The sequence below is a fragment of the Trachypithecus francoisi genome, unplaced genomic scaffold, assembly GCF_009764315.1.
Source record: "Trachypithecus francoisi isolate TF-2019V2 unplaced genomic scaffold, Tfra_2.0 Lachesis_group4, whole genome shotgun sequence".
Taxonomy (NCBI): domain Eukaryota; kingdom Metazoa; phylum Chordata; class Mammalia; order Primates; family Cercopithecidae; genus Trachypithecus; species Trachypithecus francoisi.
The window spans coordinates 119,416,745-119,696,995 of record NW_022681469.1 but is presented as its reverse complement, the minus strand read 5'-3'; the positions used below and the strand labels follow the sequence as shown (position 1 = coordinate 119,696,995).

The 280,251-nt window shown below is 51.1% G+C and overlaps 4 protein-coding genes and 1 long non-coding RNA gene across 13 annotated transcripts; 2 read left to right on the top strand and 3 right to left on the bottom strand.

The window, feature by feature from the left end:
• Window positions 1-44,612: 44,612 nt before the first annotated feature.
• On the bottom strand, window positions 44,613-154,024 carry CLIP2 (CAP-Gly domain containing linker protein 2). 3 transcript variants are annotated; one of them, XR_004432864.1, is made up of 17 exons: window positions 153,698-154,024; window positions 125,537-125,724; window positions 106,761-107,317; window positions 94,098-94,222; window positions 91,192-91,405; window positions 90,323-90,520; window positions 88,360-88,463; window positions 84,223-84,283; window positions 76,484-76,588; window positions 72,398-73,333; window positions 68,120-68,177; window positions 62,017-62,093; window positions 59,173-59,329; window positions 52,725-52,884; window positions 49,357-49,542; window positions 48,796-48,858; window positions 44,613-46,763 (listed from the first exon to the last, which is right to left on the bottom strand). XR_004432864.1 is itself a non-coding variant. In XM_033192890.1 (17 exons), exons 2-17 carry the CDS (start codon window positions 125,655-125,657, stop codon window positions 46,752-46,754), a joined length of 3,141 nt encoding a protein of 1,046 aa, XP_033048781.1. In that variant the 5' UTR covers window positions 125,658-125,724; window positions 153,698-154,024; the 3' UTR covers window positions 44,613-46,751. The 3 variants fall into 3 exon arrangements, 2 of the variants coding, with proteins under 2 accessions (XP_033048781.1, XP_033048782.1); XM_033192890.1 differs by having other exon boundaries at window positions 62,010-62,093; XM_033192891.1 differs by lacking the exon at window positions 76,484-76,588 and having other exon boundaries at window positions 62,010-62,093.
• Window positions 154,025-154,138: 114 nt separating this feature from the next.
• Window positions 154,139-158,161, top strand: LOC117072578. Of its 2 annotated transcripts, none has more exons than XR_004432862.1 (3): window positions 154,139-154,373; window positions 157,806-157,933; window positions 158,117-158,161. It is a non-coding gene; the product is annotated as an uncharacterized LOC117072578 (long non-coding RNA). The 2 variants fall into 2 exon arrangements; XR_004432863.1 differs by lacking the exon at window positions 154,139-154,373 and adding an exon at window positions 156,033-156,233.
• A 34,511-nt stretch (window positions 158,162-192,672) lies between these two features.
• RFC2 (replication factor C subunit 2) lies at window positions 192,673-216,224 on the top strand. Of its 3 annotated transcripts, none has more exons than XM_033192877.1 (11): window positions 192,673-192,849; window positions 194,739-194,808; window positions 197,133-197,174; window positions 197,784-197,890; window positions 201,075-201,176; window positions 204,476-204,576; window positions 207,451-207,608; window positions 208,859-208,924; window positions 210,386-210,466; window positions 212,171-212,284; window positions 215,651-216,224. In XM_033192877.1, the coding sequence occupies exons 1-11, from the start codon at window positions 192,743-192,745 to the stop codon at window positions 215,759-215,761; spliced, it is 1,059 nt and encodes a 352-aa protein (XP_033048768.1). In that variant the 5' UTR covers window positions 192,673-192,742; the 3' UTR covers window positions 215,762-216,224. The 3 variants fall into 3 exon arrangements, with proteins under 3 accessions (XP_033048768.1, XP_033048769.1, XP_033048770.1); XM_033192879.1 differs by lacking the exon at window positions 192,673-192,849 and adding an exon at window positions 192,863-192,887; XM_033192878.1 differs by lacking the exon at window positions 201,075-201,176.
• A 1,720-nt stretch (window positions 216,225-217,944) lies between these two features.
• On the bottom strand, window positions 217,945-236,246 carry LAT2 (linker for activation of T cells family member 2). 3 transcript variants are annotated; one of them, XM_033192880.1, is made up of 13 exons: window positions 236,032-236,190; window positions 230,389-230,511; window positions 229,595-229,634; window positions 226,897-226,940; window positions 226,675-226,723; window positions 226,429-226,466; window positions 226,064-226,099; window positions 225,948-225,978; window positions 225,022-225,077; window positions 222,952-223,008; window positions 222,548-222,727; window positions 221,991-222,109; window positions 217,945-218,838 (listed from the first exon to the last, which is right to left on the bottom strand). In XM_033192880.1, the coding sequence occupies exons 2-12, from the start codon at window positions 230,480-230,482 to the stop codon at window positions 222,006-222,008; spliced, it is 729 nt and encodes a 242-aa protein (XP_033048771.1). In that variant the 5' UTR covers window positions 230,483-230,511; window positions 236,032-236,190; the 3' UTR covers window positions 217,945-218,838; window positions 221,991-222,005. The 3 variants fall into 3 exon arrangements, with proteins under 3 accessions (XP_033048771.1, XP_033048773.1, XP_033048772.1); XM_033192882.1 differs by lacking the exon at window positions 226,064-226,099; XM_033192881.1 differs by lacking the exons at window positions 229,595-229,634; window positions 230,389-230,511 and having other exon boundaries at window positions 236,032-236,246.
• Window positions 236,247-247,843: 11,597 nt separating this feature from the next.
• EIF4H (eukaryotic translation initiation factor 4H) lies at window positions 247,844-275,718 on the bottom strand. Of its 2 annotated transcripts, XM_033192874.1 has the most exons (7): window positions 275,468-275,718; window positions 258,301-258,488; window positions 256,029-256,093; window positions 255,848-255,944; window positions 255,449-255,508; window positions 250,099-250,236; window positions 247,844-249,799 (listed from the first exon to the last, which is right to left on the bottom strand). In XM_033192874.1, exons 1-7 carry the CDS (start codon window positions 275,524-275,526, stop codon window positions 249,660-249,662), a joined length of 747 nt encoding a protein of 248 aa, XP_033048765.1. In that variant the 5' UTR covers window positions 275,527-275,718; the 3' UTR covers window positions 247,844-249,659. The 2 variants fall into 2 exon arrangements, with proteins under 2 accessions (XP_033048765.1, XP_033048766.1); XM_033192875.1 differs by lacking the exon at window positions 255,449-255,508.
• Between the last annotated feature and the right edge of the window lie 4,533 nt (window positions 275,719-280,251).

Below are 280,251 nucleotides of genomic sequence, written 5' to 3'. Positions count from 1 at the left end.
CGGTGGGGAGAGCGCGCCGCACCCCTCGGCCCCGGACCTGCGGGGAGGGGCGGTGGCGCCCTCGGTCCCCCCCCAGCCCCGGATTAGAAAAGCCTGGGCGCGCTCCCGCCTACCCTCATCGCCCCCCACCACCACTGGGAGAGCAGCGGGGCGCAGGGGGCTGGGGCTGGAGAGTCAAGGTCACCCAGCTGGAAAGTGCGGAGGCCCGGAGTGTCCTGGCCGGTCACTCCCGCCTGGCCCGGGTTCTAGTCCTAAAGCTTGGGCCAGGTACCTCTTACAGCCTTTGTCCCCCTCCCGCCCCTGAGATGTGCAGGAAGGCAGTGACATGCCGAAAGTCGCAGCAGAGCCAACTGGACTCTTGGTCCCATCTTGTCTGATGGGACCTTCCTCTGAGAGGCTCTTACCCCTGTCCACCCGCCCCTCCGCGGTCTCCCCCCACCCCGCCCCGCTCCCACCAACGACACACACACCACAGCAGCGCTGCTACTGAATCAGAGCGCACGCCTCCCATCCGGCCCCAAAGCCATAAATCCTAATTCAGCACAAGGAACACAGTCCTTCCCCCACGTGGTGCCCTGAGCCCTGAACTAGGCCTTGGCTAGGCTGGGCATGGCAGGGAGGGAGGGACTCACCCCAGGCAGGCCCCAACCCCAGGGAGCTTCTGGCTTAGAAGGACAGCCAAACATAGATCGAGAATCTCCCAGGTCCTGGCAAAACCCACAAGGTCTCCCCACAGCCTCGTGGCCAAACTGCCTTTGCAAAGATTATGACAGTGAGAGAAGTTTAGCGTGGCTGACTCCATCTTGCTTCCAGCCTCACGGGCTGGCTGTCCTCACTCATTCCGGGGCATAGGCCAAGCTAACCAGGGGAAGAATTTAGTTTATAGTTCAACTTTGAAGCAAGGATGATAATAGTTACTCCTTAAACCTAACCTGCTCTTTACTCAAGACCAAAGCCACCTTTGTAAAACTAACTAAAGGCCATGAGATTAGGATTATAGGCGAGGCCTGCATGCTGCTAAAACCTACCCATCGTTTTTATAATCTGACTGCTCAGGAGTCATGTGGCCAGAGATCACAAGATTTCTGAGTTCCCCACTTCCTCCTATAGATAGCATCTCTATTGTGGAAACTGAGATTGGTCTTTGGAGATGTTTTTCAGACTTTCGCATTCTGGCAACCGACTGACTCACCTGGACCTGTGTGACTCATGACTCAGCCCATCCTGTGGCCCCCACTCAGAGACCGACTCAGTGCATAAGGACCGTTTGCCACACCCTTGTGATTTCATCCCCAACCAATCAGCAGTACCCATTCTCTGGGCCCTTGCCCACCAAATTATCCATAAAAACCCTAGCCTCTGAGTTCTTGTGGAGATTAATTTGATTAATAGCTCCAGTCCTACTGCTTGGCTAGCTCTGCATTAATAAGACGCTCTTGGCTAGGCTCAGTGGCTCATGCCTGTAATCCCAGCACTTTGGGAAGCCAGGGTGGGTGGATCGCTTGAGGTCAGGAGTTCAAGGCCAGCGTGGCCAACACAGCGAAATCCACTCCCTAAAAATACAAAAATTAGCCAGGTGTGGTGGCGCATGACTGTAATTCCAGCTACTCAGAAGGCTGACGCATGAGAATCACTGGAACCCAGGAGGTGGAGGTTGCAGTGAGCCGAGATTGAGCCACAGCACTCCAGCCTGGGTGACAGAGTGAGACTCTGTTTCAAAAATTAGGCCAGACGCAGTGGCTCACGCCTCTAATCCCAACACTTTGGGAGGCCGAGGTGGGTGGATCACCTGAGGTCAGGCATTTAAGACCAGCCCGGCCAACATGGTGAAACCCTGTCTCTCCTAAGAACGCAAAAATTAGCTGGGGGTGGTGGCAGGCACCTGTAATCCCAGCTACTTAGGAGGCTGAGGCATAAGAATCTCTTGAACCCAGAAGGCAGAGATTGCAGTGAGCCAAGATCACACCACTGTACTCCAGCCTGGACGACAGAGTAAGACTCTGTCTCAAAAATTAAAAAACATAAAACTATTTCTCTACTGCAATACCGTGGTCTCAGTGAATTCTTCTTGTGCAGTGGCAGGAACAACCTGTCAGACAATTACACTGGGGTCCCTCCTGGACACACACCAGGAATTTGATGAGGGTTAACTTTGGCTGACCGGGTCTCCTCTGGGAAACCCACAAGCCCATCAGACTGAGAGCTCCTCCCGGGCAGGCCACATCTGCAGTGCCCAGCACAAGGCAGGGCACAGAGGGGCCCTCATGCCTGCAGAGGGTGTTGGGCAGTGTCAGGGTTGGGAGTGAGGTCACCGATGCTCCCTCCATCCCACGCCACCCTCCTGTTGTAAGGAGGCCTGGGATATCTCAAGGCACCCTCCTTCGTGGCCCCCTGACCTGAGACCCGGGTCGTCTCCCACCCTGCCTCTTTCTCTTTTCCTTTTTTTTTTTTTTTCTGAGATGGAGCCTCACCCTGTCGCCCAAGCTGGAGTGCAATGGCGCGATCTCGGCTCACTGCAAGCTCCACCTCACGGTTTCAAGCAATTCTCCTGCCTCAGCCTCCCAAGTAGCTGGGATCACAGGCACGCACCACCACGCCTGGTTAATTTTTTTTTTTTAATCTTTAGTAGAGACGGGATTTCACCATGTTGGTCAGGCTGGTCTCAAACTCCTGACCTTGTGATCCGCCCACCTCAGTCTCCCAAAGTGCTGGGATTACAGGTGTGAGCCACCGCACCTGGCCTCTGCCTCTTTGTCTAATCACCTGTGTGACCTTGAGCAAGTCCGTTTTCCTCTGTGAGACTCCACTTCCCTCCTCCTGCAGCTTCTCATTGGACCACGGTGTGGCCCCCATGGTAGATAACTGCCCCTGTGATTGGCCCCTGCTTGTCAAGCATCTCCTAGGTGCTGGGTTTGTGGCATTTTAGTTCTCTAAGCCTTGCGCTAAGCCTGCAAGGTGGGTACTGTTGGCCTCATGTTACAGTGGGGTAAAGTCAGGTGCTTAAAGACATAGAGCCCTGGCCAGTTGCAGTGGCTCACGCCTGTAATCCCACACTTTGGGAGGGCAAGGCAGGTGGATCACCTGAGGTCCGGAGTTTGCGACCAGCCTGGCCAACATGGCGAAACTCCATCTCTACTTAAAATACAAAACAATTAGTTGGGCGTGGTGGTGCCCACCTGTAGTCCCAGCTACTCAGGAGGCTGAGGCAGGAGGATTGCTTGAGCCCAGGAGTTGGAGACTGCAATGAGCTATGATTGTGCCACTGCACTCCAGTCTGGGTGACAGAGCGAGACTCCGTCTCCCAAAACAAACAAACAAAGAAAAACATACGACCCTGTGAGTGGACTGCTGGGTCTGGGAGAAAGGATAGAGCTGCCGCACACTGACTCGTGGTACCCCCATGATGTCTGCACCGGCCCGTGCGGTGTCAGGGCTAAGGCATGCCCTCCGTGGACCCAGTTGGTTTCGAGGCGAAATGTTTCCCTGACCCCAAGTCCTACACCCCAGGGCTTGGAGGAACTGAGGCTTGGTAGGGAAGCAGCAGTGTGTGCTCAATACTGCCCTCTGCAGGTAGAATCCGGAACAGGGGTGATTCAAGGGGCATGCTCCCTGCAGCCTCTGGGAGACCTCTCCGCTTCCTGAGAGCCAGCCAGCATGACCCCAGCCTCACCCAGGCAGAGACCAGGCGGCAGTGTGGTACAACACTGGCACGTCCAGCCCCCGCTCGGCCACATCTGGGAATGACATCTGGCTCCACATGTGCTGTGCATACTAGGCCAAGTCAACAGGCCACTCTGGGCTTCAGCTTCCTCATGCAGCTAAGATAGAACTGGTTTGGTAAGATCGCTGTGATGGTCAAATGACACAGTGGGGAAAAAATATCTTGTGTAGTGTCTGGTGCATAGTAAACAATCAAGGATAGCTCTTGATTGTTTTACTGGTTGGTTTCATCTAGTAACTTAAGTCCGATTCAGAGTTTTAGCTTGAATTGCTTTTCCTAAGGACAAGGTCACAATCATTTACATTGTTGTCGATTTCAGTTCCTTCTCCTGAGAAGGACAACAACGGCTCCCTTCACTGAGAGAGGAGTTTAGTAGAAAAATGTTCTGTCACTGTACCCCACTGTAGCAAACACAGCCGAGGGCAGTGGCTTAAGCACTTTGGGAGGTGAAGGCAGGAGGATCATTTGAGCCCAGGAGTTTGAGACCAGCCTAGGCAACATAGTGACACTCTGTCTCTAAAGGAGAGAGAGAAAAGAGGGAGGGAGGGAAAGAGAAAAAGAGAAGGAGGGAGGGAGGAAGGAGGGAAGGAAGGAGAGAAAGAGAAAGGAAAGAAAGAAGAAAGAAAGAGAAAGAAAGAAAGAGAAAGAAAGAAAGAAAGAGAGAGAGAAAGAAGGAAGGAAGGAAGAAGAGAGGGTAGGGAAGGGGAGGGGAAGGGGCGGAAGGAGAGAGAAGGAAAGAGAAGTGAAGAGAAGAGGGGAGGGGAGGGGAGAAGAGAAGAGAAGAGAAGAGAAGAGAGAGATGAGATGAGATTCTGGCCAGACGCAGTGGCTCATACCTGTAATCCCAGCACTTTAGGAGGCTGAGGTGGGAGGATCATTTGAGCACAGGAGTTTGAGACCAGCCTAGGCAACATAATGAGACCTTGTCAAAGAAAGAAAGAAGGAAGGGAGGGAGGGAGGGAGGGAGGGAGGGAAGGGAGAAAAAAGAAGGAAAGAAAGAGAAGAAAGGAAAGGAGAAGAGGGAAGGGGAGGAGGGCGGGAGGGAGAGGAAGGGAGAGGAGGGGAGAGGAAGGGAGAGGAGGGGAGAGGAGGGGAGGGGAAAGGAGAGGAGAGGAGAGGAGACGAGATTTTGGACAGGCACAGTGGCTCACACCTATAATCCCAGCACTTTAGGAGGCTGAGGCGGGAGAATCTCTTAACATCAGCCTGGGCAACACAACGAGTCCTCATCTCTACAAAAATTTTAAAATTAGCCAAGGGTAGTAGTGCGTGCCTGTAGTCCCAGCTATTTAGGAGGCTGAAGTGACAAGATGGCTTGAGCTTGGGGAAGTGAAGGCTGCAGTGACAGTGAGCTGTGATTGGACTACTGTGCTCCAGCCTGGGCAACAGAGCAAGACCCTGAAAAAAGAGAGAGAGAGGAGAGAGAGAGACAAAAAAGAGAAGAGAAGAGAAAAAAAAAAAAAGAAGAGAAAAGAAAAGAAATTCTTGCCAGTGGCTCCTCCCCTTCGGTAGAAGTTTTTCCTTTTGTCAAGTCCCCAGACCCCAAAGAATCCCACATCGCCAGACTCCAATAACCTCTGCCCCTCACAGGCCCCAGTTCTTCTCCTGTGAGCCCTGCCTTATCATCCCCTTCCAGCCCTGGCCAGGTTCCCCCTACTATGCAGATATGGAAACTGAGGCCCCTCTCACGCCTTCCTCTTCACTGCCTCACAGTCACAGGAACCGAGGCTTGGTAAAGCTTTTGCCATCCACACCCTTGTTCACTGAACCTTACTGAGGACCCTCCGGCTGCTGGGCGGACTATCCCATTTCACAGATGGGAATGCAGGATGCAGGTCATTTGCAGAAGTGAGTGTGTACCTGGGCATCCTGTCTCTCTATCAGCTAAGGAACTCCTAAGGCATGAGCTGATCTCTTCCTCCTGGCCCAGTGCAGCACTGGCCACCAGGAAGCAATGCCCGTATGAACCTAGACTTCAGCTCCCCTGGCATTTGGGCTCATGGCTGGGTCACGGACCTCCTGTAAGCATGACTTTATTTCCCCCAATCCTGGACCACTTCTCCCCACCTCTTGCTTGGTTCCTTGAAGGAAACATGCCAAGGGGACTGGGAGCAGGTAGATGGACCGCCCCGTCATCTCCAACAAGGTAACCATTCTCTGGACCCGGGGGCATCTTCAGAGGGAACCTGGGGCTTTGCTGCCCCAGATATGACCACAAAGGACCAAAGGTGAGGATGGTGAACCCAGTGCCCTCAAGGGGAGCACACTGCAGTACCCCAAAAGCAGGCCAAACCCACAGCGGCCCATGAGTGTGTGGAGGCAGCATGTGGCCCTCAAGACTCCTGGCCGGACACCTGCCGTTCCTTTTTCCTGTCTCCCTAGCTTTCCCTGTCTTCTCAGAATGACGAGTTTATCTGATACATTACTATTTATTCTTTAAAAATAAAACTTGAGGCTGGGAGTGGTGGCTCATGCTTGTAAGCACTTTGGGAGGCCAAGGTTAGGGGATCACTTGAAGCCAGGAATTGATGACCAACCTGGGCAGCATAGTGAGATCCCCATCTCTAATACATAAATAAATAAATAAATAAATAAATAAGTAAGTAAATTCACTAGGCATGGTGGTGCATGCCTATAGTCCCAGTTACTTGACAGGCTGAGGCAGGAGAATTGCTTGAGCCCAGGGTTCGAGGCTACAGTGAGCTGTGATAACACCACTGCACTCCAGCCTGGGCAACAGAGTAAGACCCTATCTCAAAAAGAAAATAAAAGACAACAAAAGAAAATAAAATGCTAAAGTAACAACTGACAAATGCTGACTCTAATTTATTGCTGCTAAAAACTCTACATGAGGCTGGGCGCAGTGGCTCCTGCCTATAATCCTAGCACTTTGGGAGGCCGAGGTGGGCAGATCGTGAGACAGAGTTTCGCTCTGTCACCCAGGCTGGAGTGCTGTGGCACGATCTCGGCTCACTGCAACCTCTACCTCCCAGGTTCATGCGATTCTCCTGCTTCAGCCTCCAAAGTAGCTGGGACTACAGGTGTACACCACCAAACCTGGCTAATTTTTTGTATTTGTAGTAGAGATGGGGTTTCACCATGTTGGCCAGGCTGGTCTCAAACTCCTGACTCAAGTGATCCTCCTGCTGGGATTATAGGTATGAGCCACCATGCCCAGCCCCAAAATATTTAAAAAGAAAAAAGAAAATTAGCTGGTTATGGTGACACATACCTGTAGTCCCAGCCACTTGGGAAGCTGAGGTGGGAGGATTGCTTGAGCCCAGGGGTTCCAGGCCGCAGTGTGCTACCACCGCACTCCAGCCCAAGCAACAGAGCAAAACCTTGTCTCAATAAAATAACAAATAAAATAAACTATAAAATAAAATAAGGCACAGTCCCCAGATTTTTCTGATACACATTGAAGTTTGGGATACCTGAACCTTCATGTTCTTGAAGAGTCATTTAAATGCCAACATTTGTGCAGCACCAGCCCACAGCCATGTCTACTGGGGCCATGTCTCTTGAGTCATCAAGCTCCCAGCACCGGCTCCTCTGTCACCTGCTGCCCAGGCCCAGACCAGCAGCCAAGCCTGGCATCTGGCTGGGCCACGCTGGCCCTGAGACATGATTCCACCAAAGCACCCTCTCTGTGATGGGCATCACGTAAACCCAGTCCCTGCCCCTGGGAGTTCTGGGTTGGCAGGTGGGGTGTGTGCAGTGATGAAGGGGTTCTGGGCATGAGGGCCAGAGAGGGGACCCTATTCAGCTTGGGGAGGGAGTGGGGGATGCCAAGGCCATGTCCCTCCAGCCCTATGGGAATAATGAACCAACTCAATATGCCGCCCTCCCCTCCACGCTAGAGACCCACTGGGCCAGGAGTTTTAGCACATGCTAGAATATTTCTTTTTTTTTTTTTTTTTTTGAGACAGGGTCTCACTCTGTCGCCCAGGCTGGAGTGTGGTGGTGTGATCTCAGCTCACTGCAACCTCTGCCTCCCTGGTTCAAGCGATTCTCCTGCCTCAACCTCCGGAGTAGCTGGGATTACAGGTGCCTGCCACCATGCCCGGCTAATTTTTGTATTTTTAGTAGAAACAGAATTTCACCACGTTGGCCAGGCTGGTCTCAAACTTCTGATCTCAAGTGATCCTCCTGCCTCTGTGTCCCAAAGTGCTGAGATTACAGGTGTGAGCCAGAGCGCCCGGCCTGCTAGAATACTTATTTCCGAGGGCTGGGCACAGTGGCTCATGCCTGTGATCCCAGAACTTTGGATCCAAACCTTTGCTTTCCATTAGCGAATGAGAGTGGCCTTTGCATGATGTTTTTGCGTTCACTCTGCCTCTACCCAGGTGCTCCTCAGCCTCCAGATCTCAGCCTTACTGACCACCTCCCCAGGCCGCCCCACCAAGCCTTAGCTCCTCCGTTGCTCAGGCCGGAATGCTGTGGCGCAGTCATGGCTCCCTGCAGCCTTGATCTCTTGAGGTCAAACGATCCTACTGCCTCGGCCTCTCTAATAGCTGGGACTACAAGTACACACCACCAGTGTGCTTGTGGACCACTCAATTAGTCCAGCTAATTATTTTATTTTTTGTAAAGATGGGGTCTCACCATGTTGCACAGGCTGGTCTCAAACTCCTGGCCTCAAGTGATCCTCCTGCCTCGGCCTCCCAAAGTGCTGGGATTACAGGTGTGAGCCGCCGTGCCCAACCCCAGTGAAAATTTTATGTTGGCCGGGCGCGGTGGCCACTTTGGGAGGCCAAGGCGGGTGGATCACAAGGTCAAGAGATCGAGATCATCCTGGCCAAAGTGGCGAAACTCCGTCTCTACTAAAAATACAAAAATCAGCTGGGCACGGTGGCACGTGCCTGTAGTCCTAGCTACTCGGAAGGCTGAGGCAGGAGAATCGCTTGAACCCACGAGGCAGAGGTTGCAGTGAGCCGAGATTGCACCACTGCACTCCAGCCTGGTGACAGAGCCAAACTGTGTCTCCAAAAAAAAAAAAAAAAAAAAAAAATTTTATGTTGCTTGCGTGCCTATTTGATCCTTGTCTGACTCACCTGTTAAACTCTAAGCTCCATGTAAGGGCACGATTGAGGGGTCTGTGAGCACTTTGGTGTCCCCAGTGCCCAACACCAACTATGGTAGGCTCTGCAAATGTTTGCTGCATGAACAAATGCATGAAAGAATAAGTGAAAACAGTCTTCATCAGTCTGCTGTAGGGTGACTCGTTGGTCTGTTTTTCTCTGTTTCTCTCCACCTGTTTGTTGCTGTCTTTTATGTAGTCCTCTCATAATGTAAGATATAGTAGGGTAGCTGGGCACAGCGGCTCACGCCTGTAATCCCAGCACTTTGGGAGGCTGAGGCAGGAGAATCGCTTGAGCCCAGGAGTTTGAGACCAGCCTGGGCAACATGGTGAAACCCCATCTCTACTAAAAATACAAGAATTAGCTGGGCGTGGTGGTGAGCGCCTGTAATCCCAGCTACTTGGGACGCTGAGGGAGGATGGCTTGAGCCCAAGAGGTGGAGGCTGCAGTGAGCCAAGACCACAACACGCCACTCCCGCCTGGACGATAAAGCCGGACCTTGTCTCCAAAGAAAAAAAAAGTAAAAAGATGTAGGGGACGTAGAGGGGGTTCTGTTTCTAGTCCCTTGTTTCTGCCTTGGCCTCTGATCCTTGCTGTCCGGCCCTCTTGCTTCCAATCTTTCTGCCTTTGTCTGTCTGTCTACATCAGCTTTCTGTCATTCCCTGGCCTCCATCTCTGAGCCTGTACCTCTCCCAGCTACCTCAGATCTGTTGTCTCTCTCTGTCTCTGGGTCTGTGTCTCCCCTGGGGTATCTCTGAGCTTCTCCATTGTGGTTAGTTCCGCCGTCTCTGTCTCTCTCTATCTCTGGGGGTCTCCATATTCCCTGCTCTCTATCTCCCCCCATCCCGCGTCTCTGGCTCAGTCGCCTCTGCCTCTCGGCGTTCCTGCTCCCGGTACCACTGCCTCATTCTTCTCAGATTCTCCTCCGCTGCAATCTTTAAAGAACAGAGAGAGGCATGTAATTGAGCTGGGCCGTCTCCATGGTTGCAGCTGTGGAGTAACTGAAAGATCAATTTGGAACGACCGTCTCCGCAATAATTGCACCTTAATAGTTTGTGTGAGGCATAGCGGGGCTCCGTGAGAGGTGGTCGCGACAGCCCCAGGACCCTGGCAGGAAAAGGCCCACCTGGAGACATGGTCAGTATCCCTGGGCCGGACCTCAGGAGGGAATACTTGCCCAGAAGCAGGAGGGGCTGAATGGGAAGGGAGACCCGTCTCACTCCCACACCCTCCCAGAGGTGTCCCTGCTGCCTGCTCTTACCCGCTGCGCCTTGATCCTGTTTGTAATTTATGCTTATGATCAGAATTATCAGCAATAATGGTAACATGATTATAATTGCCAAGCTGCCTGGCTCAATTGCAGCGCTGTTGGTAAATATTGTGATAGGAAGTAGCGTGAGGTCACTGCTTCCCAGAGCTTGAAGGGGGGGGTGGAGACAGGAGTGCCCTGTGCCTGGGGTCCTGTGGCCCCGTGGCTCCTCCCCTGCTCCCAGCCTGACTCTCCACCTGCTCCAAAGGATTCTTTTTTTTTTTTTTTTTTGGCCAGGCGCAGTGGCTCACGCCTGTAATCCCGCACTTTGGGAGCCCCAGGCAGGCGGATCACTGGAGGTCAGGAGTTCAAGACCAGCCTGGCAAACATGGTGAACCCCTGTCTCTACTAAAAATACAAAAATTAGCCAGGCACGGTGGCACACACCTATAGTCCCAGCTACTGGGGAAGCTGAGGCAGGAGACTTACTTTAACCCGGGAAGTGGAGATTGTAGTGAGCCGAGATAGCGCCACTGCACTCCAGCCTGGGTGACAGAGCAAGACTGTCTCACAAAATAAAATAAAATAAAATAATTTTATAAAGAATTTTTTAAAAAGAGATGAGATCTTGCTTTATTGCCCAGGCTGGTCTCAAACTACTGGGCTCAAGCAATCCTCGTCATCACAGCTCACAACAGTCTCAACCTCCCAGGCTAAAGTCATCCTTCCACCCCAGTCCCCTGAGCAGCTGAGACCACATGCATGCCATCACACCCAACTAATTTTCGTATTTTTTGTAGTGATGGGGTCTTGCTATGTTGCCCAGGCTGGTCTTGACCTCCTGGCCTCAAGCAATCCTCCTGCCTTGGCCTCCCACAGTGCTGAGATTTCAGGTGTGAGCCATGGTGCCCGGCCAGCCCAGGCTGGTCTTGACATCCTAGGCTCAAATGATCCTCCCTCCTTGGCCTCCCAAAAATCCTGGGATTACAGGCATGAGCCAACCGTGCTTGGCCAGACACCCCTGTTTTTGGGTTTTTTTGTTTTTTTGAGACAGAATCTCACTCTGTCACCCAGGCTAGAGTGCAGTGGTGCAGTCTCGGCTCTCTGCAACCTTTGCCTCCTGGGTTCAAGCGATTCTCCTGCCTCTGCCTCTGGAGTAACTGGGACTACAGGCACGCACCGCCACGCCTAGCTACTTTTTCTATTTTTAGTAGAGATGGGGTTCCACCATTTTGGCCAGGCTGGTCTCGAACTCCTGACCTCAGATGATCGATCCACCTAGGCCTCCCAAAGTGCTGGGATTACAGGCATGAGCCACCGTGCCCGGCTACGCCCCTGTTTTATAGCTGGGGACACTGAGTCTTAGACTCGCCGAGACTCACACAGCAGCGAGTGGCGGGGCAGGAATCTGTCCAGGGCCCGTCTGTGGCAACTTCGCAGCTTTCCTGGGACAGGATGGAGCCCAACAGGGCCCCCAGTCCCTGACGTGCTGCATTATTCATAAACCCAACATTCCCCCAGGGGTAAACATTCAGAAGGAGCGTTTCAAATCCACTTTCCTGCTCAGAAAATAAATAAATGAACAGAGAATGCAGGCTCACATGGAGGCGGTGGGGCCATGACTCCTCAGAGCCCCGGGAAAGCCCACAGACGACCTGTTTCTGATCCCTCGGCCGAGGCCCCCAGCCCAGGGACAGCATACCCCCTACCCTCCCAGGTGACCCTGGCTCTGGGGACTTAGCACAACCCAGGGATCCTCCAGGAACTAGGAAGCTAGTCAGGACTATAGAGACCACCTCACCTCCTCGCAGGGGTGGACAGACACTTAACTGGTGCTTTTGTAGCTTAAAATGTTTTTTAGTGACAGGATCTCGCTCTGTCACCCCAGCTGGAGTGCAGTGGCGAAATCACAGCTCACTGCAGCCTCAAACTCCTGGGCTCGAGTGATCTTCCTGCCTCAGCCCCCTGAGTCGCTGGGACCACAGGCATGCATCCCCATGCCTGGCCAATTTTAAAATTTTTTTAGAGACCGGGTCTGACTATGTTGCCCAGGCTGGTCTTGAAGTCCTGGCCTCAAGTGATCCTCTTGTCTCAGCCTCCCAAAGTGTTGAAATGACAGGCATGAGCCACTGCTTCCAATCCAAAAATTAATTTTTTTTGAGACAGGGTCTCAACTCGGGTACCTAGTGGAGTGTAGTGGCATGATCACAGCTCACTGCAGCCTCAACCTGTCAGGCTTAAGCCATCCTCCCACCCTAATCTCCTGAGCAGCTGGGACCATATGCACACCACCATGACCAGCTTTTTGTATTTTTTGCAGAGATGGGGTCTCGCCATGTTGCCCAGGCTGGTCTTGAACTCCTGGCCTCAAGCAATCCTCCTGCCTTGGCCTCCCAAAATGCTGGGATTGCAGGCATAAGCCACCATGCCTGGTCAAAAAAATCTTTTAAGGAGGCACAATGCTCCTGTCTGTATGATCTGGAAGTTGTCCCCACAGCCCCCCTGTCCCTGAGCTGCCTGCACCTCTCCACCATCCCCTTGAGAGGCGCATGTGACAGAGAAGGCCTCTGCAGTGACATAACTAGAATGCAGAAGGGGACTCCTGAGAAAAGGAAAAAGGAAACTTTTGGGGGAGGGTCCCTGGGAATGGGAATGCCCAGGCAGTCATGGGACCAGAGGGTGCAACAAAGATGAAAGTGTTAATTTAGGCCGGGCACGGTGGCTTGTGCCTGTAATCCCAGCACTTTGGGAGGCCAAGGTGGGCAGATCGCCTGAGGTCAGGAGCACGACCTGGCCCCGGCCCTGGACCCCTGCATCTTAAGTGGCCCGGGGGGAAGGCATTCCAGGAACCTGAGAGGACAGACATAGCAGATGTCTAGACCTCAGCCTGGGGACCCGCTGAGCCAGGGCTCAGGGGTTAGGCAGACGGTGCTCCAGGGTCGAACTGGAAGCTCAAGTCCAGATACATTCAACTCACCAAGTCTCAGTGGAGCGGACCTGCCCCCACTGCCCCACTGGTCAACTCATCAGGCTTAGCACCCCACTACAGTATCTGCCTGGAGCAGGGCCACTTTCTTTCTTCCTTTCTTTTTTTTTTTTTTTGAGATGGGGTCTTGCTGTTTCGCCAGGCTGAAGTACAATGGTGCAATCTCAGCTCACTGCAATCTCCGCCTCCAGGTTCAAGCGATTCTCCTGCCTCAGCCTCCCAAGTAGTTGGGGCTATAGGCGCCCGCCACCACACCCAGCTAATTTTTTTGTATTTTTAGTAAAGATGGGGTTTCACCATGTTGGCCAGGATGGTCTTGAACGCCTGACCTCATGATCCACCCTCCATGGCCTTCCGAAGTGCTGGGATTACAGGCGTGAGCCACCAGGCCCAGTCGTGCAGGGCCACTTTCTAATTTGTTCAGAAACTTGCCCTGGGTCGCCAGTCCCCTGACTGCTGGGACCTCCTTAGAGGTGCTCCGCGATTCTTTTGGACCTCTGGGTCTCCTGCTCAAGTTCCCTGAAAGCAACATTCCGCTCTGAGAAACAGCCTGTCTAGGTCCTCTGCATCCGAAGCCCTGTGGGACCTGTGGGTTCCTGTCACCTCTGAAGGCTGAAATGATCTCTCTCCAACTTCTCACACCCTTCCACCCTGCCCTATGAAGGCAGAGCTCTGGTCTGTCTTGTTCGCTGATCTATGTCTTGCATCTAAAACACTGCCTGAAGAAGCTCAATAGATTTTCCAATAGATTTTGAAACAACTTTGCTCTGTCGCCCAGGGTGGAGTACAGTGGCATGATCTCGGCTCACTGCAACCTCTGCCTCCTGGGTTCAAGCCATTCTCCTGCTTCAGCCTTCCTAGTAGCTGGGATTACAGGCATGCACCACCACTCCTGGCTAATTTTTGTATTTTTCTTTTTTTGACACGGAGTCTCGCTCTGTCACCCAGGCTGGAGTACAGTGGCATGATCTCTGCTCACTGCAAGCTCCGCCTCCCAGGTTCATGCCATTCTCCTGCCTCAGCCTCCTGAGTAGCTGGGACTACAGGCGCCCGCCACCTCGCCCGGCTGGTTTTTTGTATTTTTTTTTTTTTAGTAGAGACGGGGTTTCACCATGTTAGCCAGGATGGTCTAGATCTCCTGACCTCGTGATCCGCCCGCCTCGGCCTCCCAAAGTGCTGGGTTTACAGGCTTGAGCCACCGCACGCGGCAATTTTTTGTATTTTTAGTAGAGACGGGGTTTCACCATGTTAGCCAGGATGGTCTCGATCTCCTGACCTTGTGATCTGCCCGTCTGAGCCTCCTAAAGTGCTGGGATTACAGGCGTGAGCCACCGCGCCCGGCTTTTAACATAATTTTTTTTTTTTTGAGATGGGGGTCTCACTCTGTCACCCAGGCTGGAGTGCAGTGGCATGATCTCAGCTCACTGCAACCTCCTACTCCCGGGTTCGAGTGATCCTCCCACCTCAGCCTCCCAAGTAGCTGGGACTACAGGCGTGCACTGCCACACCGGGCTACTTCTTGTATTTTGGTGGAGATGGGTTTCGCCATGTTGCCCAGGCTGATCTCAAACTCCCGGGTCCAAGGGATTCCCCCATCTTGGCCTCCCAAAGTGATGAGATTACAGGTGTGAGCCACTGTGCCCAGCCTCAGGTATTTTGTTACAGCAGCACAAATAGCCTGAACTCAGAGCGCTAGGGAGGCATGATTTTCCGTGGGTCACTGGGGCTGGTCCTAGAGATGCTGTTGGGCAGACACACATGTCAGCACCAGCCAGCACTCAGAGAACCCTGAGGGTCTTAGACAGTGGCCACCTGTGTAGGTGTCCTCCCTGCCTTCTTGTCTGCCCGGCAATGTTCTGTTCACCTCTGCGGGCTCAGCTCCCAGGTCACTGCCTCCAGGAAGGAGCCCCTGATCTTGGGCTGGTCAAGTGCCTGTCTGGGCCTTCCAAGCCCACAGTGCTTTCAAACCATCTGCCTTCCCATTGGACCATGAGGTTCTCCAGCAGGGGCCCTGTCTGAGGACTCTCTGGTCTCAGCATACGGCCTGACCCAGAGTCTGAGGCTGCCAGGGCTTTGCTGGAGCAAGTGGCTGAAGGCAGGAGCTGTGAGAGGCGGGCAAAGGGGCTGGGGGCTCAAGAGGGACACCAGGGCGGGGCTCTGACTTTCAGCTCCTGGTGTCTACTCGGGAGAAACAACTCAGAATGCCTGGAGAGAGATTGCTGTCCAGGAGCTGTCTCCACGGCTGGCTGGTTCAGGTTCCTCCCTGGAATACCTTTGTAAGAGTCGGTGTTCTCCCTGTCCCTAGTTAAAAATTAAAATTAGGCTGTGCGCGGTGGCTCACGCCTGTAATCCTAGCACTTTGGGAGGCCGAGGCGGGCAGATCACCTGAGGTCAGGAGTTCGAGACCAGCCTGGGCAACATGGTGAAACCCCATCTCTACTAAAAATACAAAAATTAGCTGGGCGTGATGGTGGGCACTTATAATTCCAGCTACTTGGGAGGCTGAGGCAGGAGAATCACCTGAACCTGGGAGGCAGAGGTTGCGGTGAGTGGAGATTGAGCCACGGCACTCCTGCCTGGGTGACAAGAGCGAGACTCTGTCTCAAAACAAAAACAACAACAACAAAATTAGGCCCAACCCCTAGGAAGACTTACCAGCCACACCCACCTTTCTGGGCTGGTTGGAAGCCCTGGGGTTCTACAGGCTCAGGTTCCCAGCTGCCCTGTCCCTCACATGCTTGGTGTTACCCAGCTGGGCTCCCTAACTGGGCCACCACTGGGAAAGGTGCTGGGTTAGATGGAGTCACCCCTGTGTGTACCCCATTTCTGTGGACCCCACCTGCCCTGTGTACATTTGCATATCTGATGCAGTCACAGGATTTTCTGCCTATCACCTTCCCTGCCCAAACCTCAGTTTCTTTATGAATTCGTTTGTTTAGAGACAGGGTCTTACTCTGTCACCCAGGCTGGAGTGAAGTGGCTCCATCATAGCTCACTGTAGCCTCCACCTCTTGGGCTCAAGTGATCCCCCCACCTCAGCCTCCTGAGTGGCTGGGACTACAAGCGTGCGCCCAGCTAATTTTATTTTATTTTATTTTTGTAGAGATGGAGAGTCACTAGTTTGCCCAGGCTGGTCTCGAAATTCTGGGCTCAAGCGATCCTCCCGCAATGGCCTCCCAAAGCGCTGGGATTACAGGCATGAGCCCCGCACCTGGTCCTCAATCTTAGTTTCCTATACTTAGGATGGGGATGATTGTCCCATATCTGGGGAGTGTCAGGTGGGCCAGCCACAAGGCCAGGAGAACGAGATTCCTCTGTCAAGAGGACAGAGCCCTTCCTCCTCAGCCAGCCTCAGCTCTGCCACTCGCATGCCTGGGCTCCCTGGTGCCTGGGATCCCAGCCTGCCTTAAATGTAGCAGAAAATGTGCCACTTCTTTACTACAAGCCCCAGGACAGGGTGGGTCTGGGGGCAGGAGGCCCCTCCTTCTTCTAGTGTGCCAAGAACTGAATAAAGAAGTAAAAGAAAACCATCTGGCCGGGCGTGATAGGTTGAGGCGGAGGTCGAGGCATGTGGATCACCTGAGGTCAGGAGTTCAAGATCAGCCTGGCCAACATGGCAAAACCCCGTCTCTACTAAAAATACAAAAATTAGCCAAGCGCAGTGGCAGGTGCCTGTAATCCCAGCAACCTGGGAGGCAGAGGCAGGAGAACTGCTTGAACCCAGCATCTGAGTAGAGATCGCGCCATTGCACTCCAGCCTGAATGACAGAGCAAGACTCTGTCTCAAAAAAAAAAGCGAAGAGGGCCGGGTACCGTGGCTCACGCCTGTAATCCCACACTTTGGGAGGCCGAGGTGGGCGGATCACGAGGTCAGCAGTTTGAGACCAGCCTGACCAACATGATGAAACTCCATCTCTACTACAAATACAAAAATTAGCCGGGCGTGGTGGCAGGTGCTCTATAATCTCAGTTACTCAGGAGGCTGAGGCAGGAGAATCGCTTGAACTCGGGAGGCAGAAGTTGCAGTGAGCCGAGATCGCGCCATTGCACTCCAGCCTGGGCGACACAGTGAGACTTCATCTCAGAAAACAAAACAAAGGCCGGGCGTGGTGGCTCACGCCTGTAATCCCAACACTTTGGAAGGCCGAGGCGGGTGGATCACGAGGTCAGGAGATCGAGACCATCCTGGCTAACATGGTGAAACCCTATCTCTACTAGAAACACACACAAAAAAACTAGCCGGGCGAGGTGGTGGGCACCTGTAGTCCCAGCTACTCGGGAGGCTGAGGCAGGAGAATGGTGTGAACCCAGGAGGCGGAGCTTGCAGTGAGCTGAGATGCACCACTGCACTCCAGCCTGGGCAACAGAGCGAGACTCCGTCTCCAAAAAAAAAAAAAAAAGAAAAAGAAAACAAAACAAAAAAGAGAAGAAGAAAAGAAAACCACTGAAGACATGCTTCTCTATTCCTACCCTGAATGGTGCAGATCCAGGGCCAGGGCTGGCTACATCACTGCAAGAGGAAAGTGTGGGGCACATTGTTCAAAAAGCAGGAAAAATGTGTCCTCGAAGGTACTAAAATACAAAACTTTTTCCTTTCCTCCTTGGGCTGAATCTCTTGGCATCATAATTTTGAAAAATTTGCTATTTGTTATTTAATGTCGTTCTTAGTATGGAAACATTAAAATGCTAAATGATTAGTCTTTTACCATTTCATTCTTTACCAGTTATCTTTATATCAGTCAATGCTGGCTTAGGTGTAGCTATAAGAGCATTTTACTCATGAGTAGAACCGCTGAATCTGCACGATTCATATTGTGCCCCGTCTGCAAAAATGTGTTTCTTTTTTTTTTGACAGAGTCTGGCTCTGTCACCCAGGCTCCCTCCACCTCCCGGGTTCAAGCGATTCTCCTGCCTCAGCCTCCTAAGTAGCTGGGATAACAGGCATGCGCCACCATGCCCAGATAATTTTTGGTATTTTTTAGTAGAGACGGGGTTTCACCATGTTGGTCAGTCTGTTCTTGAACTCCTGACCTCTGGTGATCCACCCGCCTCAGTCTCCCAAAGGGCTGGGATTACAGGCCTGAGCCACCGTGCCTGGCCCGGATTTATTTTTATTATTTTTATTTTTTTTGGAGACGAAGTCTCACTTTGTCACCCAGGCTGGAGTGCAGTGGTGTACTCTCGGCTCACTGTAACCTCTGCCTCCCAGGTTCAAGCAATTTTCGTGCCTCAACCTCCCGAATAGCTGGGATTACAGGTGTGTGCCACCATGCCCGACTAATTTGTTTGTATGTTTAGTAGAGACGGGGTTTCACCGTGGTGGCCAGGCTGGTCTCAAACTCCTGACCTCAGGTGATTTATCTACCTCAGCCTCCCAAAGTGCTTGGACTACAGGCATGAACCACTATGCTTGGCCAAGTTCTGGTTTGAATAGAAAGTTAGGACCTTGAGGCCAACCGCGGTGGCTCATGCCTGTAATCCCAGCACTTTGGGAGGCTGAGGTGGGAGGGTTGCCTCAGGCCGGGTGTTTGAGACCAGCCTGGGCACTATAGAGAGATCCTGTCTGTACAAAATATACAAAAAATTAGCTGGGTGTGGTGGTGAGTGCCTGTAGTCCCAGCTGCTCAGGAGGCTGCAATTCGAAGATCACCTGAGTCCAGGAGTTCGAGTCTGCAGTGAGCCATGATCGCACCACTGCACTCCAGCCTGGGTGACAGAGCAAGACCATATCTCAAAAAATAAAATTAAATTTAAAAAAATTAAAAAATAAATAAATGTAAAAAGTAAAGTCTTCAAGGCTGTCAATGGCCTCTTTTTTTTTTTTTTTTTTGAGACAGTCTCACCTTGTAGTGCAGTGGCACGATCTCAGCTCACTGCAACCTCCAACTCCTGGATTCAAGCAATTCTCGTGCCTCAGGCTCCCAAGTAACTGGGATCATAGGCGCGCACCACCATGCCCAGCTAATTTTTGTATTTTGAGTAGAGAAGGAGTTTCATCATGTTGGCCAGGCTGGTTTTGAACTCCTGACCTTAAGTGATTCCCCACCTTGGCCTCCCAAGGCGCTGGGATTACAGGCATGAATGGCCTCTTGACAGAACATGTTTATCTAATACCTGTTTTGATTCACAGGTCCAAGCTTCTGCATTAGGCGCCTGGTTGCTGTCCTTCTCCTCTTCCTGCCTGGAAATCAAGCAGCTGCTCCACTCCTGCTACTTATAAGCTGTGCCACCTCAGGTGGCTACCTCCCCTCTCGGAGCCTCAGTTTCCCTAGAGTGACAGCAGTGGTTGCCGAGAGCTGCCTGACCCCCTTGTGAGCTTGCCGTTTGTCAGGCCACAGAAGCAGAGTCCTCTCTCGTCCGCCACTTTGCCACACTTGGGGACATTTAGGGAACTATTGGCGCTCAGGGTCCTGTAGGTAGCACGGGCCCTGGGCCTGGGGCAGCCCGGCCCCCTTTCTGGGGTCGGGGGATGGTGTGAATCCCAAAGTGTATTTTTTTTCCTACCCAGCTGGAGTTTCCGCTGACACAGCCGTGTTTTCAGCGCTGGCATTGTGCTTGCATTTAGGTCAGGCCTATTTTAATGCCGCTGGGGACTTGTGCCGGGCTGAGACTGCCTTCCAGGGCTGACACAGAGGAGTGCTGGGTTGGTTCCGCCCAGCTGGGCTGCTGAGGGTTCAGAGAGGATGGGTGGATGAAGGGAGGAGGGAGGTAGGTAAGGAAGGAGGCAGGAAGTGGCAGGTGACCTCAACCCCCAAACCCTGGCCCATCTGGGGCCCCTGCACCCTCTCCCTTTTTTTCTTTTCTTTTCTTTTTTTTTTTTTTTTTGAGACAGAGTCTCATTCTGTCACCCAGGCTGGAGCGAAGTGCTGCAATCTCGACTCACTGCAACCTCTGCCTCCCGGGTTCATGCGATTCTCGTGCCTCAGCTTCCTGAGTAGCTGGGATTACAAGCGCCCACCACCACACCAAGCTAATTTTTTATTTTTATTTTAAGTAGAGATGGGGTTTTACCACGTCAGCCAGGCTGGTCTCAAACTCCTGACCTCAGGTGATTCACCCGCCTCGGCTTCCCAAAGAGCTAGGATTTCAGGGATGAGCCACCGCGCCCGGCCACACCCCTCCCTTTCTGGCAAGGATCCCCACCCCCCCACACACACTTAGTCTGGTGGGAGGAGAGTCCTACATTGGGCCTCAGGGGACATGGTCGACATTCCTCCAATGTGGGGTATGATTTTGGCAAGTGATGCCCTCTCCTGCCTCAGTTTCCCCATTTGTCCAAGGAAGAGTTGCTTTGATGACGCAGCCCAGCTCCTCTGGGACTTTGACAGCACCGGCTGCCAGGCATGGTGGCTCATAACTGTAATCCCAGCACTTTGGGAGGCTGAAGCGGGAGGATCGCTTGAGGCCAGGAGTTTAAGACCAGCCTGCGCCACACAGCGAGACCCCATCTCTACTAAGAAATTAGCTAGGCATGGCCAGGCACTGTGGCTCATGTGGGTAATCCCCAGCACTTTGGGAGGCCGAGGTGGACAGATTACCTGAGGTCAGGAGTTCGAGACCAGCCTGCTCAATATTGGATAACCCCGTCTCTACTAAAAATACAAAAAATTAGCTGGGCGTGGTGGTGGGTACCTGTAATCCCAGCTTCTAGGAAGGCTGAGGCAGAAGAATTGCTTGAACCCAGGAGGTGGAGGTTGCAGTGAGTTGAGATCATGCCACTGTACTTCAGCCTGGTGACAAGAGTGAAACTCCATCTCAAAAAAAAAAAAAAAAAAAAAATTCGCTGGGCGTGATGGCATGTCCCTGTAGTCCCAGCTACTCAGGAGATGGAGGCAGGAGAATCGCTTGAGCCCAGGAGTTCGAGGCTGCAGTGAGTTGTGATTGCGCCACTGGACTCCAGCCTGGGTGACAGAGCAAGATCCTGTCCTAAAAAAATAAATAAATAAAAATAATAAAAATAAAAAGAGCCGAGGCTGGTATCCCAGCACTGCCCCTTGCCAGCTGTGTGACCTCATCAAATTACGAAACCTTTCTGTACCCTAATGCCCTTAGCTGCAAAATGAGGATAAAAATAGAACCCATTTCACAAGACTTTTGGGAGCGAGAAGACCTCAGGCCTGTAGCCGTGGTATGTGGCCCCCTGCTTGGAACTCGGGAAGTGCTGGGTTGAGAAGCATCTGGTGCGTTGATGTTATTTTCTTCACAATTCATCCTCCCCAAGGTGCCCCGTGCCTGCCCAGCCCATGCTCAGCCCAGGGCCCCGAGCCGAGGAGCCCGGGTGTTCATTGATATTCCGGCCACCAGCATCCTTACCAGGCCTGAGTAAACCTAACCCGCGTCTATCGCCAGATCTGGTAATTAATACCCTTGACGGTTTTTATTGGAATGAAGCAGGATCTGTGCATGACTTGGTTTTTAATTAATAACCAGCCTCCCCCAAGTGCCCTTGAGGACAGGATGAGGTGTGGGGCAGAGGGGGCAGGGGGCAAGTCACCAGGGCCTGGTTCAGCTGTCTCTGAAAGGTCCAGGGCAGGGAACGGGGAGGCAGCCCTGGGGTCATTTGCCATCAGATGCCCCGGACATTGGGCAAGATGGAGGAGCTGGCTCTCAGCTGGGCTAGGCCCAGGCGATGTCCTGGACACAGCTTTTGAGAACATGTGGTCTAAGACATCCAAACCCACAGACACATCAATCCAAGAGCGTGTGCTATAGGAGAAGCCTCTGGAAGGTGCTGGAGAAACAGCAAACCCAGGCCAGGCGTGGTGGCTCATGTCTGTAATCCCCACACTTTGGGAGGCCGAGGTGGGTGGTTCACTTGAGGTCAGGTGTTCGAGACCAGCCTGGCCAACATGGTGAAAGTCTGTCGCTACTAAAAATACCAAAATAAATAAATAAATAAATAAATAAAAAATAATTAGCTGGGCATGGTGGTGCATGCCTATGATCCCAGCTACTCAGAAGGCTGAGGCAGGAGAATCGCTTGAACCCAGGAGGCAGAAGTTGCAGTGAGCTGAGATAGCGCCACTGCACTCCAGCCTGGGTGACAGAGTGCACACCTGTAATCCCAGCTACTTGGGAGGCTGAGGCAGGATAATCACTTGAACCTGGGAGGCGGAGGTTGCAGTGAGCCGAGATTGCACCACTGCACTCCAGACTGGGTGACACAGCGAGACTCCATCTCAAAAACAACAGCAAAAAAACAAAACAAACAAACAAAAAAAGTAAAACTAGAAGCAACCAGCTTGACCTGGAGACACCAGAAAGTTCCTCTGAGCCAGGGCTTGAAAGATGATGTAGCTGTTCTGGTGACAAAGAGGAGCTGCTGTTCCAGGCGGCAGGAATGGCCTGTGCTAAGGCTCAGAGTCAGGGTGAGCCTGGGGGATCCGAAGGGAGGTGCTGGCAGATGGAGCTCCTGGTAGCAGTGAGATGTGGTGGGAGATATGGCTAAGAGACCCAACAGGACAGGCCTTGAGTGTAGGACTAAGAGGCCTGTCTTTATCCTGAGGGCAATGGGGGAGCCTTAGCGGGTTATATACAGAGGATTGACATGGTCATATCTAATTAAAAATTTTTGTATGTATTTTTATATGAGACAGGGCCTTGCTCTGTCACCCAGGCTGGATGCAGTGGTGTGATCTCAGCTCACTGAAGCCTCCACCTCCTAGGCTCAAGTGATCCTCTGGCCTTAGACTCCCGAGTAGCTGAGAATACACGTACTTACGACCACACCTGGCTAATCATTGTATTTTATTTTGTAGAGACAGGGGTCTCTGTTGCCCAGGCTGGTCTTGAATTCTTGGGCTCAATCGATCCTCCCAAAGTGCTGGGATTACAGGAGTCAGCTACCAATCTGATTGTTAGATTTGTTGCTTAGGTGTCCAGAGTGTGAAAGGAACTAGAGCGGGCAGGAGTGCAGTGGGGGTCACAGGCTGTTAGAGCCAGGGTCCATGCTCAGGCTGCAAGGCCTGATGACCCTTCAGGGGTCCAGGAGCCTGGACCTCTTAGGACAAAGGGCCTGACTGAGCCCAGGAGAACTGCTTGAACCTGGGAGGCGGAGCTTGCAGTGAGCTGAGATCTCGCCACCGCACTCTAGCCTGGGCAAAAGAGCGAGACTCTGTCTCAAAAAAAACAGCAAAGCCAGAAGCAACCAGCTTGACCTGGAGGCACTAGAAAGTGCCTTTGAACCAGGGCTTGAAAGATGATATAGCTGTCCTGGTGACCTTTGCCTCTCTGAGCCTCCGTTTTCCCATCAGTGAATTAAGGGGGTGGGTGGTGTGATCACTATGGAGCTTTGCTCACCTCTGGCTCCGAAACCACACACGATCTCCTTAGCCTCACAACCAATGTGTAAGGGTAAAGTGCATGATGTGCACATTTAACAAATGAGGACACAGAGACTCAGAGAAGGGGAGAGATTTGCCCAAGGCCATTCAGGTCTTCAGTGCTGGAATTAGACCTGGTCCCTGTATCTCACACAGCAGGACCATGTAGGCTTTACGAGTTCCTAGAGTATTTGGGGAGAGCAGATCCTCATGGGAGTACAATAAGAGGAAAAGTGGGGCAAGCCAGGACCATGGTCCCCGAGGGTAGGGGCCACCAGGAAACATTTCCTTTCTGTTCTCCAGATCTCAGCCCCAACCTGCCTCTTCCAGAAAGTCTTTCTAGATTTCTTGCTTCTCTGAGCTACTTCCTCCCCTCCTGTCTGCATTGACCATATGACCTGAACCTCTCAGGTGATTCCCTTCTTGCAGGAAGCTCCCATCTCCCTCCCTGGACTGTGGCTTCATCAAGAGTTGGGATGGAGGCTGGGCGCAGTGGCTCATGCCTGTAATCCCAGCACTTTGGGAAGCCAAGGTGGGAGGATTGCTTGAGCCCAGGAGTTCCAGACCAGTCTGGGCAACATAGCAAGACCCTCATCTCAATTAAAAAAAAAAAAAAAGAAGAAGTGGCCGGGCAAGGCAGCTCACTCCTATAATCCCAGCACTTTGGGAGGCCAAGGCGGGTAGATCGCTTGAGATCAGGAGTTCGCAACCAGCCTGGCCAACACGGTGAAACCCTGTCTCTACAAAAAAAAAGTTAGCTGGACATAGTGATGCATGTCTGTAATCTCAGCTACTCGGGAGGCTGAGGCACAAGAATTGCTTGAACTTGAGAGGTGGAGGTTGTGGTGAGCTGAGATCGGGCCACTGCATTCCATCCTAGGCGACAGAGCAAGACTCCATTTCAAGAAAAAAACAAAAAAGAGTTAGGATGGACTGCCTTCCTTCCTTCCTTCCTTCCTTCCTTCCTTCCCTCCCTCCCTCCCTCCCTCCCTCCTTCCTTCCTCCCCTCCCTCCCTCCTTCCTTCCTTTTTCCTCCCTCCTTCCCTCTTTCCCTCCCTCCCTCTTTTTTTCTTCTTTCTCTCTCTTTTTCTTGACAAAGGCTTGCTCTGTCACCCAGGCTGTACTGCAGTGGTGCAATCTCAGCTCACTGCAGCCTCGATCTCCTGGGCTCAAGTGATTCTCCCACCTCGGCCTCCTGAGTAGCTGGGACTAGTGGTGCACACCACCATGCACGCCTAATTTTTTATTTTTTGTAGATACGGATCTCACTATGTTGCCGAGGCTGGTCTCAAACTCTGGCCTCCCACCTCGGCCTCCCAAAGTGCTGGGATGACAGGTTTAAGCCATCTTACCCAGCCGAGTCCCTTTCTTTCTCAGCCCCTGTGCCTCCTAGTCTCATATGTGGCCTAGCACAGACCTGGGGAACACGATGGCAGTCCCTGAATACCTGCATCTCCTTTTTAAAATAATAATAATTAATTTTAATTATTGTTATTTAATTAATAATTATTATTTAGATAATTTAGATAAATAATAATAATAATTTTATTATTATTTTAAATATAATAATTATTATTATTTATATACAGGGTCTTGCTGTGTTGCCCATGCTGGTGTCAAACTCCAGAACTCAAGCGATCCTCCCATCTCAGCCTCTCAAAGTGCTGGGATTACAGGTTCATTTCCAACACACAGGAGGACCTTAATAACTCCACATGTACTGGACAAAGGCGTGGTGCCTGGCCAGTGGGCCCTGACACAGGTCACCTTTCCTCAGCAGGGCTGGGCACTCCCAGAGGGCAGGGACTGTGTTGTCTTCCCTTTATGGCCCACGACTCCTTCCCCAGGAGTTCCCTGTGTGGGGTTGAAGTGACTGTTGGTGTTCCATAAGGCACTTGGGGATCTGAAGTCACTTTGCTTCTGAGGTCCATGTCTCCGCTAGCATTACATAGAACACCTGCTTAGGGCAGGGCACAGTGGCAGACCCTGGACACAGAGGAAATAGCTCTGTTCTCTCGGAGGGAGTCTGGCTGAATGCTGGAGGAACCCTCAATCACTGAGGGATGGAGCTGACAATCAAACACCCCAGCTACGAGCCTGAGGCATCCTGTCCCCAGCCTCATGGAGAGTTCCCAGCAAGACCCATCCCCAGCTGCCCCCAAAGTTCACCTGCTCATAAACACACTCTTTTTTGTTTGTTTGCTTTTTTTTTTTTTGAGACAGAGTCTCGCTCTGTTGGCCAGGCTGGAGCGCCGTGGCACAGTCTAGGCTCACTGCAACCTCTTCTCCCGGGTACAAGCAATTTTCCTGCCTCAGCCTCTTGAGTAGCTGGGGTTACAGGCACCTGCCACCATGCCCAGCTAATTTTTGTATTTTCAGTAGAGATGGGGTTTCATCATGTTGGCCAGGCTGGTCTCAAAATCCTGACCTCAGATGATCCAACAGCCTCGGCCTCCCAAAGTGCTGGGATTACAGGCGTGAGCCACCACACCCAGTCCTTATAATTTTTTAACTTCCTGTAGAGATGGGGTCTCGTTCTGTTGTCCAGGCTGGTCTCAAATGCCTGGCCCCAAGCAATCTTCCTACGTCAGCCTCCCAAGTAGCTGGGATTAGAGGCATGAGCCACTGCGCCTGGCTGAGGGAGGGTTTTGGAGAAGAAAGGGCAGAAGTAAACTGAGAGAAGGACTGGGCAGTGTGTCCAGTGGCTCAGAGCAGCTGCTCAGCTCCCTCTTCAAGGAGAAGTGTGACATTCCGTGGCAAACTGTGACAAATCCACCTCTCCAAAACCTCGTTCAAGTTTGCTGTTCTCACAGAAATAGGAAATTCTGTCATCTTTGTTTGGATTCCTCAAAAGCAGAGCCAGAGAATTTGGGTGCAGTGGCTTGGGAGGTGATCCCAGGACACCTGTGAGGGGTGGGACAGGGAAGAAGTCACTAAAGGGGACATTTATGACTGAGCACGGTGGCTCACACCTATAGTCCCTGCACTTCAGGAGGCCGAGGCGGGAGAATCACTTGAGCTCAGGAGTTCAAGACCAGTCTGGGCAACATAGTGTGAACCCATCTCTATTAAAAATTTAAAAAATTACCTGGGTGTGGTGGCTCATACCTGTGGTCCCAGCCACTCAGGAGGCTGAGGTAGGAGGATCACCTGAGCCCAGGAGATTGAGGCTACAGTGAGCCGTGATCGTGCCACTATACTCCAGCCTGGGTGGCAGAGTGAGACCCTGTCTCAAAAAATAGTGATAGTAAAAAATAAAATTTTAAAAATAAAAATAAAGGCCGGGTGCAGTGGATTATGCCTATAATCCCAGCACTTTGGAGGCCAAGATGGGCGGATCATGAGGTCAGGAGATTGAGACCATCCTGGCTAACATGGTGAAACCCCGTCTCTACTAAAAATACACACAAAAAAAATTACCCGGGTGTGGTGATGGGCGCCTGTAGTCCCAGCTACACGGGAGGCTGAGGCAGGAGAATGGCGTGAACCCGGGGGGCGGAGCTTGCAGTGAGCCGAAATCGCGCCACTGCACTCCAGCCTGGGCGACAGAGTGAGACTCCATCTCAAAAACAAAAACAAAAACAAAAAAATTAGCCAGGCATGGTGGTGCATGCCTGTAATCCCAGCTACTCAGGAGGCTGAGGCAGGAGGATCACTTGAACCCAGGAGACAGAGGCTGCTGTGAGCCATTGTGCCACTGCACTCCAGCCTGGGTGACAGAGCAAGACTCTGTCTCAAAAATAGTAAACAAACAAATAAATAAATAAATAAAAATAAAGAGTGCGTTTATGGGCAGGGCATGGTGGCTCATGCCTGTAATACCAGTACTTAATACTGGTGACAGAGCTGGAGTGCAGAATGAAAAATCATATATATAATTTTTTTTTTTTTTTGAGATAGAGTCTCGCTCTGTCGCCCAGGCTGGAGTGCAGTGGCACGATCTCGGCTCACCACAAGCTCCACCTCCTGGGTTCACGCCATTCTCCTGCCTCAGCCTCTCGAATAGCTGGGACTACAGGTGCCCGCCACCAAGCCCGGCTAATTTTTTTTTTGTATTTTTAGTAGAGGTGAGGTTTCACCATGTTAGCCAGGATGGTCTCGATCTCCTGACCTCGTGATCTGCCCGCCTCCATCCGCCTCCCAAAGTGCTGGGATTACAGGCATGAGCCACTGCGCCTGGCCTGTTTTTTTTTTTTTTTTGGTAGAGACTGGGGTCTTGCTATGTCTCCCAGGCTGGCTTTGAACTCCTGGGCTCAAACGATCCTCCCACCTCGGCCTCTAAAGCACTGGGATTACAGGCATGAGCCACTGCACCTGGCCAAAAAATTTTAAAATTAGCTGTGCGTGGTGGTGCATGCCTATAGTCCCAGCTACTCAAGAGGCTGAGGCAGGAGGATTGCTTAAGCCCAGGAGGTCGAGGCTACCTCCAGCCTAGGCGACAGAGTGACAGCCCATCTCTAAAAAAATAAAAATAACACACAAACAGGGCTGGCCACATAGAGTTTTGTGAGGATTGAATGAATGCCTGGAAGGTTAAGAAGTAATCACTGAGAAAAATAAGGACTTTTAGGCTCAGAAAATGAAAGAGCCAGGTCAGGCATGGTGGCTCACGGCTATAATCCCAGCAATTTAGGAGGCCGAAGAGGGCGGATCACTTGAGGTCAGGAGTTGGAGCCCAGCCTGGCCAACATGGTGAAACCCCATCTCTACTAACAATACAAAAATTAGTTGGGCATGGTGGTCTATAGTCTCACCTATGTGGGAAGCTGAAGCAGGAGAATTGCTTGAACCCCGGAGGCAGAGGTTGCAGTGAGCCAAGATCATACCACTGTACTCCAGCATGGGCATGGAGTAAGACTCTGTCTCAAAAAAAAAAAAAAAAAGCCAGCAAAGATTTAAAATCAAGAGTTTTCTTTTTAATCATGATAAATAGTTAAGATGAAAGAAATTAAAAGACTAGCACCAATAAGATGAATACTTTATAAACGGGAGGGCTAATGTGTATTCCAAAGTTAAAATCAGCAAATACAAAATTAAAATGAACAGCTATGAAGTTGGTCTTAAAAGTAACTCTCCACAAGAGATAAAAGTTTAGAGGTTCAAAATAATGATAAAACAAAGTGACAACCTAAATGTGATTTAAGAAGATAGACAATCAATGCCTCAGGTCTGGGATTAAAAGATGAAAAATACGAACATTAAAGATGTAAGTCTGAGAAGATGGAGATGACCACCCAGGAGATGGAGGGACGGTGCAGAGAAGGGGATTGCAGATGAAGAACTGGCATTAGGGAGAAAGAATATCATGTTTCTTTTCTTTTCTTTTCTTTTCTTTTTTTCTTTAAAAATATATGGGGTCAGTCCAGGCGTGGTGGCTCATGCCTGTAAACCCAGCACTTTGGGAGGCCGAGGTGGGTGGATCATGAAGTCAAGAGATTGAGACCATCCTGGCCAACATGGTGAAACCCCGTCTCTACTAAAAATACAAAAAAATTAGCTGGGCGTGGTGGCAGGCACCTGTAGTCCCAGCTACTCGGGAGGCTGAGGCCAGAGAATCTCTTGAACCCGGGAGGTGGAGGTTGTAGTGAGCCGAGATCGCACCACTGCACTCCAGCCTGGCGACAGAGCAAGACTCCATCTCAAAAAAAAAAAAAAAAAAAAAAAAAGATATGGGTCTCTCACTATGTTGCTCCAACTCCTGGGCTCAGTGATCCTCCTGCCTCAGCCTCCCAAAGTGCTAGGAATACAGGCATGAGCTACCGCACCTGGCCCATATTTATTTTCTGAACAAGATATAAACTTTCAAGTAAAGAGGACAGAAAGAAAGGAAGGAAGGAAGGGAGGGAGGGAGGGAGGGATGGAGGGAAGGAGAGAGGGAGGGAGGGAGGGAGAGAGAGGGAGGGAGGGAGGGAGGGAAAGCAAAGAAAACAGAAACAGAAAAGCTGTTTTATTTATTTATTTGTTTGAGGCAGGGTCTCGCTCTGTCGTCCAGGCTGGAGTGCAGTGGCGTGATCATGGCTCACTGCAGCCCTGGCTTCCTGGACTCAGGTGATCCTCCCACCTCAGCCTCCCCAGTAGCTGGGATTACAGGCATGTGCCACTACGCCCGGGGTTTTGCCGTGTTGCCCAGGTTGGTCTCGAACTCCTGAGCTCAAGGAATCCTCCTGCCTCGACCTCCCAAAGTGCCGGGATTACAGGTGTGAGCCACCATGTCCAGTACAGAAAAGTTGTTTTAAAGAAAACAATTCTGGCTGGGTGTGGTGGCTCACGCCTATAATCCCAGCACTTTGAGAGATTGAGGCAGGTGGATCACTTGAGGTCAGGAGTTTGAGACCAGCCTGACCAACATGGCAAAACCCTATCTCTACTAAAAATACAAAATTAGCTGGGCATGGTGGCGCATGCCTGTAATCCCAGCTACTTGGGAGGCTGAGGCAGGAGAATTGCTTAAATCCGGGAGGCGGAGGTTGCAGTGAAAAGCGATTGCGCCACTGCACTCCAGCCTGGGCAACACAGTGGGACTTTATTTCAAAATAAAGAAGGAAAAAGAAAGAAACAAAAAAGAGAGAAAGGAAAGGAGGAAAGAAAAGAAAAGAGAAAGAGAGATGGAAAGGTGGGGGAGGGAGGGAGAGAAGGCAGGCAGGCAGGAAGGAGGGAGGCAAGGAGGGGGTGAGGGAGGGAGGAAGGAAGGAAGGGAGGGAGGGAGGGACGGAGGGAGGAAGGAAGGAAGGAAGGAAGGAAGGGAGGGAGGGAAGAAGGGAGGGAAGGGAGGGAAGAAGGGAAGGAAGGAAGGAAATCAATCAGTTAATAGAGTTACTAAAAATATTTAAATAAGTAAATGAAGAAAACAATAGCCAAAAGCTTGAACATTTCAGATCAAGATGGTCAAATAAACTCAAATTACCAAAAAAAAAAAGGACAATTAGGTGACTTGGAAAGGGTATAGAAAGAGGACAGTTTGTCAGGATGCGAGGGCAACCTGGTAGTGTCTGGAGCTCTGGGAGAGCAGTTAAGTAGGAGCGCAAGATTAAAGATGGAAGTGTGTGCAGTGGTGGAACTGATCAATCCATCTAACAGCCACTCATGAGCACCTACTGTGTGCCATGCCCTGGGCTAAGACTCAGAGATATGGGGGTGGCAGTGGTGGCTCATGCCTGTAATCCCAGCACTCTGGGAGGCTGAGAAAGGCCAATCATTTGAGCCCAAGAGTTCGAGAGACCAGCCTGGGCAACATGGTGAAACCCCATGTCTCTCAAAATGCAAACAATTAGCTGGACATGGTGGTGCGCACCTGTAGTTACCGCTACTTGGAAGGCTGAGGAAGGAGGATGTCTTGAGCCCGGAGATGAAGGCTGCAGTGAGCTGATGGCACCACTGCACTCCAGCCTGGGCAACAGAGTGACACCCTGTCTCACACACACACAAGGAAAAAAACACAAAATTTCACTTAGGAGAAATAAGTTCAAGAGATCCAAGTATAACCTGGTGGCTATCCTTGGTAACAATGTGTTCTAAACTTGAAAAGTACCCAGAGAGTAGATTTGAAGTGTTCTCAGCACACTCCCCACAAAAAGATAAATGAGGTAATGCATATGCTAATTAGTTTGATGTAGCCGGTCCACACTTTATGCGTATTTCAAAACATCATGTTGCACACCATAAACAGATACAATTTTGGTCAATTTAAAAAAAGAGGTTAGAGATATGTTGGAGTGCACACAGCGTGCTCCCCTCTAGGGAGAGAGGTGTGAACCAAGTTCCTGATGGGCACGTCTCTGCAGGCCATGGAGAAAAAGTGTGTGTGTGCATGTGTGTATGTGTGCACAGGTGTGGATGTATATGCATGTATATGCGTGTGTGTATGTGTATTGTGTGTATATATGTGTATGTGTTTATGTGTGTGTATATATCTGTAATGTGTGTGTGCATGTGTACATGTGTGTATGTGTGTGTACATGTATGTGTTTTTGTCTGTGTGTGTATTTGTGTGTCTGTGTACATGTACCCATAGTGTTTGTATGTGTATATGTGTGTGTATATGTGTGCCTGTAACACCTGCATATGTGTGTAGGTATGTGTGCATGTGTACGTGTGTGTGTACATGTATGTGTGTGTTTTTGTGTCTGTATTTGTGTGTCTGTGTACATGTACCCATAGTGTGTGTATGTGTATATGCGTGTGTATATGTGTGCCTGTGTGTAACACCTGCATATGTGTGTAGGTATGTGTGTATGTGTATATGTATATGTGTACGTGTATGTGTATGCATTTGTGTGTGTTCATATCTGTAGTGTTTGTGTGTTTATATGTATGTGTATATGTGTATTTGTGTGTCTGTGTATGTGTCTGTAGTGTGTATGCATGTGTATGTGTGTATATATGTGTGTAACACCTGTATATGTGTGTATGTGTATATGTGTACATGTGTATGTATTTGTGTGTCTGGGTACGTGTGTTTGTGTATGTCTATGTGCATGTGTGTATATGTATGTGTATATGTGTGTGTGTGCATATGTGTATTATGTGTTTGTGTACATGTTTGCGTGTATATGAGTGTCTGTGTAATACATGCATAAGTATGTATGTGTATTCATGTGTATATGTGTACATGCACGTCTGTGTACATCTGTAGTGTTTGTATGTGCATGTATTTTTGTGTCTGTGTACATGTGTCTGTAGTGTTTGTGTGTGTATGTGTCTAGGCGTATGTGTGTATGTGTTTGTATGTATGTGTCTACGTGTGCATGTGTATTGTTTCTGTATGTGTATGTTTGTGTGTGTATATGTGCATCTTTGTGTAACATATGCATATGCATGTGTGTATGCATATGTATACGTATGTGTACATGTGTGTGTCTGTTTCTGTGTGTCTGTGTATTTGTGTGTGTCTGTGTACATGTGTCTGTAGTGTTCGTATGTATGTGTATTGTGTTTCTGTATGTATGTGTGTAGATATGTGTCTCTGTGTAACACATGTATGTATGTGTGTGTGCACGTATGTATATGTGTACATGTATGTGTATATATTTGTGTACATGTGTCTGTAGTGTTTGTGTGTGTATGTGTGTGTATATGTGTATATATGTATGTGTGTACATGTGTGTCTGTGTGTGTATATATGTGTACGTGTACATGTGTCTCTGTGTCTGTGTGTGTCTGTGTGTTTGTGTGTGCCTGCATGTGTGTGGTCACTTGGAAAGGCCTGAGGGTGTGGTGTTGGAGGCAGGATCTGAGGCCTGAACTGGGGGCTGGGGACAGAGCCCAGAGTGTGATGAACATGACAGACCCCAAGCTGTGGACCTGGTGCACGGCCGTGAAGGTGCTCCTGGTGAACTCCAGGCTCGGGGCTGCTGGGAAACTGAGGCACAGCTGTGCATGGGGCCAGCTGGAAGAGGCAGCTGTGGCAGCGGGAGAGGGCGGCTGGGAGGGGGTCTAGGCCGGGCTGGAGCCGCCCTGGAGGCAGCAGGTCCTTCCCTCTGCTGGTAGCTCCAGAGAAAGGGCCCAAAGCCTTGCCCAAGGTTCCAGAGAAGCTTCTAGAACTGAGCATCCTGGTTATTTGTCCTATACCATGTTCCTCCTGAATTTACACTGGACCCCAACTTCAGTCTCAAGACACTTCCCAGCCTCTCTTGGGGAGTGGGAGCGGGATCAGGGTGAGTGCCCAGCCGAGGTCGGCAAGGGGGACGCAATGAGGGGGTTCAGGACAGAGAATTCAGGCCAGGGTCAGCACTGTGGAAGGAGCCCAGACTGCGGGGAGGGGAGGCAGCTCTGTGTGGGAGGAGGGAGGCCAGGGTAGTCCTGGCCCGGTGCGGTCCCGGGGAGGGGATGAATGTCCACGCCCTGGCCGGCCTCTTTCCCAGAGATGGAAGCATGGACACACACGCATACTCACAGACAGGCCTGAACCAAGTCTGGCAGGCCACGGGAACAGGGAGCTCTGGGGCCAGGAGCCGGGACACCTGGGTCCCCGTTGGTGCTCTTGCGTGCAAAGCTGGCCTGTGTCTCCCTCTGCAGCCCTAAAGCCCAGCCTGGACCAGAGGGTGGAATGGACAAGCCGCGGCGAGAGGGCCGAGGGTGACACCTGGTGGTAAGTTGGAGGCATCACAGGCAAGACTTGGCTGGTAGGCCTCTTGCCGCCCAGCGGTGCGTGGTGTCACCCACCCCGCCAGCCTCCCCTCCTGTTCTTCACTCTAGGGCTCCACAAAAGGAGAAGGCCAATGTCTCCCCATCGGACCTGGAGGGTTTGATCAATGTCTCCCAGGCAGACAGAGCAAAGAGAAGTGGGGCAAGAGAAGTCCCAGGTTTTGCTTTGTTTTTTTTGTTTTGTTTTGTTTTGTTTTTGAGACAGAGTCTTGCTCTGTCACCCAGGCTGGGAGTGGAGTGGGGCTCACTGCAACCTGCGCCTCCTGGGCTCAAGTAGTTCTCCTGCCTCAGCCTCCCGAGTAGCTAGGCTTACAAGCATGTGCCACCATGCCTGGCTAATTTTTGTATTTTTAGTGGAGATGGGGTTTCACCCTGGTAGCCAGGCTGGTCTTGAACTCCTGACCTCAGACGATCTGCCTGCCTTGGCCTCCCAAAATGCTGGGATTACAGGCGTGAGCCATTGTGCCTGGCTAATTTTTTATGTTTAGTAGAGACAGGGTTTCACCATGTTGGCCAGGCTGGTCTCGAATTCCTGACCTCAGGTGATCCACCCTCCTTGGCCTCCCAAAGTGCTGGGATTACAGGCGTGAGCCACGGCGCCTGGCCTAGAAGTCCCCATTTCTGAGCTCCCCTCAACATCAGACAGACACTGTGTTGGAGGGGGAGGGTTGCACAGGTTGTCACCATAACCCCATACCATGGAGATGCCTTTCAAAGGCCAGTGCTGTGCACCTTGGGGTGGAAGGGTCATGAGGACACCCCCTACCCCGCTTCAGACCACACTGGTTCAATCCCCACCCCCAAAACACTGATGCTCCAAGCTTTGGTCTTCTTCCCAAAGCTGGACCCAGGGCCACATCCCAGGAGTGACCCAGAGAACGATACCCCCCCACCCCTACCCAAACCATGATTTCCAAGATTTCCCGCTGGGACCCCATGCCTGAGGTTTATGCTCCCACTTTATAGATGGGAAAACTGAGGCTGGGAGGGAAGGGCTTTGCCCAGGGCTACGGGCTGGTTACCGCCCAAGTCAGAGTCGGGACTTGGGTCTCAGCTGCTGTAAGGTGCTGCCTTTTTTTTTTTTTTTTTTGAGACAGGGTCTTGCTCTGTTGCCCAGGCTGTAGTGTAGTGGCACAATCATAGCTCACTGTAGCCTCGATCTCCCAGGCTCAAGCAAGCCTTTTGCCTCAACCTCCTGAATAGCTGGGACTACAGAGTGTGCCACTGTGCTTGGCCAATTAAAAAATATATATATTTACATATATATATACATGCTCGGTGCGGTGGCTTACGCCTGCAATCCTTGCACTTTGGGAGGCCGAGGCGAGCGGATCACCTAAGGTCAGGAGTTGGAGACCAAACTGGCCACCATGATGAAACCCCCTCCCTACTAAAAATAAAAGACAAATTACGGCCGGGCGCAGTGGCTCAAGCCTGTAATCCCAGCACTTTGGGAGGCCAAGACGGGCGGATCACAAGGTCAGGAGATCGAGATCATCCTGGCTAACCAGGTGAAACCCCGTCTCTACTAAAAAATACAAAAAACTAGCCGGGTGAGGTGGCAGGCGCCTGTAGTCCCAGCTACTCAGGAGGCTGAGGCAGGAGAATGGCGTAAACCCGAAAGGCGGAGCTTGCAGTGAGCCGAGATCCGGCCACTGCACTCCAGTTTGGGCGACGAAGTGAGACTCCGTCTCTTAAAAAAAAAAAAAAAGAACAATTAGCTGGGCGTGGTGGCGGGCGCCTGTAATCCCAGCTACTCAGGAGGCTGAGGCAGGAGAATCACTTGAACCCAGGAGGCGGAGGTTACAGTGAACCGGGAATGTGCCACTGCACTGCAGCCTGGACAACAATATATATTTATTTAAAAATATAATATGTATATATATTAAACATATATATTATTTTTATATATATATATATTTGGTAGAGATGGCAATCTCACTATGTTGTCCAGGATGGTCTCCAACTCCTGGCCTCAAGCGATCCTCCCACCTCGGCCTCCCAAAGTGCTGGGATTACAGGTGTGAGCCACCACACCTGGCTGATGCTGCCTCTTGATCACAGATCTACAGTCCTGTGAGTTATAAGGCAATACTAGGCAATTCACCTACATCAGAACTTATAAAAGGAGGCCCCAGCTGTCAGTGCTGAGAAACAATGAGAGAGGAGAATTGCTTTAGAGCACTGTCTTAACCGTGCGCTGCTGAGGTTCTAGGAGGGATAATTCTTTGTTCCACGGCTCTGTCCTATGCATCATAGGGTATTTAGCAGCATCCCTGGCCTCTGTTCCCTACATGCCAGTAACTTGCCCCTGTTGTGACCACCAATAACGTCTCTCGATATTGCCAAATGTCCCCTAGAGGGCAGAGTACCCCCGGTTGAGAACTACAGGCTTGGACAGAGCTGTGTGGCAAATCCCACCTTCCAGGCAAGGGTGGGGTTACTATCTCCCACCTGAAGCCTCGTAGTCGGGGTGGGCTGTAAGAAGACTCCTTGGAGAGCTTATTAGCCCTCCCTGGCAGTGGATGGGTGCCTAAGATTTTAGGTCCTGAATTGAGGCTATGTTTGCAATTCTTTTTTTTTTTTTTTTTTGAAACAGGATCTTGCTCTGTTGCCCAGGCTGGAGTGCAACGACGTGGTTATAACTCACTGCAGCCTTGAACTCCTGGGCTCAAGTGATCCTCCTGCCTCAGCCTCCCTAGTAGCTGGGACCACAGACATGCAGCACCATGCCCGACTAACTGGTTTTTTGTTTTTATTTTTGTTTTAGATTTTGGGGTCTGGTTACGCTGCCCAGGCTGGTCTTGAACTCCTGACCTCAAGCGATCCTTCCACCTCTGCCTCCCAAACTGCTGGGATTATAGACATGAGCCACTGCATCCAGCCTCGCCCACTTTTTGAGAGGCTGATGAAGTGTAAGGGCCTGTCCAAGCTTTTCTCCAGTAATAGGGGCAGGACAACCCCTACTTGGAGAGGTTTAAGGACAAATTGAGAGAGAAAAATAAAGTTGCTGTTAAGATTATGCCCTGTGAATCCTGCTTAGATCTTTGTCTTTGGCATTCTGCCAATTATATTTCATACACTGTATGTAGATGTGTATTTCCTTTTATATTTATTTATTTATTTTTGAGATGGAGTCTCTGTCACCCAGGCTGGAGTGCAGTGGCGCAGTCTTGGCTCACTGCAACCTCCACCTCCCGGGTTCAAGCGATTCTTCTGCCTCAGCCTCCCAAGTAGCTGGGATTACAGGTGGTACCACCACATCAGCTAATTTATATATTTTTAGTAGAGATGGGGGTTTCACCATGTTGGCCAGGCTGGTCTCGAACTCTGACTTCAAGTGATCTGCCTGCCTCTGCCTCCCAAAGTGCTGGGATTACAGGCGTGAGCCACCGCACCTGGCCTGGATTTCTTTTTATTTATAATGTTTGGAGTCCTTTCTTTCTTTTTCTTTTTATTTATTTATTTATTTATTTATTTATTTTTTGAGATGGAGTCTCACTTTGTCACCGAGGCTGGAGTACAATGGTGCGATCTCAGCTCACGACAACCTCTGCCTCCTGGGTTCAAGCGATTCTCCTGCCTCAGCCTCCTGAGTTGCTGGGATTACAGGTTCCCACCACCAAGCCCGGCTAAGTTTTGTATTTTTAGTAGAGACAGGTTTTCACCATGTTGGCCAGGCTGGTCTTCAACTCCTGACCTCAAGTGATCCACCTGCCTCAGCCTCCCAAAGTGCTGGGATTACAGGCGTGAGCCACCACGCCTGGTCTGGAGTTCTTTGTACTTTGTATTCACCTCTTTCATCAATTCTGGAAGTTTCTCAGCTGTTTCCTCTTTAATGCTTTTCTTCAATTCTATTTTCTTTGCCGCCCGATTAGACTTTTAATTTTCTTTTTTTTTTTTTTTTTTTTTTTGAGACGGAGTCTCGCTCTGTCGCCCAGGCTGGAGTGCAGTGGCTGGATCTCAGCTCACTGCAAGCTCCGCTTCCCGGATTTACGCCATTCTCCTGCCTCAGCCTCCCGAGTAGCTGGGACCATAGGCGCCCGCCACCTCGCCCGGCTAGTTTTTTTTGTATTTTTTAGTAGAGACGGGGTTTCACCGTGTTAGCCAGGATGGTCTCGATCTCCTGACCTCGTGATCCGCCTGTCTCGGCCTCCCAAAGTGCTGGGATTACAGGCTTGAGCCACCGCGCCCGGCCTAGACTTTTAATTTTCTTTGGGTCTTATTTATTCAGCAAATATTTGTTGATCATGATTCCAGACACAAGTCTAGGCATTTGGAATATGTAAGCTCCCCATGCGGTTTACATTCTAGATTCTTTTATTTTTCACATTTTTATTTAGAGACAGGGCTTCACTCTGTTGCCCAGGCTGGAGTGAGGTGGCATGATCATAGCTCACTGCAACCTCCAATTCCTGGGCTCAAGCGATCCTCCAACCTCAGCTTCCAGAGTAGCTGGGTCTATAGACATGTGCCACCATGCCTGGCTAATTAAAAAACAAACAAACAAAAAAACACATTTGTTTATAGAGATGGGATCTTGCTATGTTGCCCAGGCTGGTCTGTAACTCCTGTGCTCAAGTGATCCTCCCATCTCAGCTTCCCAAAGTGCTGGCATTACAGGTATAAGCCACTGTGCCCAGCCATCATGCCACCTTTTTTGCATAGCCCACACTAGATAAAGATCCTCACCATACCCAGGTTTCTTCTATCCATAATACTTACAGTTTTCAAATGTCTGAGATGTCATGTCTTCTAGATTTTCCTGGAAGAATATTTTCTTTTTCAAAAAAGGTCTTGTTCTGTCACCAAGGCTGGAGTGCAGTGATATGATCATAACTCACTGCAGCCTGCAATTCCTGGGCTCAAGTGATCCTCCTGCCTCAGCCTCTCTAATAGTAGGGACTACAAGTGCACAGCACCATGCCCAGCTAATGGTTTTATTTTTTGTAGAGATGGGGGTCTCACCATGTTGCACAGGCTGGTCTCAAACTCCTGGGCTCAAGTGATCCTCCCACTTCGACCTCTCAAAGCACTGAGATTACAGGCACGAGCCACCGCACCCACCCCTGGGATAATATTTCATAAGAGGGTGCTTTATCTGGGTATTTTTCACTGTGGAACCTCAAGCAGGGTCTGGGCCATCTTGTCATTTTCTTTTTTCTTTTTTTTTGGAGACACAGTTTCACTCGGTCGCCCAGGCTGGAGTGCAGTGGCAAGAACTCAGCTCACTGCAACCTCGCCTCCTGAGTTCAAGTAATTCTTCTGCCTCAGCCTCCAGAGTAGCTGGGACTACAGATGCACACCACCACTCCCAGCTAATTTTTGTATTATTAGTAGAGACAGGGTTTCACCATGTTGGCCAGGCTGATCTCAAACTCCTGACCTCAAGTGATCCACCCGCCTTGGCTTCCCAAAGTGCTGGGATTACAGGTGTGAGCCACCACGCCTGGCCTTTGGTGTTATTATTAACAAATAATAACTTTTCATACTGGTACACATGTGAAATCATGGCAACTATCATAATGTACTTTGTTTGTTTGTTTGTTTTTGGTTTTTTTGAGACAGGGTCTAATTCTATTGCCCATGCTGGAGTGCAGTGATGAAATCATGGCTCACTGCAGCCTTTAACTCCTGGGCTCAAGCTATCCTCTCATTTTGGCCTCCCAAAGTACTGGAATTACAGATGTGTGCCACCATATCTGGCTAGATTTTCCTTTCCTTCTTCCATCTCTCTCTCCCTCCCTCCCTCCCTCCTTCCTTTCCTCCCTCCCTCATTTTCCTTTTCTCTCTTTCTCTCTTCTTTCTCTCCTTCTCTCCTTCTCTCTTTCTTTTAGACAAGGTCTCACTCTTTTGCCTAGGTTGGAGTGCAGTGGTATGATCACGGCTCACTGCAGCCTCAATCTCCTGCACTCAGGTGATCCTCCCATCTCAGCCTCCAAAGTAGCTGGGCACACACCGCAAGCATACACTACCACATCTGGCTCATTTTTTTTTGAGATGGAGTCTTGCGCTGTCACCCAGGCTTGAGTGCAGTGGTGTGATCTCAGCTCACTGCAACCTCTGCCTCCTGGGTTCAAGTGACTGTCGTGCCTCAGCCTCCCAAGTAGCTGGGATTACAGGCACCCGCCACCATGCCCTGCTAATTTTAAAAAATATTTTTATATAGAGACGAGGTTTCACCATGTTGCCCAGGCTGGTCTCAAACCCCTAAGCTCAAGTGATCCACCTGCCTCGCCCTCCCAAAGTACTGGGATTATAGGCATGAGCCATGGCCCCTGATCCGGCTAATTTTTAATATTTTGTAGAGATGAGGTCTCACCGTGTTGCCCAGACTGGTCTTGAACTCCTGGGTTCAAGCAATCCTCCTGCCTCAGCCTCACAAAGTGCTGGCATTACAGGCATGAGCCACCGTGCCCAGCCTTTTCTTCTTCTTTTTTTAAGTTTCCTTGTTAGTAGGCAAGGATAGACTTTGTTTTTTTTTGTTTGTTTGTTGAGATGGAGTCTCGCTGTGTCGCCAAGCTGGAGTGCAGTGGCACGATCTCGAGTTACTGCAACCTCTGCCTCCTGGATTCAAGCAATTCTCCTGCCTCAGCCTCCTGAGTAGCTGGGACTACAGGCGCCTTCCACCATGCCTGGCTAATTTTTGTACTTTTAGTAGAGATGAGGTTTCACCATGTTGGCCAGGATGGCCTTGATCTCTTGACCTTGTGATCCGCCCGCCTCCACCTCCCAAAGTGCTGGGATTACAGGCGTGAACCACTGCACCCGGCTTCTTTTTCAAAAAGTATCTTATGAGGTGAAGTGCACATAACGTTAATTTAATCATTTTGTAGAGGCACTAGTACATTCACAATGTCATAGAGCTACCACCTCTACCATTTCCTTCCTTTTTGTCGTTTTTTACTGTTTCTTGTTCAGGTGAATTCCAAAACATTTTCATCACCCCATAGTCATTACGCAGTTCCTCCCCATTTTCCTTAGCCCTTGGCCTCTGGCAATCGGCAATCTGCCTGTGTCTCCATGGATTCATCTTTGTGGATATTTCACATAAGTGCAACCACACAGTACGTGACTGTGTCTCTCTGCTTTCACTTAACAGGATGCTTAGGAGGTATATCCACGTTGTAGCAAATGTCAGTGTTTCACTCCTTTTTCGAGATCAAGTCTTGCTCTGTGGCCCAGGCTGGAGTGCAGTGGCACGATCTTGGCTCCCTGTAACCTCCGCCTCCCGGGTTCAAGCGATTCTCCTGCCTCAGCCTCCCGAGTGGCTGGGATGACAGATGCCTGCCACCATATCTGGTTAATTGTTCTGTATTTTTAGTAGAGATGGGGTTTCACCATGTTGGCCAGTCTCGAACTCTGACCTCAAGAGATCCACCCACCTCAGCCTCCCAAAGTGCTGGGATTACAGGTGTGAGCCACCGTGCCTGGCCGTTTCATGCCTTTTTTATGGCCAACTAACCTTCCGTTATATGGACAGACCACATGTGGTTTATCCATTTGTCTGTTGATTGGACATTTGTCTTATTTCCACTTTTTGGCTATTGCAAATAATGCTGCTATTAACATGTGTGTACACGATTTTCTGTGGAAATGCTTTAATTTATCTTGAGTATATAATTAGGAGTAAAACTTCTGGGTCATATGGTAACTCTGTGTTTTAACATTTTGGGGCTGCGCATGGTGACTCATGCCTGTAATCCCAGCTCTTTGGGAAGGGTGAGGTGGGAGGATTGCTTGAGCCCAGGAATTTACAACCAGCCTGAGCAACATAGTGAGACGCTCGTCTCTAAAAAAAAGTTAAAAAAAAGTCTCTTAAAAAAAAAAAAAGTAAAAAAAACATACTTTGAGGAACTGGTGCGGTGGCTCACGCCTGTAATCCCAGCACTTTGGGAGGCCGAGGCAGGTGGATCACTTGAGGTCAGGAGTTCAAGACCAGCCTGGCCAACATGTCAAAACCCTGTCTCTACTAAAAATACAAAAATTAACTGGGTGTGGTGGCGCACACATGTAATCCCAACTACTCAGGAGGCCGAGGCAGGAGAATCACTTGAACCTGGGAGGCAGAGGTTGTGGTGAGCCAAGATTGCACCTCCAGCCTGTTGCCCAGGCTGTTTTGTTTTGTTTAAGATGGAGTCTTAAAAAACAAAACAAAATATATTTTGAAGAACTGCCAAACTTTTCTGAAGCAGCTGCCCCATTTTACATTCCCACCAGCAATACATGAGTTTCAATTTCTCTACATCCTTGTCAACACTTGCTACTGTCTTTTTAAAAGTTTTAGGCATCCTAGTAGGTGTGAAGTGGTATCTCTTTGTGGTTTTGATTTGCATTTCCCTAATGACTCATGTTGTTAAGCATCTTTTCACATGTTATTGATCATTTGTACATCTTCTTTGCAGCAAGATGTTTTCGGATCCTTTGCCCATTTTGATTTTATTTTTTATTTTTAGAGTTGGAGTCTCACTCTGTGATCCGGGCTGAAGTGCAGCCTCATACTCCTGGGCTCAAGTGATCCTTCTGCCTCAGCTTCCCAACTAATTAGGACTACAGGTACATACCACTAGACCTGGGTAATTTATTTCTTTATTTATTTTTATTATTTATGGGTTTATTTATTGAGATGTAGTCTTGCTCTCTCGCCTAGGCTGGAGTGCAGTGGCATGATCTTGGCTCATTGCAACCTCCATCTCCCAGGTTCAAGTGATTCTCCTGCCTCAGTCTCCCAAGTAGCTGGGATTACAGGTGCGCGCTACCACGCCTGGCTAATTTTTGTATTTTTAGTAGAGACAGGGGTTTCACCCTGTTGACCAGGCTGGTCTCGAAGTCCTGACGTCAGGTGATCCACCAGCCTCAGCCCTCCAAAGTTCTGGGATTACGGGCAGGAGCTACTGTGCCTGGCTTTTTTTTTTTTTTTTTTTAAAGAGACAACATTCTTGGTATGCTGCCTAGGCTGGTCTTGAACTCCTGGGCTCAAGTGATCCTCCCGCCTCGGCCTCCCAAAGTGCTGGGATCATAAGCATAAGCCACCTGGCCCAATGTTTGTTTTCTAGTTTGGGTCATTGTACTGCGGTTATGTGGGCTGTTAATGCCAGGGGGAGCTGGGAAAGAATGTATGGGAATGCCACTATTTTTTGCAATTATTCTGTAAGTCTAAAATGATCTCGAAATCAAAGAGTTAAAAAAGAGTTGGGCAAGCGCAATGGCTCATGCCTGTAATCCTAACACTTTGGGAGGCTGAGGTGAGAGGGTTATTGGAGCCCAGGAGTTGGAGGTTGCAGTGAGCCATGATGGAGACTTTGCCTTTCAACCTTGGTGACAGAGGAAGGCCCTATCTCTAAAAAAAACAAAAACAAAACAACAATAACAACAAAAATGGCAGGTGCAGTGGCTCATGCCTATAACATCAGCACTTTGGGAGGCTGAGGCAGGCGGACCACCTGAGGTCAGGAGTTCGAGACCAGCCTGGCCAACATGATGAAACCCGGTCTCTACTAAAAATACAAAAATTAGCCGGGGCCGGGCGCGGTGGCTCAAGCCTGTAATCCCAGCACTTTGGGAGGCCGAGACGGGCGGATCACGAGGTCAGGAGATCGAGACCATCCTGGCTAACGCGGTGAAACCCCGTCTCTACTAAAAACTACAAAAAACTAGCCGGGCGAGGTGGCGGCGCCTGTAGTCGCAGCTACTCGGGAGGCTGAGGCAGGAGAATAGCAGGAACCCAGGAGGCGGAGCTTGCAGTGAGCTGAGATCTGGCCACAGCACTCCAGCCTGGTGACAGAGCGAGACTCCGTCTCAAAAAAAATAATAATAATAATAAAATAAAATAAAATAAAATTAGCCGGGTGTGGTGGTGTATGCCTGTAGTCCCAGCTACTCAGGAGGCTGAGGCACGAGAACCTGGGAGGCAGAAGTTGAATTGAGCTCAGATCACGCCACTGCACTCCAGTCTGGGCAACAGAGTGAAACTCTTGTCTCTACAAGATAATAATAATAATAATAATAATAATTAAACAAAACATATTTTGAGGAACTGACATGGTGGCTCACACCTGTAATCCCAGCACTTTGGGAGGCCGAGGCAGGTAGATCATTTGAGGTCAGGAGTTTGAGACCAGCCTGGCCAACATGATGAAACCCCATCTCTACTAAAAATATAAAAATTAGCCAGGTGTGGTGGCATGCACCTGTAGTCCCAGCTACTTGGGAGGCTGAGGCACGAGAATCGCTTGAACCTGAGTGGCGGAGGTTGAAGTGAGCAGAGATCATGCTGCTGCACTGCAGCCTGGGTGACAGAGCGAAACTCCATCTTGGGGGAAAAAAAAAAGATCCTCATTCTATCTTCCAGGGAGGCAACCTCCACTTGAAAGCCTATTTGTTTTTTTTTTTTGTTTTTTGAGACAGAGTCTCGCTCTATTGGCAGGCTGGAGTGCAGTGGTGCAATCTCAGCTCACTGCAACCTCCACTTCCTGGATTCAAGCAGTTCTCCTGCCTCAGCCTCCTGAGTAGCTGGGACTACAGGCATGCGCCACCACACCCGGCTAATTTTTGTATTTTTATTAGAGACAGGGTTTCACCATGTTAGCCGGGATGGTCTCGATCTCTTGACCTCATGATCCACCCGCCTGGGCCTCCCAAAGTGCTGGGATTACAGGGGTGAGCCACCGCGCCCGGCCTTGAAAGCCTATTTGACCACAAAGTTTGCAACACGTTGTGCTGTTGATCTGATCTCCAGAAAGCCTGCTGCAGGAACCAGAATTTGCCCACTGAGGCTGGAAACCTCATCGGACTCATCACAAGTGTGTGAGCAGATCCATTACTGTTTCTGTTGATTTTTTTTGCAGGCCTATTTATCCCTCCAGCAGGTTCAAATGTGAACCCAGGACCTGTCCTCTGCCTGTCCTTGCTAAGGTGCCTCTCCCGGGACAAGGACAGCCCCAGATGTCTTCAGCTCCAGCCTCCCTGAGGTCGTGCCTACCTGGGAAGCAATGAGCTGGCAGAGGGCAGGATCGGGGGCCATCTCCTGGCACCAGGGTGCCCAAGAATTGGGAGAGATCGGGAAGCCCAGGGTCCCCACGGAGAGGAGCAGACGAGACAACTGCAGGGGTCCTGGACCTGTCACAAGCTTTATTGTCCCGAGCACAGACTCGCCACACTTCAACAATTCCACTGTGGGGAGGGGAGGGGCGCAGGAAGAACCTGGGGAGGGGACATGGCTGAGCCACGCCCGGGCGGCCACACCAGGCAGGCTGAGAGGCCCACGGAGGCAGAAGCTCCCAGGGAAACCGCTTATTGGACACCCATCACCAGGAGCCCACCTCCGGCGGCTCAGCTTCTCCCAGCGCTCGGCTAGGTGGACCTCTGGCTGTTAGTAGACTAATCGGTGCCCCTGCAGATGGGGCAGAGCTGCCTGATTTTGCTAGAAAGAGCTGTATTTGACCCTGGGTTAGGCCACTAAAGCATCGCTTCTAGACAGCTGTTAATAGAACTGCATGCGAGAGCTACCAAAAGCCAACAGGGACTGGGAGGTGGGCCGGGGGCGGGGGGGGGACCGACTCTGACTCCCCGATAGACTGCATTTGGGCAGGAACGTGAGCGCCACCTACCTGTAGCAGGTAGTACTCACGAGGGCAACCTGGGCCGTTCCTATGAATTGCACACGTGTCCTGTGCGTTTTGGGAAAAACGGGACGGGGCATCGGGCTTCTCCTTCTGGTCCCCTGATGGGGGAGGCCTCACAGGAAAACACTCCCTGAGCTGCCGGAGGGTGGGGCAGGGCCCCCTGTGCTGATGCCGGGGTGCAAAGCTGTAAGCAACCTGTCAGTCCTCCAGCAGAGAGGTGGAGGCTGCAGGGCCAAGGCTGGCTTTTTCCACCACGCACAGGCCTGGGATAACTTAGCAGGGTTGAGGGGGAGACGGGTGGGGGGCAGTTAGATTTCTCTTACTCCCAGCCCCTGTTAGGAGATGGGGCTGGAGACGCTCTGTGCAGGTGCCTGGCAAGACCAGGAAGGGATGTTCCATGTGGCACCCACACCCCGAATGCCTGGCTGTGTGTACTTGTGTGTGTATACAGCACCTCTAGGCTGTAGGAACATTTGCAGTATCTGTGGGCACGGTCCCGCCAGGCCTGGGTCTCAGTCCCAGAAACCAAGTATGTGTCTCTGTGTGGCCTGAGCGTGGTTCACAGCAAACGCCACCACCCACTCAAACACCACCACCCACCCACACGGTCATCTGTGCACACGTGGTCCCTCTGAGTGCGTGCGTGCGTGTGTGTGTGTGTGTGCGCGCACGCCTGAATGTGGTGTGCACACAAGGACCTGCTTAGATGCATCTGCAGGTGGGTGCAGATGTTTGGAACATCTGGTCAACCCCAGGGGAACCGTATTACTGACCTTTGACCTGCCTAGAGCCTCCACTCTGAGCTGCCTCTGCCCTGGGCTCTGAGTCTGGGTTTGCCCAAGGTCACGGTGGGAGGTGAGAAGAGGGGCTTCCAAACCTTCGTAACACTGCGTCTCTGGCCTTGGTGACATCTTCGGCCAGCAGCTTAGAGGTGTGTGTGTGTTGGTGGTGGGCGGCGGGAGAAAGATCCTGTTCCCCTGCCCTCCGCCCCCGCCAACACCTTGAACCTGGGGGCCTCGCTGGGCAGGCAGGCTGGCTGAGGGGAACTGGTACTACTGTTTGAAGAAAGTTCAGAAGGTGGGGACAAGAAGCCCTGGGGACTGCCTTGGCCTGGAAGTGGCTTCGGAAAAGGGGCCCCCACTTGGCTCTTAAAGACTGGACGTTCCCCCTTGGTGCCTGCATGGACAAACTTAGCCCCACCCTGCTCCCCTCCCCCTCGCTGGCCCCTCTGGGGAGACCGGAGGGAGAACGGGCAGAAAAAGAGGACAGGGGCGCTAAGATGGTCCTAAGGGCAGCTCCTTCTGGACAGAGGGTCCTGGCCGGATACCCTCTGCCTGCACTGACAAAATCCAGAAGCTGCCGGGCGTCCAGGCCGAAGGTCCCCGGGTCAGGCCAGGGCTGTACCGTTCACACTCTCTGTGGAAGGCTGGGCTTGAGGAAGCGTCCTGGTCTGGCAGGGGATCAGGGTGGGGGATTGTCCGTGGCGGTGAGTACGTTATTGTTACAAACACTGTTTTGTCTCCAAAGTGACAGTCCCGGCTCCTGCCTGGAGGAGGTGTTGCCGGGCAGCCGCGCAAGGGGGCTCTGGTGTGGACTGGACCACTCCACACGGTATCCCCTCAGGGTCAGTGCTTGTCCTAGAGAGAATAAAGAGCATCATCAGAAAGGGTCTCAGAGAGCCTGGAGGGCCAGGCAGTCAGAGCGGGGGTCAGGGAGGAAAGGAGGTGGGGCTGGGTGGGGGAGGAGGGAACACCAGCATAGAGGGAACTGTGCCCGCCAAGGCCCTGAGGCAGGAAGTGCCTCCCTGCTGTGTGTTTGGGGCTGAGTGAGACAGCAGGTGGGGTGGGAGGTGCTGATGGGAAGCTGAGGGGAAGAAGCAGGTTTTTTGTTTGTGTGTCTGTTTGTTTGTTTTGAGACAGAGTCTTGCTCTGTCACTAGGCTGGAGTGCAGTGGTGTGATCTCAGCTCGCTGCAACCTTCTACTCCCTGGTTCAAGCGATTATCCTGGTTCAAACGACTCTCCTGCTTTGGCCTCCTGAGTAGCTGGGGTAACAGGCATGTGCCACACCCAGCTAATTTTTGTATTTTTAGTAGAGACGGGGTTTCACCATGTTGGCCAGGATGGTCTTGATCTCCTAACCTCGTGATCCATCCACCTCAGCCTCCCAAATTGCTGGGGTAGGCGTGAGCCACCGCACCCAGCCAGAAGCAGGTTTTACAAAGAGCCCTGAGTGCCTGTGCGGGGCTAGATCAGAGGAAATTAAACTGGAGACTCCAAGTCTCAGTTTTCACATCTTTCTTTCTTTTCTTTTTTTTTTCTTTTTTTTGAGAGACAGAGTCTCGCTCTGTTGCCCAGGCTGGAGTGCAGTGGCACAATCTCGGCTCACCACAACCTCCGCCTCCTGACTCAGCCTCCGAGTAGCTGGGACTACAGGCATGTGCCACCACACCCAGATGATTTTTTTTTTTTTTTTTGTATTTTTAGTAGAGATGGGGTTTCGCTATGTTGGCCAGGCTGGTCTCGAACTCTTGACCTCAGGTGATTCGCCCGCCTTGGCCTCCCAAAGTGCTGGGATTATAGGCGTGAGCCACTGCGCCCGGCCAGTTTTCACATCTGTGAACTGGGATGACCCCATGTGCCTTGTAGGGTGACCGAGAAAACAAGGCCAGGAGGACAAAATCACACTGACTCCTCCAAGGCTGGCTCTGCCCACACAACCCTGCCTGTGTCTGGAGCTTGGCAGATTCTGTGGCTACGCTGATCCTGTTTCTAGTGAGCACCTGTGCTCCAGGGGTTCTGCTGTCAGAACTAGGTTCTCTCTCTCTTTCTGTGTTTTTCTTAGAGACAGGGTCTCACTTTATTACCAAGGCTGGAGTGCAGTGGCGCAATCCTAGCTCACTGCAGCCTCAAACTCTTGGACTTGAGTGATTCTCCTGCCTTAGCCTCCTGAGTAGCTAAGGCTACAGGTGTGCGCCACCACACCCAGTTAATTTTTAAAATTATTATTGCTATTTTTTGGGACAGAGTTTTGTGCTTGTGGCTCAGGCTGGAGTGCAATGGTGCGATCTTGGCTGACTGCAACCTCCACCTCCCACATTCAAGCGATTCTCCTGCCTCAGCTTCCCCTGTAGCTGGGATTACAGCTGTGTGCCACCCTACCGGGCTAATTTTGTATTTTCAGTAGAGATGGAGTTTCACCATATTGGCCAGGCTGGTCTCAAACTCCTGACCTTGTGATCCACTGGCCTTGGCCTCCCAAAGTGTTGGGATTATAGATGAGAGCCACTGTGCCTGGCCTTTTAAAATATATATATATATATATATTTTTTTTTTTTTTTTTGGTAGAGAGAGGGTCTTGCTATGTTGTCCAGGCTGGTCTCAAACTCCTGGGCTCAAGTGATCCTCCTGGCTTGACCAGCCAAAGTGCTGGGGTTACAGGCATGGGCCACTGCGCCCAACCTGTAACTTTTTTAAGATGGGAAGAAAACAAAAATCAAAAGAGCAGAGTGAATCCAGAATCAAGTTTGCCTGCAACAGCACCCTCCCTGAGTGACTCTACTGTAAAGCTTCCTGCAGAATGCATCTTTGTCTGTAGTGACGTTTCAAGGATTTTCTCCAGAGAGGTCTGCCTGCACGGGAGGGCCCTGGGAGGGCTGAGGCACCCCTCACCTCTTGTTTCTGGGCTTTGTCCTGCTGGTGGATGCCGTTTGCAGAACCGGAATTGCCAATGATCTGGAAGAGTCAGGGGAGACACTGAGCGAGGCAGCAGTTCCCGATTTGCTCACTAGATGGCGAGATCGTCCTATGGGACCATCTCAGGCTCCAAATTCCAACCCCTTCAGCCTGGGGCTCCCAGCACCCCCAAAGACCAAGCCTCTAGGGGCAAGGCTGCTTCTCCCTTCTTAGTCTAAGCCCCTCAGGGCAAAGCCATGTGCCCCTTGAACTGCGGGTTCCAGAGGGCAGGGCTCCCTCCCCTTTCAGCCAGGGTTCCCGGGACAGAGCTGCTTCCCCCTTCAGACCGGGGCTTCCGGGACAGAACTGCCTCCCCCTTCAGACCGGGGTTCCTGGGACAAAGCTGCCTCCCCCTTCAAACTGGCATTCCCAGGACAGGGCTGCCTACCTCCTCGGACTAGGGTTTTAAATATAAGGCTGCCTCCCGCTTCAGACGGGGACTCCGAGGACACAGCCCGGTGGCTTGCCTCCTGGTGGGCCCTGCCGGCCGCGGCTCACCTGGGCCTTGTCAGGGCAGCTCCTCATGGCTTCCATCAGCTTCTCCACCTGCTGAGCCTGGTCCAGTGCGTCCCGCAGGGCGTCCTCCGTGCTCATCAGCTGGTGCTGCAGCCGCAGGAGCTCGGGCGCCGAGGACGGGTCGATGAGGGAGTAGCGCCTCTGATCCGACAGGGATTTCTCTTTGTCCTGGAAGCGGCAGGAGAGTGGAAGGGTGCATGAGTGTGTGTGTGTGTGTGTGTATGCATGTGCACACACGTGTGTGTGTGTGTGTTGGTGGGGGTCTCGCCTCTAGGCAGGAAAGTCTTCCAGCCTCACTTTGTCTCTGGGTTCCAAGCCTGGGCATCACCCAGAGGATTCTCAGGCCTCTGTGACGTGCTCCATTGTCTCTAAGTGGGGAACCCAGGACCCCCTCCCTCTGGTTTTTTTTTTTTTTTTGGGACAGAGTCTCGCTCTGTCGCCCAGGCTGGAGTGCAGTGGCGCAATCTCGGCTCACTGCAAGCTCCGCCTCCTGGGTTCACGCCATTCTCCTGCCTCAGCCTCCCAAGTAGCTGGGACTACAGGCGCCCACCACCACGCCCGGCTAATTTTTTCATATTTTTAGTAGAGGCGGGGTTTCACCGCGTTAGCCAGGATGGTCTAAGTCTCCTGACCTCGTGATCTGTCCGCCTCGGCCTCCCAAAGTGCTGGGATTACAGGCATGAACCACCGTGCCTGGCCTTACCTTTAAAAAAAAAAAAAAAAAAGACAGAGACTGGGCATGGTGGCTCACGCCTGTAATCCCAGCACTTTGGGAAGCTGAGGCGGGCGGATCACCTGAGGTCAGGAGTTCGAGACCAGCCTGCCCAACATGGTGAAACCCCGTTTCTACTAAAAGTACAAAAATTAGCCGGGTGTGGTGGCTCACATCTGTAGTCCCAGCTACTCAGGAGGCTGAGGCAGGAGAATCACTTGAACCCGGGAGGTGGAGGTTGCAGTGGGCCGAGATCATGCCACTGCACTCCAGCCTGGGCGACAGAGTGAGACTTGGTTCCCACCTCTCCCCCCAACCCAAAAAAAAAGACTGAGTCTCACTCTGTTGTGCAGGCTGGAGTGCAATGGTGCAATCACAGCTCATTACAGCCTCCAATTCCTGGGCTCAAGTGATCCTCCCACCTCAGCCTCCCAAGTAGCTGATACTACAGAGCATGCCACCACACTTGGCTAATTTAAAAAATTTTTTTTGTAGAGATGGGGTCTTGTTATGAGGGCCAGGCTGGTCTTGAACTCCTGACCTCAAGCCATCCTCCCAACTTGGCCTCCCAAAGTGGTGGGATTATAGGCATGAGCCACCGCACCTGGCACCCTTCTTCTTACACCGCCCCCATCCAACTGTCTTATAAGGTTCCTCTTCTCCATAGTCACCTCCACCATGGCACCCAGAGCTGTACCTGCCCCAAGGCCTACCAGCCTCTCTCCTGCACAAACTCCATCCTTCATCACTGCCCAGTCCTGTCTACTCTGACCCTTCCTCTCAACAGAACCTCCCTCCTGAAATCAAGAGGCTTCTACCCACCCACCAAGGTTTCCCAAGTTCTCCCGTGGACACAGTGCAGGGAGGTGACAAGACAAGAGGCTACTCTGGAGGCAGAGGCCGCCAGTTCCCAAGTAAACTTGACCAACCTGTGCCCCATGGGCACAAGTCTGAGCTCAGCACTGCCCACTCCTACAAGGCTCTGGGGAAGCCCCTGGGGGGACTCAAGACTCCCCAGTCCGTGCCAACCCCAGGGGCTTATCTTCTGTTGAGCCACAGGGACCACAGAGGGCACAGCCACCAAACCCCTGCTAGCCAGATAGGCCAGGACTTGAAGGCCGGCAGGACTCAGTGATCCCCCACAGCCACAGTCTGGGTGTGTGACCAGAGTGATGCTCTTTATCCCTGAACACTGAGGGCCAAGGGCCTGCTCCCGGATACACGGGAGCTGAGGCCCTCCCTCCAGCCTGTGAACCATCCCCTTGCCCAGGGCTGGGCCCTGCTCTCCTTCCATCACCTCCGCAGTGGCTGAGCCCAGTGGCTGGGCAGGAGGGTGGTGGGGGCTTCAGGGCAGCTTTCTCAGACAAGGGCCTGTCCTCCTGGACCTCACGCCCTCCATATTGTGACACTGACCAGGCACAGGCTTGTCCTGAGTGCTCATCACAGGAGGATGGATGCGGATGGGATGGTTTATTCTTTTTTTTTTTTTTTTTTTTTTTGAGACGAAGTCTCACTCTGTCACCCAGGCTGGAGTACAGTGGTGCAATCTCAGCTCACACCAACCTACGCCTCCTGGGTTCAAGTGATTCTCCCACCCCAACCTCCCAAGTAGCTGGGATTACAGGCGCACACCACCATGCCTGGCTAATTTTTGTATTTTTAGTAGAGATGGGGTTTCACCACGTTGGCCAAGCTGTCTTGTACTCTTGACCTCAAGTGATCCACCTGCCTCAGCCTCCCAAAGTGCTGGGATTACAGGTGTGAGCCGCCAGGCCTGGCCAAGGGATGGGGATGGTCCTGTCCTATGCTACCAGCATCACCTGCCTACCCCAACCCCAGTCTCTGCAGACTCAGTGAAGTCAGGTTCCTATTCATAACAGAAAAGGAATCTCAGCCGGGCGTGGTGGCTCACGCCTGTAATCACAGCACTTTGGGAGGCTGAGGCAGGTGGATCACAGGGTCAGGAGTTCAAGACCATCCTGCCTAACATGGTGAAACCCCGTCTCTACTAAAAATACAAAAAAATTAGCCAGGCATGGTGGCAGGCGCCTGTAGTCCCAGCTACTCAGGAAGCTGAGGCAGGAGAATGGCATGAACCTGGGAGGTGGAGCTTACAATGAGCTGAGATTGCGCCACTGCACTCCAGCCTGGGTGACAGAGCGAGACTCCATCTCAAAAAATAAATAAATAAATAAAATAAAATAAAGAAATCTCAGGCTCCCAGAATCCCAGGCCTGCTATAGACTTTCAAGTTCTCATCTCCTTCCTGAGACTGATGTGTGAAGCCTCACTGCAGGACCCTGAGCAAGGAACCACTGGCTTGTGGTTGATTACTCCTTTGCACAGGGAGCTCATTACCTGTATTGACTCATCCTGCCTCTGGATAGGTCAGATACGAAGTTTTCCTTTGCACTGTATCACACGGACTGCCACGTAGGCAGCCATGATGTCTTCAAAAGTGGCTAGCCAGGGTCCCTCCACCTGCCTATGGTCCTAGAAGATTTCAAATCCTCACTGTCACTCAGCTGTCCCTGGGGTCATTCCAGGAGGTCTCCAGTCTCTACGGCCTGACAGCAAGGTTATCCCAGCCCCACCTGGACTAGTGCCCCTGCCCTTAGGCCACCCCTACCCCACATACCAGCCCGGTCAGCTTTTCACGCAGGCCCCGGATGTCATCCTTGAGTTTCTGCTCCTTGATCCGCCACTCAGCCTTGTGCACCTCGCGGCTCAGGTCCCTCTCCGGCCCTGGGGAGTGACGATTGGCCTCCAGCAGCAACACCCGCAGTTCATTCAGGCTCCTGGGGGTGAGACAGGCACAGAACCACTGCACTCAGCCCCGGCTCCTCCAGCTCCCACACTCTAGCAATTTGCCAAGTGTCCAGGGGCTGACCAGCTACTATGGCATCTGTGCCACGAGGGGCCACAGCAGACACAATTCAACCAAGCCCAAGAGGGGCCAGGATTTGGGGTTGGGATAGTCCTGAGGACTTGATCTTTCCTAGAATACCGTTTAAAGTTGTTCTGGGGGGAGTGCAAAGCACAGTGGCTCACGCCTGTAATCCTAGCGCTTTGGGAGGCTGAGGTGGGCCGATCATTTGAGTTCAGGAGTTTGAGACAGCCTGGCCAACATGGTGAAACCCCATCTCTACTAAAAATACAAAAATTAGCCAGTCGTGGTGGTGGGAGCCTATAATCTCAGCTACTTGGGCAACTGAGGCAGGAGAATCACTTGAACCTGGGAGGTGGAGGTTGCAGTGAGCCAAGATCGTGCCATTGCACTCCAGCCTGGGCGACAGAGCAAGACTGTCTCAAAAAAATAAATAAACAATAATTTTTTTAAAGAAAAGACAATATATTTGTTTAATTAAAACACACACACACACACACACAACCCCAAAACATTTACCCCATAAATCTCATGAGGCAAGACATTTTATCTTTGTTTTAAAAATAGAGACAGGGTCTTGCTATGTTTCCCAGGCTCATCTCAAACTCCTGGCCTCAAGTGATCCTCCCACTTTAGCTTCCCAAAGTGCTGGGATTACAGGTATGAGCCACCATCCCTGGCCAGCAAGACATTTTAAATATCTGATGTCAAATACGTTTTATTTCCCATGTCACCTCTTAATCAACTGACAGGAGCTACCTGGAGTACTATGATGAGAATGGTCCTGCAGCCACATTTGCGGTCTGCAGGAAATAGTGCAGTGATTGATTGGTAATGCCTGCCATGGGCACAGGCAGGAGCACACACACCCCTGTGCCCCAGCCTTTTCCCTTGCCTGCAACTACTACAGAGGGGAAAACTCCCTTACTAGGTGGCCACAGGTAGAGAACAGAGGAAATCTGCTGGCATGGCTCCCTTCCCCTTCCTCTTCCTTCCTGCTATGATGTATGACGTGATGGCTGGACCTTCAGCAGCCACCTTGCAACCATGAGGCAAGGAGCACTCCTAAAGTGTTGGCACTGAGATCTTAAGCTCCTGAACCAACTGCCAGTCACAGCTACCTCCAGATTTCTTGTTATGTAAGAAAAGGAAATCTCTACTAGTTTAATCTGCTGTTTGATGGATGTGACATCACTGTCAACAAAGCATTCCTAGCTGATCTCCCACCTCCATCCTAAGCACTGCAGGAGTGTAGAGAAGCCCACGGTGGCCTGTATCAATCAAGAAAGGCTTCAAGGAAGAGGTGACAATGTGCTAAGCCTTGAAGAATGGACTGGACTTAGCAAAATGACCAAAAAGAAGGTGTCTGGCCAAGCATGGTGGCTCATGCCTGTAATCCCAGCACTTTGGGAGGCCAAGGCGGGCAGATTACTTGAGGTTAGGAGTCAAGACCAGCCTGTCAACATGGTGAAACCCTGTCTCTACTAAACATACAAGCCGGGCGTGGTGGCGCATGCCTGTATGCCTGTAATTCCAGCTACTTGGGAGGCTGGGGCAGGAGAATTGCTTGAACCCAGGAGGCAGAGGTTGCATTGAGCTAAGATCCCGCCACTGCACTCCAGTCTGGGTCACAGAGCAAGACTCCGTCTCAAAAAGAAAAAAAAAAAGAAGAAGAAGAAGAAGAAGAAGAAAAAAGAAGGTATCCCAGAAGGGAGGAATCTCATAACTGATGATAGCTGAAGGATGGAAGGAAACCGCTGACAGCAGGGAGATGGGCAAGAGTCCAGGCTCTGGGAAAGAGGAAATGTGGCTTCAGATGACAGGGAAAATTCATAGACAACGGATGAAGACCCAAAACTCCAAGAAGTTCTATCGGACTCAGCGAAGGGGCATCCTGCGGCTGAGACAGAGCAGAAAGCTTCCTCAGAGAAGGTGAGACCAGGCTGGGCACCAAGAATAACTTATCCACTTAGGATGGGAGACAGAGGAGGGAAGGCAGCCCTGGAACCCTGGCCAGGGGCCTGGCTGATTTGTTCCTACTGGAAAAGGCACAAGCGGCATCTGCAGAGGGCGGTGTTGTTCTGGAAACTTCGCAGATGGCCTCATCGCATCTGTTTCCCTCCTGGGCAGGGCTAGTTCTAGAAAGGTGCTAGATTTGTAGCAAATGTAGCTAGAGCAACTCCTACTCTGTGTAGAAGGAAAGCAGATAGCGTTTCTTCTTCTACAAAAGGATGTCTGTGCTTCAAAGAGATTCCTTTAACTTGGGTTGAAGTGCAAATGCTGGGCCCGCGCGGTGGCTCACGCTCGTACTCCCAGCACTTTGGGAGGCAGAGGCAGGCAAATCATTAGAGGTTAGGAGTTGGAGACCAGCCTGGCCAACATAATGAAACCCTGTCCTTACTAAATTAGCTGGGCATGGTGGCAGGCGCCTGTAATCCCAGCTACTCGGGAGGCAGAGGCAGGAGAATCGCTTGAACCCAGGAGGTGGAGGTTGCAGTGACCTGAGATCACGCCACTGCACTCCAGCCTGGGTGACAAAGTAAGACTCCGCCTCAAAAGAAAAAAAAAAAGGAAATGCTTACAGGGGCTGGGGGACCCTGTCCAGGAATTGGGAGTAAGAAAAATAATGAAGGGAAAGTGGGGCCTCCCCAGGAGACTCACGGGGCCCATGCCCATCAGAAGGGGGCAGGGACTCCCAACTATGCTGGGGTGACTGCCATGCTGGAAGTCTGCCCTGTGTTGTCAGGTCTTGCCATTTATTATTTTTTTAATTTTACTTATTATTATGTATTTTTTTTCTTTTCTTTTTGAGATGGAGTCTTGCTCTGTCGCCCAGGCTAGAGTGCAGTGGCGCGATCTTGGCTCACTGCAAGCTCCGCCTCCCGGGTTTACGCCATTCTCCTGCCTCAGGCTCCCGAGTAGCTGGGACTATAGGCGCCCGCCACTATGCCCGGCTAGTTTTTTGCATTTTTAGTAGAGACGGGGTTTCACCGTGTTAGCCAGGATGGTCTCGATCTCCTGACTTCGTGATCCGCCCGCCTCGGCCTCCCAAAGTGCTGGGATTACAGGCATGAGCCACCGCACCTGGCCATATTTATTATTCTTATTATTATTGAGACAGAGTTTCACTATTGTTGCCCAGGCTGGAGTGCAATGGCACAACCTCGGCTCACTACAACCTCCACCTCCTAAGTTCAAGCAATTCTCCTGCCTCAAGTAGCTGGGATTACAGGCGTGCTTCACCACACCTGGCTAATTTTTGTATTTTTAGTAGATACGGAGTTTCACCATCTTGGCCAGGCTGGTCTCGAACTCCTGGCCTCAGGTGATCCACCTGCCTCGGCCTCCCAAAGTGCTGGGATTACAGGTGTGAGCCACTGCACTCGGCCTTTTATTTACTACTTTTTGAGACAGGGTCTCACTCTGTCGCCCAGTCTGTGGTGTGATCATGGCTCACTGAGCCTCGACCTCCTGGGCCCAAGTAATCCTACTACTGCAGCCTCCTGAGTAGCTGGGACTACTGGTGTGTGCTCCATGCCCAGCTATTTTTCTTTTTTTTTTTGTAGAGATGGGGTCTTGCTATGTTGCCCAGGCTGGTCTTGAACTCCTGAGCTCCAGTGATCCTCCGGTCTCCGCCTCCCAAAGTGCTGGGATTTCAGGTGTGAGCCACCATGCCTGGCCAGATCTTCCCATTTTTTAAGGGAATGTGGAGAAATCTGGATTTTTTGTAACATCTGATTTTTATTTTATTTAATTAACTTTTTTTTTTTTTTTTTTTGGAGACAGTCTCACTCTGTCGCCCAGGCTGGAGTGCAGTGGCACAATCTTGACTCACTGCAACCTCTGCCTCCCAGGTTCAAGTGACTCTCCGGCGTCAGCCTCCTGAGTAGCTGGGACTACAGGTGTGTACCATTATGCCTGGCTAATTTTTGTATTTTTAGTAGAGATGGGGTTTCACCATGTTGACCAGGCTGGTCTCAAGCTCCTGAGCTCAAGTGATCTGCCCGCCTTGGCCTCCCAGAGTCCTAGGATTACAGGAGTGAAGCACTGTGCCCAGTCCCATCTTCTGACTTTTAAATGTTAGTCTAATTTCTTAAAGGCTCATAGGGACCACACAAACCATGTCCATAGACTGAATCTAGCTCATTGGATGCTAAAGTGTGGTCTGGGGAAATCCCAGTGGATCCCTTAAGACCTTTTCAAGGGATCTATGGCTCAAAACTATTTTCATAATAATAATAAAGCTATTTTCATTACTTCTCTTCAGAGTACGATAGGTTTCTCCTGGGGCTAGTAGACATACTAACCATGATCCGAAAAGGATATTCAAATACTCCTTTCTTTTCTAACTACGTATCTATGTAAGGTCAGATTTTTAGAACATAGTTCAACCAAAAGAGCAAATTGCAAAGATGGAACATGGAAAAAGATGCAAGAATCTAGTTTCTCCTTTTAAGCCCAATATTTAAGGATTTTGCAAAAATTTAAAATAATGCCACTCTTCCCAGCAAATATTTTATTTTTTGTTTTGGAAAATAGTTACTTTTTTTTTTTTTTTTTTTGAGACGGAGTCTCACTCTGTCACCCAGGCTGGAATGCAATGGCACAATCTCGGCTCACTGCAAGCTCTGCCTCCCGGGTTCAAGGGATTCTCCTGACTCAGCCTCCTGAGTAGCTGGGATTACAGGCACACGCCACCATGCCTGGCTAATGTTTTGTATTTTTAGTAGAGACAGGGTTTTGCCATGTTGGGCAGGCTGGTCTTGAATTCCTGACCTCAGGTGATCTGCCCACCTCAACCTCCCAAAGTGCTGGGATTACAGGCATGAGCCACCCGGCCCTGGCCAGAAAATAGTTACTTTTTATCAAAAGCATGCTACTTACGTTACATGCAATTGGGTTATTATTTTATTTTTTGAGACAGGGTCTTACTGCCACCGCCCAGGCTGGAGTGCAGTAGCGAGACCTTGGCTCACTGCAGCCTTGACTTCCCACCTAAGGTGATCCTCCCACCTCAACCTTCTGAGTAGCTGGGATTACAGGTGTGTGCTACCATGCCCAGGTAAATTTTGTATTTTGGGTAGAGATGGGGTTTTACCAGGCTGGTCTCAAACTCCTTGGCTCAAGTGATCCCCCTGCCTCAGCCTTCTAAAGTGCTGGGATTACAGGAGTGAGCCACCATGCCCGGCCTGGCTTCTTATTTTAAGATGGATTCGTATCTTAAAATTTTTCAGTCTTAATTCTAATGTGGTAAATATAGAAAAAACAAAAGCTCTTTGGGGATCCTCAATAATTTTTAGGAGTTTAAAGGGGTCCCTGAGACCAAACATTTTGGGAGGCATTAATCTTTTCTTTCTTTCTTTTTTTTAAGAGATAGGGTTTTGCTCTATGGCCCCAGCTGGAGTGCAGCGGTGCGACATAGCTCACTGCAGCCTGGAACTCCTGGGCTCAAGAGCTCATCCTGCCTCAGCCTCCCAAGTAGTTAGGACCATTGGTGCATACCACCAGGCTTGGCAAAAAACAAACAAACAAACAAAAACAAAAGCTTTATTACTATTATTTTTTTGAGATGGAGTCTTGCTCTGTCACCCAGGCTGGAATGCAGTGGCACGATCTCAGCTCACTGCAGCCTCCTCCTCTCGGGTTCAAGGAATTCTCATGCCCCAGCCTCCTGAGTAGCTGGGATTACAGGCACACACCACTACACCCAGCTAATTTATGTATTTTTAGTAGAAACAGGGTTTCACCATTTTGGCCAGGCTGGTCTTAAACCCCTGACCTCAGGTGATCTGGCTGCCACGGCCTCCCAAAGTGCTGGGATTACAGGCATGAGCCACTGCACCCAGCTTAATTTTATTTATTTATTTTTTTTTAGAGATGGGGTCTCACTATGTTGCCCAGGCTAGTCTTGAACTCCTGGGCTCATTCCTCCTGCCTCAGGCTCCCAAAGTGCTGGGATTACAGGCATGAGCCACTGTGCCTGGCCCTACTCTTTTCTGCATGCTCTGCTTGGAGAACCGTGTGGAGGCTTTGGAGACCTTGTCGGAGTTTAGAGGATAACAGGGTGATTGCTGGTGATCAGCCACCTGGCCCACCAGCTCTGCCCCTCTCTGCCCCGAGATAACATGAGCTAATGTCAAGAAGTGGAGCAAAGGCCAGGGACACAGGGAGGACCCAGCCGGCCCCACGGTCGCCTCACCGTTCCTTCCGCAGCAGCTCCTGGCTGATGAGAACCAGTTGGCCCGAGGCATCGTGAGTCTTCCGGGACACGGTCTCCAGCTCCGCCTCCAGGCGCCGCTTCTCCTTCAGGAGGGCGTCCACCTTCTTCTCGCCCGACTTACACTTGCTCTCCAGTGCTGGGGTCAGCCGGCAGGGAAGGGAGGAAGAGGATTGGGTACACATGAGCTTCTGTCCCACCCAAGGGCAAAGCCCTGGGCAGGATGCTGATTCTCCCAGGGGATGAAGGTGACATATGCCACTGCATAGTTTTGAGGGTTTTTTTTTTTTAGAGATAGGGTCTTGCTCTGTCACCCAGACTGGAGTGCAGTGGCACAATCATAGCTCATTGCAGCCTCTAACTCCTGGGCTCAAGCCATCCTCCTGCCTCAGCCTCCGGAGTAGCTAGGACCACAGGAGTGCACCACCATACCTGGCAGAGTTTTTTGGAGACAAAGTCTCACTCTGTCACCCAGGCTGGAATGCAGTGGTGCAATCTTGGCTCACTACAACCTCCGCCTCCTGGGTTCAAGCAATTCTCCTGCCTCAACCTCCCAAGTAGCTGGGACTACAGCCATGCGCCACCACACCTGGCTAATTTTTGTATATTTATTAGAGATGGGGTTTCGCCATGTTGGCCAGGCTGGTCTTGAACCCCTGAGATCAAAAAATCCACTGGACTCAGCCTCCCAAAGTGCTGGGATTACAGATGTGAGCCACGATGTCCGGTCAAATTTTTTTTTTGAGATGGAATCTTGCTGTTGTCGGCCTGGAAGTGCAATGGCACCATCTTGGCTCATTGCAACCTCTGCCTCCCGGGTTCCAGCAATTATCCTGCCTCAGCCTCCTGAGTAGCTAAGATTGCAGGCACCCACTACCATGCCTGGCTAATTTTTTTTTTTTTTTCTGACGGAGTCTCATTCTGCCACCAGGCTGGCATGCAGTGGCACAATCTCTACTTACTGCAACCCCTACCTCCCAGATCCAAGTGACTCTCCTGCCTCAGCCTCCTGAGTAGCTGGGATTACAGGCATGCGCCACCATGCTCAGCTAATTTTTTTTGTATTTTTAGTAGAGATGGGGTTTCACCATGTTGGCCAGGCTGGTCTTAAACTCCTGACTTCAAGTGATCCACCCGCCTCGGCCTCCCAAAGTGTTGGGATTATAGACGTGAGCCACCATGCCCGGGCCCGGCCAAAATTTGTATGTTTTGTAGAAATGAGGCCTCACCATGTTTCATAGGCTGGTCTCCAACCCCTGGCCTCAAGCAATCCTCCCTCCTCGGCCTCCCAAAATGCTGGGATTATAGGCATGAGCACTGCGCATGGCCTCTACCGCATAATTTTAAAAGCACCATTGGTCTCAATTGTCCCTACAAGGCAGGTGGCAAGGGGCCTGAGAGAACAGGTACAATAAACAGATCAGTCCTCATCAAGCGCAGCAGCCGCTTGGGCTCCTGGTGTGGGGAGCGGGACCACACATGTGTGTTTACGCTGTTGCCTGGATGAGGAAAAGCTTCACCTTCACCATGACCTTGGAGGAGTCTGAGGTCCACTGACCTTTTTTGGGACCAATTCTGCCTTGTACTGGGGGATGGACAGAAGTGAGGGTGGCAACCATTTCCGAGAAGGGGGGCTGTCTCATGCCCACCACCACTGGCGTTCTGGTGAACAAGAAGCAGGGCCACGGTCTGGGTGTGGTGGCTCACACCTGTAATCCCAGCACTTTGGGAGGCCGAGGTGGGCGGATCACGAGGTCAGGAGATCGAGAACATCCTGGCTAACATGGTGAAATCTCGTCTCTACCAAAAACACAAAAAAATTAGCCGGGCGTGGTGGTGGGCGCCTGTAGTCCCAGCTACTCAGGAGGCCTAGACAGGAGAATGGCATGAACCTGGGAGGCGAGCTTGCAGTGAGCCTAAATTGCACACTGCACTCCAGCCTGGGTGATAGAGTGAGACTCGGTGTCAAAAAAAAAAAAAAAAAAAATACAAAAATTAGCTGGGCATGGTGGTGGGTGCCTGTAACCCCAGCTACTCAGGAGGCTGAGGCAGGAGAATCGCTTGAACTCGGGAAGTGGAGGTTACAGTGAACTGAGATGCACCACCGTACTCCAGCCTGGGTGACAGAGTGCGACCCTGTCTCAAAAACAAAAACAAAAAAAGAGAGAGAGAGAAACCAGAAAGTCTTCAGGATCAGCAAGAGGTAACCTGGGATAGAATTTCAGGGTGCAGAGAACACAGAGTGGGCTCTGGGGACAGAATCTGGTGGGGAGGCATTATAGGATGGACTGTGTGTGGGCCACTCACTGCTCCCCAGGTACATGTCTGTCTGGTGCAGGTGACCTGGCCCTAGCCCTTTTCTTTCTTTCTCTCTTTCCTTTCTTTCTTTCTTTGTTTTTTGAGAAGGAGTCTCGCTCTGTTGCCCAGGCTGGAGTGCAGTGGCGCCATCTCGGCTCACTGGGAGCTCCACCTCCCGGGTTCAAGCGATTCTCCTGCCTCAGCCTCCCGAGTAGCTGGGATTACAGGTGTGAGCCACCACACCCGGCTAATTTTTGTATTTTTAGTAGAGGTGGGGTTTCACCATGTTGGCCAGGCTGGTCTTGAACTCCTGACCTCAGGTGATCTGCCCGCCTCAGCCTCCCAAAGTGCTGGGATTACAGGCATGAGCCACCATGCCCGGCCAGCCCTTTTCTTCTCAAAGCAGAGTCGGGGAGGGGACCCTGAGCCAGGCACTGACCCACTCCACGCTCAATTGGCAACTGAAGTGGCACGGCCCCAGTGAAAGCCCCCCGCATCTGCCCTGCGGGAGGGAGACTTACCACTTACTTGGGCCCTGAGCATCTCCATCTGGGAGGTCAAGGCTGTCACCTCTTTGTCCCTCTTGTTCAGCTTGTCCTGCAGGCCTAGGGGAGAGAGGAGAGAGAAGCATCAATGATCCTGGACCAAAGCAGCAGTGGGTAGGGCTGTGGCCCTCCCATAGAAGCTCTGTGACGGGGTCACACTTGGCCTCCAGGGTCCAAGTTCTTTCTCACTCCAGCCATCTCGCTGGGTAACCCGCCCTGGAGAAGAGGACCTGACACTAGCCGGGCATGGTGGCTCATGCCTGTAATCCCAGCATTTTGGGAGGCTGAGGCCGGCGGATCACCTGAGGTCAGGGGTTCAAGACCAACATGGTAAAACCACGTCTCTACTAAAAATACAAAAATTAGCTGGGCGTGGTGGCAGGTGCCTGTAATACCAGCTATTAGGGAGGCTGAGGCAGGAGAATCATTTGAATCCGGGAGGCAGAGGCTGTGGTAAGCCGAGATAGTGCCGTTGCACTCCAGCCTGGACAGAGCAAGACTTGGTCTCGAAAAGAAAAAAAATAAATAAATAAAGAGGCTAGGCACGGTGGCTCACGCCTGTAATCCCAGCACTTTGGGAGGCTGAGATCACCTGAGGTTGGGAATTCAAGACCAGCCTGACCAACATGGAGAAACCTTATCTCTACTAAAAATACAAAATTAGCCGGGCGTGGTGGCACATGCCTGTAATCCCAGCTACTTGGGAGGCTGGGGCAGGAGAATCGCTTGAACCTGGGAGGCAGAGGTTGCGGTGAGCCGAGATCACACCATTGCACTCCAGCCTGGACAACAAGAGTGAAACTCTGCCTTAAAAAAAAAAAAAGAAGAAGAGGACCCGACACTATGGTCTTAGATAACCTGTCACAGCCTTAGTCCCCTCAAGTGAAAAACAGGAAGAACAATAACAGTGTCCTAGGTCACCAGTCATGTGTATTCAAGCCTGGGTGCTCCTCACAGCCATAAAGGACAGAATGGATGCCAAGCACCTGGAAACATCTCCACCTTCTGCAAGTTAATTTATAAAGGGAATGCAATACCACTAAAAATACCAACACGATTTTAACTTTTTTTTTTTTTTTTTGAGACAGGTTCTCATTCTGTTGCTCAGGCTAGAGTGGAGTGATGCAATCATAGCTCACTGTAGCCTCAACCCCCTGGGTTCAAGTGATCCTCCTACCTCAGCCTCCCGAGTAGCTGGGACCACAGGCATGTGCCACCACATTTGGCTTTTTATTCTTATTTTTTTATTTTTTATTTTTTTGGAGACAGAGTCTCACTCTCCACCCAGGCTGGAGTGCAGTGACGCCATCTCGGCTCACTGCAACCTCCACCACTCAGGTTCAAGAAATTCTCCTGCCTCAGCCTCCTGAGTAGCTGGGATTACAGGCATGCATCACCACACCTGGCTAACTTTTTTTGTGTGTGTATTTTTAGTAAAGACAGGGTTTCAACATGTCCTCCAGGCTGGACATGAACTTTTGACCTCAAGTGATCCGCCCACCTCAGCCTCCCAAAGTGCTGGGATTATAGGCGTGAGTCACCGTGCCCAGCCTAATTGTTTATTTTTTGAAGAGACAAGGTCTCACTATGTTTCCCAGGCTGGGGCTGGTGTTGAACTCCTAGGCTCAAGTGATCCTCCTACCTCGGCCTCCTAAAGTCCTGGGATTACAGTGTGAGCTACTGCGCCCAGCCTGATTTTAAATTTTGGTGGAACTAGATGTGCCGATTCTAAGTCACTTGTTAAAATGAGCAAGAACACTCAAAAGAATTTGGCAGTTTCTCAAAAATTTAAACATGGAATTACCATATGAGGCCAGGTGCGGTGGCTCATGCCTGTTATCCCAGCACTTTGGGAGGCCGAGGCAGGTGGATTGCTTGAGGCCAGGAGTTCAAGACCAGTCTGGCCAATATGGCAAAACCCATCTCTACTAAAAATACAAAAATTAGCCAGGAGTGGTGGCACGCACCTGTAATCCCAGCTACTCGGGAGACTGAGGCAGGAGAATTGCTTGAACCTGGGAGGCAGAGGTTGCAGTGAGCTGAGATTGCACCACCGCACTCCAGCCTGGGTGACAGAGTGAGACTCCGTCTCAAGAAAAAAAAGAAATCTCATATGACCTAGCATTCTACTCTCCTAGGTATATACCCCAAAGCACTGAAAACAGGCACTTAACAAATACATGCACACCTATGTTCTTAGCAGCATTGTTCACAATAGCTAAAGGGTAGAAACAACCCAAATGCCCATCAACTGAGGAATGGATCAACAAAATGTGGTAGTATGTCCATACAATGGAGTATCATTTGGTCACAAAAAAGAATGAGGTTCTTTTTCATTTTGTTTTGTTTTGTCATTGTTGTTGGTTTGTTGTCGTTGTTGTTGTTGTTTTGAGATGGAGTTTCGTTCTTGTTGCTGAGGCTGAAGTACAGTGGCACGATCTCGGCTCACCACAACCTCCGCCTCCCAGGTTCAAGCGATTCTCCTGCCTCAGCCTCCCTAGTAGCTGGGATTACACGCATGTGCCACCACACCCGGCTAATTTTGTATTTTTAGTAGAGATGGGGTTTCTCCATGTTGGTCAGGCTGGTCTCAAACTCCCGACCCCAGGTAATCCACCCACCTCGGCCTCCCAAAGTGCTGGAATTACAGGTGTGAGTCACCGCGTCCGGCATTGTTGTTGTTTTTTGAGATGGAGTCTCACTCTGTCACCCAGGCAGGAGTGCAGTGGTGCGATTTCGGCTCACTGCAACCTCTGCCTCCCAGGTTCAAGTGATTCTCTCTGCCTCAGCCTCCTGCGTAGCTGGGACTACAGGTGCGCACCACCATGTCCAGATAATTTTTGTATTTTTAGTAGAAACAGGGTTTCACGATGTTGACCGGGCTGGTCTCAAACTCCTGATATGAAATGTTCCAAATAGATAAATCCACAGAGATAGAAAGTAAATTAGTGGTTGTGATGGGCTGGGGAGAGAGTAGGATGGAGAAGCACTGCTAATGGGTGTGGGTTCTCCTTTTGGGGTGATGAGAATGTTTGTTTTTTCTTTATTTCTTTTTCTTTTCTTTTGTAGAGATGGGGTTTCTCAATGTTGTCCAGGCTGGTCTTGAACTCCTGACTTCAAGCAATTCTCCTGCCCGGGCCTCCCAAAGTGCTGGGATTACAGGTGTGAGCCACTGCATCCAGGCCATGAGAATGTTTTGGAAACCAGATAGAAGTGCTGGGTGTAGTACATTGCTGACTGCACTAAATGCCATTGAAGTGTTTGCTTTAAAATGGCTGATTGTATGCTATGTTAATTTTTTTTTTTTTTTTTTTTTTTTTTGAGATGGAGTCTCGCTCTGTCGCCCAGGCTGGAGTGCAGTGGCCAGATGTCAGCTCACTGCAAGCTCCGCCTCCCGGGTTTACGCCATTCTCCTGCCTCAACCTCCCGAGTAGCTGGGACTACAGGCGCCCACCACCTCGCCCGGCTAGTTTTTTGTATTTTTCAGTAGAGATGGGGTTTCACCGTGTTAGCCAGGATGGTCTCGATCTCCTGACCTCGTGATCCGCCCGTCTCGGCTTCCCAAAGTGCTGGGATTACAGGCTTGAGCCACTGCGCCCGGCCAATTTTTTTCATTTGTTAATTTTATAACAAACCTGCACATGTCTATTTTATGTTAATTTCAGCTTAATTTTTAAACAATAGCCAAGAGAATTTTGATAAAGCAGAGAAGAACAAGCCATGCCAGAAATTACCACATAGACAAAGCTTGACTAATTAAAACATTATAGAATTGGCACATAAAGAGAATAACAAGTCATTGGAATAGAACAAAAGTCCAGAAATAGAGTCAATTACATAAGTGAATTTAAAGACAATAAGGTTAGTAATTCCAATCAATGAGGGTTTGGGGGAGAAAATGACCATTTTCAAAAACAGCGTTGGGATAAGTGGGTATTTCTTTGGGAAAAAATAAAAATGCATCCTTATCTCACACCTTATATAAGGATGAATTATAGATGGATCAGAGATTTCAGCATAGAAAATAGGACAAAAAAGTACCAGAATAAAGCACTGGATACATTTTTAAAACTAAAAAAGAATTGATTTTTTTTTTTTTTTTTTTGTGACAGGGTCTCACTGTGTCGCTCAGGCTGGAGTGCAGTATCATGATCATAGCTCACTGCAGCCTCCACTTCCTGGGCTCAAGTGATCCTCCCGCCTCACCTTCCCAAGTACCTGGGACTATAGCTGCATGCCACCATACCTGGCTAATATTTTTCGGGGGTATTTTTTGTAGAGACAGAGTCTCAGTGTTGCCCAGACTGGTCTTGAACTCCTGGGTTCAAGCAATTCTCCTACCTCAGCCTCCCAAAGTGCTGGGATTACAAGTGTGAGCCACCGTACCTGGCCTGATTTTTAAAATATCTGCACGGCCAACACCACCATAACAAAAAAGTCAAAAAGCAAACAACAAAGGGGGGGCGGGGAAATGTTTGCAATGTCATACATAAAGAGCTTCTAAAAATCAGCAAAAAGATCAATAACCCAATCAGAAAAAATGGTCAAAAGACACAAATAGAAATGCAAATAGAAGCCAGGTGTGGTGGCTCATGCCTGTAATCCCAGCACTTTGGGAGGCCGAGGCAGGCAGATCATGAGGTCAAGAGTATGAGACCAGCCTGGCCAACATAGTGAAATTCTGTCTCTACTAAAAAAAAAAAAAAAAAAAAATTAGCAGGGCATGGTGGCAAGCGCCCGTAGTCCCAGCTACTTGGGAGGCTGAGGCAGGAGAATCACTTGCACCTGGGAGGTGGAGGTTGTGGTGAGCGGAGATCGCATCGCTGCACCCCAGCCTGGGTAACAGAGTGAGACTCCATCTTAAAAAAAAAAAATGCAAATAGAAATACCTCTTAACTTCATCCATGTAAGAGAAAGGTGAGTTGAAGTTACATCAGATAGCACCTTTTACGTTTCAGATTGGCAAAGATCACAAAGTCTGATCAAACGTTTTGTTGATGGAGTTTGAGGGGAAACAGGCTTTCAACCACAGCTGGTGGGAGTTAAAATTGGTTGAGCCCAATGGAAGTCAAAGTAATTTACTACAGTGGTGTTTGTAATTGACCAAGGCTGGAAACAATCTACCATCTTTGTAATTGACCAAGACTGGAAACCAGCTAAATACACAATGGTACCTCCACACAATGGAATATTCTGTACCCTGTAAAAGAATGTACTACTGATAAGGAACCGTCTCCAAGATACATTGTTAAGTGGAATAAATCAAGGAGCTGAAAGAATGGAAGGTATGGTACCATTTGTGTCACTTGGTTGCTCGTACCTGCATAAAATATTTTTGGAAAGGGGATATAAAGAAGCTAACACTGCACCTTCAGGGAGGGAAGAATAGAGAACAGAGAATACTTTGCCATATGCCCTTTGAACCATTTGAAGTTTAGACCTGTTTTTAAAGTTTAAACCGGCTGGGCATGGTGGCTCATGCCTGTAATCCCAGCACTTTGGGAGGCCAAGGCGGGCGGATCATGAGGTCAGGAGATCGAGACCACCCTGGTCAACATGGTGAAACCCTGTCTCTACTAAAAATACAAAAATAAGCCGGGCATGGTGGCGCATGCCTGTAATCCCAGCTACTCGGGAGACTGAGACAGGAGAATCGCTTGAACCAGGTAGTTGGAGGTTGCAGTGAGCTGAGATTGCACCACTGCACTCCAGCCTGGCGACAGAGTGAAACTCCATCTAAAATAAATAAATAAATAGATAAAAATAAAGTATAAACTAACTAAATAAATAAAAATAAAGTATAAATCAAACAAATAATAAGATTTGATAATTCATTAAGGTTAATATTCCATTAAATGTTTAAAAAAAAAAAAAACAAAAAAGACAGCAACTTGGGAGGCTGGTGCAATGCCTATCCCTCTGTAAACTGGCCTCCTCCCTTGCAGGAGTACATAGCTCACTGCACACAGGAGGTGACTCTTACCAAATGGCAGATGATGCAAACCAAAATGTGACCCAGCAGGAAGGCAGAGCCAGCCAGCCTCTTCCCAGAGCCCAGAGTCCCGCCCGGCCCAGCGGCCACTCACCCTCCACAGTTTCCTTCGTCCTGATCGTCTCCTCTGAAATGTCATTCGACTCAATCATCTGCAAAAAGAGCCCCTGTAAGGGGGATGCTCGCCTCTGCCCCTTGACCCCAGCCCCAGCCAGTACAGCAAGCACACCTGCAGTTTGCACGCCCTACCCCTACAAAGGGGGACCTCAGTGACGGACTCAGGGACTTGCTGCAGTCGCAGAGAGTGCAGACGTCCTCAGTCTGACCTCCCTGACAACAGAGGACCCCCATTCTGCACTCAGCTCCGCTGAAGGCTGATCGTGCAGCTTATACATGAATACCTCCTACCCTTGCTTTGTTGAAAATGTTTATTATGTTAAACAGATGGCTCCTGCCCTGCGACGCCTACAGAAATTTGTCCTGGGAATTCGTTTCTCTGTCTCCAAGAGACAAGACTTCTGGACTCAGTTTCTCATCCATCAAACAAACATTGGCTGCTTTGGGTTAGTGTGTGCACCGTGTGCTTGGGGCCACCTCCTGGAGGGACTTCATTAAATGCTAGCTTCTTTCTCTCCAACATTTCTTTTTAATAATAAACTCAGAGGCCAAAGAAGAAAAGACCGATTAAAAAAAAAAAAATCAGCCTGGCACACATCACTATGACAAAAGTCAAAACACAACCAATAGGCTCCCTGCCACTCTTGGCAGGAGTTTCCAGTCTCCTGCCCAGGCTGGCTGTCCTCTGAGCCAGCCAGAGTCTGGCACTGCAGATCAGGGCAGCACAGAGCGGAGTAGGCAGTCACCTCCATCATCCTGCCCCTCATACTTCTGTTCATACATCCCAAGTCCTATTTGAGTCTCAATTAGTTGTAATGAACTAAGCCCCTTGGATCATAATTTATATACGATGCAGTAATGAGGCACACACTAATATTTTTTTTTTTTTTGAGATGGAGTCTCGCCCTGATGTCCAGGCTAGAGTGCAGTGGCAGAATCTCGGCTCACTGCAACCTTCGCTTCCCGGGTTCAAGCGATTCTCCTGCCTCAGCCTCCCGAGTAGCTGGGATTACAGGCGCCCGCCACCACGCCCAGCTAATTTTTGTGTTTTTTAAAAATTTTATTATTATTTTTTGAGAAGGAGTCTCACTCTGTCGCCCAGGCTGTAGTGCAGTGGTGTGATCTCGGCTCACTGCAACTTCTGCCTCCTGGATTCTGAAGTGATTCTCCTGCCTCAGCCTCCTGAGTAGCTGGGACTACAGGCACCCGCCACCACGCCTGGCTAATTTTTGTATTTTTAGTAGAGACGGGGTTTCACTATGTTGGCCAGGTTGGTCTCAAACTCCTGACCTCGTGATCTGCCCGCCTCGGGCTCCCAAAGTGCTGGGATCACAGGCGTGAGCCACCGTGCCCGGCCACTAAAATAATTTTTTTAATTCCCATATTTACTACATGAGACCAAAAATCCAGTTGTCCTTAGACCTAAACCTCTGAACGTGGGGACATATGCATTTAGACTGAAGCCCAGTGTGTATAGAAAATCAACAGATGGGCCTTCCTTTTTTCCAGACGGAGTCTCCCTCTGTTGCCCAGGCCGGAGTGCAGTGGCATGATCTCGGCTCACTGCAACCTCCACCTCCTGGGTTCAAGCCATCCTGGTGCCTCAGCCTCCCGAGTAGCTGGGATTACAGGTGTGAGCCACCGCGCCTGGCCAATAGATGGGCTTTCTGAGGTCACTACTACTCCTTGGCCTAAGGGCACCTATGAGTGAAGGGCAGTGACTGGGGGAGGCGTCCTCAGGTCTCTGTCCCCCATGCTCTGTGGAATCACAGCAGCCTCAAAGCTCCCTGTCAGGGAATTCAGTTCCTGAGTTGCAGGCTGTTTCTGCCTGCCCTGAGCAGCTAATCAGGCCATGTGCACATAAGCTAATTTGGGTTTCTTCCTTTCCTTTCAGCCCAGGATCCTGGGAGAGCAATTGCTTAAAAAAAAAAAAAAATCCCCCCCGGGAGAAGGGGCAGGAAGGCTATTGCAAATGGACCTCAAGGCATGATGCAGAAAGATTTCCTTTTATATAAAAAGCACCCTGGAATCAGAAGTCCTGAGAACTTACTGCCCACATGCTACATTCTGGGTTTTTTTGTTTGTTTCTTTTCTTTTTTTTGGAGACGGAATCTCGCTTTGTCACTCAGGCTGGAGTGCAGTGGCCGGATCTCAGCTCACTGCAAGCTCCGCCTCCCGGGTTTATGCCATTCTCCTGCCTCAGCCTCCCGAGTAGCTGAGACTACAGGCACCCGCCACCTCGCCCGGCTAGTTTTTTTGTATTTTTTAGTAGAGACGGGGTTTCACTGTGTTAGCCAGGATGGTCTCGATCTCCTGACCTCATGATCCGCCCGTCTCGGCTTCCCAAAGTGCTGGGATTACAGGCTTGAGCCACCGTGCCTGGCTGGAGTACAGTGGTACAATCATAGCTCACTGCAGCCTCAAACCCCTAGGCTCAAGTAATCCACTTGCCTCAGCCTCCAGTAGCTGGGGACTACAGGTACACTACCACTGTACTTGGCTAATTTTTTATTTTTGTAGAGATGAGGTCTAACTATGTTTTCCAGGCTGGTCTCCTGGCCTGAAGCAATCCTCCTGCCTCAGCCTCTCGAAATGCTGGGATTATAGGTGTGAGCCACCACACCCGGCCCTAAATTCTGGTTTGAATATACATGAAGGTGGCCAGGTGCGGAACCTCCTCCCTGTAATCCCAGCACTTTGGGAGGCAAAGGCGGGCAGATGGCTTGAGCCCAGGAGTTCGAGACCAGCCTGGGCAACATGGTGAAACCCCGTCTCTACAAAAACTATAAAAATTAGCTGGGTATGGTGGGGCACACCTGTGGTCCCAGTGACTTGGAAGGCTGAAGTGGGAGGCTCACTCAAACCTGGGAGGTTGAGACTGCAGTGAGCCATGATCATGCCACTGCACTGCAGCCTGGGAGACAGAGCAAGACCCTGTCTCAAAAACAAAACCAGAAAAAGCCAGGGATGGTGGCTTACGCCTGTAATCCTAGCACTTTGGGAGGCTGAGGAGGGTGGATCACCTGAAGTCAGGAGTTTGAGATCAACCTGGACTACATGGTGAAACTCTGCCTCTACTAAAAATATAAAAATTATCTGGGCGTGGTGGTGCACACCTGTAATCGCAGCTACTTGGGAGGCTGAGACAGGAGAATTGCTTGAACCTGGGAGGCGGAGGTTGCAGTGAGCTGAGATCACACCGTTGCACTCCAGCCTGGGCAACAAGAGTGAAACTCTATCTCAAAAATAAAAATAAAAATAAAAATAATGTACGTGAGGGAACTGGAAACTCAACAATCCCTGAGTACAATTTGCATGCAGGCAAGAGTCTGCTGCTAGCCATCCCTCCTACGAATTAATTCCTGTCATCTTGGGTACCCTCTGTCAGCCCCACAGGCAGTGGGGTTGGAGATCTCTGCCACTGAGAGGCTGGGGATCTGGGAAAGTCTTGGTTTGCTCACCTGTGAAATGCAGCCAGTATCAATCTAAGGGTGTTAAGGTGAAATGGAGTCACACAGGACCTGCATAAGACGTGGTACCCAGAGCCACTCAAAAGGCCCTTCCTGGCCCTGGTGGAGTGGGCACAGCCCACCTGGGTGTTGACCTCCTCAGAGGGGCTGGGAGGATGGGTTCAGCTGAAGGAAGAAGGGGTAGATGCTTAAGGAATTTCTAGATTTGGAGCAAAATTGACATTGGTGACAGCGACCTCTTTAGGGCCACCCCCTCTAGCCTTCCAGACCCCACTCTGGGAACTCCCACATTCTGGGGAAGTACTTGTTGGCACCGTTGCTAAAGTCTCGTTAAGACTGGCAGAAAGGGGGCTGCCACTGCTTCCCCAGGTGAGCTTCTGAGTTGGAGATGGGGGGATGGGCAGAGTTTCCCTTCAGGTCTGTGCCAGCCCCAGGGCACAGGGTCTGAGGTCCTGGGTCCCAGGAGCCCTGCACCCTAAGACATGTGTGGGTAAATCAAAGCCCGTTCTCTGCACCGAGGTCCCATCTCTCCAGGCCTGCTCTGTGGGGGGGACGCAGCCAGGTCAGCTCAGACCAGCTTCAGTTCTCCCTGATCACCGGGGCATGCTGCCCCTCTAACAGAGGGCCAAAGAGCTCCTTGGCCAGGTGACCCCTTCCTTGACTGCCCCAGGCATGCTCTCAGGGACAAGGGAAATGGCTTCCTGGGCTATATAACAGAAGTCAGCAAACGCCCAAGCCCTCTCCAGCCCGATCTTCCCGCCCCAGCAGGACAGGCAGGTGCCTACGTGGGTGTGCTGGGAGGAGCACAGGGCCTCCACAGCCTGGAGTCTGTTCTCAGCCACCAGGAGCTTCTCCCGCAATCTCTCGGCCTCCTGTTTGCTCTGGGCTTCTGCCCGCTGCAGCCGCTCATAGTCCAGCATCTTCTTCTCGGCCAGCGAGATCTGCTCCTTGAGGAACTCAATGGCCTGCGCCTGGCCCCGGTACTCCACGTCCAGCTTTTCCAGCTCGTGCACGCGCAGCTCGGCATCCCGGCGCTGGTCCTGGGCCTCCTGCAGCTCCAGCCGGTGCTGGCTGGCTTGCACCTCCAGCTGGGCCCGCCAGTGCCGCTGCAGCCCGGCCAGCTCCTCCTGGGCCTCCTGCAGCTTCTCCCGCAGGGCCTCCTTCTCCTTCACGTGCACGGCGGTCTCCAGGTCATGCTTGGCCTGCAAGTTACCCAGCTCCAGCTGGTGCTCCATCTTGATGCCCTCCATCACCGCCTTCAGCTCCCCGATCTCCTTCTGCTGGGCGCCTGGGCCCGAGTTCAGGGTGGCTTTGAGGTCCTCCAGGGACTTCTGGTGGTCCGAGGCCAGCGAGTCCAGTTTGGATTTCCAGTTGTCCATGAGCCCCATGTTCTCGCTGGTGGCCTGCTGAACCTTGTCCTTCAGGCCTGCCACCTCCTGTGCATACTTCTCGTTGGCCGCGCGGAGCTTGTCCACCTCCACCTGGTAGGCCTTCAGGGCCTTCTCGTATTTATCCCGCAGCACCCCGCTCTCCCTCTGGTGCTCCTTGCTGGCCGAGAGCAGGCGCTCCCGCAGCCGCAGGGTCTCGGCCGCGTCGGGGTGGTCCGGGGGCGGGGGGCCGGAGTGCAACAGGCACTGCTGGAGCTCCTCGATCTCACCGCGGCGCAGGGTGAGCTCCTCCTCCAGCTGCAGCACCCGGGACTTCTCGGCCACTGTGGTCAGCTGCGGGGAGAGAAGGAGGCAGGGATCAGCGGGTTGGCTGGCTGGCTGGCTGGCTGGCTGGAAGGCAAGGAGGGCACAATGGTGGGGGTCGGGGGGCCTCCACTAGAGGACACCAGCCCCAGCAGGTGGTCATGGGAAGGGAAAGGCGCCCACTCCCTCCTGAGTCTGGGCTGGACATAGAGGCCCTGCCCATCACAGCATCCAGAAAGATTCCCCTGGCTGTACCCCAAAGATTCAGAGCCAACTGTCGCCACTCCTCCACCTAGGTGGCTTGCACAAATTGGTGGTTAAAAGAAACCACCTACTTGAGGGTACAGCTTTTTTTTTTTTTTTTTTGAGTCTTGCTCTGTCACACAGGCTGGAATGCAGTGGTGTGATCTCAGCTCACTGTAACCTCCACTTTCCAGGTTCAAGCGATTCTCCTGCCTCAGCCTCCCGAGTAGCTGGGACTACAGGCACTCACCACCATGCGCCTGGGGAATTACTGTATTTTTTGGTATAGACGGCGTGTCACTCTTTTGCCTACGCTGGTCTCAAACTCCTAGCCTCAAGTGATCCACCCGCCTTGGCCTCCCAAAGTGTTGGGATTATAGGCGTGAGCCACAGCGCCCAGCCTTTTTTTTTTTTGAGACGGTGTCTTGCTCTGTCGCCCAGGCTGAAGTACAGTGGCCGCATCTCAGCTCACTGCAAGCTCCGCCTCCCGGGTTTACGCCATTCTCCTGCCTCAGCCTCCCGAGTAGCTGGGACTACACGCGCCCGCCACCACGCCCGGCTAGTTTTTTTTGTATTTTTTTTTTAAGTAGAGACGGGGTTTCACCGTGTTAGCCAGGATGGTCTCGATCTCCTGACCTCGTGATCCGCCTGTCTCGGCCTCCCAAAGTGCTGGGATTACAGGCTTGAGCCACCGTGCCCGGCCTTTTTTTTTTTTTTTTAAAGAGACAGGGGTCTAGCTATGTTGCCCAAGCTGGAGTGCAGCCACACAATAATAGCTCACTGCACCCTCAAATTCCTGGGCTCAAGCAATCTTCCTGCCTTAGCCTCAAGAGCAGCTGGGACTCTATGGGCATGAGCCACCATGCCCAACTGAGTTAGTGCTTTGTATTTTTATTAAGAAATTTTTTTATTGTTGTTAACGTTAAGAGCAGAGGCCAAAGTGAATTTTGCATTATCCTGCCCTAAGAAGGTCCCCAGCCAGGGGGCTGGCTGGAGGCAGTGGCCAAGAAGGGTCCAGTTTAATGCTTAAAGCAGAACAAGGTGCTCCCAGACCCATCTTTCAGCAAAAAACTCTTAGAGGCTCCATTCTCCAAAAAACCACCTTGATCATGTTGATGGTCATAGATAAGAAAATGAGATATTTTCAAGCTTTAAATCTATTACAAGCTTTAAACATTTTATTTCTGAAGGTATCCTTTAGTTCAATAAACCTATTTTTGTTTTGTTTTTCGGTTTTTGTTTTTTTTGAGATGGAGTCTCACTCTCTTGCCCAGGCTGGAGTGCAGTGGCGCGATCTCGGCTCACTACAACCTCCACCTCCCCAGTTCAAATGATTCTCCTGTTTCAGCCTCTCAAGTAGCTGGGACTACAGGTGTGTACCACCCCGCCCAGTTAATTTTTGTATTTTTAATAGAAATGGGGTGTCACCATGTTGGTCAGGCTGGTCTTGAACTCCTGACCTCAGATGACCTCAGGTGATTCACCCACTTTGGCCTCCCAAAGCGCTGGGATTACAGGTGTGAGCCACCACGCCCAGCCCTGTTTGTGTGTTTTCATCAGATTGAACCCCAGTTCAAGATGTATTTGGAGGGCTCCTGCTTATCCACGGTGACTGGGTCAGTTTGTGCGTTCAGTCTTCATGCACATGAGTGTGTACTGTACAAGCACATGGTCACTGAGCAATGGCCAGTGTGTGCAAATGGACACTGTGTGTCTCCGGACACCTGCACACATGCAAACAACCACTTGTGCACTGAGGCCAACGTGCAGAAACTGACCACTGCTCCTTCCACGCTACATACTGTTTACGGGGTGCTTTTCCAGTGATCACTTGCTGCCTGTTTTAGCTTCCTCTCAGGGGGACTGCTCGGGGGCCGGCCGGCTGTTCGGATATGAATGCCTGCAGAGTGCCGGGTCCCAGGCGTGCATGGTAAGCCTGGAGGGGACTGCGGGGCCTGGAACAGGGACTCAGAACCATGCCCTAGGACTCTGGAAGCCTCACCCACATGCAGAGCTGTTCCATGGCTCCGGAACCCATCATAGCCCCATTCCCTGGGGACACCTCCGCTCCCCCAAAAGTCCCACCACTTCCTCAGCCCCAGGTCCTTCAGCCCAGCCCCTCCTGCCCCCATGTTTCAGGCTCTCTGGGCGAGAGAATCTGGGAAGAGATTTGTAGTTCCTGACCTCTTTCCTCTCCCCAGCCTCCTCAGCTGGGGAGACAGGAGGCACGGATCAGTGGTTTCTGGGTCTGCCTCCATAGGGCGGGACATTCCCAAGGGTCCCAACACTTTGTCGTGGCAATGCATCGGGGCGGGGGGATTGGGGGGTCTCACAGGACGTTCTCAGCTGCTGGGGCCATGAGCTAGGAAGCCAAGTCTCAAAAAACAAAGACCACCCCCGCCCCCCAACTCCACCCCAATAAGCAACACTGAACCGGGGAACATATGCACATTTCTTTTTGTTTTGCTTTGTTTTTGAGGCGGAGTCTTGCTCTGTCACCCAGGCTGGAATGCAGTGGCATGATCTCAGCTCACTGCAACCTCCACTCCTGGGTTCAAGCGATTCTCCTGCCTCAGCCTCCCGAGTAGCTGGGATCATGGGCATGAGCCACTACGCCCAGCTAATTTTTGTATTTTTAGTAGAGATGGGGTTTCACCATGTTGGCCAGGCTGGTCTCGAACTCCTGACCTCAGGTGATCCACCCTCCTTGGCCTCCCAAAGTGCTGGGATTACAGGCGTGAACCACCGCGCCCGGCCACATAAGCACATTTCTAAATCTTGACTTCCCTCCTCCAAGGGGATGCAAAAGAAAAAAAAAAAAAGATGATAGCAGCTAAAGAAAGAGAGTCAATAATGAAACAGAGAAGCCGGAGAGGGCATCAAAGGGCAAGGTGGCTGGCGGGCCAGGCGGGTGCGGTGGCGCGGTGGTGCGGTTACCCTGTTGTCCGCTAATTCTCGGAGCAGCCGCTCGGCCTGCGCCTTCTCCAGTAGCAGGCTCTGTTCCAGCTCCCCAATGCGCGCGTGCTCCAGCTGCGTCTGGGTCTGGTCCACCCAGGGTGGACACGGTAGGGGGTGGGGGGCGGGGACGCAGGGAGGGGGGCACAGGGAAGAAGAAGCCGGAGAGAGAGAGAAAGAGAGAGAGAGAGAGAGAGAGGAGGCGTCATCTTCCGTGAACAAGGCGAGGAGAGTAGATTCATGAGCCAGAATTGCTCAGGGAAAGAGAAAGTCTGGGGAGGCGAGGGGCGTGGGGCCTGATGCCCACCCCTTGCTGTGTCCCGGCTGGGTCAGTGCAGGGCGGGGGGTGGGCTGCAGCCATCCTCCCTCGCCGGCCCCTACTTGGGGTAGCAATGGGCACCTCGCTTCTTTTCTGTCACCCCCCCACCCCCAACTAGCAGCCCTTGACCTTGAAGGTCCTCTTCAAGGACCCGCTCCTGGAGAGGGGCCCATCCTGTTCCTGTTCCCCTGCAGGCTGTCACTGGTTGTAGGCAAAGCATCCTGCACACAGGAGACCCCCAGGATGAGGAATAAATAAAGGACCCTGGGATTCCCGCTCGACATCCCCCCAGGACTGTGCTAAAAGTGCAAGAACCCATAACACGAAAGATGTTTCCAAAATGTACCCGACCCCTCGCGATTCTCTTGGCCCCAGCCTCCTTGGTGGAGGCTGGGCTGTGCCTCCCACCACCGGGCCCCATTGGTGCCCACCCCCCCCCCGGACCCCACAGAGGACGCCTGGTCTCCATAAATCACAAGGGCACTTTTGTTCCAGCTCGACAATATCCACTTCATCTGCTGACAAAGGCCAGCATTCTCAGGGTGTCAAGACTGGCTTTTGCATTTCACATAACAGATCTTGGAAGGGAAGCTGGGGAGGGTGAGGACATTTGGAGCGGTTTGGAGACCCAAGTTTATCTTAGGGAGAAGCCAGAGGGCCCTCTTTATACTCCAGGAGAGAAGGGGTTAAAGCAGCTACAGGGCAGTTCTGAAGGGGTGGGGCTTAGCGAAACAGCATCCAGGTGTGAAACCTGTAATAAAACCCCGGAAGCTTGTCCATTGGGGAAGGTGTAAATGGACATCACCTGATTAGAAATACTCCTGCAATTCATTAAGAGACATTGAGATGATTATGTCCTTTGGCCTATTTTATTTCTTGAATTTTCCTTAAGGAACAACAAAAAAAAGGTTCTCTCTCTCCTCTCCTCTCTCCTTCCATTTCTCTCTCTCCCTTCTCCTTCCCACTTTCTCCTTTCTCCCCACCCCACCCCACCCCGGTCTCTCTCCCTCCTTCTTTCTTTATCCCTCTCTCCCACCCTCTTTCTTTCCATTCCCCTCCCTGTCTCTCTCCTTCCCTCGTTTTCTCCCCCTCCCCTTCTCTTTTCCCCCCTCACTCTCCCTTCCTCTCTCCCCTCTCTGTCTCCCTCCCTCTCTCTTTCTCTCCTCTCCCTCCCTCCCGCGCCTCTCCCGCCTCCCTCCTGGCAGCATGTTCCAGTGCCAAGAAGAAGTCAGCATGTCTCTTCCAGAAAATCACAAGCTCCATCCCAGCCACTCCATCCCTGTCGGTGGGCACAACAGCCCTGCCTGGAACCCTCATAGATGGTGCATGATCCTACACACTGAACCAGTAGCCCGCACAGGCAAGAAAAAGCCTCCAGCTTCCCAGTTTCAAGGGCAACTTCATTTGGTCCCACTCCAAAGGACTCCTCCTCTCACTTTCTTTCTTTTTTTTTTGTTGAGACAGAGTTTCCCTCTTTCACCCAGGCTGGAATGTAGTGGTGCAATCGTGGCTCACTGCAACCTCCACCTACCAGGTTCAAGTGATTCTCCAGCCTCAGCCTCCCAAGTAGCTGGGATTGCAGGTGCCTACCATCATGCCCAGCTAATTTTTGTATTTTTGAGTAGAGACGGGGTTTCACCATGTTGGCTGATCTCGAACCCCTGACCTCAGGTGATCTGCCCGCCTCAGCCTCCCAAAGTGCTGGGATTACAGATGTGAGTCACCACGCCTGGCCCCTCAAAGGGTTTATATTCTGGGAGTGGAGGGGGATGCAAACCATAAAAGAATAGTGAAGATCATTCCAGATTGTGATGTGCACTATGAACAGAGCACTGGGGAGAGAGTAACTGGAATGAAGGTGAAATAGAGGAAACATGTAATTTATAGTGAGTCCTGAAGGACAAGAAGGACTCCTTGTACAAGGCAGGCGCCAGAGGAAGAGGCACAAGTGTTTCAGGCAGGGGAACTAGCATGTACAAAAGCTCAGAGGCAAGACACAACTTCTGGTGTTCCAGAAACAGAAAAGCCTGGTGTATGATAACTTAGGGGCAGGGGTGTGAGACAGGGCTGGGACAAGGTGGCGGGGTGGGGGGGTGGAGGGGGTTGGGCCCTGGGGGTCTTCTCTGCTTCTCTGGCCCACTCTACAGAGCCCAGATGATATCTAATGTCGCAGTGCTAGGTGTGTCAGCAGGAAAGGGGCAGGATCTGATTTACATTGTTATTTTTAAATTAGTTTTTCTTTTTTTTTTTGAGGCCGAGTCTCGCTCTGTCACCCAGGCTGGAGTGCAGTGGTAGAAGCCTGCCTCAGCAACCTCAGCCTCCTGGGTTCAAGCGATTCTCCTGCCTTAGCCTCCCGAGTAGCTGGAATTACAGGTGAGTGCCACCATGCCCAGCTAATTTTTGTACTTTTAGTAGAGATGGGGTTTCGCCATGTTAGCCAGGCTGGTTTGGAGTTCCTGACCTCGAATGATCCGCCCACCTTGGCTTCCCAAAGTGCTCGGATTACAGGCGTGAGCCACCACACCCAGCCATATTTTTAAACTTTTTATTTATTTATTTTTAGAGATGGGGTCTTGCTCTGTCACCCAGGCTGGAGTGCAGTGGCGCCATCATAGCTCACTGTAGCCTCAACCTCCTGGACTCAAAGGATCCTCCTGCCTCAGCCTCCCAAGTAGCTGGGACTACAGGCATGTGCTACCATGCCTGGTGAATTTTTTATTTTATTTATTTTGTTTCTTTGTTTCTACTTGTTTTTGAGACAGAGTCTCACTCTGTTGCCCAGGCTGGAGTGCAGTGGCATGATCTTGGTTCACTGCAACCTCCGCCTCCTGGGCTCAAGTGATTCTCCTGTCTCAGCTTCCTGAGTAGCTGGGATTACTAGTGCCCACCACCACGCCCAGCTAATTTTTGTATTTTTAGTAGAGACAGGGTTTCACCATGTTGGCCAGGCTGGTCTGAATCTCCTGACCTCAAGTGATCCACCTGCCTTGGCCTCCCAAAGTGCTGGGATGATAGGCGTGAGCCACTGCACCCAGTCAGAATACTTTAATTTTTGTGGAGATGGGGTCTCACTATGCTGCCCAGACTGGTCTCTAACTCCTGGCCTCAAGTAACCCTTCCACCTCTACCTCCCAAGTATTGGGATTGCAGGTGTGAGCCACCGCACCCGGTCTGATTTACATTTTTAAAATATTTGGCCATATGACGTGTGGGATGTGGGAGGGGGCCCTGGGTCAGGGCATGCCTGAAATAAGACTGGCGGTGAGTTGGTAACTGTTGAAGCTGAGTGATGGGTAAATGAAAGGTCATTATACTGTCTTCTCTATTTTTGTATAGGCTTAAAAATTTCCAACATTAAAAATGAAATAGATATTAAAAAAAAAGATTAGATTCAGTGTGGAGAATGGACTTTGGAGGAACAGAAGACTAAGGAGAGGGCTATCTATGGCATGGGGCCTGGCTCAGGGAGGCAGCTGTGGGTATGTGCGTCATTTTGGAGACAAGGTCAAAAGGAATTTTTTGTTTTCTATTTTTTAAATTTTTTAACTTTTATTTTATTTATTTATTTATTTTTGAGACGAGTCTCGCACTGTCGCCCAGGCTGGAGTGCAATGACACAATCTCAGGTCACTGCAAGCTCCGCCTCCCAGGTTCAAGCAATTCTCCTATCTCAAGCCTCCTGGGTAGCTGGGATTACAGGCACCCACCACCACGCCCGGCTAATTTTTTGTATTTTTAGTAGAGATGGAGTTTCACTATGTTGGTCAGGCTGGTCTCAAACTCCTGACCTCATGATCCGCCCGCCTCGGTCTCCCAAAGTGCTGTGATTACAGACGTGAGCCACCACGCCCAGCCTTTATTTTTTGAGACAAGGTCTTGCTCTTGCTTTGTTGCCCAGGCTGGAGTGCAGTGGTGTGATCACAGCTCACTGCAGCCTCAGCTGTCCGGGCTCAAGCGATCCTCCCACCTCAGCCTCCCAAGTAGCTGGGACCATAGGCATGCATTACCATACCTGGATAATTTTTCCATTGTTGGTAGAGACAAGGTTTCCCTATGTTGCCCAGGCTGGTCTCAAACTCCTGGGCTTAATCAATTCTCCCGCCCTGGCTTCCCAAAGTGCTTGGATTACAAGCATGTGCCACCATGCCTGCCTTATTTTTTTATATTTTTTGTAGAAACAGGGGCTTGCTATGTTGCCCAGGCTGATCTAAAACTCCTGGGCTCAAGCAGTCTTCCTGTATCAGGCTCCCAAAGCACTGGGATTACAGGTGTGAGCCACCATGCCCAGCCAACTGTGTGGATTTGGGGGCCAATTCCTGAGATGGGAACTGTAAGGGGGGTGGTGTTAGGGGAGGCCTGGATAGATGTGGTTAGGACATGTTCCATTTGGGCTGCAGTCCTGGGTTGAATAGTGTCCTCTTAAATTTCATGCCCACTCAGAACCTCAGGATGTGACCTTAGCCAGGCATGGTGGTTCACACCTATAATCCCAGAATTTTGAGAGGCTAGGGTGGGAGGATCGCTTGAGCTCAGAAGTTTGAGACCAGCCTGGGCAATATAGCGAGATCCCATCTCTATAAAAATCAAACAAAATAAAGAATGAATGTGACCTTGTTTGGAATAGGGTCTTGCACATGTAGTTAGTTAAAATGAGGTCATATTGGATTAGGATTGGATTAGAGTGGGCCCTAAATCCAGTGACTGCTGTCTCCATAAGATGGTCAAGTGAAATGCCACAAAGGGAAGGTGGCAAAGTGACAGGAGGCAGGGACTGGCCTGATGCAGTTATACAGGCCAAGGAACACCAAGAGCTGCCAGCAATCCTACTGGAAGCTAGATTGGAATAGATTCTCCAACACTGATTTCAGACTTTTTTTTTTTCTTTTTTTGAGAAGGAGTCTCACTCTGCTGTCCAGGCTGAAGTACAGTGGTGCAATCTTGGCTCACCGTAACCTCCGCCTCCCGAGTTCAAGTCTCCAGAGTAGCTGGGATTACAGGCACCCACCACCATGCCCAACTAATTTTGTATTTTTAGTAGAGGCAGTGTTTCACCACATTGGCCAGGCTGGTCTAGAACTCCTGACCTCAAGTGATCCGCCTGCTTTGGCCTCCCAAAGTGTTGGGATTACAGGAATGAGCCACCGCGCCCAGCCTTGATTTTAGACTTCTGGCTTCCAGAACTTCGAGGGCATATGTTTGTATTGTTTTAAGCCACACATTTGCGGCCATGCGTTACTGCAGCCCCAGGAAATTGATACAGGTGCTTACTTCTTCCTCAATTGGGTGGAGATGTCAAGTGGGCATGGTAGAGGGAGCTTGGGGAAGACTGTGGGACTCATAGGGACTCATCCAGGGCACAGAGGCCACAGTCTGGAAGCTCTCAGGGCGAGTGTGGACAAGGGGTGAAGGGCCTGGGACTGAGCTCTTGGATGCGCCAGTGTTCAGAGAACAGGAAGGAGGAGAAGCCAGCAGAAGAGACGGGGGAGTTGGAATGGGGGCGTCTCATTGTGCAGCTGGGGGAGTGTGGACAGGAGGGAAGACCATGAGCCTGATAAACTCCTGAGGAGTTCTGCAATAAAGGCAGGCAGAGAGGTGGGGTGACAAAGCTGGAGGGGACCAGGAGGTCAAGGAGGGGCTCTGGTTTTTATTTCTGACTTTTAAGATGGGTGGGGGCCAGATGTGATGGCTCATGCATGTAATCCCAGCCCTTTGGGAGGCCGAGGCAGGAGAATTGCTTGAACCTAGGAGTTTGAGACCCATTTGGGCAACATAGTGATACCCCGCCTCTACCAAAAAAAAAAAAAAAAAAAATTAGCCTGGTGTGGGGGCACACGCCTGTAGTCCCAGCTACTTGAGAGGCTGAGGCAAAGCCTCACTTGAGCCCAGGAAGTGGAGGCTTCAGTGAGCCCAGATCGTGCCACTGTACTCCAGTCTGGGCAACAGAGTGAGAGCCTGTGTCCAAAAATAAAAGGGTGAGGATGATGAAGGGATGAGTGGGACTTTGGTCATTTTGCCTTCTGGTTGCCATGAATGTGATCACAATTCAGTTTGGTACAATAAAACGTCGAGTGAGGATTCTGCAACCCTTTGGACTGAATTAGCTGTCTGTCACTGTCTGTCCCGCCTTCTGCCTATCCCGGCCAGGGCCGATTGGATCCGGGGTGGACCCCTATCCAGAGCCAGCCAGCCCATTGGCTATCACTGGGACCAATCAGAGCCTCTCTCGATGACAGCTGGTAGGTAGTGGGCGGGGCTGGGAGAAGAGCAAGCTGGGAGACACAGTGGGAAACAGACAGGAGCCTGACCCCAGACACAGATGGGAGGGAGGCCCCGAGCAAGGGGCACATGGATGGGCTTAGCTCCTGATGCTGCTTCTGGCTCCAGTCCCCTAAACGGCCTGCCCTGCTGTGACCTTTCCTACAGCCCTTCAGTAAGCCCCCATGGTGACTGCAGCTGGCACAAGGGGTCTCTGTTCCTGGCAAACAGAGGTGCTTTTCCCAGAACCCCATCCAACCCCTGCAGGAGAGCAGCTGCCAATGGAAAAGTCAGCCAGGAGCAACCACATGGCCTGCCCCTTGGCTAAGAGGGAAACTTAATCAGAACATGCCGAGCTGGGCTGAGGCTCTGACGCCTGGTTGTGCCCCAACATCCATTTTTTTTTTTTTTTTGAGACAGTCTCACACACACACACACACACAAAGCAAAACAAAACAAAACAAAAAACAAAAAAAGCACAGGTACAATCATAGCTCACTGGAGCCTCCATCTCCCAGACTCAAGCGATCCTCTAGCCTCAGCCTCCCCAAGTAGCTGGGACCACAGGTGCACATGACCAAGCTCGGCTTTTTAAATTTTTTGTAGAGATGTGGTCTTGCTACGTTGCCCAGGCTGGTCTTGAACTCCTGGGCTCAAGTGATCCTCTGCCTTGGCCTCCTGAAGTGCTGGGATTATAGGTGTGAGCCACCATGCCCAGCTCCATTGGTCTCTGAGCCTCAGTTTTCCTACCTACAAATTCTGTGACTCAGCAAACTACTTTCAGCCAAAATTTTACCTGGAATCCAAGATGAACGAAGGGGCACCTTCAGGGCTACTGCCTAAGAAGAAGGGACAAGGGACCTCAGCCACTCTATCCTGGGGCCCAGCCCTCCATCTGCCCTGCCCTGGGTTCATCCTGCCCACCCCATCCAGCTGCTGACACAGGGAGCACAGCTTCCCTGGGGGGGCTCCTGGGGCTGAGCTACTCACACCTCAGACACTAGACCTTTGATCATTCCCCATTTTCCCCCAACCAGCCCCTTCCCCCAGGGTCCTGGAGTTGCTGCTGGACCTCATGACTATCTGCCCTAGCAGGGGCCAGGGACTGGTGCAGAGAGTGCCCAGGGAAGGAGCCTCTGACTGTTACCTCCAGGTCTCCCTTGGTGATGGACTCCTCCTCCACGCGGAACTGCAGATCCTCCACCTTCCTGCAGGGGAGGGAAAGAGGTAGCTGACCTGTCTTTGCCCAGAGCAACAGGATTCACCGAGTGAGCAACAGCGGAGAAGAGGCAGGCCATCAGAATGGCCCACAGTCCAGAGGCAAGCCCATCAAAATGGCCCACAGTCCTGGAAAGCTCTAGACCTCCCAACCTGCTGTCCTGCACTCTAGGAAGAACTACAAATAACTCCAGAATGGGAGTGTTTAAGGCAACACCCTTCCTCCTCAGGGTGGGGGAAATAAAATAAAGGACAGGGTGGCCCGGGGATGTGAGTGACAACATTGTTTTCTTTCCTTTCTTCCTTCCTTCCCCTTCCCCTCCCTTCCTCCCTTCCTCCCTCCCTTCCTTCCCTCCCTCCCTCCCTTCCTTCCTTCCTTCCCTCCCTCCCTCCCTTCCTCCCTCCCTCCCTTTCTCTCTCTCTCTCTCTCTCTGTCTTTCTTTTTGACAGAGTCTCCCTCTGTTGCCCAGGTTGGAGTGCAGTGGCATGATCTCGGCTCACTGAAGCCTTTGCCTCCCGGGTTCAAGCGATTCTCCTGCCTCAGCTTCCCAAGTAGCTGGGATTACAGGCATGCGCCACTGGGCACGCAACCTCAATACAAAATTTTTGTATTTTTAGTAGAGACGGGGTTTTGCCATGTTGGCCAGACTGGTCTCAAACTCCTGGCCTCAACTGATCCGCCCACTTCAGCCTCCCAAAGTGCTGGGATTACAGGCGTGAGCCTCCACGCCCAGCTGACAACACTGTTTTCATCACTGCGGGGAACAGACACCCACAAGGAACAAGCTGTGGGGAGGAAGGAAAGGAGAGGGGGAAAGTGGGCTTCCTTTGCTGTTGATCCCGTTCTCATCACAGGCCTCAAAATTGGGGGCCAGAGGCCCAATCCCCACTCTCAGGACTGCCCCTGGATGTGGAATGTCCAGGCATTCAGGGCTGCCCTCAGGGAGACACACTCAGCCACACACCTGTCAAGACAGCGCAGGGGAGAGACACAGGTCCACTCCACCTTACAGCCACACATAGGAGCTCAAAGCTGGGCCAGGCATGGTGGCTCACGCCCATAATCCCAAAACTTTGGGAGGCCGAGGCAAGCGGATCACCTGAGGTCGGGAGTTTGAGACCAGCCTGACCAACATGGAGAAACTCTGTCTCTACTAAAAATACAAAATTAGCTGGGCATGGTGGCGCATGCCTGTAATCTCAGCTACTCAGGAGGTTGAGGCAGGAGAATCGCTTGAATCCAAGAGACAGAGGTTGCGGTGAGCCAAGATTGCACCATTGCACTCCAGCCTGGGCAACAAGAGCAAAACTCTGTCTCAGAAAAAAAAAAAAAAAAAAAAACTCAAAGCTGCTCTTCCTAGGGCTTCCTAACAGCTCTCAGCATAGCAATGAGGAATGAGGCCCAGAGAGGGCAAGGGACCTGCCCAAGGCCACACAGCAAGCGCAGGACAATACAGAGACTTCCACCCAGGCCCCTTCTGAACACAACTCCATGATGCCTTCAAGATCTGTGTTTGTGGCTGAGCACAGTGGCTCGTGCCTGTAATCCCAGCACTTTGGGAGGCCGAGGCAGGCGGATCACTTGAGTCCAGGAGTTCAAGACCAACCTGGGCAACATGGTGTAACCCCATCTTTACTAAAAATATAAAAATTAGCCAGGCATGGTGGCATGAGCCTGTAATCCCAGCTATTCAGGAGGCTGAGGCAGGAGGAGAATTGCTTGCACCCGGAAGTGGAGGTTGCAGTGAGCCAAGATCACACCACTGTACTCCAGCCTGGGTGACAGAGCAAGACTCCATCTTAAAAAAAAAAAAAAAGAAAAAAAAGATCAGTGTTTGTTTGTTGGTGTCAGGCACGTTGCCATGGGAACCAGATGTGTGGGCCCCTACGGCTGTCTCAGGCAGATATAAATACACCCTCATCTCCCTGAATCCGACAGTATCAACAGCTTATGGAGCACAGGTGCTAGCTGAAAGCTCACAGAACAGACCCAAGTAGGGGTGCTGGGGATGGGGCTGGCTGCTGCCTGGGGACAGGGGAGGGAGATGTAGGTATCTGGGCATCATCTAGGAGGTAAAGAGGATCCTGGGCCAAGGCAAACCTCTGTCCACTGTCAGCTTTGTGTCCTACGAGGAGGTGACCCAGGACCGAGTCGGCCAGAGTCCCTGCCGCCTGGTGTCTTTGGTTGGAGGGCTGCAAGGGAGATGGGTCCCGCTTGTGCCTTTTTTTTTTTTTTTTTTTTTGAGGCAGAGTCTCGCTCTGTCACCCAGCTGGACTGTAGTGGCGCTATCTCAGCTCACTGCAACCTCCACCTCTGGGGTTCAAGTGATTCTCCTGCCTCTGCCTCCCGAGTAGCTGGGATTACAGGCGCCCACCACCACGCCTGGCTAATTTTCGTGTTTTTAGTAGAGATGGGGTTTCACCATGTTGTTCAGGCCGGTCTCTAACTCCTGACCTCAGGTGATCCGCCCGCCTTGGCCTCCCAAAGTGCTGAGATTACAGGTGTGAGCCACTGCACCTGGCCAGTTGTGGCACTGAAAGCGATGACACCAGCGAAGCATGCAGCCCAGGGCTGACACCTGGACACAGGGCGTTTCAGGAGTCCCTTGGCTGCTGTTTCTCTTAGCCTCAGCTTCCTGGTGTGTAAAATGGGAATGGATACAAAAAATTAGCTGTGCATGATGGTGTGTGCCTATAGTCCTAGCTACCTGGGAGGCTGAGGTGGGAGGATTGCATGAGTCCGGGAGATTGAGGCTTCATTGGGCCATGGCCAAGCTACTGCACTCCAGCCTGAGTGACAGAGCAAGACTGTACTGTTTTCTCAAAAGAGAAAAATAAAGGAGGCCGGGCACGGTGGCTCACGGCTGTAATCCCAGCACTTTGGGAGGCTGAGGCGGGTGGATCACTCGAGGTCAGGAGTTCGAGACCAGCCTGGCCAATATGGTGAAACCCCGTCTCTACTAAAAATACAAAAATAAGCCGGGCATGGTGGCACACGCCTGTAATCCCAGCTACTCAGGAGGCTGAGGCAGGAGAATCACTTGAACCTGGGAGGTGGAGATTGCAGTGAGCCGAGATTGCAGCACTGCACTCCAGCCTGGGCAACAAGAGCAAGACTCCATCTAAAAGAAAGAAGGGAGGGAAGGAAGAAAAGGAGGGAGGGAGGGAGGGAGGGAGGGAGGAAGGAAGGAAGGAAGGAAGGAAGGAAGGAAGGAAGGAAGGAAACAAAAAACAAAAAAACCCAAAAACAAAAACAGAAATGGAGTCCCAGGATAGGAGCTGTGAGTTCCACCCACGGTCTCAGCCCTGGGTTGGGGAGGGGCGCACTGTGTGAACAGTGGAGGGGTGGGACATTTAACCTTCTTCCCGGAGCGTGGCTCCCCAGGGACACCTGGTGTGATAACCAACCTCCCTTCCACCGCTGCCAGCTATTATCTTCTCAATATTCTGCTGGAGAGTGCAGGAACAATGAACTCTATGCAATGAACAAATGTGGTGTTCCAAGGCCGGGCGCAACAGTTCATGCCTGCACTTTGGGAGGCTGAGGAGGGTGGAGAGCCTGAGGTCAGGAGTTCGAGACCAGCCTGGCCAACATGCCCAAACCCCATCTCTACAACAAATATAAAAATTAACCAGGTGTGGTGGGGGACGCCTGTGATCCCAGCTACCCAGGAGGCTGAGATGGGAGGATCGCTTGAACCCGGGAGGTCAAGGCTGCAGTGAGCTGTGATCATGGCTCTATACTCCAGCCTGGTGAGACCCTGTTTCAAAAAAAGTTTAAATATGTGGTTTCCCTCTGTGCCTGGCACCATGCTGGGTGCTTTACTCCAGTTATATGAAGAGTTCTTCCAACGGCCTGCAGAAGACAGGACCAGTACCTCACTTTACAGATGGGAAGACTGAGGCCCAAGAGCTCATGTCACCAGTCCAGGGTGATGCAGCCAGGCGGTGGCAGGGGCAGGACTGGAACCTGGGTCTGCAGTTCTCAAACCTGCCCTCTTCCTCGTCCTCCTTAAGGGGGATCAGGGAGAATGTCCTCCCAGGGTGAGGGTGGGCCAGCACGTACCTCCTCTCCTCCTCCAGCTGGTTGGACAGGTCCACCTTCTCTTTCCGCACGCTCTCCACCAGCAACCGGGCTCGCTGCAGCTTTTCCTCGGCTTCTGCAACATACTGAGCCCCCGAGGAAGGCCAAAACAGGGTCAGCATGCTCTGGGGTGTGGGGTCCACGTTGGGAGTGTAGTGGGAGAGAGGCAAGGAGCCGGGCCTGGAACCCCAGTCACCCCGACTTCCCTGCTGGCACCTGCCGGGCATGCACAGTGGGCCTAGGTGTGAAGGAAGGGACCCAGCAGGAAAAAGAGAGGCAGAGGCAAGACCCTCAGGCCCACCTGCCCTCTGTACCTGCAACCCCCCCACGACCCACAAGAGCCTAAGACCTGTTATCTTGCAAATCTGTTGTCTTGTCTGTGCCCCATCAAAGCACAGCCATGAACTTGGCCTTATTAATCCTGGCATCCAAGGAGGGGCAGGCCAGACCCCAGATGGGGACAGAGGCCCAGGAGGGAGCTCCCCCACGGGAGACAAAGATCAGAGAAAAAACCAGACACAAGCCAGCGGCAGCCCCAAGGCCTGGGGCAGAGTCACTTCCCTGAAATACAACCCTAGAATCTGCTCAAAAGAATAATCCGGGCCGGGCGCGGTGGCTCAAGCCTGTAATCCCAGCACTTTGGAAGGCCGAGACGGGCGGATCACGAGGTCGGGAGATCGAGACCATCCTGGCTAACACGGTGAAACCCCATCTCTACTAAAAAAATACAAAAAATTAGCCGGGCGAGATGGCGGGCGCCTGTAGTCCTAGCTACTCGGGAGGCTGAGGCGAGAGAATGGCGTAAACCCAGGAGGCGGAGCTTGCAGTGAGCTGACATCCGGCCACTGCACTCCAGCCTGGGCGACAGAGCGAGACTCCGTCTCAAAAAAAAAAAAAAAAAAGATTAATCTGAAATATAGACAGTCATACATTAAAAAATATATTTACTGCAGTGGTATGTAGAAAGAGTGAAAAATTGGCTGAGTGCGGTGGCTCACGCCTGTAATCCTAGTATTTTGGGAGGCCGAGGCGGGCAGATCACTTGAGGCCAGGAGTTCAAGACCAGCCTGGCCAACATGGTGAAACCCCGTCTCTACTAAAAATGCAAAAATTAGATTAGCTGGGCCCGGTGGCACACACCTGTAGTCCCAGTTACTAAGGAGGCTGAGGCAGGAGAATTGCTTGAATCCAGGAGGTGGAGGGTGCAGTGAGCCGAGATCGCGTTACTGCACTCCAGCCTGGGCGACAGAGTGAGACTCTGTCTCAAAAAAAGTGAAAAATTGGAAATAATCTAAACAGCAGGGGAGTAGTCACATCAGATGTCATTAAGGACAAAGCTTGCGATGGACGGCAATGCAGACATCAAGATGGGGAAGAGGTGGGACACGTGGCTCATGCCTGTAAAAACTGCATTGCTTTGCAAGACCAAGGTGGGAGAGTCACTTGAGGTCAGGAGTTTCAGACAAGACTGGGCAACACAGCAAGACCCCATCTCCACAAAAAAATACAAAACTTAGCTGGGCATGGTGGCACTTGCCTGTAATCCCAGCTACTCAAGAAGCTGAGGCAGGAGAATCGCTTGAACCGAGGAGGTGGGGGTTGCAGGGAGCTGAGACTGCACCACTACACACCAGCCTGGGCAACACAGCGAGACTCCGTCAAAAAAAGAAAAAGAAAGAAAGAAAATAAATAATAAAAAAGCAGGATATACAAGCTTGTAGCCAGATTCTGAAAGTAGGTGTACGTATCCTTATACACAGGCAGAAAAGACTGGAAGGAAATTCACCAGGTCACTGAGGCTTCTGTGGAAGGCGGGGGATGAGTACTGCTTGTGTTATCTTCATACTTCTCTGCACCCACCCCATCCAAGGTCTTCACTCTGAGTGGGTGAGACTCTATGAGACTGGCTGGAGAAGCTCCACCCCTAGCCCCACCTGCCACTCACCTGCTCATGCTGTGCCTTGAGCAGGGCGATCTCCTTCTCTACCTCGCAGATGTGGCTCGTGGCCTTGGCCACCTCGGCCCGTTCCAGGTCTCGTTCAGCCAGCAGCTGCTCAATGTGCTGCTGCTTCTCCTTCAGTGCCTCCTGCAAGGCTGTGGTGCCCGAGATCTTGCGGGCGTAGCGTGAAGAGGTCTCCGTGAGCTGCAGGAAGGTGTGCGTGCAGGCGTGTCTCAGGGATCTGAAGCACTGTGGGGCAGGCTCGCTCTGTCCAGCCTAACCTACAGCAACGCAGCAGGTGGGGGGCCCAAGTGCCTTGACTCCCAGGGTCCTGCTCTTCCTCTGCCAGTACTCTGACATCCTGGCCCCTGCAGACTCACCCAGCGGGGAATCCTGATGTTTGAGATTCAGGAAATTCCCCATCTCAGGAGAGTCAGCTCCTGATAGCCAGAGCCTCTGACTTCCTCACTTTGGCCACCTCCAACCAAAGTGGAACAAGAGGACAAGAGGAACCTCCAACCCTAGACTGGGTTTGGACAGAATGCCCCCTGCCCATAGCCACCGAGCAGCCTCCTCTTTTCCCTTCATCCAGGGTTCGATGCCAACCTTTCTGAACCCCTTGCCCCGCATCTGTATAACCCTCCTTAACATCCAGAGAAAGGCTTAGGCTTCCAATAAATCAGTTATATAAAAATGACAATAAATATAAATGGCTCAATTTTCCCTATTAAAAGATATGCACTTTCTACTTTGTACAAAAATCCCAAACTGGAACTAGAGTAAGTCAGGAGCAGATCAGAACACCTGGATCTCTGTACATCCTCACCCCTCCCAAACACACACCAGAGAATCCCCTTCTGCAGCCCCACCCTCACCAGGCCACTGCGGCTGGGCCGACCCCCCACAGAGGAGGCCACAGAGCTGACGGAGCTGATGGAGGAACTGCTGGGACTGTGGGTCAGTGCTGACACACCCATGGCCATACGCTTGGTCTTCTTGGCTTTGGCTGGGCTGGTAGATGGGAAGCCGATACGGATCACCTTGTGGATGGGCGCGAAGAGACCAAACTTGGGTGGGCACTGGAAGTACCTGTGGAAGCAGGAGAGATCCATGCTGCTGTCACAGCCGCAAAGCCTGGAGCCTCCCCTGCCTCTTCTGCCTCTTCAGAGCCCAGCAGAAAAAGAGAAAGACACCTCCTTGGGGTCCATGTGGAAAGACACTCCAAGGTGGAAATCTTCCAGGTGGATAGATAGGACTCTCAGAAAAAGGATAGAGGTGAGTAGGGTCTGAGAGTCTCTGCAGCTGTGAACAGACAACGAGGATACTCTTGGAAGTAGGAAATAATTACTGGGACCCACTTTGTGCCAGTCTTTTTAAATGAATGCTCATCTCCATCCCCCAAAGTTCTCTACATTCACAAATGAGAAAATTTAGGCTCAGAGAGGTTAAATAACTTGCCCACAGTCACACAGCTGGTTACATAGCAAAGCTGAGACTGGTCCTCCAGTCTGCTGGGCTCCAAAGCCCAGTAAGCTTGGCTCCCATGACTGTTCAGAGACCCCAGCCACAGCTGTAGCCCCACTCTCAGGCTACCCTCAGACCCCTCCCAGAATGAAGGAATCCCATCAGTTCTCTGCCCACAAAGTCCCTGTATGGAGAAGCAAAAGCTTGAAAGAGAAACCTTGGAGTGGGGTGGGGTGGGGACTGCTGTCCAATCCACCCCTGAATTCTGAAAGCAAAAGTGAGTCAAGAGAAACATTCATCTTGCAAACAGGAAGGCAAAGCATTGTTATGGAAACCCCGGATTCCCATCTTCTCTCAAGACCTCTCTGGTCACGGACTCCACACTGGACCATGAGAATTGGGCCCAACCAGTTTTTTTCTTTTTTTTTTTTTTTTTTTTGAGACGGAGTCTCGCTCTGTCGCCCAGGCTGGAGTGCAGTGGCCGGATCTCAGCTCACTGCAAGCTCCGCCTCCCGGGTTCCTGCCATTCTCCTGCCTCAGCCTCCCAAGTAGCTGGGACTACAGGCGCCCGCCAACGCGCCCGGCTAGTTTTTTTTTTTTGTATTTTTTTAGTAGAGACGGGGTTTCACCGTATTAGCCAGGATGGTCTCGATCTCCTGACCTCGTGATCCGCCCGTCTCGGCCTCCCAAAGTGCTGGGATTACAGGCTTGAGCCACCGCGCTTTTTTCTTTCTTTCGAGACAGGGTCTGGCTCTGTCACCCAGGCTGGAGTGCAGCGGTGCGATCATAGCTCACTGCAGCCTCAGCCTCCTGGATTCATGCAATCCTCCCACCTCAGCCTCCCAGGTAGCTGAAACCACAGGCGTGTGCCACCATGCCCAGCTAATTTTTGTATCTTTTGTAGAGATGGGGTTTTGCTATGTTGTCCAGGCTAGTCTTTAACTGCTGGCTTCAAGTGATCCAGCCTCAGCCTCCCAAAGTGCTGGGATTACAGACGTGAGTCACCATGCCTGTCCCCCATTCAGCTTCTCATTCACCTTACAACTGCCACCTTATCCTGCCTTTTCCCACCTCCAGGTCTTTGTTCATACTGTGCTCTCAGCCCCTACCTAGCATAATCCCTCTCAAACCTCTTCCAAAAGGAAACCCTACCTTCTTTCAAGGCCTGGCCCAAGCCTGGCTCTTCCCCTGTGCCATGGTGACCACTCCTGCTCAGAGCAGTCACAGCCTCATCTCAACCACAGAATCCAGTCCAGGGACTGCACAGGGACTCAGGTAGCCTCACCTTAGTCCACACCTGTGACAGACATGGTCCACTTACCACATCACTCCTCCACCCACCATGAGCCCAGACACAGCCTTAGATCCTCCTAACCCAGCAACGCCAGCAGTCAACTCATTTTCATCAGAGATGGTATGAGACCTGGAACCCATCTGTGAGGCCTGCCTTTGGCCATATAGCGTTGGGCACTGTTTGATTATTTCATGTGTCATTCAAGGGACCCCAATGCCAGATGGCAGGGACTGCTGCCTCGCCTTTTTTTTTTTTGACAGTCTTGCTCTGTTGCCCAGGCTGGAATGCAATGGCGTGATCTCAGCTCACTGCAAACTCTGCCTCCCGGGTTCCAACAATTCTCATGCCTCAGCCTCCCAAGTAGCTGGGACTACAGGTGCACGCCACCATGCCTGGCTAATTTTTTTGAGACAGAGTCTCGCTCTGTCACCTAGGCTGGAGTGCAGTGGTGTGATTGTGGCTTACTGCAACCTACTCCTCTCCCATTCAAGCGATTCTCATGCCTCAGCCACCCAAGTAGCTGGGATTACAGGTGTGTGCCACCACACCCAGCTAATTTTTTGTATTTTTAGTAGAGACAGGGTTTCGCCATGTTGGCCAGGCTGGTCTCGAACACCTGAGCTCAAGTGATCCACCTGCCTCGGCCTCCCAAAGGGCTAGGATTACAGGCATGACCCACCACGCCTGGCCTCCCTCTCCTTTTTGAGGGCTCCCACCCCACTTAGCCATGAGTGACACGAAGAAGAGAACACGGGGACAGATACTCTTGGCGCTTGCCTGTGACTGTGTGACCTTGAACAATGACCTCTCTGGCCTCCATACTCTCATCTGTAAAATGGGATGATAATCCCACTATCCAGCTTAGTGGGCTGTTGGGAAAGAGGGAAGGGGAAAGGACTTATATTATGGTGTCTGACACTACATGCTGGACACTAACTTCCTCCAATGTCCCATCTCCATCCCTTGCACCCACTCCGGGGAGAGGAATCCCCTCCCATACTCCCTAGAAGAAGCCCACCATACCTGGTGCCCGCCACCGCCCCATCATTCTTCCCAAGGGGCTCGTCCAGCTCCACGCCACACCACTCGCCCTTGGCAAAGTCTGTCTCCCCCACGTACCGCACCACGCCAGTCTTCGTCCCGCCGACCTGTCAGCACACAGGGAGACTCAGGTCTAGAGGATGCAGTGGCACAGGCAGAGACAGCAGGGGCAACCAGCCCAGGCTTATCCCATCCATCCCTTCCAGCATGCAGAGGACACGGGAGCCAGGAATGGGGAGGGAGAGACACCCAAGGATGATTGAGAGGGAGACAGGTTAACCAGTGCCTCCCAGGGCTGACCCAGGCAAGAGCATAGGCTTTGCAGACAGACACATACACCTGCATTCAAACTCTATCACTTAGAAGCTGTGTGTGCCTAGGCAGGTTATCTAACCTCTCTGAGCCTCAGCATCTTCATCTGTAAAAGGGTTTTCGGGGCTGGCTGTGGTGGCTCACGCCTGTAATCCCAGCACTTTGGGAGGCCAAGGTGGGCAGATCACCTGAGGTCAGGAGTTCAAGACCAGCCTGGCCAACATGGTGAAACCCTGTCTCTACTAAAAATACAAAAATTAGCCAGGCCTGGTGTTGGGCACCTATAATCCCAGCTACTTGGGAGGCTGAGGCAGGAGAATCGCTTGAACCTGGGTGGCGGAGGTTGTGGTGAGCCACGACTGCGCCAGTGCACTCCACCTGGGCAACAGAGTGAGACTCTGCCTCAAATAAAATAAAATAAAAGGTTTTCATGAGAATTAAGCACTGTATATACGGTGTCTAGCATATACTAGAGTTTCAATAAATGGTAACCCTAAAAGCAGTTTCTCTTTTTCTTTCCTTCTTTTTTCTTTGAGATAGGATCTTGTTCTGTTGCCCAGGCCGGAGTGCGGTGGTACAATTGTAGCTCACTGCAGCCTCAAACTTTTGGGCTTAAGCAATCCTCCCACCTCAGCCTCCTGAGTAGCTGAGGACTATAGGTGTGTGCCACCATACCCAGCTAAAATTTTAAAAAATTTTTTGTAGACACAGGATCTTCCTACGTTGCCCAGGCTGGTCTCAAATTCCTGGCCTCAAGCGATCCTCCTGCCACAGCCTCCAGAGTAGCTGGGACAATAGGTATGTGCCATTATACCCAACTAAGTTTTAAAAAATTTTTTGTAGACACAGGGTCTTGATATGTTGCCCGAACTGGTCTCAAACTTCAGGCTTCAAGCAATCCTCCTGCCTCAGCCTCCCAAATGGCTAAAAGGCTAGGATTTATAGGTGTGAATCACCACACCAGGTCCATATCTAAATTTTTTTTTTTTTTTGAGACAGCGTTGATACTCCTGCCTCAGCCTCCTGAGTAGCTGGGACTACAGGTACACGCCACCATGCCCAGCTGATTTTTGTATTCCATATCTAAATTTTGATCTGACTCCAGGTTTGCAGTACTATGACGAAGTAGATAGTACTCATAGATGAGGATGATGTATTGCAGTTACTTTTCCTTTCCAGAAAAAATTTTTTCCCTGTAAATAACTATCTTTGATGATTGTCTGCCTAGTGGTTTTTGTTTGTTTGTTTTTTAAGATAGAGTCTCACTCTGTCGCCCAGGCTGGAGTGCAGTGGCACGATCCCGGCTCATTGCAACCTCCGCCTCCCGGGTTCAAGTGATTCTCCTGCCTCAGCCTCCTGATTAGCTGAGACTACAGGCATGTGCCACCATGCCCAGCTAATTATTTAGTATTTTAAGTAAAGATGGGGTTTCACCATGTTGGCCAGGCTGGTCTCAAACTCCTGACCTCAAGTGATTCACCTGCCTTGGCCTCCCAAAGTGCTGGGATTACAGGTGTGAGCCACTGCACCTGGCCTGTCTGCCTAGTTTTAATAGTCTCAACACTAATTCAACCCCAACTCTTTCAATAGTCTAAATCTGCCAAGATGTTCAGAGGCATTGGGAATTCTATCAAGTTCTTTCTGAAGATGTCTCTCCCGGAGCCATGGGACCCACTCCGGGTTGGGCTGGCTGCTGGCCTCTCTGGAGTGTGGCCACTGGCCTGGAGTCTCCTGTCACTGTGACCTTCACAACCGCTTTACCTCTGTCCTGGGCTTGATCCTGTTTTCTGGATTCCCTGCCTCTTCTTTCTTGGTTTACTACTTATTTTATTTTGTTTTGTTTATTTATTTTGAGACGGAGTCTCGCGCTGTTGCCCAGGCTGGAGTGCAATGGCACGACCTCGGCTCACTGAAACCTCTGCCTCCCGGGTTCAAGCAATTCTCCAGCCTTAGCCTCCAGAATAGCTGGGATTATAGGCATTTGTCACCATGCCCAGCTAATTTTTGTATTTTTAGTAGAGACAGGGTTTCGCCATGTTGGCCAGGCTGGTCTTGCACTTCTGACCTCAGGTGATCTGCCCACCTTGGCCTCCCAAAGTGCTGGGATTAAGGTGTGAGCCACCACGTCCGGCCAGTTTGCTACTTATTTTAGTAGAGAACATCTTCCCACAGCTTTCTAAGAAAAGGTGCATGAGGAGGTACATTTTTGAGCTTTCTATATCTGAAAATGTTTTATTCCTTATTCTTTTTTGTTTTTTTTGAGACTGGAATGCAGTGGCATGATCTCAGCTCACCACAACCTTGGCCTCCTGGGCACGTGATTCTCCCACTTCAGCCTCCCATGTAGCTGGGACTACAGGCACAGGCCACCATGCCTGGCTTTTTTTTTTTTTTTTTTGGTAGAGATGGGGTTTCTTCACGTTGCCCAGGCTGGTCTCAAACTCCTGGGCTCAAGCAATCCAGTTGCCTCAGCCTCCCAAAGTGCTTGTCTCAGATTACAGGCGTGAGCCACCGTGCCTGGCCAAAATATTTTATTCTACCTCATTCTTTTCTTTTCTCCTTCCCTCCTTTCCTCCTTTCTTTTCTTTTCTTTCTTTCTTTCTTTCTTTTCTTCTTTTTCTTTCTCTCTCTCTCTCTTTCTTTCTTTCTTTGACAGGCTCTCGCTTTGTCACCCATGCTGGAGTGCAGTGGTGCAATCATGGCTCACTGCAACCTGGAACTCCTGGGTTCAAGTGATCCTCCCGCCTTGGCCTCCCAAGTAACTGAGATTAGAGCACACACCACGAGACCTAGCTAATTTTTAACATTTTCTGGTAGAGATGAGGTTTCACAATGTTGCCCAGCCTGGTCTTGAACTCTTGGCCTCAAACAGTCTTCCTTCCTCAGCCTCCCAGAGTGCTGGAATTATAGGCATGACCCACTGTGCCTGGCTCACTCTTTCTTTTTTTTTATTTTTTTTTATTTTTTATGGAGGTGTAAGTTCACATAATGTAAAATTTACCTTTTTTTTTTTGAGACAGAGTCTTGCTCTGTCACCCAGGCTGGAGTGCAGTGGCCGGATCTCAGCTCACTGCAAGCTCCGCCTCCCGGGCTTACGCCATTCTCCTGCCTCAGCCTCCCGAGTAGCTGGGACTACAGGGGCCTGCCACCATGCCCAGCTAGTTTTTTGTATTTTTTTAGTAGAGACGGGGGTTTCACCGTGTTAGCCAGGCTGGTCTCGAACTCCTGACCTTGTGATACACCCACCTTGGCCTCCCAAAGTGCTGGGATTACAGGTGTGAGCCCCCGCCCCCGGCCTGTTTCCTTTCTGTTCTAGTTCCTGAAATATTTTCTTAACTTTATCTTTTAACACTTCCGTGCAGTTTCTTATTTCTGTGACATTTTTCATTCCCCAGAGCTTTTTGTTCACTGAATATTTATACATACATGAATATTCATGTGCATGAATATTCATACTCACATATTCAATGGCAGTTTTGTTCATATTTAATGCCTGTATCACCTTGTCTTATTTCTCAGAGGACCAGCTGTTTTCTCCAGAGAAGTTTCCTGTAATCTTCACTGTGGAGGGAGTAGGTGTGGCCGCCAGGGATCGGGGAGCCACGTAGGGGTAGGGGGCACTTAGAATACACATGTTCGGCCGGGCGCAGTGACTCACGCCTGTAATCCTAACACTTTGGGTGGCTGAGGTGGGCAGATCATGAGGTTAGGAGATCGAGACCATCCTGGCTAACATGGTGAAACCCCATCTCTACTAAACATACAAAAAATTAGCCAGGCGTGGTGGGCGCCTGTAATCCCAGCTACTCGGGAGGCTGAGGCAGGAGAATGGTGTGAACCCGGGAGGTGGAGCTTGCAGTGAGTGGAAATTGCGCCACTGCACTCCAGCCTGGATGACAGAGCAAGACTCCGTCCCCCCAAAAAAAAAATCACACATGTTCACTTCATCCTCCTTTTTCAGTCCCTCCTGCCTGGGATCCCTCTACCCAATAATTCTCTGTGATCCTCTCAGGGGGACCAAGTGCCCATACCAGACATCAGCTAGAGGAACAGTAACCAGGCAACGTAGGAATAGGGACGGGGTGGGGGATCTAAGGTGTTTTTGTTTTTGTTTTTAGAGGTAGGGTCTCCTTTTGTCACCCAGGCTGGAGTGCAGTGCTGCATTCATGGCTCACTGCAGCCTCAAACTTCTGGGCTCAAATGGTCCTCCCTCCTTAGCCTCCTAAGTAGTTGGGACTGCAGGCATGCGACGCCACACTTGAATAATTTTGTTTTTTAGTGTTTTAGAGACAGGGTCTCACTCTGTTGCCCAGGCTGGTCTGGAACTGCTGGGCTCAAGCAATCCTCCCACTTCAGCCTCCCAAAGTGCCTGGATTACAAGTGTGAGCCACTGTGCATGGCCAGTCTTCTTCTTCTTCTTCTTTTTTTTTTTTTTTTGAGACAGTCTCACTCTGTTTCCCAGGCTGGAGTGCAGCAGTGTGATCTCAGTTCACTGCAACCTCTGCCTCCCGGGTTCAAGCGATTGTCCTGACTCAGCCACCCAAGGAGCTTGGATTACAGGCGCCTGCCACCACACCTGGCTAACTTTTGTATTTTCAGTAGAGATGGAGTTTCACCATGTTGGCCAGGCTGGTCTCGAATTCCTGGCCTCAAGTGATTAGCCCACCTTGGCCTCTCAATGTCCTGGGATTACAGGTGTGAGCCACTGTGCCCAGCTGAATCTAAAGACTTTTAAACCAATTCTGTTCCCGGCCCCAGTGGCAGCCTCATTTCTAGAGGCCAATATGTGGCCAGTTACTGAACATCCAGGGTTTCTCAATGGACACTGATTGCTTCTCCTCTTCCCCCGCCACTAGCTCTTTTTATTTATTTATTTATTTTTGAGACGGAGTCTTGCTCTGCCACCCAGGCTGGAGTGCAGTGGCCGGATCTCAGCTCACTACAAGCTCCGCCTCCCGGGTTTACACCATTCTCCTGCCTCAGCCTCCCGAGTAGCTGGGACTACAGGCGCCCGCCTCGTCGCCCGGCTAGTTTTTTGTATTTTTAAGTAGAGATGGAGGCATGGGGTTTCACCGTATTAGCCAGGATGGTCTCGATCTCCTTACCTCGTGATCCGCCCGTCTCGGCCTCCCAAAGTGCTGGGATTACAGGCTTGAGCCACCGCGCCCGGCCAACTAGCTCTTTTTAAAAAACTTTCTCTTCATAGCTGGGTGTGGTGGCTCACACCTGTAATCCCAACATTTTGGGAGAAGGCAGGAGAATTACTTGAGTCCAAGAGTTCAAGACCAGCCTGGGCAACACAGCAAGACCCCATCTCTACAAAAAATTAAGAAACTAGCTGGGTGTGGTGGCACACGCTTGTAGTCCTGACTACTCAGGAGGCTGAGTTAGGAGGATCGCTGGAACCCAGGAGTTTGAGGGTGCAGTGAGCTAGGATCATGCCACTGCACTCCAGCCTGGACAACACAGCAAGAAGCCATCTCAAAAAAAGAAAAACCCCAAACATCTCTTCAGTGTTGTTCTAGTGCAAATTCAGGAGGGATTGAAAATAAATGTGTATATTTATTTACCATGTTTATCTGAACCAAAATATTTTTTCTTCCCCCCCCTTCTTTTTTTCTTGAGACAGAGTCTTATTCTTATTGCCCAGGCTGGAGTGCAATGGCAGGATCCCAGTTCACTGCAACCTCCGCCTCCTGGGTTCAAGTGATTCTCCTGCCTCAGCCTCCTGAGTAACTGGGATTATAGGCACCTGCCACCACGCCTGGCTAATTTTTGTACTTTTAGCAGAGGCGGGGTTTCCCCAATTGGCCAATCTGGTCTCGAACCCCTGACCTCAGGTGATCGACCCACTTTAGCCTCCCAAAATGCTGGGATTATAGGTATGAGTCACCGTGCCTGGCCAATGACTTTATAAAATGTTAATTTCATTTTACTGCTGGACTCACTGTAATACCAGCACTTTGGGAGGCTGAGGTGGGTGGATCACTGAGGCCAGGAGTTCAAGACCATCCTGGCAACATGAAGAAACTCTGTCTCACTAAAAAATACAAAAATTAGCCAGGTGGGTGATGCACGCTTGTAATCCTAGCTACTTGGGAGGCTGAGGCATGAGAATCGCTTGAACCTGGGAGGTAGAGGTTGCAGTGAGTCGAGATCGCGCCACTGCACTCCACTCTGGGCGACAGAGCCAGACTCTGTCTAAAAAAAAATTGAATAAATAAAATGTTAATTTCTCTTGATACCCCAAGTATGCCTCAAGTGTGCCTAAGTAAATCCAGCTCCCCAATTAAAACTAGCTCCTGTCCCACCATCTCCTAGGGCCAACTACGTGCGCCTGGCACATGCAAGACAAGAATTCCAAATCTGATATTTCCATGAGACGGGCACTGTAACCACATTCATGGAAGAAGAGACTGAAGTTCAGAGTAGTCAGGGAGTGAAAGGCAGGTGGATCTCTTCTTACTACACTCTGTGGCCTTCTCAATCTCAGCTGGGCTTGATTCCAGACCGGACCCCACCTTCCTTTGTCTCCTTCTTGGGTAGGGCTCTGGTGTCTCTGCCACTGAGGCCTGTCTGTGAGTCTACGTTGGTTCTCTCTGGTCTCCGGCCTTCAAGTGGGGTTGCTTTCTCAACCCCTCCTCTCTGGCACCAGGTCTCTGCCACTCTGTCTACACAATGAGTCTTGGATCTTGCTTCTCTGTAATTCCAACCTGGAATGTCCTTTCTCTTCCCTAGCCTAAATCATAAACTAGGCTGGGCTCAGTGGCTCATGCCTGTAATCCCAGCACTCTGGGAGGCTGAGGCAGGAGGATTGCTTGAGGCTGGGAATTTGAGGCCAGCCTGAGGAACACAGCGAGACCCCCATCTCTACAAAAAATAAAAAACATTAAAAAATTAGGCAGGTATGGTGGTGCACGTCTGTAGTCCCAGATTCTCAGGAGGCTGAGGCAGGAGCATCACTTGAGCCTAAGAGTTTGAGGCTGCAGTGAGCTATGACTGCACCACTGCACTCCATCCTGGGTGACAGAGCGAGACCTTGTCTCAAAAAAAAAAGTGCTAGGCACAGTGTCCAGTGTGAGGTATGTACCTAGAAAGCAATGTTTCAACCATAGGATGCAATCTACTTAAAGATTGAGAAGTCAAGGTCAAAGTAGCCCAGCTGCTGCCAACCCTGCAGACAGGCCAGGGCTTAGCAGACACTTCTAGACCAGTGGCAGTGCCCACCTTGTGCCCCTCTCTTGTACACCACACCCTGAGATGGTCAGAAGCTTCCACACCCTGCAAGGAGAGCAAGTACAGGGGGAATGCCAGGCAGATTCAAACTGGCGTCAAACCTGCTGCTCCCCAATCCAGGGAGCAATCTGGGCTGGTTGGTAACCCCCAGAGCCTCCACTTCCCGCCCCAGCAGAGTCACAGGCCCATGCCCAGGGCACTCCCACGATATTAGTCAGACTGTGCACAGCCATAGCTCCTGGCAGACTATGATGCATTCTCACATCCACCAGTTCTTTCTCTCCTTTTTTTTTTTTTGAGACAGTGTCTCACTCTGTTGCCCTGGCTGGAGTGCAGTGGTCTGATCATGGCTCACTGCAGGCTTGACTCCCTGAGCTCAAGTGATCTTCCCATCTCAGCCTCCCTAGTAGCTGGGAGCATACGCATGCGCTGCCATGCCTGGCCTTTTTTTTTTTTTTTTTGTATTTTTAGTAAAGACAGGGTCTTGCTACATTGCCCAGGCTGGTTTCCAACTCCTGACCTTGACTGATCTGCCTGTCTTGGCCTCCCAAAGTGCTGAGATTACAGGCGTGAGCCACCCGTGCCGGGCTGCCATCAGCTCTCTTAACCCTCCCCAAAAAAGCATAGAACAAAACAAGAGTGCTGGGCCATGGCCATTTTGCTGAACGGACACATGGCAAGTGAATGAATGAATGAATGAGGATGAGGCTCTATAAGTGACTTGTACAATATCACAGACTCGGGCCTGATTTCCCTGCTGTGCCCACCCTCAGCAGGTGCCCTCAGACCCCGGAGATCCTGAAGGACAGGTCAGGGAGACTGAGTCGTTTGCCAGATCCTGTTGGCTGGGTTTGGCTTTCCTGGGAACCACAGGAGGAAGAGCAGAGTGACAGTCCCAAAACAAGTTCTTTGGACAGGATGGTGCAGGGGGCCAGGAGTCCAGCCTCCTTCCTGGGCACTGCCATTCCTGCTCCAGTCTGTTTTTGTTTGTTTGTTTGTTTGTTTTGAGATGGAGTCTTGTTGTGTTGCCCAGGCTGGAGTGCAGCTGCACCCTCTCGGCTTACTGCAACCTCCGCCTCCCAAGTTCAAGCGATTCTCCTGCCTCAACCTCCTGAGTAGCTGGGATTACAGGTGCCGTCACCATGTATTTTTTAGTAGAGATGGGGTTTCACCATGTTGCCCAGGCTAGTCTCAAACTCCTGACCTCAGGTGATCTGCCTACCTTGGCCTCCCAAAGTGCTGGGATTACAGGTGTGAGCCACTGCACCCGGCGGCCCCTGCTCCAGTCTTGCCCCCTCCGATCCCATCCCCACCAAGCAGCAGGTGCGATGTCCTTAACCCAGGAATCTGTCACGTGGCTGCAGCTTCCATAGCTACCTTGACTCTTACAGCAAAGACCCAGCTCCATCCCAGAACCCTGGCCCTGTGGGGTCACCCAGGTCAGCCTCTGGGGTGTGAGCTTTCCCTGGCTTCCCCCACTGCCCACTCAGCCTCCCTGCTCTTTTCAGTTTGTTTTTTTTTTTTCTAGTCTTGCTCTGTCACCCAGGCTGGAGTGCAATGGCACTATCTCGGCTCGCTGCAATCTCCACCTCCCAGGTTCAAGCGATTCTCCTGCCTCAGCCTCTCGAGTAGCTCGGACTACAGGCTCCCACCACCACTCCCAGCTAATTTTTGTATTTTTAGTAGAGATGGGGTTTCACCGTATTGGTGAGGATGGTCTCAAACTCCTGACCTCAGGTGATCTACCTGCCTCAGCCTCCCAAAGTGCTGGGATTACAGGTGTGAACCACCGCGCCGGGCCTCTTCTCACAGTTTCTCTAGTCTCTCAGCCCACGGGTCTCTGCCTGGCACGATGCTCTGGCCCCACATCACTAGGCCAATGCCAGGCCATTCCCTAAGTTCTGCCCTCACACCATTCCTCGGGGGAGCCTCTCCACCAGGCCAGGCTCTGAGAGCACCACGGCACACTTGGCAGACTAATATCTGTGATCACTGGCCTCATGGTCTGTCTCCTATAAGCTGGAGATGACTGGAGGGCAGGGACCATATCTAGCCACGCTCACCACCAGGTCACCCAGGAGAAGTTCTGTCCAGGGGAACTACGCTAGCAAAGGCGTGGTGCCAGGTGTGGTGGCATGGGCCTGTAGTCCCAGCTTCTTGGGAGGCTGAGGCAGGAGGATTGCTTGAGTCCAAGTTTGAGGCTGCTGTGAGCTACGACTGCACCACTGCACCCCATCCTGGGCAACAGAACAAGACCCTGTTTCAAAAAAAAGCAGAGCTCTCACCCTGGCCAGGGCAGAGAGGGACACAGCTCAGTGGGCAGGCACTTGTCACTTGTCACTTCAGACAAGTTATTAAACTTTCCTGAGGCTGGGCGCGGTGACTCACTCCTGTAATCCCACCACTTTGGGAGGCTGAGATGGGCAGGTCAAGAGATCAAGACCATCCTGGCCAACATGGTGAAACCCCACCTCTACTAAAAATATAAAAAATTAGCTGGGCATGGTGGCATGTGCCTGTAGTCGCAGCTACTCGGGAGGCTGAGGCAGGAGGATTGCTTGAACCTAGAAGGCAGAGGTTGCAGTGAGCCGAGATCGCGCCACTGCGCTCCAGCCTGGCAACAGAGCGAGGCTAGAAAACAAAACAAACAAAACAAAACAAAACAAAACAACAACAACAACAAAAAAAAAACCTCCCTGAGCCTCAGTTTCCCCATCCATAAAGTGAGGATGATAAAACCACATCATAGCACTGGCTTGAGGATTCAACCCATGGGTGTAAACATCTCTCATTCCCCTGCCCACAACCCCAAAGGCTCTTTCCAGAAACCTCCAGGAGAAACCTTTGCCAGGTTCTCAGAGCAGGGAGAGAGGACCCTAGGCAGTAATACCCTTTGGGGGTCCCTGCTCTGGGTCCCCAAACCCTCTGCCCTTCTCCACTCAGCTTTGGAGCTCCAAGCCTGTGCTCCCCACCTTGGGTTGCAATGACCTCCCACCTTCCCCCAGGAAGCCTTGCAGAATGGGCACAGGGACCCCTGCCCCACTGACAGCTCCTCACACCCCAGGCCCAGAAGGCCCCATCAGGGACTTCCCTGTACCCTGTGAGTCTCTTCCCAATGCTGTGGTCCCAGAGGTAGGGTTAGCCCAAGGCCACCACAGCCTGGTTGGATAGCAAGACACAGCCCTGTCCCGTCCACCTGACCACCACCAACCCAGGTCACTGCTGTATTCATACTCTAGAAGACTTGGGGGTCACTGACCCCTTTCCAACCTGGCCCTAACAGCTGGGACTAGTGGAGAAGAGGGGCCCCTGGCAGGAAGCTGTCAGCTCCAATGACCCAATTCTCTCAACTTCAACAACACTGATCACTCGGGTTGTAGCTGATAAGGTGTCTGCACCTCCTGGCCCTGGGCAAGGGGTTACTATCATTATTATTATTATTGTTTTTTTGAGACTGAGTCTCATTCTGTCACCCAGGCTGGAGTGCAGTGGTGTGATCTCAGCTCACTGCAATCTCTCTCTCCTGGGTTCAAGTATTCTCCTGCCTCAGCTTCCCAAGTAGCTGGGACTACAGGTGCATGCCATCACAGCTAATGTTTGTATTTTTAGTAGAGGTGGTGTTTCGTCATGTTGGCCAGGCTGGTCTCAAAATCTTGATCTCAGGTGATCTGCCCGCCTTGGTCTCCCAAAGTGCTGGGATTACAGGTGTGAGCCACTATGCCCGGCCTTATTATTATTATTATTGAAACAGGGGGCCGGGCGCGGTGGCTCAAGCCTGTAATCCCAGCACTTTGGGAGGCCGAGACGGGCGGATCACGAGGTCAGGAGATCGAGACCATCCTGGCTAACACGGTGAAACCCCATCTCTACTAAAAATACAAAAAAAAAATTAGCTGGGCAAGGTGGCGGGCACCTGTGGTCCCAGCTACTCGGGAGGCTGAGGCAGGAGAATGGCATGAACCCAGGAGGCGGAGGTTGCAGTGAGCTGAGATCCGGCCACTGCACTCCAGCCTGGGCGATAGAGCAAGACTCCATCTCAAAAAAAAAAAAAAAAAAAAAAAAAAAAAAGGAACAGGGTCTGGCTCTGTCACCCAGGCTAGAGTGCAGTGGCACTACCTTGGCTCACTGCAACCTCTAACTCCCAGGATCAAGCCATCCTCCCACCACAGCCTCCTGAGTAGCTGGGAGTACAGGGCCAAGCACCATGTCCGGCTAATTTTTTTTTGTATTTTTTTGTAGAGACGGGGTCTCACTATGTTGCCCAGGCTGATCTTAAACTCCTGGGCTCAAGTGATCCTCCCACCTCAGCCTCCCAAAGTGCTGGGATTACAAGCATGAACTACTGTGTCTGGCCAGGACCAGGGGTCTTGAGAACATCCAGTTCCCAGCCTTTTCCAGTACATGCCTGGCACGTGCATGCAGATGAGTTGGATCAGTAGATAATATCAATAATGGCCAAAACCTATGCGGTACGTAGTATTAGGCACTGTCTAAAATGAGTGATACATTTTAATGCATCTCCAACTATGACTGAAGTACGATTAAAATTCCCATTTTGGTTGGACACGGTGGTTCACACCTGTAATCCCAGCACTTTGGGAGGCCAAGGCGGGTGGATCACCTGAGGTTGGGAGTTCAAGACCAGCCTGGTCAACATGGTGAAACCCTGTCTCTACTAAAAAATTAGCTAGGCATAGTGGCTCATGCCTGTAATCCCAGCTACTTGAGAGGCTGAGGCAGGAGAATCGCTTGAACCCGGGAGGTGGAGGTTGCAGCAGGCTGAAACCACGCCACTGCACTCCAGGCTGGGCGACAAGAGCAAAACTCCATCTCAAAAAAAAAAAAAATCCCATTTTACCGATAGAAAGAGTGAGGCCCAGAAAGTTTAAGACACTTGCCCAGGGTCACACAGCAACAGTCTCCTGTCTTGTCACTCTGTATGGTCCTGATGAGGAATGAGTGTACCAGGTTGGACCGTGTCCGAGACCCGTTTGGGTCCCCACCCTGCCCAGCCAGGGGGGTCCAGCTCGGCCAAGTGAGGCGGAGCAGGGGAGGGAAGGGAGGCTGGGCTCAGAGCCCAGTACTGCCCGCACTCACCAGCACACGGTCTCCCAGGCGCAGGTCCTTGTCGCCCCGCTTCACAGAGCCGCTGTCCGAGAGGTTGGAGCCCGACTCGTTGCCCGTCTTCACGGAGCTGTTGAGGACGCTCTCCCGCAGGGGGATGACGCGGCTGGTCAGCGGGGGTGTGGCCGTGCCCGAATGCAATGACAGGTTCTGGGCAGTCAGTGACTCCACGGAGTGGGCATCACTCCCCGAGCCCTCGGCCGTGGGCTGCCGGGTCAGCTTGGAGGGCCGCGTGAAGATACCCTGGAGGGCCGGGCACTCGAAGTAGCGCACGCCGCCCACCGCGCCATCGTTCTTGCCCACCGGGTCGTCCAGGACCACGCCGGCCCACTGGCCCGGTGCGAACTGCGTCTCGCCCAGGTACTGCACCACGCCTGGCTTCACGCCATTCACCCACACCCGCTCGCCCACCACAAAGTCCCCCAGGAAGTCATCCCCCACTTCCGCCGCCTTGGGGCCCAGCTTCTCGGGGGCAGCAGCTGCGGCCGGGGAGGAGGAGGGTCCGGATGACTGCTTGTGCAGGGGGGAGCCTGCAGAGAAGGAGAGGGAGAGGGAAAGAGGTGGCTGTTAGGGCTGGCGTGGAACTGGCCGCTGGATGGCCCCAGGTGCACAGAGTCTAGGGTTGGGAGGTGGCTGATTTGTATTTTTGAGTAGAGATGGGGTTTCACCATGTCGGCCAGGCTGGTCTCAAATTCCTGACCTCAAGTAATCCGCCTGCCTTGGCTTCCCAAAGTGCTGGGATTATAGGCGTGAGGCACCACACCTAACCCTTATTTATTTGTTTTTTGAGACAGGGTCTTGCTCTGTCACCTAGACTAGAGTGCATTGGCGAGATCATGGCTCACTGCAGCCTTGACTTCCTGGGCTCCAGCGATGCTCCCACCTCAGTCTCCTGAGTAGCTGAAATCACAGACACCTGCCACTACACTGGGCTAATTTTTGTATTTTTTGTAGAGATCAGGTCTTGTCATGGAAACTGAGGCAGGAATGGTTGGCTGTGTGGTCTTGGGCAGGTCCTCCTCAGGTCTCCCCCTACTCTTCCAGCCCTCCAGAACGTCCCCAGGAAAGTATGCCCTCAGAAGCAATGTTTAGGCTGGGCGCAGTGGCTCACGCCTGTAATCCCAGCACTTTGGGAGGCCGAGGCAGGCAGATCGCCTGAGATCAGGAGTTCCAGACCAGCCTGACCAATATGGTGAAACCCCATCTCTATTAAAAATAAAATAATTAGCCGGGTGTGGTGGCGGGCACCTGTAATCCCAGCTACTCAGGAGGCTGAGGTGGGAGGATCGCTTGAATCTGGGAGGTGGAGGTTGCAGTGAGCTGAAATTATACCACTGCACTCCAGCCTGGGGGAAAGAGAAAAGACTTCATCTCAAAAACAAAAACAAAAACAAAAAAACAAAGCAAAACAAACACAGAAGCAATGGCTTTCCACTTCTCAAGGAAACTGTAAGTCCTGGGCCAGGGATGAACCCATTCTCAAGGATTATAAGCCACCTCCCCACTGGGTGGGCTCAGGCCCTCAGCTGTTGACCTGAGACTCCCTGTGGCCCCTATGTGTGACCCAGATGTTGTGCAAGTGGTCCCTGAGACCCCCATCCTCACCCTCAGACAGTTACAGGGCACACAAAAGACTCCCAGCCTATTTCCTAATAGAGGGACACAGCCACAGACTTCTTGCATAAAGATGTCCCCTTCTGTCTCTCTTGGGACAGGAAAGAAAACCCTCCTAACTCTCTCCCGGGCGCCCCCCCTCCCCTCCCCTCCCCAAGCTGCAGCCCAGCCTAAGGCCTCAGGGTCCACAGACCCAGGAAGGTGGAAAGGTGGCTAGGTTCGGTGGCTCATGCCTGTAATCCCAGCATTTTGGGAGGCTGAGGCAGGCGTATCACCTGAAGTCAGGAGCTCAAGACCAGCCTGGCCAACATGGTGAAACTCCGTCTCTACTGAAAACACAAAAAAATTAGCGGAACGTAGTGGTGGGTGCCTATAATCCCGGCTACTCAGGAGGCTGAGACAGGAGAATCGCCTGAACCCGGGAGGCAGAGGTTGCAGTGAGCTGAGACAGCACCACTGACTCCAGCCTGGGTGACAAAGCAAGATTCCATCTCAAAAACACAAACAAACAAAAAAACAACCATAGTAATCACAGGCTTGCATGAGGCTCCGTGCTAAGAGCTTAAGATATGATAGCTCATCTGATCCCCAACTGCCCCCATTTCACAGATGAGAAAACTGAGGCTCAGAGATACAAGGTGCTTCACCTGAGCTCCCAGACAATAGGCAGCAGAGCTGATTTGGTTTGGCTGTGTCCCCACCCAAATCTCATCTTGAATTGAAGCTTCCATAATTCCCACGTGTTTTGGGAGGTACACAGTGGGAGCTGAATGAATCATGGGGGTGGTTTTCCTCATACTGGTGTCCTGGTAGTGAATAAGTCTTACAAGATCTGGTGATTTTATAAAAGGTTTCCCCTTCTGCTTGGCTCTCATTCTCTCTTGTCTGCTGCCATGTAAGACGTGCCTTTTGCTTTCTGCCACTATTGTGAGGCCTCCCCGGCCATATGGAACTGTGAATCCATTAAACTTCTTTTCCTTTATAAATTACCCAGTCTTATGCCAAGCACAGTGGCTCATGCCTATAATCCCAGCACTTTGGGAGGCCGAGGTGGGCAGATCACTTGAGGTCAGGAGTTTGAGACCAGCCTGGCCAACATGGGGAAACCCCATCTCTACTGAAAATACAAAAATTAGCAGGGAGTGGTGGCATATGCCTGTAGTCCCAGCTACTTGGGAGGCTGAGGCAGGAGAATGGCTTGAACCCAGGAGGCAGAGGTTACAGTGAGCAGAAATGGCACCACTGCACTCCAGCCTGGGTGATAGAGCAAGACCCTATCTCAAGAAAAGAAATGAAAAGAAGGCCGGGTGCGGTGGCTCAAGCCTGTAATCCCAGCACTTTGGGAGGCCGAGACGGGTGGATCACGAGGTCAGGAGATCGAGACTATCCTGGCTAACATGGTGAAACCCCGTCTCTACTAAAAAATACAAAAAAAAAAAAAAAAAAACTAGCCGGGCGAGGTGGCGGGCGCCTGTAGTCCCAGCTACTCGGGAGGCTGAGGCAGGAGAATGGCGTGAACCCGGGAGGCAGAGCTTGCAATGAGCTGAGATCCGGCCACTGCACTCCAGCCCAGGCGACAGAGCGAGACTCCATCTCAAAAAAAAAAAAAAAAAGAAATGAAAAGAAAAGAGAAAGAAAATAAAATAATCCAGGCACAGTGGTTTACAACTGTAATCCCAGCACTTTGGGAGGTCAAGGCAGGCGGATCACTTGAGTCCAGGAGTTCAAGACCAGCCTGGGCAACATAGCAAGACTCCTCTCTCTTAAAAATAAATTAATTAATTAAATAAGCTGGGTGCAGTGGTACAGCCTCTAATCCCAGCTACTTGGGAAGCTGAGACAGGAGGATGACTTGAGCCCAGGAGGTCAAGACCAGTGTGGGCAACATAGCAAGACCCTGTCTCTATAAAAAACAAATATAATATATAACAAAATAAAATAATTAAAATAGCAGCTACATTTATGAAGTGCCAACTGCATGTTCCTCAATGGACAGGGGACTTTTTTTTTTTTTTTGAAACGGAGTCTCGCTCTGTTGCCCAGGCTGGAGTACACTGGCGCAATCTCAGCTCACTCCAACCTCTGTACCCCGAGTTCAAGTGATTCTCCTGCCTCAGCCTCTCAAGTAGCTGGGATTACAGGCATGCGCCACCATGCCAGGTTATTCATTATAAGAACACATCATATTTTTACCTTGCAGATTTGGAAACAGGGTAAGGTCATCCAGGCCGAGTAGGACACCCAGCTGGTCTGGCTTCAGAACCCTCCCTCTTGTTTTTTTGAGACAGAGTCTCATTCTGTTGCCCAGGCGGGAGTCCCCAGGTTGGAGTACAATGGCGCAATCTCTGATCACCGCAACCTTCGCGTCTCAGGTTCAAGAAATTTTCATTCCTCAGCCTCCTGTGTAGCCAGGATTATAGGTGTGCGCCAGGACGCCAGGTTATTTATTGATTTTTTTTTTGTATTTTATTGGAAATAGGGTTTTGCCATGTTGGCCAGGCTGGTCTCAAACTCCTGGACTCAAGCGATCCTCCTGCCTTGGCCTCCCACAGTGCTGGGATTATAGGCATGAACTACCACGCCAGGCCAGAACCATTCGTCTTGACCACACGCACAGTGGGTGCCTGGCAGGTGCCAGCTCCTACCCCATATCCATTTCTAGGGCACTTTCCTATGCAGAGAGCTCTGTGACCTCTGCTAACTGAACAGAACCGCTGTAGCCCAGCTAAGGTCTGTTTCTACCTGCCCTCCGTGCTTAGAGCCCAGAGAAGCGTCCCCAGGTCGAAGGTGACCCAGCATGGCTATTCTTGGTGAGAAGCTGCCTGCTCAGCTGTCCTTGTCCCCAGCTGTCCCGGCCCAGGCGGACCCTCAGGTAATCTCTCCCCGACTCCCTCCCCTCCCAGGGGTCACAGGCCCAGGGTCCAGCTGTTTCAACAGCTGCAAAAATCCAAGCCACGAGCCCATGGCAACTGCACGTGGTACTTCGCTTCATTCTTTCTCTCAGTAGTGGGACCCTCAGCTGCCCCCGAATCACAGGGACAAAACCCTCATCAAATTCCATGCATGCTGAGACATTTTCAGTTTCCTGCAGTTGGGAAACCATGGGAAATTCCCTGTCTCTCCAGGGAGTCATCAGTGACACACTGGCTTGGCCAGGATGAGCCAAGTCTGTGCCTTCCCAGATGGGTGCCTCACTTTCCTCATGACATAACAAAGGACTAGGTCAGAAATAGCTAAGGTCTTTCCCAGCACTGACATTCTCCATGTCCTAAGACTCCTCCCAGGGGAGCCGATGTATATACAATGGAGTTTTTGAAACCCAGTTAACAGGTGCTTCCTCGGTCCATACCCTCACAGGCCAGTCAAAGGCAAGCTGTTTGGGAGCTCCCTATGGGCACAGCCTGGGCCTCACTGCCCTCTAAGTTCCCCAGCAAACCCCCATGAAGGCAAAGAGCCGCTACAGACTTCCAGCTGGGCCCAGCAACACAGACTTAAACCTCACATGAGGCTGGGCGCCATGGCTCACGCCTGTAATCCCAGCACTTTGGGAGGCTGAGACAGGAGGATCACTTGAGGCCAGGAGTTTGAGACCAGCCTGGGTAACATGGTGAGACCCTGTCTCCACAAAAATTACAAAAATTAGCCAGACATGGTGGCTCACTCCTGTAGTCCCAGCTACTTGGGAGGCTGAGGCAGGAGGATTGCTTGAGCCCAGGGAGTGGAAGCTTCGGTGAGCCATGATCGTACCACTGCACTCCAGCCTGGGAGACAGAGTGAGGCCTCATCTCTAAAATCATTAAAATAGACCAGGCACGGTGGCTCATGCCTGTAATCCTATCACTTTGGTCACTTTGGGAGGCCAAGGTGGGTGGATTACTTGAGGTCGGGAGTTCGAGAGCAGCCTGGCCAACACGGTGAAACCCCGTCTCTACTAAAAATACCATAATTTGCTGGGTGTGGTGGTGGGTGTCTATGATTCAAGCTACTTGGGAGGCTGAGGCAGAATAGCTTGAACCCGGGAGGTGGAGGTTTCAGTGAGCCGAGATCGTGCCACTGCACTCCAGCCTGGGCGACAGAGTGAGACTGTCTCAAAAAAAAAAAAAAAAAAAAAATTAACCTCCTCCATGCAGTTGATTTATTCCCTAGATAGAGATTCCTGCCCAGACAAGAGCCACAGAGGAATTTACTGCAAGTTTCAAGTTCAACGCATGACAAGGGCCTAAGGACATGGCGCAGGTGGCTGCAGCTGGTGGTGTGGTCCTGCAGCTGGTGGGGATAACCAGGGCGCCCAGATGACGCATTCTCCCCTCCGCCTGCAAGGACGCGGGTCCTGCCCTGCCTGGGGATGGGGGAATTGGCCTTCTCCATACCTGCTCAATCTTATCAGGAGGGAGCCCACTTCCTGAGGACCTACTAGGTGCCAGACCCTGTGTCAGACCCTGTGGACAACAGGCATGGCCAAACAGGGCCTGGCAAGGGGGTAGAGTGGGGGTGCCAGCAGCTACAATTCGGCCTCCCAAAGTGCTGGGACTACAGGTGTGAGCCATGGTGCCCAGCCAGCAATCTAGTATGTTTTAAAAGAAAAACTAAAATAAGGAATGCGCTCTTTAGCCTATTTCCCAAGGAAATAATTTAGAAAGGAAAAAACTGACTCACTATCTTGACCTTCACAAAAATAAAAAACTGAATCTAAGTGCCTCCAAACCGAGGAGCAGTTACATAAATGATGGTCACGTCATTCAGATTATTAAGCAACCTTTAAAACATTATTTGTCCAGGTTATGTGGGACAGTGTTTATGATGTGATTCTTGGTGACACAGCAGAGTTCAAGAGCTTCCCCACATCCAGCACAGGGCACGGTGGCCTGGGGGTGGGGGAAGAGGAATAGGGAACAACAAAATATGAATCAGTTAAGAAACACCGGCTGGGCGTTGTGGCTCACACCTGTAATCCCAGCACTCTGGGAGGCCGAGGCAGGCGGATCACCTGAGGTCAGGAGTTTGAGACCAGCCTGGCCAACATGGCGAAACCCCGACTTTACTAAAAATACAAAAATTAGCAAGGCATGGTGGCACATGCCTATAATCCCAGCTACTCGGAAGGCTGAGGAAGGAGAATTGCTTGAATCCGGGAGGTGGAGGTTGCAGTGAGCCAAGATTGTGCCACTGCACTCCAGCCTGGGTGATGGGAGCAAGACGCCATCTCAAAAAAAAAAAAAAAAAAAAGAAAAGAAAAGAAACACCAAGAGGAAGCTAGGCACGGTGGCTCAAGCTGTAGTCCCAGCTACTCAGGAGGCTGAGGCAGGAGGATCGCTTGAGGCCAGGAGTTCAAGACCAGCCTGGGCAACATAGAGAGATCTCATCTCTACAAAAAAGTAAAAATAATAGAAAATAAAAAATAGCCAGGTGCACTGGCTCACATCTGTAATTGCAGTACTTTGGGAGGCCAAGGCAGGCAGATGGCTTGAGGTCAGGAGTTCGAGACCAGCCTGGCCAACATGGTGAAACCCTGTCTCCACTAAAAACACAAAAATTAGTCAGTGCGGTGGCACACACTTATAATCCCAGTCACTCGGGAGGCAAGGCAGGAGAATTGCTTGAACCCAGGCGGCGGAGGTTGCAGTGAGCTGAGATCTTGCCATTGCACTCCAGCCTGGGTCACAGAGCAAGACTCTGTCTCAAATAATAAATAAATAAATAAATAAATAAATAAATAAATAAAATAACCGAGAGGGACCTTGCAGGGACCGACAGACAACGTTGACATGTCATGAAGTGAGATGTGTGATGAACTCAGCCCTCTGCCCCAATGGTTTGGCGGCAGACAAAAAAGCGTCCTCTGCTAGGACCTCCCTAAATGTTCCACAGAACATAGCTTCACAGTGTGTTCCTAGGTATTATGAAAACAAACAACGATTTAACCTCCAAGTTCAAATAAGCTTGAGAAACAGCAACTTCAACAAAGTGAAGGCTACTTGTCTGCAGGACTTTTCAGAGCCTTTGATGTGCCAGTGAGCAGCACTGTGACCGCAAAGGACGGGCTATAATAAGGTGACCACATGATTTAACATTCAAACCCGGGTGCTTCTGGGAGTGAGAGGTGCTCTTAATATAGCATCACGCTGGTCAGGTGCGGTGGCTCATGTCTGTTATCCCAGCACTCTGGGAGGCCGAGGTGGGAGGATCACTTGAGCTCAGGAGAAAACAAAATAAAACAATAATGGCCCGGCGCGGTGGCTCGCGCCTGTAATCCCAACACTTTGGGAGGCTGAGGTGGGCACATCACGAGGTTAGGAGATCGAGACCATTGAGACCATCCTGGCTAAAATGGTGAAACCTCGTTTCTACTAAAAAAAAATACAAAAAAAATTAGCCGGGCATGATGGTGGGTGCCTGTAATCCCAGCTACTCGGGAGGCTGAGACAGGAGAATGGCGGGAACCCGGGAGGCAGAGCTTGCAGTGAGCCGAGATCACGTCACTGTACTCCAGCCTGGGCGACAGAGTGAGACTCCATCTCAAAAATAGTAATAATAATAATAATAATAATAATAAAGACAAAAATTAGCAGGGCATAGTGGTGCGCACATGTAGTCCCAGCTACTTGTGAGGCTGAGAGAGGAGTTGGAGGCTGCAGTGAGCCATGATCGCACCACTGCACTCCAGCCTGGGTGATAGAGTGAGATCCTCTCAAAAGAAATAAAAGAAAAGAAAAAAGGCATTATACCAACACCACAGGCATCAAGCAGGCTGTTTCAGGCAAAGCTCCGTCCTTCTGCCTTGAGTATAGCTCTTTACTCTTGGGATCACCTAAGGAAGTCCTCCTGCCCGTCCACAGCAACTCCACACCCCCTCATCTGCAGCCACCTCAAGGGGCCCACTGCGCCTCTCTCCCTCCCAACCCCATGGGGCTCTGTTCCCCCTTGGTTTGCATAACCTGCCTCCCAGGCTAACCAGGGTGCGTGTCTGCACACCCCCAGAACATCAGCCCCAGGAGGTGGACTCACACCAACTCCCCTCTCATTCCCTGGAACCCCTGGGCTGAAATGCAGACGGGCCACACACCTGACTCCCGCTTCCTGCTGGCTGCAAAGGAACATGCATCAATGCCCTGAAAATCTCAAATGGCTTTCTCTCCTGAGCCCCCTCTTCTTCCAGAAGGTGTTCAAAGGCAGAGGTTACGAGGGAAGGAATGGGGTCTCCATAGCATTCCTTGAGGGAGCCACTTTCCCTCCAGCAGCCCCCGCATTGGGTCCACCCCAACCTACTTCCACCCCTCAGTCCATGCCTCCTCCAGGGAGGACTGAGTCTATGTCCCCCAGGCCACCCTGACCTGGGAGGGGTCCGTCTGAAGCTCACCTCTCTCCCGCGGTCACCCTAGGCCCAGCCTCTGCAGCATCCAGCCCTAAAGAAGGGATCCTCCCTCCACCAGCCCACACCGTCCTGAATCCCAGGCTCTACTCGGCATTCTTCCTGAACCAAATGGAACTCCAAACCCCGCTTCTGGGCCCCCTCCTCCCAAACCAGGAGAGCACAGTCCCTGCCCAGCAGAGGAGGCTGGGGAACCCAGGGCAAGAGCGACCCGGGTGGCTTACCCTGGAAAGAACAGAGCCAGCTCCCCATGGAGAAGCCCGTGGCCAGGCCACCGGGCAGGCAGGCAGGTGCTGGCAGCCAGGCCCCCGCCCCATCAGATCGATCCTGGACCACGTCAGGGGCATTAGAAGGCAGCCCTGCCCCCACCCCCACCAGCCACAGAAGAGCAGGTTTGGCTTCCCCGTCCCGATGCCAATAAAAAAAGTTTAGGATGTGGTCAGTGGAGAGCTGAGAAGCTGCCCTTGAAGGGACGAATTTGCTCAACATCTCAGACAAGTCACTTAAAATGGGGACAATCCTACCTGCTCTCTTGGGGCTGGGGAGGCTCCTAGAAATGTACAGAAAGGAAAGAGAAAGGCACCATCCTCTGTGGGGGGTGGGGGCCCCAACTCAGGCACTTCAGGCTGGTGCCAAGGTCTGGAACACACACGGGGTACAGGGACATTGAGCTCAGTGAGCTAGAACCACAAGGCTGACCGGTAAAGTGGCTCACGCCTGTAATCCCAGCGTTTTGGGAGGCCGAGGCGGGTGGATCACTTGAGGTCAGGAGTTCGAGACCAGCCTGGCCAAGATGGTGAAACCCCAACTCTACTAAAAATACAAAAATTAGCCGAGTGTGGTGGCACATGCCTGTAACCCCAGCTACTTGGGAGGCTGAGGCAGAAGAATTGCTTGAACTTGGGAAGTGGAGGTTGCGATGAGCTGAGATTGTACCACTGTACTCCAGCCTGGGCAACAGAGCAAGACTCTGTCTCAAAAAACAAAACAAACTTTGAAGAACTGCCAGACTTTCCTGAAGCAGCTGTACCATTTTACATTCCCACCAGCAATATACGAGAGTTTCTTGAACCCAGGAGGTGGAGGTTGCAGTGAGCTGAGAAAGCACTGCTGCACTCCAGCCTGGGTGACAGAGTGAAACTCCATCTCAAAAACAAAAATAGGCCAGGCATGGTGGCTCATGTTTGTAGTCCCAGCACTTTGGGAGGCCGAGGCGGGCAGATCACAAGGTAAGGAGTTCAAGACCAGCCTCACCAATATGGTGAAACACCATCTCTACTAAAAAATACAAAAATTAGCCAAGCATGGTGGTGCGTGCCTGTAATCACAGCTACTCGGGAGGATGAAGCAGGCGAATTGCTGGAACCCGGGAGGCGGAGGTTGCAGTGAGCCGAGATTGCGCCACTGCACTCCAGCCTGGGCGACAGAGCGAGACTCTGTCTCAAAAAAAAAATGCTCTGGGCCCAGTCCTGTGTGCGTCCTGGAGGGGCAGCTGAGGATAGCATATAGGAGGTGGGCCTTGCCTCACATAGCCCAGCTCCCTGTCTGAAGGTGGGTGATACTCCCACACACACTTGTCCTCAATCTCCAGGGTCTCCAGCATGAGGCAAGTCCACAGGTACGTTAGGGGACAGTTGTGACCAACCTAATAGGAACAGGTAGCTCCTCCTCCATCCACATGTCCGGGGCATGAGTCAAGTGTGTGGGGCTGGGACTGGATTCGGTCCCCCAGGCATCCCACCCCTGGGGAGGCAGCAGGAGCTCAGTCTGACATGAGTCTCAGCTCTCGCCCTGTAACCTGGGCAATGCAGCTGAGACTCCAGGCCTCAGTGGGCTCATCTTTATTTTTATTTTATTTTATTTTATTTTATTTTATTTTATTTGAGACAGAGTCTTCCTTTGTTGCCCAGGCTGGAGTGCAATGGCATGATCTCGGCTCACTTCAATCTCCGCCTTCCAGGTTCAAGCCATTCTCCTGCCTCAGCCTCCCAGGTAGCTGGGATTACAGACGTGCGCCACCACACCTGGCTAAGTTTTGTTATTTTTAGTAGAGACGAGCATTCACCATGTTGGCCAGGCTGGTCTTGAACTCCTGACCTCAAGTGATCCACCCATGTCGGCCTCTCAAAGTGCTGGGATTACAGGTATGAGCCACCATGCCGGGCCCTCAGGGCCTCTGCAGCCTCTGTTCCCTCTGCTTAGATGCTTTTTCCTGAATGGCAGCCGGAGCGACTCCTGCTTACCACTTGAATCCTTGCTCCGGTGTCACCCAACCGCCCCGTCTGCAGCAGCCTCCAGGTGTGCTCGATCACACCTGGCCTGGCTGTCCCTCGCCATGCTGCTCCACCCAGGACTTTGCCCCCAGGTGGATCCCAAACCGCCCTCCTGCCCACCTGCTCTGACCACCTCTCACTTGTAGCCCTGCGCTACCTCCTAGTGTGAGAGACCCACTCAAAGGTCCCTCTCAAATGCTGCTCCCTGTGTAGCACAGTTCTGAGGACAGAGGCCCTCCCCTCTCTACTGGGTGGGCAGCAAGGGAGCCGGTCCAGGCCCCGTCCCTTGGCCAGATCCTCTGCTGGAGGCTGAGCTCATGTTTTGGGAGACAGCCATAGCCCTGTTGCCAGAGCAGACTCCAGTGTGCTCCCCTCCCCACAAACCACCGCCAGGCCCCGGCCTCTGCCACACGCCTCTACCACACGCATCTCGAGCTGCCCACTGCCCAGGGTCCCAGCCTCTGATGGGTGTGGCCACCTCCAGCCCCTTGGAGAACAGATAGTCAGTTGCATGGGTGGGTGAGGGAGCCCAATGGGCCAACAGGACTGGGGGGACTATCCTTTCCTGGCTCTTCCACCTGTCACTCTTCCCAGAGGCTTTTTTTTTTTTTTCTCGAGATCCTGGAACAGGAACAAAAGCAGCCCTGGGCAGCAGAATTCTCCCTTTCTCTCTGCTAAGGTTTGGTTGCCTCAGCCAACTTGGTTTTGCTCCAGGTTGGCCACCTCTTTCCCCAGCCTGGGAGTCTGGTTCTGCCTTGCAAAGGCAGCAGCCAGGGTGCAGTTGGGGGAGAGTACACCATCAAGCCCAGCCATAGCCTCTGCTGCCACCATCTCCAAGGTCAGCTACAAGGTGTGGCTCCCCAGTCAGTTGGGGATTCTCGGAGGGACACTTTCTCCCTCTGGGACAGCTTTGAGGGTGGAGACCCCAGGTAGTCCTCGTCCCCATCCCCAGACCACCGGGCAATGTGACCAGGAAACAGGTGGCATGCCACACACCACACTACAGTCCGTTCCCTCCAGGGAACCATTCAAATGACAGCAAGTGATACTGCAGTAGCACAGGGAGGTGCTTCCCGTAGTATGCAATAAGACGAGAAAAAGTAGAATGCACAACTTAGCTGTTTAAATCAACAACTTGTGGCCGGGCATGGGGGCTCACACCTGTAATCCCAGCACTTTGGGAGGCCGAGGCAGGAGGATCACCTGAGGCCAGGAGTTTGAGACCAGCCTGACCAACATGGCGAAACTCTGTCTCTACTAAAAATACAAAATTAGCCAGGCATGGTGGCAGGCGCCTGTAATCCCAGCTACTTGGGAGGCTGAGGCAGGAGAATCGCTTGAAACCAGGGGGCAGAGGTTGCAGAGATCATGCCACTGCATTCCAGCCTGGGCGAAAGAGCGAGATTCCATCTCAAAAAATAAAAATAAAAAATAAATAAAACAACAACTTGTGTAATAGGAAAAAAGACTGGAAGGAAATAGAGTCATGTATCACTTACTGACGGGGATACCATCTGAGATATGCATCATTAGGCGATCTTTTTGGCCTGTGAACATCAGAGAGTGTACTGACACAAACCTATATGGTCTAGCCCACGGATCCTAGGCTACAAACCTGTTGAGCATGTTACAGTACTCAACGCTGAAGGCAATTGTAACACAAGGGGAAGTGTTTGTACATCCGAACATAAGATATCTAGGCCGGGGCCAGGCGCGGTGGCTCACGCCTGTAATCCCAGCACTTTGGGAGGCCAAGGCGGGCAGATCACCTGAGGTCAGGAGTTGGAGACCAATCTGACCAACATGGTGAAACCCTGTCTCTACTAAAAATACAAAATTAGCCGGGTGTGGTGGTGAGCACCTGTAATCCCAGCTACTCGGGAGGCTGAGGCAGGAGAGTGGCTTGAACCAGGGAGTCGAAGGTTACAGTGAGCCAAGATCGCGCCACTGCACTTCAGCCTGGCGACAGAGTGAGACTCCATCTCAAAAAAACAAACAAAAACAACAACAACAACAAAGATAAACAATGGGTCAGGTGTAGTGGCTCACGCCTGTAATTCCAAAATTTTGGGAGGTCAAGGTGGGAGGATGGATTGCTTGAGGCCAGGAGGTGGATCCTGGGCAATATAACGAGATCCTGTCTCCCGTCTCTTTGTTTTTTGAGAAAGAGTCTCATTCTGTTGCCCAGGCTGGAGTGCAGTGGTGTGGTCTCTGCTCACTGTAACCTCTACCTCTCAGGTAGCTGGGATTACAGGCGTCCACCACCATGCCAGGCTAATTTTTTGTATCTTTAGTAGAGATGGGGTTTCACTATGTTGCCCAGGCTGCTCTTGAACTTCTGACCTCAGGTGATCCACCTGCCTTGGCCTCCCAAAGGGCTGGGATTACAGGCGTCCGCCACCATGCCAAGCTAAGTTTTTGTATTTTTAGTAGAGATGGGGTTTTGCTATGTTGCACAGGCTGTTCTTGAGTTCCTGACCTCAGGTGATCCGCCTGCCCTGGCCTCCCAAAGGTCTGGGATTACAGGCGTGAGTGCCTGGCCAAGATCCTGTCTCTTAAAAAGAAGAAGATTAAAAACTGGAGGCCAGGCGTAGTGGCTCACGCCTGTAATCCCAGCACTTTAGGAGGCTGAGGCCAGTGGATCACTTGAGGTCAGGAGTTTGAAACCAGCCTTGCCAACATGGTGAAACCCCGTCTCTACTAAAAATGAAAAAATTGGCTGGTGTTGTGGCACACGCCTGTAGTGCCAGCTACTCAGGAGGCTGAGGCAGGAGAATCGCTCGAACCCAGGAGGTAGAGGTTGCAGTGAGCCAAGATTGCGCCACTGCACTCCAGCCTGAGTGACAGAGCGAGACTCCATCTCAAATAATAATAGATACATAAATAAATAAAATAAAGTAATTGCACTGCAACATGACAATGGCTAAAACTCAGGAACTGCCAATGTTGGCAACAGGAGATGCTCAGCTCTGCTAGAATCCTATGGGACCACAATAAACATGGCCCATCCTTAACGGAATCCTGGTTAGGCTGTGCAGTGATGAGGTTAAGTGGTAAGGGGGAGGGGAGAAGTTTAAAGGATAATGGACGTTTTTTTCTTTTATCACTTTCAAATTTTCCTGTAATGAGATGATGGATGGGTGAAAGGAAAAGAAATTAATCTTTAATGAGTTTTCTACCTGTAGGCACTCCGTGTTCATTAACTCACTTGATCCCATTAGGGAGATGCTATTATCCCATTTGTGGCTCAGAGAGGTGAGGCCACTCTCCCAGGGTCACACAGCAGGAGCAGGGCTAGGAGGGGCATGAGAGCTGGATCACAGCCAGAATTTATGCCTCTCTAAATCAGGGAGGAACAAAGGGGAAAGTACCCAGAAGGTTCAATAAGACTCTCTCGCCGCATGCCATACCCCAGCCCCAGGGTTGGGCCAGGCGGGTGCCCTTCTCCAGCCATTAGACTACATAGCCCCACTCCTCACTGGACCAAGCTCAGCCCACTGGGTGCCTTCGCCCACGCCCTTTCCCCACTGCTTGCAGGTCCTTCCTCCTCCTCTTCTTCTCATTTTCAAACTCCACCCACTGCCCTGCCCCCGTCCTCAAGGCTGAGCTCATTCAAGCTTTTTCCAGGAAGTCTTCCCTGATTGCCCACTCATGGTAATGAGCCCTCTCCACCCCCAGATAACCACAGCTTCCTCACTGGTGTCCCCACCTGGCTCTTAACCCTACAACCCGTTCTCTGCACAGTGGCCCAAGGGTTGTTAACAAGGTCCCATCACTCTTCCATTGGTGTCCTCCAGCCATTCCCACCATCCTTTTTTTGTTTTTTGAGTCAGGGTCTCGCTTGGTCACCCAGGTTGGAGTGCAGTAGTGTGATCAAAACTCACGACAGCCTTGACCTCCTGGGCTCAAGCAGATCTCCTACTTCAGGCTGCCAAGTAACTGGGACCACAGGTATGCGCCACCGTGCCTAATTTTTTTTCAGTAGAGACAAGGTCTTGCTGTGTTGCTCAGGTTGGACTCAAACTCTACTGCTCAAGTGATCCTCCTGCCTCAGCCTCCCAAAGTGCTGGGATTACAGGCTTGAGTCACCGTGTCTGGTCTCCACTGCTCTTTTTCCTTTTTCTTTTTTTGAGATGGAGTCTCACTCTGTCGCCCAGGCTGGAGTGCAGTGGCACAATCTCAGTTCACTGCAACCTCCGCCTCCCAGGTTCAAGCGACTCTGCCTCAGCCTCCCGAGTAGCTGGGATTACAGGTAATTTTTGTATTTTTAGTAGAGACAGGGTTTCATCATGTTGGCCAGGCTGGTCTCCTAACCTCAAGTGATCCTCCCGCCTCAGCCTTCCAAAGAGCTGGGATTACAGGCTTAAGTCACTGTGCCCAACCTCCACCACTCGTAAAACAAACCCAAACCCTGTGTCCTTCAGGTCTGCCCCTGCTGCCCTCCCTAACCTCTTTTCACACTCTCCATCCAGACTTTTCTTCTTTCTCTCTCTCTCTTTTTTTTTTAGGGTCTCACTCTGTTACTCAGGCTGGAGTGCAGTGGTGTGATCATGGCTCACTATAGCCTCCAAACCCTGGGCTCAAGTGATCCTCCCACCTCAGCCTCCCGAGTACTTGGGACTACAGGCACACACTACCATGCCTGGCTAATTTAAACTTTTTTTTTTTTTTTTTGGTAGAGATGGGGTCTCACTATGTTCCCCAGGCTGGTCTGGAACTCCTAGGCTCAAGTGATCCTCCGGCCTCAGCCTCCCAAAGTGCTGGGATTACAGGCATGAGCCACTATGCTGCCTATTTTATTTTATTTATTTTATTTTATTATTTTTTTTGACAGAGTCTTGTCCTGTTGCCCAAGCTGGAGTACAGTGGCATGATCTCGGCTCACTGTAGCCTCTGCCTCCTGAGTCCAACCGATTCTCATGCCCCGACCTCCTATGTAGCTGAGATTACAGGCATGTGCCACCACATCCAGCTAATTTTTGTATTTTTAGTAGAGACGGGGTTTCACCATGTTGGCCAGGCTGGTCTCGAAATCCTGGCATAGGTGATCCGCCAGCCTTGACCTCCCAAAGTCCTGGGATTACAGGAATGAGCCACCGTCCCCGGCCTTTTTCTTTCTTAACAAACCAAATTCATTCCAGCCTCAGGGCCTTTGCATCACCCATTCCCTCCACGTGGAACACCTCTTCCCCACCCTACCTCATCCCCCGAATTTTCTCTTGTCTGGCTTCTCATTGCTGGAGAGGATTTGCCATCCTGGAGGCAGAGCCTGGGCCTTCACAAGGCTGCACTGGGCAGGCCCTTCCCATAGGCTTCTGCCCACGGGCCTCACGCTGCAGCTTCCTCGCCCTTTCACGCTGTCCATTTGGCTCTGCCAGGGACCCGGTCCTGCCAACTGCCCATGACTTTGGCTCAAACCTTCCTTGACCCCCTTCCCTAGGACCCAGATTGTCCAGTCTGGCCCCGGCTGTGTTTGTCTCTCCAAACTTTGTGCCAATCAGATGAGATTGGCAGTGACCTATCCTGCTGGCTGGAGTGTCATCAAAGCCAGGCTTTGTGCACAAAGATGCTCATCACAGCATCATTTATCAAAGTGATAAGTAAGAAACAATCGTCATTTTTTTTTTTAAACGGAGTTTTGCTCTTGTAGCCCAGGCTGGAGTGCAGTGGTGTGATCTCGGCTCACTGCAACTTCCTCCTCTTGGTTCAAGCAATTTTCCTGCCTCAGCCTCCAGAGTAGCTGGGACTACAGGTGCCCACTACCACACTTGGTTAATTTTTGTATTTTTAGTAGAGACGGGGTTTCACCATGTTGCCAGGCTGGTCTCGAAATCCTGGCATAGGTGATCCGCCAGCCTTGACCTCCCAAGTCCTGGATTACAGGAATGAGCCACCGTCCCCGGCCTTTTTCTTTCTTAACAAACCAAATTCATTCCAGCCTCAGGGCCTTTGCATCACCCATTCCCTCCACGTGGAACACCTCTTCCCCACCCTACCTCATCCCCCGAATTTTCTCTTGTCTGGCTTCTCATTGCTGGAGAGGATTTGCCATCCTGGAGGCAGAGCCTGGGCCTTCACAAGGCTGCACTGGGCAGGCCCTTCCCATAGGCTTCTGCCCACGGGCCTCACGCTGCAGCTTCCTCGCCCTTTCACGCTGTCCATTTGGCTCTGCCAGGGACCCGGTCCTGCCAACTGCCCATGACTTTGGCTCAAACCTTCCTTGACCCCCTTCCCTAGGACCCAGATTGTCCAGTCTGGCCCCGGCTGTGTTTGTCTCTCCAAACTTTGTGCCAATCAGATGAGATTGGCAGTGACCTATCCTGCTGGCTGGAGTGTCATCAAAGCCAGGCTTTGTGCACAAAGATGCTCATCACAGCATCATTTATCAAAGTGATAAGTAAGAAACAATCGTCATTTTTTTTTTTAACGGAGTTTTGCTCTTGTAGCCCAGGCTGGAGTGCAGTGGTGTGATCTCGGCTCACTGCAACTTCCTCCTCTTGGGTTCAAGCAATTTTCCTGCCTCAGCCTCCAGAGTAGCTGGGACTACAGGTGCCCACTACCACACTTGGTTAATTTTTGTATTTTTAGTAGAGACGGGGTTTCACCATGTTGGCCAGGCTGGTCTTGAACTCCTGACCTAAAATGATCCTCCCACCTCAGCCTCCCTAATCGCTCAGATTACAGGCATGAGCCTCCATGCCCAGCTCAATCACAATTTTTTAAACTGCAGAGAATGGGTAATAAATTGCTGCTAGTTCCTTCCATCATACTCATCTTGGTTTAAACCCTCCCGTAGCTCTCATTATTAGGATGAAAATGAAACTCCCCGCACACCTCCAAGTCACCCAGGACCACCTGCATAGCAGCAGACTGCCCCAGCCACACCCACGCTCTCTCCCTCTTCTGTACTCACGACGCTCCTTTCTGCCTCTGAGCCTTTGCATGTGCTGTTCCCTCTACTTGGAATACCCTTCCCTTTTTAAAAAATTTTTGAGGCGGAATTTCGCTCTGTTGCCCAGGCTGGAGTACAATGGCGTAATCTCAGCTCAATGCAACCTCTGCCTCCCGGAGTCAAGTGATTCTCCTGTCTCAGCCTCCTGAGTAGCTGGGATTACAGGCACTTGCCACCACGCCTGGCTAATTTTTGTATTTTTAGTAGAGATGGGGTTTCACCAAGTTGGCCAGGCTGGTCTCAAACTCCTGACCTCCAGTGATCCGCACACCTTGGCCTCCCAAAGTGCTGGGATGACAGGCGTGAGCCACCGTACCCGGCCCTTTTCCTCTTCAGCTACTGAATCAGCTATTCACCCTCCAGACCTCAGCTCCCCTCCCTAGGGAAGCCTCTGCCAACCTCAGACCCCATTACGGGAACTCACGACACTCAGCATCTCCCATCAGATTGGTCAGAGTGGCCTGTGCTCCTGGGGCTCTTCCAGAAGAACGCTCATCCCATGTAGCCAGTCCCCTCATCCCCGATCCTTGGCGCCACATACCTTCCTTGGAGCCAGTGGTCGCCGCCGCCGAGGATGAAGCGGACCCAGTAGATGTCCGGCCCATGGGGCTGGAGTGCTTCCCCCCACGGCCGGGGGGCTTCAGGCCGCTGGGCTTCTGCATGGCGGTGCCACTGGGCAGGTGGTCAAGGGTGAGTGCTGGTCACATCCTCTCTGCCATCTTCATTCACCTGTGGGCAGAGACAGGAGCGATCACGTCATCACTTCCCAATGGCCCCCAGACCCGCAAGGGCCAGTGAGCACCACACATCCCTCCTGAGGTGGGCTGGACGAGGCAACACCCGATTTAACCTATCAGCTCACTGCTCCCGTTGCCGCACAGGCCATATTCCCGCTCTCGGACTCACCATCCCAGCACGCGCCCCCTCTACTGCAGGGGCAGGACAAACACACAGAGAGGCTTATGCCTTCCCCTCTTATGTCTTGGTGTGGGGTTACCTGCCTCAACTCTATACCAGGCCGCCATCTAGCCACGACCTCTGCCTGCCTTTCCACCATGAAGGCTTTGTGTCTTTATTTATTTTTGGTTGCAGAAATTTATTACAAGTGAAAGATATTTCATCCTCTATCCCACGAGCATGCATCAAGCTGTTTGCAACAAAGACCACTTTTAGACCGGGTACAGTGGCCTGTCAATCCAGCACTCTGGGAGGCTGAGGCTGGTGGATCGCTCGAGCCCAGGAGCTCGAGGCTGCGGTGAGCTCCAGTGCACTCCAGCCTGGGCGACAGTGTGAAACCTTTTCAAAGTGTGAGCTGCACGCTGACTATGGTCATTAAAAGCCCTAAAAGGGGCCAGGCGCAGTGGCTCACGCCTGTAATCCCAGCACTTTAGGAGGCTGAGGTGAGTGGATCACTTGAGGTCAGGAGTTCAAGACCAGCCAGACCAACGTGGTGAAACCCCGTGTGTACTAAAAATACAAAAATTAGCCAGGCTGGGTAGCACATGCCTATAGTCCCAGGTACTTGGGAGGCTGAAGCACGAGAATCACTCGAACCCGGGAGGCGGCGGTTGCAGTGAGCCGGGGTCGCGCCACTGCACTCCAGCCTGGACAACAGAACGAGACTCTAGTCTCAAAAGAAAAAAAAAAAAAAGCCCTAAGAGGGCTGAGAGCAGTGGCTCACACCTGTAATCCTAACACTTTGGGAGGCCAAGGTAGGAGGATTGCTTGAGGCCAGGAGTTTGAAACCAGCCTTGGTAGTATAGCAAGACTTTATCTCTAGAGAAAAATAAAAAATAAAAAATTAGCCAGGCATGGTGGCGCATGCCTGTAGTCCCAGCTACTTGTGAGGCAGAGACGGGAAGATCGGTTGAGCCTGGGAGGCAGAGGCTGCAATGAGCCATGATGGCACCACTGCACTCCAGCCTGGGTGACAGAGCAAGACTCTGTCTCAAAAAAAAAAAAAAAAGCAGTCATAAAATAGAACAAGATGATGTCCTTTGCAGGGACATGGATGGAGTTGGAAGCCATCATCCTCAGCAAACTAACGCAAGAACAGAAAATCAAACACCGCATGCTCTCACTTATAAGTGGGAGCTGGACAATGAGAACACATGGACACAGAGAGGGGAGCAACACACACTGGGGCCTGTTGAAGGGTAGGGTGGGGGGAGGGAGAGCATCAGGAAAAATAGCTAATGCATGCTGAGTTTAATACCTAGGTGATGGGTTAATAGGTGCAGCAAACCACCATGGCACACATTTACCTATGTACACATCCTGCACATGTACCCCAGAACCTAAATTTTCTTTTTTTTGAAACGAAGTCTCGCTTTTGTTCCCCAGGCTGGAGTATGATGGCGCGATCTCAGCTTGCTGCAACCTCCGCCTCCTGGGTTCAAACAATTATCCTGCCTCAGCCTCCTGAGTAGATGGGAATACAGGCGCCTGTCATCACACCCGGCTAATTTTTGTATCTTTAGTAAAGACGGGGTTTTGCCATGTTGGCCAGGCTGGTCTAGAACTCCTGACCCCAGGTGATCCACCCGCCTTGGCCTCCCAAAGTGCTGGGATTACAGGAGTGAGCCACCGTGCCCGGCCGGAAATTAAAATTAAAAAAAAAGCCCAGGCGCAGTGGCTCACGCCTATAATCCCAGCACTTTGAGAGGCCAAGGTGGGCCTCAGCCTCCCAAAGTGCTGGTATTACAGGTGTGAGCCACCATGCCTGGCCAGCTTTGTGTTATTATGATGAAGCAGAGAAGAGCTTACAGGACAAAAGGGACTCTGGAGAGGAGCAAAGCCTCCAGGCATGACACTATCTGTTTAGGGGATTGGGGGCAGCAAGATGGGACTGGCTGCAGGGGGCTGGAGAGGTGGACAAGCCCCCCACCTCCAGGCCTCTTCCCCACTATCCTATACTCACAAACTTTAATGCACCCAATGTTTCCGGAAGGCTCACCATGAGCCAGGCCCCATCCCTGCCCCAGAGCTGTACGTAGGACTTGGCCTCTGCCCTGGGGAGCACCATCCAATGGGGAGAGGAAATTCAGAGCACCATAGTCAGATGGAGGATTCCAGGCAAAAGCGTCCTCATGTCTGGACCTTGGAAACACAGGAAATCTCTGATACAGGAGATGCCCTTGTCTGTCCAGCCATATCTGCAGTCGCAGATTTTGAAGAAACCTTTTCTCCATTAATTTTGTTGTTATTATTATTTTTAGAGACAGGGTTTTACTCTGTTGCCCAGGCTGGAGTGCAGCATCACGATCTCAGCTCACTGCAACCTCTGCCTCCTGGGTTCAAGCGATTCTCTGGCCTCAGTCCCCCAAGTAGCTGGGACTACAGGTATCCACCACCATGCCTGGCTAATTTTTGTATTTTTTGTAGAGACGAGGTTTCACCATGTTGGCCAGGCTGGTCTCGAATTCCTGACCTCTAGTGATCCTCTCACCTCTGCCTCCCACAATGCAGGGATTATAGCCGTGAGCCACTGCACCCAGTCTCTTTTCCCCGGTTTTTTTTTTTTTTTTTTTTTGAGACAGAGTCACTTTGACACCCAGGCTGGAGTGCGGTTGCATGATCTTGGCTCACTGCAACCTCCATCTCCTGGGTCCAAGCAATTCTTTTGCCTCAGCCCCTGAGTAGGTCAGACTACAGGCGCCCGCCACCAGGCCCAGCTAATTTTTGTATTTTAGTAGAGAGGGGGTTTCTGCCATCTTGGCCAGACTGGTCTCAAACTGCTGACCTCAGGCGATCCTCCCCTTGGCTTCCCAAAGTGCTGGGATCACAGGCATGAGCCACCGCTCCTGGTCTACATTTTCCCCATCCTTGACTCATATGACTTAAGTGGGTTGACCTCATTCCCACTCCTAGAAGGGATGTATAACACAGGCCTGGCCATCAGGCAAGATCATGTGAGGCATCCCAGAGCCTGGGCTGTGGCTGAAACCTTCAGGAAGAATTCACCCTGCTCTGGGGCTGCCTGGGTGTAGGATACAAGCCAGAAGCTGCAGGGGCCATTCTGGTCACCGCATGGGAGAGCCTGCCAGGGAACAGTGCCAACACAGAGACAGCAGAGCTGAGTCCCCAGGAGGGCCTGGATCCAGCTGAGCCTGAAGCTGGCCACTTGAGCTCTTCTTTTTTGTTTTTTTTAGACGGAGTATTGCTCTGTCGCCCAGGCTGGAGTGCAGTGGTGCGATTTCAGCTCACTACAAGCTCTGCCTCCTGGGTTCGTGCCATTCTCCTGCCTCAGCTTCCCGAATAGCTGAGATTACAGGCACCCGCCACCATGCCCGGCTAATTTTTTGTATTTTTAGTAGAGACGGGGTTTCACTGTGTTAGCCAGGATGGTCTTGATCTCCTGACCTCATGAACTGCCCCCCCACCAGCCTCACAAAGTGCTGGGATTACAGGCTTGAGCCACGGTGCCTAGCTGAGCTCTTCGTTTACATCAACCAACAAATCTCACAATTGTTTTTTTTTTTTCTCTCTCTCTCTTTTTTTTTAGACAGGGTCTTACTCTGTTGCCCAGGCTGGAGTGCAGTGGTACGATTTCAGCTCACTACAGCCTCAACCTCCCAGGCACCCGAGTAGCTGGGACCACAGGTGCATGCTACCAACCCCCCAGCTATGTTTACAAGCTTTTTGTAGAGACAGGGTCTTACCATGTTGCCCAGGCTGGTCTGAAACTCTGGGGGTCAAGCAATCCTCCCGCCTCGGCCTCCCAAAGTGCTGGGATTACAGGCGTGTGCCACTGCGCCTGGCCTTTTTTTTTTCCTAAACCTATTTGAGGGACAATGTCATTTGCATTTCCAAAAAAGTTCTGATGAATACAGATGCCAACCCACAATGCTCACGGCAGGAATGTGTGTGTGTTCTTAGGACATCCGATGAGTCAGCAACGTTACTACCTGTCCTGGCACATCCGAGTGAAGGATCGCCTCCTCCCTCGGCCTGGCAGCTGTAAGAGCAGAGGAAAGTGAGCTGCCCCCAGGCACACAGCAGTAGAGCTGACACGCCCTGGTGTGCCCATGAGAGCACTGGGCATGCCTGCCAGCCCTGGCCCTCAGGACCTGCTAAATCCGACATTCCAATGCCCTTGGTGCCCCGGGAATTCTGGGGACCGGGAGTTGATCATGCTGGGGTATAAGGCTGTTCCCTTGGTCCCCAGAACCTGGCCCTCCTGGTGGTTTGTTCAATGAGGGAGCCAACTTTGGGCACAGCTCTCTGAGAGCTTGGTTAGGCTGGGTCAGCATCTCCAACGCCAGCAAAGGTGAGTGGGGGCGGTCTCTGATGACAGTAAATGTCCCACCTGTGGGTGACCAAATGAACCTCCTGCTCCTGTGGCTCAGTTGGGGGACCCTCTCACCTAGGAATTCCAGATGCAGAGAAGAGAGAGCATTGCTGGAACTCAAATGAGGTTCAAGGAACTCCTTCCCCCTCCTGACCCCCCGCCCAGGGCCTCTTATCTGCCCAAAAACCCTCCCACAGAGAAAACAGCTATAAATCGTATCTAATAACAGACTTTCATTCTTTCATTTATTTATTTATTTATTTTTGGAGACAGAGTCTTGCTCTGTTACCCACGTGGTACAATCTCGGCTCACTGCAACCTCCACCTCGCAGGTTCAAGCGCTTCTACTGTTTCAGTCTCCCAAGTAGCTGGGACTGCAAGTGTCCCATTGCCATCACATTGGCTAATTTTTGTATTTTTAGTAGAGATGGAGTTTCACCATGTTGGCCAGGCTGGTCTTGAACTCCTGACCTCAAATAAATGATCCACCTGCCTCGGCCTCCCAAAGTGCTGAGATTACAGGTGTGAACCATCACACCTGGCCCATACTTGCATTTTTTTTTCTTTTTCTTTTTTTTTTTTTCATTTTTTATTTTTGAGATGAGGTCTTGCTCTATCGCCCAGGCTGGAGTGCAGTGACACGATCATAGCTCACTGCAGCCTCCAAATTTTGGGCTCAAGCAATCCTCCTGTCTCAGCCTCCTGGGTAGCTAGGACTACAGGTGCACCCTACCATGCCTGGCTAATTGTTTTTCATTTTTTTGTAGAGACTGGGTCTAGTTACGTTGTCAAGGCTGGTCAAACTCCTGGGCTCAAGCAATCCTCCTGCCTCCGCCTCTGGAAGTGCTAGGATTACAGGCATGAGCCACCACGCCCAGCCAGGGCTGGTATTCAGGAAACATAATGAACTCTGTAACTCACTGAGAAGGCAACAACCCAATTAAAAATGGGTGAAAGGTTTGAATACACATTTTACCAAAGAAGATATACAAAGAGCCCATACGCACATGCAAAGATGACTAACATTATTACTCATCCAGGCAATGCAGATCAAAACCACAAGAGATGCCACTTCCCACCAAAGGGAATGGCTAAAAATTTTTAAAGCTGACAATACCAAGGGCTGATGAGGACGCAGAACAACTGCAATGCTCATAGTATTGGTGGAAATAAAAAATGGTACAATCACTTTGGAAAACAGTTGGGCAGTTTCTTAAAGATAAAAATAGTGGCAGAGTGCAGCGGCTCACGCCTGTAATCCCAGCACTTTGGGAGGCCGAGGTGGGCAGATCACGAGGTCAGGAGTTCGAGACCATCCTAGCTAACACGATGAAACTCCGTCTCTACTAAAAATACAAAAAATTAGCCAGGCGTGGTGGCAGGCGCCTGCGGTCCCAGCTACTTGGGAGGCTGAGGCAGGAGGATGGCATGAACCCGGGAGGCAGAGCTTGCAGTGAGCCAAGATCACGCCACTGCACTCCAGCACTCCAGCCTGGGCAACAGAGGGAGACTCCATCTCAAAAAAAAGTTAAAAATAGGAGCTTGAGGTAGGCGGGTAACTTGAGCCCAGGAGTTGGAGACCAGCCTGGGCAACATGGCGAAAACCCATCTCTACCAAAAATCCAAAAACAGTTAGCAGGACATGGTGGCACATGCCTGTAATCCCAACTACTTGGGAGGCTGAGACACAATAATCGCTTGAACCCATAAGGCAGAGATTTCAGTGAGCCAAGATTGTGCCGCTGCATTCTAGCCTGGATGACAAAGTGAGACCTTCCTTGTCTCAAAAAAAAAAGAAAGTTAAAAATATACCTCCCATATAACCCAACCACCCAAGAGAAGCAAAAACATGTGTCCATAGAAAGTTTTATAAGCAAGTGTTCATACCAGCTTTACTCATAACAGCACCAAAGTAAAATCTCCATCAACCAGTGCATGTACAAACAAAAGTAGAGCAGCTGTTTTTTTATTTTATTTTTATTTTTCAGACAGGGTCTCACTCTGTCACCCAGGCTGAGTGTAGTGGTGCAATCATGGCTCACTGCAGACTGGAAACTCCTGGATTCAAGTGATCCTCCCACCTCAGCTTCCTGGGTAGCTAGTACCAAAGGCGAATGCCACCATGCCCAGCTAACTTTTAATTTTTTTTGCAGATGGAGTCTCACTATGTTGCCGAAGCTAGTCCTGGACTCAAAGGATCCTCCTGCCTCAGTCTACCAAAGTGCTGGGATTATAGGAGTGAGCTGCCATGACCAGTCTTCATTTTTATTTTAGAACAGAGACAGGTCTCTGTCACCCAGGCTGGAGTGTGGTGGCGTGATCATGGCTCACTGCAGCCTCAACTTCCTGGGCTCAAGCAATCCTCCCACCTCAGCTCCCCAGTAGCTGGGACTACAGGCATGCGCCATCACGCCTGGCTCAATTTTTTTTTTTTTTTTTTTTTTTGTAGAGACAGGGTCTCACTACATTGCCCAAGCTGGTCTTGAATTCCTGGACTCAAGCAATTCCCCCCACCTCAGCCTCCCAAAGTGCTGGGATTAAAGGTGTGAGCCATGATGCCTGGCCCAAAGTGGTATTATCTATCTAATAGAATATTTCTCAGCAATAAAGAACTACTGATGTGTGCAACATCAGTAGTTGTTGATGAATGCTTTTGTTTTTTTCTTTTTTGAGACAGAGCCTCGCTCTGTTGCCCAGGCTAGAGTGCAATGGCACGATCTTGGTTCACTGGAACCTCCACCTCCTGGGTTCACGTGATTCTCCTGCCTCGGTCTCCAGAGTAGCTGGGATTACAGGTGCCCGCCACCACACACCCAGCTAATTTTTTGTATTTTTAATAGAGACAGGGTTTCACTATGTTGGCCAGGCTGGCCTCAGACTCCTGACGTCAGGTGATTCACCTGCCACAGCCTCCGAAAGTGCTAGGATTACAGGTGTAAGCCACCACGCCAGGCCGGATGAATGTTTAAAACATTTTGCTAAGTAGAAGAAACTAGACACGAAGGACTCCATATTGTATGAGTTCGTTCATATGCAGTTTCAAAATTGTACACACAGGATGCAGATCAGTGGTTGCCTGGGCCTGGAAACAGACTGGCTGCAAATGGGCACAGAGACCTTTCTGGTGGTAGAAATGTCCTAAAACTGGGGTGTGGTGATAGTTGCACAACTCTGCGTTTATACTAGAAGTAATCAAACCATACACTTAAGTTTTAGTAGAGACGGGGTTTCACCATGTTGGCCAGCTTGGTCTCGAACTCCTGACCTCAGGTGATCCACCCACCTCGGTCTCCCAAAGTGCTGGGATTACAGGTGTGAGCCACTATGCCTGGCCCAAACCATACACTTAAGATGGGAGAGGCAGGGCATAGTGGCTTACGCCTGTAATCCCAGCACTTTGGGAGGCAGAAGTGGGTGAAATGCTGGAGCTCAGGAGTTTGAGACCAGCCCAGGCAACATGGCAAAAATCTATCTCTACAAAATAATACAAAATTTAGCCGGGTGTGGTGGTGCGTGCCTGTAGTCCCAGCTACTGGGGAGGCTAAGGTGGGAGGATTGCTTCAGCCTCGGAGGTTGAGGCTGCAGTGAGCTGTGATCACACCACCGCACTCCAGCCTGGGAGACAGAGTGAGACCCTGTCTCTAAAAAAGTTAAAAAATTTTTTTAAAAAGGGCTGGGCGTGGTGGCTCACGCCTGTAATCTCAGCACTTTGGGAGGCCAAGGCAGGCAGATCACAGGAGGTCAGGAGTTTGAGACCAGCCTGGCCAACGTGGTGAAACCCCGTCTCTACTAAAAATACAAAAAGTAGCTGGGCGTGGTGGCACATGCCTGTAGTTCCAGCTACTGGGAGGTTGAGGCAGGAGAATCGCTTGAATCCGGGAGGCAGAGGTTGTAGTGAGCCGAGATCACACCACTGCGCTCCAGCCTGGGCAACAGGAGCGAGACTCCATCTCAAAAATAAATAAATAAAAATAAATAAATAAACAAACTAGATCATGAATAAATGAATGATACTGACCCAAGAGGTGAGAAGTCCAGGACACCATTCTCACCTCCTTAGGACGTAGCACTCAGGTCTGAGTGGCTCGTGGTGATCAGCCCAGCTCATCACACAGCCGGTCTGGCCTCCCCACCAGCCAGCATCCCCTCTGAGGCAGAGACCAGGCATAAGAACCCTGTCCCTGGCATCTGCTCCTGCAGATGACCCTGCAGGTCCTTACCACCTGCCTGACATTGTCCTACCTCCAGAGGCCGCCTGTGCCTTTTCTCCCATCTGTTTCACTTCATCTATTTGCATTACCTACTGACACCTAGCTGATGCCACCTCCTCCAGGAAGTCTCCCAGGACCTCAGGATCACATGTGGGGCCCAGGAAGAGAGAGTATGCTGTTCTTGTGTATCTTCATCATGCCACCTGGGAGCTCACAGGTAACTTCAGGCAGGGCCATAGTCTCTCCTCTCTGGGAACCCAGCCTGGGCCATGGTGCCTGGCACAGAGCCATGATCTGGAATTCCCACGAGAGCAAACCTACAGCGGCCCAGAGGACAAAGGCCTTCCAGGCCACAAATCCCCAGACACACTCCTCCCAGGGAACGCTCCCATAATTGCCCTCTGGCCCTCCCGAACCCCCCAGCAGCCTCCAGTATGAAAGAACCTACCGTTGCCAGGCGCGGTGGCTCATGCCCGTAATCCCAGCACTTTGGGAGGCTGAGGCGGGCGGATCATGAGGTCAGGCGTTTGAGACCAGCCTGGCCAACATAGTGAAACCCCATCTCTACTAAAAATACAAAAAAAAAAAATTAGCCAGACATGGTGGCGGGCACCTTTAGTTCCAGCTACTCAGGAGGCTGAGGCAGGAGAATCGCTTGAACCCAGGAGGCAGAGGTTGTGGTAAGCCGAGATGGTGCCATTGCACTCCAGCCTGGGCGACAGATCGAGACTCTGTCTCAAAAAAAAAAAAAAAAAACACGAACCTACTGTCTACCAGGCATTGCACGAATGTGGTCTCATGTCCTCAGCCCCTGGACAAGGCAGAGGTCCTGTGACAGGTGGAGCTTCCCGAGTGCAGAGAAGTTCAGGGACTCAAAGTCACACACTGCTAAGTGGCTGTCCTGGAATCAGACCCGGGTCTGGCCCTTCCCTACCTCCCATCCTGCCCAGCCCAGCCCTGGAATAACATTTGTGAGCCCCCTGGCCTCCGGGGACAGCGTCCGCCTGCCACGGCTCACAAAGGAAACCAAAGAGCTGGCAGGAGAGGAGAACCAAGGCGGCATTCAGTCAGGCCCGGCCACCCTCGCTGTGGGAGGGGGAGAAGGGTGCAGAGGGGGAGCAGCCCCCCTGCCCCCCAGGAGTACCCGGAAGGGGAGAGGGGAGAATGGTGAACAGGAAGAGGGGGGAGGCCACCTGCCCTCGTGTGACTCAGCTTGCTGGTGGGACAGAGGAAGAGAGAAGGATTCTTGGAAAACGCTGGGACTTGATGATAAATTGGCCTCTGGCCACACTCAGCCAGTGTGGGAGGTGGGGAAGCCTGGCGCAGTCCCAGCTCCAAACCCCAGACTTACCCCGAGTGGCTGTGAGCCCTTGGCCCAGAGAGAGCCTCAGTCTCATTACCTGTAAAATGGGGTCCAAGTATCACCACCACCTCCTGGGAATGAGGCACAGAAGACACCCCAGGAGTGTGCCCGGCTGCTCAGGAAGGGGACTGTCACTACTCTCTGGAGGCCCTGGTGCACAGGATGGACAGGCGAGGGCGGGGTGGCATTCAGACCAACAGTCCCCCTTTTGTGCCACCCTCCTCTGCCGTTTCCCGGAGACAAGCCCCGGCTGCATTTCATGGCTTCCATTTCAGCTGCCCGGGGGTGGCGGGCTGCAGCCTCGGAACTCTCTGCCAATCAGGGCCCTGGCAGAGAAGGACGGGTGCCAAATAGAGCAGTGGAAAGCCCGTCTCAGTTTGGCGGGCCAGCCTCGTCCTGGGGCCAGGGAGGTGGGAGCCAGGAAGTGGGCACGCCTGCAGAGACCCCGGATGTGGCTCACTCCCGGAGGGGCAGGTGCTTGGCAGGGACACTCCTGCTGGCTGGGGTGGGTCATATCCAGCCTTCACCAGAGCCCACTCTCTCCAGGGCCCTCAGGGGTCCCGGCAGCTGGGGTGCTCATGCCCACACTTCCCGAGGTGTAACCCACAGTCCCCACAATCAGGCCCCAGAGGTAGGCTCAGCACAGTCCCTACCCACATGCCACAAGCCCTAAGGCAACAGACACAACAGCACCTCTCGGAGGAGCAAGGGCCCCGTAACCTGGAGCCTGGGCAGAGAACACCTGGAGTGGGGCAGAGGATCTGGGATCTGGCAAGGGAAACTGACCACACTCTGCCAGGTCCACCCAATGCCCAAGGATCTGGTCGGGCTGGAATGCAGGGGGGCATCTAGAGAGTGTAAGAGACAGGCAGGCTCTCCCTGACGTGCCCCAGCAATCAGGCTGAGGGGATGAGGGGCCACAGAAAGACTCCAAGCCAGGGGTCCCCCACGATCAGACAAGCACGCCAGCAAGACCACTCTGGGAGCTGAGGATGATGATGAACTGCCAGCGGGGGTGGTGAGGTTGGGGTGCAGGGAGAGAGGCCCGCTGGGGGCTGCTAAGATGGAAGCAGATCCCCAAAATGTGGCCGGGCATGGTGGCTCATGTCTGTAATCCCGGCACTTTGGGAGGCCAAGATGGGAGGATCACCTGAGGCCAGGAGTTCAAGAGCAGCCTGGCTAACATGGCGAAACCCCATCTCTACTAAAAATGGAAAGATTAGCCGGGTGTGGTGGTGGGCGCCTGTAATCCCAGCTACTTGGGAGACTGAGGCAGGAGAATCACTTGAACCCAAGAGGCAGAGGTTGCAGTGAGCTGAGATGGTGCCATTGCCTGAGCACCAGCCTGGGCGACACAGTGAGATTCCATCTCAAAAACAAACAAAATGTGGCCTGATCTGGGACAGAGAGGGAACACTGCGAGGGAGGCGGGGGGAAGTAGAGGCTGCAGCAGAGAACTGCAGCCACAGGGCACCAATCTGAAGGCACCCAACCATAGGTGGGCAGGAATGGGACCAGCCTTTGCGGGGGAGGCCAGGCTGCACAACCCACCAGCTGAGAGACAGCCACTGGGCCTCCCCAGGAAAAGGCAAACTCAGGGTGCCCCATCCGATGGGCAAGTCAAAAGGCCTGGCGATGCCAAGTGTTGGAGGGGGGCAGAGCAGTGGGTGGGTAGGTGCAGATGGCAGAGCCCCTCGTCTGCACAGGGGATGTGAATGTACACTGGAGGGACGAGTGGTACCCTGGATGGCCCTCCCTGGCAACTGGCCTGCCTGCCCTGGAGGCACCTACAGGATGAACTCCATTGTAAGAGCAGGGAGGGGTGGTTTGGTGGTGGGAGGGGACTGGGGTGGGGTAACTGGGGACTTTATTTATTTATTCATTTATTTATTTTTGGAGACAGGGTATCCCTCTGTCACCCAGGCTGGAGTGCAGTGACGCAATCATAGCTCATTGCAGCCTCGAACTACTGGACTCAAGTGATCCTCCCTCCTTAGCCTCCCAAGTAGTTGGGACCAGAGGTGTATGCCACCATAATTTTTGTAGAGACAGGATCTCACTGTGTTGTGCAGGCTGGTCTCGAACTCCTGGCTTCAAGCGATCCTCTTGGCTCAGCCTCCCAGAGTGTTGGGATTACAGGCATCAGCCACCATGCCCAGCCTTTGTTATATTTCTAAGGTTTGTTTCCTAGCCCTATGGGATGCACATGGATGTTCAATGTATACTGTCTATTCCTCTGAATATCTAACAGATTTCTTAATCTTTTTTTCTTTTTTTTTTGAGTCAGAGTCTCCCTCTGTCGTCCAGGTTGGAGTGCAATGGCGTGATCTCAGCTCACTGCAACCTCCACCTCATGGGTTCAAGCGATTCTCCTGCCTCAGCCTCCCGAGTAGCTGGGATTACAGGCACCTGCCATCATGCCCAGATAATTTTTATATTTTTGTAGAGATGGGGTTTCACCATGTTGGCCAGGCTGGTCTTGAACTCCTGACCTCAGGTGATCCGCCTGCTTTGGCCTCCCAAAATGCTGGGATTACAGGCGTGGGCCACTGTGCCCGGCTTCTTAATCATTTTTTAAAGAAAAATAAAGATAGGCTAGGTATGGTGGCTCACGCCTGCAATCCTAGCACTCTGGGATGCCAAGGCAAGAGTTCGAGACCAGCCTGGACAACACAGTGAGACCTCACCTCCTAAAAAATTAAAATTAAAAAAAAAATTAGCCAGGCATGGTGACAAACACCTGTAGTCCCAGCTACTTAGGAGGCTAAGTTGGGAGGATCGCTCGAGCCCAGAAGTTTGAGGCTGCAATGAGCTGTGAGCTGTGATTGTCCCACTGAATCCCATCCTGGGCCAGAGCAAGACCCTTTTTCTTTTTAGACCGAGTCTCATTCTCTCACCCATGCTGGAGTGCAGTGGCATGATCTCGGCTCACTGCAACCTCTGCCTCCCGGGTTCAAGTGATTCTAGTGCCTCAGCCTCCCAAGTAGCTGAGGCTACAGGAGTGTGCCACCACACCTGGCTAATTTTTGTATTTTTAGTAGAGACAGGGTTTCACCATGTTGGCCAGGTTGTTCTCGAACTCCTGACCTCAGGTGATCCACCCGCCTTTACCTCCTAAGTGGTGGAATCACAGGCGTGAGCCCCGCACCTGGCCTAAGACCCTATTTATAAAAAAAAAAAAAAAAAAAAAAAAAAGATAAGAGACACAAGGGGAGGGAGAAGGAAACATTATCTCCACTGTGCACCCACCAAGAGGCAAGCCCCCAACAGAGAGGACCCCAAATGCTGACTGCCAGGCCAGGCTTTCTGAGCCAATGGTGAGCCCTGCTCTGAGCATGAAGGGGGCTCCCCAAGTCCTGCCCTACCAAGCACCCCAATGCCCACACATGCACTAGAATGCCAGTCCCACCCCAATCCTGCACCATGCAGAATCCAATGGGGGGTCCTGGGTGTGACACCACTCCAGGCTGGTACCTCACCTGCTCCACGGGCCCCACTGCCTATCTATCCCACACGGCTTTGTTTGCATTTACCCAAGGCTCAGGGAATCTGAGAAGCTTGACTTAGGTCACCCAGTGGTGAAGCTAGAGTCTCCACATCCTCCCTGCCCAGGGCAAGCAGAGGGCAGGGCTGGACGGCCCCTTCCCTGTGAGTCTTGCCGGCTCTCAGGCGGAAGCCAAAGCTCTGAGCTTTATATACACTATCCCTCGGGTCTGGGAGAGCCGATGGGAGGGTGCCCGGCTGTCTGTGCTGCTGTCTCCACCCATACTTGGTCAGCCTTCTCCCACTTGCTCTGCCAGGCCCGCGGGGAGCTGCAGCCCGAGCTGTGCAGGCAACACTCACACAGTTGCTGGCCAGCAGTGGGGGTACGAGGGAGCCCCAAGAAGAATGGGGTGGGGATAAATCCTGAGGTGCCCTGAGAGCACCCATTGGCCTGGTGGCCATCTAGATAGTGGGGACAGCTGAGAGCCAGCATGGGGATGGAGCCTTGCCCCAGCATCACAGCAGATCTGGGGCCAGAACCCAGGCTCCACAAGCCCACGTGGCTTCAAACAGGAGGGAAGGAGATGAAACTGACAAGACCACAGTGGATAGTGAGGACCAGCTTTACACAGCGCAGGGCTCGGCGCTCCTGGGCTGAGCAGGGCAAGACAGACCCAGGCCAAGTGCCCCAGTCAAACCCCAACTTCTCTGGCACCTGCAGCTGGGAGACACGCAAGGGTTGAGTCTAAAAGCCCGGGTTCTGGTCCCACACACTACCATTCTCACTATGTCCGAGTTCGGGGCTGCGGTTCCTCAGTTGTAGAGGAGGCATCTTCTGGTCAGGGGCGGTGGCTCACGCCTGTAATCCCAGCACTTTGGGAGGCTGAGGTGTGCAGATCACCCAAGGTCAGGAGTTTGAGACCAGCTGACCAACATGGTGAAACCCCATCTCTACAAAAATACAAAAATTAATCGGGCATGGTGGTGTGCACCCAGCTACTTGGGAGGCTGAGGCAGGAGAATCGCTTGAACAGAGGGAGGCGGAGGTTGCAGTGAGCCGATATCATGCCATTGCACTCCAGCCTGGGTGACAGAGTAAGACTCTGTTTCTAAAAAATAAAAAAAAGTTAAAAATAAAGGAGGCATCTTCCTTGCCCTGCCAACAGCCTGGGGACCACAGGGCTCTGGGAACGCCCAGCCTGTCTGTTGTGTGAGAGCTGGACACACACAGAGAGTTAGCATGCTCAGAACCACCAGCCACAAAAAAAGGTTCAACACCGAAAATAACCCACACATCCATCACCATTAGAATGAGTCAATAAGGCCAGGTATGGTGGCTCACGCCTATAATCCCAGCACTTTGGGAGGTCAAGGCGGGTGGATCACTTGAGGTCAGCAGTTCGAGACCAGCCTGGCCAACATGGTGAAACCCCATCTCTACTAAAAATACAAAAATTAGCCTGGCTTGGTGGCAGGCACCTGTAATCCTAGCTATTTGGGAGGCTGAGGCAGGAGGATCACTTGAACCCACAAGGTAGAGGCTGCAGTGAGCTGAGATCACACCAGTGCACTCCAGTCTTAGCAAAAGAGCAAGACTCTGTCTCAAAAAAAAAAAAAAAAAACCGGGCGCAGTGGCTCATGCCTGTAATCCCAGCACTTTGGGAGGCCGAGGTGGGCAGATCACCTGAGGTCAGGAGTTTCAGACCAGCCTGGCTAACGTTGTGAAACCCCGTCTCTACCAAAAATACAAAAAAAAAAAAAAAAAAAAAAAATTAGCCAGGCATTGTCGTGGGTGCCTGTAATCCCAGCTACTTGGGAGGCTGAGGCAGGAGAATTGCTTGAACGCTGGAGGTGGAGGTTGCAGTGAGCCGAGATCATGCTACTGCACTTCAGCCTGGAGACAAGAGTGAGACTCTGTCTCAATAATAATAATAATAATAATAATAATAAAAGTAAATAAGCTGTGGTTTGCTCGCATAGTAGTACAACATACAGCAATGAGAATGAATGAATGCCAACTGCATGCAATGATATGTAAGAACCTCGCAATTACAATCTTGAGTGAAAGAAGTCGGACATAAAAACAGTGCATACAAAAGAAGACATACAAGCGGCCAAGAACCGTATAAAAAATGCTCAGCATCACGGATCATCAGAACATGCAAATTAAAATCACAATGAGATACCATCTTACGCCAGTCAGACTGGCTATTATTCAAAAGCCTGAAAACAATGCATGTTGGAGAGGATGTGGAGAAAAGGGAACGCTTATATATGGCTGGTAAGAATGCAAATTAGTACCTTTATGGGAAACGGTGCAGTGGTTTCTCAAAGAACTGAACATAGAATGGGGCTTCCATCCAGCAATCCTACTAATTGCCATCTACCCAAAGGAAAATGATTCATTCTATCCAAAGGATACCTGCACTGGTATGTTGATCACAGCACAGTTCACAAGAGCAAAGATATGGAATCAACATATGTGTCCGTCAGAGGAGGACTGGATAGAGAAAATGTGGTATATGTCTACCACAGAATACCACTCAGCCATCAAAAAGAATGAAATCATGTCTGTTTCAGCAACATGCATGGAACTGGGAGCCATTATCCCTAGCGAAACAACTAAGAAAATCAAATACCACGTGATGGCACTTATAAGTGGGAGCTAAACAATGGGTATACATGAAAATACAGAGGGGAGTAATAGACGCCGGAGACTATGAAAGGTGGGAAGAGGCCAGGCGCAGAAGCTCATGCCTGTAATCACAGCACTTTGGGAGGCCAAGGCGGGCGAATCATTTGAGGTCAGGAGTTTGAGACCAGCCTGACCAACATGGAGAAACACCGTCTCTACTAAAAATACAAATTAGCCGGGCATGGTGGTGCATGCCTATAATTTAGGTACTTGGGAGGCTGAGGCAGGAGAATCGCTTGAACTTGGGAGGTGGAGGATGCGGTGAGCTGAGATCGCGCCATTGCACTCCAGCCTGGGCGACAAGAGCAAAACTCTGCCTCCAAAAAAAAAAAAAAAAAAGAAGAAGAAGAAGGGCCTCAAGTCAGCACCCCAGGGTGCTCTCTCACTCCTACACCTTCTCCTGCAGGCAAGGGTTGGGGAAGAGGCTGAGCCCACTGAGGTTCAGGCCTGGTCCCTGAGTGGTATAAGCCACCCCAGCCAGAGGGGACGGGGTGCAAACCAGGGTCCACTCCAGGGTGTGGTGTCTTGGAGAAAAGACGAACCCAGCAGGCCATGAGCACACTATGCCCCTGAGGGGCAGCCCAGCACACTACAAGGGGCAGGAAGGGTGGAGGAGGAACAGAACTAATTTGGTGGCCCAGGGTTGAGGACAGTCACTAATTAGCCTTCAAGGCAGGGTCTTTACTATTTATTTATTTATTTATTTATTTATTTTTGCAGCAGGGTCTTGCTGTGCTGCCCAGGCTGGAATGCAGTGGCACGATCACAGCTCACTGCAGCCTCAAACTCCTGGGGGTCAAGCAATCCTCCCACCTCAGCCTCCTGAGTAGCTGGGATTACAGACACTGCACCTGGCTAATTTTTGTATTTTTTATAGAGTCAGGGTTTTGCCAAGATGCCCAGGCTGGTCTCCAACTCTGGGGATCCAATGATTATCCTGCCTCGGCCTCCCAAAGCACTGGGATTACAGGTGTGAGCCACCGTGCCCGGCCTCAACATTGGTTCTTTCCTTTTGCTGCTTCCAGAAAGGGAACCGCATGTTAGTCATCAAATTCTGGCTGAAAGCCACAGACACCCTCCCACACTCATATCCACTAGGTCACATGTCCAGGCCTTCGCACGTGCCATGCTGGGTTCCTAGAATGCCCTACCTCTCACTGGGTGCAACTTTTTTATTTAAACATTTTTTAAAAAATAGAGACAGGCTGGGCACAGTGGCTCACTTTGGGAAGCCAAAGCTGGCGGTGGCAATCACCTGAGGTCAGGAGTTCAAGACCAGCCTGGCCAACATGGTGAAATCCCATTTCTACTAAAAATACAAAAAATTAGCCGGGTGTGGTGGCACATGCCCATAATCCCAGCTACTCAGGAGGCTGAGGCAGGAGAATCGCTTGAACCCAGGAGGCAGAGGCCGCAGTGAGCTGAGATCGCGCCAGTGCACTCCAGCCTGGGCAGCAGAGTGAAATTGCGTCTCAAACAAAACAAAACAAAATCAAAAATAAAATAAAATAAAATAAAAATAGAGATGGGGCCAGGTGCGGTGGCTCATGCCTGTAATCCCAGCACTTTCGGAGGCCGAGGCGGGTGGATCACCTGAGATCAGGAGTTCAAGATCAGCATGGCAAAACCCTGTCTCTACTAAAAATACCAAAAAAAAAAAAAAAAATAGCTGGGTGTGGTGGCAGGCACCTGTAATCCCAGCTACTGGAGAGGCTGAGGCACAAGAATTGCTTGAACCCAGGAGGTGGAGGTCACAGTGAGCTGAAATCACGCTACTGCACTCCAGCCTGGGCGAGAGAGTGAAACTGTGTCTCAAAATAAATGAATAAATAAAAATAAGAGACAGGGTCTCACGACATTGCCCAGGCTGGTCTCGAACTCCTAGGCTCAAGCGGTCCTCCTGCCTCGGCCTCCCAAACCGCTGAGACTGCAGGTGTGAACACTGCACCAGCCCGTGGGTGCAGCTTTAGGAAGGCAAGATCTTTCCGTATCTTGTTCATTGCTGGGCTCTCGGTACCTGGGACAGCACCCAGCCCATACAGGAGCTCAAAAATATATGTTTAGTGAATATATGAATGCATTAAAATGCCCTCCTCTGGATTGCTTGAGCCCTGGAGGTGGAGGTTGCAGTGAGCTGAGATGGCACAACTGCACTCTAGCCTGGGCAACAGAGCGAGACTCCATCTCAAAAAAAAAGAAAAAAATGCCCTCCTCTGCTACTCTCGTCCTCCCCACATCGAGCTGGATTCTTACAGTGACTTGTTCACACCTCATGGCCACATTCACCAGCCTGCTCAGAGCCATCTCTGGGAAGGACAGAGAGAAGCAGATCAACATTCCGACTGACAGGTTGTGCTGGAAAGGCTGGTCCCCCAAGCACACAAGGCATGGAGTGTTCCCAGGGGTAGGTCCCACAAACAAAGGAACAGGCAGTAAGCTCCCTATCACTGGAGGGGTTCAAGTAGACATAGGCTGGGGCTTCCTCTCAAAGGGGGGGCCCTGCTTTTGTTTTCTTTTTTTGAGACGGAGTCTCGCTCTGTCCCCCAGGCTGGAGTGCAGTGGCCCGATCTCAGCTCACTGCAAGCTCTGCCTCCCGGGTAAACGCCATTCTCCTGCTTCATCCTCCTGAGTAGCTGGGACTACAGGCGCCCAACACCGCACCCGGATAATTTTTTGTATTTTTAGTAGAGACGGGGTTTCACCGTGGTCTCGATCTCCTGACCTTGTGATCCACCCGCCTCGGCCTCCCAAAGTGCTGGGATTACAGGCGTGAGCCACCGCGCCCGGCCTTGTTTTCTTATTCAGTTGGGTTTTTTTTTGAGACAGGGTCTTACTCTGTCGCCCAGGCTGGAGGGTGGTGGCACAACCATGGCTCACTGCAACCTCAACTTCCCAGGCTCAAGCAATTCTCCTGCCTCAGCTCCTCCCACCCCAGTGGCACTACAGGCAGGCGTCACTATGTCCAGTTATTTTTTTTTTTTTTTTTGAGGCGGAGTCTCGCTCTGTTGCCCGGACTGGAGTGCAGTGGCCGGATCTCAGCTCACTGCAAGCTCCGCCTCCCGGGTTTACGCCATTCTCCTTCCTCAGCCTCCCGAGTAGCTGGGACTACAGGCGCCCGCCATCTCGCCCGGCTAGTTTTTTTTGTATTTTTAGTAGAAACGGGGTTTCACCATGTTAGCCAGGATGGTCTCGATCTCCTGACCTCGTGATCCGCCCGTCTCGGCCTCCCAAAGTGCTGGGATTACAGGCTTGAGCCACCGCGCCCGGCCTATTTTTTTCTTATTTTTTTGCAGACATGGGCCCTTGCTAGGTTGCCCAGACTGGTCTCAAGCCCCTGAGTTCAAGCAATCCTCCCGCCTTGGCCTCCAAAGTGCTAGGATTACAGGTGTGACCCACCACACCCAGCCGGTTCCTGCTCTTGTTGGTACAGCTGCTCTTAGAGGCTGTCCTGAGCTCACACTAGGATTCTGCAGCTGTACAGATGCATCTCTTCCCCCGTACCCCAGACCCAAGCTGACTGAGGACACAGACTCCAAGAAGAAGGGACGGATGGCCGGGCGCGGTGGCTCACGCCTGTAATCCTAGCACTTTGGGAGGCCGAGATGGGTGGATCACGAGGTCAGGAGATCGAGACCATCCTGACTAACACGGTGAAACCCTGTCTCTACTAAAAATACAAAAATTAGCCGGGCGTGGTGGCGGGTGCCTATAGTCCCAGCTACACGGGAGGCTGAGGCAGGAGAATGGCGTGAACCCGGGAGGCTGAGCTTGCAGTGAGTGGAGATCACGCCACCCCGCACTCCAGCCTGGGTGACAGAGCGAGACTCTGTCTCAAAAAAAAAAAAAAAAAAGAAGAAGGGATGGAGCAGCAAGCCAGGAGCCCAGATACCTGCGTCAGAGAGGCAACCCGCAGCTGATCAGCCAGTAACGCGGGACGATGGTGTCCATAAGGGAACAAATGCTGGTCTTAGGGACTGTATTAGTCTGCTACGGCTGTCATTACAAAGGATCACAGACTAGGTGGCTTAAACAACAGAGATGTAGGCTTCACAGCTATGGAGGCTGAAAGAGTCCAAGGTCAAGGTGTCAGCAGGGTTGGTTTCTTTTGCTTTTTTTTTTTTTTCTGAGACAAAGTCTCACTCAGACTTTTTTTTTTTTTTCTTTCTGAGACAGGGTTTCACTCTGTCGTCCAGGCTGGAGTGCAGTGACACGATCTCGGCTCACTGCAAGCTCCGCTTCCCGGGTTCAAGCAATTCTCCTGCCTCAGCCTCCCGGGTAGCTGGGACTATAGGTGCAAGCCACTACACCTGGCTAATTTCTTATCTTTTTAGTAGAAACGGGGTTTTGCCATATTGGCCAAGCTGGTCTTGAACTCCTGACCTCGTGATCTGCCCTCCTCGGCCTCCTAAAGTGCTGAGATTACAGGCATGAGCCACCGTGCCTGGCTCTTTTTTTTTTTTTTTCTTTTTTTTCAGACAGAGTCTTGCTCTGTTGCTCAGGCTGGAGTGCAATGTGGCAATCTCAGTTTACTGCAGCCTCCGTCTCCCAGGTTCAAGTGATTCTCCTGCCTCAGCCTCCCGAGTATCTGGGATTACAGGTGTGCGCCACTACACCTGGCTAATTTTTGTATTTTTAGTAGAGACGGGGTTTCACCATGTTGGCCAGGCTGGTCTTGAACTCCTGACCTCGTGATCTGCCCACCTCAGCCTCCCAAAGTGCTGGGATTACAGGCATGAACCACGGCACTGGGCACAGCAGGGTTGTTTTTTTCGGAGGCCTCTCTCCTTGGCGTGGCGATGGCTGTCTTTTCCCTGGTCCTCATGTGGTCTTCCCTCTGAACATGCCTGTGTCCAGATGTCCTTTACTTACAAGGACAGTGATCATATTGGATGAGGACACCAGTCATATTGGATGAGGACACCAGTCATATTGGATGAGGGCCCAAATGACCTCATTTGAACTTGATTACCTCTATAAAAACTTTTTTTTCTCTTCTTTTTTTCTGAGACAGGGTTTCACTCTGTCATCCAGGCTGGAGTGCAGTGGCACGATCATAGCTCACTGCAGACTCAAATTCCTGGGTTCAAGAGATCCTCCTGCCTCAGTATCCTAAGTAGCTGAGACCACACCCAGCTAATTTTTTTAATTTTCTGTAGAGATGAGGTCTGGCTCTGTTGCCCAGGCTGGTCTCAAACTCCTAGGCTCAAGCAGTTCTCCCTCCTTGGCCTCCCAAAGTGCTGGGATTACAGGCATGAGCCCTGATTCCTGGCCTAATTTTCTCATTTACTTTTAATCAGGTTAGACTGCGTTTATCATTGTAAATCACCTCAAATCCTTTCTGGAATCAAACCAGGAACACACAAGCCCCTTTCAGACGTCTTCCAACTCCTCCTCTGTGGTCCCTGGCTCCAAAGAAGCTGAACGTGAGCAAAGTAAAGAAATGAATTGGCTGGGCGCGGGGGCTCACACCTGTAATCCCAGCACTTTGGGAGGCCAAGGTGCACGGATCACGAGGTCAGGAGTTGGAGACCAGCCTGGCCAACACGGTGAAACCCATCTCTACTAAAAATACAAAAAATTAGGTGGGCGTGGTGGCAGGCACCTGTAATCCCAGCTACTCGGGAGGCTGAGGTGGGAGAATTGCTTGAATCCAGGATGCGGAGGTTGCAGTGAGCCGAGATCACGCCATTGCACTCCAGCCTGGGCGACAGTGCAAGACTCCATCTCAAGAAAGGAAGGAAGGAAGGAAAGAAAGAAAGAGGGAGGGAGGGAGGGAAGGAAGGAAGGAAGGAAGGAAGGAAGGAAGGAAATGAATGGGTTTGTACAGGGAACAGCCTACATTACAAAAGGGAACAGCCTAGCAGAAACAGAAAGGTACAAGGTGGCAAAAAACCCAGATGCCAACATTACTTCTCCCCGCTGCCAGTATAACTCCCCCAACTTCACACTCATCGTGGGAGAATGGTGGGTTCTTCACTGAGCCCCCAGCCAGACACTCTACTCCCTGCTGCTCCATTCTCGACTTTTCTTCCTTTGCCCCCATCATGAATGCCCTCCTTAACTGTCTCAAGCCCACCTACCCTTCAAAACTCAGCCCCAGCTGGGTGCAGTGGCTCACACCTATAATCCTAGCACTTTGGGACGCCAAGGTGGGAGGATCCCTTGATCTCAGGGGTGTGAGACCACCCTGGGCAACATGGTGAAACCCTGTCTACAGAAAAATATAAAAATTAGCTGGGCATGGTGACACACGCCTGTAGTCACAGCTACTGGAGAGGCTAAGGTGGGAAGATGGCTTGAGCCTGGGAGGTCGAAGTTGCAGTGAGCCGAGATCACGCCACTGCACTCCAGCCTGGCTGACAGCCAGGCCCTGTCTCAAAACAAACCAAAACAAAACCTAGCCCCAGTTCTATTCCTCCAGGAAGCCCTCCAGACTACCCCAGCCAACACACCAGAGCCCAGCCTCCCAGCATAACCTTCAGATCAATATGCAACCGTTGCCCAGCCAACAGCTCCACTAGGCATCAAAGTGTCTGGCCTTGAAATGTTTCTGGAAAGGGCTGGTATTGTTTACATTGTCAGGAAGCAGGGCGGATGTCTTCCCAATTTAGTAAAAGCTTCTGGAGGCTCAATGCCGCACACTGTGGGGTGGGCAGGGGCTGGAGCACCCCCAAAAGGAGCTGGGCCAGAATCAGCCAGATTTAGCTGCAGGCAAGGGCAGACCAGCTTGAGACCTCAGGGTGCTGGGGCGACATTGAAAAACCAGGCCCTTCTCCTGGTGAGCCGGAAATTCCACCCTCTCATCCCAAGGGGCGGAAAAGGCAAAGGAGGGAAATGAATCGGGAGCAGGTGTCGCTCAGGGCTCAGGCTAGAGTGGAAGGTATGATCCCAGCCATGGAGCAAGAAACACTCCGTCAAGACAGAAGCCGTTAAGCAGAGAAGGTCCTAAATTCAGGCCTCGTTAATAAAAGCCATCTGGCCTGTTTTGCGTTCTACTCAGAAGGGAAACGTTTCATTAACATTTTGAAGCATTTTCCTCTGCAAACACAAGTTTTGTATTACTGGTTCTGTTGTGACTAGCCTTGCAGCCCAGTGAGAAGAGCCAGGGTAGGAGGCTCAAAAGCTCGGGTCTGGCCGGGCACGGTGGCTCACGCCTATAATCCTAGCACTTTGGGAGGCCAAGGCGGGCAGATCACTTGAGGTCAGGAGTTCGAGACCAGCCTGGCCAACATGGTGAAACCCGGTCTCTACTAAAAATACAAAAATTAGCCAGGCGTGGTGGCGTGTGCCTATAATCCCAGCTACTCAGGAGGCTGAGGCAGGAGAATCACTTGAACCCGGGAGGCAGAGGTTGTGGTGAGCCGAAATCGCACCATTGCACTCCAGCCTGGGCAACAAGAGCAAAACTCCGTCTCAAAAAAAAAAAAAAAAAAAAAAGCTCCAGTCCTACACTGCCAGTCAGACCTACATCTCCAGGTCCTAAAAGGAGAGAGCCTCCTTCTGTCCCAGGGCAGGGCTAGGGGAAGCCAGTGGCAGGCATCCCTGGCCATCGCACCTGTCCTCTCCTCCCCACACTGGCCTGATCAGTGCACTCTGGTTTCTTTCAACAAATCACACTGCAACTGATCAGTCCCACATCCAGTGGCACAATGGCTAAATGACCATGGGTCTGCCTCCTCCATCAGCTCATGAGCTCCCTGAATGCCCACCTTCGCCGGTCCTCACCTAGCACACAACTTTCATCATCAATGCAGCCAACCAATTATCCCACCTGTGCCAGCCCTGTTTTCAACCCCCACTCCCAGAGACCACATGGCCTGCCCCCCACCAGCCGAACAGAGGCGGGTGGGCTTCCATATCCAGGCTGGACTAATCAGTGTCTCTCTGCACCCCAAGATGAAGGAGACCCCCACTGGGAGGTCCCGGGGACTCAGGCTACAGCCCCGTTCAACACAGCCACGCTCACAACCCAAGGAGACAGAGCCTGTAGGGGAAAGGAGAAGGAGACAGGACGGATGCGCTGAGAGAGGCCGAGAAAATGAAACCGCAGTCCACAGAGAGGAAAGCCAGAGGAGGAGCTGCCTGCCAGCTTCTGGGGTCCCGGGGGGCCAGGTCGCCTGCAATTGTTTGCTGCACAAGTTCTCTGTTCTCTACTCTTAAGTCCCTTTTCACTTAACCTAATTGAAGGAGGTTCCTGTTCCCTGCAACAAAATAATTCCAAAGGTATGGGATCGGAGGGCACTCCCACACCGCCCTCAAAGCCAGCCCTGCTCCTCAAACCATGCCTACTCCTCGCAGTTCATTAAAGGGGCCACAGCAGCCTTAGGTGAGGCAAGTCTGGGTGTGCCCAGCCTGGGAGCATGGGGAGAGCTGCAGTGGAAAGATACAACCAACTGGGGGCGGACCCTAAAAGGTAGATAGCGTATTTGGACTTTGCACCTGAGCAAAAGGGGTGGGTGTCTGAGAAGGCAGGATCATAATTGTTCAGGGACATGAACCTGAAGAGGGTGGGTAGAGTGGTGTGGCTGAAGGAGGCATGCCTCCCAGGCATACAGTAGGTGCTTAGCAAATGCATCAAGGGCAGACACAGCCACCTCTTTGCACCAGGATATTCTTATCTGTAAAATGTAAGCAGCCTTATCAAAACATCCACAAATGAAGGAATGAATTTAAAGAGCTCAGAACCAGGCCGGGTGTGGTGGCTCAGGCCTGTAATCCCAGCACTTTGGGAGGCCAAGGTGGGCGGATCACTTGAGGTTAGGAGTTCCAGACCAGCTTGGCCAACACGGTGAAACCCCACCTCTACTAAAACTACAAAAACTTAGCCAGTCTTGGTGGCGTGGGCCTGTAGTCCCAGCTACTCGGGAGGCTGAGGCAGGAGAATTGCTTGATTCCGGGAGGTGGAGGTTGCAGTGAGCTGAGGTCGCACCACTGTATTCCAGCCTGGGCAACAGAGCAAGATTCCATCTCAAAAAAGCTCAGAACCATTCTCTACAAAGTAAGCACTTAATATATACTTTTTTTTTTTTTTAACCTGCACAAAATCTGAAGTACTCACAAGAACCAATGGGCAGGGAATTACAGGGTCACAAACGCAGCTTCCCTCCCCTGGATATGGAAGTGGAGGTAGAGCAGGTGGCATCAAGAGGGTAGAACTGGCCGGGCACGGTGGCTCACGCCTGTAATACCAGCACTTTGGGAGCCTGAGGCAGGTGGATCACCTGAGGTCAGGAGTTCAAGACCAGCCTGGCCAACATGGTGAAACCCTGTCTCTACTAAAACTACAAAAAAATTAGCCAGACGTGATGGCGCATGCCTGTAATCCCAGCTACTTGGGAGGCTGAGGCAGGAGAATCGCTTGAACCCAGGAGGCAGAGGTTGCCGTGAGCCGAGATCGCGCCATTGCACTCCAGCCTGGGCAACAAGAGCAAAACTCCATTTCAAAAAAAAAAAAAAAAGACGGCAGGACCAACTGTCAGGGTGGCAGGGCCAGGAAGGGAGGCCAAGAGGGAACTGGGGGACCACACGTGGGCAGGCCTGCCAGGTGGGGAGCAGGGACAGCTGGAGCTGTGGGGAGATGGCCTTTCCATCACCAAGGGAGGCAGGACCAGGGAGGAGGCTGCAGTGAGGCAGAGAACAGCAGGACCCGGGTCAGGGCTAACCAGCAAGGCTGCTCGAAGAAGGACAAACAGCCTGGAGTGGACATGAGCCTCCTCTCCCTGAAACGTGTGTGAGTAGAGGCTGGGAAGCCACTCTACAGCAGCAACAACCCTCACAGGACATCTACTCTGTCACAGGGCACACAGTTCTCCTAACAACCCTAAAAGCCAGATACCATAAGGATCCCAATTTTACAGATGAGGATGTCCAGGCAGAGAGAGACACAATGTGCGATTATATAGCTAGGGAGTGGCAGAGCTGGGATTTGAACCCGGGCTGTTAAGCTCCAGCATCTGAACTCTTCGCTGCCAAGGTAGACAGCAGATGCTGGAAAGCGACTAGTGCTCCTTGGAGTAAATTCCCCCTGCTGGGATTTTGGGCTCTGAGTGCAGAATTCCAGGCACCACCTTCCCAGCCTGCCCCGTGCCGGTGCTGAGGGCTGGAGTTTGCAGGTGCACACAGGTGAGTGTGGAGCAGGCTCCTCCCAGGCACCTCTACCTGCCTCTTCTGCCTTTGGAGCCCCTCTCCATCTCCACCCCCTCCACCTGTCCTGAAGCCAGAACCCCATCATTCCCTGGCAAGGCACTGCAGACAGGAACGCACCCTGTCCTCAACCGCAGGTCTAAGTCCCCTAAATCCTAAGCTGTTTCTCTAACCCAATAGCCTCCTTTTCTGACTCCAAGCCCTTATCCATGCTATTTCTCCTGCACGAAACCCCCTTCAAGCATCCTGGCAGCAAACTTCTGCATGATGCTCTATGAAGCTTCCTGGTCTGCCCCATCCTCCAGGGGACCCCCTCTATGTCCCCAGCTTCCCCACTAATGCACTCATCAAACCCCGGGGCTGCATTTTTTGGGGGCACCGAGGCTGCTGTCCTGTGTATCAGCCAGCCCCTAGAAGTTCCGGGTCAGGTAACAACAGCTGAATGAATGAAGGGCTTATTGTTTACATTTACAACTGATGGGGAAGAGGCTTCTGGAGCACACACGTGGTGCTCCCTGCACCCTCCTCCTCCTCTTCTGCCCACAGCCCTAGGCCACCCCACCCACCTCCCTCAGGCATCCTGCAAGAGTGAGGGCAGCCACCCTCATCCCAGACCCCCCCTTCTCATCCAGAAGAGACAGGAAGGGTCTCAGACATTGAGGGACACACTGTTGGATGGGTGATTTCCCCCCAAGGTGCTCCCTCTGCCCGTCCTTCCCAGGGTGGGGCTGGGCCCTGCGTGGCAGTGCCCAGTGGGCACGAGCTCGGCCCAAGCTCCGCCTGAAAGGTCCAAACGGGCGGGCACTGGAGGCTCAGCCAAGCATCCTCCGCGGCCGCCGCCCCTCCCCGGGAGGAGGGCAGAAAATCTGCTGCCTCACCAGCCACCAGCGCCAGCTTGGGGGGGCACCCCCTGAGGAAAGCCGCCCGCCTCAGTCTCCTCCTATCCCTCCTCAGCCATGCACTTCACCAAGTTTCGCAAAGGGCATCGGCCAGGCGACCCCATAGGGTGCAGCAGGGAGGAGTGGGGGGCAGTCCCTGTTCTCCCAGGCCCCAGGTTTGGAGATGGGGGCTGCATGGCCGCGCCCACCAGGCTGTGCTCCCCAGGCTCTGTGAGCCCAGAGAGCCCTGCGGCGCGTCCAGCCGTCTTGCTCTGCCCTTGGAAGCGGGGACGGGCTTCCGCCCCAACAGATTGGGCCAAACCCTCGTCCGTGGGTGGGGACCCTGATGAGGCTGGTGATGCCTTCAACAGGGGGACCCGCAGCCCGAGAATAACCCCCAACCCTGGCACCCCAAGCAGCGCCCCCTCCTCTCCTGCAAGCAACGGGGAAGTTGGAGCACACCCCAGCCAGCTCCCGCCCACGCCCACCGGCCGGCCTCGAACCCTCCCGCCCCTGCCCACGCCCCGACAATGCCTACCGGCCGGCAGCCCCGCTTTCGGCCAGGCCGCCGCCCCCCATATCTCTCCGTCCTTTGTTGCCCGCGCGACCCCCTCCCTCGGCCCCTCCGGCGGCCCCTACCTTGGTCCCTCCAGCATCAGGCTAAGCGGCGGGAGGCCCGGAGAGCCCCGGCCTCCTCTTCTCGGGCCCGGGTGCGCTGGGGGTCGAGGATGCTGCGGCCCCTCCCTGCGCGGCGCTGCCCACCGGGTGCACCCCCTCCTGGAGCCGGGGATCCCCGCGATCGGTGCTCGGGGCCCGGGTCTCGCGCCCCGTCTCCGGGAAGGCAGGAGGCGTGCACCGAGGCCGCCCGGCAGCCGCCTGCGCGCCCCGCGGCCGAGCCGAGCCGAGCTCCCGCGGAGCCAGCGGAGCCAGCGGAGCCAGCGGCCCGGCTCCGGGAGGAAACAAAAGGGGCCGGCGCTGGGGCGGGCGCGGGGGGGCGGGGCCTGGGGCGGGCGGGGGGGGGGGGGGGCGGGTCAGGCGCCCGCTGGCGGCCTCGCGGTTCTCAGGCCTCAGTGCCGCGTGGAAAGCAGGCGGGCGGGCGGAAAACGAGGAGCAAACTCTTCCACCTCACCCCGCTCCATCTCTTTTCCTTCTCAGGCCGCAGGTGTCATTGGTGGGGCGTCCGGGGTTCGCCCACATCTACCTCCGCTCTGGGCACCTGGTGGTGCTTACATCGCGTTTGGTGAAACACATCCTCCAGCCATGCTATGCTTGCAAAGATGTCTCGGGTCATTGGGATGGACCGCAGCTTGGAAAGGTGAGATGCTGTTGACACTGGACAGAAAGGGCTGAGGAGGGGGCAGTGCTGCTGGGGCGAAAACTTCAGGTCTGTATTGGGGCCAGCGTGGGTGGGGAACTTTGGCATAGGATCTCATGGTTATCAAGGATCTCATGGTTATCAAGGATCTCATAGTCTCGGAGGTGGCTCACGCCTGTAATCCCAGCACTTTGGGAAGCCAAGGCGTGGAGATCGCCTGAGGCCAGGAGTCCAAGAACAACCTGGGCAACGTAACATAGTGAGACCTCCGTCTCTCCAAAAATACAAAAATTAGCTGGGCGCGTGCCTGTGGTCCCAGCTACTGGGGCGGCTGAGGTGGGAGGATCGCTGGAGCCCAGAAGGTCGAGGCTGCAGTGAGTCATGATCAAGTCACTGCCTTTCAGCCTGGGCGACAGAGCGAGACTCCGTCCCAAAAGGAAAAAAAAAAAAAGGATCTCATGGTGATCGGCTCCCAAGATACAAATGAACCCTCTCCAGGACAGGATGCCTCTACTGCTATTTCAGAGGAGTTGAGACAGCTGCCAGGTCCCCTCCTGCATGGAGAGGCAGATGCCAAGTTTCAGCTCAGAAACTAAGCAGTGACCAAACCCTGACGCCTGTCCGTGCCCAGGCTGCGGTTGGCTTCTGTGGCTTGGTTTCCCTCTGTCCCCCCTTGATAAGCTAGCCTGGATGCCTTTGACCTAGCTGGCCGTTCTATTAGTCCCGCCCTGCCCCCTTTCTCTGTTTGACAAATCATACTTCCGCTTCAAAGCAGAGCTTAAATGTCCCTGTTTTTCCCTTGAGTGCAGGAATGTGGGTGTTGGGGGAGGTTGTGGTCGGTATGGTGAGACCACTGTTCTGCGGGAGAGAGGTGCCACATATGGTCTTGTTCCTATCCCCTAAGGGACCCAGTGCAGTGCTTGGCAGAGGGTAGACATCCAGTAATATTTGTTGAATGAATGCATGAACCTGCTAAGTTAACATTACCACCCCTCAACTGTCTTGGTATCTATAATCTTTGAGAAATGAGTGAACCTTTTTTTAGAGAAGGAGTCTCACTCTGTCAGCCAGGCTGGAGTGCAGTGGTGCGATCATAGCTCACTGCAGCCTCAAATTCCCAGGCTCAAACAATCCTCCTGCCTCAGCCTCCAGAGTAGCTGGGACTACAGGCATGCACCACCATGCCCAGGTAATTTTTTTTATTTTTTGTAGAGATGGGGTCTCATTATGTTGTCCAGGTTGATCTTAAACTCTTGGCTTCAGATGATCTTCCCATCTCGGCCTCCCAAAGTGCTGGGATTACAGCTGTGAGCCACCATGCCTGGCCTAAACATTTTGACCTCAGTTTCCCCAACTGTAAATTGGGAAGAGTGCTTCTTTTTTTTTTTTTTTTTTGAGACGGAATCTTACCCTGTCGCCCAGGCTGGAATGCAGTGGCATGATCTTGGCTCACTGCAACCTCCATCTCCTGGGTTTATACCATTCTCCTGCCTCAGCCTCCTGAGTAGCTGGGACTACAGGTGCCTGCCACCATGCCCGGCTAATTTTTTTTTTTTTTTTTTTTTTTGGTATTTTTAGTAGAGATGGGATTTCACCGTGTTAGCCAGGATGGTCTCGATCTCCTAACCTTGTGATCCGCCTGCCTCAGACTCCCAAAGTGCTGGGATTACAGGCATGAGCCACCGCACCCAGCTGGGAAGAGTGTTTCAATGCAGTTCAGCGAACACTCAATGCTGTAATGATGGAGGCTGGGCATGGGGTCAGCCCTGAGGGGGTGCCCAGTTGGTGTGGACAGCCAGACTTGGAGACTAAGGGAGGAGGTTCAAAGTGAGCTCCAGGAAGACTTGGCTTCTGTAGGAGGTATGAACCCACAGGGAGGGAGGGGACTCAGGGTGGAGAGGGCGGTGTTCAGGGAACAGCTAATTGTTCGTGGCTGGGATGCATGACCTGTATATTAACAGTTATAACCCAGCCAGGCACGGTGACTCACACCTGTAATCCCAGCACTTTGGGAGGCTGAGGCGGGCGGATAACCTGAGGTCAGGAGTTCAAGAGCAGCCTGGCCAACATGGTGAAACCCCATCTCTACAGAAGATGCAAAAATTAGCTGGATATGATGCTGCATGCCTGTAATCCCAGCTACTCGGGAGGGTGAGGCTTGAGAATGGCTTGAATCCGAAAGTCGAAGTTTGCAGTGAACTGAGATCATACCACTGTACTCCAGCTTGGGCAACAGAGTGAATAAAATAAAATTAAATTAAATTAAAAATAAAATAAGCAGGGATTTGCCAAGGTGACGTGGGTCCTGCTGGGATGTTGCTGAGCTCACCTGAGCTCACCTGCCCCTGCCCAGCAGATCTAGCCTCCCACGTGTGCCTCAGGAGGTAGGCAGGGGCCCCCAACCTTCACAGGCACCCCCTCCCTCACTGATGGCCCCCAGTATTATTCAGAGCAACAGCCTGTGGCCAACAGACCTTACCTGGCTGCTGGTGGGTGGAGCTTCAAAGGGCAACTCACCTGAGAGGGACACCTTTTGTCCTTGCTCCAGGTGAGAGAAGACAGGCTTCTGTCTTGTTAAAGTTTGCATTTGGGGGGCTGGACGCGGTGGTTCACGCACTTTGGGAGGCCAAGGTGGGTGGATCATGAGGTCAGGAGTTCGAGACCAGCCTGGCAAACATGGTGAAACCCCATCTGTACTAAAAGTACAAAAATTAGCCAGGCATGTTGGTGGGCACCTGTAATGCCTCCTACTCGGGAGGCTGTGGCAGGAGAATTGCTTGAACCCGGGAGGCGGAGGTCGCAGTGAGCCCAGATTGTGCCACTGCACTCTAGCCTGGGCGACAAACTGAGACTCCAGCTCAAAAAAAAAAAAAAGTTTGTATTTGGGTGTTTCTACTTCTTCTAGTAGCTGAATCTGATGCTGTCTGATGTGAGGGTTGGGGTCCTGGCCTTGGCCCCTGCCCTAGACCCAGGACCCAGTGATGGGCAGGGATCCGAAGGGGATGTTCTCCCAGCTGACCTCTCACCCAGGCCTTTTGTCTCCACTGAAACTGCTGATTTGATCATTTTCTTGCTGATGCCGGCTGTGACCAGCAGCCTCAGGAGAGGATTTTTGATGGGAAGAGGGAGCTGGGAATAATTTTTGAGCCAGAGCTGCATTCTCTGAGGCCTGCAATGGGCCAGCCATGGGAGAGGCCTGGGCTACTTTCTCTATATAGGCCAGGTGGCTATCTCTCTGGTATACTACTCATTTATTTGTTTGTTTATTATTTTACTTTTTGGGAATAGAGACAGAGGCTTTCTATGTTGCCCAGGCTGGTCTGGAACTCCTGGCCTCAAGTAATCCTCCCACCTCGGCCTCCCAAAGCGCTGGGATTACAGGCTCCAGGCACTACGCCTGGCCTATTTTTATTTTTTTGTTTTTCATTTTAGAATCCACAAGACAGCCACAGGATGGGATATTTTTGCAGTGCCTGAACTGCTGTTTAGAAGGCATTTGTTATAATGTGGGGAAACATTTATGTATTTACGTCCACCGGAAAAACACACTTCATAAAACTGTGAGTATGGAGCCGAGCTCAGTGGCTCATGCCTGTCATCCCAGCGAGTGGGGAGGCTGAGGTGGGAGGATCGCTTGAGCCCAGGAGTTGGAGGCTGTAGTGAGCTACGATCGTGCCATTGCACTCCAGCCTGGGCAACAGAGCAAGATCCCATCTTTATTTCACCTTTTTAAAAAATTGTAGGCCAGTTGTGCTGGCTCACACCTGTAATCCCAGCACTTTGGGAGGCCAAGGCAGGAGGATTGCCTGAGTCCCGGAGTTCGAGACCAGCCTGGGCAACATGATGAAACTCCGTCTCTACTAAAAATACAAAAAGTTAGCTAGGCATGGTGACACATGTCCGTAATCCCAGCTACTCAGGAGACTGATGCAGGAGAATCACTTGAACCCACGAGGTGGAGGTTGTAGTGAGCCGAGATCACACCACTGCACTCCAGCCTCGGTGAAAAAGTGAAACCTTGTCTCAAAAAAACTGGTAACTGTGGTGGGTTTGGGTGGGGGGAGTCCGTGGGATTTTTTCTTCCCTTTTCTGTATTTTCCTGCAACAGCCATGTGCTGCTTTGGGGACTAATAAAAGAAACTTAAACCCAAACCGCTTCTGTTGAAATGATTGGATGTTGCTGTAGCCTTTCTGCCTAGCAGAGCAGAGGCAGCCCAGGACGGCAGGTGACACAAGCTGGGAATGGCGTCACCATGGAGATACCAGCTAAGGCCATCACACTGGTGGCCATACCCTTACTTTCAACTGCATGGACTTTGCCTGTATCCAGTTCTCCCCGCCTTGGTGTATATGGGTCTTGGAGGAAGCCCTGGTACCTCCCTGCAGGTTGGCACAGTGCTAGTGGAAACAGCCCAGTGGTAAAGGAAGGCTATAGTAGCTCTCTGCTGCTCGGTGATAGGGGGACTTCCCCTCTTTGGGGGTTTCCAAGATGCATGGGGGCTTTTTCTATGCAGCCTACCCGGATTTCCCAAGGGAAGATAACAAGGCCTCCCCTGCTGGATGAAGGAAAGTTGACATGGCGCCGGGTGTGGTGGCTCACGCCTGTAATCCTAGTACTTTGGGAGGCCGAGGCAGGCAGATCACCTGAGGTCGGGAGTTCGAGACCAACCTGACCAACATGGAGAAACCCCGTCTCTACTAAAAATATAAACTTAGCCGGGTGTGGTGGCACATGCCTGTAATCCCAGGTACTCGGAAGGCTGAGGCAGGTGAATCGCTTGAACCCAGGAGGCAGAGGTTGCAGTGAGCCAAGATCACATCATTGCACTCCAGCCTGGGCAACAAGAGAGAAACTCTGTCTCAAAACAAAAACAAAAATAAAAAAACTTTGCATGTATTGTGGTGATAAATGAAGACCACCCCAAAGAGAACAAGCAAAGCCTGCTTATACAGACCTTGCTATTGTAAGAGAAGTGGACCAGCAAAGGCCAGCAAAAATTTTAAAAAGCTTTATTTATGCTTTGATATAGGGTCTTGCTGTGTTGTCCAGGCTGGTCTTGAACTCCTGGGCTAAAGCAATCCTCCATGCCTCAGCCTCCCAAGTAGCTGGGATTACAAGCACGCACCACTGCTCCTCATTTATGGAAAACTTTTTTTTTTTTTGAGACAGAGTCTTGCTCTGTCGCCCAGGCTGGAGTGCAGTGGCCAGATCTCAGCTCACTGCAAGCTCCGCCTCCCGGGTTTACGCCATTCTCCTGCTTCAGCATCTGGAGTAGCTGGGACTACAGGCGCCCGCCACCTCGCCCGGCTCGTTTTTTTGTATTTTTTAGTAGAGACGGGGTTTCACCGTGTTAGCCAGGATGGTCTCGATCTCCTGACCTCGTGATCCGCCTGTCTAGGCCTCCCAAAGTGCTGGGATTACAGGTTTGAGCCACCGCGCCCGGCCACGTTTTTTGTTTTTAATAAATTTCTTGCCGGGCGCGGTGGCTCAAGCCTGTAATCCAAGCATTTTGGGAGGCCGAGACGGGCGGATCACGAGGTCAGGAGATTGAGACCATCCTGGCTAAGCCGGTGAAACCCCGTCTCTACTAAAAATACAAAAAACTAGCGGGGCGAGGTGGTGTGCGCCTGTAGTCCCAGCTACTCGGGAGGCTGAGTCAGGAGAATGGCGTAAACCCGGGAGGCAGAGCTTGCAGTGAGCTGAGATCCGGCCACTGCACTCCAGCCCCTGGCGACAGAGCAAGACTCCGTCTCAAAAAAAAAAAAAAAAAATTTCTTTTAATTTATTTGTACTTTTTTTTTTTTTTTTGAGACAGGGTCTATTACCGAGGCTGCAGTCCAGTGACGCTATCATAGCTCACTGCAACCTCCAACTAATGTGGTCAAGCGATTCTCCTGCCTCAGCCTCCCAAGTAGCTGGGACTACAGACACTCACAATCATGCCTGGCTAATTTTTGTATTTTTAGTAAAGACACGGTTTTCCCATGTTGGCTAGGCTAGTCTCCAACTCCTGACCTCAAGTGATCCACCCAACTCAGCCTCCCAAAGTGCTGGGATTACAGGTGTGAGCCACTGAGCCCAGCCTAAAGTCAGTTGTTTTTGTTGTTGTTGTTTTAAGAAAGGGTCGGCCGGGCGCGGTGGCTCAAGCCTGTAATCCCAGCACTTTGGGAGGCCGAGATGGGCGGATCACGAGGTCAGGAGATCGAGACCATCCTGGCTAACACAGTGAGACCCTGTCTCTACAAAAAAATACAAAAAACTAGCCGGGCGTGGTGGTGGGCGCCTGTAGTCCCAGCTGCTCGGGAGGCTGAGGCAGGAGAATGGCGTGAACCCGGAAGGCGGAGCTTGCAGTGAGCTGAGATCCGGCCACTGCACTCCAGCCTGGGCGACAGAGCGAGACTCCGTCTCAAAAAAAAAAAAAAAAAAAGAAAGGGTCTGCCAGGCGCGGTGGTTTACGCTTGTAATCCCAGCACTTTGGGAGGCCAAGGCAGGCAGATCACGAGGGCAGGAGTTTAAGACAGCCTGACCAACATGGTGAAACCCTATCTCTACTAAATATACAAAAATTAGCCTGGTGTGGTGGCACATGCCTGTAATCCCATCTATTCAAGAGGCTGAGGCAGGAGAATCACTAGAACCCGGGAGGTGGAGTTTGCAGTGAGCCGAGATGGCACCACTGCTCTCCAGCCTGGGGGACAGAGCGAAGATTCCATCTCAAAAAAAAAGAAGGGGTCTCAGTCTCTCTCCCAGGCTGGAGTGCAGTGGTGCGATCACAGCTCGCAGACTTCTGGCCTCAAGCAGTCCTCCTGCCTCAGCCTCCCGAGTAGCTGGGACCACAGGCGAGTGCCACCACGCCTGGCTAATTTTTTGTTTTATTTTTTGTAGGGATGGGGACCTATGTTGCCCAGGCTGGCCTCAGCCTCCTGCTGTCAAGCTATCCTCCCACCTCAGCCTCCCAAAGCACTGGGATTATAGGCATGAGCCACCATGCCAGGCCAACTCAGTGTTTTAACCACTGTACTCCCTGCTGGTCACGTGAAGCAGTGGCTGTGAGCAAGCATTGATGGGACACCTGGGATATCACCCTGTGACTCATGTACGCAGCAGAAGCCGGGGGCTAAGGCCTGATCACGTGGGTATCTTCCTGCTGGGTAACCCCTGAACCAGCTTTTTCAAACAACGGCCTTGAGAGTGGGAGAATGTGGAAGGAAGAGGCCACCCCTCTGCTGTGTACAGCACCCACATTCACTAAGTGACAGGGGACTTTGTAGAGATGAGGGTTTTTTTGTTTGTTTTTTTTTACGGAATCAAGGCTGCAATGAGCTCTGATTACACTGCTGCACTCCAGACTAGGCAACAGACAGGGACCCTGTCTCAAAAAAAAAAAAGAAGAAAGAAAAAGAGAGAGAGAAGAAGGAGGAGGCTGGGTGCACTGGCTCACACCTGTAATCCCAACACTTTGTTCGTTTGAGAGGGAGTCTCACTCTGGGATCTCTGCTCACTGCACCCTCCGCCTCCTGGGTTCAAGTGATTCTCCTGCCTCAGCCTAGCAAGGAGCTGGGATTACAGGCACGTGCCACCACGCCTGGCTAATTTGTGTATTTTTAGTAGAGACAGGGTTTCCCCATGTTGGCCAGGCTGGTCTCGAACTCCTGACTTCAGATGATCTGCCTGCCTCGGCCTCCCAAAGTACTAGGATTACAGGCATGAGCCACTGCACCCGGCCAGGGAGACTTTGTTTAAGGACCTTGCATGCTGCTGGTGTGGCTCCCGCTGGGATGGACATCACTGCTCCCCGAAGCCTCAGGTGCTCATGGCCTCCACTCACCCTGGGGTCACTTCCTCCCTGGGTTCCAGGCTTGGCCACACACTCCCAGCTTCCTCCTGCCAGGGGAAGTCTCTAAAAGCTGCTGGCTAAGGGCCCCTCTGGAGTCCATCAGTTTCCAGCCTCAAGGCCATCTTCTACAGCTGCTATTCCGCACTTAGCCCCACAGTCCCTGAGTCCTGTGGTTGCACATCTGTGCGTTATGTCACCCGGTCCAAGGCAGTGACACACCCTGAAGCTTGTTTATTCTGAGTTTCCAGGAGCCGTCTGCCAGGGACACTGCCCTGGGCCAGGCTGGACTCTTTCTCCCCTGATTCCTGTAGGACTGCTCCTGGACGCCTCTGCAAGACCACACTTTTTCTCCCAGGCCAGGTCTAAGGGGGCATCTCTTCTGGGTTCTTTTGCATCCTTCTGATACTTTTTTTTTTTTTTTGAGATGGAGTCCCGCTCTGTCACCCAGGCTGGAGTGCAGTGGCACAGTCTGGGCTCGCTGCAACTTCCGCCCCCTGGGTTCAAGTGATTCTCCTGCCTCAGCCTCCTGAGTAGCTGGAATTATAGGTGCCCGCCACCACACCTAGCTAATTTGTGTGTTTTTGGTAGAGACGGGGTTTCGCTATGCTGGCCAGGCTGGTCTCAAACTGCTGACCTCAGGTGATCCAACCACCTTCGGCCTCCCAAAGTGCTGGGATTATAGGTGTGAGCCATTACACCTGGCCTGGGCCACAAACATTTGTGTGTTTGTTCATTTGTTTGGTTGGTTTTTTGAGATGGAGTTTCACTCTTGTCGCCCAGGCTGGAGTGCAATGGTGCAATCTTGGCTCACCGCAACCTCCGCTTCCCAGGTTCAAGCAATTCTCCTGCCTCAGCCTCCCGAGTAGCTGGGATTACAGGCATGCACCACCACGCCCAATTAATTTTGTGTTTTTAGTAGAGACGGGGTTTCTCCCTGTTGGTCAGGCTGGTCTCAAACTCCCGACCTCAGGTGATCCGCCTGCCTCGGCCTCTCAAAGTGCTGGGATTACAGGTGTGAACCACCGCGCCTGGCCTGGGCCACAGACATTTAATTCTTTAAGTGTGGGGCTTACGGGCAGCTTCCTGGAGGAGGCGACAGCCTAGGTGTGCCTTGAAGGATGGATGTGGCAGGCAGAGGGTGACGGTGGGAAGAACCTTGAAGAGCTCAAGCGGCCAAGGAATGGGGACCGAGATGAGGGCAGAGGAGTGGCAGGACTCAGTCAGGGAGGGCCTTGTATGGCTGGGCTGTAAAACTGGGTTTTTTCCTAAGGGCAGTGGGGAGCCCTGGAGGGTTCTAGGCAGGGGAGAGACGAATTTTAGACCTCAAGCCTGGTTCGCTAGGCCATGTGGGGACTGCAAGGTGACAGATGGGAGGAAACGGTCTGGACCTTAGGTGTGAGCTGAGAAAAACCAAGTCATTGAGAACGGGATCCCTACACTCTAGGTTTCCATCTCCTCCCAGCAACCCAAGGGACTCCAGCCCCTGACGCCTCTGACGCTGGGACGAGGGTTTTGCTGCCTGCAGTTGAGGTGCAAGGCAGACCTCAGCTGTCTGCCTCCGAAAGCTCCCAGTGTCCTGGCAGGGGGTAATTAGCCAAGCCTCACAGGGCCAGGGACAAGAACATGCTTGTTTTTCCAAGCCTGCTGTCCCACTGTGAAAATCAACATTGTTTTGTGTCCTTAAAGGGATATTAGGCTGGGTGGGTGGCTCACACCTGTAATCCCAGCACTTTGGGAGGCCAAGGAGGGCAGATCACCTGAGGTCAGGAGTTTGAGACCAGCCTGGCCAACATGGCGAAACCCCGTCTTTACTAAAAATATAAAAATTCCCTGGGTGTGGTGGCGGGCGCCTGTAGTCCCAGCTACTCGGGAGGCTGAGGCAGGAGAATGGTGTGAACCTGGGAGGCGGAGCTTGCAGTGAGCCGAGATCGCACCACTGTACTCCAGCCTTGGTGACAGAGACTCCGCCTCAAAATAAATAAATAAATAAATAATAATAAAAAATAAATTACCTGGGTGTGGTGGCTGGTGCCTGCAATCCCAGCTACTCAGGAGGCTAAGGCAGGAGAATTGCTTGAACCCAGGAGGCGGAGGCTGCAGTGAGCCAAGATCGCACCATTGCACTCCAGCCTGGGCAACAAGAGCGAAACTCCAGTTCAAAAAAAAAAAAAGAGGGGGGGACACCTGTCAGGTAGTGCAGGGCAGAGGGACTGTTTCTGTACAAAGCATTTCACCCTCGCCTTTTCTTGCTGATCGGGCAAGAAGAAGAAGACGCCACGATCTTAGTCCAGAGCGGTCAGTTCTGATAAAAGATTTAGCAAGGGCCAGGCACAATGGCGCACACCTGTAATCCCAGCACTTTGGGAGGCTGAGGCAGGAGGATCACTTGAGCCCAGGAGCTCAAGACCAGCCTGGGCAACATAGCAAGACCCCATGTCTACAAAAAAATTAGAAAATTAGCTGGGTCTGGTGGTGCCCACCTGCAGTCCCAGCTACTCAGGAGGCTGAGGCAGGAGGATTGCTTGAGCCAGGAGGTTGAGGCTACAGTAAGCCATGATTATGCCACTGTACTTCAGCCTGGATGACAGAGCAAGACCTCATCTCAAAAAAAAAAAAGGTTTAGCAAGGAGGAGGAAATGGCCAAAATGAAGTTTTTGTGTCTTTGGCAGGAGGATGTCTGTGAATGTCATCAGTGAGCTGGTGCCTGTCCCCCTCTACCCTGGAGCTGAAGGCAGCTTCTACATAAACCCTCCTGGGGCCTGCTCCGTGAGTCAGTTTCCCCATCATGTGCTGCTGCTTTTTTTTTTTTTTTTTTTGAGACGGAGTCTCACTCTGTCACCCAGGCTGGAGTGCAGTGGCACGATCTTGGCTCACTGCAAGCTCTGCCTCCCAGGTTCACGCCATTCTCCCGCTTCAGTCTCCCAAGTAGCTGGAACTACAGTCGCCCGCCACCATGCCCTGCTAATTTTTTGTATTTTTTTAGTAGAGACGGGATTTCACCATATTAGCCAGGATAGTCTCGATCTCCTGACCTCGTGATCCACCTTCCTTGGCCTCCCACAGTGCTGGGATTACAGGCGTGAGCCACCGCGCCCAACCGTGCTGCTGCTGTTTTTTTTTTTCTCTTTTGTTAAGGCTTCCCCTCCACCCTCCCTGCAGGGTCACTGGACTGGTGCCCTGTGCAGGGAGGTACACCAGTGTGTGGCCTCGGACCTCACAGTCCTTTCTGCTCACTCATTGACCTGTTTGCAACTCTGGACTCACAACCGACATTGCAAACTGAGGTTCCCAGAGTAATTCTAACCCTTTGGGAATCGCCCCACCCCTAGACCGTGAGCACGCCAAAGGCATGGTCCATCAGTCCAGGTCACCCTTGTGTGCCACTGGATGCATGAAGGAATGTTGACCAGCCTACCTAAGGTCCTGCGTCTGCTCCCAGTAGCCTGATGCCAGGACCTCAAATTGCAGGCTGAGAAGAGAACATAGGAGATGAGCCTTATAAGGCTAACCAGAGGGTCAGAAGAAGACTTGGGCTTCAGCCGGGTGGGGTGACTCACGCCTGTAATCCCAGTACTTTGGAAAGTCGAGGTGAGAGGATCACTCGAGGCCAGGAGTTTGAGATCAGCCTAGGCAACACAGTGAAACCCCATCTCTAAAAAGTTAAAAAATTAGCCGAGTGTGATGGTGCATGCATGTAGTACCAGCTATGCAGGAGGCTGAGGTGGGAGGATTGCTTGAGCCCAGGAGTTCAAGGCTGCAATGAGCTATGATCACACTCCAGACTAGGCAGCAGAGAGAGACCCTTTCTCAAAAAAAAAAAAAAAAAAAAAGAGAAGAGGAGGCTGAGTGCAGTGGCTCACACCTGTAATCCTAACACTTTGTTTGTTTATTTGTTTGTTTGAGAGGGAATCTCACTCTGTCGCCCAGGCTGGAGTTCAATGGCAGGATCTCAGCTCACTGCAACCCCTGTCTCTCAGGTTCAAGCGATTCTCCTGCCTCAGCCTCCCAAGTAGCTGGGATTACAGGCACCCGCCACCATGCCCAGCTAATTTTTGTATTTTTAGTAGAGACGGGGTTTCACCATGTTGGCCAGGCTGGTCTTAAACTGCTGGCCTGCCCACCTCAGCCTCTCAAAGTGCTGAGATTACTGAGCTACTGCACCCGGCCTTGTGATTCCAACACTTTGAGAGGCCAATGTGGGAGGACTACTTGAGGCCAGGAGCTTGAAACCAGCCTGGGCAACACAGTGAGACCCTGTTTCTACAAAAATAAACAAGTTAGTCAGGCATGGTGGTGCACGCCTATAGTCCCAGCCACTCAGCAGACTAAGGCTAGAGGATTGGTTGAGTTCAAGACTACAGTGAACCATGACTGTGCCACTACAACAGAGGGAGACCCTGTCTCGAAAGAAAGAAAGAAAGAAAGAAAGAAAGAGAGAGAGAGAGAGAGAGAGAGAGAGAGGGAGGGAGGGAGGGAGGGAGGGAAGGAAGGAAGGAAAGAAGGAAAGGAAAGGAAAGAAGGAAGGAAGGGAAAGAAAGAGAGAGAAAGGAAGAGAGAGGAAGGAAGAGAGAGAGAGAAAGGAAGGAAGAAGGAAGGAAGGAAGGAAGGAAGGAAGGAAGAAAGGAAGGAGGAGGAAACATCAGGAATTTGCATGCACAGAGGAAGGCCATATGAGGACAGAGCAAGAAGGCAGCCGCCTGCAAGCCAAGGAGAGAGGCCTCAGGAGCAACCAACCCCGCCAACACCTTGACCTTGGACTTCCAGCCTCCAGAACTGTGAGAAAATAACTTTCTGTGGTTTGAGCCACTCAGCCTGTGGTATTTTACTATGGCAGCCCAAGCTGACTCATGCACCAGGAATTTCCACGGGACTGTGTCACACTTGCAAACGTCATCTGTGACTATGCTGGTGGGAGGACAGCAGATCTGGGGACCGGGCTCTGCAGCCTTCCCAAATGCAGCTTCCTGCGATTCCATTCTTCCACTTTGGCAGTAGAATGAGTCAGTGGAAGATTTGCAAACACGGAGCTAAAGGAAGATTTGGAAAGGAGGAGATGCACTGGGGAGCGTGAAGGGCATTTGGAGCCCCACCCCGTCCTTTCCCAGGCCCCTGGAGCCCATCCAGCTGACCACAGGCACTGCTGAAATCCACCAGAGCAATAGAAAAATTAGCCAGGTGCAGTGGTGCTTGCTGTAAACCCAGCTTCTTGGGAGGCTGAGGCACAAGAATCACTTGAACCCAGGAGGTGTAGGTTGCAGTGAGCCAAGATCACACCACTGCACTCCAGCCTGGGCGACAGAATAAGACCCTGTCTTAAAAAGAAAAAAAAAAGGCTGGGCATGGTGGCTCAAACCTGTAATCCCAGCAGTTTGAGACAAAGGTGGGTGGATTACCTGAGGTCAGGAGTTTGAGACCAGCCTGGCCAATATGGTGAAACCCCATCTCTACCAAAAATACAAGAATTAGCCAGGCATGTTGGCACACGCCTGTAATCCCACCTACTTGGGAGCCTGAGGCAGGAGAATGGCTTTTAGGTTGGGAGGTGGAGGCTGCAGCGAGCCAAGATCGTGCCACTGCACTCCAGCCTTGGTGACAGGGGGTCTGTCTTTAAAAAAGAAAAAAAAAAGATGCCCAACAGTATCTAGCACAGCAATTCCTCCACTGCATTGAGGCTGCCTGCCTGCCCACACTTGGCTGCAAGCTACTGTCTCTCCAAGTTTCTTGTCGGCCTGAGGCCCAGAGAAGAAAGCCGGTGTGTCGTGAGTCCCCTCTCCCCACTGACATTCCTGACAACAACTCCCCATCAGGAAGGGAGTATTGGGGCTGGAGACTGGTCATCCCTCTGGCCCCTTTGCCCTGGGTTTGGGATTCGCACCCTGGAGACCCATGGAAACACTGAGACCCCAGTCACAGCAGAGGCTCCAGGTCGGTGAAGGGGGCGGGGAGGTCTCCAAGCCAGGGTATGGGTGGGGTTGGGGGTCTGTAGGTCAGGGTGGGGTTGTGGTGGGGTCTCTAAGCCAGAGTATGGGTGGGGTGGGGGGTCTCTAGGTAAGGGTGGGGTGGGGTGAGGTCTCTAAACCAGGGTACAGATGGGGTGTTGAGGGGTCTCTAGGTCAGAGTGGGGTTGGGTGGGGTCTCTAAACCAGGGTACAGATGGGGGGTTGAGTGGTTTCTTGTTCAGGGTGGAGTAGGGTGGAGGTCTCTAAGTCAGGGTGGAGTAGGGTGGGGTCTAGTCCTGGGTTCTGTCCCCAACTCCTCTGGGTGACTTCTCTACAGGTTTCTTCCCCAACCATCCTGGTCCTTGGTTTGGAAGATGAGGCGGGGGAGGTGTACGTGCATGGTAAATTGCGCTTGGTTTAGATGACAAAATAACGTGCATATGAAGTGGTTCTACGATGTATAGGCATGACTTCAGGATAAGAAAATACACATCTATGTGAAGGACGCCTGGCTTAAAAAATAGAACTTTCCAAGTACCTTCGAATCCCCTAGTGTCCCCTCTCCATTCCCTCCCCTCCCTAAACATACCTGCTTAACTGAATTTTGGTTTTCTTTCCTTTGCTTTTCTTTCTTATTTTATTTTATTTTTATTTATTTATTTTTTTGAGACAGAGTCTTGCTCTGTCGCCCAGGCTGGAATACAATGGCATGATCTCGGCTCACTGCAACCTTCGTCTCTCGGGTTCGAGCAATTCTCCTGCCTCAGCCTCCCGAGTAGCTGGGACTACAGGAGTGTGCCACCACACCCAGCTAATTTTTGTATTTTTAGTAGAGATGGGGTTTCACCATGTTGGCCAGGCTGGTTTTGAACTCCTGACCTCGTGATCCACCCGCCTCAGCCTCCCAAATAGCTGGGACTATAGGCAAGAGCTACCACGCCCAGCGGCTGCTTTTTTTTTTTTTTTTTCTGTTAAAATTAAGTTTGTTCACTTTACAAAGTGATCCTTCACTTTGCAAAGTAATTTCAGAAGAGTGGTAAATAAGCTGTCGTTATGCATTTAAAATACAGATTTATTTTTAATCCGAGTTTTCAGGGAAAGTAACTTAGAGTGAGACATACTTGCTTTAAATAACAAATCTATAAATGACACAAATCAGTATGTTAGGATGCTAGAGGACCCTGCAACATTTGGATTCAATTTCTTCATTTTAAGAAACAGGGAACTAAAGGTTATCTCTGGCAATCTGGAGATGCCGGGAACCCAACACAGGTCCCCTGGAGATGGAAAGGGAAACAGAGGCAGTAAAGGAAGCCCCTCTACTCAGGTGGGCTTCTTGGACCAAAACAGCTGCATGTCTGGATGTGGTGGGCTGTGAAATGATCCCTGCCTCGCTGGGTGGCGGGGGTGGAGGTGGCAGCCAACTCAGCTTGGGACCTGTCTCCAAGGACCAGCTGTGCCCCTGGGCCCTGGCCTCCTGCACCTTTGGGTCCCACCAGTGAGCCTGGCTCTGCAGGTCATCTACTCTGGGCGTGCCCTCCTTGGCCCTGGTCTCCTTCCTTGCATGTGCCCTGCTGGCAGCCAACCACAGTGCCCCCTGCAGGCAGGTGCATGTTCCTGCAAACACAACCCAAGCTTTTCTTCCAAAGTCATATTCCAGCCTTATTAAAAAGTGTGGGTTTGGGCTAGGCACGGTGGCTCACGCCTGTAATCCCAGCAATTTGGGAGGCCGAGGCGGGTGGATCACAAGGTCAGGAAATCAAGACCATCCTGGCCAACATGGTGAAACCCCATCTCTACTAAAATACAAAAAAAAAGAAAAATTAGCCTGGCGTGGTGGCGCCAGCCTGTAGTCCCAGCTACTAGGGAGGCTGAGGCAGGGGAATTGCTTGAACCCGGGAGGCAGAGTTTGCAGTGAGCCGAGATCGCGCCACTGCACTCCAGCCTGGGCGACAGAGCCAGACTTCATCTCAAAACAACAACAACAACAAAAACAAAACTGTGGGCCGGTCGCCGTGGCTCACACTTGTACTCCCAGCACTTTGGGAGGCCGAGGCGGGCAGATCACGGGGTCAGGAAATCCAGACCGTCCTGGCTAACATAGTGAAACCCCGTCTCTACTAAAAATACAAAAAAAGGGCGGGCGCGGTGGCTCAAGCCTGTACTCCCAGCACTTTGGGAGGACGAGACAGGCAGATCACGAGGTCAGGAGATCGAGACCATCCTGGCTAACACGGTGAAACCCCGTCTCTACTAAAAAATACAAAAAACTAGCCGGGCGAGGTGGCGGCGCCTGTAGTCCCAGCTACTCCGGAGGCTGAGGCAGGAGAATGGCGTAAACCCGGGAGGCGGAGCTCGCAGTGAGCTGAGATCCGGCCACTGCACTCCAGCCTGGGCGACAGAGCGAGACTCCGTCTCAAAAAACATACAAAAAACAGGCCGGGCGCGGTGGCTCAAGCCTGTAATCCCAGCACTTTGGGAGGCCGAGACGGGCGGATCACGAGGTCAGGAGATCGAGACCATCCTGGCTAACACGGTGAAACCCCGTCTCTACTAAAAACTACAAAAAACTAGCCGGGCGACGTGGCGGCGCCTGTAGTCCCAGCTACCTGGGAGGCTGAGACAGGAGAATGGCCTGAACCCGGGAGGCGGAGCTTGCAGTGAGCTGAGATCGGGCCACAGCACTCCAGCCTGGGTGACAGAGGGAGACTCCGTCTTTAAAAAAAAAAAAAAAAAAAAATACAAAAAACATTAGCCAGGCGTGGTGGCCGGCGCCTGTAGTCCCAGCTACTCGGGAGGCTGAGGCAGGAGAATGGCGTGAACCTGGAAGGCGGAGCTTGCAGTGAGCCGAGATCGCACCACTGCACTCCAGTCTCCGTGACAGAGCCAGACTCCCTCTCAAAAAAAAAAAAAAAAAAAAAACAAACTGTGGATTTGGGGTCGGTCGAGTGCCGTGGCTCACGCCTGTAATCCCAGCACTTTGGGAGGCCAAGGGAGGCAGATCACTTGAGGTCAGGTGTTTGAGACCAGCCTGGCCAACATGGTGAAACCCTGTGTACTAAAAATACAAAAATTAGCCGGGCAAGGTGGCATACGCCTTGTAATCCCAGCTACTCAGGAGGCTGAGGCAGGAGAATCACTTGGTTGAGGTTGCAGTGACCACTGCACTTACTCTGAGCAACAGAGGGAGATTCTGTCTGAAACAAACAAACAAAAGAAGAATCCATGAATCTTGTTTCCCCAGGAAACTCTCTCCCATGGCTGCAGCTGGTTCTCCGGAATACTCCTTCCTTCTCCTACCCACTGTCCAACCAGGCTGAGGCCACAGATACTTGGAACTCCTCATCCCTGTCCCTACTTTTTTTTGCCTCAAGTAAGAAATCAGGTGACACATCAGACCCAGGTCCCAGGGAACTCCCTGGGAAATCAGACACAGGCAGCCCAAAGGTGTTTTCTTTGTTTTTTGTTTTTTTGTTTTTTCTTTTTTTTTGAAATGGAGTCTCACTCTGTCTCCCAGGCTGGAGTGCAGTGGCGCCATGCCAGCTCACTGCAACCTCCGCCTTCCTGTTCAAGCGATTCTCCTGCCTCAGACTTCCAAGTAGCTGGTACTGCACGTGCACGCCACCATGCCTGGCTAATTTTTTGTATTTTTAATAAAGATGGGGTTTCACCGTGTTAGCCAGGATGGTCTCCACCTCCTGACCTCATGATCCGCCCACCTCCGCCTCTCAAAGTCCTGGGATTACAGGTGTGAGCCACTGTGCCTGGCCCCAAGGGTGTTTTTTTAAAGACAGAGGATATGGGATGGGGTGGTGCAGCCTCACTTAGAATCCTCATCCTCAAGGTCAAAAAAAAATAAGAAAAAAAAAAATTGAGTTAGGTCTGGGTGTGGTGGCTCACGCCTATAATCCCAACACTTTGGGAGGCGGAGGCAGGTGGATCACCTGAGGTCAGGAGTTCGAGACCAGCCTGGCCAACATGGTGAAACCTCGTCTCTACTAAAAATATAAAAATTAGCTGGGTGTAGTGGCGTGTACCTGTAATCCCAGCTACTCAGGAGACTGAGGCAGGAGAATGGCTTGAACCCAGGAAGCAGAGGTTGCAGTGAGCCGAAATCATGCCATTGCACTCCAGTCTGACCTACAGAGTGAGACTCCATCTTAAAAAATGAAATAAAATAAAATAAAGCAAAATCCAATTCCACTGGAAACCAGAAAAAGGAAGAAAAAAAAGATTATTGGAAAAAAATGTAGAATCTTGGTCCTGTGTCCAGGCATCATGGCTCATGTCTATCCCAGGGCTTTGTGAGACCAAGGCTGGAGCATCACTTAAAGCCAGGAGTTTGAGACCATCCAGGGCAACATAGCAAGACCCCCATCTCTAAAAAAACCGTTTTTTGGTTTTTTTTTTTTTTAGACGAAATTTTGCTCATGTTGGCCAGGCTGGAGTGAAATGGCATGGTCTTGGCTCACTGTAACCTCTACCTCCTGGGTTCAAGCAATTATCCTGCCTCAGCCTCCCTAGTAGCTGGGATTACAGGCACCAACCACCACATCCAGCTAATTTTGTATTTTTAGTAGAGATGAAGCTTCACCATGTTGGCCAGACTGGTGCCAAATTCCCGACCTCAGGTGATCCGCCTGCCTCAGCCTCCCAAAGTACTGGGATTACAGGCGTGAGCCACCGCGCCTGGCCGAGATCTCCTTTTTTTATAGGGCTCCTCTCACAGTGCCTGGCTTGCTGAAAGTTTTCAGTAGAGTACAGGGATGGTTACTCACACAGAGCGAGGATTGCCACTGTATTTGTTTGTACCAGAGGCTGGAGTGGAGGTTAGGAAACCACAGGGCATTCCTAGTGTCTAACCAGCCAGGGCCAGGCAGACTTTCCATCCTTCCTTTGGTGCAAACGCCCCAGCAGTTGACTCATTCCCCAAACCTGAGGTCTGCGGCCCCATCCCCCAGCCACACCACTTCCCCATTAGCATGGTGGCCCCTCTGGTCTCTGCCGTTCTAGCTTCCTGTCCATGCCTCCTGGTTCAGCCCAGATGTGGCCACGGTCCATCCTTCACTCCCTTAGGAGGACAGATCTGGCTCAGGGCTGTCTGCAGTCTTGAATCCCTCTCGTCTCTCCTCTCTCCTCTGAAGCCAGGGTAAAGCACATACCACACAGCCTGGCCCACAGCAGGACTGATTCTAGTACATTCCCAGATGGTCTATGTCAGCTGGGAATGCTTGACTTCCTGTTTTGTTTTCCATCAGCAATCCTAAACCAGAACTTTCTTTCCCATAAGAATGATTTCTTCAGGTTGCTGACACGGTGACATCACTTTGAAAAGGAGGGAATTTTGGAGCGCTTTTTACTTAGATTAGAATTTAAAATGATGCCAGGCAGGGTGGCTCACGCCTGTAATCCCAGGACTTAGGGAAGCCAAGATGGGTGGATCATTTGAGGTCAGGAGTTCGAGACGAGCCTGGCCAACATAGTGAAAACCCTTCTCTACCGAAAATACAAAAATCAGCAGGATTTCGTGGTGGGCGCCTGTAATCCCAGCTACTTGGGAGGCTGAGGCAGGAGAATCACTTGAACCCAGGAGGCAGAGGTTGCAGTGAGCCGAGATCATACCACTGCACTCCAGCCTGGGTGACAGCGTGAGACTCCATCTCAATTAAAAGAAAAAAAATTAAATTAAATTAAAGCCAGTCCAGGAAGCAGTGGAGGTTAGAAGTCCTGGCCTGGTGGTTCAAATCCCTCCCGAGGCATTGCTGGCTTCCTGGTTTGAGGCAAATCTCTTCCGGCTTCACTCCACTTTTCTCATCTATAAAAATAGGACTAAGTCAGTGCAGTGGTGCGAGCCTCTAGTCCCAGCTACTCAGGAGGCTGAGGTGAGAGGATGGCTTGAGTCCAGGAGTTCAAGGCTGCAGTGAGCTATGATCGTGCTACTGCAGTCCACACAGGGCAACAGAATGAGACTCTGTCTCGAAAATAAATAAATAGACTGAGTGCAGTGGCTCATGCCTGTAATCCCAGCACTTTGGGAGGCCGAGGCAGGAGGATCACGTGAACCCAGAAGTTCAGGACCAGCCTATGCAACATAGTGGGATTACAGGCAGGAGTCACCATGCCCGGTCAATTTTTTAAAATACAGAAATTCACACCCACAGGCCAGGTGCAGTGGCTCATGCCTGTAATCCCAGTACTTACGGGGGCTGAGGTGGGTGGATAGCTTGAGGTCAGGAGTTCAAGACCAGCCTGGCAAACATGGTGAAACCCTGTCTCTACTAAAAATACAAAAATTAGCCGGGCATGGTGTTGCTCACCTGTAATCCCAGCTACTCAGGAGGCTGAGGCAGGAGAATTGCTTGAACCTGGAAGGCAGAGGTTGCAGTGAGCCGAGATTGCACCACTGCACTCCACTCTGGGTGATAAAGTGAGACTCCACCTAAAATAAATGAATGAATAAATAAATAAATGAAATAAATAAATGAAATAATAAAATGAGGACATTGGACAAGGTTATCTCTAAACAGCACACTCTGGCTTAACTTTGACAACATTTCAGGATAAGTGAGTTTCTCAGAAAACAGACCTATAAACAAAGCTCAGTAGTTTCCATCCAGGACTCCCAGATAGCAGTGTAGAAAAAGGACTCCGTCTTAACACAAAAAATAAAAAGTCAAAAAGTTAGCCAGGCATGATGGTGCATGCATGTAGTCCTAGATACTTGAGAGACTGAGGTGGGAGGAGGGAGGATCTTTTGAGTCCAGGAGTTTGAGGCTCCAGTGAGCTATGATCACGACACTGCACTCCAGCCTGAGTGACAAAGCCGGACCCTGTCTCAAAAAATAAAATAAAATAAAATAAAATAAAAGGGTGTGAGACGGGGTGCAGGCATGGTGGCTCGCCCCTGTAATCCTGTAATTCCAGCACTTTGGGAGGTGCAGACGGGCAGATCACCTGAGGTCAGAAATTCGAGACCAATCTGGCCAACATGGTGAAACCCTGTCTCTACTAAAAATATTTTAAAAATTAGCTGGGTGTGGTGGTGGGCACCTGTAATCCCAGCTACTCCGGAGGCTGAGGCAGGAGAATCGCTTGAGCCAAGGAGAGGGAGGTTGCAGTGAGCCGAGACCAGGTCATTGCACCCTAGCCAGGGCAACAGGAACGAAACTTAAAAAAAAAAAAAAAAAAAAAAGAGGGCCAGGCGCGCAGTGGCTCCTGCCTGTAATCCCAGCACTTTGGGAGGCTAAGGCGGGCGGATCACGAGGCCAGGAGATCGAGATCATTCTTGCTAACACGGTGAAACCCCGTCTCTACAAAAAATACAAAAAATTAGCCGGGCGTGGTGGCGGGTGCCTGTAGTCCCAGCTACTCGGGAGGCTGAGGCAGGAGAATGGTGTGAACCCAGGAGGCGGAGGTTGCAGTGAGCCGAGATCGCCCCACCGCACTGCAGCCTGGGCGACAGAGCGAGACTCGGTCTCAAAAAAAGAGAGAAGAGAAGAGAAGAGAAGAGAAGAGAAGAGAAGAGAAGAGAAGAGAAGAGAGGAGAAGAGAGAAGAGAATAAAGGAGAAGAGAAAAGAAGAAAGGAGAAGAAGGGAAAAGCAAAGTCTCCCTGCCAAGTCACCTTGAAAGGCCAATTAAAATTTCCTCCAAATACCACGCGGGAGGCGACAGCAACCGAAACATTAAACGGCTTCTGGTTCTTAGCAGCTGTCGGGGGTTTCTTTCCTTCATGGCTCGGCCTAGAAACTCATATTTTATTCATGAAAACTGAGGCCCTGGGAGGCCTGGGCATAAACAGGATGTAAATATTTGCGGGTGGTGGCGGTGGAGAAGTGGTATTTGGGCAGGAGCTGGCTAAAGTAGGGACATCCAGGACAATGCTTACCTGGGGACCCGCCTACCTCCGTGCCTGCTATAGGCTGGGGTGGGGGCATATGCTGGCCGTGCCGCTGGTGGGCTATGAGTGGGACTCCAGTGCCCTTGAAGTGAGTCGGGGGATATTGATTGCTTAACCTTCCCGGTGCATTCCATTTTCCCAATCATTGGGGTCCTTTTTTTTTTTTTTTCTGACAGAGTCTCGCTCTGTCGCCCAGGCTGGAGTGCAGTGGCTCACTGCAACTTCTGCCTCCGGGGTTGAAGTGATTCTCCTGCTTCAGCCTCCCAAGTAGCGCCCACCATCACACCTGACTTGTGGCCGGCCTTCCTTCCTTCCTTCCCTCCCTCCCTCCTTCCTTCCGTCCTTCCGTCCTTCCGTCCTTCCTTCCTTCCTTCTTTCCTTTTTTTAAGACAGGGTTTCACTCTGTCAACCAGGTTGGAGTCCAGAGCCAGGATCTCGGCTCACTGCAACCTCCGCCTCCCGGGTTTAAGTGATTCTCCTGCCTCAGCCTCCCAAGTAGTTGGGATTACAGGCGCCCACCACCATGCCCGGCTAATTTTTGTATTTTTAGTAGAGATGAGGTTTCCCCATGTTGGTCAGGCTGGTCTCAAACTCCTGATCTCAGGTGATCCACTTGCCTCAGCCTCTCAAAGTGCTGGGATTACAGGCGTCAGCCGCCGCACCTGGCCTTATTTCTTGATGGTATCTCTTCCCACCCTCTCATCCCACAGCCTACGCAGTGCATCCCTGCACCTAGGATAGTCCCTGGAGCATAAGTTGTAGTCTTGGTTAGAATCTCAAAGATTCAGAATTTTCCTTCTTTTTTTTTTGAACTGCTTGAACCTCCCCATCCCAGGTTCAAGCGGTTCTCCTGCCTCATCCTCCTAAGTAACTGGGATTACAGGTGCCTGCCACCATGCCCAGCTGATTTTTGTGTTTTTAGTGAGTGACAGGGGTTTCACCATATTGGTCAGGCTGGTCTTGAACTCCTGACCTTGTGATCTGCCCACCTTGGCCTCCCAAAGTGTTTGGATTACAGGCGTGAGCCACCGTGCCTGGCCTTTTGTTTGTTTGTTTGTTTGTTTGAGACAGGGCCTTGCTGGGTCATCCAGGCTGGAGTGCAGTGGTACAATCAGAGCTCATTGCAACCTCTAGCTCCTGGGCTCAAGCAATCCCCTCCACGCTCCCCTTCTCAGCCTCCCAAGTAGCTGGGACTGTGGGTGTGTGCTGCCTGCCTGGTTTAGGATTTTCAGAATGACACCCTGCATCCAACAGCCTCAGGTACAAGAAAAACACTTCTACCTGTGAGACACAACCTTCTTGGAACAGACACCCGCGAGGCTTCCCGAAGAATGTGGTGAGCGCGTCTGCACAGAAGCGGGCGTGCTAAAACGGAGCATGGTTTAAAATGCCCATGGCGCCTTCTTCAAGTAATGAGACCCACACTTGGAGATTTCTGGGGTGAGGAACATAAAATACACCCCCCAAATTGGAGCACCAGCTGGCCAGATGAGACTGAGGTACACCGCTCTATTCCCAATGGACGTGGTGTTGAAATGGTGGGTATAATCTTGTTTTGAGAATAATGAGATTGCTGTTGAAAAGGAATCTCAACTACTTAGGTGAGGTGTCATCTTTTCTTATACGCAATTAATCACCCCCTAACTGATCCTGTGCGGACATGTAGATTTTTTTTTTTTTTTTCCAGTATAGAGCTTCTTAGCTTAAAGTGGGCTCGCTGTCGAAATATCTCATGTCACAGAGAACCCATCAGGAAGAAGAAGAAAAAATCCCCGACCTGCTGAACAGCCTAAAAAGGGCATGCTGGGGCGCTCAGGTTTCTGGCAGGAAAGTCCTCAATCTCCACTCACAGCCCGCTGACCCTGCATTTTTTTTTTTTTTTTTTTTTTTTTTAGATATGCTCTCATTCTGTTGCCCAGGCTCTGGAATGCAGTGGTGCAATTATGGCTTACTGCAGCCTTGACCTCCTGGGGTCAAGCAATCCTGCCACTTCAGCCTCCCAACTCTCTGGGACTACAGGCCCACGCTACCATGCTCAGCTAATTGTTGTTGTTGTTGTTGTTAGAGATGGGGTCTTGTCATGTTGCCCAGGCTGGTGTTGAACTCCTGGGCTCCAAAAATCCTCCTGCCTCAGCCTCCTAGGTAGCTGGAACTACAGGAACACACCACCACACCTAATTTTTTTTTTTTTTTTAATACAGAGTCTCACTCTCTCACCAGATTGGAGTGCAGTGGCGTGATCTTGGCTCACTGCAACCTCTGCCTCCCAGGCTCAAGCAATTCTCGTGCCTCATGCCTCAGCCTGGCTAACTTTTGTATTTTAGTAGAAACGGGGTTTTGTCATGTTGGCCAGGCTGGTCTCAAACTCCTGACCTCAAGTGATCTGATCGCCTCAGCCTCCCAAAGTGCTGGGATTACGGGCGTGAGCCACCACACCTGGCCTAATCATTTTTTTAAATTATTATTATTACTTTTTTCTTTTTCTGAGATGGAGTCTCGCTCTGTCACCCAGGCTGGAGTGCAGTGGCACGATCTGGGCTCACTGCAACCTCTGCCTCCTGGGTTCAAGCAATTCTCTGCCTCAGCCTCCCAAGTAGCTGGGATTACAAGTGCCCACCACCACACCCAGCTAATTTTGTATTTTTAGTAGAGACAGGGTTTCACCATCTTGGTCAGGCTGTTCTTGAACTCCTGACCTCGTGATCCACCCACCTCGGCCTCCCAAAGTGCTGGGATTACAGGCATAAGCCACTGCACCTGGCCTAAAAATTATTTTTTATAGAGACAGAGTCTTGCTATGTTGCCCAAGGTACTCTGCAACTCCTGGGCTCAAGTGGTCCTCCCACCTCAGCCTCCCAAAGAGACATAAAAATTTATAATAATAATAACAGCCGGGCGTGGTGGTTCATGCCTGTAATCCCAGTACTTTAGGAGGCCTAGGTGGGCGGATCACGAGGTCAAGAGTTCAAAACCAGCCTGGCCAAGATGGTGAAACCCCATCTCTACTAAAAATACAAAAAATTACCCCGGCCTGGTCCTGTAATCCCAGCTACTCGGGAGGTTGAGGCAGGAGAATCGCTTGAACCCAGGAGGCGGAGGTTGCAGTGAGCCGAGATCGTGCACTCCTCTCCAGCCCGGACGACAGAGTGAGACTCTGTCTTGAGGAAAACAAACAAACAAAACACACACACACACACACACACACACACACACACACAGGATTCTATGCTTCTTTTTCTGGACTTTATTTTTTTTAGGGGGTCACAGAAACCTCTCCCTGTCAGTACAGGCAGACAGCCTTCATTTTTCAGTGACTGTATAGTATGAATGTACCATAATTTACCTATACATTCTGCCACTTATGGATATTTATCTCATTTCCTTCCCCTCTTCCCTAACTCTAAGCTCCTGCAATGAACATCCTAGTACATATATCTTTGTGCACCTGTGTAAGGATTTATGTAAGACAACTTTCTAAAAGTGGGATTCTGGGTCAAAGAGTGTATACTTCTAAAGCATTACTAGAAACTGACAAATTTTCTGTACGATTTGTACAGAAAAGAAAAATGGGCAGACAAGTCACAGAAGAGGAAATACAAAAGGTCGACACATAGTAAAATGCTCTACAAGACAATGAAAATTGAAACAGGCTGGGCATGGTGGCTCACGCCTGTAATCCAAGCACTTTGGGAGGCCAAGGCAGGCAGATCGCTTGAGTCCAGGAGTTCAAGACCAGCCTGGGCAACATAGCAAGACCCTATCTCTACAAAAAATACAAAAAAAAAATTAGCCGGGCATGGTGACCTGTGCCTGTGGACCTGGCTACTGGGGAGGCTGAGATGGGAGGATCCCCTGAGCCCAGGAGGTTGATGCTACATTGAGCTGTGATTGCACCACTGCACTGTGGCGGGTGACAGAGTGAGACCCTGTCTCAAAAAAAAAAAAAAAATTGCAAATTGAAATAGCACTCATGTATATACACATGTAATATCTATTGCATGTAATATAATTATATATACATGTAATATGTATTACTGAGATATATTTACATATATATATTTGCACAGGAGATTAGTAAACAAAAAAAAATGCATTCTTGGCTCTCATCCACCATTGGTGGAGGGATAAATGGGATAAAATGAACTGAGCTTGATCCTCTCTGGTCCACCACACCTCATCAGATTTAGAAGGGGCCACAGGTGACTGAGCGCAGTGGTTCAGCCTATAATCCCAGCACTGTGGGAGGCCAAGGCAAGCGGATCACTTGAGTTCAGGAGTTCGAGACCAGCCTGGCCAATTCGGTGAAACTCCATTTCTACTAAAAATACAAAAAGTAGGCCGGGCGCGGGGGCTCACGCCTGTAATCCTAGCACTTTGGGAGGCTGAGGCGGGCAGATCACGAGGTCAGGAGATCGAGACCATCCTGGCTAACATGGGGAAATCTCGTCTCTACTAAAAGTACAAAAATTAGCCGGGCGCAGTGCCGCATGCCTGAAATCCCTACTCGGGAGGCTGAGGCAGGAGAATCGCTTGAACCAGGGAGTCGAAGGTTGCAGTGAGCTGAGATCGTGCCACTGCACTCTAGTCTGGCAACAGAGCAAGACTCCGTCTCAAAAAAAAGAAAAAAAAATTAGCCGGTCATGGTGTCAGGTGCCTGTAATCCCAGCTACTCAGGAGGCTGAGGCAGGAAAATCGCTTGAACCCGGGAGGCTGTGGTTGCAGTGAGCCGATATTGGACCACTGCACCCAAGTCTGGGTAAGAGAGCAAGACTCCATCTCAAAAAAAAAAAAAAAAAGTGGTTGCAGGAAGGTCAGAGCTGACATGCTTACTGAGGACAGGAAGGAGGGAATGCTTGGATGAGTAAACAGACTAAAATTAGAAGTAAAGAATCCAAAAAGCCTATGATCTAGGCTGTATAGAGTGAGGGGAACAGCCCGTCTCCCATCCATCATCTCTGGGGTCAGCCCACATCATGATGCATAAACATTTGACCTCTATACCATCAGGAAAAATCCTGTACCCTTTTTGTTTTCAAAGAAGGCAAGGGGCCAGGCACAGTGGCTCACGCTTGTAATTCCAACACTTTGGGAGGCCAAAGCAGGAAGATCACTTGAACCCAGGAGTTTGAGATCAGTCTGGGCATTATAGGGAGACCTTATCTTTACAAAAAATAAAAAATAAACTAGCTGGGCCTAGTGGCGTGGCATGTGCCTGTAGTCCCGGTATTAGGGAGTCTGAGACGGGAGGATCTGCTTGAGCCCAGGAAGTCGAGGCTGCAGTGAGCCGTGATTGTACCACTGCACTCCGGCTTGGGCAACAGAACTAGACCCTGTCTCCAAAAAAAGATGGCAAGCTGGCCGGGCGCGGTGGCTCAAGCCTGTAATCCCAGCACTTTGGGAGGCCGAGACGGGCGGATCACGAGGTCAGGAGATCGAGACCATCCTGGCTAACACGGTGAAACCCCGTCTCTACTAAAAATACAAAAACTAGCCGAGCGAGGTGGCAGGCGCCTGTAGTCCCAGCTACTCGGGAGGCTGAGGCAGAAGAATGGCGTAAACCCGGGAGGCGGAGCTTGCAGTGAGCTGAGATCGGGCCACTGCACTCCAGTCCGGGCGACAGAGCGAGACTCCGCCTCAAAAAAAAAAAAAAAAAGATGGCAAGGAAGTGTGTAAAGCAATTTTCAAAGTTTCCAAACTGTTAAAGTTTAACAAAATAGTTAACATGTAAAACTTTGCCTACAGTGGGCACTTAACCAGAACATGTATTTATGTAGAATAGTTTCTAGGAGAGTTATTAAAGCACACTCTTCAGGATTTGCCTAAAAAGTAGGGCAGGAGCTTTTGAAATTATGAGCCTTATCCACTTAAAACACCACCTTGTGAGGAAGATGTCTTTCTTTTTTTTTTTTTTTTTTTGAGACGGAGTCTCGCTCTGTTGCCCGGGCTGGAGTGCAGTGGCTGGATCTCAGCTCACTGCAATCTCCGCCTCCCGGGTTTACGCCATTCTCCTGCCTCAGCCTCCCGAGTAGCTGGGACTACAGGCGCCCGCCACCTCGCCCGGCTAGTTTTTTGTATTTTTTAGTAGAGACGAGGTTTCACCGTGTTAGCCAGGAGGGTCTCGATCTCCTGACCTCGTGATTCACCCGTCTCGGCCTCCCAAAGTGCTGGGATTACAGGCTTGAGCCACCGCGCCCGGCCCGGAAGATGTCTTTCAAAAGGTGTATCTCGGCTGGGTGCAGTGGCTCATGCCTGTAATCCCAGCACTTTGGGAGGCTGAGGTGGGTAGATCACTTGAGGTCAGGAGTTCCAGACGAGATTGGCCAACATGGTGAAACCCCCGTGTCTATTAAAAATATAAAAATTAGCCGGGCATGGTGGTGGGTGCCTGTAATCCCAGCTACTTGGGAGGCTGAGACAAGAGGATCACTTGAACCCAGGAGGTGGAGGTTGCAGCGAGCCGAGACGGTGCCACTGCACTTCAGCCTGGATGACAGAGCGAGACTCTGTCTCAGTAAATAAATAAATTAAATTAAATATAAAACAAAAAATTAAAAAATGTATAAAAGATGCATCTTAGAGTCATGGGTAGACATCTTCTCCTGCCCTTAAAAATGGAGCTGTCCAGGGTGATAAGGGGTGTGAGGGGTGTAAAAACGTAAAGGACATGTCCTCTTTGGACACGTTTGCTCAGGGACACCAGATTTGAACTTGAGCTTGCTTCCTTTGAAGGCCCAGCTCAAAGGTCATACCTCGGGGTGCCTGGGCCCTGCAGACACAGTAGCTTTTCCCTCCCGGTGCCGTCTAGCGCCTACCCAGCAGTGGGGCGTGGACACCCTCGTGCCTGCCAGGACACTCAGACCAGGCACTTTTCGTCTAACTCATTTTTGCATCTCCCACTGCAGTGAACCCAGAACTGTCCTCCCATGGGCCAGTCCTTTGCAGACTGGCTGTGCCTGAGTCCCGTCCCGGCTCTATAGCCAGGGCTGTCCTTGTCAAATGGCGGGCTTCTTTTGGATGCTTGTGGAGAGAGCCCAGTCAGAGGTCACCCTGTGACCTAGTTAAGCGTAGCACAGGAGAAAGCCTGTACACACTCAGCAACACACACCAGATGCAGAGAGAGATTCAGGCAGAGATGGAGACAGGCATGGAGGGAGGGAATTTCGGGTGGTGGACATGCCTTCTTTGTGGATAAAGTGGCCTTCATCCCGGCCCACCAAGGCACCCAGGAAGCTCTTGGCGAGGCCAAGATGACCTCAGAGAAGTGGACAGGTGAGTGGCTGGTTGGACACAGTGAGGAGCACGGGCTCTGGGTTAGACCATCCGGGCTCCGCCTCCTACCCACCAAGTCACTCTGGGTACCACGTGCCTCAATTTCCACACCTGTAATGGGATAATAACAACCTTCGATGGGAATTGCAAGGAGTGAATGTCAACCCTTTCTACCCAGGACAATTGCTAGTTACTAAGCCTCTGCAGGGCCTGAAGACTGTCACCAGCTGCAGACTCATTAAGGGGACACCAGGGACAACCAGCAGAGAGGCAGCTGCCTGAGGTGGGGAGCTGGGAGGCGGAGATCTAGACTGACTCAGTGCGCACTGGCCACCCGGCCTCACAGCATCTCCGTAGTTTGCTTTCAATTTTCTCACTGGTAATAACAGTATTGGAGCATTTGAATAGCCCTTGAACAGAATTACCTCCCATGTGTGGCTGGCAGGGGTATACCCTATGACAATCCTTCAGAATACAATGTGGCAACACCCTCAGGAATGTGGGGTTTCTGGTGTACTCTTGGATGACTTCTGTGCACTGAAAAGTTTATTTAAACAAATTTCTTAAGGGTTAAGTGCAGTGGCTCACGCCTGTAATCCCAGCACTTGGGGAGGCCAAGGCGGGTGGATCACCTGAGGTCAGGAGTTCAAGACCAGCCTGACCAACATGGTGAAACTCCATCTCTACTAAAAACACAAAATTAGGCGGGCGTGTTGGCGCATGCCTGTAATCCCAGCTACTCGGGAGGCTGAGGCAGGAGAATCACTTGAACCTGGGGAGGCGGAGGTTGCAGTGAGCTGAGAGCGCACCACTGCACTCCAGCCTGGGCAACAAGAGCAAGACTCCATCTCGAAAAAAAAAAAATTACTTAAGTAAGGGACAAATTTAAAAAACCTTCGCTAGGCACAGTGGCTCACACCTGTAATCGCAGCACTTTGAGAGGCCAAGGCGGGCGGATCACAAGGTCAGGAGTTCAAGACCAGCCTGGTCGACATGGTAAAACCCCGTCTCTACTAAAAATACAAAAATTAGCCTGGTGTGGTAGCACATGCCTGTAGTCTCAGCTACTCAGGAGGCTGAGGCAGGAGAATCACTTGAACCTGGGAAGCAGAGTTTGCAGTGAGCCGAGATTGTGCCACTGCACTCCAGCCTGGGTGACAAAGCGAGACTCCATCTCAAAAAAAAAAAAAAACCTTTTTGGGTAATATAATTAAGTTCTTTTTTTTTTTGGGGGACAGGGTCTTCTTGCTCTGTCTCTAGGCTGGCGTACAGTGGTGCAATCATAGCTCACAGATGCCTCTAACTCCTGGGCTCAAATGATCCTCCCACTTCAGCCTCCTGGGAAGGCATATATCACCACACTCAGATAATTAAAAAAAATTTTTTTGTAGGCATAGGATCTTACTTCATTGCCCAGGCTGGTCTCAAACTCCTGGTGATTAAGTTCTTTTAAACATTTTCAACTACTTTTACAAATTAAATATATTTGATTGATTTCCTTTTTGAGTATCTTATCTGACAAACCTTCCAAGTACTCAAATTTTTTTTTTTTTTTCGAGATAGAGTTTCACTCTGTCACCCAGGCTGGAGTGCAGTGTTGAAATCCTGGCTCACTGCAACGTCTGCCTCCAGGTTCAAACGGTTCTCCTGCCTCAGCCTCCTGAGTAGCTTGGACTACAGTGTGTGCCACCACACCTGGCTAATATTTTTATATTTTTATTAGAGATGGGGTTTCACCCTGTTGGCCAAGCTAGTCTCAACTCTGACCTCAAGTGACCCGCCCACCTCAGTCTCCCAAAGTGCTAGGATTATAGGCATGAACCACTGCACCCAGTTCAAATATATCTAATAAATCTAATAAACTAAACTTGTAATATTTTTTTTTTTTTGAGACAAGGTCTTGCTTTGTTGCCTAGGCTGGAGGGCAGTGGTGCAATCACTGCTGACTGTAGCCTCGACCTCCTGAGCTCAATCAGTCCTCCCATCTCAGCTTCCCAAGTAGCTGGGACTATAGGCACACACCACCACACCTTGCTAAAAACCTTGTAATATGTTGAACCTCAAATTCTCTTAAATATCCTAATACTATTGATACAGCTAGTGAGGTTTCAATCTAAAATCACAAGTTTAACTTAACTGATTCAACTTTACATTTTAAATTAGAATCATAAATTTCCCGTTAGACACTAATATGAGAAGTTGTCATAAGGATTTCAAATCTGTAATATATCAAATCTATAAAGATTATGTATGAATGCTACATAAAAAGACTAATATAAAATTTTAATTTATCTCATCATGTCTGTATTTCTGAAACCCCCTAGGATCATTCATTCATTCAACAATTTTTTAAAATTTTATTTATTTATTTTTTTGAGACAGAGTCTCGCTCTGTCACCAGGCTGCATGCAACGGCATGATCTCAGCTCACTGCAACCTCCGCCTCCCAGGTTCAAGTGATTCTCCTTCCTCAGCTTCCCGAGTAGCTGGGACTACAGGTGCACGTCACCATGTCCAGCTAATTTTTCGTATTTTAAAGTAGAGATGGGGGTTTCACCACGTTGGCAAGGATGGTCTTGATCTCTTGACCTCATGATCTGCCTGCCTCGGCCTCCCAAAGTGCTGGGATTACAGGCGTGAGCCACTGAGCCCGGCCTGAATTGTTCCATAATTTAAGAATTAAATCCAAAAATTAGCTGGGCATGGTGCCGGGCGCCTATAATCCCAGCTACTCAGGAGGCCAAGGAAGGAGAATAGTTTGAACCTGGGAGGAAGAGGTTACAGTCAGCTGAGATTGCACCACTGCACTCCAGCCTGGGTGATAGAGCAAGACTCCATCTCAAAAAATAAAAAATAAAAAAGAATTAGAAATTAAAAGATCAGAAAACAAAGCCCAATATTTCCACACATATTTCCTCTACACCCAGCCTTTGGCAACCAGAATGATCTAAAACCCAAACTGGGTCATGTCACTTTGCCCCACCTCCTCCGGGGCTTCTCACAACTCCTAATTAGCCTTCACCCTGCACGATCTGGTCCCTGCAGGCTCCATCTCTCTCCCGCCCCCACTCCCACCTCTCCAGGGCGGATAATCTCTCTCCCGCCCCAAATCCCACCCATCCCAGGCTGATCATCTCTCTCCCACCCCCACTCCCACCTCTCCCGGGCTGATCATCTCTCTCCCGCCCCAAATCCCACCCATCCAGGCTGACCATCTCTCTCCCACCCCCCACTCCCACCGTCCCAGGCTGATCATCTCTCTCCCAACCCCACTCCCACCTCTCCCCCGCTGATCATCTCTCCCCCAAATCCCACCCATCCCAGGCTGACCATCTCTCATCCCACCCCCACTCCCACCCGTCCCAGGCTGATCATCTCTCTCCCGCCCCCACTCCCACCCGTCCCAGGCTGATCATCTCTCTCCCGCCCCCACTCCCGCCCGTCCCAGGCTGATCATCTCTCTCCCGCCCCCACTCCCCGTCCCAGGCTGATCATCTCTCTCCCGCCCCTACTCCCACCTTCCCCAGGCTGATCATCTCTCTCCCACCCCTACTCCCACCCATCCCGGGCTGATCAGACCACCATGTGCCCCAGCTCTGCTGTCACTCATCCCTTCGACCCTTCAGGAAATGTGGGGCGTCTCTCTGGGCCACTACAGGCAATGAGGATACAATGGGAACAGGACAGAGAAAGTTCCTTTTCTCAAAGAATTGTCATTCTAGTGGGGAAACAAACAATAAACAAGGCAACAAATCTAGCTAAATATAGATTGTGGGCAAGAACAATAATAAACAGGGGCTGGGCTCAGTGGCTCAGACCTGTAATCCCAGCACTTTGGGAGGCTGAGGCAGGAGGATTGCTGGAGCCCAGGAGTTCAAGACCAGCTTCGGCAACAAGGTGAGACCACGTCTCTACAAAAAATAAACAGATTGGCCAGGCATGGTGGCATGTGCCTGTAGTCCCAGCTACTCAGAAGGCTGAGGTGGGAGGATCACTTGAGCCCAGCAGTTCAAGATACCTGGGCAACAGAGTAAGACCCTGTCTCTACAAAACATAAAACAGATTAGCTAGGCATGGTGCCATGTGCCTGTAGTTCCAGCTAGTTGGGAGGCTGAGGTGGGAGGATGACTTGAGCCCAGGAGGTCAAGGGTGCAGTGAGCTATGATCATGCCACTGCACTCCAGCCTGGGCAACACAAAAAGACCAACTCAAAAAAAGAAAAGAGAGAGAGAGAGAGAAAGCAATAAACATGGTGTCAGTGTACGGAGCAATGGGAGGCAGGGCAGGGTATTAGGTGGTCCTTCCAGGCAAAGCCAATAAGCATTTAAATCTCAGATTGGGGATTTACATCTCAGGCCAAATGCACCTCCTCATCAAAGCCCTTCCTGACCTCCCAAGCGAGGTGTTAGCCTATTGCTGATATCCTAACAACCCACCAGTCCCTTTTCTGACACTGATCATAATTATGTTATTTATTTATTTATTTATTTATTTATTTATTTATAGACGGAGTCTTGCTCTTTCGCCCGGGCTGGAGTGCAGTGGCCGGATCTCAGCTCACTGCAAGCTCCGCCTCCCGGGTTTTACGCCATTCTCCTGCCTCAGCCTCCGGAGTAGCTGGGACTACAGGCGCCCGCCACCTCGCCCGGCTAGTTTTTTGTATTTTTAATAGAGACGGGGTTTCACCGTGTTAGCCAGGATGGTCTCGATCTCCTGACCTCGTGATCCGCCCGTCTCGGCCTCCTAAAGTGCTGGGATTACAGGCTTGAGCCACCGCGCCCGGCCGTTTTTATTTATTTTATTTGTGAGATGGAGTTTTGTTCTCATCGCCCAGGCTGGAGTGCAGTGGCACAATCTCAGCTCACTGCAACCTCTGCCTCCTGGGTTCAACCGATTCTCCTGCCTCAGCCTCCCAAGTAACTGGGATTACAGGTATGCACCACCATGCCCTGCTAATTTTGTGTTTGTAATTCAGACGGGGTTTCTCTGTGTTAGTTGGGCTGGTCTTGAACTCCCGACATCAGGTGATCCGGCCGCCTCGGCCTCCCAAAGTGCTGGGATTACAGGCGTGAGCCACCGGGCCCAGTCCATAATTACATTGAAATAAACATAACATTGGCCACTTGCTGTCAGTTTCCCTCCTTACAATGGAAGCTCCTGTGCCCCTTGCAGTGGCTCTAGGCACTCGGTCAATATTTGTTAAAGGCATAAAGCGTGCTGGTTACATAATTTCTAACCAGCTTCCGAATTCCATAAATCTAATCAGAGCAATACCCGGGGACAAATTTTACCCAGATGAGACATCCTTATACAGTAGATATATCTAGGAAAAGTTTTTTTCGGTACACGCTGTGCCTCTCAATCTTGAAAATGCTACAGAGTGCTCGCTTTGGCAGTGCATAGACTAAAACTGGAAGGACACAGAGAAGATGAGCAGGGCACCTAGTTTTAAAAATGCTAATGAAAATGTTAGAAAAACCATAAATGGGGCCAGGTGCAGTGGCTCACGCCTGTAATCCCAGCACTTTGGGAGGCCAAGGCGGGCAGATCACGAGGTCAGGAGATCGAGACCATCCCAGCTAACATAGTGAAACCCTGTCTCTACTGAAAATAAAAAAAAAAAACCAAAAATCTATAAATGGATGGAACACCGCAGTGCCTGAAACAATTATTTTAATGATAGCATCACCGTTTAAAAACAAAAAACTGTCGGGCGCGATGGCGCACACCTATAATCCCAGCACTATGGGAGGCAGAGGTGGGTGGATCACTTGAGGCCAGGAGTTCGTGACCAGCCTGGCTAACGTGGTAAAACCCTGTCTCTACTAAAAATACAAAAATTAGCCGGGCATAGTGGCGTGCACCTGTAATCCCAGCTACTCCGGAAGCTAAGGCAGGAAAATCTATTGAACCCAGGAGGCAGAAGTTGCAGTGAGCCAAGATCATGCCACTGTGCTCCAGCCTGGGTGACAGAATGAGACCCCATCTCAAAAAATAAATAAAGGCTGGGCGTGGTGGCTCACGCCTGTAATTCCAGCACTTTGGGAGGCTGCGGTGGGCGGATTACCTGAGGTCGGGAGCTTGAGACCAGCCTGACCAACGTGGTGAAACACCGTCTCTACTAAAAATACAAAATTAGGGTGTGGTGGCACATGCCTGTAATCCCAGCTACTCGAGAGGCTGAGCCAGAAGAATTGCTTGAGCCTGGGAGGCAGAAGTTGCAGTGAGCTGAGATCGTGCCATTGTACTCCAGCCTGGGAAACAAGATCGAAACTCCATCTCAAAATAAATAAATAAATAAAAATAAAAATGAAAACAAAAAATAGCTTAAAATCACAAAGAAATCCACTTGAAAACAAATAATACTTTTTTTTTTTGATGGAGTTTCGCTCTTGTTGCCCAGCTAATTTTTGTATTTTTAGTACAGATGGGGTTTCACCATGTTGGCCAGGCTGGTCTCGAACTCCTGATCTTGTGATCCGCCCACCTCGGCCTACCAAAGTGCTGGGATTACAGGCGTGAGCCACCCCACCCAGCCTAATATTTCTTTTTTATAGAGATGGGAGTCTTGCTACATTGCCCAGGCTGGGCTCAAATCCCTGTTCTCAAGGAATCCTTCTGCCTGGGCCTCCCAAAGTGCTGAGATTACTGGCATGAGCCACCAGGCCCAGCCTAAGATAATGAACTTTTAAAATTCACTGTAAACAAGGCAAACAGCATCAAGTGTGTATGACATTCTGGACCAATGGAGGCTGGAATGGGCAGGGAGAAAACCGGGCTATCTTGTAGTCCTGATCTTGGCACGCCAGCAGATTTTCAGCCTCACATCCTGCAACATAACTCAGGAAGTGAGCTAACGGTGAAAGTCAAGGCATCATTCAAACCAAGATGTGTTGCCTGACCTCCCTGACAATTTGATTGGAAGCCTCTGGATTTGGGGAAAGAGGATTTTGGTTTCAATTTTATTTTTTCTACATGCTTCCTCTTGGTGTATAACTGCCTTGCCCTCTTGTGATGACAGTCTGGGAGCTTAGCGTCAGTGTGTATTTAATTTCCTGAGATTTCATGGATTTGCTGGGAGGAATTCTCTGTGGCTACTCTTTGCCCTTTCACAAGAGCCTGTGGTTTCCCCAGCACTCCCTGGTTCCCCAACATTGCTGTTTTTCAGTCCCAGGGACGCAGTTGGAGTTTTTAAGCTCTGAGCTCGGTTTGGGCCCAAGTCCAGTGGGTCACAAAAGGCTCAGTCTAAAAAAAAGCAAAATGTCCTGACAGTGCAGCTTTGCCCTAAGAATCACCTCCGTCTCTGGTTCTCCTGGCATTCCAAGCACATCAGTTAGAGGATAGCCCTGGTAGCACCAAAAGGCCTCTTGTAGAGTGGAGAACCATGAAAGGAATCATGTTCTGCATTTATTAAAAATTAGTTTAGGTTCTAAACTGTTTTATGTGATGGGAAGGATGTGTGTGGTAGTGATTACAAGGAAAACATGAAGATTACCACACAGGAACAATTCTACGGAAAAACCGCAGAGACATTTCAAGAAAAGTTTGTATTTCAAGAGGAGTGTGTATTTTCTCCTCCGGAAAAATGAAAGACCTGTGAATAATGATCGAAAAAACAGACAAGACGGCTCCATCGGTTTAAAGGGGGAATAGGGGAAAGATGGCCAATTCAAGCATTTTTTCCAAATTACATGGAAAGAAAAACACTGCGTAAGTTCTGAATCTGTACACTTTATCATTAAAACAAACTGCTTGGCCAGGGGCGGTGGCTTACACCTGTAATCCCAGCACTTTGGGAGGCTGAGGCAAGCGGATCACTTGAAGTCAGGAGTTTGAGACCAGCCTGGTTAACGTGGTGAAACCCCATCTCTACTGAAAATATAAATATTAGCCAGGTGTGGTGGCACACGCCTGTAGTCCCAGCTACTCGGGAGGCTGAGAGGCAGGAGAATCACTCGAACCCGGGAGCTGGACATTGCAGTGAGCTGAGATCACACCACTGTACTCCAGTCTGGGTGACAGAGTGAGACTCCATCTCCAAAACAAAACAAAAACAAAACAGAATGGTCAAAGCACTTGTGAATCTGAAGTACCTATTTTCTTTTCTTCTTCTTTTTTTAGAAATAGGATTTCTCGGTGTCCCCTGGGGCTGGAGTGTACTGACTTGATCATGGTTCACTGTAGCTTCCACCTCATGGGCTCAACCCATTCTCCTGCCTCAGCCTCTCAAGTAGCTGGAACTACTGTCACGTATCACAACTGGATCATTTTTTAAAATTTTTTGTAGAGATGGGGTCTCAGTTATGTTGTCCAGGCTGGTCTCAAATTCCTGGGCTCCAGGGATCCTCCCACCTCAGCCTCCCAATGTTCTGGGTTCATCATTATTGATTATTATGACATTTTGGGCTATGGGAGGAAAGACTAGGGAGAAAAACAGCCCACAAAAATGCTCAAAACCCTTACAAGGAATGAAGTATTTCTTTTTTCTTTTTTCGAGACAGGGTCTTGCTGCAGACCAGGTTGGAGTGCAGGGGTGTGATCAGAGCTCACTGCAGCCCGCATCTCCTGGGTTCAAGCACTCCTCCGCCTCAGCCTCCCAAGTAGCTGGAACTGCAGGTGCGCGCCACCACGCCCAGTTATTTTTTTTACTTTTATTTTTGTGGAGACGGGGTCTCACTATGTTGCCCAGGCTGGTCTCGAACTCCTGGGCTTAATCGCTCTTCTGGTCTCTGTCCCCCAAACTGCGGGGATTAGAGGGGTGAGCCACCGCACCCGGCCGTGAGTCCCTATTTTCCTGGAACGAACATCGCATTTCATCTGACAAAGGGACAGTTTCAGTTTCCTCCTCTGCAAAATGGGCTGGGGGTGGAATTCCCATCTTGCAACCGAGAATTCCCTGATAATAAACGTCGAGTGCCGAACGCGGTTGAGGCGCAGGAGCCCAGCCAACGGGAGCAGCTCACTGGGACATTCAGAACAATCTGGAAATGTGGGCACGGGCAGCCCTAGACGTCATCCCCGGACCCCGCTGCCCAGCAGCGCCCGGACGCGAGCGCTGTCAGTGTCCCAGGACCGAAGTCGGCGTTTGGCCGCAACGCCCCCAGGCCCTGCTCCTCCCACGCCGCCGCGGAGCGGATCTTCCACAGAAACTACACACAAACGTCCGTTCCGAGAGCGACCTGCTTTCTCTGAAGGCGTCGCGGCCAGAGCTCGCCTTCCTGTAGCTCCCAGGCCGGACGCCAGCTCTCTCCTAGCAACCGCGGCCTCTAGCGACAGCCCCCCGGGCACCACCGGAACCCTCTTCGCCAGCGCGGAGAGGCGCGGGTACGTGACTTCCGCTCGCGCGCGGCGGAAGTCAGGGGGCGGGGGTTGTGTGGCGGCGTCACGGGGCGGGGCCTCGGGTGGCGGGAAGAGGAGGCGCGAGAATGGAGGTGGAGGCCGTCTGTGGTGGCGCGGGCGAGCTGGAGGCCCAGGACCCTGCCCCTTCCTCCAGTAAGGCCCCCGGCAGCGCCGGCCACTACGAGTTGCCGTGGTGAGGTCCCAGGCCGTAAAGAATGGGCGCATTTGGATGTGAGGGTGGGCGAGTGGCGGCCCGTGCTCTGGAGAAACTCGGGGGGCAGGGGCTCGTTTTGGGGGATCCCGAGGGAGGAGGAGACCTCGGGTGGCATCGAGATGATTTCAGGAAGGCGAGGGACATGATCGAGAGTGGCCGGCCTAAACTCTGCGAGCGGAGTCTCGCTCACAACAATGCTTATGACAATTAGGGCTATCCCAGGTGGCCACCTACTCTGACCTAGTTGGTTTTCTCAGAAGTTTTTGTGGATAGTAGTGTATGACCTCGTGTTTTTAAAAACCTCGGTCTTTTAAAAAAAATTGATTACATGTTCAAAATATTTTGACTGTTAGTTTCAATAACATTTACATTTGAAATTTTTTTTTTTTAATCGAGACGGGGGTTTTGCTCTGTTGCCTAGGCTGGTGTCCAATTCCTTGGCTCAAGTGATCCTCCTGCCTCAGCCTCCCAAGTAGATGGAACTACAGGCGTGCAACACCATGCCCAGCTAATTTTTTTGTTTTTTCAGATGGAGTAACACTTTGTCACATAGGCTGGAGTGCAACGGTGTGATCTTGGCGCACTGCAACCTGCATCTCTCGGGTTCAATCAATTCTCCTGCCTCAGCCTTTCTAGTAGCTGGAATTACAGGCGTGTACTACCACACCCTGCTAATTTTGTATTTTTAGTAGAGACTGGGTTTCACCAAGTTGGCCAGGCTGGTCTCGAAGTCCTGATCTCAAGTGATCTATCCGCCTCGCCCTCCCAAAGTACTGGGATTACAGGCATGAGCCACTGCGCCCAGCCTAGATCTACGGTTTTTGTCTAGCCAGCCATGCTGTATATTTGGCACATGTCTGCAGAAACTGGCAGGTAATCCTTGCCTGGCACGGTGGCTCACGCCTGTAGATCCCAGCACTTTGGGAGGCTGAGGTGGACAGACCACCCAAGGTCGGTAGTTCGAGACCAGCCTGACCAACATGGAGAAACCCCATCTCTACTAAAAATACAAAATTCTCTGGGCCTGGTGGCGCATGCCTGTAATCCCAGCTACTCCGGAGGCTGAGGCATTAGAATCGCTTGAACCCGAGAGGTGGAGGTTGCAGTGAGCCAAGATCGTGCCATTGCACAAGAGCGAAACTCTGTCTCAAAAAAAAAAAGAAACTGGCAGGTAAGGGATGAGAAAGGAGCTTGGCTGCACCCATGTTGTCACACCAAATGATGTCAGCGTTGTGTGTGCTGGGCCTCTTGTGACGGGCAGACAGGGTTGCAGCACGGTGTCCCGTTGCTCCAGATGGCCTGTGCTGGCCCTGCTCCAGCAACAACAGGTGTTTCTCTGCTGTAGCAGGTTTGAAGCCTTTGCTGTACAATTCTCATGCCCTTAACTTTTCAAGTGGCACTTGGGCATCTTAATTACATTTTATTTATTTATGAAACAGAGTCTTACTCTGTAGCCTGGGCTGGAGTGTAGTGGCGCGATCTCAGCTCTCTGCAACTTCTGCCTCCCGGGTTCGAGCTATTCTCGTGCCTCAGCCTCCCAAATAACTGGGATTACAGACACACAGTACCACATCCGACTAATTTTTGTATTTTTAGTAGAGATGGGGTTTCACCATGTTGGCCAGGCTGGTCACAAACTCCTGACCTCAAGTGATCCACCCACCTCAGCCTCCCAAAGTGCTAGGATTACAGGCGTGAGCTACCGTGCCCGGCTGGCATCTTATTACATTTAAAACCTGCAACTGTTTGGCATAGTTGTACTGAATGTATGTAATTTTCCAACAAAGCTCTCAGGATGACCCTTAAGTGCTTTTTGGGGGGTAGTGTGAAGATAACCATGTCAGCATTTTTATGCATTTTCTTAACAGGGTTGAAAAATATAGGCCGGTAAAGCTGAATGAAATTGTCGGGAATGAAGACACTGTGAGCAGGCTAGAGGTGAGTGGCTGTTTTTTGTTTTTTTGTTTTTTTTGAGACGGAGTCTTGCTCTGTCGCCCAGGCTGGAGTACAGTGGCGCGATCTTGGCTCACTGCAAGCTCTGCATCCTGGGTTCAAGCTATTCTCCTGCCTCGGCCTCCCCAGTAGCTGGGACTACAGGCACGCGCCACCATGCCCGGCTAATTTTTGTATTTTTAGTAGAGATGGGGTTTCACCGTGTTGGCCAGGCTGGTCTCGAACTCCTGACCTCATGATCTGCCCACCTCGGCCTCCCAAAGTGCTAGGATTACAGGCATGAGCCACCATGAGCGGCCTTGAGTAGCTTTTTAAAAGATGACCTAAGGCCAGGCGCTCACACCTGTAATCCCAGCACTTTGGGAGGCTAAGGCGGGAGGATCACTTGAGGCCAGGTGTTCGAGATCAGCCTGGGCAACATGGTGAAACCGGTCTCTACGAAAAAATTTAAAAATGAGCTGAGTGTGGTGGCGCGTGCCTGTAGAGTCTGAGGTTCAAACTGGGCTTGGTGGCAAGTGCCTGTAATCCCAGTTATTCGAGGCCAAGGCAGGAGGATCTCTTGAGCCCAGGAGTTTGACACTGCAGTGAGCTGTGATCACGCCACTGCACTCTAGCCTAGGTGACAGAGTGAGACCCTTACTTTGAGAAACAAAAAGAGTTTGGGCTTCATAGTGAGGGCAGGGAGGAGTCAAGGATTTCAGTTAGGTAAAAATGTTTTAATAGGGCCAGGTGCAGTGGTTCACACCTGTAATCCCAGCACTTTGGGAGGCCAAGGTGATTGGATCACCTGAGGTCAGGAGTTCACGACCATCCTGGCCAACATGGCGAAACCCTGTCTCTACTAAGAATACAAAAAGTTAGGCAGGCCTGGTAGTGGGTGCCTGTAACCCCAGCTACTCTGGAGGCTGAGGCAGGAGAATCGCTTGAACCCGGGAGGCGGAGCTTGCAGTGAGCCAAGATCACGCCATTGCACTCCAGCCTGGGCAACAAGAGCAAAACTCCATCTTAAAAAAAAAAAAGGCCGGGCGCGGTGGCTTATGCCTGTAATCCCAGCACTTTGGGAGGTCAAGGCGGGCAGATCACGAGGTCAGGAGATTGAGACCATCCTGGCTAACATGGTGAAACCCCATCTCTACTAACAATACAAAAAATTAGACAGCCTGGTGGCGGGCGCCTGTGGTCCCAGCTACTTGGAAGGCTGAGGCAGGAGAATAGCGTGAACCTGGGAGGCGGAGCTTGCAGTGAGCCAAGATCGCACCACTGCACTCCAGCCTTGGTGACAAAGTGAGACTCCGTCTCAAAAAAAAAAAAAATAGAAAGAAAAAAGCAGTTTTAGTAAGTGTTTAGGAAAGTGGTTGTGGTTACAGGATGGGAAATGGATTTGAATGGGAGCATGGAGATCACTTAATGGCCCATTGATAGCAATCAGACAAAATAATGAGAAAGTGGTAGCAGGGATGGAGTGAAGTAAAGGACACTGGAGACGAAGAGGAGGATGGTGAAGCCCTGGTAATTGAAGTACCCGGGGTGAGGATGAGGCCAAACGAAGATGATGGTGACCTCAGCTTCGTGGCATGGACAGTCCCTGGTGGGAAACATGGGTGGGGCCTCAGGTTTGTACAGGAAAATGAAGTGTTCAGTTTTGAAGATGCCCAGGTGAGTTCCTGTAGTCCCAGCTACTCGGGAGGCCAAAGCAGGAGGATCGCTTGAGCCTGGGGATTCAAGACTGCAGTGAGCCTTGATCACACCACTCCACTCCAGCCTGGGTGACAGAGCCATACTGCATCTCTAAAAGAATAAAAAGAACTTGAGGTGGATGGGACATCCACGTGGATAAATTTGTAGCCACGTTTACTACACGGGCTGTGTGGCTGGGGAGATTCAGCTCAAGCCTACACATTAACCGGGTTTTGTTTTTTTTTTGTTCTTTTTGAGACAGGGTCCCACTCTTGCCCAGGCTGGAGTGCAGTGGCGCAATCACAGCTCACTGCAGCCTCCACTTCTCAGGCTCAACTGATCCTCCCATTTCAGCCTCCCGAGTAGCCGGGAGTACAGGCGCACACCACCACACCTGGCTAATTTTGTTTATTTTTTGAGGAGACAGCGTCTCACTATGTTGCCCAGCCTGGCCTCTAACGCCAGGCCTCAAGTGATTGTCCTGCCTTGGCCTCACAAAGTGCTAGGATTACAGGCATGAGCCACTGTGCTCAGCTGAGTTTTAACCTGCTTGTTTGTTCTTTATTCTATCTTTTTAATCTGGTCATCCAGAATCAAGTTTTAACCAGTTTTAATGATCATTTTCGCTGTAGGTCTTTGCAAGGGAAGGGAATGTGCCCAACATCATCATTGCGGTGAGTACCCAGCCCTGGGCTTGTTGAATGTCTCCGTGTCTCATCCCACTACGCGTTGAAGTACTTTTTTGTGCATAGCGCTCCCTGCCTGGAGAGCCCCTTACCATTCCTATGGCAAAGGGAAGCATTTCTTTCAAGTTAGTTGGAAGGCCTGGGGTTGGTTGCTGTATTTTTTTTTTATTTTATTTTTCCCTGAGACGGAGTCTCACTCTGTCACCCAGGCTGAAGTGCAGTGGTGCAATCTCTGCTCGTGGCAACCTCTCCCTCCCGGTTCAAGCAATTCTCCCACCTCAGCCTCCTGAGTTGTTGGGATTACAGGTACCTGCCACCACGCCTGGCTAATTTTTTTGTGTTTTTAGTTAGAGACGGGGTTTCGCCATGTTGGCCAGGCCGGTCTCGAACTCCTGACCTCAGGTGATACGCCTGCCTCAGCCTCCCAAAGTGCTGGGATTACAGGTGTGAGCCACTGCGTCCGGTCAGCTGTGTTGATCTGTGTGTGCTGTGTGTGGGATGCGGGGGTCAGAGGAACATGCAGCAGTGAGCAGAACTCAGGAGCTATCTGCGGTCCTTCTGGTGGTTCGTAGTCTTTACTGGAGATCTCGTTCCCAGGGCCCGCCAGGAACCGGCAAGACCACGAGCATTCTGTGCTTGGCCCGGGCCCTGCTGGGCCCGGCGCTCAAAGATGCCGTGTTGGAACTCAATGCTTCAAACGACAGGTAGGTCTTAGAGTCAGACCTGCAGGGGGGCGGGTGCTCTGCACTGAGAATTGTTACAGAAACAGCCTTTCTCAGCATTGGGTTGTATTCGAAGTTGGCCTCGCCAGCTATGTGATTTCCTCCACCCCTTCCCAGTGAAAGAGCATTGCTCACTTGTCAACTTGCTGGTTTATTATTTTTTTTCTTGGAAATTTTCAAAAACTTTTTCTCAGCTGGGCACGGTGGCTCACACCTGTAATCCCAGCACTTTGGGAGACCAAGGCGGGTGGATCACCTGAGGTCAGGAATTTGAGACCATCCTAGCCAACATGGTGAAACCCCATCTCTACTAAAAATACAAAAATTAGCTGGGTGTGGTGCCGGGCGCCTGTAATCCCAGCTACTCAGGTTGAGGCAGGAGAATCGGTTGAACCTGGGAGAAGGAAGTTGCAGTGAGTCGAGATCGCTCCATTGGTCACTGCAGCCTGGGTGATGAGCAAAATTCCATCTCAAAAACAAAAAACACAAAAAATCAATTTTTCTCTTTTTTTCAAGTTTAAAATTTTTGTAGAGATGGAGTGTTACTATGTTGCCCAGGCTGATCTCAAACCCTTAGCCTTGAGCAATCCTCCTGCCTCAGCCTGCTAAGTTGCTAGGACCGTAGACACATGCCACCGTACCAGCTTTTTTTTGTGGAGATGGGGGTCTCACCATGTTATCCAGGCTGGTCTCAAAGTCCGAGACTCAAGCGATCCTCCTTGCTTCAGCCTCCTGAAGTACTTGGATTACAGACCTGAGCCACTACACTGGGATGTTCAACCAGTAAATATAATGCAGAATTCCAAAATGTGAAAAAAAAAAACCCAGATCTGAAACATTTCTGGTCCCAAGCATTAGGGATAAGGGATACTCAGCCTGTATATTTAAAGTGTATGTAAGGCTGGCCAGGCATGGTGGTTCACGCCTGTAATCCCAGCACTTTGGGATGTTGAGGCAGGTGGATTGCTTGAGTCCAGGAGTTTAAGACAAGCGTAGGCCGGGCACGGTGGCTCAAGCCTGTAATCCCAGCACTTTGGGAGGCCGAGACAGGCGGATCATGAGGTCAGGAGATCGAGACCATCCTGGCTAACACGGTGAAACCCCGTCTCTACTAAAAAATGCAAAAAACTAGCCGGGTGAGGTGGCGGGCGCCTGTAGTCCCAGCTACTCGGGAGGCTGAGGCAGGAGAATGGCGTGAACCCGGGAGGCGGAGCTTGCAGTGAGCTGAGATCTGGCCACTGCACTCCAGCCCGGGTGACAGAGCGAGACTCCGTCTCAAAAAAAAGAAAAAAAAAGACCAGCCTAGGTGACAAAATGAAACCCCATCTCTCTGTATAAAAGTAAAAATAAAGTGTACTGGAGGATGTGTATAAGTTAATATGCAAATTACCATTTCATATAAGGGGCTTGGGCATAAGTGAGTTTTGGTGTCCGAGGAGGGGCCTAGCACCAGTCCTCAGGAACACCGAGGGATAGCTGCATATTGTTTAGTCTTTGATTCTTCAGTTTGGGAAAATGTGTGGAGGATATTGGCATCTGAAGATTCATAGTCTGAGATTTTGCTTATATGATCAGTTTCACCATCAGCAGAGTCTAGAGTGTCGCTATTGGTGTCTCTGCAGTTCTTTTCTTTTCAGTTCTTTCTTTCTTTCCTTTTTTTTTTTCTGAGGCAGAGTCTCGCTCTGTCACCCAGGCTGGAGTGCAGTGGCACGATCTCGACTCACCATAACCTCCTGGGTTCAAGCGATTCTCGTGCCTCAGCCTCCCGAGTAGCCAGGAGTACAGGAGTGTGCAGCCACGCCCAGGTAATTTTTGTATTTTTAGTAGAGATGAGGTTTCGCCATGTTGGCCAGGCTGATCTTAAACTCCTAGCCTCGAGTGGTCCGCCTACCTCGGTCTCCCAAAGTGCTGGGATTACAGGTGTGAGCCACCATGCTTGGCCTACATTGCAGTTATTTTCTGATTCATCTAATAATTAGGAAGAGTCCTGTCAGTTTTTTTCTCTTGCCTGTTGTGGGTGGAAAATGAAAAATTTTGAATTCTTGGCTGTGGTCAGTGAAAGCTTACAAGATAACAAAGGTGGTGTATTTGTACTTCTGTTATATCTTTTGAAAGATAATACGGTATCTCAAGCAATGCAGTTAAAAAACTGAAGGATGAGGATTTTTTTTTTTTTTTTTTTTTTTTTGAGACAGAGTCTCGAATTATTGCCTGGCTGGGGTGCGGTGGTGCGATCCCGGCTCACTGAACCTGGGAGGCAGAGGTTGCAGTGAGCCAAGAGGGTCACTACACTCAAGCCTGGATGACACAGCGAGACCCTGTCTAAAAAAAAAAAAAAGTGTATATTTTCTTTGTTCTTTGAAAGAACTCCAAGAAGGAACAAATGCATAAAATCTCAATCCTTATAAATAGTTATAATTGCCCCCCCAAAAAACTCAAAAATGGAAATTGGGCCTTGAAGTCCCTGATATACCGATTGTTTAGAAGTCCTCGTAAAGGCCGGGCGCGGTGGCTCAAGCCTGTAATCCCAGCACTTTGGGAGGCCAAGACGGGTGGATCACGAGGTCAGGAGATCGAGACCATCCTGGCTAACCCGTTGAAACCCCGTCTCTACTAAAAATACAAAAAACTAGCCGGGCGACGTGGCGGGCGCCTGTAGTCCCAGCTACTTGGGAGGCTGAGGCAGGAGAATGGCTAAACCCGGGAGGCGGAGCTTGCAGTGAGCTGAGATCCGGCCAATGCACTCCAGCCCGGGCGACAGAGCAAGACTCCGTCTCAAAAAAAAAAAAAAAAAAAAAAAGTCCTCGTAGGCCGGGAGCGGTGGCTCAAACCTGTAATCCCAGCACTTTGGGAGGCCAAGACGGGCGGATCACGAGGTCAGGAGATTGAGACCATTCTGGCTAACACAGTGAAACCCCGTCTCTACTAAAAAATACAGAAAAACTAGCTGGGCGAGGTGGCGGGCGCCTGTAGTTCCAGCTACTCAGGAGGCTGAGGCAGGAGAATGGCGTAAACCCGGGAGGCGGAGCTTGCAGTGAGCCGAGATCCAGCCACTGCACTCTAGCCTGGGCGGCTGAGCGAGACTCTGTCTCAAAAAAAAAAAGTCCTCGTGAAGGCAACTGAATTTGTCTCAGAAGGTGCCAGTAAAATCTTGTTATTCTTTCAGGGGCATTGACGTTGTGAGGAATAAAATTAAAATGTTCGCTCAACAAAAAGTCACTCTTCCTAAAGGCCGACATAAGATCATCATTCTGGATGAAGCAGACAGGTAGAGTGCTTTGCCAAATATATTTTGACCTTGATCTCTAAATCTCTTTTTGGACTTTATTCAATCAGGATAAAAAGCACTTTTATGGTAGATTTGCTTATATCTTCAACAAGCAATTTAATAGGTGCCTGCACCTTAAATCTTTTCTTTATTGAGTAACTTACAAACATTTGTCTAAGATAGTCATTCATGTAATGTGCTGGTTTCAGCATCTCTTACATTAATAATTTAAATGAAGTGTTTTTTGTTTTTGTTTGTTTGTTTTGAGATGGAGTTTCTACCTGTCACCCAAGCTGGAGTACAGTGGCGCAATCTCTGCTCACTGCAACCTCCGCCTCCCGGGTTCAGGCAGTTTCCCGGCCTTAGCCTCCCGAGTAGCTGGGACTACAGGCACCTGCCACCACGCCCAGCTAATTTTTGTGTTTGTATTTGTATTTATTTATTTATTTATTTTTTGAGCCAGAGTCTCGCTCTGTCACCCAGGCTGGAGTGCAGTAGCGTGATTTCAGCTCACTGCAACCTCCGCCTCCCAGGTTCAAGTGATTCTCCTGCCTTAGCCTCCCAAGTAGCTGAGACTACAGGCGCACACCACCATGCCCAGCTGATTTTTGCATTTTTAGTAGAGACGGGGTTTCGCCACGTTGGCCAGACTGGTCTCGAACTGCTGACCTCAGGTGATCTACCCACCTCGGCCTCCCAAAATGCTGAGATTACAGGTGTGAGCCACCGTGCCAGGCCTGTAAAATTTTTTATTGTGGTTAAATGGACATAATTAACCATAACATAAAATTTGCCATTTTAACTATTTTGAAGTGTACATTTCAGTGGCATTTAGTACATTTGCAATGTTGTGCAACCATCACAACACTGTGGTTGGTATAAATGAAGAATCTGAGTCCAGGCTTGGTGGCTCACACCTGTAATCCCAGCACTTCAGGAGGCCAAGGCAGGCGGATCACCTGAGGTCAGGAGTTTGAGACCAGCCTGACCAACATGGAGAAACTTCGTCTCTCCTAAAAATACAAAATTAACCGGTATGGTGGCACATGCCTGTAATCCCAGCTACTTGGGAGGCTGAGGCAGGAGAATTGCTTGAACCCGGGAGGCAGAGGTTGCTGTCAGCTGAGATCACACCATTTGCACTGCAACCTGGCCAACAAGAGCGAAACTCCATCTCAAAAAAAAAAAAAAAAATTGAAATGACATTAAAAAAAGAATATAGAGCCCTATCCCTATAACGTTGTTTTTTTGTTTTTGTTTCTGAGACAGGGTCTCACTGTGTTGCTCAGGCTAGAGTACAATGGCACAATCATAGCTCATTGCAGCCTTGAACTCCTCGGCTCTAATGATCCTCCACCTCAGCCTCCCAAGTAGCGGGGACTACAGGCTTGTGCAACTGCAACCAGCTTTTTTTTTTTTTTTTTTTTTTTTCCCCCTCCCCTAGAGGCAGAGTCTCACTATGTTACCCAGGCTGGTCTCAAACTCCTGGCCTCAAGTGATCCGTCTGCCTCGGCCTCCCAAAGTGCTAGGATTGCAGGCATGAGATGCTGTGCCCGGCGAAATAAATTTTTTTTAGGACCAGGCACGGTGGCTCACGCCTGTAATCCCAGCATTTTGGAAGGCTAAGGTGGGCAGATTGCTTGAGGTCAGGAGTTCGAAACCAGCCTGGCCAACACGGAAACCCTGTCTCTACTAAAAATATAAAAATTAGCCAGATGTGGTGGCATCCAGGCTGGAGTGCAATGGTGCCTGTAATCCCAGGTACTAGGGAGTGTGAGGCAGGAGAATCGCTTGTACCCGGGAGACAGAAGTTGCAGTGAGCCGAGATGGTGCCAGTGCACGCCAGCCTGGGCAACAGAGCAAGACTCTGTCTCCAAAAAAAAAAAAATTTTTTTAATGTAGCAGTAATTCATGTTCTTTGAAGAAAATTTAGAATATATTAATAGTTTGCTGTGTTTTTATTTATTTATTTTAGTTGGAGTCTCACTCTGTTACTCAGACTGGAATGCAGTGGCATGATGTTGGCTCACTGCAACCTCTGCCTCCTGGGTTCAAATGATTCTCCTGTCTCAGCCTTGCGAGTAGCTGGGACTACAGACGTGCACCACCACGCCCAGACAATTTTTTTTTTTTTTTTTTTTTTTTTTTGTATTTTTAGTAGAGTTGAAGTTTTGCAATGTTGGCCAGGCTGGTCTTGAACTCCTGATTTCAAGAGATCTGCCCACCTCGGCCTCCCAATGTGCTGGGATTACAGGCATGAGCCACTATGCCCGACCATTGATAGCTTGCTTTATTTCTTCTCTCTTTATACACTATCAATGTTTACATGGTTGAGATCATAATATATATAATTTTTGTATCCTGGTTTTTCCTTTTAATGTTACAGGCCGTGCTCTGCATTATGATAATCTGGTAAACAGGCTTTTTTGTATTTTTTAAAAATTTTTTGTAGAAATAGAGGTCTAACTATGTTGCCTAGGCTGATCTCAAGTGGTCCTCCTGCATCAGCCTCTTGAGATGGGAGGATGGCTTGAGCCCAGGAGTTCGAGGCTGCAGTGAGCTATGATCGCACCATTGCACTGCAGCCTGGGTGACAGCAAGAACCTGTCTCTTTGGGCGGATCACGAGGTCAGGAGATTGAGACCATCCTGGCTAACACAGTGAAACCCCGTCTCTTCTAAAAATACAAAAAAATTAGCTGGGCGTGGTGGCGGCCGCCGGTAGTCCCAGCTGTTCGGGAGGCTGAGGCAGGAGAATGGCGTGAACCCGGGAGGCAGAGCTTGCAGTGAGCCAAGATGGCACCACTGCACTCGGGCCTGGGCGACAGAGCGAGACTCCGTCTAAATCAATCAGTCAATCAATCAATCAATTGAGCGAGACTCCATCTAAATAAATAAATTAATTAATTAAAATTTAAAAAGAACCTGTCTCTTTAAAGAAAAAAAGGAAAAAGGAAGAAAGGAAAGTAGGCAGCTGGTGTCATGACTCTTCTCTTGAATTTGATGTCATGAAGGGCTGGAGAGGAACCGATTCCCACAAGTGTGATGGCAGCCACTCTAGATGGTGGTTTTCATGAATTTCACTTGAGGGCTGTTCTGATGCTGTGGGTACTAAATGCAGTTTGCACAGTCTTTGAGAGAGCGGCCTGCGGGTTTTAGCATTAGAGCAGTGGCCTATGTACTTCTGATGAGACCGTCATTTGGAACGTTGGGCGTTTCTCTGTCCTGAGTTTTTGTGTACGGAGCGGTTTGTGTCGCACGGGCCCTGGGTCCCATTTACAAACCTGTTTTTCTTCTCAGCATGACTGACGGAGCCCAGCAAGCCTTGAGGAGAACCATGGAAATCTACTCTAAAACCACTCGCTTCGCCCTTGCTTGTAACGCTTCGGATAAGATCATCGGTGAGTGGGAGCTTTGGGTGGCTGGGGGTCCACGTGGTGCTCACCTGGGCTTTTTTCTTTTTTATAGACATGGTCTCCCTCTTTGCTCAGGCTGGAGTGCAGTGGTGCCATCACAGCTCACTGCAGCCTCAAACTCCTGTGCTCAAGTGATCTTCCTGCCTCACCCTCCCAGCAGCTGAGACCACAGGCCTGTGCCACCACACCTGAATTTTTTTTTTTTTTTTTTTTGAGACAAAGTCTCACTCTGTCGCCTAGGCTGAAGTGCAATGGCGCAATCTCAGATCACTACAACCTCCACCTCCGAGATTCCAGCAATTCTTGTGCTTCAGCCTCCTGAATAGCTGGGATTACAGGCCCACACCACCACACCCAGCTAATTTTTTTTTTTAATTAGAGATGGGGTTTCACCATGTTGGCCAGGCTGGTCTCAAAACACCTGACCTTGTGATCGCCTGCCTAGGCCTCCCAAAGTGCTGGAATTACAGGTGTGAGCCACTGCACCTGGCCTCGCCTTGGCTCATTAGCACTGGAAGAGTAGGGATTTTTTGATTGCATAGCATGGGCCAAGCACTGTATAATCAAATTTTTAAATTTATATTTTTTTAGTTGACAAGGAAAAATTGTATATATTATGCACAAAATGTTTCCCATTGTAATCAACTTTTAAATTTAATCTTATATAATCCTATGAGGAGGTATTATTAGCTTCACTTTAGAGATGAGTAAACTGGAGCTCATCCTGATGTTTAGGATCTAAGGAAAAAAGGGAAAGAAAGCGAACTTGGAGAGGTTGAGTAGTTTGCCCAAAGTCACAGAGCAAGTGCAAGAGCAGCGGGGATTGGAGCCCCAGGTCTGTCTCCGTCTTGCACTCTTGGAGGCACACAGGACATTGTTGATGTCCCCTGCACAGTGTCACGATCATAGTCGCTCTCTAGATACCTCTTGTGCTATTCGTGTGCTCTGAGCACTTGCATAGGCAGTCTCCGTACATTGGAATTTGTTGCCTCCGGGAAGCCTCTCTCTGAAATCCTGCAGTCCATCTTCTCTCTGACCTTACTGTTTGCCCTTCCACCTCCCTCCTTGCAGCCTGTCTGCTTCTACACGGGTTTGTCCCGCCCCAGGTCCCAAGAGTGCTCTGGTCTGTCAACTTCCTGCTGGTTTCACATCCTTCTCTTTCTTTTTTTTTTAGAGTCTCCCTCTGTCACCCAGGCTATAGTGCAGTGGTGAGATTTCAGCTCACTGCTATCTCTGCCACCCAGATTCAAATGATTCTCCTACCTCAGCCTCCTCAGTAGCTGGGATTACAGGCTTGTGCCACCATGCCTGGCTAATTTTTGTATTTTTGGTAGAGACGAGGTTTCATCATGTTGCCCAGGCTGGTCTAGAACTCCTGGCCTCGCTCGAGTGATCCACCTGCCTCGGCCTCCCAAAGTGCTGGGATTATAGGTGTGAGCCACTGCGGCTGGCCCATCCTTCTCTTTCTGACACAGGCTGCCTGCACAGCCCAGCTGTCCTCTTTCCTCATTTCTCATTGCTCTCTCAGCTGCTTTCTTTGGTTCACTTCTGCCCTGCTGAACCCCAACCATATGAGTTTATCCATCTGACAACCCCCTTGCCACCCAGGCCACTGTTGCAGACAGGCACATTACCAAACGTGGTACCCACAAAGTCATGGCTACCAGCCCTGGCGGGGCTCTCAGCAGTGTCGGGAATCCTTTACAATTTTCCCTTCCCCAAATTGCCTGATTTGTGCATTGATTCATTCAGCCGTTCATCAAACAGTTAACTCTGGTTCTTATTAGCCGCCAGGCACCATGCTAGTGGAGAACTCATGGAGTTTAATGAGAAATATTCTCTGCTTTCCAGATGCCAGTGATGAAATGGAGAAAAATGCATTCCTAGTTCTTGATTTGGCAGGGCACAGTGGCTCACGCCTGTAATCCCAGTACTTTGGGAGGCCGAGGCAGGTGGATCACCTGAGGTCAGGAGTTCGAGACCAACCTGGCTAACATGGTGAAACCCTATTTCTACTAAAAATAAAAAAATTAGCCAGGCGTGATAGCTTGTGCCTGTAATCCCAACTACTGAGACGGGAGAATCACTCGAACCTGGGAGGTGGAGGTTGCGGTGAGCCTAGATCACACCACTGCACTCCAGCCTGGTAAACAGAGTAAGACTTGGTCTCAGAAAAAAAAAAAAAGAAGAAAAAGAAAGAAACTGGCCAGGCATGGTGGCTCACACCTGTAATCCCTGCACTTTGGGAGGCTGAGGCGGAAGACTACTTGAAGCCAGGAGTTCAAGAGCAGCCTGGGCAACATAGCAAAACCCTGTCTATGAAAAAAAAAGAAATAAACTGGGGTGGCCCATTCAGATTGAATTGTCATGTGCCCAGAAGGGCCAACGTCCAGCACACACCAATTCCAGAGTCCATCTGGGCCGGGGCTGACTTATCTGAGGGCTTGTGGCACGTGGATGTATCTCTACTGGAGGATCATTTCCCCGTCTGGAAGCTGTGGCTAGCCGAGGCCATGCCGGGCAGTGCCAGCTGAGACCTCGTCATTGCTTATTGGTTGACACCTTGACATATCACCCTGTTTTTACCAAGTCTCTCTCTCTCTCATTTATTTATTTATTTACTTATTTGTTGAGACACAGCCTTGCTCTGTTGTCCAGGCTGGAGTGCAGTAGTGTGATCTTGGCACACTTCAGCCTCTGCCTCCCGGGCTCAAGTGAGTCTCCTGCCTCAGCCTCCCAAGTCTCTACTGAGTGCCTGGGGCTGTGTGGATTATGCAGCTGCAGCCTTGTAACCAAAGAGCTAGCAGGGTGATGCTGGCCTCCGCAGGGAAGCCTCACTGCCGTCCCATCTCTGTTCAGAGCCCATTCAGTCCCGCTGCGCAGTCCTCCGCTACACAAAGCTGACCGACGCCCAGATTCTCGCCAGGCTGATGAACGTTATCGAGAAGGAGAGGGTACCCTACACTGATGACGGCCTGGAAGCCATCATCTTCACGGCCCAGGGAGACATGAGGCAGGTATGTGGGCCACTACCATTCAGGCGTGGGCGTCCCGTGCCTGCCATGCCCGTTCCATGGGGAAGGGGGAGGGAAGTGACAGCTGCACAAGGTACAAGAGAAAGAGACGGAGACCTGGCACCCTCCTTGGACAGTAGGCTGTCTAGCTCAGATTAAAAGACACCCTGGAGGCTGAGGTAGATGGATCACCTGATATCAGGAGTTCGAGACCAGCCTGGCCGACATGGTGAAATCCTGTCTCTACTAAAAAATACATAAAAATTAGCCAGGCATGGCCAGGCGCGGTGGCTCACACCTGTGATCCCAGCACTTTGGAAGGCCGAGGTGGGTGGATCACGAGGTCAGGAGATCGAGACCATCCCAGCTAACACCGTGAAACCCCATCTCTACTAAAAATACAAAAAATGAGCTAGGCATGGTGGTGCGTGCCTGTAGTCCCAGCTATTTGGGAGGCTGAGGCAGGAGAATGGCGTGAACCTGGGAGGTGGAGCTTGTAGTGAGCCGAGATAGCGCTACTGCACTCCAGCCTGGGTGACAGCAAGACTCCATCTCAAAAGAAAAAAAAAAAAAAAAAAAGCCGGGCATGATGGTGGGTGCCTGTAATTGCAGCTACTCAGGAGGCGGAGGCAGGAGAATCGCTTGAACCTGGGAGGCGGAGGTTGCAGTGACTCGAGATTGTGCCACTACATTCCATGCTTGGTGACAGAGTGAGACTCTGTCAAAAAAAAAAAAAAAAAGTCACTCTTGGCCTGGTGCCGTGGCTCACACCTGTCATGCCAGCACTTTGGGAGGCAGAGGTGGGAGGATCACTTGCTCTTCCTCATCGCTCTCTCAGCTGCTTTCTTTGGTTCACTTCTGCCCTGCTGAACCCCAATCATATGAGCTTATCCATCTGACAACCCCCTTGCCACCCAGGCCGCTGTTGCAGACAGGCACATTACCAAATGTGGCACCCACAAAGCCGTGGCTACCAGCCCTGGCGGGGCTCTCAGCAGTGTCGGGAATCCTTTACAATTTTCCCTTCCCCAAATCACACTTAAGTTGTGCATTGATTCATTCAGCCGTTCACCGAACACTTAACTCTGGTTCTTAGTAGCTGCCAGGCGCCATGCTAGTGGAGAACTCGTGGAGTGTAATGAGAAGTATTCTCTGCTTTCCGGACCAGCCTGGGCAACATAGCGAGACTCCTGTCTCTACCCAAAAAGAAAGAAATATAAAAATCATCCTGACATGTGTTTGCTCCTGAACAGGCGCTGAACAACCTGCAGTCCACCTTCTCAGGATTTGGCTTCATTAACAGTGAGAATGTGTTCAAGGTACAAGCGCTGGTGTGGGTAGTACCGTCAGCAGAAGCCGTGCTTCCCTACAGGGGCCAGCGGGGCTGAGGGGCTGGGCTGGCAGTGGGGACGAACACCCAGCTGCTCTTGTGAGTGCCGGGGAGCCAACCCTGCTTCTGTCTGTCCTCTCCCTGTTGCTGCTTTTGCTGCACAAGTTGGAGAGTTTCAGGGGACCTGGAATGTCACTTCTGTGTGGTAGGTGAGGGAGGACCACTGATGCGTCTCACTCAGGGCCAAGCAATTTCTGACAACGTCTTATTTGATCCTAGCGACTTCCCTGCACAGAGGTTCTTACCATCACATTGTGAGTGATGACGTGGGACCCCCTGGCCCCTAAACGGCAGGCAGGAGCACTGTGCTATTCCCCAGCAGCCTTCAGACCCCACACCCTGGGTTTTTTCTGCAATGCCATACCCTTCTCCCCACTTCTGCCCCTGGAGGGTGGGTAGCAACCCTCAAAACCAGGCCGAGGAAAAGGGCTCTCACCCTCCCATGTTGGCAAAACATTTTTCTCTTGGGAATTCTTTTGAAAACTGCTTCCACATCCTGATAACTCAGCATCTAAATGCCATTTGGGAGACTCATTTCCTCCTTATTTGGGTAGAAACTAGGAAGGGCTGTCCAGACTTTCAGTCTAGCTCTTTCTTACCAGGTTTGTGGACAACAGACAAGCTATTTTTGAAGCATCTGGGTAGACCTGGGCAGTGAACGCATTTTCGAGGCCACTTAGGAAGGGGAGGCCCGCTCAGAAACAGCGGTGATGGTTTGGGCCCTGTTTTGTCTTGGAGGGTCACTGAGGGCTCAGGAAACCATGGCTTCTACTGGGAAAAGGCAAGGGCAGGTGTGGGTGGCCTCTGCATCAGGAGACTTTCATTCGGAAGATTTAGGGGTCGACATCGCACCGGAGGCAGAGCCTCGTGCCAGTGCGGGGAATGCTCAGGGAGGAACGAGTCCCCAGCACCATCCACCCGCCTGCTGGAGCAGCGGGACCCCTCCTTTAGGGTGTCAGGCTGAGGCTAGGGGACCCTTTGCAGGGAAGGCCAGTTCCTACTCCGGGCTGGAGGTGGGAATTGGCCCAAAGGACCTCCCAGTTCTAAAGTGAATTCCAAGTGGTTCTGGGCAAATGACCCCCCAAGTGATCTAAGATAGGTGGCTGGCGGCTTTAAAGCTGTCCCCGAGTGGGCATCCTTCACAGGCCCTTGGTTGCTCTCGTGTTCATCTGTCTTGTGTTTGGGACATTTATCTTCCTGGTCCTGGAAGCACTTCTCTTTGGTGGTGAGAGGGGCATTCCCCAAACTCATTCTGGTTGCTGGAGAATTTGATGATAACAACAGGTTGAGTAGTTTTACCCATAGATTGCCCAGAAGTTGGTCTGTTGGAGCCTCCCCGGTCACATTGTCCCTTCCAGCCCCTGACCGCCTTTCCTTTCCCTTTGGCCAGGTCTGTGACGAGCCCCACCCACTGCTGGTGAAAGAGATGATCCAGCACTGTGTGAATGCCAACATCGACGAAGCCTACAAGGTTGGCCTCCTTCCCCCCGTCCTGGCAGAGGAACCACTCACTTCTTGGGCAGAGGAGAGAGGGAGCCCTTCTAGTGCCAGGGACATTATACACATCACTCCATTAATTCTTGAACTCTTACTTGGGAGGCTGAGGCAGGAGGATTTCTTGAGCCCTGGAGGTCAAGGCTGCAGTGAGCTTTGCTTGCGCCACTGCACCCCAGCCTGGTGACAGAGTAAGACCCTGTCTCAGGAAAAAAAAAAAAATTATTGGTATCATGCTATGTGTTAATCTGTTTAGGAGCTGGAAAAAAAAATCGTGCCAAGAGTTGGGTACACTTTACTGATGAGAAAACTGATTCAGAGAGGCTGAATTCCTTGTCCTAAATCTCTGTGTTTATTTATTTCTTATTTCTTATTTTTTTAGAAACAGGGTCTTACTCTGTTGCCCAGGTTAGAATGCAGTGGCGCAGTCACAGCTCACTATAGCCTCAACCTCTCAGGCTCAGGCGATCCTCCCACCTCAGCCTCCCAAGTTGCTGGGACTACAGGCACACGTCACTATACCCAGCCCTAAGTCATACGGTTTAAAAGCAGTAGAACTAGAATTCAAAATGGTGTTTTTCTCCTGTAATTATATCCTCTGCAAGAGAAATTTGCCAGCCAAAGTCAGGAGGAAAGACCAGCCTAGCTCCTTCTCCGGGAAGCCATCTTCTCTCCGGGTAAGGGAGGTGTCCCCATCCATTCTCATAGGCACAGGCATTCTGGGACCCAGCAGCCCCCAGCCAGCCAGGGGAGGAGGGAGCAGGAAGATTCTAGCCTGACAATGGGACTGGGTGCCGTGAGCAGATTCCAGCAGGTGTGGCTGGGGCTCAGGTGACCTCAAGCCACGTGGGTGTGGTGTGGTTGCTGTGGTTCAAGGTCATTGATCCAATCATAGTTTCCCTCTGCCTACCCCCTAACAAACTAGGCTGGAAGTTGACTGGGTTTAGGGCAGAGTTCCACCTAATGTGAAACCAGAGTGCAAGGCGGGGAGACTGAGCAGAGACTCAGGCCCAGGTCCCTGAGTGGACCTGAAGAAAGCCTTCAGATTTGTGGGCACAGAGCTTCTCTGCCCCCCTGAATTCACCCCAAGATGCCAAAGCAAAGGCAAAAAAGTCCCTGCAGCCTGGGTGGGGCAGGTGGGTGGGAAGCAGAGGCTGGGATTACCCAGTCAGGGTGTGCTCCGGGCTCGTCCTGCAGAGGTTGCATTGGGACTGCAGCTGGGTGAAGCTGGCAGATGAATAGTCTGCTTTTTCCACTCTGCTGTACCTAGTCATCAGATTAATAAAGCGTTTTAAGAGCTCTGGATCAAGAGATTACATGGGTGTGGTAGTATACCATTTTGCAACACAGCTTGAAACATTTGCAATAGGCTGGGCTCAGTGGCTCCTGCCTGTAATCCCAGCACTTTGGGAAGTCAAGGCAGGAGGATTGCTTGAGGCCAGGAACTTGGGACCAGCCTGGGCAACATAGCAAGACTCCATCTTTTATATTACTGAAAAAAAAATATTTAAGCAAATCAAAAATACATTTGCAATGTTATCTCTCTATCTGCCATGAAAATCAGTTAAAGTAACCCCATGTGACCTGAAGGGTGGGCCCCACCAGCTGGGATGAGTCTCAAAATCACATGGTTTCTTACAGTTTAAAGTGTTAAGCAGCCTTTTCTGTCTCCTTTGTCTAGATTCTTGCTCATCTGTGGCATCTGGGTTACTCACCAGAAGATATCATTGGCAACATCTTTCGAGTGTGTAAAACTTTCCAAATGGCAGAATACCTGAAACTGGAGTTTATCAAGGTCAGTGAGAGTGTAGAAGTGCCTCTGTCCTCAAGAGTGTGGGCCATAGTGGCTGGGTGCCGTGGCCCACACCTGTAATCCCAGCACTTTGGGAAGCCAAGGCGGGCAGATCACCTGAGGTCAGGCGTTCGAGACCAACCTGGCCAACGTGGTGAAACCCCCTCTCTACTAAAAATACAAAAATTAGCTGGATGCAGTGGCAAGCGCCTGTAATCCCAGTTACTTGGGAGGCTGAGGGAGGAGGATCTCTTGAACTTGGAAGGTTGCAGTGAGCCAAGATCGCACCACTGCAGTCCAGCCTGGGCAGCAGAGCGAGACTGTCTCAAAACAAAATGAAAGACTGTGGGCCCTGGCTTCACTTTCTCTTTTTGCTCACAGGCCTGCCACCTAGAAGGCGCTCAGTGTTTCCCAGCTGCAGCGGGAGGGATGGTGTGTCGTAGTCCCTTTGAGTTACTATAAAGGAATACCAGAGACGGGGTCATGTAGAAAGAAAAGAGGTTGATTTGGCTCACAGTTCTGCAGGCTGTACATGTAGCGTGATGCCAGCATCTGCCTCTAGGGAGGGGTTCAGGCTGCTTCCGCTCATGTTGGAAGGGGAGGGGAGAGCCTGTGTGTGCAGAGATCGGCTGTCGAGAGAATGGAGGGAGGTGCCAGGCCCATTTGAACAGCCAGCTCTCCAGGGACCTAATTGATCCAGAACTCACTACCTTGGGGCAGGCACCAAGCCATTCACGTGGGATCGTCCTCGTGACCAGAACATCCCCACATTGGGGACCAAATTCCAAATGAGATTGGGAGGCTGGGCAGACGTCCAAACTAAATCAACGTGGCTGATTGTCCTGAGGACCAAGTTTGTTTCACACAGTCCTGATTTTCTTCATTCAAGGCTCTCTTGTCTATTGATTGATTGATTGATTGATTTTTAAGGTCAGATTAATTGAGGTTTAATTTACATAGAATAAAATTCAGCCTATTAGGTACAGGACACACGCAGTCAGTCACGCAAAAACCATCACCATTAGGATGCAGAATCTGTCATCCCAGAACAACTCACGTGTCCCTTTGAAGCCAGCCCCCTCCCTGACTACCACTAGGAGACTACTGATATAGTTTCTGTTTGGGGGATACCGTTTTCCAGAATATCATAAATGGAATCATGTAGAACTTAGCCTTGTGAGTCTGGCTTCTTTCTTTCACTGTAGCAGAAATGCCTTTCAGATGTGTCCACGTTGGTACTTCCATCCATGCGTCAGTCCGTTGTATCACTGAGAAGTAATCCATCGTGTGCACGTACCACAGTTTGCTCATCTGTTCATCAGCCGGAGGACATTTGGGTTTACAGATTGTGGTGACTGAATAAAGCCAGTGTAAACATTTGCATATATGGATTAGTGTGAATGCAAATGTTAAGTTTTTCTTTTTCCCAAGTAAGTTCCCAGGATTGCCTGGGAAAATGATAAGTGTATGTTTTACTCCATAAGGAACTGCTGAATGGTTTTCCAAAGTGACTGCAGTACGTGCATTCCCAGCAGCATTCCGGAGCATGCTTAACCTGTTCGCCACGCGGAGTACTCAGTTTGGTTTTTAAATCATTCTGATAGGTGTGTAATGACCGGTTGCAGTGGCTCACGCCTGTAATCCCAGCTACTCATGAGGCTGAGGGAGGAGGGTCGCTGGAACCCAGGAGGTGGAGGTTGCAGGAGGTTGAGATCACACCACTGCACTCCAGCTTGGGCGACAAGAGTGAGACTCCTTCTCAAAAAAAATAAAATAAAATAAATAACAACCACCAAATAACCTAATAGGCATGTGATGAGCTCTGTGGCTTTAATTTGCGTTTCCCTAATTAATATGCTGAGCATTTAATCATGTGCTCGTTTGCCTTCCAGAGTCTTCTTTGATGAAGCATCTATTCATATGTACCCATTTTTTAAAGTTTTACATTTTTTATATTTTTGGTAGAGACAGAGTGTCCCGTGTTGCCAAGGCTGGTCTTGAACTCCCAGGCTCAAGTGATCCTCCCTCCTCGGCCTCCCAAAGTGCTGGAATTACGGGTGTGAGCCACTGCACCTGGCCTGCATCTTTTATGTTTTTGAGAGACAAGGTCTTGCTCTGTCACCCAGGCTGGAGTGCAGTGGTGCAATCATAGTTCACTGCAGCCTCAACCTTCCAGGCTCCCGAGTAGCTGGGACTACAGGCGTGTGCCACTACACTTAGATCGTTTTTATTTTCTTTTTTTTTGTAGAGTTTGGGTGTTGCTGTGTTGTCCAGGCTGATCTCCAGCCCTGGGCTAGTGATCCTCCTGCCTTAGCCTCCCAGAGTGCTGGGATTACAGGTGTGAGCTACTGCTCCAGGTCTAAATCTACCCATTTTTTAATTGGGTTGTTTGTTTTTTATTACTGAATTTATTTATTTACTTATTTATTTTTGAGATGGAGTCTCGCTCTGTCACCCAGGCTGGAGTGCAGTGGTGCTATCTTGGCTCACTGCAACCTCCACCTCTCAGGTTCAAGTGATTCTCCTGCCTCAGCCTCCCGAGTAGCTGGAATTACAGGCATGCGCCACCACACCTGGCTGATTTTTGTATTTTTAGTAGAGATGGGGTTTCACCATGTTGATCAGGCTGGTCTCAACTCCTGGCCTCGTGATCCACCTGCCTTGGCCTCCCAAAGTGCTGGGATTACAGGCATGAGCCACTGCACCTGGCCTTTATTAGTGAATTTTTGAGAATTCTTTATAGTCTGGATACAAGTTCTTTATCAGATATATAAATATTTTCCTCTAGCCTGGCTTTCCGTGCCGCCGCCCACCCAGTTTCTTTTTTTTTTTTTTTTTTTTTTTTGAGACGGAGTCTCGCTCTGTCGCCCAGGCTGGAGTGCAGTGGCCGGATCTCAGCTCACTGCAAGCTCCGCCTCCCGGGTTTACGCCATTCTCCTGCCTCAGCCTCCCTAGTAGCTGGGACTACAGGCGCCCGCCACCACGCCCGGCTAGTTTTTTTGTATTTTTTTAGTAGAGACGGGGTTTCACTGTGTTAGCCAGGATGGTCTCGATCTCCTGACCTCGTGATCCGCCCGTCTCGGCCTCCCAAAGTGCTGGGATTACAGGCTTGAGCCACCGTGCCCGGCCCAGTTTCTTAACAGTATCTTTGAAAGAACTATCCTTTTAAGAAATAAATTGAACTTTAGGTAAACATAATCCATCGCATCTTAGCATTCATTTTCCAGCTGGAGTTGGAATTCCTCATGCTGATTTTGAACAAACCATTAGTTCAGTTTGTTTCTGTTTTTATTTTTATTTTTTCAGTTCAGACTTTAAAAAAGAACCCCCCCACTTACTAACCAGATTTGAATTTGGTTTGTTTTTCAGGAAATTGGGTACACTCACATGAAAATAGCAGAAGGAGTGAACTCCCTTTTGCAGATGGCAGGCCTCCTGGCCAGGCTGTGTCAGAAGACAATGGCCCCGGTGGTCAGTTAGAGCAGAGACTTCGCTGACTGACTTACAGGAGCCCTGTCCTGAGGTACAGGAGCTGTGGCTTTCTGATGGGGGAAAATGCCGCCTTAGGCTGGAGCCAGCATGACTGCCGTTTAAACTCCAGTGGCTGGCCAGGTGCGGTGGCTCACGCCTGTAATCCCAGCACTTTGGGAGACTGAGGCAGGTGGATCACCTGAGGTCAGGAGTTCGATACCAGCCTGGCCAACGTGGGGAAACACTGTCTCTACTAAAAATATAAAACTTAGCTGGGTGTGGTGGCGGGCACCTGTAATCCCAGCTACTCGGGAGGCTGTGGCAGGAGAATCGCTTGAACCCAGGAAGTGGAGGTTGCAGTGAGCCAAGATCACGCCACAGCACTCCAGCCTGGGTGACAGAGAGAGACTCCGTCTGGGGGGAAAAGATTTAAATAAATAAACTCCCGTGGCTTTCATGATTGCTTCTGGGACATCTGTGCCTCACGAGTGTTTGCGTTCAGCCTCCGCCCCACTGATGTGGTACGGGGCGGAAAGGCGCAGAGGAGCTGAGGGTGGTCTCTGATCTGTGTGTGGGTTGACATTTTAGCTAATAAAGCCTTGCAGTGTTTGTCGGCAATAAGGTGACCACGTGAAGCCTCGAGGAAAACCAGCTTCCTGTCTCTACTGGCCTTGGCAGCCTACAAGTAGAAAAGGCGATTAGATAGTAGACCCACAAGCTCATCTCGGTTCTTCTAGAAGCCTGAAGGGGCCACTTCCCCAGGGCGAGGGCAGGGTTTGCTGTCATTTCCTATTTAGACTGACTTCTCAGAATGGCCAGGTGGCGAGCCTCTCAGAGAGGGCCGCAGAGTGGAGAGATGCAGCCCAGCCCTCAGGAAAACACCGTGACGCCCTTCCTGTGTTCTAGACCATACTCTTTGGGCTTGCTTTAGAATTCCCCGGGGAATTTCCTACTAATTTGTAGAATTGCCTTTTTTTTTGTAAGATACTATTTTGTTTCCGTTTTTTTTTTTTTTTTTTTTTTAATTTAATTTTCTTTATTTTTAAGATAGGGTCTTGCTGTTTCCCAGGCTAGAGTGTAGTGGGCCAATCTTGACTCACCGCAGCCTCAGCCTCCCAAGTAGCTGGGACTACATGCATGCACCATGATGCCCAGCTAATTTTTAAATTTTTTTGTAGAAATGGGTCTCGCTATATTGCTGGGACTGATCTCAAACTCCTGTCCTCAAGTGATCCTCCCACCTCAGCCTTCTGAGTAGCTGGGACTACAGGCATCCATCACGATGCTCAGCTAATTTTTAATTTTTTGTAGAAATGGGGTCTTGCTATATTGCTGGGACTGGTCACAAACTCCTGGTCTCAAGTAATCCTCCCACCTCAGCCTCCCAAAGTGCTGGCATTACAGGTGTTAGCCACCATACCTGGCCCATTTGGGCACAGTGGCTCACGCCTGTAATCCCAGCACTTTGGGAGGCCAAGGCCGGCGGATCACATGAGATCGGGCTTCAAGGCCAGCCTGGCCAACACAGAGAAATCCCGTCTCTACTAAAACACGAAATTAGCTGGGCATGGTGGTGCATGCCTGTAATCCTAGCTACTCAGGAGGCTGAGGCAGGAGAATTGTTTGAACCCAGGAGGCAGAGATTGTAGTGAGGCAAGATGGTGCCACTGCACTCCAGCCTGGGTGACAGAGCGAGACTCTTACAAAAACAAGGAAGAGAAGCTTGTCCCTGAGGTTGTGCAGTCAGGACTTCAGGGTGTGAAGTAACACGCGGGCAGCAGTTGGGTTCTAGACGTTTCTTCAGATTTCCTAACTTGTTGCATTAATTTCTTCTCATGGGAAGAGTTCCTGGGCCATCCCAGAAAGACGGCTGGACTTGGGAACTAAGACCCCATCCGTAGGCCTGACGCCCTCAGGGTCCCTTTTTATTAAACAGGAGCTGTGGCCATCATTCCCTTAAGGTTTTTTGTATTTGGTTATGTTTTTTGAGACAAGGTCTCCCTCTTTCGCCCAGGCTGGAGTGCAGTGGTGCAATCACCATTCACTGCAACCTTCTGGGTTCAAGTGATTTTCCTTCCTCAGCCTCCCAGGTAGCTGAGACTACAGGCATGCACCACCACGCCCAGCTAATTTTTGTATTTTTATGAAAGGTTTTTTACCTGAAGCAGGGGAAAGGAGACACAGGATAATCATTGCTTTTCAACTAAAATGGTTTTATTGAGATGTTTTGGTTGGAGGAGATACTTTTTCTGGCAGCATTTCTGACTCAGAAGGTCCCTCTGGGCCCCAGCTCTTCCCATGAGACAGTCACATTACTGTCTAATCAGCTCTGCAGAGGCCAGCCCTGGAGCAGAGGAGGATTCCGGGCCATGGAGGAGACCTACTCCGCCCCTTTCTGGTCACTACTTCTCTAAACTCTCACGCACTATTGTCCATAGCAAATGACATTTCCACTGAAAGCGCATAAAGGTGGCGACAGCCTCATTTCTTCCTCAGTGAACTGAAGCCCAAAGAAAAGGGAGGTCCCACTAAAGGGGAAGAAAGCCAGGGCCCCGCCCAACCAGGATGCTGAAATTAACTACATGTAATGCTTTCTAGGAGACAACACAGAAATCTCTACTCTGAAATCCAGAATATTAAATATGGCTCCCCCTCTATAAGTTAACTGGACAAGCTTATCAATCCTTTAAGACCCCGGCAACCAACAATAGCAATTAGGAATCCAAATTCATCGCACAAAAGGACACAGATACCAGTGTTGGACAATGGTTTTGGTATGGGGACAGGGTGACAGCTTATCCTAAATCCTGCGCATCCATCCATACCAGGAGCTGGGTTACCCTCGGTACCAGGTGCCTGCCCTACAAAGCCCGGGTTGGGAGAGGGCTTGGTGGCAGGGCTGCAGCTGCTGTGGGTAACTGTCCTTTCCCGGGCTGTGTGCGCCTGGCCATGTGGTCCTCAGGGTGGCTGGTTCTCCTTCCAGGAGCAACCATGGCAGGGGCTTAAAAGTTGAGTAGCTCTGGGAAATGGTCCTTGGAAGGCAGCGACAGGTCCATGAGCACAGTAGTCCCTCTTTGCCTTGGCTCCTTAAATGAAGAGGAAAGTTTGTAAAAGGAGGTTTGCCTTGATCCGTATTTTGTTCCTGAGAACCAGAACCACTGGTTTGGGGACAGCTCACAGCAGCTCAACCTCCTAGACTCAAGCTATCCTCCCACCTCAGCCTCCGAGTAACTGGGACTACATGTGTGCACTACTACACCTGGTAAATTTGTATATTATGTGGAGACAGTGTTTCGCCATGTTGCCCACTCCTGTCTCCACTGCTGCCACCCCTGGCCCAGATGGCACCAGTGCCTGGGTCCTTCCTGGGCTTCCTGTACCCACTCTCCTAGTACTCATTTGTCTGCCCAACAGCCAGATAAATTGAATTAGAAACATCCAGCCAGTCTTTTGTCCAAAACCTTCCCATTGGCCGGGCGTGGTGGCTTACGCCTGTAATCCCAGCACTTTGGGAGGCCGAGGTCGGCCGGTGACCCTGAGGTCAGGAGTTCGAGACCACCCTGACCAACATGGCGAAACCCTATCACTACTAAAAAAAAAATTAGCCAGGCGTGGTGGCCCGTGCCTGTAGTCCAGCTACTCGGGAGGCTGAGGCAGGAGAAACCTGAACCCAGGAAGCAGAGGTTGCAGTGAGCCAAGATCACACCACTGCACTCCAGCCTGGGTAACAGAGCGAGACTCCTTCTCAAAAAACAAAATAAATACAAAAAAATTAGCCAGTCGTGGTGGCAGATCCCTGTAATCCTAGCTACTTGGGAGGCTGAGGCAGGAGAATCGCTTGAACCCAGGAGGTGGAGGTTGCAGTGAGCTGAGATTGTGCCGTTGCGCTCCAGCCTGGGCAACAGGAATGAAAAAAAAAGAAAAAACAATCTTTCTGTCTCCCTCCCTCCCTCCCATCTCATGCAGTAAAACCCCAAGTGCTGGCCCTGCCTGGTCAGCCTCCCCACCTCCGGCCTCGACCTCCACTAGTTTCCCCTCACCCGCTCCTCCCCACCCCTGGTTTTGCTCAGACCTGTGGGGCTCATTCCACCCTGGGGCCTCTGTTGTCCCCTCTGCCTGGATGCCCTTCCCCCAGATGGGGTGCGGAAGGGAGCTCTGAAAGGCTTCCCTAGCCTCCTTCCTTAAATTGCAATACCCCATCGTGCCCACAGCCCCACACTACTTCCTGCCCCGCTTCCCTGTTTTGTTTATCTCTGCTGGACTTACCACCAGTGAACATGCCATGTCTTCTTACCTGTTTTCTTTCTTTCTTTCTTTCTTTTTTTTTTTGACAGGGTCTCACTGTGTCATCCTGGCTGGAGTACAATGGTACCATCATAGCTCACTGTAGCCTTGAACTCCTGGGCTCAAGTGATCCTCCTGCCTCAGCCTCCCAAGTAGCTGGGACTTCAGGCACACACCACTATGCCCAGCTAATTTTTAAATTGTTTTGTTTTTTGAGATGGAGTCTTGCCCTGTTGCCCAGGCTTGAGTGCAGTGGCGCGACCACAGCTCACTGCAGCGACCGTGGCTCATTGCAGCCTTGACCTCCCAGGCTCAAGTGATCTTCCCACCTCAGCCTCACGAGTCAGTGGGACTCTAGGGCATCCACCACCATGCCTGGCTAATTTGAAAAGTTTTTGTAGAGGCTGGACATAGTGGCGTGTGCCTGTAATCCCAGCCACTTGGAAAGCTGAGGCACAAGAATCGCTTGAACCCAGGAGGTAGAGGTTGCAGTGAGCCGAGATCATGCCACTGCACTCCAGCCTGAGTGACAGTGATACTCTGTCTCATTAAAAAAAAAAAAAAAGTTTTTGTAGAAACAGAGGTCTTGCTATGTTGCCCAGGCCGGCCTCAAACTCAGAGGCTCAAAGGATCCTCCCGCCTCAGCCTCCCGAAGTGCTAGGATTTATAGGCATGACCACTGTGTCCAGCCCTATCTGTTTCATCTCTCCCACCGGAACGTAAGTTCTAAGGGGTCAGGGATTTCCTGTTCTTTATGTTGATGTCCCCAGTGCCTAGAGCAGGACTTGCCCATAGCAAGGGCCCAGTGGATACTGGTTGAATGAATGACATGGGGCTCTGCACACTCAGCTCAAACTCCTGCACCTGCCTCTGGGGCTGACTGTTGACCGCCCAGGTTCAATGTGGTTTCCACCCTCCAGCCTGCTCACTGAGATGATGGCCTGGGTCTCCCAGATGGGGGCTCTGGGCAGCCTTCAAGGCCCTCTGGGGATCCATCCTGCTTCCCAAGCGGTAGACCCAGCCTGGGCTTTGATGTCTGATGTCTGACCACTGGGGCTTCCATCTCCTCCTCCCCTTACTCCAAGATGTGACCTTGAGCAGGTGGCTTAACTGCTCTGTGGCTTTGGGTGCCAAGAGATGGTGCACGTGTGAAAGCTTAGCGTCACACCGTCTCACTGGCCTGCGGTGGCTCCTCAGTGCATCTCAACCACTGTTACATTTCCCAATGTCCCCGCATCCTGTCTGCTTCCAGCACTGACCGAGTGCCTGCTGGGCTGAGGCTTTGTGTGCGATGTCTTGTCTGTTTTTTTATTTGTTTATTGAGACGGAGTCTCGCTCTGTCGCCTAGAGGGGAGTACAGTGGTGCGATCTCCGCTCACTGCAACCTCTGCCTCCAGGGTTCAAATGATTCTCCTGCCTCAGCCTCCCAAGTAACTGGGACTACAGGCGCCCACCACCATGCCTGGCTCATCTTTTGTGTTTTTAGTAGAGATGAAGTTTCACCATGTTGGCCAGGCTGGTCTCAAACTCCTGACCTCAGGTGATCCGCCTGCCTCGGCCTCCCAAAGTGCTGGGATTACAGGCGTGAGCCACCGCGCCCGGCCGTGTGTGCGATGTCTTGTCTGAGAGAGGGGCACCATGTGAGGAACTAAGTTCTGCGAGGTTGTCACTTGGTCCAAGGTGGCAGCCAGGAGGATGCAGTGGAGTTGGGAGACCCACCCGGTGCCCACTCCTTTGCCCCCGAAGTCACCAGAATTCCCTGCCTGATGCCCCTGGCCAGAACACAGGAACAGAGTCACCAAGCTGCCCTCTTGGAGCACCCATGGGTGCACCCTGCAGCCCCCACCATGGCCCCTCCACCCACACTCTTGGCTGTTCCCTTGGATTGGGGGTCCTGCAGCCTGGCAAGACCTCCAGTCCTTGGCCCACAGCAGCTGGAGAGCAGGGGCTGTACCTTTCTTGGTCTGCCCTAGGCTTCTGTGGCCGACACCTCCCCATTCACGTAATCCGGTTCCCCGTCCTCCTCGTCTGGGCTTCCCACCGGGCCAGGGGAAGGTTGTCTCTGGAGTTGCCCTGTGGACCAGTGGGCAGACAGGTCATCGAGTGGTTCATGTGGAGACACTCATAACTATTCCCCCAGACTCAGACCCCCAGACTCCACAAAACAGCCTGCGGGAAATGCCATGCCGGACAGGCCCTGGCGGTGTGTGTGTCCTGTCTCTGGGATTTGCTGAAGATCGTCCTGCTCTGAGAGTAGGTGCATGTGTTACTCCATGCGTGCAGCTGGACGGGGCGGCCTGCCGGGAGGACCTGACCCCACCCCGGAGGCTGGGTGGCTGCCGAGGGCCATCCTGTGTGGTTCAAGGTCTCTGCAGCTGCCCCTGCACCCAGGCATCACTGCGGGGTTAGCTGGACTGGCTGCAGGGAAGCCCACTTTCAGCCCACCCTTCCAGGCCAGTCCCTTAAGCCTGCCCTAAGTGGGTCACCCCGCATCCCCTTCTGGCCACCTACCCATGACCCTCCTAGACTCGCGCCACTGATGGATGGATGCTGAGTTCTGATAATCCTCGGATTCCTCATCTTCTTCTGGGGAGGCAGAGGGACAGAGACCAGAAGTGGAGCCAGTCTTCAGGGCTGACGACGGGATGTGATCCCCTCTGCAGAGGCCACCTGTGCTGTCCTGCTGGGCAACTGCAGAGAGGGAGAATAGGCCCCCCGGCTCAGTCCCACAGAGGCACCAGGAGCCAACAGAGCCTCCTCCAAGGATACTAGGGGCAAGACTCTACCCAAAGGTACCCAGGGATCTGACAGCCTTCAGTTTCAAAGTGGGGGCGGCCTTTGAGCAGTGGAGAGTGCAGGGGCCAAGGAGGCCTGCTGCTCCCGGCCCCAGCCTGCCCCTGGCTGGGCAGCCTCACCTGGCTCTGTGGTTTTCTGCTTGCAAATGAGTACATTCTCATAGGAATTGGCATCATCTGTAAGAGAGAGAGGAGCGGGCACAGGGATGTGGGCAGGCCCTGCAAGGCCTGGCTCATCCTCCGCCTCTGTCCTGCCTTCCTTTTGCAGGGGACCTTTCCTGCCAAGCCCTAGCCCTCTGGGTCCTCTGGGACCTCAAGCCTTCTTCTGGATAAGCTTCCTAATGGGCGCTGGCCTGGCACCCCTGTAGGCTTTTCCCTGAGCACTGAGCTCCTTCTCTGTCTTCTTTGTTTCTTGTTGAGATGGTGTCCGCTCTGTCACCCAGGCTGGAGGGCGTTGGCAAAGTCATAGCTCACTGCAGCCTCCAACTCCTGGCTCAAACGATCCTCCTACCCCTCAGCCTCCTGAGTAACTGGAACTACAGGCACGTACCACGATGCCCAGCTAACTTTTAAAATTTTTTTGTAGAGGATCTCGCTGTGTTGCCCAGGCTGGTCCCCAACCCCTAAACTTAGGCGATCCTCCCAAAATGCTGGGATTACAGACATGAGTCACTGTGTCCAGCCTCCTTCTCTGTCTTCTGAGATTCCCTCCAAATGCACTCGGGAGGAGGTACTCTGGGGGAAGGTTGCAATTCAGGCCCATGATGGGTGGCTGGAGGAAGGCAGGGAGGCAGGGGCAGCCTCAGAGGCTCATCTCTAATCAGGAGCTTTCCCTAGAGCCACTGCCGGGAGGGGCTGGACTCTTCCAGACAGGGCAGGGCAGGCTGGGGACGCTTTGCTCGGGGACCCAGGCTGAGTGTGGCACCTCAGCGCCTGGCACCCCATCTTGTAATGGGGAAGCTGGGCTCTGACCGATGCCCCACCCAAAATCCATCAGTGATGTTGGAGTCCTAAGAAATGAGCACTGCTGGCCTGGTGGGGTGGCTCACGCCTGTAATCCCAGCACTTTGGGAGGCTGAGGCGAGCGGATCACCTGAGGTCAGGAGTTGAAGACCGGCCTGGTCAATACAGTGAAACCCCGTCACTACCAAAAATACAAAAAATGAGCCAGGCATGGTGGCGGGCGCCTGTAATCCCAGCTACTTGGGAGGCTGACGCAGGAGAATCGCTTGAACCTGGGAAGTGGAGGTTGCAGTGAACCAAGATCGTGCCATTGCACTCAGCCTGGGTGACAGAGCAAGACTCTGTCTCAAAAAAAAAAAAGGAGGTGGCAGTGGTGGGGGCAGAAGAGGACCCCCCCAACACCAACTCAGCATGGTCCAGGCAGGAGCCAGGTCAGGCAGCTGGATTCAAGCCCCGGGCCCATGCACCTCTCAGCAGGCTCCTCCCACCCTGAGTCCTCAGTTGCCCTTTTTTTTTTTTTTTTTTGAGATGGAGTCTTGCTCTGTTGCCCAGACTGGAGTGCAACAGCATGATCTCAGCTCACTGCAGCTTCCGCCTCCCAGGTTCAAGCAATTCTCTTGTCTCAGCCTCCCGACTAGCTGAGATTACAGGCGTGCACCACCATGCCCAGCTAATTTTTTTTTTTTTTTTTTGTATTTTTGTAGAGACTGGGTTTCACCATGTTGGCCACACTGGCCTTGAACTCCTGACCTCAGGTAATCCACCCACCTTGGCCTCCCAAAGTGCTGGGATTACAGGCGTGAGCCACCGTGCCCAGCCTCTCAGTTGCCCTTTCTACAAAGCAAAGGTATTCAGGGACCAAGGTTCTGGTGGCCTCAGAGCCTGCAGGGATCACCGTCCCGGGTACCTTCTGGGCTCAGGAGGAGATGCTCAGTCCTCTTTGACAAGGACCTGGCCTCCCCCGACCTCCCCGAGCCAGCCCTCTAGTTCCCTGCCCCTGTGGCCCACTCCTCTCTCCCACGCCTGTGCTCACAGCTCCCATGCTGACCCGCCTGCCCCCTAACCCTCCTTGGCCCCTGCCTGCAGCACCAGCCTCCTGTCCACCCAGCCAGCTCTGCCAATTCACCTGAACCCAGGCCCAGCCTTGTCTCCTGCTGGAGGTGTGGCTTCTACCCCGAGCTCCCACTCTACTTCCTCCCCCGCCACCAGCTTCGTCCTTCACCTCACCTTCCGGGGGCTTCCGGAACCGCCCCCAGTTGTAATACTCCATGGCAATGGGGTCTCTGGCCAAGAGAACATACATAGCACAGGTTTCAGGGCAGGCTGGAGGTCGAGTTGGGGGGCTCTGTAGGGGGACGGTGAGGCCAGGGCTGCTCCCACTATTGCTGGTCATGGGGGTCTGCCAGGATCTCCTCTCTGATTCCCCCACCCCCACTTCCTGGGACCCCTGAGCCACCGGGGGCTGGAGGGCGTGGCCAGCTGCCCGGTTGGAGCCACCTTTTTTTTTTTTTTTATTGAGGCAGAGTCTCTGTCATCCAGGCTGGGGTGCAATGGCATGATCTCGGCTCACTGCAACCTCAGCCTCCCGGTTCAAGCGATTCTCCTGCCTCAGCCTCCCAAGTAGCTGGGATTACAGGCGCACACCACCATGCCTGGCTAATTATTTTTAGTAGAGATGAGGTTTCACCATGTTGGCCAGGCTGGTCTCGAACCCCTGGCCTCAGGTGGTCTGCCTGCCTCAGCCTCCCAAAGTCCCGGGATTGCAGGCATGAACCACCGCACCTGGCGAGCCACCTTGCTTTGTGACCTTAGGCCAGTCCCCATAGTTTGCCCATCTGTGAGATGATGCAACACCCCGGAGGGGTTCTGGGTGTCCTGTAGCTTGTCTTTGACTGGGTGATGCTGAATGAGTCTCCGTCCCCCACCCCTGACACCCTGTGTCCCAGAGCAGGGCCAAGTCTGGTCCCACAAAGCCAGGGTCACCTGAGAGACAACAGTGTCACCCAATGCCTGCCTGCCAGGAGAAGGAGGGGAACCTGGATGCCTTGTTCTAGTGCAAGAGGGTGGTTCCTGGACCAGGAAGCCCAGGGCTGTGGCAAGCAGGTGGGGCGGGGGGAGAGGCGAGGCAGGGGGACGGGACCAAGGTCACTCACATGTAGCCTTCCTCCGACCCATGTCTGCTTCCTGCGGGAGAAGGCGAGAATCGGGCCTGAGCCCATGGGCTGTGGCCCCCACTGTGGCCTCCCCCTTTCCCCAGCAGCCCACCTACCTTTGCTGAAGTTCTGGTACCTGGAAGATGCTGGATCTGGAAGAAAGGTCCAGCTCATCGCTCTTTCCCCTGGTCCCTGCTTTCCACCCAGCTCGGGCGCTGCAGCCCAAGGCAGGGCGAGCTATTTCCCGTGTCTGAGCCTTTGCAGTGCTCCCTGTCCCCTCAGTGGGGCATGTGCGAGTGTGCACCCTCCCCCTGCCAGGCCGATTCCAGGAGCCCGCCCTGCCCCAGCCTGTGTGTCTCTCCTGGGGAGGTCTCGCCTGGCCCCACAGCCCCCACTGCACGACGCCCGTCCCACAGGGTGTTCACCTCTCTTAGTCCCAGCTTGGCTAGGCCTGTCCCTGTCCCTGCCCTGTGCCACTCACCCTCCAGGCCTGGGGAGAATTGCAACAGCTTGTCCTTCCTGCAGGGAGGGGGAAGGAGGAGGTTGAAGGAGGGGCCGTGGGGGAGATGCCCCCCAGGACACATCCCCCCATACCCCTGGTGGGGCCTTCATAGCTGAGCCCTGGAGCTCTGGGGCCCGGGGAGGGAGGGAGGTCTTGACCTGGGCTCCCCAGGTAGGGACCTACAGGACTTTCCTTCTTGTCACTTCCTGGGGGGCTGTGACCTACCTTGTGGGTGCCGTGTCGTCCAGGGGTCCTGGCCATGCCTGCCCGACCACTGCAAAGGGCAAGAAGTGGGGTGTTGGCTGGGCCTCCAGGCTAGCCCAGCCCCCTCACCCCATCATCCCCCGACATCAGGCCTGGCCATGGTCTTACGGCAATGGGGACCGAGAGAACTTGATAGGGACACCCCCAACCCAGAGCCCAGCCCGGGGGCCCTTGGAGACTCACAGGAGTAGGTCCAGGACCCTGTGAAGCTCTGTTGGTTCTCACGCCTGGAAATGCATGGGCTGTGCTGAGCCTGGGCCTGGCCTCCCACAGTCCAAGGACACAGGGACAGGAGAGAGCGACAGGCAGGGACGAGGAGGGAGAGCAGAGGGACGGACCAGGGTGACAGCGGGGAGGAACCGCTGTCCTTTCAGGCCTCAGACTCACAGCTCCCCCTGCTACCCCCATTCTGTGGCCCCTCTGTGCACTAGGTGCCTACCCCTCACACAGGGTCCTGGGCTAGAGCCCGGCTCTCAGCCAGACCCATCCCTGACGTGGCCTCAGCAGGGCCACATCCTGCTGGGGGGGTCCCAGGCCCCTGGAGATGGGTCAGGAGGGGTCTGTGGACAGGGCTGAGGAGGCAGCCCTGAGATTCTGGGGCATGAGGGTGAATGAAGGCAGGTGATGAGGAATCCAGAAGTGACTTGGGGTAAAACATTTCAGCCAGGAGTGACAAAGAGGCCGCCTCCCACCTGCTGGTCCCAGCGAGTGTTTGTAATTCCTTAAAAAAGCACACACTCGAGGCCCGGTGTGGTGGCTCACGCCTGTAATCCCAGGGCTTTGGGAGGCCAAGGCAGGCGGATCACCTGAGGTCGGGAGTTCAAGACCAGCCTGACCAACATGGAGAAACCCCCGTCTCTACTAAAAATACATAAATTAGCTGGTTATGGTGGTGCATGCCTGCATTCCCAGCTACTCGGGAGGCTGAGACAGGAGAATCACTTGAAGCCAGGAGGCAGAGGTTGCAGTGAGCCAAGATCATTCTACTGCACTCCAGCCGGAACAACAGAGTAAATGTGACTCCATCTCTAAATAAAGAAAGAAAGAAATAGAAGACTATTCCTAGCCTTCCTTGCACCAAAGTGTGGCCATGGATTAAGCTCTGGTCTATGAGATTCAAGCCAAGGTTGTTGATATTTCCAATAAATCCTTTTAAAGGGGGGCACTGGCAACTGGGAGACACCCTTTGTATCCTTGTTCATTCTTTCTTCCTGCTGCTGGGAATGCAGAGATGAGGGCCGGCACCCCAGCTGCCATCTTGGACCATGAGCTGCTCTTGAAAATGGAAGCCACCATTACAGGTGATGGAGTGGATTCGCTCATTATTAAAGCAGGTTTGGTGGCTCCTCCTCTGAACCAGAATGGGTACCTGGCCCAGCCTTCCAAACTCCTGGAAGACTGGGGCTCAGGGTGACCCGGTTTAGGAGAGATACCCCAAATCCACAGGAGAGAGTCAGATGTGGCTTCCTGGGAAAAGCAACAGAGGAACGGAACCTGTGCTCACAGCAGTCACTTCATGCAGACTGGTGGGACTGAGCCCAACCGAGGTGACAGATGGAGAGGCAGGCAAAGGCATTCCAGGGAGGGGACCGAACAGCTCCCCTTCCACCTCCCACATGGGGACCCTGTGTCTGGCCCTGACCATCTGTGGCTCTAAGATCAATCGGGGGGACCGGGGGTGGGCAGGTCCTGAGAGAAGAGGGGAGAGGGGAAGTGTCCGAGGAGTCAAGGGCGTGGGGAGCATCTGGGGAGGTTGCAGGCAGGCCAGAAAGCCACATGGCCAGAAAGACCCAGAAAGGTCTAGCCCTGGCCTACATCGAGCAAGGATGAAGATTCTATTTTCAAATCTCACTGTGGTTTTTCAGTTGCAAAAGGAAATGAGGAAGGATGTGTGCGGGTGTGCGGGTGTGCGTGTGTGGGTCATGAGTGGCTGCTCGGGGGTGCACGTGGACCTCCGAGGTCTCCTGGGCCCACAGCAAGTCATTCTCTTAAAGGACACCTGTGGCCACTGCCCATGTGTCCAGGCTGTTTTGGGTTTTAGCCCTAGCCTGCAGTGTCGAACCCACTGCCCTTCCCTGGCTCTTTCTCACAGTCCTTCCCTGGTCCCCCAAGGGACTTGCCCACATCCTCCCCTGAGCTCTAGCAGCTTTTCCCAGGGGAGACTCCAACAATGTTCACATTTCACCCTGTGCTGGGGTCTCTGTCTCTTGCATTGCAGGGGGAGAGCGGACTAGCCCTGGGGGATTGGGGTCAAAGGGAGGCTGAAGACACAGGTGCCTGGACTTCTTTTTTTTTCTTTTCTTTTCTTTTTTTCTGAGATGGAATCTCGCTTTTTCGCCCAGGTTAGAGTGCAGTGGCACAATCTCAGTTCTCTGCAACCTCTGTCTCCTGGGTTCAAGTGACACTCCTGCCTCAGCCTCCAGAGTAGCTGGGAGTACAGGCACCCACCACCGTGCCCGGCTAATTTTTGTATTTTAGTAGAGATGGGGTTTCACCATGTTGGCCAGGCTGGTCTCGAACTCCTGACCTCAGGTGATCCACCTGCCTCGGTCTCCCAAAGTGCTGGGATTACAGGCGTGAACCATTGCGCCTGGCCAGATGCCTGGACTTCTAGAGGGGTTCACAGGAAAGCTGAAGAGTGGCTAACCCCACAGCCCAGGCATCCCCGCCTCTCAAAGCCCTCCATAACCCAAGCTGCAGCAGGGCCTGGACAGCCCCCGGGCACTTCCTCTCCCTTCTCTGATGGCTAGGGACCCGCTAGAGCCTGGCACGGAGGAGGTGTGAGTGAAGGGGTGAAGGACGGGGTGCCAGGAATTCCCTTGGGGACGCCCATGCCCAGGGCACATGAATACACCAGGCTAGGGACATCGAGGCAACTCACAGACTTCTCTGCTGGTAGATTTTCTCTGACCGCTTTGCACCTACAAGAACAGGCCAGGATTAGCAAAGGGTCTGGGGGCAGCTGCGAAATGAGGCCAGACACCCCCCGCCATGGCTTGTCTCCCAGCAGGACTCAGACAGGACTGTCAATCATCACCGGCCACCTGACATTAAAGAGTATTTGGGACCAGGTGTGGTGGCTCACTCCTGTAATCCCAGCACTTTGGGAGGCCAAGGCAGGAGGATCACCTGAGGTCAGCAGTTCGAGACCAGCCTGGCCAACATGGGGGAAACCCCGTCTCTACTAAAAACACAAAAATTAGCCAGGTGTGGTGGTGTGCACCTGTGGTCCCAGCTACTCAGGTGGCTGAGGCAGGAGAATCGCTTGAACCCGAGAGGCAGAGGTTGCAGTGAGCTGAGATGCCACTGCCCTCCAGCCTGGGAGAGCAAGGCTCTGTCTCAAAAAGCAAAACAACAACAACAACAAAAACCTGTATTTGCTCACCCTCTTTTAGAAGAGGAGAGGCTGGAAAAGCGGATGCCACAGACAACCTCGCCTCCCCTCCCTTGTCTGGGGCAATTTCTCTAGCCCGATATCGCAGTTGACCTGGCAAAACCAAAGCCCACAGGTGCACCTCACCATTGTCTTCAGGGGGCAGTTTAGGGGTTCAGGGCTCACACCATGAGGTTCATCTGACCGCCCCTTCTGACCACAGCCACGTCTGGGCCTGAGACGGTCTCTGAGATCCACCATCCATGCCTTCTCCCCATCATGCTCCCGGGACCCCCGCCTACCTGGGCGTGAGCAGCGCACACACAAGCTGGCTGCCACGCCCAACAGCACCAGCAGCGCTGCTCCAGGCCACAGCAGTTCAGTCCCTGAGCTCATGTTGGCTCCCAGTGTTGCCTCCTGTGATGCTGAAATGGGAGGTGCCCGTGAGCAAGGGGCCCCTTTTTCAGGAATCCCACCCTACACCCACATGTGCTCGGACAGCCTCATACCTGAGCCCAGGCTGCAGAAACACCACCTCCCTCCCCGCTCCTGCACTGGGCAAGGACAGAACCAGTCCTGTTCACCCCATGTGACCCCAAACCAACACCTCTGCCCCATGGGCCATCTTCACCCTTGATAAGTGCTGGAAGGTTCTGGTGGCCCACAAGACGGCCCCATGTGCACACACACAGCCGTACACACAGCCTCCCTTAATCCAGACAACTGCCCTTTGAAGACGAGGTTCACTGCATTTCACAAATTGAGAAACTGAGGCCAGAGAACTCATGTCTGCTAAGTGGAAAGACAAGACTCAGGCCCCAGTGTCCTGTCCCCAACCCTGGCTCTGCCCATCAACCCACAGTGGGTTGCCTCCAATAAACCCACCCTGGCTCCTGGAGGTGACAGTCTGTGGCCACCACTCACACAGAAGCACCCGGAAGCCCTTGCCCACCCCAGAGCGACTCAGGGCTCCTCTGTGCTTCCCAGGACCCCTCTCTGCCCACCTCCTGCCTTGGGGTCCCCCTAGGACCTGGGAATGGGGCTTCCATTCCTGAAACAACTGCAAACCCAGATTCTGCCTGTGGTGGGAGCTGGGAGGAGGGAGGTTGGGGAAGGCTTCTTGGAGGAGGTGGCCCAACAGCATGAGGTGGAGAAAGGTGATCCGCAGAGGGATGGGGCCCTAGCGCACTGCTGCAGGGGGCTGGGATGAAATTAGCTGGGATGCCAAGGCTGGGCTGAAGACAGGATGTTCGGGGGCAGCCCTGAATCCCCAGCTGGCACCTGGCCGGCTTCTTGGTCTGTGGCTGGTCCCAGCCTTGGAACCACGGCGTGATGACCAGGCTCAGCAAAACACACACACACCACCCACTGTGGCCCAGTGAATGGAAGCGTGGCCCTCTCCAGTGGGCTTCCAATAGCTGTTGCAACTAGAAACAGACCCGGGCCAGGCGTGGTGGCTCACACCTTTCATCCCAGCACTTTGGGAGGCCGAGGCAGGGAGGATCGCTTGAGGTCAAGAGCTCGAGACTAGCCTGGGCAACATGGTGAAATTCTGTCTCTACAAAAAAAAAAATACAAAAAAGGCCAGGTGCGGTGGTTCACGCCTGTAATCCCAGTACTTTGGGAGGCTGAAGCAGGTGGATCACGAGGTCAGGAGATCAAGACCATCCTGGCTAACACAGTGAAACCCCATCTCTACTAAAAATATTTAAAAAAATTAGTTGGGCGTGATGGCGGGCACCTGCAATCCCAGCTACTCAGGAGGCTGAGGCAGGGTCAGCTGTAGTCCCAGCTACTCGGGAGGCTGAGGCAGGAGAATGGCATGAACCCAGGAGGCGGAGCTTTCAGTGAGCGGAGATCGTGCCACTGCACTCCAACCTGGGCGACAGAGCGAGACTCCATCTCAAAAAAAAAAAAAAAAAAAATATATATATATATATATATCTCCAGGCATGGTGGTGCATGCCTGTGGTCCCAGCTACTTGGGAGGCTGAGGCAGGAGGATTGCTTGAACCCAGGGAGATCGAGGCTGCAATGAGCTGTGATCATGCCACTGCACTCCAATCTGGGCAACAGAGCGAGACTGTTTCAAAAAATAATAATAAGGAGACCTGGCCCCCTGGAGATGGCCGAGGACAGAGTTGAGGGTGGTGGGGTCTCTGAAGGGGTTGAACGTGGCGGGCATTTGTGGAGCCAACATTCTTGAGTGTCCACTGTCCCCCACCCCAGTGTTCTTCCCACCCTGGCCACCAGTGAGGAGGGTTCCTCCCCATCCCACAGCCGGGGAAGGTGAGGCTTGGACCAGTAAACAGGACTTAAAAGGAGGTGCTCCAGCTGGGTGCAGTGGCTCACGCCTGTAATCCCAGCACTTTGGGAGGCCAAGGTGGGCAGATCACGAGGTCAGGAGTTCGAGACTAGCCTGACCAATATGGTGAAACCCCGTCTCTACCAAAAATACAAAAATTAACCAGGTGTGGTGGCTCATGCCTGTAATCCCAGCTACTTAGGAGTCTGAGGCAAGAGAATCGCTTGAACCCGGGAGGCTTGAAGACGTTGCAGTGGGCCGAGATCACACCACTGTACTCCAGCCTGGGCGACAAAGCAAGACTCCATCTCAAAAAAAAAAAAAAAAAAGCCCAGGCACGGTGGGTCATGCCTGTAATCCCAACACTTTGGGAGGCTGAGGTGGGTGGATCATGAGGTCAGGAGTTCAAGACCAGCCTGGCCAAGATGGTGAAACCCTGTCTCTACTAAAAAAATGCAAAAAATTAGCCAGGTGTGGTGGTGGTGGGTGCCTGTAATCCCAGCTACTCAGGAGGCTGAGGCAGAGAATTGCTTGAACCCGGGAGGTGGAAGTTGCAGTGAGCCGAGATCCCACCATTGCACTCCAGCCTGGGCAACAAGAGCGAAACTCCATCTCAAAAAAAAAGGAGGAGCTCCAGGTTGCCTACCTCCTGCCTTGGGATCCCCGAGGCCCATCAGGACCTGGGCTGTCCCCCTTGAAAGCTGGGTGGGTTTGGACACGTCTCAGGACCTCTCTGGACGTCCCAAATCCCTGCGGTAAGATGATGCGGAATCTCCATGCGGCCCTGAGCCACGGTCAGGGCCCATCACAGAGAAGCCACCGGGCCTCTCCCCAAAAGCCAAGTGAGTCAGTGGGAACAAGTGAATTTCCAAGCCGTGTGACTGGCACGACCCACGTCACCTGGGGAGGTTATCCAAGGAAAGCTCTGCTCTCTCCTCCCCACGGCCCGCCTGGGCACTACCCTTCTCCCTCCCCGAATCTCACCTTGCCTCAGTGTCCCCAACCCAGGGTGCACCCCCAACCCCTCCAGCATGGCCCAAGTTCATCTCAGGCTTGTGAGGTTGGAGCACCTTGTCTTGGGGGAGGGCTCATGGGACCAAATCTAGCCTGTGCCTGGGAGCCCCCAGCCTTAGTTTTCTCATCTGTAAAACGGGGTCGGGCTGGGTACAGGGACTCACACCTGTAATCCCAGTACTTTGGGAGGCCGAGATGGGAGGATCACTTGGGTTTGAGACCAGCCTGGTCAACATGGTGAAACCCTGTTTCTACTAGAAATACAAAAATTAGCCAGGCGTGGTGGCACAAGCCTATAATTCCAGCTACTTGGGAGGCCGAGGCATGAGAATTGCTTGAACCCGCGAGGCAGTGAGTTGCAGTGAGCTGAGAACGCGCCAGTGCACTCCAGCATGGGAGACAGAGTGAGACTCCATCTCAATAATAATAAATAAATAAATAAATAAATAATTAAATAAATAAAATGGGATCAGGCTGGGTGTGGTGGTTCACGCCTGTAATCTCAACACTGGGAGGCTGAGACCAGAGGATCACTTGAGGCCAGGAGTTCGAGACCAGCCTGGATAATGTAACAAGGCCCTGTCTCTACAAAAAAATGAAAAAAATTAGGCAGGCACAATGGCACATGCCTGTGGTTCCAGCTACTCAGTACACTGAGGCAAGACAATCACTTGAGCCCGGGAGTTGGAGGCTGCAGTGAGCCAAGATCGTACCACTGCACTCCAGCCTGGGTGCAGAGCAAGACCCTGTCTCTAAAAACAAAAAGTAAAATTTAACAAACAGTCGTGTGTCTGCCCCCAGACTGAATACATCTTGTGCTGTTGGCCAGGTGCGGTGGTTCATGCCTGTAATTCCAACACTTTGGGAGGCTGAGGTGGGCAAATCACCTGAGGTGAGGAATTCAAGACCAGCCTAGCCAACATGGTGAAACCCTGTCTCTACTAAAAATAAAAAATTAGGCTGAGCGCAGTGGCTCACGCCTGTAATCTCAGCACTTTGGGAGGCCGAGGTGGGCAGATCACGAGGTCAGGAGATCGAGACCATCCTGGCTAACATGGTGAAACCCTGTCTCTACTAAAAATACAAAAAATTAGCCAGGTGTAACGGCGGGCGCCTCTAGTCCCAGCTACTCGGGAGACTGAGGTAGGAGAGTGGCGTGAGCCTGAGAGGCGGAGCTTGCAGTGAGCTGAGATCGCGCCATTGCACTCCAGCCTGGGCGACAGAGCAAGACAGAAAATTTTTTATTTTCCATCTACAAAAAATAAAAAAGAAATAAAAAATAAAAAATTAGCCAAGTGTGGTGGCACGTGCCTGTAGTCCCAGCTACTTGGAAGGGTAAGGCAGGAGAACTGCTTGAACCCAGGAGGTGGAGGTTGTAGTGAGCCGAGATCACGCCACTGCACTCCAGCCTGGATGACAGAGTGAGACTCTGTTTAAAAAAATAAAAAAATAAAACTTCTGTTCTGTCTCTGTGTCTCTGTCTCTCTCTGTCTCTGTCTCCCTCTCTGTCTGTGTCTCTGTCTCGCTCTTACTTTCACTATTCCATGCAGGTTCTGAAAGCAGGTGGAGGGAGGTGGAGGGAGCGGAGGGTGGGCCCTCTGAGGCCCCCAGGGACCGGCAGGGCTGGGCGGGGTGGGGAGTGGGGGCTGCCACAGACCACAGTTCTGCAGAGGCCAAAATAGCACTAAAGGGAAGTGGGCAGTTTTCATATGAACAAAGATTGCCAAGAGCCGGCTTCGGGGAAGCTCTCAAGGCTGGGCTGGAGGACACTCAAGACCACCCTGCCCGTTCTCCCAGCCGAGCTGTGGCTGGGGACACTGGGGTAGGGGAGGGGGCAGCCTGGCTTGAAGCCCTGGACAGCTTTATCCACTGAACTCTGCTCTGGTGTCTGTTGGTTTTTTCATTTAGTTTTTAACTTAATTTAATTTAATTTTTTTAAGAGATGGGAGTCTTACTATGTTGCCCAGGCTGGTCTCCAGCTCCTGACTTCAAATGATCCTCCCGCCTTGGCCTCCCCAAATGCTGGGATAACAGGTGTGAGTCACCGTGCCAGGCTGGTCCTGTTGCTTTTTCCAAATAACTTTGGGCTTCAAATGAGGCTGGCTGGCCGGGGGGAGGCGGGTGGGTACAGCAGGGGCCTGAGCAGCACTAGTCCCAGGGACAGAGCTGAGGGCCAGGCAGGGGGCTGGGCAGGGAGGCAGTGGGGGTTCTCCACCTGACCTGGGGCAAGACCTGGGCCCTGGCCTGTGTCTCACCATTTTTCCCTGACCTGTGTAGGGGGTTACAGTCCCACTTCATGGATGAGGAAACCGAGGCTCCCAGGCCAGGGCAGCCACTGTTTTGGCTCTCGGCTGCCCTTCACCAGTCTCTGGCAATGATGGGACCACCCTGGGATGTCCCAAGGCTGTGCAGGCTGGACAGGGGAAGGCGAGGGCAGGAGAGTGACCAGAAGCCCAGAAACAAACTGATTCCTGAAGTGCCATGGGATCTGGTGCCAGGGCGGGAGTGGGGCTGTGGGAGGGGGCGCCAGGCATCCAGGCCTCTTCCGACCCCACCCAGTGGGGCCAGGAGCTCCTGGGGGATGGGGGACAGCCTAAGGACTGAGGCACCTCTGGGAAAGGCTTACCTGAGAGTCCAGGGCTCCTCACTGCGGCCGTCCCATCCTGAGCCCGCACAGCTGCCCGAGCTGATGCCAACACCACTGACACTGGCGGGTGGGCAGGGCGGGCTTCCTGCCAGCCACTGAATCATCCGTACATCCGCTGCTCTGCCGGACAGGCTCAGCTATGAACCGGGTGGGGGGGGGAGGGGAGATAGGGGAAGCGGGTGGGAGAGAGAGGGAGGGAAAAAGAGAGAGGAGAGAGACAGAGAGGGTGGGAGAGAGAGAAGAGAGGGGGAGAAAGAGGTGGGGGAAGAGAGAGACAGAGGACAGAGAGAGAGAAGAGAAACAAAGTGAGAGTGAGAAAGAGAAGAAAGAGAGATAGGGCCGGGCGAGGTGGCTCACGCCTGTAATCCCAGCACTTTGAGAGGCTGAGGCGGGTGGATCACCTAAGATCAGGAGTTCGAGACCAGCCTGGCTAACATGGTGAAACCCCGTCTCTACTAAAAATACAAAATTAGCTGGGCGTGGTGGCATGCATCTGTAATTCCAGCTACTCAGGAGGCTGAGGCAGGAAAATCATTTGAATCTCAGAAGCGGAGGTTGCAGTGGGCCGAGATTATACCACTGCACTCTAGCCTGGGCGACAGAGGGAGACTCTGTCTCAGAAAACAGAAGGGAAAAGAGAGACACAGAGAGCAGAGAGACACAAAGAGAACAGGAAAATACGGACACACACTAAACACACACACACAAAAAGTCACACATAGAGGAAGAGAGATACACTCCAACAGACAGGGAGCAAGAGAATGAAACTGAGGTACTCCTGCAGATGGCAGATATGGAGACACACACACGCTAAAAAGACACACACAGGCAGAAATTCACACCCACGGGCCAGGCGCGGTGGCTCACATCTATAATCTCAACACTTTGGGAGGCCGAAGCGGGAGAAGCACCCGAGGTCTGGAGTTCAAGACCAGCCTGGCCAACATAGTGAAACCCCATCTCTACAAAAAATTTAAAAATTAGCTGGGCATGAGATGGACCAAGAGACACAGAGAGAGACACACAGAAATACACAGAGAGAAAGAGAGTCACAAACTATCAGAGACACACGCAGAGGGGGAGACAGCAAGAAATAGGGAGACAGGGGCCAGGTGTGGTGGCTTGCACCTGTAATCCTAACACTTTTGGAGGCCAGGGCAGGAGGATTGCTTAAGAACAGGAGTTTGAGACCAGCCTGGACAACAGAGCAAGACCCCATCTCTAAAACAATTTTTTAAATTAGCTGGGTGTGGTGGCACGAACCTGTAGTCCCAGTGTGTTGGGAGGCCAAAATGGGAGGATTGCTTGAGCCCAAGAGTTGGAGGCTGCAGTGAGCCATGATCGTGCCACTGCACTCCAGCCTGGGGGACAGAGCAAGACCCCGTCTGTAAAAACAATAAATAGGCTGGGCGTGGTAGCTCAAGCCTGTAATCCCAGCACTTTGGGAGGCCGAGGCGGGTGGATCAGCTTAGGTCAGGAGTTCGAGACCAGCCTGGTCAACATGGTGAAACCCCATCTCTACTAAAAATACAAAAATTAACCGGGTGTGGTGGTGGGTGCCTGTAGTCCCAGCTACTCAGGAGGCTGAGGTAGAAGAATCACTTGAGCCCAGGAGGCAGAGGTTGCAGTGAGCCGAGATTGTGCCACTGCACTCCAGCCTGGGCGACACAGTGAGACTCCATCAAAAAAAAAAGAAAAATTAATAATAATATTTAATGAATAGCTCGATGGCCTTGGGCAGCTGTTTAATGGTCAATAGCACAAGGCACTCCACCCACTTGCGGGATGTGGCTTTATTGACCTCAGGTGCCAGAGCGCCTGGGCTCCACAGGGAACTGTCTCACTTAGTCCTCACATCTGTGTGGATGGCAGCCACGGTATCCACCCCAGGGCTGGGCACAGGAGCGGCGCTGGGCAGGAGTAGGCTGTGGTCCCTCTGCCTGTGCTGTGAGCCGTTCTCTGCACCCCCTGACGCCAGGAGCCTCATCTGTGCAGTGGAGCGATGAGACCCGCAGGGCTGGGGTGGAGCAGGGCTGGCTGTCCTTCCTTCTCCCACCCTTCAGCGCCCTCTCCATCCGCAGCCTCTGACATGTGTGCCGTCCACTCCTCCACCTGTCTTCGGTCACTTATTCCATCTGCCCTGCCCTCGTGGCCTCTGCAGGGGTCTCTCTGTCCCTGCCCTGCCCACCCGTGTCCCGCGTCCTTTGCCTCTGTGTCTGTCTCATCCTCTGAGACTCTTGCTGTCTGACCCTCTGTCTCTATTCCTTACTCTCTTCTTTCTTTCTTGGGACAGGGTCTCACTCGGTCCAGAGGTGAAGCTGGATTTGAACCCAGATCCCAAAGCCTGGCTTCCTTGCTGGGACCCCCTGTCTGGCTCCTCCTCACACAATGGGAACAAGCCTGCATCAGTTTCCCTCCAGCCCCAAACTATGCACCTGGACAGGGGTTACCTACTGTTCTTTCCCCTTTTTATTTATTTATTTTGAGATGAGGTCACACCTGGTCACCCAGGCTGGAGTGCAGTGGTGCAATCTCAGCTCACTGCAACCTCTGGCTCCCAGGCTCAGATGATCCTCTCACCTCAGCCTCCAGAGTTAGCTGGAACCCCAGGTGCGTGCCACCACGCCCAGCTAATTTTTGTACTTTTTTTTTTTTTTTGCAGAGACGGTCTTGCTATGTTGCCCAGGCTGGTCTTGAACTCCTGGCCTTAAGCGATCCTCCATCCTCAGTCTCCCAAAGTGCTGGGATTACAGGCGTGAGGCCACCGAGCCTGGCCCCATTGAATCTGGTGTCTATCCCACCTGTTGGAGACAACAGGCAAGAGCATGACAGTCCTCCAGCTCCTAAATGTCTGGCATTTCAGAACCTGAGCCCCCAGTTCTGGACGACTCTAGGCCCAGGACCCTGGCTCTGGGGTCCCACTCTCAGCTTGGGGCTAGGTTTCCCTTTCAGCCTTGGCGGCGGTGTCCGGGCCAGGCCAGGAGAGGTGGCCGCTGAGACGAGAGGCTGGGCCCGCTGCTGCCACCTCGTGGAGCAGGAGGCTAGCACATGCTCCAGGGGCTGGTTCTGAGAGTTCCTGCAGGCTTCCGTAAGAGGAGCTCACCCTGCCTCCCTCTGTGGCCCGACTGGGACTGAAGCTGCCCATCAGATGCCCACACCGGTGCCTGTGCAAGCAGCCGCCACCCTCCCTTGTTCCATCCAGCAATGCCAAGTGCACTGGATTCAGGACCACGTTTCCTTCCCACGGTAACCGGTAAGAAGACAGAGGCTCACAGAGCTGAAGCTGGATTTGAACCCAGACCCCAAAGCCTGGCTTCCTTGCTGGGATCCCCTGCCTGGCTCCTCCTCACACCATGGGAACAAGCGTGCATCAGCTTCCCTCCAGCCCCAGACTATGCACCTGGACAGGGGTTACCTACTGTTCTTTTTCTTTGGTTTTTTTTCTTTCTTTTTTTTTTTTAGATGGGGTCTTGCTTGGTCACCCTAGCTGGAGTGCAGTGGGGCGATCTCAGCTCACTGCAAACTCTGCCTCTCGGGTTCAAGCGATTCTCCTGCCTCAGCCTCCTGAGTAGTTGGAATTACAGGCACCTGCCACCCCGCCTGGCTAGTTTTTTATACTTTTAGTAGAGATGGGGTTTCACCATGTTGACCAGGCTGGTTTTGAAATCCTGACCTCAGGTGATCTACCTGACTCAGTTTCCCAAAGTGTTGGGATTACAGGCGTGAGCCACGGCACCCAGCCAAGAAGTCTGGTCTTGCACAGCTTGGAGAGGGGTAGATCTCTGCACTGTTGTCCAGACCCAGAGCATGCCTGTCGTAGGGTAAGAGGATGTGTGTTCCAGCAAGACAATGAGAGGCAGCCCTCCAGAACAGGCAAGAATGCTATATGCCTCTCAGTCTATAATTTGTGATAGCGTCAAGGTTGACACACTGTTACCCTAGGGGCAGTAAATAAAGTAGGGGCCTGGCAGGGTGGCTCACACCTGTAATCCCAGCACTTTGAGAGGCTGAGGCAGGAGGATCGAGCCCAGGAGTTCAAGACCAGCCTGGCCAACATGGCAAGATCCGGTCTCTACAAAATATTATAAAAATTAGCCGGGTATGGTGGCGCACCAGGAGCTATGATCGCACCACTTCTCTCCAGCCTGGGGTGACAGAGCGAGTCCGTACTCAAGATGTTTTCTGAAATAGATGAGAAACAGGCAGTGGAGCAATGAAGGGGACTCGCCCCCTAACCAAAAAGGAGAGGAGTTTCACTTCCCCTGGGAAGGGATCTAAACTGGTGACTGGGGATCAGGTCTTTCCAAAGGCCACCAATAGCGCATTGGGTTGCTGGTCTGTTTTCTCCTTGTCCGCCCCAGCTGGGATCAGATCATTGCACATTTGTCTCCAGGTAACAATAACTAGGTGTTCTAGGCCTCCCTTCTTGAGCCGCACAGACCTGCTTTGCCCCTTTCCCTTTGGTTAACAGCGGGTCCTGGTCCTTATCTCTTCCCTTCCCTCCCTGCCACCTTCCCTCCTTTCTTCCCTCCCTCCCTGCCTCCCCTTCCACTTTCCCTTTCTCCCTCCCTCCCTCTTTCCTTCCTTCCCTCTTTCCCTCCTCCCTCCCTCCTTCCCTCCCTCCGCCTCCCTCCTTCCCTCCCTCCCTACTTCATTCCCTCCTCTCCTTCCCTCATTCCCTCCCTCCCTCCCTTTCCTTCTTCCTTCACTCCCTCCTTTCCTCCCTCCCTTCCTCTTTCCCTCCCTCCCTGTATTTCCCTTCCTCCCTTCTTCCTTCCTTCTCTCCTTCCCTTTCCCTTCCTCTCTTCCTTCCTTCTCTCCCTCCCTGCCTCCCTCCTTCTTTCCCACACTCCCCGCCTCCCTCGTTCCCTCCCTTCTTTCCTTTCTTCCCTCCCTCCCTCCTTCCCTCTTCTCCTCCACTCCCTTCCTTTTCCTTCCTTCCCTCCCTCCCTCCTTCCTTCCTTCTTTCCTTCTCTTTTTTCACTTTCTTTTTTTCTTTCCCTCCCTCCTCCCTTCCTTCCTTTTTTCTTCCTTTTTTTTTCTTTCTCTCTTTTCCCTCCCCACCCTCCTTTACTTTTTTTGTTTGTTTGTTTAGAGACACTGTCTCACTCTGTCACCCAGGCTGCAGTGCACTGCTGTGGTCTCGGCTCACTGCAGCCTCAGCCTTCTGGGCTCAAGCAACTCTCCCACTTCAGCCTCCTGAGTAGCTGGGGCTACGGGTATGCACCACTGTGCCCCAGCTAATTTTATTTTTTTGCAGAGATAGGGGTCTCACTCCATTGCCCAGGCTGGTCTTGAACTCTCGGACCCAAGCAATCCTCATGCCTCAGCCTCCCAAAGTGCTGGGATTACAGAACTAACACACCTAAGCCTTCCCTTTTTAATTTTTTTTTTTTTAAACCCATGTCCCTAAAGTTGCCTGGGATATCCTTCCTTTTTGAGAGCAGAACCGCTCCTGCCACAGAAAACAAAAGCCCAATGCTTGCAGCCCTCAGCAGAATTATTGGATAGAGGAAAAATGTTTAAACAGCTGCCGAGAGAAAGCTTAGCCACAAGTGGGGTGCGGCTGTGGGACACTGGTGGGATGGTATTAGGTTGGTGCAAAAGTAATTGTGGTTTTTACCATCACTTTCAATGCACGGCTGCGCCTGCAAATCCTAGCTACTCGGGAGACACAGGCTTGAACCCGGGAGGTGGAGGTTGCAGTGAGCTGAGATCATGCCACTGAACTGCAGCCTGGGTGACAGAGTGACATCCTGTCTCAAAAAACAAAACAAACAAAAAACACCAAAAACACAAACTAGACAGTTCATGTTCAGCTGCATAAATTCTAGTACACTTAGGTTGTTGTTGTTTTTTTTTCCCGACAACTCAATCGTTTTTGGTATATTACATTATTTTTTAAAACTGTGATATACATAACAAATGCTGGCAAGGATGTGAAGGGAACTCTTGTACGCTATTGGTGGGAACATAAATTACTACACCCACTATGGAAAACAGTTTGGAGGTTCCTCAAAAAACTAAAAATTGAGCTACCATATGATCCAGCAATCCCACTGCTGGATATATACCCCAAAGAAAGGAAATTTGTACATCGAAGAGATACCTGCACTGACATGTTTACTGCACCACTGTTCACAACAGCCAAGATCTGGAAGAAATCTGAGTGTCCATCAACAGAAGAATGGAAAAAGAAAATGTATTTATACGCAAAGGAGTACTATGCAGCCATCAAAAAAGAATGAGATCCTGCCATTTGCAATGACATGGATGGAACTGGAGATCATGATGTTAAGTGAAATAAACCAGGCACAAAAACACAAACATCGCATGTTCTCACTTATTTGTGGGATGTAAAAGTCAAAATAAGTGAACTCATGGACTTAAGAGACTAGAAGGATGGCTACCAGAGGCTGGTAGTAGAGGCTTGTGGCGGAAGGTGGGGATGGTTAGTGGGTACAAAAAAAAAAGTAGAGCTGGCCGGGTGTGGTGGCTCACGCCTGTAATCCCAGCACTTTGGGAGGCTGAGGTGGGTGGATCACGAGGTCAGGAGTTTGAGACCAGCCTGGCCAACATAGTGAAACCCTGTCTCTACTAAAAATACAAAAATTAGCCGGGTGTAGTGGTGCACACCTATAGTCCCAGCTACTTGGAAGGCTGAGGCAGGAGAATGGCTTGTACCTGGGAGGCAGAGGTTGTGGTGAGGTTTGTATTTTCAGTTGAGACGGAGTTTCGCCATGTTGGCCAGGCTGCTCTCAAACTCCTGACCTCAGGTGATCTGCCTGCCTCGGCCTCCCAATGTACTGGGATTATAGGCGTGAGCCACCACGCATGCCCAGGCCTGTTATATTGTATATATTTTATCGTCTTTTAAAAAAAATTTTAGGCTAGGCCCCCTGGTCTTAAACTCCTGACCTCAAGCCATCTTCCCACCTTGGCCTCCCAACGTAGTGAAACCTTGTCTCTACTAAAAACACAAAAATTAGCCGGGCGTGGTGGTGGGCACCTGTAATCCTAGTTACTCAGGAGGCTGAGGCAGGTGCATCACTTGAACCTGAGAGGTGGAGGTTGCAGTGAACCGAGATTGCGCCGTAACACTCCAGAGCAGACTCTGTCTCAAAAGCAAGAAATTTGTGTGTGTGTGTGTGCATAGTAGACGTATATATTTATGGACTACATGTAATGTGTTGATACAGGCATGTAATATGAAATAAGCTCATTATGGAGAATGGGCATCCATTCCCTCAGGCATTTATCCTTTGAGTTACAAACAATCCAATTACATTATTTTTTAAATATACAATTAAGATATAATTGCCTCCAGTCACCCTGTTGTGCTATGAAATAGTAGGTCTTAATCACTTATTCATTCTTTTTTTTTTTGAGACAGAGTTTCGATCTTGTTGCCCAGGCTGGAGTGCAGTGGCACTATCTCAGCTCACTGCAGTCTCCGCCTCCCGGGGTTCAAGTGATTCTCCTGCCTCAGCCTCCTGAGTAGCTGGGACTACAGGCGTCCACCACCACACCTGGCTAACTTTTTGTATTCTTAGAATCCTGGCTCACCACAACCTCTGCCTCCTGGGTTCAAGTGATTCTCCTGCCTCAGACTCCCTAGTAGCTGGAACTGCAAGCCACCACGCCCAGCTCATTTTTATATTTTTAGTAAAGATGGGGTTTTGTCATGTTGGCCAGGCTGGTCTCGAACTGCTGACCTCAACTGATCCATCCGCCTCAGCCTCCCAAAGTGTTGGGATTGCAGGCATGAGTCACCTCGCCAAGCCTCTGGTGAGCATATTCCTAACTTCAAACAGAGTTATCATGCATTAGAAAGACTTCTACCAATTCCAAGGAATCTAGGTGCAATTTAAAGAATTTTGGGACTACCTGAAATGCTCCTCTGATCCCCCCGTTCCAATCCTGATTAGAAGGACAAGCTCAGCCGTTTACCTCGTCTCCCACGGTGAAGGAAAGAACAGGGTACAGGTTATCTGCAGTGTCCAAACCGAGTACTGAAGAGCCTGCCAGAGTGAAATAGTGTGCTTTGGTTTGTATATTTAGTATTTTATGGGGTTACAGGGTGTTTACAGATGGGGAAGAGCTGAGTAGGTTATAATTTTAAGTACATAGTATTCATTATTTGTGTTCTTTCATGACCAAAACATGAAAAGGAAAGATTTTTTTTTTTTTGAGATGGAGTCTTACTCTGTCACCCAGGCTGGAGTGCAGTGACACAGTTTTAGCTCACTGCAAGCTCTGCCTTCCAGGTTCATGCCATTCTCCTGCCTCAGCCTCCCGAGTAGCTGGGACTACAGGCACCCGCCACCACGCCTGGCTAATTTTTTTGTATTTTTAGTAGAGATGGGGTTTCACCGTGTTAGCCAGGATGGTCCTAATTTCCTGACCTCGTGATCCACCCGCCTCGGCCTCCCAAAGTGCTGGGATTACAGGCGTGAGCCACCGCGCCCAGCCGACTTTTTTGAAGACTGTCCAGTGGCCAGGCATGGTGGCTCACGCCTATAATCCTAGCACTTTGCGAGACTGAGGCAGGCGGATCACCTGAAATCAGGAGTTCAAGACCAGCCTGGGCAACATGGTGAAACCCCGTCTCTACTAAAATACAAAAAATGAGCTGCATGTGGCGTCATGCGCCTGTAGTCCCAGCTACTCGGGAGGCTGAGGCAGAATAGCTTGAACCTGGGAGGCAGAAGTTGCCATGAGCTGAGATTGCATCACCGCACTCCAGCCTGGGTGAGTGACAGAGTGAGACTGTCCCCCCCTCCCCCCCGCCAAAAAAAGACTGTCTTGCTCTGTTGCCCAGGCTGGAGCGCAATGGCATGATCTTGGCTCACTGCAACCTCTGCCTCCTGGGTTCATGCAATTCTCCTTCCTCAGCCTCCCCAGTAGCTGTGACTACAGGTGCACGCCACCACACCAGGTTAATTTTTGTATTATTAGTAGAGACAGGGTTTCACCATATTGGCCGGGATGGTCTTGATCTCCTGACCTCGTGATTGGCCCACCTCGGCCTCCCAAAGTGTTGGGATTACAGGTGTGAGCCACCACACCCAGCCCAGGAAAACTCAAGACTGGAAGTGTTTATGAGTCCTTCAACCTCACAAATGAGAAAATGACTTAAAACATCTCAATATTGGCCTGGCGTGGTAGCTCATGCCTGTAATCCTAGCAATTTGGGAGGTCAAGGTAGGAAGATCGCTTGAGCTTAGGAGTTTTGAGACCAGTCTGGGCAACATGGTGAAACCTCCACAAAAATCGAAATAGGCCAGGTGCGGTGGCTCACGCCTGTAATCCCAGCACTTTGGGAGGCTGAGGAGGGTGTATCACCTGAGGTCAGGAATTCGAGACCAGCCTGGCCAACATGGTGAAACCCCCATCTCTACTAAAAACACAAAAATTAGCTGGGCGTGGTGGCATGCGCCTGTAGTCCCCGCTACTAGGGAGGCTGAGGTGGGAGGATCACTTGAACCCAAGAGGTGGAGGTTGCAGTGAGCTGAGATCACACCACTGCACTCCAGCCTGGGTGGCAGAGCATGACTCTGTCTCAAAGAAAAATGAATACAAAATAAAATAACATCTTAAAACATCCAGATGTGCCCAGGGTCCGACTTGAGAGAAGCCCAGTGAGCCTGGCCCCAGTAACCTGCTCCCTGGGCAGTCTTCCTTCAGGTTTTAGGACGTTTCACCACCCTACAGGCGAGGTCAACCCATGTTCTAGGTTAATCAGTTCTTCTTGTTCCAGACTTAATCTCCGTTAAGTAATGTCCTTCATTGAGAAAACCAGGCTATTCCCTAGAAATCACCAACTGAAAATAGATGTCAGGGCCAGGCATGGTGGCTTGCGCTTGTAATACTAGCATTTTGGGAGACTGAGGTGAGTGGATCACTTAAGGTTAGGACTTTGAGAACAGCCTGGTCAACATGGTGAAACCCCATCTCTACTATACAAAAATTAGCTGGGCATGGTGGTGGGTGCCTGTAGTCCCTAATACTTGGGAGGCTGAGACAGGAGGATCACTTAACCTGTGAGGCAGAGGCTGCAGTGAGCCGAGGTCGCGCCACTGCAATCCAGCTTGGATGACAGAGAGACTGTCTCAAAAAAAATTAAAAGTGGATGCCAGATAACAATCCTGCCACCCTGCTCAGGTGCACACCTCCCACTCTGGCTCCTGCTAAGACATCCACGAAGAGACAAGACATTATGAATCACGATAGGAGACCCAGACTTCTTTCTTCCGCCAGCAGTGGTGGTTCACACCTGTAATCCCAGCACTTTGGGAGGCCATGGCAGGAGGAGGCTTAGGCCAAGAGTTCAAGACACCCCCCATCTCTACAAAGAACTTAAAAAAATTGGTGGGGCTGCCGGGCGCCGTGGCTCATGCCTGTAATCCCAGCACTTTGGGAGGCCAAGACGGGTGGATCACAAGGTCAGGAGATCGAGACTATCCTGGCTAACATGGTGAAACCCCGTCTCTACTAGTAAATACAAAAAAATAGCCAGGTGTGGTGGTGGGTGCCTGTAGTCCCAGCTACTTGGGAGGGTGAGGCAGGAGAATGCCTTGAACCAGGGAGGCAGAGCTTGCAGTGAGCTGAGATTACACCACTGTACTCCAACCTGGGCGACAGAGCGAGAATCCACCTTAAAAAAAAAAAAAAAAGGGCCGTGCGCGGTGGCTCAAGCCTGTAATCCCAGCACTTTGGGAGGCCGAGACGGGTGGATCACGAGGTCAGGAGATTGAGACCATCCTGGCTAACACGGTGAAACCCCGTCTCTACTAAAAAATACAAAAAACTAGCCGGGCGACGTGGCCGGCGCCTGTAGTCCCAGCTACTCAGGAGGCTGAGGCAGGAGAATGGCGTAGACCCAGGAGGCGGAGCTTGCAGTGAGCTGAGATCAGGCCATTGCACTCCAGCCTGGGCGACAGAGCGAGACTCCGTCTCAAAAAAAAAAAAAAAAAAAAAAAAAAAAAAAAATTGGTGGGGTATTAGTACCAGCTACTCAGGAGGCTGGGGAGGTTGAGGCTGCAGTGAGCTATGACTGTGCCACTGCACTCCTGTCTGGGTGACAGAGGGAGACCCTGTCTCTGAAACACCAGTCCTCTCTACCACCTAATCTTGGGTAGGAAGCAGTTGAGGCAGGAGGGTTACTCTAGGACCCCACCTGAACAGTACCTGCCCACCTTACTAAAATTGAGTCGTGGTCCCGGGCGCTCCATTACTGGACAATGCTCCTACCTCAAGGTAGGCGAGGTCTGCCTTGGCCAGGCCCTTCCAAAGCCAGCCAGGGCTCTGCCAAACATGCACCCATGCCCCACACCTTGCCCACTCAGCTCTTGTCTACTAAGTCAATTTTAACACTACCCAACGGCGAAAGTACAGGAGCACCTCCCCAGAATCAGGATCTGCTTGTCAGGAAGCAGCAGCCCTCCTAGCCATGAGGGGCACCTAACATCCCGTTTACAAGCAGTTGTTAAAAGAAAGCTACATGTTGTGTAAATGCTTGATTTCTTCCATCTTGGGAAAAAAATGTTTCTTTACCTAACCAAAAACAGCCAGACTTTCAAGGTTTCTGCCTGGTTGGAAAAAGGACATTTTTAGCAAGTGAGGGGAAAAAACTGGCATCCTATTTCTAATCATCACCAGCTTTTAAAATAACTTCACTCATCCCAGAATTGAAATTACAGTAGACTCTTCCATTTCAGTAGGGCTTCCCAAATTTAAAATTGTTACATTCCATGAGCAGCTAAAAAGAACTCAAAAATAAAGGCAAGCATTAAATATTACGTAAGGTTTTCTTTTATTTAAAAGATCATTCACAAAATACCATATCCATAGATTTACTTTCTGTCATATAGCTGAATGTGTTAAGTGTTTGGAATTCCATTCTTACATTTAAAAGTCAACTGGATTGCCCAGAGGTTTAGATGCATTTGTTTTGTTCTTTATCTTATCCACACTGAAGATGTAAGTAGGTCATCTGAAAGCATCGGGGTTGATTGCAACCACATAATGCATGTCTTTCTGAAGTTGAGTATTGGTGTTACACAAATGGTTCTTATCTTGGAAGCAGAGAAGCTGACAGGTGGAAGGAAGGAGAGAGTGAGTTCTGTGGATTGCTGAGGCCTTTTAACAAAGACACAGTAGGAAAAGCCAAGGGTGACAGCTGGTGACCAAGTACTAAGCACACTCCGCTGGGCGCCCCAGGCCACCCTGGCCCGGCCATCACCTGGCGAGGGCCTCTTCCCCAGGCTCCTGCTGCCGGCCGCCCCCAAACTGCTCCCCATAGGACAGACTGGGACTTCGGTACTGAAGGATTTCTCATCTGTTCACACACAGGGGTTCAAGTTCAAAAGCCTAACCCCTAGCACTCCCAGGTAAGTGCTGAACCCTGCACATGGGAACAATCCAGTGTGTCCCCAAGATGTGGCCACAGACCTAGACAGCTGCAGTCCTCTACGGCTATCTGACAGCTCTGCATAGTACAATTTAATTTAATCAAAGGAAATGAGTAAAGTGCCAGATTCTAGACCCATTTTGGCTCTGAACTGAAGGGGAGGTGGGAAGCACAGTATCTCATTATGTTGCCTATACTAGGAACAGATCAACACAAACACACAGGCAACAGGGATGGGGGGAAACGCCGCGTCAGCGCTGCAGTCAGCCCAGCGCAGCGCCAGCACCACCCCCTCCACCCCCAAAGCGCCTTGGCCCAGCAGAAAAGAATCCAGCTGGCCGTTCACTGCACCCGGCCAGAGAGGGGAGCCTTGACTGCGCCCGGTGAAAGGAGTCAACTAGCTGGACCACCGCCTCGAAAGAGCAGTAACAAACACGTGTGAATGCATGCAAGCATTCACTATATCTTCTCCGTGGACTCTCTACCACTCTTCTATGGCCCCCACTTTCAGTCTCACTGTTTCTCGTGTGAGCCTATCTGCTTGGACAGTTCACTGGTGAGGGGGTCATGGAGCCAGGACTCCCTCCAAATAGGAATGGAAAAGACCTTGCAGATATTTTTATCCTAGTTGTGAAAACAAGGTGCCTCTGATTCTCTATATTCATCACAGCCAGATACCAACAAGGTCCCTGCCGTTCCCTGTCAGTGACTCTGGTTTTTGTTGGAAGCCCCAGCAATACAGAACTCAACATGCAGGTGAGAAGAGAAGCACTGAGGAAATGAAAGGGAACGCCTGGAGTTGGGCCACTGTCTAAAGTAAAACGAGAAAGCAAAGGAGAAAAATGACGCAGCACCGCAGCCCAAACGCCCCCCGACGGTGGCCACCTCCGCTCCTCCAAGGAACCCCATGTGCTGCTGGGAAAACAAGGAGCAGGAGGAAAAGGACAGAAGGAAAATGGGGAAGCAGCAGAAGAAAGAAAAAAACGCACAAACAGGCACTAGATAGATACAGCAAAGCCCAGAATGTACTAAAAACCACTTGTTAACAGCTGACATGCACTCACAAGCTGTGTTTCCGCTGTGAGGAGGCCAATGGCAGGTGCAGGAGTGGCGGCTGCAGGACGGCTGCCCGGGGACTCACCAGGCTGTGGTCCTGCTCTAACCCCCCACGCCCCATTCCCTCCCAGCCGCAGGCTCATTCTTGCTCCTTTTGAACGACTTCCTCTCTAGGTCTGGCACCCCCGAAGATAGCAGAGTTGGGATTGGCTACTTGATTGAGGGGCGTCGCGACTGTTCGAGGTTTAAGCTGGAGTCGTGGTCTCTGTGCTCTTTCCTCTGGAGGAGAAAAAGCAGAGTCCGTCAGTGTGTGGATCCCATTCCACATCCAGCAAAACGATCACGCTGATGTTGCTGTCAGCAACCCAGCCCACTTTCTAAAATTCACCTGGCCTGCTACCCCATCAGCAGACGCTCTAATGACCAAAGTGAACTTGCTAGTCTGGAGAACACGGGGATCTATGCCGACAACTCTGTGAACGTGGAGTGTGTGCCACAGGAATGCCAAGGCCCCATGGGGTGTGAACCTGATGATCCCATCAGGACAAGATGCCCTCCACTGACACACGAGCCCGTACCTTCTGTGGGTTCTCTGAAATCCATGTTGGATCCGCGGAGGGGAGGGCCATCTCTGAAGCGGCTGCCCATGGGGGGGCCTGTTCGCCGGTCACCTGGGCGACTACCTCCCCGGCCCCCTAAGAAGTCATCCCTGAAGCCTGAGGAAGAAACAGGACATTGAAATACTTTTCAAACTATCGTCTCCAAGCTGCTTATAGAATAACGTTCTGGGAATTGTTTGAGTTTAATTTTAAATTCTTTAGTTTGTCCAGTATCTGAAGTATCTCCAAAATAAAGTGTGTTAAAAATGGGTCCAAATGCCAATGTGGAGTACTGGCAGTGCTAACAGACTTCCCAAAGAAAAAGGAATCAGGATCTTAGGAGAGCAAACAAATGAGCTGTTTACATGTTCAGCTTGCAGGAAAAGTAGAAAAACATTAATACCATGAAACTGTATTTTAATATGGCTTAAAGTAAAACAAGAAAGCCTCAAAGCAGGTTGAATCCTATTTTCTAATATAAATCTATACAGTTATTTTAAAAGATAAACCTGAAATTTAGAAGTATTTACAACTTAGAACACAAAAATCACAAGAAAAAGCTATATGAAGACAAAATAAAAATACAAAGTCCCAATTTTCCTGTTTTGGCTGCATTTCAGGTGTGGGCCATTCTACAAGCAAAGCACCTGTGTGGTAAACAAAGCAGTTATCCCCAAAATTGGCCATGCCCTACAGAGGGCATGAGCAGAGAGCACAGGGCCTCACCCCCACCGGCGCCTCCTCGGGGCAAAGCGTTCTTTCCCCATTCATTCGTGTGCCTGCTAAGTGGGCTCTTGGCAGAAGTAAACTGCATCTCATTTAGAAATGCTGGAATTCTCACTGGTGTGTAGGAGCAAAGAGTATTTTCTCAATGGTCTTAAGGGGCTTTTAGGCTTGTACTTAAGTGAAACCTAAACTTTAACTGTGTAACTACTGAGGTTAACATTTAGTAAAAAGAGCGGTTCACGACTGTAATCTCAGCACTTTGGGAGCCCAAGTGGGAGGATCACTTGAGTACAGGAGTTCAGGACCAGACTCGGCAACACAGTGAGACTCAGTCTCTACAAAAACACAAAAATTAGCTGGGCATGGTGGTGCATGCCTGGGGTTCCAGCTACTCAGGAGGCTGAGGCAGGAGAATCACTCGAACTCAGAAGGTGGAGGGTGCAGGTGAGCCGAGATCGCGCCATTACACTCCAGCCTGGGTGATGAAGTGAGACTCTGTCTCAAGGGAAAAAAAAAAAAAAACTGGCAAAAAGAAGTTAAAACGTAATTAAACAAATGAGCTTGCTGCTGTTGGCTGCACACTCAGGGGTGGCCACTGCTACTCTGCAAGTGTGGTGCCAACGCTCCAAGCTTTCAGGGAGCTGATCTTTGAGAAGAACCCTCAGAGCCCACGGTATGCACTACACAGTCATCTTCATTATCCACAGATTCCATATTTGCAAATCCACCCAGTTGCTAAAATTCATGTTTAATCCCAAGCTGGATACCAGCGGCATTTCTGCAATCAGTCCTGGACCTGCACAGATGCGACGATCCCAGCTGAGGCAGAAAAAGACAACGCTCTGCTTGTTTCAGTTCTTAACTGTCAAGTCTTTTTTTTTTTTTTTGAGACGGAGTCTAGCTCTGTCGCCCAGGCTGGAGTGCAGTGGCGCGATCTCGGCTCACTGCAAGCTCCGCCTCCTGGGTTTACGCCATTCTCCTGCCTCAGCCTCCCGAGTAGCTGGGACTACAGGCGCCCGCCACCTCGCCCGGCTAGTTTTTTGTATTTTTTAGTAGAGACGGGGTTTCACCGTGTAGACCAGGATGGTCTCGATCTCCTGACCTCGTGATCCACCCGTCTCGGCCTCCCAAAGTGCTGGGATTACAGGCTTGAGCCACCGCGCCCGGCCAACTGTCAAGTCTTTTCACGATGAGTGTTGGGTTTTTTCCGGTGACATGGCTGTCTAAAGTGGCCCCAGGTGCAGTGTGAAGTGCCGTCTGCTGTTCCTAAGTGCAGGCTGGCTGTGAGGTGTCTTACAGACAAAACCAGCGTGGGACAAGCTTTCTAACAGGCTGAAATGATGGCATCACAGACTATTTACTATAGCTGGCCCTGAGTTCAATGTTAACACTACTAAATAAATGAACACTAACATTAAATGAGGCGTCTTTAAAATGAAGGTCACGTAGGCTGGGCGCGGTGGCTCATGTCTGTAATCCCAGCACTTTGGGAGGCCAAGGTGGGCAGATCACCTGAGGTCAGGAGTTTGAGACCAGCCTGACCAACATGGAGGGACCCCGTTTCTATTTAAAATATAATAATTAGCTGGGCTTGGTGGTGGGTGCCTGTAATCCCAACTACTTGGGAGGCTGAGGCAGGAGAATCGCTTGAACCCGGGAGGCGGAGCTTGTAGTGAACCGAAATCGCGCCACTGCACTCCAGCCTGGGCAACAGAGTGAGCCTCGGTCTCCAAAAAAAAAAAAAAAAAAAAAAAGTCATATAAAGCAATGTTAGGTATGATCAGCTGACGAAAATGTGCTCCGAGGCGCACAAGAGCAGTGCCACAGTGCCTCATTCAGTGTTCTAGCAATTCCACAGAACCACCTCCAAGGACGAGCAAGCGCCGACTGCATCACCCTCCCTGGTGAGGCTGATTTCTATTCTTTAAAGGTGGCAAGGGTTTTGGAAACCAATCAAGGGATCTCACACCCAGTTCAGAGACTGAGTTAAATAATATCAATTTTAACAAACCAAGTAATGAAAACAAGTCTAAACAGATGTAGACCAATAGGAGCACCGCTTTAGGGGAAATACACTGGGAGGCATATAGTAGAGTATAAGGTCCTTTACAGTCTTTTACCCACCACATTACACAGTTCAGTGAACAAGCCTAGTCAGTATTCCAACATTTAACTTCATTTCCCCCAAACTAAACTGTGAAGTGTACCCTTCCACATGAGTACAAAGTTTACACCCTTTACTATGAGATTAAATGATTTCGACCACCAATGTCCAGCATGAAACAAATCAGCTCACACCACGCCGGTGAAGCAGATAAACACAACTGCTACTTGTGTGTCCAGGTGCGTGATGGTGCACAAGAGCCCAGCAGAGACAAATATCGGTGTGCATTAACACCAAGTGAAAGTCTCATTTCAAAATCTCCTAGGAACTAAGCAGTGGGAAATAAGGGCAGGAAAGGAGAGGTCTGCCATGAACAAGGATCTCTCATCAAATCTGTTGGTGGGTTTCTAGGAAGCAAAATAATCATGAGAATCTTCGGAGTTTTCTTTACAAAGCTTAGATTAACACTGGCTATTTCTGATGGTGAAATGTTTTTGCTTTCTTTGTACTTTTCTGTTGCTCTATTTTGTTTTTTACAATGAGCACGTTTCACTAAAAAAAACAGTACCATCCTATTAAAAAGTAAAAAAGATCTACTCTCACAAATAACGTATGAAGTATCAAATGAGCCATTACTCCATCGAGTGAGCCCACATCAGGTTTGAGGTGTCACCAAAACATTGCAGTTCCCACTGGAACTGGTGGCAGCAAGGCCATGGCCGTGTTCACTGTGTCTCTGCTTGGGCGCCAGTGGCCAGGCTAAGCCAAGGGTAGAAAGACGTTAGGATGTGGGCAACGTCTATAGTACCTGCAAATACCAAAGTGGCAGGGGAAAGGCTGTGCCCGGAGCTGCTGGTTGGCTAAGACAGCTGCTGCACGTTTCAATCAGAGACCAGCTTATACATAAAACTACAGACTGACTCCACCATACTGCACTTTTATGAATAAGCTCATTTCTGATTGGCTACAGAACTTTTAAGAACTATATTATTCAGGCCGGGCGCGGTGGCTCAAGCCTGTAATCCCAGCACTTTGGGAGGCCGAGACGGGCGGATCACGAGGTCAGGAGATCGAGACCATCCTGGCTAACACGGTGAAACCCCGTCTCTACTAAAAAATACAAAAAGCAGGCGGGCGCGGTGGCTCAAGTCTGTAATCCCAGCACTTTGGGAGGCCGAGACGGGCGGATCACGAGGTCAGGAGATCGAAACCATCCTGGCTAACACGGTGAAACCCCGTCTCTACTAAAAATACAAAAAACTAGCCGGGCGAGGTGGCGGCGCCTGTAGTCCCAGCTACTCGGGAGGCTGAGGCAGGAGAATGGCGTGAACCCGGGAGGCGGAGCTTGCAGTGAGCTGAGATCTGGCCACTGCACTCCAGCCTGGGTGACAGAGCGAGACTCCGTCTCAAAAAAAAAAAAAAAAAAATACAAAAAGCTAGCCGGGTGAGGTGGCTGGCGCCTGTAGTCCCAGCTACTCGGGAGGCTGAGGCAGGAGAACGGTGTAAACCCGGGAGGCGGAGCTTGCAGTGAGCTGAGATCCGGCCACTGCACTCCAGTTCGGGTGACAGAGCGAGACTCCGTCTCAAAAAAAAAAAAAAAAAAAAAAAAAAAGAAAGAACTATATTATTCAACAGATAGTCACCTGTTTAGCCAAAGCTGAGTTTTTAAAAATCTCAGACTCACAAGACAACGTGCACCAGTCCCTCCCATACTTACCCATTACTTTACACCAGTTTTGTTTTGATTGGGGGACGGTGCTGACCTTCTATACAGCACAGTATGAGAGCACATCCCAAATTTGTGGGAAAGAAAACAAATTTGTTTCTCTTTTCCTACCTTTCTGCATTACGACTGAAGTTTTTATCATGTATATACAAAAAAAATTTATCCTTTTGTAATTAAAAAACAGAAAACAGAGATGAAAAAAATGCTGAAAATCAATCACCCTGCAGAGCAGACGCCTGGCGCGCGGACTGATGCTTTGTGCTACGACACCAGCTGGTCTGCCCGGGTTGGCTAAGAGAGAGAACGGCGAAATGGATCATGTCCACCATGAAGGGACTGGACCTCCCCACAATCCTCCAAGAAAAAAATACCATCAGCATGACCTTTTACCATGTAAGAGCCCAAACCTCTATCCTATGTTTTCTAGAAGGAACAGTACTTCTCTTGGTGCCATACACAAAACCACCGAGGAGTTTCCCTGGGCTAGAGTCTGAGAAAGACTGCTGAGTGAGATCAAGGACCCAGGAGCTGCAGGCTAACAAAGGTGACCACACAATGTGTGTGGGGCTCACCTGCCCACAGTGTGGAGCCTTCAAGTCCTGCCCCCACAGGCTCTAACAGAGGCTTACTTGCATGCCTGGGCACCTTGCAGGACAGTTATTTGTTAAAGCAACTAAATAAGTAGTCCGGCCAGGCGAACTACTCACAAGAAACAGACAGCAGCAGCAAGGCCCCTAGGAAAAATTAAGTGGTGATGCTTTAAATACTGATACCAGAATTGAAGTCATCCCAGGAATCCCATCCACCTCTAGATTCTCGAGAGCTACCCATTCCTGAGGATACACAAAAAAGATAAAGTTGAGGTTGTGTCATTACCTTGCTGTGCAAACATGGAAAAATTCATTTGGAAGACATACAACTCACGTGGTGGAGGTTCAGTGAAATCATTTTAAGAGTTTTTGCTTCCAACAGAAAAAAACCAAACCAAAACAAAACAAAAACCAGGCTTGCAGAAGCATCAGCCGTTCTTTCTAGGATTTTACGCAAACTTTTAAGAGCTCACAAGAACCTATCACACCTATGAGATAATCGAGTTCTACTAGGAACGTTCAAGAGCTGGAATTGGTAGGCATACTGTAAGTCTTTATGTTCAGCTTAGAAGAACCAATCACCTCTATCATCTGGTCCACCTTTTCTGAATCCAAAGCCACCTTTGTCTTGTTTTCTGCCTTCTGCAATGTCCACACGAAGTAACCGATCGCCCAACAGCTAATGATAAGGGGAAAAGAGTGTAAGTATTGGCGAAGAAGAGAATCTCAACTGTTCCGACAGAGAAAACCTGAGGATACTTACTGCACCATCGTATGTCAAGGCTTCCTTAAGGGAATCCACTTCATCGAATTCTACATAGCAGAATCCTGGAAAAGAAAAAACCCCGATTTCCTCAAGTAATTCTGGGTTAAAGATGTGGGAAGATCCTATTCATCCTATTTCTCCACATCACAACTACCAATCTGTTGTCTAGATGCTGGTACACTAGGAGAGCCTGAAGAAGCACACTTTACCATCAGCAGATAGGACCTGACTGGCATTCCTCCCTCTCAATTCTATTCTATCAGTCAGAAAATGCTAACTGAACATGCACTGAAATAGCAGCTGCGTTTCTAGAAAGCTTTCTTCTTGAATATTTTAACCATAATATTCAAATCTTTCTCAGGCCATTTGCAGAGCTCTTCTGACTCCTGAATGACTATTTAATCTAAGTGAGGATGAAATTTCATAGATTTCAAATTTGGTACCTAAAATGCTTTGAAGAAAGAGGCTTAAAGTGCCGATTTAACTTACTACTCAGGTAGTTGATATCAAATTTGCTTCAAAAGGCTGAAAACATATCCTTGGCAACTAGGGCATTCTTCTCTGAATGTTAATTAAAAGACAGATGGCCTGGGTCCAAGGACATGTTACTGACAACCTGTGTCCCTGATGCCAAGGGTCTGACATTGCCCCTTCCTTGCTGTCTGCAGTCTAAATCCAGTTCATTACTCCCCAGATGCTGGCACTGCACGCTGCATGCCCTCTCCCCCAGCATCCTTGCCCTGTATAATAACTTAATAATCACACTTCACCTTTGAAGCCCACTAGACCACAAGTGCTTTGAAGGCCTGAGTCCAAACTTCCCCTGTTTACCAATTGTGTGTGAACAATATACTGCCTTGGAGGCCGGGCACGGTGGCTCATGCCTGTAATTCCCGCACTTTGGGAGGCCGAGGCGGGCAGATCACCTGAGGTCGGGAGTTCGAGACCCGCCTGATGAACATGGAGAAACCCCGTCTGTATTAAAAATACAAAATTAGCCGGGCGTGCTGGCACATGCCTATAATCCCAGCTACTAGGGAGGAGGAGGCAGGAGAATCTCTTGAATCTGGGAGGCGGAGGTTGTGGTGAGCCGAGATTGCGCCATTGCACTCCAGCCTGGGCAACAAGTGCGAAACTCCGTCTCAAAAAAACAAACACACAAACAAAAAAAAACATACTGCCTTGGCTGGAGGGATGTCCCCCCAGCTTTCCTCCCTAAGTGGATTCAGTATTGAGAATAATGGAGAAAACTATTCCTGACTTCACAGAGGCAACAGACTCTCTATCATGAACCTCATCTTCTAGAGCTGCTCAAGTGAAGATGGTCCTCTATGAGCCAAACTCCAAAGCCTGCGGCGACTGAACCAGCCCAAAGGCTAGGCTCACCCACACACTCCTACCCAAAGTTTAATTCCTAATGCTTGCTAGCAAGCAAACTGGTGGAGCTTACTTTCACAAATGTAACTAACATATTTGCTTTCACTGTTTGATTACACACTACATGTGGCTTCAGATTCTCAAGTCAAAAAGATTAAGAATGCCACCAACACACAAAACCACCCAGGTCAGCAAGGCCTTCTCGACTGCTGGCATAGATCCTGGCCATAAGTTACCCCATACTTGTCACAGATGTGCTTTTGGGTGGATTATGCGGGCCAAACATCCTGGGATCTAGCATTGTGCACTTACAAAGCAGGCACACTTCCTTCAGGAAGCCCTGCAGGCAGGAGACTGCTGCACGGATCCCTTCTTCCTGCTCTTTGCTCCTACAGACACACAACCTATAGACACCACATCTGAAATCTCAGCCAGTCCTCCCAAGCACACTCTCCAAATTTACAAATGCACACTGACAGTGCTGGCTTCTTTTCTTCTGGGTTTTATGACAACTGGATGACAGGATAATTACCAAGAAAAATCTACGAGTCATTCCAGGAGAAATGTGCCTAAGAGTCCTCAGTGCTATTCCTCTCTCTCTCGGGGAACTCCTTTACTGGCAGACAGGACTGCTGTAGAGGTCAGGCTCACAAACCTGGGCATATGCCATGTATTTCTACGAACTACACTGTGTACAAAACATTTTCCCCTAAGTGAACTGAAGAGCTGTGAGTTGAAGAGTTATGTTTCTTTCAACTACGTAGACCAGGCAAATGCTTAAAATACTTTCCTGATTGGAGTCTCTGGCTCACAAATCTATTTTTATTTAGAACCCCTTCCCATCCTCCCCCACCCCTTACAGTAATATGCAGTAAGAATCCTCCAAACTCACCTTTAAATTTATCTGTGTCTTTGTCTCTGACTAGCCGTATACTCCTTATGCTGAGATCCTTAAAGATAGCATCTATGTCACCCTGAACGGTATTAAAAGGTAGATTTCCTACGTAGGCTGTGTAGGGGGGCTCTGTGGGCAACTCCTTCTGGCTACGGGAACCATGGCCACCAGCACTGCCGCGGGACCTATGAGGGGAGACAAACAGATTCAAGTGTGCCCAGCGTGGAACAAGCAAAACAAGTAAAGTGGTCTTCCGCTAAGCTACGCCACCAACGCAACGCCCCAGGTGAGGCACTCTGCTCGAATGCACCATAAGACTGTTATAGCTGGGCACGGGGGCTACGCCTGTAATCCCAGCAGTTTGGGAGGCTGAGGCAGGCGGATCCCAAGGTCAGGAGATCAAGACCATCCTGGCCAACATGGTGAAACCGTGTCTCTACTAAAATACAAAAATTAGCTGGGCATGGTGGTGCGCGCCTGTAGTCCCAGCTACTAGGGAGGCGGAAGCAAGAGAATCGCTTGAACCGGGGAGGTGGCAGTTGCAGTGAGCCGAAATCATCCCACTGCACTAGAGCCTGGCAACAGAGTGAGACTCTGTCTCAAATTAAAAAAAAAAAAAAAAAAGACTATGTTATAGAGAATGGCCAGAGAAAGAAAAAAAAAGGAAAAGAAAATTTTTTTGAGATAGACTGTCACTCTGTCGCCCAGGCTGCAGTTATCTCAGCTCACTGCAACCTCTGCTTCCCGGGTTCAAGAGATTCTCCTGTCTCAGCCTCCTGAATAGCTGAGATTACAGGCATGTGCCACCACACCTGGCTAATTTGTGTATTTTTAGTAGAGATGGGGTTTCACCATGTTGGCCAGGCTGGTCTCAAACTCCTGACCTCAGGTGATCTGCCTGCCTCAGCCTCCCAAAGTGCTGAGATTACAGATGTGAGCCACCGTGCCCTACCCAAACATAACATACCTTCCTAAGACAACTGCTTCTCTCCTAGTCACTCAGAATCTGTATCTGCAGTATTTATGTCCTAAAACCTAAGCAAATACCCTCCTTCACACACCGTGGTGCTAAGAAATACAGAAATGGACCATCTAGAAGTAATGTTGTACTGAGATGAAGGATTACTGAAGTTGCTTAAGTTTAACACATTCACACATAATATAATTATTTCTCCTATAGCTTGAACCTGGGACGCGGGGCTTACAGTGAGCCAAGATCATGTCACTGCACTTCAGCTCGGGCGACAGAGTGAGACTCTGTCTCAAATAAATAGATTTATTTATGTATTTCTCCTTATTGCCTGATTACGGGCATAAGAATGTCCTAATAAAAATTTTATATGTTACACAGCAAGTACTGAAGTACATAACACTCTCATGCAATACTTCACAGGGTCCTCAAATACATGGCGTGCATTACCAATCCATTTCAACCTCAATGTCGTCTCCTCAGCTGTATCAAGCGTCGTTTACTCTGCATAGGTACTGGTTTAAATCCAGTCTCTGTCACGTACTAGCATATGACCTTGAGAAGTTATTCAACTTCTCTAAGCTTTATTTTATTTGTAAAACTGAGTTAATCCTAACACAGCACTTTGGGAGGCTGAGGTGGATCACTTGAGGTCAGGAGTTCAAGATCAGCCTAACATGGTAAAACCCCGTCTCTACTGAAAATACAAAATTAGCTACGTGTGGTGGCGCATGCCTGTAATCCCAGTTACTTGGGAGACTGAGGCAGGAGAATCGCTGGAACCCGAGAGGTGGAGGTTGCAGTGAGCCAAAATCGCGCCACTGCACTCCAGCCTGGGCAACAACAGCGAAACTCCATCTCAGAAAGAAAGAAAAGAAAAGAAAAGAAAGAAAGAAAAGGAAAGGAAGGAAAGAAAAGAAAGAAGGAAAGAAAGATAGAAAGAAATCAGAATATAGTATAACTAGATGATTATATCAAAATGATATTGCCATGGGAATGCCCCAGGAGAGACTCAAAGTCGTTAGGAGTGAAAAGCCAAGACAGCCAACATTTGTTTTCAAGCAGGTCAGCATAAAGGGCATGTGTGCAGGTATACAGCAAGGATTTCGCAAACAGGGCAGAATAGTCACTTCTGCATTCACCAGCATCATCTTAATTGTACCATTATTTCAACCTTATTGTAGACTTGAAAATTTTCAAAAAAAAAACATTTGGAAAACTCAGGAGGAAAAAAAAAAATTAAGGGGGTGATTTTTTTTTGAAACAGACATTTAACCCATTTCCTGTCTGCTCCAAGGATACTGTGCTGGCAGCCAGCTGCAGTTTTTTTTCCTAAATGGGAAATGCGTTCGAATAAATGAGATCCTTCACGACAACCAAAGACCTGCTCAAAGTCACCCTCTTCGCAGGGGAAATATTAATACGCATCTCAGAGGGCAACTGGGTCTTTCATCTACATACTGCTAGAAACACAACGGAAATTCCACTTCTTCCTGAAGAACTTCCAGGTGTCTTGCAGACAAGCACTATTCAATAAAGCATGTTTCTGGCCGGGCGCGGTGGCTCAAGCCTGTAATCCTAGCACTTTGGGAGGCCGAGACGGGCGGATCACGAGGTCAGGAGATCGAGACCATCCTGGCAAACACGGTGAAACCCCGTTTCTACTAAAAAAAACAAAAAACTAGCCGGGTGAGGTGGCGGGCGCCTGTAGTCCCAGCTACTCGGGAGGCTGAGGCAGGAGAATGGCGTAAACCCGGGAGGCGGAGCTTGCAGTGAGCTGAGATTCGGCCACTGCACTCCAGCCCGGGTGACAGAGCGAGACTCCGTCTCAAAAAAAAATAAAAAATAAAAAAATAAAGCATGTTTCTAAAGTAGAAGGGTCAACCAAGCTGTGATGATTCTTAGATGGTAAAAAAAAATTTTAAGTTTCCAAATTCACAATTCGGTACTTTCCAACAGGAAGTTCCACGTTCTGTTCTTTTTTTTTTTTTTTTTTTTTTTTTGAGACGGAGTCTCGCGCTGTCACCCAGGCTGGAGTGCTGTGGCCGGATCTCAGCTCACTGCAAGCTCCGCCTCCCGGGTTCACGCCATTCTCCTGCCTCAGCCTCCCAAGTAGCTGGGACTACAGGCGCCGCCACCTCGCCCGGCTAGTTTTTTTGTAGTTTTTAGTAGAGACGGGGTTTCACCGTGTTAGTCAGGATGGTCTCGATCTCCTGACCTCGTGATCCGCCCGTCTCGGCCTCCCAAAGTGCTAGGATTACAGGCTTGAGCCACCGCGCCCGGCCACGTTCTGTTCTAAGACCACCAGAAAACAGGTTTGTAAGTGAACTGCATCCTACCTGCCCACTTCTCCCATCTTTCCGGGTCTAGCAAATGTGACTTATTTTGCATTTCAATAACCTTCCCAATAGTACTTTATCGCTGGTATCTCCAAAACTATAAATCCTAAAATATTTTCAATAAGATACTATTTAGCACTGGATAATAAATACATGAGTTGCAGTATAAGGTCGGGCCCAGTGGCTCATGCCTGTAATCCCAACGGTTTGGGAGGCTGAGGCAGGAGGATCACTTAAGGTCAGCAGTTCAAGACCAGCCTGCGCAACACAGTAAGACCCCATCTCTATAAAAAATACAAAAAATTAGCCGGGAGTGATGGTCCACACTTGTAAGTCCCAAGTTACCTGGCAGGCTGAGATGGGAGGATCACCTAAGCCCAGGAGGTTGTTGCTGCAGTGACCTGTGATGGGGCCACTGCACTCCAGCCTGGGTGACAGAGAGAGACTATCTCCTATAGAAAGAAAAAAAAAGCCAGGCGCGGTGGCTCATGCCTGTAATCCCAGCACTTTGGGAGGTCAAGGTGGACGGAATACCTGAGGCCAGAAGTTCAAGACCAGCCTGGCCAACATGGTGAAACTGTCTCTACTAAAAATACAAAAATTAGCCGGGTGTGGTGGCACACACTTGTAATCCCAAGCTACTTCAGAGCCTGAGGTGGAGCTTGCAGTGAGCTGAGACTGTGTCAACTGCGCTCCAGCCTGGGCTACAGAGCCAGACTCCATCTCAAAAACAACAACAACAACAAAACCCAAACAAACGAAAAACAAGACACAGTATAAACGTGTCGAAAACCATAAAAACAGAGGGTGAATGTTAAAAAAAAAACTTTAAATTCATTACTCAACATTAAACATCTAGCAACGTGTAATGATGTTAAAGACTGCTTTGTATGTAAGCAGCTCACAGCTGTGTGGGGCATATAAAACACGTATATATATGCAGGTATGTTTCTGTGTATAAATGTGTAATATATATATAAAAACTAAAAAGGAGGGTGAGGATGAAGAGAGATGAAAAACTCTCAGTGTTTGATGTAGGTGCTGAGTAAGGAAAATGGAGGTGCGAAGGCTTGCTAATTGTGCTTGAACTTACAGAGTAGAGGAACGGTGGAACTGAGATCAGGCCAGACTTGACCCCTGATTGAGCATAGGAAGCCCACGTGAATGCCATTAAGATGATGGGGCACTGCTAAAAATGCACTAGGATAGGAAGGTGGCTCTGGCTTTGGAAAAGATAGAGAAATCTAGTTTGGGGCAATCCGTTTTTGAAAAATTAGCACACTGCCAAATGGCAGCACCTAACAGCTAACTGGTGATATAATTCTGGAGCAAAGATACACCAAAGCCCACCAAATTGCTCAACTTACTCGTGCCTCACAAAACCGCCAGTGGCTTAATACTCTAGACTTTTCAATAAATACCAAAACAGTCCTAAATATTCCCACACCCTACCTGATGTAGTCCCTTCTCCAGGTCTTAGGCACTTTTTACCTTTTCATCCCATTCAATGAAATCACCAGGGGCAGCGGGGCTGGGCCATGGAGGTAGACTTCACTCAAACTAGCACGGATGAAGTGTCCACTGTGTGACAGTCACTTGAGACACAAATCCCAGGGTGTCCATCACATAGGATGACACAGATCTGTTACCCACCAATTCATTTACAAAATCAGGCCGGGCGCGGTGGCTCAAGCCTGTAATCCCAGCACTTTGGGAGGCCGAGACGGGCGGATCACTAGGTCAGGAGATCGAGACCATCCTGGCTAATACGGTGAAACCCCGTCTCTACTAAAAAATACAAAAAACTAGCCGGGCGAGGTGGCGGGCGCCTGTAGTCCCAGCTACTCGGGAGGCTGAGGCAGGAGAATGGCGTGAACCCGGGAGGCGGAGCTTGCAGTGAGCTGAGATCCGGCCACAGCACTCCAGCCTGGGCGGCAGAGCGAGACTCCGTCTCAAAAAAAAAATAAAAAAAAACAAAATCAAATGCCAGAAAACGCTGAGCTAAAATGTCTGACATGTTTCACGAGATTCAAGTTTGGGGGATTACGATCTAAACAAACAAGCTGTGCTTTGTGAAATTCAGCACCTTCCTACACATCAGTAACAACACGGGAGAACAGATGCACCTGACACCTTAGCGAGCTTGATGGAGGGCCTCTGCCAAATTACCTCTGTACCTACGTTTTCTTGCCTATTATTTTTCAAACATTGATTTTATAAAGTTTAAAACTGACCATAAAAACATTTCATAAGTACCAAGTGCTATGTAAAAGTTTAACAATTCTACCATGCTCCTGGGTAGACCGACAGGCTTGAGGCTACACTGGGCTGGCAGGAGTGTGTGTAGAACAGGAACAGATCAGCAGAGCGTGTCAATTCAGGACACCTGAAGTCAAGGTCTGTGCTGGAAACTCCCTGCCACTACTGAGCGGTGTCCTTTCTACTGCCCATTAGGGACAGTCTATTGATTATGAAAGATTAACGTAGTCAACTACAGCCTCAGTAATTTAGGAAATCCCACTCTCAGCTCCAAGTGTGACTAAAATCCTTGACAGGCGAGCCACTTTTCCTTACTTAAATCAACCACATATCTTCATGTCTACAAAGGGTGGAGAGAGTGTAGAGAAGGCACAAACTTAAGACCCAGTTTCTGCCCTCAAGGAGCTGGTAACTTGGAAAGGAGAAATCACATCACAAGCAAAGGACTGCAAAAAATCCAGGAGACAGCAATGAGAACAGTCTCTCCGAGATGGAGCAGTTGGGAGCCAGGATATACGGCACAGCAGAGGGCAACAGAAGCGGGACTCCACTTCCAGGTGGCAGATGGGGCCAATACTGAACCATTAGGATGAGACAGAAAAGATGTGTAGGTGTCAAAGGAGACTGAGAGGGTAACTATAAAAAGAAGCCAATGTAAAGAGTAGATGTTATGAGGGTAGGGATGTGATCCAGTAAGTAGATGCAACAGAAAGTCGAGTGCTCAAGGCTGGGCACAGGCATGTGGTTCCGGCCTGTAGTCCCAGCACTTTGGGAGGCTGAGGCGGGAGAATCCCTCGTCAAGTGGGCAACAGGGCAAGACCATTCCTCCAAATTATGAGACACGTCTCATTTAGTCCTCCCAACAGGAGTTTCTAGCTCTCATTTGGGGAAAGTAAGGCTCAGGAGGGTAAAGTAGCGTAAACCAAAGAAAATGACTGGGCAGACGCCATGGCTCACACCTGCAATCCTGGCACTTTGGGAGGCCAAGGCAGGGAGATCACTTAAGCTCAGGAATTTGAGACCAGCGTGGGGAACACGGCAAAACCCCGTATCTACAAACAGGTAACGTTTGGGATTTTGACAATCATCAAAAATGGTTAAGCTCTCAAAGGTCAAGCCTTTTATTTGATAAATACCATTTATACTACCTATTATAAACCATAACAGTATAGAGAAGAGCAGTCACTTAAAAACAAAGAGTAGTAGGTAATGGGTATACAGAACAGGTCACTATATTATGCTTTGGTTCATGTTTTAAATTTTCTACATTTTTCTGTAATGTTTTGCATATTCAAACAATCCAACTATACAAAGTCATCTTTGCAAAAACTGGGAAAAACTGAACACTGGGTACTGGAAAACCTGTTGGTTAAAGAAAAAAAAAAACCAAAAAACTATGCCCTTATCTGCTAGAAACATACTCAAGTATGAAAAGCATGTAAGAGGCTGGGTGTGGTGGCTCACGCGCCTGTAATCCCAGCACTTTGGGAGGCTGAGGCAGGTGGATCACGAGGTCAGGAGTTTAAGACCAACCTGGCCAGCCAACATGGTGAAACTCCATCTCTACTAATAATACAAAAATTAGCTGGGCACGGTGGCAGGCCCCTGTAATCCCAGCTACGCGGGGGATGGGGGTGGTGGAGGCTGCAGTGAGCTGAGATCGTGCCACTGCACTCCAGCCTGGGAGGCAGAGACTCCATCTCAAAAAAAAAAAAAAAAAAAAAAAAAAAAAAAAAAAAAAAGGCTGGGCTCGGTGGCTCACGCCTGTAATCCCAGCACTTTGGGACGCTGAGGTAGGCGGATCACCTGAGGTCAGGAGTTCGAGACCAGCCTGACCAACATGGAGAAACCCTGTCTCTGCTAAAAATACAAAATTTGCTGGGCGTGATGGTTCATGCATGTAATCCCAGTTACTTGGGAGGCTGAGGCAGGAGAATCGCTTGAACCCAGGAGGTGGAGGTTGTTGAGCCGAGATTGCGCCATTGCACTCCAGCCTGGGCACCAAGAGCAAAACTGTCTCAGAAAAAAAAAGAAAAGAAAACAAACAAAACTATGTATCTACTACGGTAGTCAAAAATTGCTCTGAAGTATGTAATATACTTACCAACACAAAGATGAGGATTAAAATTAAAAAAAAAATAAATAAAAACTATTTTAGAATGATAGGTGGCTAGGATTAGCCTTAAATTATCCTAGCCCACACCTCCACCAGGGAAGACAGATGTAACAGAAATAGCCAAAATGTTTATGAGGTTAAAACTGGGAAAGGAATTGAGTTGTTGAATGGGTATAGAGTTTCTGTTTGGATTATGAAAAGGTTCTGGAACTAGATAGTGGCAATGGTTACACAACACTATGAAGGTATTCCATGCCACTAAATTGTACACTTAAAAATGGTTGAGGCTGGGCGTGGTGGCTCATGTTTGCAATCCCAGCACTTTAGGAGGTCAAGGCGGGAGTATCCCTTGAGGCTAGTTCAAGACCAGCTTAGGCAACAAAGGGAGAAAAAAAAAAAACAAAAACAAAAAACTAGCTGGGAAGGGGCAGGGTGGCTCAAGCCTATAATCCTAGCACTTTGTGGGGCCAAAGCAGGCGGATCACTTGAGGTCACGAGTTCGAAACCAGCCTGGCCAACATGATTGAACCCCGCCTCTACTAAAAATGCCAAGTGTGATAGCAGGTGCCTGTAATCCCAGCTACTCAGGAGGCTGAGGAAGGAGAACTGCATGCACCCGGGAGGCAGAGGTTGCAGTGAGCAGCGAGCCAAGATAACGCCACTGCACTCCAGCCTGTGCGACAGAGCGAGCCTCCGTCTCAAAAAAAAAAAAAAAAGGACTGGCTGGGCTAGTTTGAAGTTACACTGAGCTATGATTGTGTCGCTGCACTCCAGCCTGGATGGGGGGGGGAGGTTGAAATGGTAAAATGTTATGTATATTTATTACAGTAAAAAGAAAACTATGGCCACAGTGGCTCACACCTGTAATCCCAGCATTTTGGGAGGCCGAGGCAGGCAGATCATGAGGTCAGGAGATAGAGACCATCCTGTCTAACACTGTGAAACCCCGTCTCTACTAAAAATAAAAAAAAATTAGCCGGGCGTGGTGGTGGACGCCTGTAGTCCTGGCTACTCGGGAGGCTGAGGCAGAAGAATGGCATGAACCTGGGAGGCAGAGCTTGCAGTGAGCCAAGATTTCACCACTGCACTCCAGCCTGGTGACAGAGTGAGACTGTCTCAAAAAAAAAAAAAAAAAAAAAAAAAAGAGAACTAAATAATGGCTACATAGAGTTCCAACACTAGTCTCTACCTTGTTTACATATTAAAATGTAAGATTAACTTTTAAATGTTAGAAAGTGAAGGACTAGGCCGGGCGCGGTGGCTCAAGCTTGTATCCCAGCACTTTGGGAGGCCGATATGGGCGGATCACGAGGTCAGGAGATTGAGACCATCCTGGCTAACACAGTGAAACCCTGTCTCTACTAAAAAATACAAAGAACTAGCCGGGCGAGGTGGCGGGCGCCTGTAGTCCCAGCTACTCTGGAGGCTGAGCCAGGAGAATGGTGTAAACCCGGCAGGCGGAGCTTGCAGTGAGCTGAGATCTGGCCACTGCACTCTAGCCCGGGCGACAGAGCGAGACTCCGTCTCAAAAAAAAAAGGCCGGGTGCGGTGGCTCAAGCCTGTAATCCCAGCACTGTAGGAGGCCGAGACGGGCGGATCACGAGGTCAGGAGATCGAGACCATCCTGGCTAACACAGTGAAACTCCGTCTCTACTAAAAAATACAAAAAATTAGCCGGGCGAGATGGCAGTCGCCTGTAGTCCCAGCTACTCGGGAGGCTGAGCCAGGAGAAGGGCGTGAACCCAGGAGGCGGAGCTTGCAGTGAGCTGAGATCCGGCCACAGCACTCCAGCCTGGTCAGCAGAGCAAGACCCCGTCTCAAAAAAAAAAAAAAAAAAAAAGAAAAGTGAAGGACTAGAAAATTCCTGCCCAATCTAGACCCCTTGTTTCTTCCATTAACAAAAAATTACTTAGGATGGGCACAGTGGCTCACATCTGTAACCCCAGTACTTTGGGAGGCCAAGGCAGGATTGCTTGAGCCCAGGAGCTTGAGACCAGCCTGGACAACACAGTGAGACTCTGTCTCTATTAAAAAACAATTATTTAGCTCAAGCAACAGTTCTTTACATCTGTGCAGTCTCTGAAGAAGGCCAAGATGTAATCCTTTGGTCCTATTCTCGCCTCAAGGGCCACACCTTTCTTCCATTCAGCAGTCCCAGAGACTTAAGAGCTGCTGTATCACTGCTGCTAAGGCTTCTTTCAAAGGTCCTCAACACTGAAGCTGCGCAGCCCTTCCTGTTAAGATGAAGTTTCAGAGCCTGGTCATCCTGACTATCACCTTCTTCTTTTTTTTTTTGAGACGGAGTCTCGCTCTGTCACCCAAGCTGGAGTGCACTGGCCAGATCTCAGCTCACTGCAAGCTCCGCCTCCCGGGTTCACGCCATTCTCCTGCCTCAGCCTCCTGAGTAGCTGGGACTACAGACGCCCGCCACCTCGCCCGGCTAGTTTTTTGTATTTTGTATTTTGTATTTTTATTTATTTATTTATTTTTTGAGACGGAGTCTCGCTGTGTCGCCCAGGCTGGAGTGCAGTGGCGCGATCTCGGCTCACTGCAAGCTCCGCCTCCCGGGTTCCCGCCATTCTCCCGCCTCAGCCTCCGAGTAGCTGGGACTACAGGCGCCCGCAACTGCGCCCGGCTAGTTTTTTGTATTTTTTAGTAGAGACGGGGTTTCACCGTGTTAGCCAGGAGGGTCTCGATCTCCTGACCTCGTGATCCGCCCGCCTCGGCCTCCCAAAGTGCTGGGATTACAGGCTTGAGCCACCGCGCCCGGCCGTTTTTTGTATTTTTTAGTAGAGACGGGGTTTCACCGTGTTAGCCAGGATGGTCTCGATCTCCTGACCTTGTGATCCGCCCGCCTCGGCCTCCCAAAGTGCTGGGATTACAGGCTTGAGCCACCGCGCCCGGCCCCTTCTTCTTCATAGGCTCCAGTGTACTGATGCCTTAAAATATGGTTCCCAGAATGGTTCACAATATTCCACATTTATAAAGCAAAGACCTATACTGATCTCACAACAGGTCTTTGCATTAATACAAACCAAGGCAGGGGCACCAAACTGCATTACTCATGCTTTTCCATCATGCACTTGAAGTATTTAAAACAGGAAGAAAAATCACAGCTTCAATTAGGAACATCCTTGGTAAAGCAGTAAAAATGAATCATGACCCACTTTTTAATACCCTATGTTATGAAACACGCAAAGCACTTCTCCTGCACACACAAGCATGATGGCTGCTCCAGGAAAAGCGCTTGAGCTACAAGCTGAACTAGCTGTTCTTTCTATAGAACAGCATTTTTCACCTGAAGGGAGCGACAACAAACTATGGTTATTCAGACATGGGTATTAGTTTTTTAAAAATGAAGTTAGTCTGTTCCCTGAAGTAAAACAACTGTATTTGGGTTTTTTTGTTTGTTTGTTTTGCGACAGGGTCTTGCTTTGTCGCCCAGACTTGAGTGCAGTGGTGCAATCATTGCTCACTGCAGCCTCAACTTCCAGGACTCAAGTGATCCTCTAGCCTCAGCCTCCCAAGTAGGTGGGACCATAGGCATACTCCACCACACCCAGCTAATTTTATTTTTGAAAAGACCTTGTCCAGACTGGGCTAGTGTGTCCTCCCGCCATGACCTTCCAAAGTACTGGGATTACAGACATGAGCCATGGCGCCTGGCCAAAGTAACAGTATTTGTTGCCAATGGTAGAAGTCAAGCTTTCAAGCAAGAGTTTCAGAAAACCTGTATCCATCAACATAAGCCTGACAGCCTTTCAATATTCACAGACTTTTCTAACATCTATGGTGAATGTGACTTTGATACTGTATAACAAAATGGTATCAACATTTGGAAGATCTGCATGGCTCTGCCTGGCTCAGTAAACAGGACTTTTCCAAATCACCAACACATTACAAATGTATGCACTGGTAAAGGATCCAGTCAGACAGAGTACAAGATAAAGTGACTTTTTTTTTTTTTTTTGATACAGAGTCTCATCCTGTTGCCCAGGCTGGAGTGCAGTGGTGCAATCTGGGCTCACTGCAAACTCCACCTCCCAGGTTCAAGCGATTCTGATTCTACCGCTTCAGCCTCCCAAATAGCTGCGACTACAGGGGCCCACCACCACGCCCAGCTAATTTTTGTGTTTTTAGTAGAGATGGGATTTTGCCATGTTGGTCAGGCTGGTCTCAGACTCCTGACTCAGGTGCTTCGCCCGCCTCAGCCTCCCAAAGCCCTGGGGTTACAGGAGTGAGCCATCATGCCTGGTCAAATGATGAATTTTAATGTAAAAGTATTAAGAGTTTATTGATAAGGTTTCAGGTTCCACATTGCAACTAACCTTCACAGAAACTACTGCTTACTGAGTTATGGTATAGAATCAAATATGAATATCCAGAATTACCTGATTATTCCTCCCATTTCCAACTACTTACCTGTGCAAGGATTAAGCTGCTCCACAAAAGTGAACCAAAGTAACACATTCCAAGAGTGGAGACAGATGCAGGTATAACAAACCAGTTGTATCCTATTAAGCCAGACATTTAGAAGGCTCCAAAAATGTGAGTACACATGAAAGACAGGGGAAGAGTGTGTAGAACAAAGGGAGGTGACGGCCCCCCTAGCCCCGTACTGGAGGGCCAGGCTTAACCAGAGGCTTGTCAACCATGGAGCAGTCACATACTTGAGCACCTTCGGAAGGTCCTGATCAAGACGGAAAATCACATAAAACGTGACACGGGGAAACTTCGAAGAACATTCAACTTACACAAAAGAAATCTTAGACACACACACAGCTGTCACTAGGTTCTATCAAAATCACGCAATCACACTCATTTTGTGCCCGAGTGTGCAGGTCTAATCAGCTACACATGATGCAAAAGCAACCAGGTGGCAAATACTCTCCTGAACCTTCTAGGGGAAGCTGGAAACCAGAGTGTGATCCTGGACAGACATTCAGAGTCTGCTTTGTATGTTCTAAGCTTCCAGGGAGACTCCTTAAAATTGTGAAGTCTTTCCAGAACGCTAAGCTTAATTTCTTTTCTTTCCTTTTTTTTTTGGAGATAGTCTCACTCTGTCGCCCAGGTTGGAGGAGTGCAGTGACATGATCTCAGCTCACTGCAACCTCTACCTTCCTGGTTCAAGCCATTCTCCTGCCTCAGCCTCCCAAGCAGCTAGGATTACAGGTATGCGCTGCCACACCCGTTACCTTTTGTATTTTTAGTAGAGATGGGGTTCTGCCACATTGGCCAGGGTGGTCTTGAACTCCTGGCCACAAGTGGTCCACCTGCTTCGGCCTTTCAAAGTGCTGGGATAACAGGCATGAACCACTGCACCCAGCCACTAAGCTTAATTTCTAACAGAAATATAAATTGTGGCCGGGCGTGGTGGCTCATGCCTATAATCCCAGCACTTTGGGAGGCCTAGACGGGCGGATCACGAGGTCAGGAGATCGAGACCATCTTGACTAACACGGTGAAACCTCGTCTCTACTAAAATACAAACAAAATTAGCAGGGCGTGGTAGCGGGCGCCTGTAGTCCCAGCTACACGGGAAGCTGAGGCAGGAGAATGGCGTGAACCCGGGAGGCGGAGCTTGCAGTGAGCTGAGATCGCGCCACTGCACTCCAGGCAGGGCGACGAGCGAGACTCCGTCTCAAAAAAAAAAAAAAAAAAGAAACATAAATTGTAGGCTGGGTACTGGGGCTCACACCTGTAATTCCAGCACATTGGGAGGCTGAGGCAGGAGGATACCTTGAGCCCAGGGGCTTGAGACTACCCTGGGCAACATAAGGACACTGTTTCTACAAAAAAACACAAAAATTAGCCGGGTGTGGTGGCGCACCCTGCAGTCCCAGCTAGTTGGGAGGCTTAGGTGGGAGGATGGCTTGAGCCTGGAAGGTCAAGGCTGCACTGAGCTATGCCTGCCACTGCACTCCAGCCTGGGTGACAGACAGAGAGATTAGATAGATTAGATAGACAGATAGATATAGATAGATAGATAAATGTTTCTAACTCATATGTGGGGAAAATGAGGCTCAGAGAGGTGAAGGAACTTACTTCGGATCACACAACTAACACATGGCTGAACTGATAAAACTCTGGTCTGCCTTATTCCAAAGTCAGGGCTTTTGCATCAACCTCTTAGCAAATCCAATTATTTCTGGTAACACTTTTCGCAGAGGATAATGGTTTGGAATTAAGCAATGGAACACTTGGAGTGAAGAAAGAAGGATAACAAATCCAAACGACTTGACATTTGACAGGTAAACAGCATTTTAAAATAAGCTTTCCAACAGCTTTACAGGCCCTAGCATCAGTGAAAACTAGCTGTAGTTTTTATACACTGCTTTCCTTCCTTTATATATGTCTTAAAACATGCTTAGAGACAGGAAGTAGAATGGTGGTTGCCAGGGACCTCAGGGAAGGAGGGCAATAGGGAATTACTATTCAAAGGGGACAGGGTTTTAGTTTTACAAGCTGAAGAGTTAAGGAGCTGGACAGTGGTGATTATTTGTACATTACAAATACACTCAATACCCCTGAAATGTATACTGAAAAATGGGTAAAATGACACATTTTATGTGTAGTTTACCACCATAAAAAATTTGGATAAAAATATGCTCAGAAATTTAGACAGAGACGCTAAGCTTAAAGATTCAAAGGTTAGAATTCTAAACTCCTAAGCTGGGCGTGGTAGCTCATGCCTGTAATCCCAACACTTTGGGAGACGGAGGTGGGAGGATCACTTGAGTCCAGGAGTTCAAGACCAGCCTGGGCAACATAGTGAAACTCATCTCTATTTAAAAAAGAATTTTAAACTCTCTAACTGAATCTTGATAAAGAATAAATTTGGAGTTTTGTCAGTTTTTAGATGGCACCATTTCAGCCACCTCAATTCTTGCCACCTCCAAGTTCCACCCTAATTCTCAGGATTGGTGGTTTTCCGCTAAGGACCCATAGCTTTGTTGCAATTAGAAATGTAAAATCAGTATTACTCTGCACTTTACTGCCAATGGCAAATGAGAAACTGGAACCTCACAAAGATAATCTAGCAAACTGCAAAACAAAGTCCATTCAAGATCTGGTACAATCAACTCTTGATCATTTGGAATTTTGTTTTGATTTGCTTGCTGAACAATGCAATCCCTGATTCTCTCCCTGGCCGCTGGGGACATGCCTTTATAGGCTCGGGGGAAAAAAGCAGTGGTTCAATACTGTTTCCTGACAACTGCACTGGTTATTAAACATAACTACAAAATAAACTCACGAGGATGTGTAATTACCAAACTATGTTTTAAGATTACAACTGTTTTTAGAATTCAGGCCTACCATTTCTTTCACCTGTGACCCAAGTGATTTAGAGGTGAGATGTATTAGCCTGTCTGAGGCATTTTAGACAAGGGAGAAGGTGCCTACACAAGTACCAAACAAAGCAGTATTAAAAATGCTTTCCATAGGTGGCAATCTTCTATGATGCTTAAGCACTATAAAGCAGTGACATCTGTTCATGTGGACATAATTAAAAGAGTTGAGGCTGGGCGCGCCGGTAATCCCACCGCTTTGGGAGGCTGAGGCAGGAGAATCGCTTGAACTCAGGAGGCAGAGGTTGCAGTGATCCAAGATCGCACCATTGCACTCCAGTTTGGGCAACAAGAGCGAAACTCCATCTCCAAAAAGAAAACAAAAACAACAAAAAACCCCACAAAAACATATGTATAAATGAATACATAAATTCACCAACAGGTTTTTAAAACTACTTTTAAAAGTAGCAATACTTTACGTACTTTTACATGCATATGAAGCCAAATAGCAAATTCCAAGTCAGACACAGAAGATGCTTAACAGTAAAGAGACTTTCTATTAGGAAGTTTACATGATGCTACTTAGGAGACTTTCCTATCAGTTTTTGGAGTATACCTGGGGCAAATGGCTAATATTTTCATGTGCCTGTGGATATTTGAAATTAATAGCATCTTAACAGAAATTTACTTTTGATTGTTCCAGGCACTCCCCAAATGTTAAAATTTGACACCAGAAGAGCTGGCAAATGTGTCTAAAGGAATATTTTTTTTTAAATCCCCACACTCAGTTTAACAAGGCCACCTTATTGTAGTTCCAATGCAACTAAAATTTAAATTGACCACGCTGTTTAAGAATTTTTCTGGGTACTGCTGTGAACGTTTTTTGGAATTAGAAAAAAAAAAAAACCCTAGTTATTAAATTTCGAAATGACTTGAGAACAAATTTGATGTCTAGAAACCTACCCCAAAGGCGATAATTTCATGTCATCCAACATTTATTTCTTTTTTTATTAGCAAATAAAATGTTCTTTGGAATGACAATAGCTCCACCTACCCCAACACACTTCCACGTTACAGCATCATGAATATTAGCTACACTCCTGCACTGAAACAAGCTTTTGTTTGAGCCGTTCTCAAACCAAGGTATTAAAAGTGATCATTCTTCAACAAACAAAGATACTTCTGGACTGCACCCCAGGAGACCGAACACCTCAGTGTGTACTATTGTGTTGTTATCCTGGGAAAGTAATCCTTTCTGCAAGAAAACACAAAGCCTAAGTGTGTCCTTGACAAATAGCAAGATGTTCATAGCCTATATTCTAACGAGGCAACTTGTATTTTTTTCTTAAAGTGCAGATTCCTGGAATTAAACACCAAGAGCTGTCTATTCAGAGATGTTTCTTTTAAGCAAGGTGTTTCAAATATACATAGTTGTCTGCATTTGACAACGATCAGGACGAGGCTAAATGCGGTTTCTTCTCCAGGTCAGAGCGAGAAACCAGGGAGAAATAAAATTGTGCCAAAGAGCACGTAGCACCTGTCAAGGCACTGTGACCCAAGACAGATTAACACAAAGAAGCTACGATGGATTTGTTTCCTCGGTCTCCCCCCGCCCGCAGGGAGTCGTACCATCCCCGGGCCAGAGCCGCCAAATCCCTGCCTCACACGTAAGGGGAAGGGAATTGCTCCTCTTGGCTTCCGACCTTCCCCAGTCGGCCGGCCTCATGGCGAAGGGGCCAGGGGCCTGCAGAGCGGGCAGACAACGGAGGGCCGCAAAAGAGGCCAGGACCAGAGCGGGACAGGCCGTGTGGCCCGCACCCCGGCGCCGCAGCTCAGCCCCGCTCTTGTCCTACAGTAGGGGGGATGGGGCTTGAGGCGGATGCTCGTCTCCGGGTACTCGGAGCTGCCGCGGCCGAGGCAGGGCAAAACCGACACGTTGTCGTTGGCGGGAAGCAGTGGAAGGGATCCGCCCCGCACGCAAGACCCCGAGCACCCAGCCGCCGCCGCCCCGTCTCCGAGCGCGCCATTTCCAGGCCCTGGCCCTCCAGGCACCGCTCCTAGGCCTCCGCGGGCCCCCGGGCAGGCCCCCGCCTCCTGCCGCCCCGGCTGAGCGCAGGACTGCCGCCACCTTGACGACCCCGACTCCGCCGGTCCCGCAGCCCCCGCCGGGGCCCGCGCACGTTCGCCTCACCCTCTGCCGCCGCCGAAGCTGCTGTAGGCCCGATCGTCGTAGGTATCGAAGTCCGCCATTTGCCGTCTCCGCTCCGAGAGGAACCAGGGTGAGCGAGAAAGGACCCCGCAATATAACTCCCCGCGCCCCGCTGCCGGGGCTGTCCGCCGCGCCGCCTGATCGCAAATCCTTCGGACGCATGCACGCGCGCGCGGGCGCGCACGCACGGACGCTCGCCGCGCCGCACCAGGCCCTGGGCCCACGGGCAGCTGCCAGCGCCGTGCGCTCTGCGGCCCACGTGGTGCGGCGGCGCCCCAGCTGGACGCATGCCCCGCCGCCGCGGCCCATTATGTGCTGGCCCTGAGGCTGCGCCCGCGACTGCCTGCTATCCCCGCCGCGCCCCGCCCGTGCGCGCCGGCCTTCCGGGAGAGCCGGCGGGGAACTCCCTCTCCGGTTCGCCTGGAACCCTGCCTTTCGGCCTCCAGACCTGGCAGGGACCGCGGAGGCCTGTCATGTTTGGACCCGCAAGTGGTCCCCGGATGACACCCAAGTAAAGGCCACCTCCTTCTCCAGGCAGGAGCTGGCCACACGATGAGGATGCCCCGGAAGGGGGTGCGAGGCGGTGGGATACAGACTCGAATCCTGCCTTTCAGGGCTTCCTCGCTGACTGGTATTGGGGGGTTTTGAGAGGAGAGAGTAGGTGGTCGGTGGCTTAGCAAGAGAGACTGCACATCTCGGTTTTTTGCGGAAGTCGTTGCCTTGGAAAAAGAATTGGATACTGATGTGGATTCCATCATCTGGCAATAACAAAACATGGTTGTGCAGTGGGAATTAATTACACGGGAAAATTTCCAGGTTTGTGATTGAGATGGTGGTAATTGTGGGTGCCACAATGTTGACAAACCTTAATTATCTAGGCACACTTTAAAAGAACCTCATAGAATTGTCTTGTAATGTGTACCTAGGTATCTTACGCTTAACCATTACTTTTTATTATTTATTTATTTGTTCGTTGTTGAGACAGGGTCTAGCTCTGTCGCCCAGGTTGGACTGCTGTGGAACAATGGCAGCTCACCGCAGCCTTGACCTCTTGGGCTCATGCCATCCTCCCGCCTTGGCCTCTGGAGTAGCTAGAACTATAGGCGGGCAGTACCCCGCCTAATTTCCTTTTTTTTTTTTTTTTGAGACGAAGTCTCAGGTTGGAGTGCAGTGATGCAATCTCGGTTCACTGCAACCTCCACCTCCTGGGTTCGAGCGATTCTCCCGCCTCTGCCTCCCGAGTAACTGGGATTACAGACGTGCACCACCACACCTGGCTAATTTTTTTTTTTTTTTTTTTGAGGCGGAGTCTTGCTCTGTCGCCCAGGCTGGAGTGCAGTGGCTGGATCTGGGCTCACTGCAAGCTCCGCCTCCCGTGTGCACGCCATTCTCCTGCCTCAGCCTCCCGAATATTTGGGACTACAGGCGCCCGCCACCTCGCCCGGCTAGTTTTGTTTGTATTTTTTAGTAGAGACAGGGTTTCACCATGTTCGCCAGGATGGTCTCTATCCTGACCTCGTGATCCGCCCGTCTCGGCCTCCCAAAGTGCTGGGATTACAGGCTTGAGCCACCGCGCCCGGCCTAATTTTTGTATTTTTAGTAGAGACAGGGTTTCACCATGTTGCCCAGGCTGATCTTGAACTCCTGACCTCAAGTGATCCACCCGCCTTGACCTCCCAAAGTGCTGGGATTGCAGGCATGAGCCACTGTTCCCGGCTCTAATTTGCTTTGTAAAACATTTATTTGTAGAGACAGAGTCTCACTATGTTGCCCAGGTTTGTCTCGATCTGCTGGCTTTTAAGTAGTCCTCCTGCCTCTGCCTCCTAAAGCGCTGGGATTACAAGCTTGAGCCACTGTGCCCTTCCAACTTTTATATTTGAGTATCTTCTCCTTCATAGCAATATTAAGATTGACAGAGCACTATCAATTCATTAATTAATGGTGTTGAACTCACTTATTCGTTTTTCTGTGCCTTTTGCTTCCCAAGTAATAAAACACTTTGCTGCCTGACAGACCTAGATTGAACCTAGGCTCAGTGAACCTCTTACTGGCTGAGTGACCTCAAGGATGTTGCTTAACTGCTTTAATATGTCCGTTTTCTCATCTATATAAAGGGATAATGTCAACTACCTCTTCAGTGTTGCAAAGATTCAAATTAGTAAATATTTGTAAAATTCCTGGCACACAATATATATTGGGGACCTGCCAAGGTGTCTGGCACCATTATGCGTGCTTTACCCGTAGATAATTATTTCCAAACCTGTTTAACAGCTGTGGAACCGCCCAGAGAGAAAGAGACTTGCCCAAAGTCACGTAGCTTTGACCGAAGCACATGACTCCAATGGTTTCTTCTCCTTGCACAGTTTAAACTTGGACCCCTGCTCCATACTCCTGCCCCCATTACTCTATTACTCTTATTTGATTTACTTTTTCTTTTTTTTGGTAGAGATGGGTCTTGCCATGTTGCCCAGGCTGGTCTTGAACTCCTGACTTCAAGTTATTCTCCCTCCTTGGCCTCCCAAAGTAGTGGGATTACAGGATTACAGAGGGGAACCACGCACCCAGCCACTCCATTACTCATTTTTATTTTATTTTGTTTTTTTTTTTGAGACAAGGTCTCGCTCTGTCGCCCAGGCTGGACTGCGTGATCTCAGCTCACTGCAGCCTCTGCCTCCAGCATTCAAGCCATTTTCCTGCCTCAGCCACTGCATAGGTGGGATTACAGGTGTGCGTTACCATGCCTGGCTAATTTTTGTATTTTTGGTAAAGATGGGGTTTCAATGTGTTTTCCAGTCTGGTCTTGAACTTCTGACCTCAGGTGATTTGCCCACTTTGGCCTCCCAAAGTGCTGGGATTACAGGCGTGAGCCACTGTGCCTGGCCACTCCATTACTCTTTTTTTACTTTTTTTTTCTTTTGGAGATGGAGTCTCACTCCAGCCCAGACTGGAGTGCAGTGGTGCCATCTTGGCTCATTGCAACCTCTGCCTCCCAGGTTCAAGCAGTTCTCCTGCCTCAGCCTCCTGAGTAGCTGGGACTACAGGCACTGATCACCATGCACGGCTAATTTTGTTTTTTTAGGAGAGACGGGGTTTCACCATGTTGGTCAGGCTAGACTCGAACTCTCGACCTTAGGTGATCCGCCCGCCTTGGCCTCCCAAAGTGCTGGGATTACAAGCATGAGCCACTGCACCCGGCTACTCCATTATTCTTAAAATGCACCAAATTGCATTTGACTAAAGGGACACATTAAGGGCTGGGTGCAGTGGCTCACGCCTGTAATCTCAGCACTTTGGGAGGCTGAGGCGGGTGGAAAAATTAGCTGGGTGTAGTGGTGCATGCCTGTAATCCCAGTTACCTGGGAGGCTGAGGCAGGAGAATCACGTGAAACTGTGAGGTAGAGGTTGCTGTGAGCTGAGGTTGCACCATTGCATTCCAGCCTGGGCAACAAGAGCGAAACTCCGTCTCAAAAAAAAAAAAAGGCTGGGCGCGGTGGCTCATGCCTGTAATCCCAGGACTTTGGGAGGCCGAGGCAGGCGGATCACGAGGTCAGGAGATGAAGACCATCCTGGCTAACACGGTGAAACCCCGTCTGTACTAAAAATACAAAAAGGGCATGGTGGCAGGCGCCTGTAACCTCAGCTACTCAGGAGGCTGAGGCAGGAAAATCACTTGAACCCCGGGAGGCGGAGCTTACAGTGAGCCGAGATTGTGCCACTGTACTCCAGCCTGGGTGATAGAGCGAGACTCTGTCTCGGGGGGGGAAAAAAAAAAAAGGGAAATGTTAATATTTATTCCTGAATGGCCTTACATTTTTTTTTTTTTTACTTCCAAAGTGTCCCAGTCCAAAGTTACTTCAGGGTGAGATCTTGAAGGACAGGAGCCATGTTAAGGAGTTTATGTCCCACAGGACCTTACACGTGGGAGAAGGGGTGCAGTTTGTCATTAATAAAGTAAAAATCGGGGCATGGTGGCTCACACTTGTAATTCCAGCATTTTGGGAAGCCAAGGCGGGAGTGTTGCTTGACCCCAGGAGATGGAGACCAGCCTGGGCAACATAGTAAGACCCACCTCTACAAAAAATAAAAATTAGCCAGGTGTGGTTGCACATGCTTGTGGACCCAGCTACTTGGGAGAGCCTGAGGTGGGAGGATCGCTTGAGCCAGGGTGTTGAGGCTGTAGTGAGCCATGATCACACCACTGCACTCCAGCTTGGGCCACAGAATGAGATCCCATCAAAAAACATCATAATAGGCTGGGCGCGGTGGCTCATGCCTGTAATCGCAGCACTTTGGGAGGCGGAGGCGAGCAGATCACGAGGTCAGGAGATCGAGACCATTCTGGCTAACACAGTGAAACCCCGTCTCTACTAAAAATAAAAAAAAAAAGTAGCCAGGCGTAGTGGCGTTCGCCTGTTGTCCCAGCTGTTGGGAAGGCTAAGGCAGAAGAATGGCGTGAACCCTGGAGGCGGAGCTTGCAGTGAGCTGAGATTGCCCCACTGCACTCCAGCTGGGTGACAGAGGAAGACTCCATCTCAAAAAAAAAAAAAAAAAAAAAAAAGCATCATAATAAAGTTCTGTTTTTTTTGTTTGTTTGTTTGTTTGTTTGAAAAAAGGAGGGGGCCGGGCGCGGTGGCTCAAGCCTGTAATCCCAGCACTTTGGGAGGCCGAGGCGGGCGGATCACGAGGTCAGGAGATGGAGACCATCCTGGCTAACATGGTGAAACCCCGTCTCTACTAAAACAAAATACAAAAACTAGCCGGGCGAG

Coding starts and splice junctions, on each gene's coding strand:
- CLIP2 (XM_033192890.1), bottom strand. CDS start 125,657: ATGCAGAAGCCCAGCGGCCTGAAGCCCCCCGGCCGTGGGGGGAAGCAC. Junction 107,318..125,536: donor GACCACTGGCTCCAAGGAAG/GTATGTGGCGCC, acceptor CCTTCTCTGCAG/GCTCCCCCCTGCACAAGCAG. Junction 76,589..84,222: donor TCACCAAGGGAGACCTGGAG/GTAACAGTCAGA, acceptor TGGGTGGACCAG/ACCCAGACGCAGCTGGAGCA.
- LAT2 (XM_033192880.1), bottom strand. CDS start 230,482: ATGAGCTCAGGGACTGAACTGCTGTGGCCTGGAGCAGCGCTGCTGGTG. Junction 226,724..226,896: donor AGGGTCCTGGACCTACTCCT/GTGAGTCTCCAA, acceptor TGCCCTTTGCAG/TGGTCGGGCAGGCATGGCCA. Junction 222,728..222,951: donor GCAGAAAACCACAGAGCCAG/GTGAGGCTGCCC, acceptor CCCTCTCTGCAG/TTGCCCAGCAGGACAGCACA.
- EIF4H (XM_033192874.1), bottom strand. CDS start 275,526: ATGGCGGACTTCGATACCTACGACGATCGGGCCTACAGCAGCTTCGGC. Junction 255,945..256,028: donor CCTTGACATACGATGGTGCA/GTAAGTATCCTC, acceptor CCTTATCATTAG/CTGTTGGGCGATCGGTTACT. Junction 255,509..255,847: donor AGGTGGACCAGATGATAGAG/GTGATTGGTTCT, acceptor GTGTATCCTCAG/GAATGGGTAGCTCTCGAGAA.
- RFC2 (XM_033192877.1), top strand. CDS start 192,743: ATGGAGGTGGAGGCCGTCTGTGGTGGCGCGGGCGAGCTGGAGGCCCAG. Junction 204,577..207,450: donor CGCTTCGGATAAGATCATCG/GTGAGTGGGAGC, acceptor ATCTCTGTTCAG/AGCCCATTCAGTCCCGCTGC. Junction 212,285..215,650: donor TGAAACTGGAGTTTATCAAG/GTCAGTGAGAGT, acceptor TTTGTTTTTCAG/GAAATTGGGTACACTCACAT.